We start from the raw sequence: 288,358 nt of genomic DNA, 5'->3' as shown, positions 1-288,358 counted from the left end.
TAATATTATCAACATGAAACAGGAACCATGTTGTCAATAATCATGCCAAGGCTTGTGACTTATCCATATGATGCTACAGAAGAGCCATCCAGAGATACTGCGCAATGAGAAATCTTACTTCTACCTGCCTGTGCTCCTAGTTCTGTCTTGTTGGAGTCAGATAGCAGGACATTACTCAACATCCAATGCCTAAAGTCCTTTAGGTATTCCTCAATGTCAGTAATGGCTCAAAGAACACGAGTTCAGAACAGCCTTCATACATGGCTGCTCGGAACTACAAACCCCAAGAACCACAGTGCCCTCTGTCTCCTGATTATGAATCACATCACCTGCATCTCATTCAGTAATCAGCCCTTCACCTATATAAGCACAGCTCTCACACTTGGATTTTGAGAAGTATCGTTCAGGGTTCTTTCTCTAACGTACCGAGCCATTTGATTACTGCCTGTTTATCAGTGTATGACCAATATTCCTGTTTCGTCTCGACCACATCTTATAGTCTAGTCTACGTTGCTCTGTTTGCTAATTGCTCAACACTTGCTAGCTTCCTGACCTCGCTTCCTGCATGCCAATTTGGATTACATCTGCAGTTTGCTCTGCCCCAGTCTCCCCTGTGCCTGTATCCATAAATACCTGCACTCTGACACTCAGATTTAATAAGCTTGAGTCTGTTAACTGGCTTTGCTGAAACATACTGGTAGAGCTCTGTGTCATAGCAATGGAAGGTAATACCATGTTCATTAATAATTGTATCCAGAGGTTGCATATGTAGAGAGAAGAGCAGTGGGCCCAGAACAGAACCTTGAGCAACACCAACGTTTACTTTTGTATGCAAAGAGAAGTCAGATTTAACACTTACAAACTAATCTTGATTCATCAAATAAAACCTGAGTCATTTTCTTTCACGTGCATGTGATGCCTTATTGTCGTGCTTTAAAGTGAATATATATCATTAGCAATGAGCAAAATTAATTAATAAAGCAGGGGGAAAATAATATTCATTATTTGTTATTTTATTATCAAGCACAAAACTATCGATAAGTTGTGGCGTCCAGATCCTGGAAAAAGGCAGCCTTGCCCCAGGGCTAATCTCGCATAGCATCACACGTGGAACCCTGGTTATCTCGGTCATTTTCATTCATCTGATTCCGTGCTTGTTTACTCGCTGAAATTGGATATTGTTGTTGGAATCTTACAAAAATAATGATCGGAAAGCGCCGCGTTGTGTTTGGATGTTCAGATCCATGTACAACAGGATATTCAGTTCACGAATTTCCGAGAAATGACACTAATCTAAAGCGACAGTGGGTGAGGTTTGTGCAAATGAAGCGGGCAGATTTCGTGTCACTTACTCATAATAAATCTGATTCGTGGAGTGTTCATCACCACCAGAACGACCGCATGGGAATAATTGGAGCAAAAAAGAAACCCATTTATTTAATAAATGACATTTGATCTGACTTTTGGACAGTTTGTCGATTCCCCTATTATCGCCCACTTTATATTTTCTTTCAATAATTACACTGAATAAGTGTATGTTTTAAAGATTATATTTCTGCATTTATTGAGGTACATGTAAATATTTTCCCTATTGGCCAGCTCAAAATAAACATTTGCAAACCAATCTGTATTTCCAATTCTCTCTGGCTGGTGGTGCGCTATCGGCAGTGAGTGGGACTGTTGTGAACTGAGTGAACTGGCAGTTTCTCATCTTCGGGGCTTGAAAAGATAACAATTTACTCAGGAATATCCTTGATAATCATCTGCCCCTTTATCCGACATATAAGAATCCCAATCACTATCAGAATTCTCTCCAAAACGTGATTTCATATTGAGTCTTGTCTAACCACTGCTGCACACATGAAATAAACTGATACCTGAATTGTTACATGTATGATGTCACACACCCCTTCAGGATGTTCCGGTTCAGTTTCGGCAGATTCCATGAAAATCAGCTGATCTGATTGATTTTCCATCAATTTATGGCCTTTTGGATCAGCTATGGTTTGAAAACACATGGTCAATCAACATAATGATTGTTGCTTTGTAGAAGGAAAAAAGTGGGGTTTAAGGACATTAAATTCACTTTAATCCAACACCATTTGTCCATATGCAAGAATATATTGTTCTATGGAATGAAAAGCTGCACTGAGATCAAGAAACATCGGCAAGGGGACAAAACCCTGATTTGAGGCTAGGACTTGGTTATTTACCACTTTAACCAGTACTGTCTCAGTACTATGATGAGACCTAAATCCTGACTGGAAAAAAAAATCTGTTTGAATTCTATGCAAATATAACATTTCCTAGGATGCTGAAGATAAAGTCAAGGAAGCAATTGAGTTCAGTGTTATTTGTATAGCGCTTTTAACAAAAGCCACTGCTCCAAATGGCTTTATAGAAATTTGGATATAAAATGTACATTTATGATAGACAGTATAAATTTGCATTTATAAAATTATCCCTAATGAGCAAACCAGTATACTGTATGTATGTTTGTATGTTTTGTACTAATTGCACCATCTCAGATGACAAGACCCTGCAGCGGATAGCGAGGACAGCTGAGAAGATCATCGGAGTCTTTCTTCCTACCACGGACATTTACACCACACACTGCATCCAGAAAGCCACCAGCATCGTCACCGACCCCAGACACCCCTCACACAATCTCTTCACCCTCCTGCCGTCTGGAAAAAGTACCGAAGCATTCGGGCCTTCACAGCCAGACTCTGTAACAGTTTTTTTTCCACCTGCTATCAGACTTTTCAACTCTGAGGAACTGGACTGATTCTCACAGACTGTTGAACACACCACTCACACTGCAATCCTTGCACAGTGAACAATAATGCACTATTGCCTTACAATGTTTACAATGTCTCTCACACACACACACACACACACACAAGGTTTACATTTATTTATTCCCTGCCATATACTACCTTAATATGCACACTCAACTCTGCACCTTTTATTGCTTGTGTCTGCACTTTATGCTGTTTATTGCCTATTTATTATCTGTCTATTGTGTCATTTTTACTGCAAGTTGGCCTAGTGGTTAGCGTGTCCACCTCTTGATCGGGAGATCGCGAGTTCTACTCACGGTCGGGTCATACCAAAGACCATCATAAAAATGGTACCTACTGCCATCTGGCAAGGCATGCTGCAATACAGATGCGAGTGGGGAGTCAAACTCTTGCGGTTACCAGAGGACTAGCCCCCCACTGTAACCCTAGCTATGTAATAGGCGAGAGGCCGAGGGCTATGGAAACAGAGATCGGCGCTGACCTATGCGCCCGATTTTCACCACTCGATTATAAACTTCACATCTTTGTGCAACCGTGTAATATCATCTCTCTCTCATATATATAAATATATAATAACATAAAATTTGACAAATGAGTACTCTTTAATGTAATTCTAAACTTTCTGTATTGTTTTGCAATTTGCCTGACTTTTTCCTGGAACATTATCAGGAAGCAAGAAATGAAAGAAATGTGTGTCAGTAAAAAACAAAATGATGAAGCAAGTCTCATCTCATCTCATTATCTCTAGCCGCTTTAACACAAAATGAAACTTACGCCTACTCTTCGTCATTAAGCATGGTGCAATAACTTGTGGAAAATAACTGAGCAACAAACGATGTTTACTGTCACTGAGTTCCTAACTTTACCTTGCAAATAATCTGATGAGAGATCCATAAAACCTGCTCGTGGTGTCAAAAAAAAGAGACTAAAACAGATCACTGTAATTTGTGGATCACCTGTTTCTTTTACTCTGAGATACAGGAAGTACATTTTCATTATTTTCTAGTAAAGTGCTTTGTCCTCTCCCCAAAAACATCATGTTAGTACAAATACATCCATCAATTATCCGTAGCCGCTTGTCCTGTCCAGGATCGCTGGAGCCTATCCCAGCTGACTATGGGCAAGAGGCAGGGTATACCTTGGACAAGTCATCGCAGGGCTGATACATAGAGACGCACAACCACTCACACCTACGGTCTAGACCCCGAAGCCGTTTGTTTTCAGGATAATGGCTGGCTGATGAAATTATTGGCTGGCTAGCTGACTCAGCCAAAACCTTAATGGCTGCTGCAGCCACCAAAATGTTTATGGCTACAAATGGCTGATACTGGACGTCACTGTGTGGCATATATCCGGGCGAACGGATCAAACAAATGGGGGGAATAAATAGCAAATTACCACAGGTCCCCTGGTCTCTTACTTCATTGTAAATATAAATCTAGCAAGATTGTAGTTCAATGCTAATAATAAGCTAATCTGGATTGTTCGAGGAAGGCATCTAGCTATCTACTCTCACTAGCAATGACCAGTGAAGGACTGGCAGCTATCTTACTATGATGAAAGTAGAGTGGTGGAGTACTTTTTTTATCAATCTCGAAGTATGTGAAACAAACAAACAAACAAACAAACAAAAAAAAAAACCTTTACACTTTCCCTCAGCAGCGGCAAAGAATGCAGCCATCTCGTCGATATCGGAGTCGATTGATGCTCTGGGTGGGTTCCCGGGTTCCCCAGTGTATCGTGGTAACGGTGTGAGGGGCGGGAAGCCAGACAGGTAGTCACAACGGCAAGCTTGTGGTGGCTCTCTGTGCTGTGATATCAGTTCTAAATCTCTACAGTGTATGCCTATATGTCTCTATTGTGTTACTACTAGTGTGTACAGTTGATCATGTTTGTGTCACTTTTCTAGTAGCTCATGATGTGGATAAACCCATTATTTGATGTACACAATTCTTAGTGGCTCAGCCAAATTTTATTAGATAGCGGCTCAAATTGGCTTACAAAATTATTGGCTGGCGGCGGCTCAAATTCTAAATGGCGGTTTTAGCGTGGCGGCGGCTTCGGGGTCTACTACGGTCAATTTAGAGCCACCAATTATCCTAACCTGCATGTCTTTGGACTGTGGGGGAAATTGGAGCACCTGGAGAAAACCCATACAGACACGGGGAGAACATGCAAACTCCACACAGAGATGCCCCAGTCGGCCGCTGGGCTCGAACCTAAGACCTTCTTGCTGTGAGGTGACAATGCCCACTGCGAATACAAATACATCAAAGAATATTCTAGCCAGAAAACACACAAGTGAAGGTTTTTTTTGGTCAATGCTTAGTGAAAAGGTGTGTCTCTAGTGTTCATTTGAGGACAGTCAGTTTCCTGGCAGTTCTCTGTTTCTTTCCCCCGCATGTGAGCCAGCACAGATTAAAGCTTTGATCCAAGTCTCCCTTGTAAGCTTAGGTGTGTCAAGTCATTCCATGCTTGAGGTTTGAACGGACATGACACCTTGCCTTCAGGTAGGTAGGTGGGGTTTTGCGTATTTTTGGCATTGTACGCGAGTCTCTTGCTTTTAAAAGATGATTGGCTGGCCAACTGATATAAAAGAAATCGAGTTTATTTTCGCCACAGTAGTCATCATTGCAAAATATCAGAGCAAGAAGTGGTGAGTTTCTTCTCAAGTTTTTGCAATTTGAATCAACTATTTTGTAAAGATTGCAATTCTGACTACACTTATCAGCAGCCTTAGCAGTGAGCTTGAATGTATCGACTTAGCAACTGTTTCAAAAACTGCGAATATTGACCTTGCTTTTGTGCATCACGAGAGAAAAAAATTCAATTTGTAGTCAGTCCAATTTAAAAGAATATATTACATCTCGTTGACATGAAAAAATATTCAGATTCTCATCAGAATGTGATTTTGTTGCTTCTACTAAACTTAATTTCAGAAAGTTTATCTTGAATTATGTAATGTGAATGTGATCAGTTCGCATAAGATTAACGTAAAGCGCATGATCGAAGGATCTCAATTCCCAAATTGAGTTATGTCAATTTAAAAAATAAATAAATAAATAAATAAAATCTCCTTCTCACCCCCGGCGGGGGGGGGGGTGGTATCCATGTCATCCTCAAGCTCGGGTCCTCTACCAGAGGCCTGGGAGTTTGAGGGTTCTGCGCAGTATCTTCGATGTTCCTAGGACTGCGCTCTTCTGGACTGAGGCTTCAGATGTTGTTCCTGGGATTTGCTGGAGCCACTGTCCCAGTTTGGGGGTTACTGCCCCAAGTGCCCCCACTACCACGGGGACCACGCAACCCTTGACCTTCCACATCCGTTCCAGCTACTCTTTCAACCCTTGATACTTCTCAAGTTTCTCATGTTCCTTCTTCCTGATGTTGGCATCAGCTGGGATCGCCACATCTATCACCACCACCCTCTTCTGCTCTTTGTCCACCACCACTATGTCCGGTTGGTTAGCCAGGATCTGTTTGTCAGTCTGGAAGCTGAAGTCCCACAGAACCTTGGCCTTGTTGTTCTCAGCCACCTTCTGTGGTATGGCCCATTGGGACTTGGGTACTTCTATTCCATACTGGTTGCAGATGTTCCTGTATACTATCCCAGCCACTTGGTTGTGCCTCTCCATGTACGCTGATCCAGCTAGCATCTTACACCCTGCTACTATGTGCTGGACTGTTTCAGGGGCTTCTTTGCACAGTCTGCATCTTGGGTCTGATCTACTCTGGTAGATCCTGGCCTCTATGGCTCTTGTGCTTATGGCCTGTTCCTGTGCTGCCATGATTAGTGCCTCTGTGCTGTCTGTCAGTCCTGCATTATCCAGCCACTGGTAGGATTTCTTGATATCAGCCACTTCCTCTATCTGACGGTGGTACATGCCATGTAGGGGTTTGTCCCTCCAGGTTGTCTGTTCCTCCTCCTCCTTCTGCACTCTCATCAGGGTTCTGCTGCCTGAGACATTCACTTAGCAGTTCATCCTTTGGGGCCATCTTTCTGATGTATTCTCGGATTTTCGATGTTTCATCCTGGACCGTGGTCTTGACGCTCACTAGCCCTCGGCCTCCCTCTTTCCGCTTAGTGTATAGTCTCTGGGTGCTGGACTTGGGGTGGAACCCTCCATGCATGGTGAGGAGCTTTCTAGTCTTGATATCTGTGGCTTCTATCTCCTCCTTTGGCCAGTTTATGATACCAGTGGGGTATCTGATGACTGGTAGTGCGTACGTGTTGATGGCTCGGACCTTGTTCTTACCATTCAGCTGACTTTTCAGGACCTGCCTTACTCTCTGGAGGTATTTGGCTGTGGTTGACTTCCTTGTGGCCTCTTCATGGTTTCCATTAGCCTGTGGGATGCCAAGGTACTTGTAGCTGTCTTGGATATCACCTATGTTGCCCTCTGGTAGGTCAATCCCCTCAGTCCGGATCATCTTGCCTCTCTTTGAGACCATCCAGCCACACTTGTCCAATCCGAATGACATCCCTATGTCATCGCTGTAGATCTGGGTGGTGTGGATCAGCGAGTCTATTTCTCGCTTGTTCCTGGCATACAGCTTGATGTCATCCATGTAGAGCAGGTGGCTGATTGTTGCCCCACTATGGAATCGGTACCCGTAGCCACTCTTCGTGATGATTCGACTGAGGGGGTTCAGGCCTATGCAGAACAGCAGTGGTGATAGCGCATCTCCTTGGTATATGCCGCACTTGATGTTGACTTGGGCAATGGGTTTTGAGTTGGCCACATTTCCATTGAGTTCTGGATGAAGGTCCTTAGGTTCCTGTTGATCTTATACAGTTCCAGACATTCCAGTATCCATGTGTGTGGCATTGAGTCATAGGCTTTCTTGTAGTCAATCCAGGCAGTGCACAGGTTGGTCTGTCTCTTCTTACAGTCTCGGGTGACTATTCTATCGACCATGTTCTATTGGCTCCTCTGGTGTTACTGCCAATCCCTTTCTGTGCTTCGCTCAGCAGCTGGTTCATCTGTGCTGCTAGGCGTTCATGGAGTGCAGTTAGCTTCTTCAGCCAGTACATATGGATCATATCGGGGCCTGGTGCTGTCCAGCTCTTCATCTTTGACACTCTTTCTTGGATGTCTGCCATTGAGATGGTTACTGGTTCTTGTTCTGGGAGGTTGCTGTGGTCAGCTCTTAGGTCCACTAACCATTGGGCATTGTGTTGTGTGATGCCTTTCTTTCCCATATGTCTTTCCAGTATTTTTCCACCTCAGCTCTTGGTGGGTCTGACCGGTTGTTGTTCCCCTGCCACTGAGAGTACACCTTGGCTGGTTCAGTGGAGAACAGCTTGTTTATTCTCCTGGCCTCTCCCTCCTTGGTGGCCAGAGCTGTTAGTTTGGCAGTTTCGAGTGCCTCTGGTATGGAGAGTGAGTTGTACTTCCTAGGTGCCCCTTTATTCACCATGTTCCCTTTCTGTAGTTCAGCTAGCTGGCTAACTTCTCTCCATGCTGCCTTTATCTTGGCCTCTAATCGTCTCTTCCATGGTGGATACTGTTTGTTGTCCCGAGCCCACCTTGTGTCCAAGCATCTCCATGATTACTGTTGCTGTACTGTGCTTGTTGGTCTCAGTGATGGTTCTTGTGGAGATTGTCTTCAGAGCAGCATTCACATCTACTAGTAGATCTTCTGAAGGTACTTGGCAACTCAGCTTTGGTATTCGTCGGGGGCTCCAGGTTTCCAGTTGGGTCACGATCTTCCTTCTCAGGTCAGCTAATAGCTGCTTCTTTGTTAGCCTTGATTGTGGGTTTCGAAGTATCCAATGGTCCCACATTCGCTGCATGTATCCCCTCTCTCTGGGATTGCTTGTATAGTAGCATTCCAGCAAATCCGTATTTTCTGTCCTCGTCCATCGATGTCTTGTTCCAGTAGCCAATTTCTCATCAGTTTGCCCTGGTTCCCTAGCAACTGATGCAGACCTTGTTGACCCGGGCGACGTCTGAGCCAGTATGACTCTATCAGTTATGTCTTCACTCATTCCTGAGGTAGGCTGATATATCATGAGGGGTCTTGCCTAAGGACCCTTAGTGGATGATGTTTTGCCCCGACCGGGATTCGGACCCCGATCTCCCGCGTCATAGTCAGTGAGCATTACCACTGTACTATCCAGCTGATAGTACAGTGGTAATATATATATATATATATATATATATATATATATATATATATATATATATATATATATATATATATATATATATATATATATATATATATATATATGTATATATATATATATATATTTTTTAGCGCTGTCGCCTCACAGCAAGAAGGTCCTGGGTTCGAGCCCCGGGGCCGGCGAGGGCCTTTCTGTGTGGAGTTTGCATGTTCTCCCCGTGTCCACGTGGGTTTCCTCCGGGTGCTCCGGTTTCCCCCACAGTCCAAAGACATGCAGGTTAGGTTAACTGGTGACTCTAAATTGAGCGTAGGTGTGAATGTGAGTGTGAATGGTTGTCTGTGTCTATGTGTCAGCCCTGTGATGACCTGGCGACTTGTCCAGGGTGTACCCCGCCTTTCGCCCATAGTCAGCTGGGATAGGCTCCAGCTTGCCTGCGACCCTGTAGAAGGATAAAGCGGCGAGAGATAATGAGATGAGATGAGATATATATATATTTTAATTCTGTAAATTGTGCAACTTTATTTTAACTTATAACTACTGTTACTACTGCTCCTTCAATTAATAATAACAATCCTGTTGTGTTTTTGTCGTTATACAGGTTTTCCAGAGTGCAGACATTATGGCAAATCTTCAAAATTTTAAAATTTTATTTTCTAAAAATATTAATTCTGTTAAAAATGATCTAAAGGATAAATTATTCAAAAAGAACGATCTCCAAATATACCCAGAACTTAAGAATTTTTTTTTTTGTCATCAAGAAATATTAAGTTGTTTGGAAATACTCTCAAAGATAAACTCTTCAAGAAAAATTCCCAAAGATCCCCAGATGATTCGTGTAGTCGGAAAATGTTGATCGAATATTGGAATATATTGAATGAAGCCACTGGCCCGCTATTGTACAAAGATGAAAAACTTCAAGAGTATAATTCCGAAATGGGGCTGAAAGTTCAAAATGAATCACCGTGCATTATTAAAGGAGTAACTGAATGTCTCAATATTACAAGTGGACGTGGCTGTTACTATGGTAATGATCATGTCTTGACAGTCTTTCATATTTTTAAAGAGGTTCCAGATAAACCTCTGCTCACCACCCCCATTCTTTTCTCAACTGGAGAAATTCGACTGATCTGTAAAGCAGAGTTTGAATCTTATAACGAAGATGAAGATCTGGATCTAGCTTTCATTAAATTACTGGATGATACTCGCCCACTAGGTCAAGGTCTACAAAATGAGATTGTTCAAACTGAGCAAAATGAAAGCATATGGGACATTCCACTGAATGGGTGCCATTTGCTTGTTGTACCACTCCCAAATTAAACTTAATTTGTTATATCTTTTCAACACTGATTATAATAACACACATATTTAACTATTCAAAATGTTAAAAGGCTACATTATTTATTTTTTTTTACAAGGTTTGGAAGTCAAAGATGGTTACATTTTTTCAGTCCTGTTACCAAAACTCAAAGTAACAGGACTGAGTTTTTAGCCTAGGATTAGCTAATACATGGAATTAAGCCACATGGCGTCATCGCTAATAGCATGACCACAGTTAGCACATTCTAGTGATTTACCAAAAATCTGTATTTTTAAAATAAACAAATATCATCTCAGAAATAATTTAAGTAACAGGACAGTATGTTGACATTGACCTTATCAGTCAAAGTTAAAAAATCATCAGATATACAGAAAAGTAAATGAGAGAACTAACTTTTGGTCTTCCCATGGCCTTCAGAAGACACAACTGATGTAACTTCCTGTTGAGCATGTGATTTATGGAATGTTCCAAATTTGTCAGATGGGGTAATATGTTTGGGTAACAGGACTGAGTGAAAACCCAGGGACACGACTAAAATGTGTATTTTAACTAAGATATTGTGGATTTCTTATGAAAAAAATATATTTAAACCATGGATAGGATATGGAGTCACACAACAGTGCAAAAGAAATACTGTTTCTGAAGGATTTTAATCATAATATTTCATAGTTAAGTATAAAGTTAGAGTGCGGGGACAGGTAACACATGCTATTTTTCAGTGTTTTAGATAGTTTTTATTAATCCTTACAATTATATATCTTAAATTTGAAATCAGATCAATGTGCAGGACATTCTGCATAATAAGAAAATGTATTTTAAAGTACATTTTATGTGCATTTATACATATAATTTTCTAGGGAAGGAAATGGTACCAATTTGGTGGAATGGCTCATATACCTTTCAATCTTAGCCCCTGATGGGAATGTTCAGAAATGGGAGGGTGAAATTCAGAACATATTAAAACAACACAGTGACAGCAATAAGGTTGAAATGTCTATACAATGTAACCCTGGAGAAAGTGGGTCACCTGTATTCAATACCAACAATGAATTGATCGGGCTATATACTGGTATATTCCGCAACAGGAACTGTGGCATCTTTTCTGAAATTCCAATAGAATTTATACCCAAGGTTGATCTTGTTTCTTTTTAAAAAATAATAATAATAATTAAAATAATAATAATGGCGGCACGGTGGTGTCGTGGTTAGCGCTGTCGCCTCACAGCAAGAAGGTCCTGGGTTCGAGCCCCGGGGCCGGCAAGGGCCTTTCTGTGTGGAGTTTGCATGTTCTCCCCGTGTCCGCGTGGGTTTCCTCCGGGTGCTCCGGTTTCCCCCACAGTCCAAAGACATGCAGGTTAGGTTAACTGGTGACTCTAAATTGACCGTAGGTGTGAATGTGAGTGTGAATGGTTGTCTGTGTCTATGTGTCAGCCCTGTGATGACCTGGCGACTTGTCCAGGGTGTACCCCGCCTTTCGCCCGTAGTCAGCTGGGATAGGCTCCAGCTTGCCTGTGACCCTGTAGAAGGATAAAGCGGCTAGAGATAATGAGATGAGATGAATAATAATAATAATAATCAGGTCCTTAGTGGGTGCTGTCTAGTACGAGATTTCTCAGAATGTTTCACCCCTTTTATCATAGTATATTCATTTTTCATGTAATGTAGCTGAAGCTGGAATCCGAAAATGTCCTGAAAGAAAAAAAAAATTACCGTTTTTTGCTCTTACCCTTCACTTACTGATTATTTGTGTGCTGATATTAACAAGCAGTTTGTCTCTCCCTTTCACTCTGAGGTAGCCAGGTGTGTGTGTGTGTGTGTGTGTGTGTGTGTGTGTGTGTGTGTGTGTGTGTGTGTGTGTGTGTGTGTGCCTGTGTGCAACGTGTGAGCCAAAGTTGAGCCATGAGAAAGAAGCCACACATCTGGATTTTCTGTTTCATTTTTGTTTTCTGCCAGACTGAGAAATAAAACCAAACATATACGTACAACCTGAGTCTTCTGAGTTTCACCTGTTGACAGTGAACATTTACCACACTGGTGGCAAAATCAAGGAGATCAGCGCACAATGAAAGCATGGACTCAAATCTGCTGGTGCAGATTGTCCAGCAGCAACATCAAGCTCTCATGGGTCTGCAGTAACAACAGCAGGGAATCCTCGCGAAAAACCATGGAGGAGAACACTGCAGGCCAAACCACCATCCAGAGCCTGCTGGCACGAGCTCCTCCCTAAACTCCTTGCTGGCCAAAGTGACACCCCAGGATGATGTCGAGGTGTACCTGGAGATGTTCCAAAGCAATGCCTCTGTGTGTAGCTGGCCGAGAGTGCAGGCTGCACATTAAAGTCCTCCTGAACAGAGGCCTAGCTCACATAGGCTCACACATCATGGACACACACACACACACACACACACACACACACACACACACACACACACACACACACACACACAAAGGCTTGACTCATTAACAGAGAGAGAGAGGGACAAAACAGCTTGCTCTTATAAACCCACAAATAAGCAACTTGTTATAGAGTAGGCATGTCCATGTAATGTATGATCCTCTGGAAACCACTTCCTCCTCCATTTTACGTGACGGCTGCTCAGGGTGAGGTCCTCAAGAAATTAGGGTAAGTTTAGTTTTAAAATAAACACCTTCTGACAAGCACTGTGGCATAAATGTAATATTTGGTTCTTTCTCTTCCACAGAGAGACTCAAGATTGGCATTTTACAAAAAATTAAACATCCCACCCTTGCTTCACTGGATAGAGGACACCTGGGTGTTGTCGATTTGGATCGACAAAATGCTGCTATCATTGTCATCACTGCAATCATCACTCCAGCACGTTTACTCCTTTCTGTCATTACACTTCTCCATCTGTATACTGTAATGATTTATAATCGCACTAGCCGGTGTCACCCAAATGAGGATGGGTTCCCTTTTGAGTCTGGTTCCTCTCAAAGTTTCTTCCTCATGTCATCTCAGGGAGATTTTCCTTGCCACTGTTGCTCACTGGGGCTCTAAACTTTATTTTAGAATTGAAAAACGTTATTTTTGAATTGAAAGAAAAAATATATTTGTATGAATTCAAAATATTTGATAATTTTAAGACAATTTTCTAAGAACAAGAAAATAAAATCAATTTTGAAAATGAACTGGTGTGATTCTAACATTTGATGGGAGGCCATATGGTATAAAATGACACAATCTCATGACTAAACTCTGGGTCAGAAGGAATCTACAAAGCTAGAATATGCCAGTTTGTCCTAATGCACCCTGCTACCATCATCTCAGATTTGATGTCCTGGAATTAATCACAATATATTTTACTTTGAATATGATTTAAGTACCTAAAGTAAATGTTCTACAGACTGTTTCAGACACAAATTAGGATAATCAACTTTTTTAATCATGAGAAATCTGCATAGTTAAATTCACAACATTTCAGCTGCAAGTAATGTTGTTTTTATTCTTTGTGATTATTTTACAGTTAAAAATAACTCCCACTGGCAGTATTAACAATTTACCACTAGGAGGCAGTGTCTACAGGTAAAAATCCACTGCACTAAATACTGTTCCAGTTTCCACAACATTCAATGCAGCTATAAAGAGATAAAATATTGATCTTTCATTAATAATACAGCATTCGTCTTGGCACATTGCTGTGGTAACAGAAAAATCAACAAATGTAGTTTTAACAATCATTTTAATCATCATTTAATTGCTTATTTTGACAAGGGCGGCATGGTGGTGTAGTGGTTAGCGCTGTTGCCTCACAGCAAGAAGGTTCTGGGTTCGAGCCCCGTGGCCGGCGAGGGCCTTTCCGTGCGGAGTTTGCATGTTCTCCCCGTGTCTGCGTTGATTTCTTCTGGGTGCTCCGGTTTCCCCCACAGTCCAAAGACATGCAGGTTAGGTTAACTGGTGACTCTAAATTGACCGTAGGTGTGAGTGTGAATGGTTGTTTGTTTCTGTGTCAGCTCTGCGATGACCTGGGTCAGATTGTCCAGGGTGTACCCTGCCTCTTGCCCATAGTCAGCTGGGATAGGCTCCAGCTTGCCTGCGACTCTGTAAAAGAGGATAAGCGGCTACAGATAATGGATGGATGGATTTTGTCAAACATCAGTGTCAGTGTTTTAGATGCGGATCAGGATACACTTCATTACTCTTTTATCAGCACCTGCTGTCTCCATTACTAGAGTCTGGAGAGTTCATTCATTTTTTTTTATTCTGATCAAACTCATATAACGGACCACAATGGATCCAGTTCCATCCATGACATCATCTGTTGACTTCTAGTGACATTTTTGAGCATGAATTAAGGGGTATCTACACATAAAGCTCATAGCCCGTCGTTTTGCAGCTAACAGTTGTTCGCTAGTGGACATTCCAGGCTCTGGTTGCAAAGGTATCCCTTTTGTATTTTGATTTATAACTCAATGTTGGCATCATCTGTCAATCAATGGTCTCCTTCGCTCCAACTGGGAGTCACCTCAATCATGTCACCTCACAGTTAAGATTAGTTTAGTTTTGGGAACCTGCCTACTTCACATCACCAACGGTGATTTCACCCATCATCGCTACAAGTCAACAAATTTCATTCATATTTCATGGTGTCTGGTTGCTACATTGTTGCTTCGCTTACTTCTAGACTAGTGACAAAAGCGACAGGTGACCTTTCATTTTCTATGCACTAGGAGCTAGTTGTTGCAGACTGCCTTTGAACCAGGGGGGTGTACTTCGGCTGTAAACAAACCAGGTTGTGGTCAGACTTCCCTAGTGGGGGAGGGGTGTGACTCTGTATGCATCCCTCACATTAGCAGACAGCAAGTCAATTGTCCTGTTGTTCCTTGTTGGACAATCCACAACCTGGTAAAAAGCAGCCAAAGTAGAGTCCAAAGTAGTGTGATTAAAGTCCCCAGAAATGATCATAAATGCCTCAGGGTGCTGTGTCTGCAGCCTTGCTGTGACAGAGTGAATCCTCTCACATGCAGCGGCTGCATCTGCCCTCAGAGGGATATAGACACAGATGGTGATCACATGACTGAACTCCCTCGGCAGATAATATGGCCGCATGCGAACGGCTAGCAGCTCCAAATCCGGACAACATAAAACCGTCTTTACGGAGATATGTCCCGAGTTACACCAGTGGTTGTTCATGTAAATGATGAGTCCCCCACCTTTGCCTTTCCCGCATGCTTTAGTGTCTCTGTCGGCTCTCACAGCAGTGAATCTTCACAGGTCCACGTTAGCATTTGGTACAAGGTGTGTTAGCCATGTCTCCGTAAAGATAAATAAGCTGCTCTCCCGGTAAATCCGCTGGTTGTTCAGTGCGGATAGCTCGTCGACCTTATTTGGCAGCAAATTCACATTCCCCATGATACCGGAGGGAATGAATGGTTTGTAGTGCAGCCGGTTGTCTGCTAGCCTAGCCTTTAGCTCAGCTCCGGCTTTGCAGCCCCTGGGTTTCCTCCTCAGCTCCGTTGGAATGGGGTGTCGTATTCCGGCTTGTCAGATTGTTTTCAGGGCCAGCAGCTCCTCTCTCGAATAAGTGAGAAAACTGGCTCCTGGTTGCATGTTAAAGTTAAAAATATCCATGTTATATAGTAAAACACACTATGTCTTCGTAAGAAGAGCAGAAAAGTAAAAAGGTGGAAAAAAAAGAGGTTTAAAGAGCTAAAAACTACAGAGCTACTGGAGACGCAGCCATCTCACACAGCACCCCACTATTATTATTGTTCTATGGAATGAAAAGCTGCACTGAGATCAAGAAACATCGGCAAGGGGACAAAACCCTGATTTGAGGCTAGGACTTGCTTATTTACCACTTTAACCAGTACTGTCTCAGTACTATGATGAGACCTAAATCCTGACTGGAAAAAAAAATCTGTTTGAATTCTATGCAAATATCACATTTCCTAGGATGTTGAAGATAAAGTCAAGGAAGCAATTCAATTCAATATTATTTGTATAGCACTTTTAGCAAAAGCCACTGCACAAAGTGGCTTTATAGAAATTTGGATCTAAAATGTACATTTATGATAGACAGTATAAATTTGCATTTATAAAATTATCCCTAATGAGCAAACCAGTATACTGTATGTATGTATGTATGTATGTATGTATGTATGTATGTATGTATGTTTTGCACTAATTGCACCAACTCGGATCACAAGACCCTGCAGCGGATAGCGAGGACAGCTGAGAAGATCATCGGAGTCTTTCTTCCCACCACGGACATTTACACCACACGCTGCATCCAGAAAGCCACCAGCATCGTCACCAACCCCAGACACCCCTCACACAATCTCTTCGCCCTCCTGCCGTCTGGAAAAAGATACCGAAGCATTCTGGCCTTCACAGCCAGACTCTGTAACAGTTTTTTCCCACATGCTATCAGACTCTTCAACTCTGAGGAACTGGACTGATTTTCACAGACTGTTGAACACACCACTCACACTGCAATCCTTGCACAGTGGACAATAATGCACAATTGCCTTACAATGTTTACAATGTCTCTCACACACACACAAGGTTTACATTGATCTATTCCCTTTCATATACTACCTTAATATGCACACTCAACTCTGCACCTTATGTTGCTTGTGTCTGCACTTTATGCTGTTTCTGTTGTTTATTGTCTGTTTATTATCTGTCTATTGTGTCATTTCATTTGAGGACATTCAGTTTCCTGGCAGTTCTCTGTGTCTTTCCCCCGCATGTGAGCCAGCACAGATTAAAGCCTTGATCAAAGTCTTCCTTGTAAGCTTAGGCGTGTCAAGTCATTCCATGCTCGAGGTTTGAACGGACATGACCACTTGCCTTCAGGTAAGTAGGTGGGGTTTTGCATATTTTTGGCATTGTAGGCGAGTATCTTGCTGTTAAAAGATGATTGGCTGGCCAACTGATATAAAAGAAATTGATTTTATTTTCTCCACAGCAGTCGTCATTGCAAAATATCCAATGAAGAAGTGGTGAGTTTCTTCTCAAGTTTTTGCAATTTGAATCAACTATTTTGTAAAGATTGCAATTCTGACTACACTTATCAGCAGCTTTAGCAGTGAGCTTGAATGTATTGACTTAGCAACTGTTTAGAAAACTGCGAATATTGACCTTGCTTTTGTGCATCATGAGAGAATTTTTTTTATTTGTAGTCAGTCCTATTTAAAAGGAATATATTACATCTCGTTGACATGAAAAAAATATTCAGATTCTCATCAGAACGTGATTTCATCCCTTACAAAAAAAAGAAGTTTCAAGTGTGCTTCTAGTATACTTCTTTTAAACTAAAAATAAGAGAGTACGCTTTCAGTTGACTATTTATTTACTTATCAGAGATATACTTAATAAAGTTATACATAAGTTTCCTTGGCTTACACTGAAAAGTACATAGAAAAGTCTAAGTATATGAAACTTATACTTAAGCTTTATTTCCAGTATACTATACTTAAACTATATTTCCAGTATACTATGACGTATGCTTTTGTAAATTAAAGAGTGGACTACAAGTATAGAACTAGTAAACTATTAGTATAGAAGTTTACTTATGGTATACTTGCAGTACAAAATAAAAAATACTAGTTGTATACTCAAAGTTTACTTCTCTTAGACTTAAAGTATAGTTTTTATAAACTAAAAGTGGGACAATTTAGTCCCAAGAAGTATTAGATTAGTTCACTTACAAGTATACTGTAAGTACATTGATATCAGTATACTTAGTACACAAAAGTATACTTAAGGAAATATACTTTACTTAAATATACTTAAAAATGAACTTGAAGTATACTCCTTTTTGATAAGGGATTGCTTCTACAAAACTGAATTTAAACAAGTTTATATTGAATTTTGTAGTGCGAATGTGATCAGTTCGCATAAGATGAAAGCACATGCTCAAAGGATTTCAATTCACAAATTGTGTTATATCGATAAAACAAAAAAAACCATCTTTTATTGTGTACATTGTGTAACTTTATTTTAACTTATTACTCCTGTTTCTACTGCTCCTTCTACTACTAATAACAATCCTCCTGTGTTTTTGTCGTTCTACAGGTTTTCCGGAATTCATACATTATGGCAAATCTTCAAAAAACAAAACAAAAAATTTATAGAAATATTACTTCATTTATTAATTTATTCATTCAATTTTTCAAATTGTCTATTATTCAAAAATAACTGTCTCCAAACATCCCCAGAAGTTGAAAATATTGAAGTTGTTTATCTAGAGAACAAATTATTAAAGAACTGTCTCCCAATATCCCCAGATGATCGGCATAGTCAGGACATGTGGGAGAAATTTTGTAATATATTGAATGAAGCCACTGGCCCTCTTTTGTACAAAGATGGACAACTTCAAGAGTATGATCCCAAAATGGGGCTGAAGGTTCCAAAGGATTCGCCATGCATTATCACTATCAGAGCGAATGAAAAGCTCTTCCTTCATAATGGGAGTGGCTGTTACTATGGTAATGGTTATGTCTTGACAGCCTTTCATGTTGTTAAACATATTTTAAATAAGAAACATCAATTTCCTCTCCTCGTTCTTTTCTCAACCGGAGACATTCGTCTGATCTATAAAGCAGAGCTTGAATCTTGTAACAAAGATGAAGCTCTGGATCTAGCTTTCATTAAATTACTTGGTGATATTCGCCCACTAGGTGAAGGTCTACAAAATCAGATTGTTAAAGCCGAGGAAAATGAACGCATATATCTTTCAACCTTAACCCCTGATGGGAATTTTCAGAAATGGGAGGGTGAAACTCTACCACTGAAAATGGGGTTTAATGAGGTTGCAATGTCTGTAGTAGGTAAGCCTGGAGAAAGTGGGTCACCTGTATTCAACACCAACAATAAAATGATCTGCGTATATAAAGGTATATATCCATGCCCCAGCATGGAGCGTGGCTCCTTTTCTGGAATTCCTTCAAAGTTTATACCCAATTCATTCTCCATGTCATTTAGCTGAAGCTGGAATCTGAAAGTGTCCTTATTTAAAAATAAAAAAATAAGCCCCCCCCCAAAAAAAAAATAAATAAAAATAAATAAATAAATAAAAATAAAAATGCACACAATTTTTTTTTTCCTTTTAAAAAACTTGGGGGAAAAAAACTTTGTGGGCTCGTATTAACAAGTAGTTTGTCTCTTCCTTTCTCTCTGAGGTAGCCAGGCCTGAGTATTCTGTGTGTGTGTGTGTGTGTGTGTGTGTGTGTGTGTGTGTGTGTGTGTGTGCGCACGTGCAACGCGTGAGCCAAAGTTGAGCCACGTGAAAGAACCCACACCCCTGGTTTTTCTGTTTCATTTTTGTTTTCTGCTCGACTTCATGGATGAGATGAGAGTGACCATTGGTGGAAGAAAAATTACCAATGGACAGGGCAAGCCCAGAGTATGGGATGACATTAAATCCAAAAAGGACAAAAGCAATGGCAGTTAGTAAGTTGCCTGATGGAAAAAGTGTGTCTTTGATGTTGAATCGAGAACAGATCGAGGAAGTCAAGAAAAAATTTGTGCATCTCGGTTCGACAGTCATACAGGATGTGTGGAAGACATCAAGTGTAGAATAAGGCAGGCCAAGGATCAGTACAACAGACAACAGACATACTTGACCAACTCAAAGATATTGATACAAACAAGAGTGAGGATGATTGAAACCTGTGTATGACCTATTGCCCTGTACACTTTAAACCCGGATAAGTTGATTGCACTTAAACCATTTGTGTCAAGTGATTGCCTCAAATGGTTTAAGGAAATGACAGTAGAGAAAATGAATTTGTTCAAGTATAGTCAACTTAAATGTTCAATTGTTAGAATTTAATTTTTAAGTTATATACAGTACACTTAAATGGTTTAAGTCATCAACAAAAGAAAAAAAATTGTGGAGTCTACTTAAAAGTACAATTGTCAAAACTTAATATTGTAAGTCAAATACACTTAAAATCTTAGTTTTATAAGAAAATTCCATTGAAATTCTTCTTTTCACAGTGACCACACAATGCAGTACATTTTATTTATTTTATTGAAACACACAACAAAGCAACAAATATGTATTAACAGTGATGATGCAGCAAATAGAACATGTGTGTTGAATTATGAAACAATTTCCTTCCAAATACAATCACAGCACAGTTGTTTGCTCTGTGAACAATTTTCAAGTTTGGAAAAAAAAAACACACACACAACACTGACCATGTACTGTAGCAGCATATGCTGCAAGTGCAAAAGGAAAAACTGTATGCTTTGTGTGCCACACAGCAAAGCAGGCATTAAGAACAGCAGCATGAAGAAGAACTATGCAGTGAGGACCAGAGTTGGTGAATAAAAACTGCAACTTTCTAAAATGTGTCTTCTGTCAAATAATTTCAGTAGAACAAACACTACTAGATTCATCTAGTACAAGAACAATCACAGATAGATAGATAGATAGATAGATAGATAGATAGATAGATAGATAGATAGGTGGATACGGTGGATACGGTAGATACGGTAGATACGGTAGATACGGTAGATAGATAATTTATTAATCCCAGAGGGAAATTCGAGGTATCCAGTAACATTTCCGCATTGCACAAGATCAATACAAAAACTAAATAGCATTATACAAGGAGGTCATATAAAAAAAAAACTAAACAACAAAATACCAAAGAAGTAAAACATTACCAATAAGAGCAAGTAATAAAATATACAGCTCTCAGTGTAGGAGGTAGTGAGGTCGTGCAGTTGGCAGTAACCAGTCACAGTGCAAATAAGAGTGTAATGAGCAGTGCAAATACTTTGTGGATGGTTACATACATGTGCATTGTATTGAGTGGTATATGGTAGATAAAAAGCATAGTATATTACATGATAGGCATAGTTGAAATATATATCAGTGCATATAGTATATGTACAGTAATAGTGTGATAGTATACGATATATAATATTAAGTTAGTATAGCAGTACAGGTATGTATAATATATAAGTAAGTAGGTAGATTATAACAATATATAATAATAAAGTACATAATAAAGTAAAGTACAACATACCAGTTTATCTACAATATCTGTATATATCCATCTATGCATATAATGTACATCTATGTAAGCAGCAGAAAAGTGCAATGGACATGAAAAGAGCAGTGTAACTAGTCCTGAGTACAGCAGAGTCACAGAGTCTTATTTTTGCTGAGCCGGGAGGAGTTGAACAGTCTAATGGCCTGAGGGACAAAAGACTTCCTGAATCTGTCCGTGGTGCAGGACAGGGACAACAGTCTGCCACTGAACGAGCTCCTCTGCCTGATGATGGCGCCGTGCAGAGGGTGGTGAACATTGTCCATGATTAAGAGCAGTTTGCTCAGGGCCCTTCGCTCTGCCACTGATGTAAGGGACTCCAGCTCAGTTCCCAGCATAGAGCCAGCTTTCCTCACCAGCCTGTCGAGCCATCCAGCGTCTCTCTTCTTAATACTGCCTCCCCAACACACTACAGCACAGAAGAGGACACTGGCTACCACAGACTGGTAGAACATCAGCAGCAGTTTTCGGCAGATCCTGAAGGACCCGAGCCTCCTCAGGAAGTAGAGTCTGCTCTGACCCTTCCTGTAGAGGGTGTCAGTGTTCACTGTCCAGTCCAGCTTGTCGTCCAGATGTACAACCAGGTATTTGTAGGTCCTGACCATCTCCACATCGACCCCCTCAAAAGAGATCAGCTGCAGAGTTGGCCTGGACCTTCTAAAGTCCACAAGCATTTCTTTTGTTTTGCCAATGTTCAGCTGCAGGTGGTTGGATTTACACCACAACACAAAGTCCTGTATCAGGCTCCTGTACTCCTCCTCCTGTCCATCATGAACACATCCCACAATCACAGTATCATCCAAGAACTTCTGCAAGTGGCAAGACTCCGAGTTTTATTTGAAGTCTGATGTGTAGAGAGTAAACAGAACTGGAGAGAGCACAGTCCCCTGTGGTGCTCCCGTGCTGCTGATCACCATGTCAGAAATGCTGTCCCTGATCCTGACGTGTTGTGGTCTTCTGGTGAGGTAGTCTGTGATCCAGTAGACCAGATGTGTGTCCACCTCCATCTCCTGCAGCTTGTCTCTCAGTAGAAGGGGCTGGATGGTGTTAAAGGCGCTGGAGAAGTCAAAAAAACATGATCCTCACTGCACCGCTCCCCTTGTCCAGATGAGAGTGAGTCCTGTGCAGAAGATAGAGGATGGCGTCACCACTCCCACCCAAAATGAGCAACTGCAAGAATATTTGCTCCAATCAGTGCAAAATAATTGTGCAACAATTAAAAGGTAAAAGTATTTTTCAAGCGCTTCGGGTACTGCAGGTGGAGTGTGTAGGTAAAGCCAAACAAGAGGCACATTGCTTGAGGTAGGTTGGTGAGTGCTTCCATTACAAGGCTGCCCTCTAGGATGATCCCCACGCTTGAGGGGTTTAGTTGTGGCGATGCTGGGCTTGCAGCTCTGTTGTCCTCAAAGCAGAGGATTCCCACTGGAATGTCCACAGAGTCTCCCTCATTGAGATTCTACACAGTGCAAGAAACAAGACAAAAAGAGGATATTCAGGTTAACAGCAAATTGTCTACAATCAGCTGCAAAGCCTTCTTGAATATTATGATTTTTATAATTGACTATGGTTTTATTTTAGGTAATGTTGTGTAAACAAGCTGTGAGAGCCCTTTTTGTGTTTGTTCATGTATAGGTGTCTGTTGTGGTGTAGATCCCATGTTGTGGCAGTCGGTGTATTGGACAATGTGATATGTGAATGGTATAAACCAGAGCTGCCCAATTTGGGGCCCGCGGGCCAAACTTGGCCTGCGAAGCTTTTTTTTTGGCCCGCGCCCTTTATGCCACTGCCACCTTGTATCTCTCGCTCCGTCAATTTGGCCCGCGCCCTTTATGCCTCTGCCACCTTGGAGCATTTCTATCTCTCGCGCCGTCAATTAATTGGCTGCAGTTCACCCTCCGACCAGAGTTATACTGCTCATACCTAATGTAATAGGGGGGCGCTCTTGAGTTTCTGGGGGGAGGGGGTGGGTGGGTTGATGATGAAGAAGATCACTGGCTGGCTGCTAGGAGACCAGATATGGAGCGAGTTGTGAGAGATAGACAGTGGCATACAGACAAGAGAAAATTCAAAAGTTCGTGGGAAAGTGAGTATTTTTTTTTGGAAATTAATTCGGAGGCTGTGTGCCTAATTTGTAAGCAGAAGGTGGCCGTATTGAAAGAATACAACATTCGCCGACATTATGTAACAAAACATCCAGAGTTTCTTAAATTCCAAGGCACTGACAGGACAGCAAAGGCTAACCAGTTGCTAGCACAGCTTAAAACACAGCAACGCACTCTGCTACAGCCGTCAGCCGCTCAGGAAAATGCTACAAGAGCCAGCTACCTCATCACCAAAGAACTAGTGAAAGAGGGAAACCCGTTTTCTTGTGGCGATTTCATGAAAAGATGCCTAAATTTGGCTGCACAGTCTGTTTGTCCCAGCCAGACACGGGCATTCTCACAGATCAGCTTGTCGAGAAACACCGTTACCAGGCGAATGGAGGACATGGCGAATGACATCCGCGAGCAAATCAAGACCAAGACGAGTGGATTCACTGCTTTCTCAATTGCGTGTGATGAGAGTACCGACATATCCGACTCTGCACAGTTGATGGTGTTTTTGCGTGGTGTTACAGACGATTTTGAAGTGACCCAGGAGTTGGCTGGTCTTGAAACACTACCAGGGACAACAAGGGGTGTAGATTTATTTTCTGCTGTGGAACGGGTTGTGGAGAGGAACAACCTGAATTGGGGAAAAATGGCAGGCATTACTACCGATGGTGCTCCGTCAATGGTAGGGCGGATATCAGGCCTCACTAGACTGGTGTCCGATAAAGTCAGCGAGTGTGGAGGGCGGGTTTTGAAGTACCACTGCATCTTACACCAAGAACAGTTATGTGCCAAATCAATCAAACTCCAGGACGTAATGAAAGATGTCGTCGGAATCATCAACAACATACGTTCCAGAGCACTGTCACATCGTCAATTTAAGAACTTGCTTGATGAGTTGGATGCGCAGTACGGCGATGTGCTGTACCATCAGGAGGTACGATGGCTAAGTCGTGGAAGAGTTCTGAGGCGCTTTTTCGACCTGCGTGAGGAGATCAGAGCATTTCAAGCCCAAAAGACGAGCAACATTCAAGTGCCCACGGATAGAAATTGGATTTCTGACTTGGCATTCCTGGTGGACATTACAGAGCTCCTGAATGCTTTAAATCTCCAGCTCCAGGGAAAGGACCAGATAATAACCCAGCTGTACGACCATGTCAGAGCCTTCAAGCAAAAACTCCTGCTGCTCATCAGGCATCTTTCAACAGGTACGCCTATGACTCTTCATAAATTAATAAATATTAATAGATTTTAATAATAACAATAATAGTAATAACAGTAATAATAATAAAAAATAAAGAGAGTAATAATAAATAAAAACGAGTCCATATTTCACCATATCCGTGCTGTCAGAATAACAAAATCATAAATGACCTAGCAAGTTATTTGTATTTATATGCTTCACTCATCTCATGCTGTTCCTCTTTTTTTGTGATTTTGTCCTCATACAGACAATTTGGCACATTTTCCCTGCCTGAAGGAAGTTGGATGGATGGAAGACAGTGCACCCAAGTACATTGACATTCTCAACAACCTTGTCCATGAGTTTGACAGTCGCTTTGAGGATTTCAAAGAAAATTCAACTGCCTTTGAGTTATTTGCTCATCCATTTTCTGTTGATGTTGACACAGTGAGTGAGGAGGTCCAAATGGAATTGCTGGAATTGCAGTGTAACTCACACCTTCACAATCTGTACAAAGAGCTATCTTTGCTTGAGTTTTACAAATCTGTCCCAGCTCAGTATCCAAAGATTCGTAAACATGCTCAGATGATGCTCTCCCTATTTGGAAGCACATATCTTTGTGAGCAGGCCTTCAGCATCATGAATTTGAATAAATCCAAGCACAGAAATACTCTAACAGTCATTTACATGACATCATGTGTCTGTCAGTCAGCCAGCTTCAGCCTAATATTAACAAACTTATAAAAAACAAAGACAGACTTCATGTATCCCACTGAGTAAGCCTTCATTAGTGAAATAAATGTACATTGTTGCTTGACCTGTACATTGACTACTTTTCATTGTGTCAAGGTGGCTTTTGTTTAGTGTTGTTCAATGAAAAGACATAATTGAATGTCTTCAGAAATGAGAAGGTTGTACTCACATCTGTGAGATATTGTATACATACATGACATTTGCTCTTCACATCTTGTTTACAATATGACATTTAGATTAGGTTTAAGGTGGTAGTACATGTTTCACGTATGTTTGGCCCGCGGCCCACCAACAATATTCACTTTTGGCCCACCATGGCGAAGAAATTGGGCACCCCTGGTATAAACAGAGGAAGGGTTAATTACTCTTCAGGTGTGCTGCTGACCAGGGAGAAGCACACTGTTTTTTGACCGGAGTTTTAGTGGCCTAATTTGAGCCTTTTTGTTTATTTTGCATACAAGTTGTTATTGGGATAAGTGCATGTAGATCAATAAGGGCAATATTGGAAATATGTTGGAGATGTTTGGATTCATTCAATGGAACCACCACAAACTAAACGTCAACTGGAAGTTCCGGCAGCAGTCCCTCAGTGGTTTAGTTTTTTTTGTTTTTATAGAAATCAAGTCACTATACAAACCCTGCATTTTTGCATAATTTGCAGTATAAAATTTCCTCTTGCTAACAGGGAAGGCACATTATCAAGTTAAGCTCAACTGAAGTTCAATGAAACATCTTCATAAATGCTAAGTATCATAACCCATCATCCCAAATAAACAAAACCTGACTCAAACATGAATAAAAACAGTTACTCACTGAACTGCTCTTAAAGAACATAGACGCCTCATCCCCAAGAATGACTGGGTCTTCTCAGGATGAGGCATCTAATGGCTGTTGGCTCAGTGCTCTGCAAAGAGGTATAACGCACTTAAATGTAGAACAAATATATATATATATATATATATATATATATATATATATATATATATATATATATATATATATATATATATATATCAGTTTATTTGTCCATATAGAGAAATACCACAAGGGAAGGTGAGAGAATTATTTTTTGTAATATGGATGAACTAACCATCAATATCATTTCAAGAAAAAACAGAAATATCAACCCACCGTTGTCTGTTGTATCAGGTCAGCTAACTGCTTGCCTATCCGACCTGTCTTGCTCTTGAGGACTTCCATCAAGCTTGGACACAAACCATCAGGAACACCAAAGAATTCTTCTTTAAGATTTCTACCAACAACCCTGTTAAACTCCAAGTAAACCTGAAAATATGAAATAAGCTCAATTTTGATATTCAGGCAGAGTTACTTATAACACTAATGAAACTCTCTGAACATGTTGTCCATGATGTCTCTTCTCATCTCATTATCTCTAGCCGCTTTATCCTGTTCTACAGGGTCGCAGGCAAGCTGGAGCCTATCCCAGCTGACTACGGGCGAAAGGCGGGGTACACCCTGGACAAGTCGCCAGGTCATCACAGGGCTGACACATAGACACAGACAACCATTCACACTCACATTCACACCTACGGTCAATTTAGAGTCACCAGTTAACCTAACCTGCATGTCTTTGGACTGTGGGGGAAACCGGAGCACCCGGAGGAAACCCACGCGGACACGAGGAGAACATGCAAACTCTGCACAGAAAGGCCCTCGCCAGCCACGGGGCTCGAACCCGGAGCTTCTTGCTGTGAGGCGACAGCGCTAACCACTACACCACCATGCCGCCCCTGTCCATAATGTATGCAACACAAATAAGAACAGAATAGTCATAGATGGTTGGAATACAATGAGAATTGATGACCACAGTCATGAAAAGGAAAAGCCGGAACTGTGGGCATTGGATCAGGGCTGAAGGCCTACTGGCAGATGTGCTGATGGGGAAAGTGCCAGGAAAGAGAGCGAGAGGTGGACAGAGGAAATTTTGGTTGGATGACATAAAATAATGGGTTGATATCAATATTGAAGGAATTGTGAGAAGAAGGAGAGAGAGAGGGTAAGAGCTGGCAGCAAGCGGTTTCCAACCTGCGAGAAGCAGATGGAACCTGATCTTTCTGCTAGACTGAGAAATAAAAAACATATAAGCACAACCTGAGTCTTTTACGTACAGATCTGCAGTAATTGGCTTTAGCTGTGGCAGTTTCTCTGCCTTAGTTTTATTTTTATTGTAAAATTTTTTAAAATTCGTTTAAGGTAAAGCTAAATAAAAAAAATTAAATAAATAAACACAGAGAGAGCGAGAGAGAGAGAGAGAGAGAGAGAGAGAGAGAGAGAGAGAACATTCAGGCTTAGCTCATGAAGAGAGAGAGAGAGAGAGAGAGAGAGAGAGAGAGAGAGAGAGACAGAACAGCCCACAAATAAGCAACAGTATGATCTGCTAGAAATCACTTCCTCCTCCATTTTACATGACGGCTGCTCAGGTTGAGGTGCTGAATAAAATAGGGTACGTTTCGTTTTAAAATAAACACCTTCTGACAAACACTGTGGCAAAAATGTAATACGCTGTTCTCTTTCTTACACAGAGAGACCAAAGATTGGAATTTTGCACAGGAAAAAAAAAGTCTCACCCTTGATTCACTGGACAGAGGACCCTGGATGCGGTCATTGTCATCACTGCAACCATCACTTCAGCACGTTTACTCCTTTCTGTCATTACACTTCTCCATCTGTATACTGTAGTGATTGATAATCGCACTTGCCGGTGTCACCCAAATGAGGATGGGTTCCCTTTTGACTCTGGTTCCTCTCAAGGTTTCTTCCTCATGTCATCTAAGGGAGTTTTTCCTTGCCACTGTTGCTCACTGGGGATCTAAATTTACATTGAGAATTCTGTAACAACAACAAAAAAAATCTGCTGGGAAAAAAGTGTACGAATAAAGCCAAACTCTGAATTGAATTGAATTGAACTGAACTGGTGTGATTCTAACACTCGATGGGAGGCCATATGGTATGAAATGACACAATCTCATGACTAAACTCTGGGTCAGAAGGAATCTACAAAGCTAGAATATGCCAGTTTGTCCTAATGCACCCTGCTACCATCATCTCAGATTTGATGTCCTGGAATTAATCACAATATATTTTTCTCTGAATATGATTTAAGTACATAAATATAAGTAAATGTTCTACAGACTGTTTCAGACACAAATAAGGAGAATGAACTTTTTTGATCATTCGAAATTATTTTACAGTTAAAAATAGCTCCCACTGGCAGTATTAACAATTTACCACTAGGGGGCAGTGTCTACAGGTAAAAATCCACTGCACTAAATACTGTTCCACTTTCCACAACATTCAATGCAGCTACAAAGAGATAAAATATTGATCGTTCATTAATAATACAGCATTCATCTTGGCACATTATGGAATCAATTTTGTGCCAAAATGTTCATACAATACTTTTGAAATATCAAACAAAAACGACAAATCAAAATACAAAAAAAAAGTCAATTTTTTTTAGACTGGCAAACAAATTATTTGTGTAATTGTGCAAAATATCAGTCTATTACTCTTCAGAAACCTTTTATTTTTGTTCCGCATCTTTCTCAGTTTTGTTTGACGTAATTTATTTTGTTTGCGATTCCAGCTTTCTCGTTTGCACTCCCTGATTTTTTGCTTGCAGTTTTGGCACAAACTTCACGTGTGGGAGGCTTTTGTGGCCATTCCCTACTCGGATTCTGGCGGACTGTTTGACGAGTGACCGATCCATTGACGGTAAACAAGGATCGAGTGGACTTCAGTGGCGACTATGATATTGAATTAATTCAACAAAGTGTAAGTACGGGACAAATGCGTTGTACGTGTTGCAGTAGTGCACATTATGCAGGTGTTTCGTGGCAAGTCAAATGTTAGACTTAGCTCCACTACCCAATATAATAGCTGTCTTGCTCACGTTAAACACGCCTGCATAATGTGCACTACTGCAACACATACAACACATTTGTCCCGTACTTACACTTTGTTGAATTAATTCAATATCATAGTCGCCACTGAAGTCCACTCGATCCTTGTTTACCGTCAATGGATCGGTCATCGTCAAACAGTCCGCCAGAATCCGAGTAGGGAATGGCCACAAAAGCCTCCCACACGTGAAGTTTGTGCCAAAACTGCAAGCAAAAAGTCAGGGAGTGCAAACGAGAAAGCTGGAATCGCAAACAAAATAAATTACGTCAAACAAAACTGAGAAAGACGCGGAACAAAAATAAAAGGTTTCTGAAGAGTAATAGACTGATATTTTGCACAATTACACAAATAATTTGTTTGCCAGTCTAAAAAAATTTGACTTTTTTTGTATTTTGATTTGTCATTTTTGTTTGATATTTCAAAAGTATTGTATGAACATTTTGGCACAAAATTGATTCCATAGCACATTGCTGTGGTAACAGAAAAATCTCATCTCATCATCTCTAGCTGCTTTATCCTGTTCTACAGGGTCGCAGGCAAGCTGGAGCCTATCCCAGCTGACTACGGGCGAAAGGCGGGGTACACCCTGGACAAGTCGCCAGGTCATCACAGGGCTGACACATAGACACAGACAACCATTCACACCTACGGTCAATTTAGAGTCACCAGTTAACCTAACCTGCATGTCTTTGGACTGTGGGGGAAACCGGAGCACCCGGAGGAAACCCACGCGGAAACAGAAAAATCAACAAATGTAATTTTAACAATCATTTTAATCATCATTTAATTGCTTAATTAAAGGAATATAGGATAATTGTCATTTTAGATTTTGTCAAGGGCGGCACAGTGGTGTAGTGGTTAGCACTGTCGCCTCACAGCAAGAAGGTTCTGGGTTTGAGCCCAGTGGCCGATGAAGGCCTTTCTGTGCGGAGTTTACATGTTCTCCCCGTGTCCACGTGGGTTTCCTCTGGGTGTTCCTGTTTCTCCCACAGTCCAAAGACATGCAGGTTAGGCTAACTGGTGGCTCTAAATTGACCGTAGGTGTGAATGTGAGTGTGAATGGCTGTTTGCCTTTGTGTCAGCCCTGCAATGACCTGGGTCAGATTGTCCAGGGTGTACCCCGCCTCTCGCCCATAGTCAGCTGGGATAGACTCCAGCTTGCCTGCGACCCTGTAGAACAGGATAAGCGGCTACAGATAATGGATGGATGGATGGATTTTGTCAAACATCAGTGTCAGTGTTTCAGATGCGGATCAGGATACACTTCATTACTCTTTTATCAGCACCTGCTGTCATCATTACTAGAGTCTGGAGAGTTAATTCATTTTTTTTTATTCTGATCAAACTCATATAATGGACCACAATTGATCCAGTTCCATCCATGACATCATCTGTTGACTTCTAGTGACGTTTTTGAGCATGAGTTAAGAGGTGTCTACACATAAAGCTCATAGCCCGTCGTTTTGCAGCGAACAGTTGTTCGCTAGTGGACATTCCAGGCTCTGGTTGCAAAGGTATCCCTTTTGTATATTGATTTCTAACTCAATGTTGGCATCATCTGTCAATCAATGGTCTCCTTCGCTCCAACTGGGAGTCACCTCAATCATGTCACCTCACAGTTAAGATTAGTTTAGTTTTGGGAACCTGCCTACTTCACATCGCCAACGGTGATTTCACCCGTCATCACTACAAGTCAAGGAATTTCATTCATATTTCATGGTGTCTGGTTGCTACATTGTTGCTTCGCTTACTTCTAGACTAGTGACAAAAGCGACAGGTGACCTTTCATTTTCTATGCACTCAGGCAACATGGAGCTGTTTGGACAATTTGTCAATTTCCCTATTATCGCCCACTTCATATTTTCTTTCAATAATTACACTGAATAATTGTATGTTTTAAAGATTATATTTCTGCATTTATTGACGTACATGTAAGTATTTTCCCTATATTCTGCAGTGGCCAGCTTAAAAAAAAAATCCACAAACCAATCTGCGTTTCCAATTCTCTCTGGCTGGTGGTGCGCTATCGATGGTGAGTGGGATTGTCGTGAACTGAGTGAACTGGCAGTTTCTCATCTTGGGGGCTCGAAAAGATAACCATTTACTCAGGAATATCCTTGATAATCATCTGCCCCTTCATCCGACATATAAGAATCCTAATCACTATCAGAATTCTCTCCAAAATGTGATTTCATATCGAGACTTGTCTAACCACTGCTGCACACATGAAATAAACTGATACCTGAATTGTTACACGTATGATGTCACACACCCCTTCAGGATCTTCCACTTCAGTCTTGGCAGATTCCATGAAAATCGACTGAACTTATTGATTTTCCATCAATTTATGGCCTTTTGGATGGTTCGAAAACACAATTTATGGTTCGAAAACACATGGTCAATCAACATAATGATTGTTGCTTTGTACAAGGAAAAAAGTATGGTTTAAGGACATTAAATTCACTTTAATCCAACACCATTTGTCCATCTGCGAGAATATATAGTTCTATGGAATGAAAAGCTGCACTGAAATTGAGCAACATAGGCGAGGGGACAAAACCCTGATTTGAGGCTAGGAGTTGGTTATTTACCATTTTAACCAGTACTGTCCCCGTAGTCGGCGAGGGCCTTTCTGTGCGGAGTTTGCATGTTCTCCCCGTGTCCGTATGGGTTTCCTCTGGGTGCTCCGGTTTCCCCCACAGTCCAAAGACATGCAGCTTAGGTTAACTGGTGACTCTAAATTGACCGTAGGTGTGAATGTGAGTGTGAATGGTTGTCTGTGTCTATGTGTCAGCCCTGTGATGACCTGGCGACTTGTCCAGGGTGTACCCCGCCTTTCACCCATAGTCAGCTGGGATAGGCTCCAGCTTGCCTGCGACCCTGTAGAACAGGATAAAGCAGATAGAGATAATGAAATAGGATGGGGATATTTTCTTGTGACTGTGACATGTAGCTGCTTTAAGAGAGATGCTGCCAAATGGAATTTCGTTGTATTCTTGTACAATGACAATAAAGCTTCTTCTTCTCTTCTTCTTCACATGGCATAGGAAGGGACTTTGATTGTGTCATTTGCCTGTCTGCAGTATTGCAGTCTTGCACTTTATGTTGTATTGTCGTCCTGCGATGTTTAATGTCACACCTTTAGTGACGGCTTTATGGCCATCCCTGGTTTTAATGAGTATAGAAGAGACAGAAATTGTTTTGGTGGTGGTGTAGCTTTTTATGTTCAAGACCAAATTCCAGTGAAAGTAAGGGAAGACATCATACCTGTAGAGGTTGAGGTATTGTGGTTGCAAGTTCCTTTACCACATCAGAAAGATATGCTAGTAGGCTGCTGTTACAGACCACCAAGTGCACATATCAGCTACATGGATAATATAAGTAACATGCTGGACAAAGTATGTGACTTGAATGTAGAGGTCATCTTAACAGGTGATTTGAATGTAGACTGGTTATCATCTAACTGCTCCTTAAAACTTAGGCTCACTACCATAGCCAATATATGTGGACTGAAACAGGTAGTACATAAGCCTACCAGGATAGGTACTAATAATAAAGGTGTTGAAATTAGATCTTGCATTGATCACATTTATATAAATAGAATGGATATATATTCCAAAGCAATATCAGAACCAATAGGCTGCAGCGATCACAATGTTGTGGTCATCGCAAGGAAAGGATACATACCAAAAGTCATGCCTAAGGTCATTTTGGCAAGATCCTACAAAAGCTTTTCTCAGGAGGCATTTGTGAATGATACTGGTAAGATAGACTGGTCCAATGTTTTTAAAGAAAATGACCCAGATGCAGCACTGCAAGCATTCATGTCCAAGTTTGTTCCAGTGATTAATTATCATGCTCCTGTCAGGAAAATGACAGTGAAGACATTTGGTGCACCTTGGGTTGATGAAGAGTTGAAAAAATATATGTCTCAGAGGAACCTGGCTAAGAAACTATCAGTTAATACAAGAAGTGAATTTGACAGAAGGAATTATTGCAAACTGAGGAATTTTGTCACTAAGCTAAATATGAGGAAAAAGAAGGAATATTTTGCGTCACAGCTAAAGAAATTCAATAATGATGGGAAAAAACTGTGGAGTACATTAAACAGTATATTAGGGAAAAAGGCATCTCCCCAACCTACCTTTATTGAGCATGCGGGGAGCTTTATCACTAGATCAGTAGACATTGCCAATCATCTAAACAACCATTTTATTGATAAAGTGGGTTCAATAAGAAAGAGCCAATTATCGGTGGGTGATGACAGCTCTATTCTGAACATAAGGCATTTCATTAAGGTTAAATCTAGTAGCTTCGAGTTTGGTGAAGTGGAGGAAAACACTGTAAGTAAAATGATTCAATCATGCTGTAAGGATAGACAGGCAGGCAGTGATTTTATAGATGGTAAGCTACTTAGAATGACTGTAAGTTGCATATCTGCTCCCATATGTCACATCTTTAATGCTAGCCTAAAGAAAGGTGTATTTCCACAGGAGTGGAAGGAGGCTAAAATCATTCCACAAACCTAAGGACAAGACAGCAACATTTGCAGCCTCTAACTGTAGACCTATAAGTTTGTTGCCTGCACTTGCCAAAGTTTTTGAAAAGATAGTATTCAATCAAATACAATATTATTTTACAGTAAATAACTTGATAACAGAGTTCCAACATGCTTACAGGAAAGGACACTCTACCTGTACAGCCCTTACTCAAATGACAGACGATTGGTTGCAAGAGATAGATAACAAAAATATATGTGGCGCTGTTTTATTAGATTTCACCGCAGCATTTGACGTAATTGACCATGGATTGCTTATTTCTAAATTACAGTGTTATGGTTTCAAACCATCTGCAATTAATTGGTTAAAAAGCTATCTGACCAAAAGGTCTCAGAGGGTTTACTTTAATGGTTGTTTTTCTGATGGAGTAGAGGTAGAATGCGGGGTACCACAAGGAAGTTGTTTGGGCCCGTTAATGTTTTCCATCTTCACCAATGACCTTCCATTTGCCATAAAAGATGCAAAGGTAGCAATGTATGCAGATGATACAACTGTGTATGCGTCTGCAAAGTCCCCATTAGGTCTCTCAGAAACATTAAATGATGTGTTACAAAAGGTTGAGGGTTGGGTGAAACAGAAGAAACTTGTCCTTAATATATCTAAAACAAAAAGTATTTTATTTGGATCAAATTATTCCTTAAAAGATGACCCTTTGATTCAGCTCTCTATAAACCAAATACCTATTGAACAAGTAAAGGAAACAAAGTTACTGGGTGTAATTTTAGACAGTAGATTGACTTGGTCAAAACAAATAGATAAAATAGTGAATAAAATGAGTTGTGCCCTTGTATTGGTTAGAAGATGTAGGAATTTCATTACGCAAGAATTAATGAAAAAAATGATTAGCGCCTTGGTTCTGAGTCAGATGGAGTATTGTAACATACAGTAGTATGGTCCAATGCATCTAGAACACATCTACCCAAACTTCAGGTAGTACAGAACAAGGCAGCAAGGCTAATTCTCAAATGCCCACAGTACACTAGCATCATGGACATGCACTCTTGTTTACACTGGCTAAAAGTTGAGAATAAACTTAGGGCCTCTTTATTGATCTCAACATGGGCAATTTTAAATAATAAAACCCCACTGAAACAATATAGTATATTCTGTAAAACTTCTAACACCCATATCTATAATACAAGGTCTGCAACGACAGGGACATTTGTAGTACCTCGTGCTAATACTAATGCCCTACAACAGACAGTGGGATACAGAACAATCACTGCATGGAACAGGATGCCAACTTTTATAACTGAAATAAGTTCTAAAGCCATTTTTAAAAAACAAGTTAAGATATTTTTAGGAAAGAATAATGATTAAGATGGTTTACAGTGGTGCTTGAAAGTTTGTGAACCCTTTAGAATTTTCTATATTTCTGCATAAATATGACCTAAAACATCATCAGATTTTCACACAAGTCCTAAAAGTAGATAAACAGAACCCAGTTAAACAAATGAGACAAAAATATTATACTTGGTCATTTATTTATTGAGGAAAATGATCTGATATTTTTGTCTCATTTGTTTAACTGGGTTCTGTTTATCTACTTTTAGGACTTGTGTGAAAATCTGATGATGTTTTAGGTCATATTTATGCAGAAATATAGAAAATTCTAAAGGGTTCACAAACTTTCAAGCACCACTGTATATTTTTTCACACATTAATTGTAAATTGTGTAAGATTAATTGTGTGACTTAATGTCTTTTGTTTCCATATATATATATATATATATATATATATATATATATATATATATATATATATATATATATATATATATATAAATGTGTTTGTTGTTGTCCTGATTGTCTTGTTTAAGCTTCATTTGTAATTTTTAATTATATAATTTTGTGGAGATGATTTTTATTGAATAGTGGACCCCAGGAAGAATAGCTGTGGCATAGCCACAGCTAATGGGGATCCAACAAATAAACAAATAAACACCATGGTCCTGGAGAAACATACCGGTAGTTTCATTTTAACTGTGTATTGTACCAACTATATATGGTTGAAATGACAAATAAAAACTCCTTGCCCTTGTATGTATGTATGTCTGACAAACACGCATTTTGTACATTATCACATTATGAAAAACATTAACAGGAGGTATATGAATACATACGGTACAATGGCGGCACTATTTAGCAATAAATGAAAGAAAGGTGCATGAGTAAAAACTAAATGATAAAACAAGTCCAAACAGGTTATACAACTGACAGCAACTGTTAGTCATTAAAAATGGTTCAACAACCTGTGAAGGAATGCTGAGCAATGAAATATGTTAAATGCCATTAGTTTCCGAACCTTCCTTTGTAAATAATCTGATTAGACATGCATAAAACCTATTAGTATAAAAAAACAAACACAGCAAAATACAAAATTACAAATACAAATACAAAATTAAATAATGTATGAAGAGCAACTGACACAAAATATATAAAAATAAAATTATTCAGAAAGGTGAAAAACAACAAATCACTGTAGTTGCTGTATCTGTTGGTTCATTTCCTCAGAGCTAGAGAAAGTACATCCATTCAGTTTTATTTCTATAGTGCTTTTAACAATGAACATTGTCACAAAGTTACATTTGACTTTATCTCTAAGGAGCATGTCAGAGACAATGGGAACAAGGAAGAACTCCCTGATATGAATTCGATGCAAGTATAACATTTCCTCAGACGTCGAAGATAAAATGGAGGTTTCATATTGACATAATGTTTGACAACTGACACGGCTCAAAGCTCGGTTTTTAATCACTGCTTTGATGCGTGTTAGGTTAAAAAATTCATGCGCAAAGCAAATGCTAAGGTTGGAGTTCATTGTTTTAATGGAACCTTTGTTGCTTCTGGTGGCACGAGTTTGAGAAGCTCATACGTGAGGGGTCTGAAGTAGGAGTCAATGATTTTGAAGAGGAATCAATGCAATGAATTTAGTCTGTTTTAATCGGGATAAAGGATTCCAGTCACACTACTGATGAAGTTATCTTGTCTTCTACCGTACACAGGTACAGCATTGAAATGTCATCTGTAGCCACAAGTCAAACAGCATGCTGAGGCTTATTATTATTATTTACATTTTCAGAGAACAAAGTTGAAATTTTTGTAATACTTCACTTCATGGGAATTTTTTTGAGGAATAGCTTACTCTGTTATGCAGCCTGTTGAATGTATCTCATCTCATTATCTCTAGCCGCTTTATCCTGTTCTACAGGGTCGCAGGCAAGCTGGAGCCTATCCCAGCTGACTACGGGCGAAAGGCGGGGTACACCCTGGACAAGTCGCCAGGTCATCACAGGGCTGACACATAGACACAGACAACCATTCACACTCACATTCACACCTACGGTCAATTTAGAGTCACCAGTTAACCTAACCTGCATGTCTTTGGACTGTGGGGGAAACCGGAGCACCCGGAGGAAACCCACGCGGACACGGGGAGAACATGCAAACTCCGCACAGAAAGGCCCTCATCGGCCACGGGGCTCGAACCCGGACCTTCTTGCTGTGAGGTGACAGTGCTAACCACTACACCACTGTGCCGCCCCTGTTGAATGTATTGATGTATTAAATTGAGAGGCCTGTCTCAAACCATACCATACCGTATGTATATGGACATGGAGAACCAAAACCGAGACATAAATCTCTATATGTGACTCGTGAGGAAATCGATGAATTGTTTCGATCAATTTGGGTATTTGTTTGTTTGTTTTTGAATGTGTCCATCTCATAAAAAGAGCATCACAGGTTGGCTTGAAGATATGAATTTTATCTTCTCATGTTGAAAAACTCACATTTTTCATACGAAATACATCACAGATCTGAGTGACACATTTATCGATATTTCACTCCCATGACGTCACTCCCAGTGTTTTCCCGCTGACTGCATGTGCATTGTCAAAATGGCGAACCGTTTCAAAATGAAAACTCTTTTTATTAACTTGTGTATTTTTTTTGTGGATGTGTCCATATGATATAAAGAACATTACAGGGTGGCGTGAAGGCATGAAGTTTATCTTCTCATGTTGAAAATATTTTCACCACTCGAAGATAAATTTCACATCTTTCTGCAACCATGTAATATTCTCTCTCTCTCTCTCTCTCTCTCTCTCTCTCTCTCTCATATATATATATATATATATATATATATATATATATATATATATATATATATATGAGTGATTCCACGCTTATAGGTACTGAAATGGGGACATGAACTTATTTTTAAAAATTCACCTAAAACCATTTCTTTTTTTACCATCAGGTCACAAAACATGTAATCTTTAATGAATGATATGTTAAAAGATAACTTTAATTTTCTGAGATGTAATAAAACATATTTATATGCCAAAGTCAGAACGTAACAGAAGTGTTGTGGACATATATATTCTCAATTTTAACAATGTAGAATTACTTTTTGAAACATAGGAAGGTGATGTTTTAGCAAATATAATTAATAAACATGTGTAGTAGAATAAACATACACGTTCTTTCAATAAGATTAACATGGTATATAGCTAGATTGTAATTAATTTGTAACAGACGCGAGATGGACAATCGTAACAGAAGTAATGTAACAGACATCATTTTGGAACTCATAGGCTTGACTTTGGCATATAAATATGTTTTTATTACATCTCAGAAAATTAAAGTTATCTTTTAACATATCATTCATTAAAGATTACATGTTTTGTGACCTGATGGTAAAAAAATAAATGGTTTTAGGTGAATTTTTAAAAATAAGTTAATGTCCCCATTTCAGTACCCATAAGCGTGGAATCATTCTAAGCTTGCTGTATTGTTTTGCAAGTTGCCTGACTTTTTCCTGGAACATTATCAGAAAGCAAGAAATGAAAGAAAGGTGCATCAGTAAAAACAAAACTATAAAGCAAGTAAAACACAAAATGAAACTTATGTCTACTCTTCGTCATTAAGGGTCGTGCAATAACTTGTGGAAAATAACTGAGCAACAAAAGATGTTTACTGTCACTAAGTTCTTAACTTTACCTTGCAAATAATCTGATGAGAGATCCATAAAACCTGCTTGTGGTGTCAAAAAAAGACTAAAACAGATCACTGCAATTTTTGGATCACCTGTTTCTTTTACTCAGAGATACAGGAAGTACATTTTCATTATTTTCTAGTCAAGTGTTTTGTCGTCTCCCCAAAAACATCATGTTAGTACAAATCCATCCATCCATTATCCGTAGCCGCTTATCCTGTCCAGGATCACTGGAGCCTATCCCAGCTGACTATGGGCAAGAGGCAGGGTACACCTTGGACAAGTCATCGCAGGGCTGATACATAGAGACGCACAACCACTCACACCTATGGTCGATTTAGAGCCACCAATTAGCCTAACCTGCATGTCTTTGGACTGTGGGGAAAACCGGAGTACCCGGAAGAAACCCACACAGACACAGGGAGAACATGCAAACTCCACACAGAGATGCCCCAGTCAGCCGCTGGGCTCGAACCCAAGACCTTCTTGCTGTGAGGCGACAGTGCTAAATGCTACAACACCATGCCGCCCCTAATACAAATACATCAAAGAATATTCTAGCCAGAAAACACACAAATGAAGGGGTTTTTTTTGGTCAAAGCTTGTTGAAAAGGTGTGTCTCTAGTGTTCATTTGAGGACAGTCAGTTTCCTGGAAGTTCTCTGTTTCTTTCCCACGCATGTGAGCCAGCACAGATTAAAGCCTTGATCCAACTCTTCCTTGTAAGCGTAGGTGTGTCAAGTCATTCCATGCTTGAGGTTTGAACAGACATGGCACCTTGCCTTCAGGTAAGTAGGTGGGGTTTTGCGTATTTTTGGCATTGTAGGCGAGTATCTTGCTTTTAAAAGATGATTGGCTGGCCAACTGATATAAAAGAAATCAATTTTATTTTCTCCATCACTACAAAATATCAGAGCAAGAAGTGGTGAGTTTCTTCTCAAGTTTTTGCAATTTGAATCAACTATTTTGTAAAGATTGCAATTCTGACTACACTTATCAGCAGCCTTAGCAGTGAGCTTGAATGTATCGACTTAGCAACTGTTTAGAAAACTGCGAATATTGACCTTGCTTTTGTGCATCACAAGAGAATTTTTTTTACTTGTAGTCAGTCCTATTTAAAAGGAATATATTACATCTCACTGACATGAAAAAAAATTCAGATTCTCATCAGAACGTGATTTCATCCCTTACAAAAAAGAAGTTTCAAGTGTGCTTCTAGTATACTTCCTTTAAACTAAAAATAAGAGAGTACGCTTTCAGCTGACTATTTATTTACTTATCAGAGATATACTTAATAAAGTTATATCCTTGGTTTATACTGAAAAGTACATAGAAAAATCTAAGTATATGAAGCTTATACTTCAACTTTTGATCAAGGTATACTGAAAAAAAGTGTAAAAAAGTATTAAAATATTTGTGCCTTATGTTTAAGTGTACTTGCCCTGTAGTTGCGTTTCAGCATTGTTGTATGTCTGTGGTTCCATATAAGGTTTTTTTGTTTGTTTGTTTGTTTGTTTTTTTAATTTCTCTTGAGTGGGATCTTTATTTATTTATTTATTTATTTATTTATTTATTTATTTTCTTTGGTGCTTGGAAGTCGATTTCAGTTGTCATTGCCATGTTTTTATACTTTGGAATTTAATACAGTGTTGCTTTAAATTTTGATTTTGAAAGAAAATGAATATGTTATTAATCCTGAGTATCTGTTGTTATTTTGTGAATTCTTACCTTTATAACTTCATTGTACCTTAAAGTACAAAACACTTAAGTTGTCTCCTGGTAGTGTGCATGAGGTAAGGGTTCGGGCTAGAAAACTAATAGTATACCTAGAAGGGTAACTGCAGTAAACATCAAAACTAAAAAGTGGACTAGATGTATATAACCAGTAACTAATAGTATATTTCCAATATGCTATAAAGTATACTTTTATAAACTAAAAAGTGGACTAGAAGTGTGTAACGAGTAAACCAACAGTATATTTCCAGTATACTACAAAGTATACTTTAGTAAACTAAAAAGTGGACTAGAAGTATAAAACAAGTAAACTCATAGTATATTTCCAGTACACTATGACGTATGCTTTTGTAAATTAAAGAGTGGACTACAAGTATAGAACATCTATTAGTATAGAAGTTTACTTGTGGTATACTTACAGTACAAAATAAAAAATACTAGTTGTATACTCAAAGTTTACTTCTCTTAGACTTAAAGTATACTTTTTATAAACTAAAAGTGGGACAATTTATTCCCAAGAAGGATGAGATTAGTTTACTTACAAGTTTCCTGTAAGTACATTGATATCAGTATACTTAGTACACAAAAATATCCTTCAGGAAATATACTTTAACTTTACTTAAATATACTTAAAAATGAACTTGAAGTATACTTCTTTTTGAGAAGGGATTGCTTCTACAAAACTGAATTTAAACAAGTTTATATTGAATTCTGTAGTGTGAACGTGATCAGTTCGCATAAGATCAGGGCTTTGAACCGGTTCAAGGAATGAAAACGAAAACCGGGAACTTTTTCTATTTCACATGGAACAGAAACGAAACCAGAAACTTTATTATTTTTTTATGCTCCGGAACAGAAACGCTTATTAAAAATAATGGTAACCGGTTAATACCGGTTTTTATTTCGTTCCTCAAAGTTTCCGTAGCCTACAAATAAAAAAACTCATTCTTCTCCTGCGCAAGTTTCTATGACCCGCTGGCTTGCGCGATGTTGCACCCGGGTCCAGATTAGGGCAGAACCGGCACTGGCTACATTTCAGGTGTAGTTTGTTTTATGTATGTATGTACTTGCATAGATGTGTACTTGGTCTTCCAATATGGCGCCTAACAAAATCTCGCGGCGCGGTGATGTCATGCGGTAGCCCTCTATAGGGCCTGACTAGCCTTTGGTAACACACTAAACGAATTATCTTTCATTTTTGGCACTTTTTCTGTTTGTGTAGATGGGAAGACATACTGAGAATCCAAATCGCCAACATTTGAAATAATAATTGTTTTGAATTATTTCTTGTCTTATTTAATGAAGGTTGTAATAGAATTAGCCTACATTTGGCTTAAGCTGGATGAGACAGAGACATAATTTTATAGCCATTTGTTAAACAGCTGACAGGGAACGTAATTAACCATTCCGGTAACGAAATTTATTTGTTCTAACCGGTTCGGGAACATCTATTTAATGGTGGAACCCAAAACCGGAAATGTTAAAATTCCGTTTCTGTTCGGAACGAACCAATAGGAAAAAAATTCTGGCTCAAAGCCCTGCATAAGATTAACGTAAAGTACATGATCGAAGGATTTCAATTCACAAATTGGGTTATATCGATAAAATGGAAAAAAATATATTTTATCGTATACATTGTGTAACTTTATTTTAACTTATTACTCCTGTTTCTACTGCTCCTTCTACTACTAATAACAATCCTCCTGTGTTTTTGTCGTTCTACAGGTTTTCCGGAATTCATACATGATGGCAAATCTTCAAAAAACAAAACAAAAAATTTCTAGAAATGTTAATTCATTGATTAATTTATTCATTCATTTTTCAAATTATCTAAAAGATAAATTATTCAAAAATAACTGTCTCCAAACATCCCCAGAAGTTGAAAATATTGAAGTTGTTTATCAAGAGAACAAATTATTAAAGAACTGTCTCCCAATATCCCCAGATGATTGGCATAGTCAGGACATGTGGGAGAAATTTTGTAATATATTGAATGAAGCCACTGGCCCTCTTTTGTACAAAGACGGACAACTTCAAGAGTATGATCCCAAAATGGGGCTGAAGGTTCCAAAGGATTCGCCATGCATTATCACTATCAGAGCGAATGAAAATCTATTCCTTCATAATGGGAGTGGCTGTTACTATGGTAATAGTTATGTCTTGACAGCCTTTCATGTTGTTCAATGTATTTTAAATAATAAACATCAAGTTCCTCTCCTCGTTCTTTTCTCAATCGGAGACATTCGTCTGATCTATAAAGCAGAGCTTGAGTCTTGTAACAAAGATGAAGATCTGGATCTAGCTTTCATTAAATTACTTGGTGATATTCGCCCACTAGGTGAAGGTCTACAAAATCAGATTGGTAAAGCCGAAGAAAATGAACGCATATACCTTTCAACCTTAACCCCTGAGGGGAATTTTCAGAAATGGGAGGGTGAAACCCTACCAGTGAAAATGGGTTTTAATGAGGTTGCAATGTCTGTAGTAGGAAACCCTGGAGAAAGTGGATCACCTGTATTCAACACCAACAATAAATTGATCGGCATATATAAAGGTATATATCCATGCCCCAGCATGGAGTGTGGCTGCTTTTCTGGAATTCCTTCAAAGTTTATACCCAATTCATTCTCCATGTCATTTAGCTGAAGCTGGAATCCTAAAAACCTTTGTGGGCTTGTAATAACAAGTAGCTTGTCTCTTCCTTTCTCTCTGAGGTAGCCAGGCCTCACTTGGGCAATAACAGACAACATGACTATAACCAGACCCTCCAGGATTTCGCGATGTTGCGATTTGCAACTTCAACGGAAATTCAACCAATCCCCGAATTCAGGGCGGTGTTGCAATTATACCCAATCACTGCAACCAATTGTTGGCGTCGTCTTGAGGTGACGTTGACAAACTACCTTCCGCCTTACTTCCAGTGTTGCCAGATTGGGCGGTTTCAAATGCATTTTGGGGGGGGGAGACCCCACAGCGGCCATCCGCCGCCAGACTCATATTGTCAGTAGTGATGGGAATTTCAGCTCTTTTTCGGGAGCCAGCTCTTCTTACTATAAAGAGCCGACTCTTTCAGCTCCCAAGATTTTATTTTTTATTTAATTGCTGCAATTAACTAGTTAATTACATTATTTATATTTTATCAATAGGATGTTTTCCATTTTATTTTTTAGTTTTTGTAGCCATTGTAAAGCTTTGTAAAGTATAGCAGTGTAACAATGTTCTAGCTATAGAAATAAAACTTACTTACCAATTAATAAATTATTTTCTCACAAACAATGCAAAACTGTTATATTACCAATATAAAATACACAGAAGACATCAACTGTTTATCCTTTATGGCTTTATTTCACACTCGACCTTGAACAAAATGCCACAAAATAAATTATGAAGTATAAATCAGGCCTAAGAAACTATGAAGCAAAGTTGGAAATTTTAACAAACACAGAACAATGTGCAACAAAATATTTTATTAAATAAAATTAAATAAGTATATAAAATAAGTATAAAAAGTATAAAGTACAATGAACAAAGAAGTAAAAATTACAAAGAAGTGTCAATAACTATTTACATTAAGGCTGCACAAACTCCCAGAATAAGTCTTTAGTGGAGATTGGCATTGAGGAAAACCAAGTGTCTCAGCTTGGAAGGGCTGATTCTATTTCTCCTCTCAGTTATAATCTGTCCTGCTTTTGAAAAGATCCTCTCTGAGGGGACAGATGTTGCCACTATACACATCCTCCGTGCCATCACGTGTGTAAGCCGTGGATAGAGTGCAGCCTTGGTCTCCCACCAGCTTAGTGGGTCTGCGTTTCGCTGTAACAGGGGCTCCTCAAGATAGGACCGTACTTCCATTATGGAATCTGCCGTGGGATTCCAATTGTATACCGCAGATTAATCTGGCCATGCCAAGGCGGTTGCCGACCGAACCTGTCAATTTATGAGCAACAATTTATATCATGAGCTTTAGGAATTCACGGCAACAAAACAATGATCATGGTTGTCAAATAGACAATCATCCTTCAGCTGAGCTGAACTCTCTCTCTCTCTCTCTCTCTCTGAGGCACCCAAGGACAAAAAACTAATTCGGCTCCCCAACTCGGCTCCCACCGAAGAGCCGGCTCCCGTCGTTCACTTCAAAGAGTGAACCGAACTCTTTGAACCGGATCGTTCGCGACCGACACATCACTAATTGTCAGAGTACAACCGGGCACGCAGTGTTGCCGAAATATCGTCGGACACCGGTCATGACAGACAAAAAAATTCAGTTGTCCTACGTAATTAACATAAACGTCAGTCAACTTGACCGATAATCAGACCCTCCAGGATTTCGCGATGCAAATTCAACCAATCCCCGCGAATTCAGGGCGGTGTTGCACTTATATCCAATCACCAGAAATTTGACCAATCGCACAAAAGTACAGCAGGCTAGAACTGAGTTCCAAAAACTCTTTTTATTTGCACTTTTCAGTCGCAAAAACCACACTCTCCCAGCCACACGCATATATACACGCAAGTCATCTGGTTGGGGAGAAAACTCTCTTCCTCCGCGCTCTCTCCTTTTTTATAGGGCGTGGTCACTGGGGGAGGCACACAAACACAGGTTAACTAACATCAGGTGTAGTGATTCTGCCACTTACCTTCCCTGACTCCACCCTCCTGTCACAGACCGCCGCTTGACCACGCCCCCACTGCCACACAGCACAACCTGTACAGAGAGAGTGAACATTCAGGCTTAGCTCATGAAGAGAGAGAGAGACAGAACAGCCCACAAATAAGCAACAGTATGATCTGCTAGAAATCACTTCCTCCTCCATTTTACATGACGGCTGCTCAGGTTGAGGTGCTGAATAAAATAGGGTAAGTTTCATTTTAAAATAAACACCTTCTGACAAACACTGTGGCAAAAATGTAATACGCTGTTCTCTTTCTTACACAGAGAGACCAAAGATTGGAATTTTGCACGGGAAAAAAAAAAAAAGTCTCACCCTTGATTCATTGGATAGAAGACACCTGGTTGCTGTCATTGTCATCACTGCAATCATCACTTCAGCACGTTTACTCCTTTCTGTCATTACACTTCTCCATCTGTATACTGTAGTGATTGATAATCGCACTAGCCGGTGTCACCCAAATGAGGATGGGTTCCCTTTTGAGTCTGGTTCCTCTCAAGGTTTCTTCCTCATGTCATCTCAGGGAGTTTTTCCTTGCCACTGTTGCTCACTGGGGATCTAAATTTACATTGAGAATTCTGTAACAAAAAAAAAAAATCTGCTGGAAAAAAGTGTACGAATAAAGTCAAACATTTGAATTGAATTGAACTGGTGTGATTCTAATACTTGATGGGAGGCCATATGGTATAAAATGACACAATCTCATGACTAAACTCTGGGTCAGAAGGAATCTACAAAGCTAGAATATGCCAGTTTGTCCTAATGCACCCTGCTACCATCATCTCAGATTTGATGTCCTGGAATTAATCACAATATATTTTACTCTGAATATGATTTAAGTACCTCAATATAAGTAAATGTTCTACAGACTGTTTCAGACACAAATAAGGAGAATGAACTTTTTTAATCATGAGAAATCTGCATAGTTAAATTCACAACATTACAGCTGCAAATAATGTTTTTATTCTTTGTGATTATTTTACAGTTAAAAATAGCTCCCACTGGCAGTATTAACAATTTACCACTAGGGGGCAGTGTCTACAGGTAAAAAGCCACTGCACTCAATACTGTTCCAGTTTCCACAACATTCAATGCAGCTATAAAGAGATAAAATATTGATCTTTCATTAATAATACAGCATTCGTCTTGGCACATTGCTGTGGTAACAGAAAAATCAACAAATGTAGTTTTAACAATCATTTTAATCATCATTTAATTGCTTAATTAAAGGAATATAGGATAATTGTAATTTTAGATTTTGACAAGAAGGTCCGGTTTCGAGCCCAGTGGCCGATGAAGGCCTTTCTGTGCGGAGTTTGCATGTTCTCCCCGTGTCTGCGTGGGTTTCCTCCGGGTGCTCCGGTTTCCCCCACAGTCCAAAGACATGCAGGTTAGGTTAACTGGTGACTCTAAATTGAGCGTAGGTGTGAATGTGAGTGTGAATGGTTGTCTGTGTCTATGTGTCAGCCCTGTGATGACCTGGCGACTTGTCCAGGGTGTACCCCGCCTTTCGCCCGTAGTCAGCTGGGATAGGCTCCAGCTTGCCTGCGACCCTGTAGAACAGGACAAGCGGCTACAGATAATGGATGGATGGATTTTGTCAAACATCAATGTCAGTGTTTCAGATGCGGATCAGGATACACTTCATTACTCTTTAATCAGCACCTGCTGTCTCCATTACTAGAGTCTGGAGAGTTCATTCATTTTTTTCTATTCTGATCAAACTCATATAACGGACCACAATGGATCCAGTTCTGTCCATGACATCATCTGTTGACTTCTAGTGACATTTATGAGCATGAGTTAAGAGGTGTCTACACATAAAGCTCATCGCCCGTCGTTTTGTAGCTAACAGTTGTTCGCTAGTGGACATTCCAGGCTCTGGTTGCAAAGGTATCCCTTTTGTATATTGATTTATAACTCAATGTTGGCATCATCTGTCAATCAATGGTCTCCTTCGCTCCTATTGGGAGTCACCTCAATCATGTCACCTCACAGTTAAGATTAGTTTAGTTTTGGGAACCTGCCTACTTCACGTTGCCAACGGTGATTTCACCCGTCATCGCAACAAGTCAACGAATTTCATTCATATTTCATGGTGTCTGGTTGCTACATTGCTGCTTCGCTGACTTCTAGACTAGCGACAAAAGCGACAGGTGACCTTTCATTTTCTATACACTAGTGCAACATGGAGTTGTGATTTCACTGACCGACCGTGGAAAGTGACAAAGTGAGAACAGAACAACCAGAACAGGACTTGTACGTTGAAGTGTTTTTAAATGCAAATTATGTATAGCGCGGTAAATCCAAACCAAATACTTTTGACTCCTTTAAAGCTAGACGGCCTTTTGATTTCATAAAATGGGTGAAATTTAGTTCCCTCCAAAATTTGGTTCTATGTTTATTTCTGTAATATCTCACAAAACATCAGGCCATTCTGTGGCTGGGAAGTTATTTAATTTGAGGGGATTAAAGCAAATAATGTGTATGAAATCGCTCGCTTTGCGCAGTCAAGCAGACAGAGGAAGTCCGTGTGTGTGTGTGCGCATGCGCAGGTTTACCTTTGATCGTACACTGACCGTTACATCATTCTGTCGCTAAACGAACAGCTGATCACACGAGGTGCTCGCTGACCGCTGATATTTATTGGTTTGGTCCTGTGTTTCCTTTCCTTCATATAGAACATAACATCTTTTCTTCTTGCTTTCCGTTACTGGAGTCCATCTTTCACGTTTCATTCGCACGCTCACAACCTCCATTTTTCTCTCCTGTTTCAAATTTGTATCCCACAATGTCTTGCACAAACAGGGAAAGCCCACCACTTGATACATGACGTTGAATCTTGAATTGGTTCATGGTGAAGCAGGAAAAAATAGCAGAGAATTTTAGGCCATGTGGCCCTAAATTCATTAATTGTTCTATTAGAACAAAAAAACCCTAATAGTATTGGACGTCCATGATTCGAATTCAGTAGCTTTCACTGCACTAAATAAAAATAATTGGGTGTCGGGGAAATCCTTTTTATGACCGACACTTGAAAACTCTAAAAGGCAGTCTAGCTTTAATTCCGAATTACACTTAGTTCCTGTTTACTGTTTAACTCAAAATTAAAATGGAAGAAAATCTTATAACCATGGTTTTGTCTTATCCTGCCAGAAATGACCTCAAATTAAACATCTCATCTAATCTCATCTCATTATCTGTAGCCGCTTTATCCTGTTCTACAGGGTCGCAGGCAAGCTGGAGCCTATCCCAGCTGACTATGGGCGAAAGGCGGGGTACACCCTGGACAAGTCGCCAGGTCATCACAGGGCTGACACATAGACACAGACAACCATTCACACTCACATTCACACCTACGGTCAATTTAGAGTCACCAGTTAACCTAACCTGCATGTCTTTGGACTGTGGGGGAAACCGGAGCACCCGGAGGAAACCCACGCGGACACGGGGAGAACATGCAAACTCCGCACAGAAAGGCCCTCGCCGGCCACGGGGCTCGAACCCGGACCTTCTTGCTGTGAGGCGACAGCGCTAACCACTACACCACCGTGCCGCCTCAAATTAAACATGTAGAGAGACATTATGAAGAAATATTTGGAAAAAGTTTGGACGTAAAAAGCAGCAATCGTTTGCGTCACTTCCGATATCAAGCCTGATGTCACGTTTTAATCAAACTTAAATACATTTTAAATAAATTTGGTGTGTATAAAGTGTATAGTTAGCTGTAGGCTATGTATTTTGACCAGGACCTTTGTCTGATGCCACGCCCGCACACACCTACAAGCAAACATAGTAGTGAAAACAACTTGAAGGCTTTAGGACCCAGAAGTGTCCTTGTGAGCATGCTTCTCTCTCTGGAGAACAGAGTGAGTGTGTTCAGAGTAAGACTGGATCATCTCTCCCTCTCCTGTCATCTCCTGTCCTGGCACTTTTTCTTTTTCAACTGTTTTCCTCTCTCTCGTGGGAGATTAAATACAAAGTCAGGATGCTAGATGAGATTTAGATCCAGTCAGATAGAGCATGTGACTCTTCAGCAGTCTTTATTCCATTATTATTCCAGATGGAGATGTTTTTAGAAGGATGGTGCACTGATACAGTAGTTCATTAATAATCCACCACTTTGTGATCCTCTGTTCATGACTTGTGCTTTATTGGACCTCTGGACTGGACATCATGATGCTCCTATGTGTGTGTGCTTGGTAAGTGAATAAGCCTGCCAGAGACTGTGTCCTCATCTCATGTGCACGAGGGTGCACAACTGATTATTGTGGAACCATGGGGAACGCTTCAGGTGGCATGGAGGTGTCGCCCAGGCGAGAAGTGAAAGGGGCCCTCGGGCACTTGAAACAACCTCCTGGACCAAAACTGCCCCTGCCTTCAGAGGAGGAGCTGGAGGAAAGGTTCACCTCGGTCCTGGTGAGTACCAGACAGCAAGTGTATCCTGCTTTCAATCACCAGAATTACATTTAAGAAAAAAGAATGCCAAACTGAATGCCATACAAGCACCTTAAAGGTGAGATATGTGATTTTTAGGAATTTGTTAGGGTTTATATTTTTGTTTGAAAACTTGCAGCAAATATGACTTGACAGTTCATAAGAGGTATAAGAGCATGAAATGAATAAAAAACTTGAGAATGTTCTTTTATAGGAAAATGATAACGTGTGACATAGCCCGAAGCAAAGCACAGTTTCTCTTTTCCAACCCCAATTTCAAAAAAGTTGGGACACTGCATAAAACATAAATAAAAACAGAATGCGATAATTTGCGAATCATGGAAACCCTGTATTTCACGGAAAGTAGTACAAAGACAGCATATCAAATGTTGAAACTGAGACATTGTATTGGTTTTGAAAAATATATACTCATTTTGAATGTGGTGTCAGCAACACGTTTCAGAAAAGTTGGGACGGGGCAACAAAAGACTGAAAAAGTTGTGTAATGCGAAACAAAACTACAACCCCGATTCCAAAAAAGTTGGGACAAAGTACAAATTGTAAATAAAAACGGAATGCAATAATTTACAAATCTCAAAAACTGATATTGTATTCAGAATAGAACATAGACAACATATCAAATGTCGAAAGTGAGACATTTTGAAATTTCATGCCAAATATTGGCTCATTTGAAATTTCATGACAGCATCACATCTCAAAGTTCGGACGGGGCAATAAGAGGCTGGAAAAGTTAAAGGTACAAAAAAGGAACAGCTGGAGGACCAAATTGCAACTCATTAGGTCAATTGGCAATAGGTCATTAACATGACTGGGTATAAAAAGAGCATCTTGGAGTGGCAGCGGCTCTCAGAAGTAAAGATGGGAAGAGGATCACCAATCCCCCTAATTCTGTGCCGACAAATAGTGGAGCAATATCAGAAAGGAGTTCGACAGTGTAAAATTGCAAAGAGTTTGAACATATCATCATCTACAGTGCATAATATCATCAAAAGATTCAGAGAATCTGGAAGAATCTCTGTGTGTAAGGGTCAAGGCCGGAAAACCATACTGGGTGCCCGTGATCTTCGGGCCCTTAGACGGCACTGCATCACATACAGGCATGCTTCTGTATTGGAAATCACAAAATGGGCTCAGGAATATTTCCAGAGAACATTATCAGTGAACACAACTCACCGTGCCATCTGCCGTTGCCAGCTAAAACTCTATAGTTCAAAGAAGAAGCCGTATCTAAACATGATCCAGAAGCACAGACGTCTTCTCTGGGCCAAGGCTCATTTAAAATGGACTGTGGCAAAGTGGAAAACTGTTCTGTGGTCAGACGAATCAAAATTTGAAGTTCTTTATGGAAATCAGGGACGCCGTGTCATTCGGACTAAAGAGGAGAAGGACGACCCGAGTTGTTATCGGCGCTCAGTTCAGAAGCCTGCATCTCTGATGGTATGGGGTTGCATTAGTGCGTGTGGCATGGGCAGCTTACACATCTGGAAAGACACCATCAATGCTGAAAGGTATATCCAGGTTCTAGAGCAACATATGCTCCCATCCAGACGCCGTCTCTTTCAGGGAAGACCTTGCATTTTCCAACATGACAATGCCAAACCACATAGTGCATCAATTACAGCATCATGGCTGCGTAGAAGAAGGGTCCGGGTACTGAACTGGCCAGCCTGCAGTCCAGATCTTAAACCCATAGAAAACATTTGGCGCATCATAAAATGGAAGATATGACAAAAAAGACCTAAGACAGTTGAGCAACTAGAATCCTACATTAGACAAGAATGGGTTAACATTCCTATCCCTAAACTTGAGCAACTTGTCTCCTCAGTCCCCAGACGTTTACAGACTGTTCTAAAGAGAAAAGGGGATGTCTCACACATGGCCTTGTCCCAATTTTTTTGAGATGTGTTGTAGTGGGGGCATTAGTGCACATGACATGGGTAACTTGTACATCTGGGAAGGCATCATTAATGCTGAAATGATATAAACACGTTTCAGAGCAATAATGCTGCCATCCAGACAAAATCTTTTTCAGGAAAGGCCTCCCTTCTTTCAGCAAGACAACGCCAAACTGCTTTCTACACATATTAAAACTGTATGGCTCTGTCATAAAAGAGCCCAGATGCTAAACTGGCCTGCCTGCGGTCCAGACCTGTCTCCCATTTAAAACATTTGGCGCATTATGAAGTGCAAAATATGACAAAGGAGACCCTGAACTGTTGAGCAACTGAAATTGTATATCAGGCAAGAATGGGACATCATTTCTCTTTCAAAACTACAGCAGTCGGTCTCGTCAGTTCCCAAACATTTACAGAGTGTTGCCAAAAGTAGAGATGATGCAACACAATGGTAAACATGCCCCTGTCCTAACTTTTTTGAAACATGTTACTGACATCAAATTGAAAATGAGCATCTATTTTTCAAAAACAATACAATTTCTCAGTTTCAACATTTGATGTTGTCTCTGTACTATTTTCAATGAAATATAGGGTTTCCATAATTTGCAAATTATCGCATTCTGTTTTTATTTACAGTTTATACAACGTCCCAACATTTTTGGAATTGGGGTTGTACCTCATCAGTTTGTGGAGCATTACAAATTTTTCATTTGTTTTTATCTATTTGTAATTGCATTTAATTGTGCGATGTTAAGGTGCAATGCCAAACAGATATTCTTTTCATTTCTTACTAGTACAACTAACCTGGAAAAATCCGAAGAATGTCATTAAAATTGATGGTGTCAGCGATGACACCAGCACAACTCTTACATGGCCTTGGCTTGGAAAACTGGCTTCTGCTCTGTAGTGTTTGTGTTTGGATGAACCTCCAATGATTTTTTTTTTACAACCCCGATTCCAAAAAAGTTGGGACAAAGTACAAATTGTAAATAAAAACCGAATGCAATGATGTGGAAGTTTCAAAATTCCATATTATTCAGAATAGAACATAGATGACATATCAAATGTTTAAACTGAGAAAATGTATCATTTAAAAAGAAAAATTAGGTGATTTTTAAATTTCATGACAACAACACATCTCAAAGTTGGGACAAGGCCATGTTTACCACTGTGAGACATCCCCTTTTCTCTTTACAACAGTCTGTAAACATCTGGGGACTGAGGAGACAAGTTGCTCAAGTTTAGGGATAGGAATGTTAACCCATTCTTGTCTAATGTAGGATTCTAGTTGCTCAACTGTCTTAGGTCTTTTTTGTCGTATCTTCTGTTTTATGATGCGCCAAATGTTTTCTATGGGTGAAAGATCTGGACTGCAGGCTGGCCAGTTCAGTACCCGGACCCTTCTTCTACGCAGCCATGATGCTGTAATTGATGCAGTATGTGGTTTGGCATTGTCATGTTGGAAAATGCAAGGTCATCCCTGAAAGAGATGTCGTCTGGATGGGAGCATATGTTGCTCTAGAACCTGGATATACCTTTCAGCATTGATGGTGTCTTTCCAGATGTGTAAGCTGCCCATGCCACACGCACTAATGCAACCCCATACCATCAGACATGCAGGCTTCTGAACTGAGCGCTGATAACAACTCGGGTTGTCCTTCTCCTCTTTAGTCCGAATGACACGGCGTCCCTGATTTCCATAAAGAACTTCAGATTTTGATTCGTCTGACCACAGAACAGTTTTCCACTTTGCCACAGTCCATTTTAAATGAGCCTTGGCCCAGAGAAGACGTCTGCGCTTCTGGATCGTGTTTAGATACGGCCTCTTCTTTGAACTATAGAGCTTTAGCTGGCAATGGCGGATGGCACGGTGAATTGTGTTCACAGATAATGTTCTCTGGAAATATTCCTGAGCCCATTTTGTGATTTCCAATACAGAAGCATGCCTGTATGTGATGCAGTGCCTTCTAAGGGCCCGAAGATCACAGGCACCCAGTATGGTTTTCCGGCCTTGACCCTTACGCACAGAGATTCTTCCAGATTCTCTGAATCTTTTGATGATATTATGCACTGTAGATGATGATATGTTCAAACTCTTTGCAATTTTACACTGTCGTACTCCTTTCTGATATTGCTCCACTATTTGTCGGCGCAGAATTAGGGGGATTGGTGATCCTCTTCCCATCTTTACTTCTGAGAGCCGCTGCCACTCCAAGATGCTCTTTTTATACCCAGTCATGTTAATGACCTATTGCCAATTGACCTAATGAGTTGCAATTTGGTCCTCCAGCTGTTCCTTTTTTGTACCTTTAACTTTTCCAGCCTCTTATTGCCCCTGTCCCAACTTTTTTGAGATGTGTTGCTGTCATGAAATTTCAAATGAGCCAATATTTGGCATGAAATTTCAAAATGTCTCACTTTCGACATTTGATATGTTGTCTATGTTCTATTGTGAATACAATATCAGTTTTTGAGATTTGTAAATTATTGCATTCCGTTTTCATTTACAATTTGTTCTTTGTCCCAACTTTTTTGGAATCGGGGTTGTATATAGAGATGCCCCTTCTCAATCTGAATTCGCCAAGAGTCCAGCGCAGCCAGGTCATTCTCCTGTGAGCAAAAAATTAATAAATTAATCTGCACTTTAAAAAAACTTAGCGACAAGAAATGTAGTAGGCTAAATCCAGGATAAATACTTTCCCAAATTTTGCATAATGCACCTTTAATGTTGTGTGACGTCCTTGAAATAAGTTGGTTCTTGTTATCACTTACATGATAGCAGTGTTCCAGTTTCTCTCTTCTTTGTTTTCTCTTTATGTTGGACTAATAAAGAGAGCATGTAAAAAATGCAAACAGGAACTACTAAAAAGGAAATATCTATCTATCTCACTGAAAGTGGTAACTTGATGTAATCACCAGTCAAACACAGCCAGGGAGAAATGGGAGCACACATGATATTTATTCAAATACATTGAATTTTTTTGCTCATATGTCAACCCCAGCAATGATCACATTTTATTTTTCCTGGTACAGTATTTCAGTTCCGGTTTCCGAGGTGCAAATGAATATTTGCATCCAAAAACATTGGCTAGGAACCCAAGCAGCATTACACAAAATGAAAGCATGTATCGCTATGCAAACCAGGCTTCGACAGGACTAACGATTAGATCCACTGAAGGTCATCAGATGATCTCTGTGGAAGTATGTGCAATATGTGTGTCTGTAACGTCAGCATCATAATCTGGATGCGCCATTGATGTGTGCATATCACCTCGCTTGAGTTCTGTATTTTCTAAAGGTCACAAAACAGCTTTTAGTGTTAGTCAATGACGAATGTAAAAATCAGGATATGAAAGAAGAGCAGTACAGTAAAAACTATGTTTACTTGTTATATAGATGACAAATAAAACATCTGAGGGCATGCAGTTGTCTGCAAATTATCAATAACTGGATGGTGTAATGAAGCTACAGCGTTACCCGAGTCTTGGATTACATGCAGGATGTTTTATTAATCCCAGAATATCAACGTAAGCAACTATGTAACCCGACTGAATATGTCCTATTGTGTATAATCAGAAAAGCACTGGACGTATTTTACGTTTCTGCAGATATCTCCCAAAAACTGGAGCGGTCTGAGTACTGAGCCTTAAGGAACACCATATCCAGGCATATGAATGGAGCTATTTGAACTTTCTGAATCAGTTTACATCGAGAATATTATAAAGCAGAGCTGAAAGCTTTAAAAATGATCGAGATAAACATTAGAGCTGCAAAAAAAAAAAAATTTAATCGACTGGTGTTGATTTATTACTGTAATCTCGATACACAATAGTATTGTGTATACCGGATACACTTGGTCAACCGCATGATGTTTGTTTTTATGCTATTGTTTTGTTTCTGTATTGTATCGCTAGAATGCTTAAATAAAAAAAAAAGGTTTTGTCATCAGTTTAGTTAATGATTATGACCTTGACTTTTATGTGCGAAATGTAATTGTGATCTTCCTGTTATCGTATAGCTAGCTTTTGGCAAAACTGTTAGACGTGGAGAGCCTGGGTGGTTGGTCTTTTCATATTCAGCAAGCATGTAGATTTTTTTTTCTCTGTGCTGCTTTCCATATTAATCAAATCATCTCGTCCTGGTGCTTAACCACAACACATGAATCAAACAGTTGTGCCTTGCAGGACTGCTCGTATCCTGCACACAGTCATGTCTTGATCAAGGGAAGTGTAGTGGCTGATGGGAATTGTAGTCCAGCGTAACCATGACAAACTTGTATGTGATACGGTAAGCGTATACAAACATAAGGGACTTAATCAGAAAAAAAAATTGTGTTCGTTCTTTTGCTTGGAAATGCATGTATATGATCATATCCATCATCAATAGACTCTCATTCGAGGGGATTATTTAAGAGCGATGTACACTTAATTATCCAAAGGGTCCAATCAGGTAATGGACTGAAACATGGTCAAGGGTGTTTTATAACCAATGGATTTTCTACCCTTGGTGCTTTGCTTATCCCCCCCAGTGGGTCGTTACATACAAACAAAGAGTACCAGGAAGCAAGAGCCCAAGCAAGTATGAATGAATGAATGAATGAATGAATGAATTAACTAATTACAGTCTATTAATGCGCTCATTTCTATAGTAGGGGCGGCACAGTTGTGTAGTGGTTAGCGCAGTCGCCTCACAGCAAGAAGGTCCTGGGTTCGAGCCCCGTGGCCGGCGAGGGCCTTTCTGTGCGGAGTTTGCATGTTCTCCCCATGTCCGCGTGGGTTTCCTCCGGGTGCTCCGGTTTCCCCCACAGTCCAAAGACATGCAGGTTAGGTTAACTGGTGACTCTAAATTGACCGTAGGTGTGAATGTGAGTGTGAATGGTTGTCTGTGTCTATGTGTCAGCCCTGTGATGACCTGGCGACTTGTCCAGGGTGTACCCCGCCTTTCGCCCGTAGTCAGCTGGGATAGGCTCCAGCTTGCCTGCGACCCTGTAGAACAGGATAAAGCGGCTAGAGATAATGAGATGAGATTTCTATAGTAACAATTAACATGGAGACAGATGATGGACGCCATACATAAATGGATTTTATTTGTATGTAATTGTCAAGACGGTAAAGATTTGTTGGAGAAGACGTTTATAAAGAAGACATTTTGGAGTCTCCAATGGCAGTGGCACTGCCAGCCAGAGGTAAACTGGCACCTTTTCCAGGTTCTCAGTAACATGACAAGCTGCATTTTTTGTTTGTCTCTTGAACAAATGCTGTAATGTAGGTGATGACGGGAAGTAACTCGTGTTCGTTGATGTTCAACAACGTTAAAAGTAACTGCAAATGGATTAAAAAGTATGAAAAGTAGGAGGTGTCAGTGTGGACTGAATAAAAATTCATGACCGTTGGCAAATTGCTGGGTCGTAAGAGGAATAAACACTTCAAGATGTGCTTCACACCACTGCATTGTTGATTTATTTTCCTAGAACTGCATGCCCACAAGTGTTTTATTCCTTGGTTATTCATCAGCCATCATTATGTGTGTGTGTGTGGAATAGTAAAGACCTTGTACCTGCAACTCTGATGTCTGTTTATTGATCTGACATTATTTATCTATCCTTAACCCCAAGCAGAAGAAAGATTAATGTAAGCATGCACAGAGAGAGAGAGAGAGAGAGAGAGTTTTTGTCATCAAGTTTCTGTCTCCTGCTGCCTACCATCATGTCCTATTAAAGAAGAAGAGAACTATTTTGGGGGATGTTTAAAAAAAACAGGTGTATGAGTGTTTGGAGTAAAAAAATCAAGAAAGTGTGCGCTGTCGTTATCCAAAGGGTGTATTACTGCAGATCAGTAAATCTTCTCCCACGGATCTGATATGTAATCCAGGCCATAACGCTATGCTAATGAGATCAAGCTCACAGGAATATATGTGGGTGTGTGCACCAGTGTTGTCGTCGAGTCACTAAATCTCGAGCCAGAGTCCAGTCTCGAGTCCCCAGTGTTCAAGTCCGAGTCATGTCCAAGTCATTAAAGAAAATTTTGAGTTGAGTCTGAGAACAAGACTCCAACCACACCTTTAGACGGTGGCTGTTGCTGCCTTTATGTGAAAGCGTCTCTGCTACTGTGTTGGACTAACGTTACTGCTCAACTGCCCCGTTTTATTTAATAGGCTACAGATAAAAAGCTTGTTCATCACTCAGCAAGCCCCACCCACTATCAACAGGGCAAATAACAGGAGAGAGGGTAGCTAGTTCATCCCTCAGAAAGCAAGCCCCGCTATCAACAGACCAATGAAAATAGCGTGTCACTTCCTTCTCTGGATGGAGTCTTGCCAAATGACGATTGAAGTTTGAAATTGTCCCCGTCGTCTCCTCGATAGTTCTTCTACATATGGAACACACAGCAATGTGTTTTTTCCCCACTGCACAAGAAGTCTGTATAAGTAAAACAGACAATCCTAGGGGCGTTCTCTCCAGGCATTTTAGCGCCATTAACATTAGTTTGTTCCTGAACATGACGTATGAACAGGTCCGTGTGCATTCTCTTGCACAAAATTAGTATAAAATTAATGTAGATATAAATGTTATGCCATATTATTATGGCATGTTCCAAAAAATAAAGAAAAAAATCCAAGTCCTCGTCTCCAATTTACGAGTCCCAATGCAGTTAACGGATGAGCCCGATTCCAAGTCCGAGTCATCAGTGCTCAAGTCGAGTCATGAGTCCTTAATATTAGGGCATGAGTCAGACTTGAGTTTGAGTCCTGGACTTCAGTACTACAAGCCTGGTGTGCACCATTTTTACTTTAAACTACGTTTAAAAGTGGTTCCACAGGAGAAGTGTGGGTTTGGGATCATTTTTAAAAAGCAGTGTAACTTATATAGAATAGATTTTAATCTTTTCCACTCGAATCATGACTATTTATAATTGTTTACAACTGGAAGGTGGGAGGAAACTAGAGAACCTGAAGGAAACTCGCATGGACATGAGGTTACAGCAAGGCAGATTTACCCGAACTCAGGATCAACCTGGGGACTAACTAATACACCACCATTTTACACTGAGTAATCGAAATGATTTGAGAATGATTTTCCATTGTCTGAGCAAGTTTGCATCTGGTTCTCCGGTTTCTTTCTTTTTGATGGACTGAGATGACAGTGTACCGTTTTAGAATGAGAAGCAGTGTATGAAATACTTTACCTTCTCCAACATGTATGGTTTAGCCATACCATTTATGGTATTTGAGTTCTTGCTCGGGCAGCACGGTGGTGTAGTGGTTAGCACTGTCGCCTCATCGGAAGAAGGTTCTGGATTTGAGCCCAGTGACTGACTGGGGCCTCTCTGTGTGGAGATTGCATGTTCTCTCCGTGTCTGCGTGGGTTTCCTCCGGGTGCTCTGGTTTCCCCCACAGTCCAAAGACATGCAGGTTAAGCTATAATTGGTAGCTCTAAGTTGACCTTAGATGTGAATGAGGGTGTGAATGGTTGGTTGTCTCTGTGTCAGCCCTGCGATGACCTGGTGACTTGTCCAGGGTGTACCATAGGGATAGGCTCCAGCTTGTCCGCTACCCTGCACAGGATAAGCAGTTACGGATGATGGATGGATGGATGGATGGATGGATGGATATTTCTTGCAATGGCGAGTGATGAGGCCGAAATTGAACCAACGCTACTTATCGCACTGAGAACACCATCCCCAGAGTGAAGTATGGTGGTCGTAGAATCATTTGTTTCGTCAGCAGGGACTGGGAAAGTAGACGGGGCTGAAGGAAAGAAAGATGGTGCCAAATATTGCGTGACATTCAAAAAAAAAAACAGCCTCAAATACTACAAACAACCCTGATAATAGTGGTGACCTCATCAGCAGATCAGTCCTTTCCATGCAGTGTTTGTGAACAGACATCAAAATAATGTTGAGGGTTCTGAAGAACAATAGTGAGCCAGATTCTTCAGCCTGAACATCTGGTCTGTCAAACACATAAAACTTGTTTTTAGCATCTGCTTGAAGTGGAGTTGTTGAGGAGCAGGGTTGGGGCTGATCATTGGGTCATTTCCATCTCAGTAAATACCTGTGATGAATTTCAGCGACTCTGTGAAGGGAAGTCTGTGTTTCAGCACAAGACAAAGTCAGAACATTAGCAGTAATATAGTAACAAGTAGTATTTGTTAGGGTGCAGGCACTTGGAGATGCAAGCGCAGGGGAGAGCAGGTGTGCCGCAAACTGTCAGCCAAATCCAAATCGTGAAACAAATGACGAAGTCAGAGTCGAGCAAGGGTCGGTCGATATGCAGACAGCATGTCCGAGATCAGGCAAAAGTTCAAAGTCAGAAATAAGCAGAAAACTGGGTCAAAGTCACGGGGATTCAGAAACTAGGAATAGCAGCTTGGTATGATCAGGTGTGGAAACACAGTGATATTTCGCAAAGTGCATGTGGGTTAAATAGCGGGAGCTGATTATTGGGAAATGTGAAACAGGTGTTTCCTCAATATTCGGGAGAGGGAGGGCACTGTAGCGCTTGGGGTTTGCAGTCCATGGTGGCCATGTTTGGAGGCCGCTCCAAACTTGGATTATTGGTGCTATTACTGACAGTATTGTAGTATTCAGGACCGGTTTCAAGACCACTTTTTGAAGGTCTCGGTCTCGTCTCGGAATCGACCGCATTTTTACTTGGTCTTATCTTGGACGTAGAGGACTCGGGATTTTATTTCAAGACCACAACTGTGGGGATTTCACTAAATTGCCTATGCATTGTCTGATTTATGGAGTTTGCATGTTCTCCCTGTGTTTGCGTGGGTTTCCTCCGGGTGCTCCGGTTTCCCCCACAGTCCAAAGACATGCAGGTTAGGATAATTGGTGGCTCTAAATTGACTGTAGGTGTGAATGGTTGTTCGTCTCTGTGTCAGTCCTGCGATGATTTGGCGACTTGTCCAGGGTGTACCCCGCCTATTGCCTGTAGTCAGCTGGGATCGGCTCCAGCTTGCCTGTGACCCTGCACAGGATAAGCGGTTATGGATGGGTGGATTGTCTGATTTATTTGTTAACATCATTTACTGTGATTGGATGTAAAAATTCCTGCTTCAGATGCGACCAATAACATGACGATTTGCTAATTTGAAATTTTTATTACTGGTAACGGCTGTCACCCCCCCCACACATCCCCTTCACTCTAACTGGTCTGGTCCTGGTCTTGACTCAGTCTCGCCCTGCCTTGGTCTTGGTCTTGACTTGGTCTCGGTTTGGATGGTCTTGACGACAACACGGCCCCATGTGGACAGTTGGGGGTTGTGCCTGGAGGACTCTCTGGACTCTTGCAGTGGTGCTTTTGTGGCTGGGGACTGCAGTTGACTTGCTGACTTTAGGACTGCAGTTGACTTGCTGATTTTAGGACTGCAGTCATCGTGAATGGTTTTGCACTCGGGTTTCTGTCGGTGGGGGGTTTATAGCATCAATGAAGCTGACTTTGTTCGGACTGTTAACGTTATAGTCATGTTGTCTGTTGTTGCCCGGATGGGGATGAGTTCCCTTTTGAGTCTGGTTCCTCTCGAGGTTTCTTCCTCATGTCGTCTGAGGGAGTTTTTCCTTGCCACTGTCGCCACAGGCATGCTCACTGGGGATAGATTAGGGATAAAATTAGCTCATATTTTAAGTCGTTCAAATTCTGTCAAGCTGCTTTGCGACAATGTTTATTGTTAAAAGCGCTATACAAATAAACTTGACTTGACAACACTAGTGCAAGAAAAAGCTGTTTGTTTAAAAAAAAACATCAGAATGTCTTCTTTTTGTCTAATATTTGCTGTAAGACACCATATATTTTATTTGAACGGTGACTAGTTTTTGTCGTCTCTTCAAACATTTGTTTAAGTTAGTTTGTATTTGAGTTCTGTCTGTTTCTGTTTTGATTGGTCAAGAATTTGCGGGTGTTTTGCCTCTTTAGGTGACGTAAGAACTTTTTTTCAGGAAAGTTTCCAATAGCTTCCAGTGAAAAAAGATGCTTATGTTACATGTTGCATTCTCTCATGTCGCCACGTTTATGGAAAATAAATAAATAAAGACCTTCCAGTTTAGACCATTCCCACTTGTGTACAGATAAATGTATGAATATTTGCAGCAGTAAACAGAACGATATTGACATGGAGTTGAACTCCGATCTATCTGTCTTGAAGTATACTTGGTAGTATGGACCCTTTTCACGTGACGTCACGACAAACGCGGCCGCCATTTTGGACGTGTACTACCAGTAGTTTACCACAGCCAGCATTGAGGAACGGCAGCAAAGAAAGTGTTTATTTTCAGCAAGACTTCCATCATGCCACTATGTTGTTGTGCACCTGGATGTCGTAACCATCAACAAACAAGGCAAGGGTTATCATTTTATCGGATCCCGGTAGATGCTGACCGACGGAGAAGATGGATAGCGGCATACCAACGCTTGTGTAGTGACCACTTTGTTGGAGGTGAGACGAATAAAATTAGCCAGAAAAGGCATTACATTGCTGTTAACATTCCATTCTAGTTTACTGTAATTATGATCTGGCAGCTATTTAGACCAGATCCAGTGTAAATAGCCGCCGGAGCCAACGTCCGAGGTTCCGGAGCGCGCTCGCTCGCGGCCCGGCCGGCAGCCGCGGAGCCGGCGCGCACTCACTCGCGGCCCGGCCGGACCTTGGCTCCGGCAGCTATTTACACTGGATCCGGTGTAAATAGCTGCCAGATCATAATTACAGTAAACTAGTAAATACAGTTTTCTGCATCTCGCTCCTTTTTCTTTTATGTTTGTCGCCTTCCTCGCATTCAAACCGATTTGAGCCGAAGTCCACTACATGTCCAAAATGGCGGTCGCGTTTACGAAGGTCACGTGACTGAAAAGGGTCCATACCGATGATAGTACGTGATTTGTAGTGTGTATGTTGACTCCACTCATCTCCTTCTAAAGCTGCAGATCATCTCTGGTCACAATCTTACCCACTCTTACGGCAACCCGCTGAATAATGAATGAACAGCATGAGTGTTTTTATGAGAGGAATTACTTCACACGCACGCTTGATCCGTCATGAACACAGGTAACTTGTGGGAAAACTGGGAGCCATAGAAAGTGTACCAAGTAGAATGTCGATGTAGAAATGCTCAAAAAATACAAAATTTCAAAATTTTAAGTACACGACATAAAATATATTCGACTCTAGCTTGCAATTTTACATTTAACCGCGAAGTGACTGACCAGCAGGAGAGTTGTATGATACCCTTGCACTGGAATTTTTTTTTTTTTTTTGTTCCCATATACCTGCAATATTCATGATTCTGGAAAAATAATTTGCCATCTGTGCTGCGAGTACGTATGTTTCTAATTAATCAGCATTGTAAAAATTGTTTTCCTGTTAGCAAGATCATGCCTCAGCCGGTGTGTGTAGTGCCACAGGTAGTCGGATTTAGAATGAGTCGTGCACGCTATAGTGATGTTTGCTTAGCAAACTATGAATAAAAACCAATAGCCCAGACATGACATCTGCTAGTTATCCAGGCCAGTGATTTCTCCTCCTGGGTTGGGAAAAAAAAAAGAACATGGATTTGAATTGCTGAACTATAGAGTATGCACAAGATACTATATGTACAAAGGGTGCAAAATAAGGCTAATAACAATAAAATCATTTCACTGTAAGCTAACCAAGTTCAAAGCATGTAGCTATGAAAACTTGAAGGACCCCAACCCTATTAAATGCCTTAAACTGAGTTCTGTGGAGAAGAATATGATTTCCTCTTTCTCGTTCATTCTTCTTGTGTGTCTAGAACTCCATGAACCTGCCTCCTGATAAAGTGAAACTGCTCCTCCAGTATGACAGCGAGAAGAAGTGGGAGTTAATCTGTGACCAGGTATGCACATATCCGACACATGCATTCTTAATGCTGCTGTTTAGCATTATAGACATGCCCTGGTGAACCCTAAGAGACATAAATTCTGACCCGAACATCTGTCTTGTGGTGGTTGGAGTTGTTATTTGCATAGCAGAGGATGCACACCATGCAGTTTTTGATTCCACCCAGCGAGATACTCGAGGTCTTGTGATTATTTTTTTTTGCAAGCTTTTTATGCAAGCACATTCTGGCCATTACGACTGGTGCTAGATCTTCCAGAGATGTGGTGCAGAAGTCTTCATAATCATCCAGTTTCAGTTCCTTGACGTACTGTCAGGATATGTCGGGTTGTCGGCCGTCCATGGCCAGCGATGATGACTACCTCACCAGGATATGCAGAAATGCAGTTGGGCCGCAAGGCTCGCGACAGAGTCACCCGCAGTGGTGGCACAAATGGCCTGGCCAAGCTGCCATGGAATGGCCAGTCTCGTGAGCTCTCGCATACTATTCTCCTCTCCGAATGAAGAGCCTTGCACGGTAAGGTAAGACAAACGATGTCGTGCCCCCATTGTGTTACCCTGTGGTGCACAAAAGTGCCACAAACCTGACGGGTATGGAAGTTGCCCCGCAGTGACAACTGACTTGCTGAGTGATGCCATCCGTTGACCATTTGAGGGGCTCTTCCGCATGCCATCTGGTGGTATGCCATTAACTCAACTTTACACCGGCGCTGTGTGAGACGGCTGCTTCTCCAGTAGCTCTGTAGTTTTTAGCTCTTTAAACCTCTTTTTTCCACTTTTTTTTAACTTTTTTGCTTTTCTTGCAAAGACATAGTGTGTTTTATTATATAACATGGATATATTTAACTTTAACATGCAACCAGGAGCCAGTTTTCTCACTTATTCGAGAGAGGAGCTGCTGGCCCTGAAAACAATGGGACGAGCCGGGATACGACACCCCATCCCGGCGGAGCTGAGGAGGAAACCCAGGGGCTGCAAAGCTGGAGCTAAGCTAAAGGCTAGGCTAGCAGACAACCGGCGGTGCTACAAACCATCTATTCCCTCCGTTATCATGGGGAATGTGAACTCGCTGCCGAATAAAGTTGACAAGCTTTCCGCTCTGAACAACCAGCGGATTTACCAGGAGAGCAGCTTATTTATCTTTACGGAGACATGGCTAACACACCTTGTACCGGATGCTAACGTGGACCTGCGGGGATTCACTGTTGTGAGAGCCGACAGAGACACTAACGCATGCGGGAAAAGCAAAGGTGGGGGACTCATCATTTATGTTAACAATCGCTGGTGTAACCCGGGACATATCTCCGTAAAGACAGTTTTATGTTGCCCGGACTTGGAGCTGCTAGCCATTAGCCTGTGGCCATATTATCTGCCGAGGGAGTTCAGTCACGTGATCACCATCTGTGTTTACATCCCTCCGAGGGGAGACGCAGCCGCTGCATGTGAGAGGATTTACTCTGTCACAGCAAGGCTGCAGACACAGCACCCTGAGGCATTTATGATCGTTTCTGGGGACTTTAATCACTCTACTTTGGCTGCTTTTTACCAGGCTGTGGATTGTCCAACAAGGAACAACAGGACAATTGACTTGCTGAGGGATGCATACAAAGTCACACCCCTCCCCCCACTAGGGAAGTCTGACCACAACCTGGTTCTTCTACAGCCAAAGTACACCCCCCTGGTTCAAAGGCAGCCTGCAACAACTAGCTCCATCAGGAGGTGGTCCCCTGAAATGGAAGATGCCCTCAGAGACTGCTATGACATCACGGACTGGGATGTGCTGCTTAGCCCACACTGTGAGGACATAGAGGGGCTGACACATTGTCTGACAGATTACCTCAACTTCTGTGCAGATGTGGTCTCCCCCTCTAAGACTGTATGGTGTTACCCTAATAACAAGCCATGGGTAACACAGGAAGTCAAAGCTGTCCTCAACAGGAAGAAGGCCGCCTTCAGGAGCAGGGATAGGGAGGTGATGAAAGCAGCACAGCAGGAGGTGAAACACTGTGTGAGGGAAGCTAAGGACAGCTACAGGAGAAAGGTGGAGCAGAAGCTGAAGGAGAACAGCATGAGGGAGGTCTGGGAAGGTGTGAAAACCATCACAGGCCACAATACAAAGACCAGAGTCGTTGAGGGGATAGTGGAGAGGGTGAACGAGTTGAATGACTTCTTCAATCGGTTCAACCAGCCCACGTCCCCCCCACCCTCTCCCTCACTGCAGCCATCTCTCCTTCTTCCCTCAACACACCTTCCCCCAGTCATCACAGCAGCCCCCTCCTCCCCCACCTCAACACAGACTCCTCTATGCGTTACTGCAGACCAGGTCAGAGGTCAACTGAGGAAGCTTCACCCCAGGAAAGCAGCAGGCCCGGACAAGGTGTGTCCACGACTACTGAAGACCTGCGCTGCTGAACTGGGTGAACCACTCCAACACATCTTCAACCTCAGCCTGCAGCTGGGGAGAGTGCCAACCCTCTGGAAGACATCATGTATCGTTCCAGTTCCCAAAAAGAATCGGCCCAACGAGCTGAACGACTTCCGACAGGTGGCACTCACTTCACATTTGATGAAGATGTTGGAGCGGCTATTCCTCAGCCTCCTCAGACCCCAGGTACAACATGCCCAGGACTGTCTGCAGTTTGCATACCGGGCAGGTGTCAGTGTGGAAGACGCCATTCTCTACCTGCTACACCGAGCCCACTCGCATCTGGATAAGGGAAATGGCACAGTGAGGATCCTCTTCTTGGACTTCTCGAGTGCCTTCAACACCATCCAGCCCCTATTGCTTCAGGACAAACTGAACAGGATGCGAGTGGACCCCAGCCTGGTCACCTGGATCTCCAGCTACCTCTCTTTCCCATATCTTATTATTTTATATTTGTATATGTAAATACTTAATTTAATTTATCTAGAAGTTTTTTCTCTATTTCTTTTCTCTGTTTATCTGTAATGATGCTGCTGGAATCTTAATTTCCCCGAGGGAACCCTCCCAAAGGGATCAATAAAGTTTTATCTAATCTAATCTGTTGGCTCATCTGCCACATTGCACCAAAAAGTGTCCTGCTGCCAGCGCCTTATTGGTGATGTATTATTTAACCCATAGCTGGAACCTAGGTATGTGCTACCACTCCGGGTCAGAGCAGACCTGGGAGCAGTGGTTATTAAGGGGTAACTACACTTTACCCAATAGTTGGAGTGGAGACTAAACACATGTCAACAGCAATTTTGCACCACCTACATTTCTGAAATGGCATGCACGCACCTCTAAACAACTTTAGAGTTTCCACAACATGCTAGCATAAGAGTTCCCTATTACTGTTACGAGCCTATTACAAGCTGTCGTATATTCAAAATTGTGCTGCATTATCAGCATTTACAGTGTCTAGATTGTGTGACCAATCACTTCATCTTTTGCTTGAGGGTACGCACTGATGTCAGTGCACGCAGAAGTCACTGATTGGTGGCATTCACATTCAGCTCAAATGCTACAAGAACCTCAATGAAAAACTTTGCAAGATCTCGCAAAGGATTGGCAGGATCCCGCAAAATATCCCTTCTGGGGTTCTGTAAGTACGAGACAGGTATCGGGTGCTTTACGTGGATAGTGAACTTAGTTGTGTCGTACTTTAAAACTGGCCTCGAGACAACTTTTTGAGGGTCTTGGTCTCATCTTAGAATCTGCTGCATTTTTTTTCCTCGGTCTGTGGTGGCCATGTTTGGAGGCCGCTCCAAACTTGGATTATTGGTGCTATTACTGACAGTATTGTACTGTAGTACTCGGGACTAGTCTCAAGACCACTTTTTAAAGGTCTCGTCTCGGAATCGACCGCATTTTTACTCGGTCTTGTCTCAGACATGGAGGACTCAGGACTTTATTTCAAGACCACAGCTGTGGGGATCTCACAAAATTGTCTGATTGATTTTATTTGTGAACAACGTTACTGTGATTGGATGAAAAATTTCCTGATCCAAATGCAGCCAATAACATGACACTTTGCTATTTCGAAATGTTCTTCCTGTTAACTGCTGTCACCCCTCCCCGCCCCCTTCATATACTGTACACTGGTCTGGTTCTAATCTTGACTTGGTCTCGCCCTGCCTTTTTCTTGGTCTTGACTTGGTCACAACCCCTCAAAGTCTTGGTCTTGTCTCAGTCTTGATGCACTCTTGTCTTGGTCATGACTTGGTCTTGACTACAACAAGAAGAAGAAGGTGAACTTCAGTAATTGATTGCACCTTGTACAGCAGTATGGCTGTGAACTCATGAAGGCCATGGTGTAAGTTGGTGTTGTGGCCCAGGTCCACTGAGCCATGCTGTCCCCAAACGTCTTTCATCGAGGAAGTTCTTTTGCTTTGTGCACCATCAAGGCTTGCTTCATTTTCACCTTTCTTTGCTATTACTACTTTGAGGTTGACTTATAAATTCTAAGTGATAAACCCTAGGTTAGAAATGACTAAAAAAGCAGCAACAATGCTTCTTAATGGAGATGTCTAAGAGAAGCAAGTCCTTCTCAACTATTGGTTTCTGGTACAATGTCCTAATTCATCATGAGTGAGTCCTTTGGGGCATGGACGATTTCAATGTACTACTTACGTGGTCAAGCATTTCCTGCAAACATCTCCAAGGCTTTAACAACCAATCAACACACAAGCTGATATGCCAGCTTTAGCCCTGGCTTTCCATGCAGTCTGACTATGAAATAATGGAGGAGGTTTTTTCCTTGTGCCTTTGTCATACACCTACTGTGCTGGTTTGGGGCACTGAGCTATCTGGGGAAGTGTTCAGGATAGGTGATAGATCACTGGGCTGGAGACCATGAATTGCAGCTTAGGCTTTGGGCAGTATCTTGTACTGTGGTTTAAGGTCCATTTATGTACCTTTTGCAAGTACACTGTCTTAATAGGATCTTTCACCTGGAAATATCAAGAGTGCAACAGATATCTTTCCTGGTGGTACCCTGAAAGAGTATATGACTTTTCTGAAAATGTATCGAAGAGTCAGATTTGTTTCTATAAATTTATTTCACAATAGGATTAAATGATACCATTATCCATCTTTCAGGTTTTTTCCCTTTATGCTCAAATATAGAGCCATGTCCTAGATGAAACAGTGTGTCTGCCTTGTCCTACATATTGGAGTGTGTGTGTGTGTGTGTGCGCATGTGTGCGCATTCTTTGCAATAATTGGAGTGTTTTATACCTCCCACACACTCACGACATTTTGTGCGTGCGTGTGTGTGTGTGTGTGTGTGTGTGTGTGTGTGTGTGTGTGTTCGTTCTGTCCTCAGGAGCGCTTTCAGGTAAAGAATCCACCATCAGCCTACGTACAGAAACTCAAGAGCTTTTTAGAGCAAGGAGGCAGCAGGAAGGTGTGTGTGAAGGGAGATAAAATTTTATTGTTAATTTTTTTTGTGTATGTGTGTTTAGTGTGAATTAAATGGGTGTTTTTATTCATTTCTTCGTCGCAGTGCAGTTGCAGTTCCCTTATGAAGGCTTTATATTTTTGTTTTCTTAAAATATTCTGTCCACATGGAAGGGACAAAAGTTTTGGCCCCCAAATAGGGAAATGCAGTAAAAATGAATGAAAGCTAATTATGTCTTCAGTGTATTCAGAATCATTTAGTGTGTTTTGTGTGCTTGTGTGGAAGAGAATGCAATGAAGAAAAATTTTGAAAGCAGTATTAAGAGTTAAATTCAGTAAAACCTAACTGTGCTTATGAGAGCAAGACATATGAGTGTCATGTATATTAATGGTACTTATTAACTGTGTGCCAGTTTAAGAGGCGTGTACAAGAGGCAACGCAAGTCCTGAGAGAGCTTGAAATATCCTTAAGGACCAATCATATTGGGTAAGAAACACACACAATCGCACAATTTACCACAAACATAAAGAATTAAACTGTGAACCAGGAAAGAAACTTAAAGAGCCAGAAACAGTGCACCTGGAGTGTTTTATTCCTTACATTAAGTTCTGAAAATATGAATTTGGAATTGGTGGTAATTTTGTTGGCGTCATAAAATAAGTGACATTAAACTGATTTGTATTATATATACATGTACGCACGGTGCCCTCCATGATTATCCCCCCCCCATAAAGATTAGTAAAAAGGGTTAGAAAAAAATCCACCTTTGATAAAGTTCATTTCACACTGATGAAATTAGAAAAATCCACTTTTAATTGAAATAAACTTCTTCATTGAAAAACAAATCACTCATCAAGAAAATTTATTTTAAACAAAAACATGTAGGTGCATTTGGGTAATTGAGTGATCAATCTCATTAAATCTGAAGGTTAATAATTAAAATTGAATCAGTCTCATTTGAATCGTTTTCAGTGAATCATTTTCATTGAATCAGTCTCATCTCATCTCATTATCTCTAGCCACTTTATCCTGTTCTACAGGGTCGCAGGCAAGCTGGAGCCTATCCCAGCTGACTACGGGCGAAAGGCGGGGTACACCCTGGACAAGTCACCAGGTCATCACAGGGCTGACACATAGACACAGACAACCATTCACACTCACATTCACACCTACGCTCAATTTAGAGTCACCAGTTAACCTAACCTGCCTGTCTTTGGACTGTGGGGGAAACCGGAGCACCCGGAGGAAACCCATGCGGACACGGGGAGAACATGCAAACTCCGTACAGAAAGGCCCTCACCAGCCACGGGGCTCGAACCCGGACCTTCTTGCTGTGAGACGACAGCGCTAACCACTACACCACCGTGCCGCCCCTCATGGAATCAGTCTCATTAATTAATACCATTAATTTTGGTGGTTAATAATAAATTACCAAACAGCTAAATTATGGTATATTCCAAATTATGATCACTTATCATATTACATAAATTATATGCACCTTTTTGAATTCTTTGGGAGATTGTGTGACTTCATAAACATTGGAACACAAATAAAACACACAGTTTCAATAATAAATGAATTTATTATAACAAAGATAAAAATGGATAATAGCAGATTGAAATATATACAAACAGTGAGGTGTGTGTGTGTGTGTGTGTGTGTGTGTGTGAGTGAGAGGCCTTGTGTGGGTGTGGCCTACACAAAGAATTAGCTTTGGTTGCTAAGACAAAAGAATTAGCTTTGTGTGGCTAGCTAAGGAGGGTGTGTCAGGGGTTTGAGAACAAAGGATTAGCTCTGTTGCTAACTAAGGTGTGCTTGTGTGTGAGGCCTTGTGGCTAGCTAAGGCCCAAGGATCCTACCTCGTGGAGTTAAAACAAAAGAGGTGAGTGTGGGGGAAGGACTGCCACGTGTTCGGGTAGGCCTCGATTAACCTCGTGTGGCTAAGCTAAGACAAAGGGGAGCTAGCAAAAGGTGTGTTTGTGAGTGGCCAGGCCTAACAGTCCTTTGGGGACAATACAGTTATCTCTGGATGCTAATAAGATAGAAGAATTAGCCGTAGCAGCTAACCCACTAGCTTTATAACATTACCAAATTCACTGAAATCTTGATACAATCAAAATGTGTAATAAGGAAATCAAAATGTTAGTAAGGGATAGAGAGAAGCATGCACAGCCTATCTATTAAACAATTGAGAGATTAAAACAAAATAAATCAATTCAACACGCTGCGTGTCTATAGTGTAACAATTGAACGTGAGTTTAAATTCACACTACTTCAATAAAAGCTAATTCCTAAGACTAGGTTTTGCCCAAATGCCAAGTCTTACTCAGTATCTTGCCTCTAGCAAGATTATGAAGAGATGTTCCGAGACTTTGGAGTTTCGCCGTTGTGGAACACGTGAGGCTTCCGTGAGGTGATTCTGTGGAGCAGAGAACTTCTTGATCCGACGACGGTCGCTTGTGATGAAAAGAAAGTCTCTGATTAAATACTGTGCACAGCTTTTGAGTTAAAAAGGATTCAATCGCTTCTTAACTTTAAAATAACTGCCTGGTTGCAGTGTTGTACGTACTTATAAGGAACAAATGAAAAACCGGTTGTAAACTCAAGCTGAGTTTGAAATCGTGCGATCTTAGAGTCTACCATGGCCAAAGGTAAACAAAGAAAAGCGCGAAACTCTGATTCTTGCAAGAAAGAAAAGACGTCTATTTGGGTTCGCTCGCGGAGCGAGCGATTCCTCCTTGTGTCCGTGTTGAATCACGGTGCCAAAAGAGGCGGAGCTAGGAGTTCCCGGGTTTCTTATGCCTTCATGTAGGATGTGACGTTGGTGATCCCGCCCACGCGTGGCGTAGGTTAACGCGGAAGTTGGCTGATGGGAAATGTAGTTTCTAAAAGGGACGGACTGAATGTACCTACAAACACGTGCCACTATTATTGGCCCTCCTGCATTTAATACTTTTTCGACAACCTACCTTTGCCAGTAAAACAGCACAGAGTCTCTCCTTTAACATTTTATAAGGTCGGAGATACAGAGCAGACCATTAAGTAAGTAAGACCATTCCTCTTTACACAATCTCTCCAGATCATCCAGGGTCCTCGGCCCTCTCTTGTGCTCTCTCCTCTTCAGCTCACCCCACAGGTTTTCACTGGGGTTCAGGTTAGGGGACTGAGATGACCATGGCAAAAGCTTGATTCTGTCCTTAATGAACCATTTTTGTGCTGATTTGGACATGTGCTTTGGATCATTGTCCTGCTGGAAGGTCTAGTGACGACTCGGTTTTAGTTTCCTGCCAGAGGAGCCAGATTCTGATTTTAAAATGTCCTGGTATTTCATGGAGTCCATGATGCCATGTACAAGGTTTCCAGGGCCTTTGGAGGAAAAACAGCCTCAAAACACCACAGAACTTTGACCATATTTTACAGTTGGGATTGGGTTCTTTTTATTTTCGCCATCCTTCTTTGTACCCCAAATCCACTTTCAGTGTTTACTGCCAAAAAAAACTCCATTTTTTTGTTCCATCAGACCAGAGAACATGGTTCCAGTCCAAGTTGTTGCAGCATTTTGTAACTTCAGGTGCTTGTTTGTGGTTAACTGACAGAAAAGGCTTTTTTCTGGAACCTTCCAAATAATCTGTTGGCATGGAGGTGGAGTCTGATGGTGGTTTTGGAGACTTGGGAATCCCAGGATTTAACTTTTTCTTGGAATTCACCAACAGTGATCCTTGAGGATTTCTTTTGCCTCTCTTCCCCTCCTCCTCACTGTATGTGGAGCAAAATGAATTGGATCTTCTTCCAGACAAGTTTGTAACAGATCTCGTGGGTGTCCACTTTTTTTTATTATTATTATTATTATTATTATTATTATTATTGCCCTCACAGGAGAAATGGACATTTTCAGGTGAGGAGCTATTTTAATTTTTTTTTTTTTATAACAATTTCCTGACTTACGAAGGTTAACACACTTCTCTGTCATTTGGTTTATGTGTTCTCTTATCTTTCCGATGTTGAGGGAATTTGGCCTTTGTGTCACCTCATATTTGTTCCCCAGTTAATCAGGAAGTCCTGGATTACAGCTTGAAAGTTCCTACACACTCCAATCAACTCAAACATGTACAATTTAAATGGGAAACATGCTTCACTTACATTGTGTTCACTCTCATTTCCAGGGGTGCCAATAATGGTAACACGTGTTTTTGTTGAAAATAATTTTCTTGATGAGGGATTTGTCTTTCACTGAATAAATTTATTTCAATTAAAAGTTGGCTTTTTCTCATTTTTTTTCAGTGTGAGATGAAACGATGTCACCAAAAGGTGGATTTTTTTTCTAACCATTTTTTTTACTAATCTTTACAAGGTGGTGCCAATATTTGTGGAGGGCATGGTGTGTATATTGTGCATTCCACATACTGTAAATTTGAAATCCATTTCAAGATTTCTTGATTTTAATGAACTTTTTTACACAAATCACAGTGGCTTTTAGCTAGTTTAAAAAAAATTGCAATATTCATTGTAAACGTCATATCGGTTTTGTACAATGTGTTTGATATAATGTACAAATGTATAGCTCACATTAAAAAAAAATGCAAGTGTTGATGTGCTGGAATGCGCTTTACTGGCAAAACATCATTCTTCTTGATAAGTGGGGAGAATATTTTTGGAAATATCTGAAATGTCTTCACTTACTTATAATTACAGTGTTGTCAAAATGGTATAATTGTCTAACAGACTCTCTCTCTCGCTCTGTAGCTGGGCTCAGGAATTTCTCAGTGAGGAGAACAAGGGGTTGGATGTTCTAGTCGAGTACCTGTCCTTTGCCCAGCGTGCTGTGCCGTATGTACATTTACATACACAATTGAACATTATTATCCATACAGGCTACTTTTTCCATGGAATAAAAACATGTATTCTGTTCCCTTCTTGTGGGTTTATTGAGAACAATATTGCATGCTATCATATCGCTTATTCTCCATGTATTACGCCACTCTCCCCAATGGAGAATGAGCGTGCAATATTGTTACGATATCGCACGTTGTTAAAACAATATGACGTCACACGTCAGAGCTCATGCGAAGATCCAATGACACAACTTTTCTGCTGCGCGTGCGCACAATCCTTTCTTTGTCAGCTGGGAAAGAGAGAAGATGTGGCTAATCCAGTGTTAGGTTAAAACACTAAATAAATAACCTGAAACTGAAGACACGCTGAACACCCGAAAGGCTACCAAAACTTCATTAGATATTCTTCACGCATGTTTACAAAAGAAAAACATACTAACGGACATCGAAAAACTGGAAAAGAGACACATCGGAGATGTAAAACTAATGCGTTAGCGAGCGACAGTGACAATTTCTAAAGAAACATGGCCACCAGGTTTGCCTTATTAACCTTCATCCTACCAAGTGGGGTCCATCTGGACCCCGCACCTATATGTTTGTTTGCCATTTTAAAAATATGTGACATACTGCCTCACCGTTTTATGAATTTGTCGGAATTTATGTCTTAATTAAAACACTAAAGCACCGGAAGATCAGCTTTTTGCATTGTGAAGGTATAATTAATTTGTTACTGGGGTCCAACCGGACCCCAGAGTAAAGTTTATCTGTCTTTCATTTTATAATTGAATAGCACACTGAAAGTTAACTTCTTTTATTTCTTTTATGTTCCATAATGAAACTACCAAGGCATTCCTTCTTGGGGTCCGTGTGGACCCACTGCTGCAATAAGCACAGGCTGCAAAACAAAAGCCCTACATTATTTTACAATTACTTTTTTGTTTTAAATTCTGTAAGAAAAGACCTAAGTTGTAATCCAGAATGTTTTACAGCTGCATGAGCTGCAAAAATCATGTATATAATGCCAATTTTTTTTGTGGCTCTATAATTTGCTACATGTATGCTAGTTATTGCAATATTATTACAATGTTATTGCATTTATAATACATCACTGATATTCAGCCATAGTGGATTTTGTTCTTCAATAAAGTTATGTCTGTTTGCTGCATTGAATTGGTTCTTACTGCATTGATTTCAAGGTATTCCCTCCTGGGGTCCATACGGACCCCGCCTGGTAGTTTGTGTATGTAAAATTGGCTGGTAGGATGAAGGTTAAGTGTGTTCTTTATGCCTTGGGCCCTTTAGTGTATTGCTGTTATTAATACAAGATTTTCTGAACAAAACTTATCTGGTGATTTTGTCTTTATAAGCTTTAATTTTAAAGAAAAGTATTGGGGTCCAAACGGACCCCACATGGTAAGATTAAGGTGTAAAATAACATGGTAGGATGAGGGTTAAAAGCAGAAGATTTTGAGAGAATTTTGGCTACCAGGTCGCTCCATTGTGTGTAGCTGTCAATGTTGATTTTAAAAGTAACTAAGCAAATTACACAGGGAAAATAATAGTAGTAATATTCAGCTTGATTGCACAAGCACTGGCCTTCGCCAACACTACACTGACTGGAAGGTAACTGGACTGCCGCACTAACAGCACTGAGTTGCGGGTAAGCTAGCATTGGCCTTTGCTAATGCTAATACTACACCAGCTAGAAGGTGACTGCACTGTTGTGCTAACAGCACAGAGTCGCGGGTAAGCTCGCGCTGGCCTTTGTGAATGTTGATATGAAGAGTGTGCATGTATAATAATAATAATAATAATAATAATATTGGCTGGCTTTTTTTTTGTGGTCTATCAGATTCCATTCAGCTACTTGATCAATATTATGCTTGCTGTATGGAATATATCTGATATACCACTCAACACCAGCCAATATTATTTAAATAGTCAATCAGCTAGCTCTTTTCAAATGTATCAGTGTATCAACATTCAGGTTTTTGAGAATCTTTTAGTAGTATTTAAAAAAAAAAAAAGTCATAATCCAAAACTGGGTTTTATTTGAGATATCAGACGTGTTGAAATTTTGAATTCAGTAGGCTCGCGTCTATAAGTCTACTACTAAGAACTGTTATATGGAAACTATATAGATGTTCCTAATACACATCCTTTCAGGATAAATTCAGAGTCGGTTATTTAAGTTTAAAAGTTATGTTAATATTTACGCCGAGAAAGTTGCTGGTGTTCTGAGTTGAGTTCCGCAACTACTCACCATTCAGATTCACATAAAAGCAAGAGACAGTTTCAAAATGAAAATTAAAAAAGACTAAGAAGTTGAAATACAACGTATGATTGAGAAAAGATGGCAAGCGTTGAAACAAACCCCAAAAAGGTAGGTCTTACATTTAACCACTGCACATTTGGTTGAAGGGAACAATATGGCTTCCAGTTTTGTTATTCAGCTGCCTATAAAGTAGCACTTGATCCAGCAGAGTGTTTTATTTTGGATGAAATTGGAAAATCGGTTGAATGAATAAAAATTATTACGCTGCGTTCAAAAACACTTTTATATTTTTTATAAAATGAAAGCAATACTCAGATGTTGACATTTGGACCTGATTTAATGTAAATGTGTTTTGTAGGTATGACTTGGACTGCGTGGATAATGGGAGCTTTGAAGAGAAATCGGCAGAAGACGGGACGTCAAGTGCCACCAACTCCCCTACCCACAATTCCTCACACACCAACCGTTCCTCCACAGCACGGTCAGGCGCTCCGAGCATGTTCTCCTTCACGTACACATGGGGACTTGATTTTCTTGATTTCCATGAAAAGTGTCATAAACTACGACCTCTTGCTTCTATGTGTTGATTAGTATAGTGTTTAAGGGTGGAGAGGAAGAACACACACACACACACACACACACACACGGCACAAACTATGTGCAACAGGATTAGCTGCGTTCCAATGCTAAAAGTGACCATGAGATATGTGTGTAATGTGATTACAGATTTTTTTTTTTTAATGCTACCAATCATGGACCCATCATAAAGTTTTTTTGAACATGCAGGAAATCCCAAAATGTGATGGGGTTTTTTTTGTCCCCCCCCCCCCTTTCTGGCTCTCTAAATGTAAGGAACAGGAAGGAACAGCATATCATTGTCAAACAGTGACACAAAAGTATGAAATGCTAAACATTTGCCAATTTTAGTAAACTTTACACTTAAGGTTTGGCAGTATATCCTGGTGAGGGTATGTACTATGATAAACAATGAAAAAAAAAAATTACATTTGTGTTCAGAAGTTTACATACACGGACATGAGTGTCATGGCCATGTTGGGATTTCAGTGATTTATTTGAATTGCTCTTTTTCTGGAGCAGAATATTTGTACAACATCTATCTTTAATAGGGTGGCACGGTGGTGTAGTGGTTAGCACTGTCACCTCACAGCAAGAAGGCTCTGGGTTCGAGCCCAGTGGCTGACGGGGGCCTTTTTGTATGGAGCTTGCATGTTCTCCCCGTGTCTGCATGGGTTTCCATCGGGTGCTCCGGTTTCCCCCACAGTCCAAAGACATGCGGGTTAAGCTATAATTGGTGGCTCTAAATTGGCCGTAGCTGTGAATGTGAGTGTGAATGGTTGTTTGTCTCTGTGTCAGCCCTGCGGTGATGTGTACCCTGCCTCTCGCCCATAGTCAGCTGGGATGGGCTCCAGCTTGCACACGACCCTGCACAGGATAAGCAGTTACAGATGATGGATGGATATCTTTAATAGGAAAAAAAACAAAGAATTTGGTGTACAAGTTGTAGTTTATTTCAGGTTTTATGAAATCAGCATAGGGTCAAAATTATACATACACCCACTTAGATTTTTAATTCAGTGTTGCTGAAAGTTCTGAAATGTCTTTTGACTTGCCAAGACCAAGGTTAGTGATGATGATTGTCTACAGCTGGTAGCGTCTCTGTACCAACATAAGGGTTTGCTTGACTGCACTCAATGGATTGACCAATACACAATCCAAGGAGCTCAGTGCAGATCTGAGAAAAAGCATAACAGATTTACACACTCAGGAATGTCTCTTGGATTCATTTCTAAACTGCAGATTCCAAGATCATCAGTTCAAACAATTGTACGTAAGCCAAAGTTATCAGGCAGTGTAGCCACTTTGCCAAGCTGCTTTGCTGATCAGAGACTCAAACTGTCACCCTCAGCTGAGAGAAAATTAGTTTGGATGGTCAGGAACAATCACTAATCTGCGCTACTGAGGATCAGCACGCCCAGGCTCCTGCCTTTGCCTACCACCCGACTCACAGTGCATCCAATCCCAGTGCTTGTCCTTGCAAGTGGTGAATCCACATGGTGGTGGCTCCATGTAGTTTCTTTGGGCTGTGCCTGGCCACCAGCCACTTGCCAGTGAGCTCCTCTCCCAGGTCTGGCTCCAGGAGGAGGCCCCATTTTCCTTCTCCTGGGCGAGTTGCTGCAGCTCCCCCCCCCCCATTTCATCAAACCACAGATTCAGGAGGAGCAGTTTGGATTCTGTGTTGGGTGTGGAATGGTGGACCATCTCTTTATCCTGGCAGGGTTGTTGGGGGGGGTCTACATGTGGTTTGGAGATTTGGAAAAGGCTTATGACCATGTCCTGGGGGTTCTTGTGGGGGGCACTGCAGGAGTATGGGGTATCGGGGCCGTTGCTCCAAGCCATCCAGTCCTTGTATAACCAAAGCGTGAGCTGTGTCTGAATTCTCAGCACAAAGGCAAATACATTCCCGGTGGGTGTTGGACTCCGCCAAGGCTGCCCCTTGTCACCAATCCTGTTTGTGATTATTCATGGATGGGATCTCAAGGCACAGCTGAGGTGAGGAGGGTGTCCGGTTTGGGAACCATAGAATTGCGTCTCTGCTCTTTGCAGATGATGTGGTTCTGTTGGCTTCTTCAGTGCATGACTTTCAGCAAGCACTGGGATGATTTGCAGCTGGGATGAGAGTCAGCACCTCCAAGTCTGAGGCCATGGTTCTCTGCCGGAAAACGGTGGAGTGCTCCCTCCGGGTTGGGAACAAGTTGCTGCCCCAAGTGAAGGAGTTCAAGTATCTCGGGGTCTTGTTCACGAGTGATGGTAAAATGGAGCATGAGATGGACAGGCAGATTGGGGCAGCGTCAGCAGTAATGTGGGCATTGCACCGGTCCCTTGTGCTGAAGAGGGAGCTGAGCCGGAAGGCATAGTTTTCGATTTACCAGTCAATCTGCATTCCAACCCTCACCTATGGTCATGAGCTTTGGGTAGTGACCAAAAGGATGAGATCGCAGATACAAGCAGCTGAAATGAGCTTTCTCTGTAGGATGGCTGGGCTCATCCTTAGAGACAGGGTGAGGCACTTACACATCCGGAGGGATCTCTGAGTAGAGCCACTGCTCCTTCATGTTGAAAGGAGTCAGCTGAGGTGGCTCAGGCATCTGATAAGGAAGGCGCCCAGGAGGCATCCTATTGGAGGTTTTCCGGGCATATCCAACTGGGAGGAGACATCTGGGTAGACCCGGAACACGCTGGAGAGATTATATATCTCATCTGGCCTGGGAGCGCCTTGGGATCCCCCAGGAGGAACTAGAAAGCATTGCTGGGGAGAGGGACGCCTGGAATACCCTCTTTGGCTTGCTGCCACCGCGACCCGACTTCAGATAAGCAGAAGAAGATGGATGGATGGATGGTCAGGCACAACCATCAAGTTACAGGTCTGCCATGAACTAGGAGCTGCTGGAACACTAGTGTCACTGTTGACAATCAAGGGAGTTTTATATCACCATGGACTGAGAGGCTGCCATCCAAAAAAGAAGCCCCTGCTCCAATATCAACATCTTCAAGCTTGACTAAAGTTTGCAGCTGGACAAAGCAAAAGCCTTCTGGAGGAAAGTTTTATGGTCAGATCAGACAAAGGTTCAGTTGTTTGTTGATGATGATCAGAGGTACAGAGGAACACTGTACCACCTGTGAAGCAGGATGGTGGTAGCATCATACTCTGGAGTTGTTTTGCTGCCAGTGGATTTGGTGTACTGCACAAAGTTGATGGAAAAATGAAGAACTTTCAGAATTCTTCAGCATAAACTCCAAACCATCAGAAACTTGGACACAATTGTGTGTTCCCGCAGGATAATGATCCGAAACACACATCAGAGCTGGTTGTGGAGGAGAAAGCAGGCTAACATTAAGCTTAAAACGAATCCTGATCTCAACCCTATCAAAAATATGTGGACTATGCTTACAGTACATCTTGGGTCTGTGCCAGGAAACACACAGATTGATTTGAACTCTGACTTTTGACTTCTTGGCAGATAGAGTCCCCCTCATGCTAGAATCTGGTCTTCCCAGGAAGTAGGGGTGGGCAGTATGGCCAAAAATGTATATCACGGTATAATTTGAGCCACTGACGGTATACATCACGGTATTGTAGTTTTGTATATAAATTACAACAGAACAGTTTCTTAGTGGTTACCATAGCAAAAAGTAAAAGCTTTCAATCAGGATGTTTTCAGCAATATTGAAATTTATTGTGCAAAACAGAACGCAGGACATATAAAAAAGAATATTTATATTTTAAAAAACTAAGAATAGGTAAAGTTCCTCAAATAAACTCCTCGAATTCCTCATATAGACACAAAATTGTAAAGTACTTTAAGTGCAAAAATAATCAACTGAGATGTAGAACCAAGCTTTTAAACAGCTTTAGTGCCAATTAGTAGCACACTTCAAGGCAAGTATAAAGTGAACCATAGTGCAAAGGACACTGCTTTCCTCCTCTCTTTTCCTAAATAACAACATAACATGGACATATCCAATGAAACACTTCAAGAAACAAAGCAGGAATCATTTAACCAAACATATAAACACAAAATTGAAAATGACTAAACACTTGAGTGCAAATACACTTTAGAAATGTTAGAGGTAGAATGAACCCAAACCTATAAACAAGATACAGTGCACATTTATGGCAGGTTTTTAGCCAGGAAGACAAGCCTGTCCACATTCTCAGGCTTTAGTACAGCTCTGTGGCATGTAACAATATTGCCACCAGTGCTAAATGCCCTTTCTGATGGCGCACTGGTGGCCGGAATACACAGGTACTTCCGTGCCAGGCTTGCCACTCTTGGAAAATTTGCCTCATGCAGCCTCCGCCAGTCTAACGGGTTGGCCTCTCCATCAACCTCCAGGGCCTGCAGGTAGCTTTGTAGCTCAATGTCAATGGCTTCTCTGTCAGGGAGAGCAGCTGGGCCAGGAATGGATTCCTTTTTGAAAAAGCTGCCCAGGCTGCACTTCATCCACTTGGCCTCCACAACTTCTGCAGCTGCAGGCCCTGTGCTGCTATGTGTTGGTGAATGTGTGGATGATGATGCTTGCGTGGATGATGCTTGCGTGGATGATATTTGTGCTTGTGTCTGTTTCTCCAAAAGGGCCTGCATTTCTGTCATTGCTTTTGTTTTGATATAGTCTTTGCGGTGGTCTGCGATGTATGCCATCTTGAAGCGTGGATCGACCAGGGAGGCCATATCTAGCAGGTCATCAGTGGCAGGATCATCATACTTGTCATTTAAGTATTGCAAAATGCCTCCCTTTATATGCTTTGTTACTTTTGTGTCATCCTCTGCGGCAGCCAGAACCGTGGTATTGAGGACATGAAGCACCGGTTTTAGATATGACACACTGACGTAGTCTTCGCCAGACAGTGCATCAGTAAACTCCACAAGTGGACTCAGGGCCTTGTTCACTGACTCCAAGCCATCAAGGTCCTGCCAAGTTGGAAGCAGGTGCCTGTTTTTTTTTATCCTCTTTGAGGACCTGTGCAATGGCTTTCTCTTGCTCCAGCACTCGTGCGATCATCTGTTGCCATGACCCCCATCTTGTTGGAGTCTCTGTGATGAGGTGATGATGAGGCAGGTGTAGCTCAGCCTGAGCTTTGGCCAATGCCTTCCTCCTCTTGTGTGTGTAAGAAAATGCACTGACAATCTTCTTGCACACCCCAACTGCACGCTCAATCTCAGGTATCTTCACACTCGCCTCTGTTGACAAAATTGAGATATAATTAGTCCAGCTCCAGTAAAAAAAAAAACACACAATAGTACAGTAAATCAAGATATGGGTCTAAGTACACACAGGGTCAGTCCATGTGAAATCAGACAGCTTTTTCTGATATTCAATTTTTAATATTTTAATATTTCATAATTCATATACTGTTGATTGTTGTATTCCATACTGGTTGTGTAAGTTGTAGTCAGAAAAGAGCTTTCAAACAACGTAAAACCATTTCTATGTGACCTAAATTGACTAAATTGACTGCAAGTGCGGGCGGCACGGTGGTGTAGTGGTTAGCGCTGTCGCCTCACAGCAAGAAGGTCCTGGGTTCGAGCCCCGGGGCCGGTGAGGGCCTTTCTGTGTGGAGTTTGCATGTTCTCCCCGTGTCCGCGTGGGTTTCCTCCGGGTGCTCCGGTTTCCCCCACAGTCCAAAGACATGCAGGTTAGGTTAACTGGTGACTCTAAATTGACCGTAGGTGTGAATGTGAGTGTGAATGGTTGTCTGTGTCTATGTGTCAGCCCTGTGATGACCTGGTGACTTGTCCAGGGTGTACCCCGCCTTTCGCCCGTAGTCAGCTGGGATAGGCTCCAGCTTGCCTGCGACCCTGTAGAAGGATAAAGCGGCTAGAGATAATGAGATGAGATGAGACTGCAAGTGCAGTTTTGGTATTCTACCTTGTTACCAAGTTTCATTCAAAATCATTGCCGGTCGGGCCCCAAAGTGTCTGCTTTCACATGGAATGACGCAGCAGTCTAATGCCAGATATTACAATTTGCTCAAATTAAGTTTTTTTTTTTTTCCAAGACCATTACTCTTTGTTCATATTTCAAGCAAAAAATGTCTGTGCTTGCCTTTAACCAACGAAAAACATAGGAACTTACCGATGGCCAGGTGAAGCCTGTGGCCAAAGCACTGGAGGCGTATCCAATCGTTCAACTCGACCGCTTTCACAACATTAGCACCGTTGTCAGTCGTGATGCAAACTTGCAGCTCCTCGTCGAGTCCCCACGACTCCAGAGCTTCCCTGAGTCCCTGGGCAATCAATTCCCCTGTGTGGTCATCAGGGAAATAAGATGTCTGCAGACATTTGCTGCACAACTCCCAGGCGTCATTAATATAGTGTATAGTAAGGCTGATATGGGGTCCATAGTGCGACTCGACCACAAATCCGTGGTGGTTGCGTAATGTTTAATGTGGCGGAGCTCCTGCTCCACTTGACCTCGGATCTCGTCATGCAGTTTAGGCATTTCCACTTCAGCGAAATATTTGCGGCTTGGAACTACGTAGCGTTGATCAAGCGTCTTCTCCATATCTTTAAAGCCTCGTCTTTCCACCTTCTGAAAGGGTACCATATCTCTGCATAAATGTACTGCAATGGACCTGGTTATGTCAATCCACCGCTGGCTCTTTTTCTCATAAGGCGAACCTTTAGTAAATGACTGGGCGATAGACTGTTGTTTGTGGTGTGTAGTTTTTCTCCCGCCCGAGGACTGCCCTTTCTTTTCGGTAACATCACGCTGCAGTCTTTGGCTTTCTTCATATTCGATAGCATGGTTAGTCTTGAGGTGGTTGAACAGATTACTTGTGTTACCGTGTCTTGCAATCACTGTCGCCCGGCATATCTTGCAGATAACATTTTCTTGTTTAATATCCATCACTTTAAATCCAAACCATGTCCAGATTACTGATGTTGCGTCGATTTTTTTTTCACGAGCTCTTCCTCTGCTGCCATCTCTTCACTACTCGCCACCATTGTTGTTGTTCTTCTTCTTCGAAGCAGCCAGGCGGGTGTTCAAACTATGCATTACTGCCAACTAGAGGAGGCAATGAGCTATCGCGGTACATGCTATGACACAAACTCTCTACCATTGGTCAAAAAATACCGCATACGGTATCATACCGTGCAAACCGCCCACCCCTACCAGGAAGTCTCCTGTCTCAGTCCTAACCAACTCCTTTAAGGCATATGGGTGAGGTGCAGATCTCCATTTTGATAGCCATTGGCCTCTCGCCTATTCAGCTAGGTTTACAATGGGGGGGCAAGTCTTCTGGTAACCGTGAGAGTTTGACTCCCCACTTGCATCTGTATTGCAGCGTGCCTTGCCAGACAGTAGTTGGTATATTATTATTATTTTTTTTTAAATGATGGTCTTTGGTATGACCCTAGTATGCAAGTACAACTCTCGATCTCCTGGTCAAGAGGTGGACATGCTAACCACTAGGCTAACTTGTGGTCACCTGCCAAGAAGAGTGGTCAAATATCCAACCAGGATTCTGCCAGAAGCTTGTTGATGGCAACCAAAAGCACCTGGTAAAGGTGAAACATGCTAAGGGACATTTAGAAATATTTGGTGTGTGTGTTTTATTTATATAATTTTTTTTAAACTCGTGTTGAGTTCAGAAAACCCAAAATAAATTAAAACTTGCACCAAATATTTTTCTATCAAAGATGCATGTTAATCGTTCTGCCCCAGAAAAACAAAAGTTCAAAGAAATCACAGAAAGCCCAATACAATCATAACTTTCATGTCCATGATGACGTTCATGTCGATGTATGTAAATTTCTAATTGCACTGTCTTTGCACTTTCAAAGGCTCAAACCAATGCAAGGCTCTTAACAAGTCCATTTCAGAGACTATGAAGATCCAAATTGAAATCAAATGCTTGCTCAGCCATGAAGTTGTTTCCAGATGCATCGTGATGCAAAAAAAGTGACTGTTCATTGTGGAAATGTGCAGTTCACACCATGGACATCAGAACTGTGTTAATTATGCATGTAATGCAGTTTCACTGTTTGAACACCGGAGCTCCCTTGTTCATTGTTCAGAATTTATGATGTAGAGGGTAAATAAAATGGTGTGTGGGAGAGAGAGAGAGAGAGAGAGAGTGCGAGAGCGCACTCCTTTCTGTTTGCCTGTGTAATGTTTGCAGATTGAACTCTTTCCACAACAGGAAGGCTCTGAGGAACTCGCGCCTGCTCAGTCAGAAGGACCATCTGCACCTCTGCATCATGTGCCTCCGGGCCATCATGAACTATCAGGTTCCACCCAACACACACACACACACACACACACACACACACACACGGATGTGCACATGCACACACAGCTTCACTCCTGCTGTGACCTTAAGTAATTGTCTTGTGTCATTTTGTTTCTCAGTCAGGGTTTAATCAGGTCATGAGCCACCCGAACTGTGTCAATGAGATCACACTGAGCCTCAACACCAATAATGCCAGGTAACATGGCATGGGTTGCTATTTTTCAAGGTGTGTGTGTGTGTGAGAACTAGATATGATTTTGGCCTGTATTCAGAGGAAAGAAGGATGGGAAAGGAACAAAGAAATATAGCCAAAGGAAGGAAGAAAATTAGATAAACTGATGGATGGAAGAAAGGAAAGATGGAAGGGAAGAAAACAATGGAAATTGCCAAAGGAATCAAAGAATAATAGCCAAAGGAAAGAAAGATGGATGGGAAGGGAACAATGAAAAAATAGCCAATGCCAAAGCTGGAAGCATGGGAAGGAAACAACAAGGAATAGAGAAAGGAAAGATGGAAGGATGGGAAGGGAATAACCAAAATTGTGGAAGGAAAGTTGGAAGGCTAGGAAGGGGACAATGAGAAATAGAGGAAGGAGAGATGGAAGGATGGGAGGGGAACATTGAGGAAGGAAAGATGGAAGGATGGGAAGGAAAGATACTGTAGAAGGATGGGAAGGGAATATGTCTGTGAAGGTTCCCCATCATCCAGGTCATAGTAAACCGTGGTTGGTAAAGAAGGCAACTGGACTTGCTTGAAATTCTTGAAGATGTTTCACCTCTCATCCAAAAGGCTTCTTCACTTCACTTCTTCAGAACTGAAGAAGTCTTTTGGATGAGAGGTGAAACATCTTCAAGAATTTCAAGCAAGTCCAGTTGCCTTCTTTACCAACCACGATGGGAAGTGAAATGGCAGAAGGAAAGGTTGAACAATGGTAAGGGAACAACAAGGAATAGAGAAAGGAAAGATGGAAGGATCAGAAGTGAAAAATGAAAAACAGCAGAAGGAAGGATGGGAAGGGAATAAAGAGAACTAGTGGAAGGAAGCATGGGAAGAGAACAACAAAGAATAGCGGAAGGAAAGATGGAAGGATGGGAAGGGACCAATGAGAAATGGTGGAAGGAAAGACAGAACAATGGGAAGTGAACAACAAGAAATAGTAGAAGGAAAGATGGAAGGATGGGAAGGGAACAATGAGAAACTGGAAAGAAAGATGAAAGGATAGGAAGGGAACAATGAGAAATAGTCAGGAAGGATGGGAAGGAAACTGAGAAATAGCAGAAGAAAAGAGAAGGATGGGAAGGGACCAACGAGGAATGGTGGAAGGCAGGATGGGAAGGGAACAAAGAGAAAGAGGAAGGAAAGATGGGAAGGGAACAAAGAGAGAGTGGATGGGGATGGAACAATGAGGGGGGAAAAGGAAGGCAAGATAGAAGGATGGGAATGGAATAATGAGAGTCTAAAGGAAGATGGAAGGATGGGAAGGGAGCAACAAAGAACAGAGGAAGGAAAGATGGAAGGATCAGAAAGGAACCACAAGGAATAGAGAAATGGCAGAAGGAAGGATGGGAAGGGAACAATGAGAAAGTGGAAGGATGGGAAGAATTAAAAAAATAAATAAATAAAACAGCCTAGTTCTTGTGCGTGTTTTGTAGAACTAAAGCCTTGGTCCTGGAGCTGTTGGCTGCTGTGTGTTTTGTCCGAGGAGGTCACGACATCATCCTCTCAGCTTTCAACAACTTTAAAGAGGTCAGAAACATCACCTGTGTTCCATCTGAGTTATGGCGTATCACAAATAAACCACTTGGGGGCATGCGGTTACAAATCACTGATCCTAGAGACTCCTTCTAAAAATGCGAAATACGATAAATTATTTATCAAAGCTACAAGAGAGGTATGAGTTCATGACCTCGATTTTAGTATCTTGTGCGCTTGGCTAACGGTCGAAGTATAACGTAAAATCCAGTAAATACAGTCGTAAATGCTGGATCAAGTGCTATTCGAAATGCTAGTCGGAAAAAAACAGTCTCTGGTGCTTCTGCTCAAGAAAAATGTGGTGGTGATGAAAAGCTACATGATGGTTTGAATAATCAGAACTCTAGCCACTTTATCCTGTTCTACAGGGTTGCAGGCAAGCTGGAGCCTATCCCAGCTGACTACGGGCGAAAGGCGGGGTACACCCTGGACAAGTCGCCAGGTCATCACAGGGCTGACACATAGACACAGACAACCATTCACACTCACATTCACACCTACGGTCAATTTAGAGTCACCAGTTAACCTAACCTGAATGTCTTTGGACTGTGGGGGAAACCGGAGCACCCGGAGGAAACCCACGCGGACACGAGGAGAACATGCAAACTCCGCACAGAAAGGCCCTCGCCGGCCACGGGGCTCGAACACGGACCTTCTTGCTGTGAGGTGGCAGCGCTAACCACTACACCACCATGCCGCCTTGGACCAACTCTGATTACGTATTATTGCTTACGATATTTACGTCAGTTCTTGTAAATGGTGAGTATCGTAATACTGTGTGTGTGTGTGTGTGTCATCAAAGCTGGTTTTAAAGGCTTGTAATGTGATCAGGTCAACAATGCATCTAATGAATCAAATATTTAGACACTACGATCTAATTAAGAATGCATAAAGCAGAATGAAAGATCACACAGGCATACATCCTGGCACGGTGTCCTTTACACACACACACACACACACACACACACACACAGTTAATACTAATCAACAGTCAACGTTTTCATTTGATTATGATGCATCGCTGTCCAGCTGTTAAGCAAGGAAGGGATAAAGAATTAGTGCGTGTGTGTGTGTGTGTGTGGGAGGGAGTTCAGGTGTCGTATAGTGATGGTGGTGACAGAATGTAGGTATTGTTTGGATAGAGAGCAGTAGGCCAACTTCTGCATTATTCAGGAGCCTCTCACACACCACAGAAATACACACTACAAGTGGCATAATCCGCCATTTGGGGGGGGGGGGATCACTCGTTTCTATCCTGTGAGCTAAATTTATTGTTATTAAAGGGATCCTCCAGCAGATTTACTCTTAAACTTAGATTAAGTAAAAGTATTTCTAGATTTTAACAGTCAAACCTTCATTCATTCTCAGAGACCAAATAGTGTTCGAGAAAAAATTTTTTTTTTTAAATGCCAGATGGTCCTCCTGCGGAAGTGACGTATGCGATGACGTGGTGTAGTGGAAGCTTGGAGCAACTCGGCTGTTTTATATCCTCTGCTTACATCGTGGTTTTGCTAGTTTTACAAGCATTTTACCAAATTTATAGGTTTTTAAAGAAGTCAATTATGCCTCCTTGTGCAGCATATAAATGGCAAAAATAATGCTAAAAAGAAGGACGATAAAAGAAGATATCTTTTCACCGTTTACCTGGCCAGAATCATCTGACTAGTCACAAGAAATGGATTCATGCCATCGGAAGACCTCAAAACAATCTGCCTGCGGTGCCCAATTTCTGCTCCGAACACTTTGAATCATCCTGTTTTGACAAATCGACGAAATTAAAAGCAAGATTAATGGGGGCTTCCAAAATGAAAAGAAAGACAAGACGATGCCGTGCCAACAATATTTGCCCATCATTCAGCTCCAAAAGTCCGCTGATGCAGTGTTGAGCGGCAACAGAGATGACACCACCACTTGGGAGATTAGTTTGAACTTTGTTCTACCATGGTTCTTTGTACTATACAGGGACGGATCCTGCCCAAGAATCTTACAGATGCAGATTTGCAGAAATATTTTCATTAATTTTACCAGATCGTTATGGATTTTCACAGGGGCGTAGAGCTCTTTCCAAAGAGGGCAGCCACGGCCCGCTACGACCGTGGCTCAGCCCGGTCTGTTGGTCGAGCGTAGCCCGTGTAGCCGGCTAGCGGTAAATTAAACAAATGCCCTATGACCGATGCGCGTATATTTCTGTACACGCATTGGTCTGGATCCATCCCTGGTATATTATCAGTGTCTTACCTGGTGAATTGTAATTGGTATTCCCGATGCATTGAGGCTCTTCAGCGTATACTGGAAGAAAATACAGGTAACAAAGAAAACACCAACGTTAAAGAACAATCGCCGATGGATCATTTGATTGAGCTTTGGTCTACTACACTCCAGATAAGGGAATTACTCAGTGTTTTGCATGAAACTCACTTGTTTGAAATTTCCGAACTTTTATTTCATGGTAGTTTCATTTTCATTTATGTGCGAGGAATGTGAATTGACCTGAAAGAGCAATATTGCTGCTGTGCAAACAGCTGAACCGGTCAGTGTTGAAATCCAGACAGAGACCGTTGTCATCGAAGACAAGATTATCCAGTTTTCTTTGTTGGGAAATGAAAGCGTCTCATTAGATGATTCGTTGGAACTCTACGAGCAAAACCACAATGGAAGTAGAGGATATAAACAGCCGAGTTCCTCTAAGCTTCCACTACGCCACATCATCGCATACGTCACTTCCGCGGGAGGCCCGTCTGGTACTTTTAACAAAAATTACTTTTTCTAGAACACCATTTGGTCTCTGAAAATGAATGTTTGGGTGGTGAAATCTACAAATACTTAATGTAAGTTAAAGAGTAAATCCACTGGAGGATCCCTTTAAAGTTGCATGTGGTAAGTTTTTTTTTTTTTTTTTTTTTTTCTTCTTCTCTCCCCAAGATTAGGTCTCCTCGAACAGCTTAGAATGTGGATTCAATATTTGAATGTTTTTATTTTTACACAACTTCAAGAAGCTCCGCCCCCAGGATCATCTATCAAAACGACTGACAGGAGGTCTACTCAGACACACCCAAGCATCCTGACCTGGAATTCAGCATTCCCGAAGGGTTTCCTCCTGCATTAGTGCTGACACCATGGCTTAAACAATTATTTTTCATCGTGTTTTTGTACAAGTCAGAATTAAATAATAATAATCAACTATTGCACCTTTTAAAAGGGCCCTGGCAAGAATCCAGTGTGGTGTTTGTTTTTGTTTACATATGGGCCATTGTTTTGAAAGCACATGACCGCTAGCTGCTAACTCCTTACTGATCCCTTCAAAACCCATCTCGAACTTTTTCTTCATCTGTGTGTCATACGTGGAAGCCTTGAACAAAATATATCTTTTCTTTCCTTCGCGGACGCCTGAGAGACGGCTGAGGCCGGTTCGTGTCCATTACAACGGAATAACCATACGGAAATGGAACGCGATAATTTAAAAATATGGATGTGAACTTTGAAAAAATATGTCTTCAATTTCACATTACGCTTTAAAATCTCTGGCCGAGGATGTCACCAAATTGTTTGTTGCGGATTGCGTTTGGAACATCGCCAGCATTGAAAATGATGACAAACTGAATCTGCAAAAACACGGACGTCTCTGTGTGTCTCTTTTGTTTGCGCGACAGTGAACTCCAAATATTCAGCACAGTTTTGAGCAACAAGAGCAGACAATAACAACAAGCTAGACAAGGGACAATACCAAGTACTGTTAGCAACAAGCTAGCTGAAGGACAATACCGAGTGCTCTTAGCAACAAGCTAGCTGTAGGACAATACCGAGTGCTCTTAGCAACAAGCTAGTTGAAGGACAATACCGAGTGCTCTTAGCAACAAGCTAGTTGAAGGACAATACCGAGTGCTCTTACCAACAAGCTAGGCGAAGGACAAGACCAAATGCTCTGAGCAGTCAGCGAGCCAAGGGACAATATCGAGTGCTCTTAGCAACAAGCTAGGTGAAGGACAAGACCAAATGCTCTGAGCAGTCAGCGAGCCAAGGGACAATATTGAGTGCTCTTGGTAACAAGCGAGCCAAGGGACAATATTGAGTGCTTTTAGCAACAAGTGAGCCAAGGGACAATACCGAGTGCTCTTAGCAACAAGCGAACCAAGGGACAATACCAAGTGCTCTTAGCAACAAGCGAGCCAAGGGACAATATTGAGTGCTTTTAGCAACAAGCGAGCCAAGGGACAATACCGAGTGCTCTTAGCAACAAGCGAGCCAAGGGACAATACCGAGTGCTCTTAGCAACAAGCGAGCCAAGGGACAATATTGAGTGCTCTTGGCAACAAGCAAGCCAAGGGACAATACCGAGTGCTCTTAGCAACAAGCTAGCCAAGGGACAATATTGAGTGCTTTTAGCAGCAAGTGAGCCAAGGGACAATACCGAGTGCTCTTAGCAACAAGCTAGCCAAGGGACAATATTGAGTGCTTTTAGCAACAAGTGAGCCAAGGGACAATACCGAGTGCTTTTAGCAACAAGTGAGCCAAGGGACAGTACCGAGTGCTCTTAGCAACAAGCGAGCCAAGGGACAATACCGAGTGCTCTTAGCAACAAGCGAGTCAAGGGACAATACAGAGTGCTCTTAGCAACAAGCGAGCCAAGGGACAATACCGAGTGCTCTTAGCAACAAGCGAGCCAAGGGACAATATTGAGTGCTCTTGGCAACAAGCGAGCCAAGGGACAATACCGAGTGCTCTTGGCAACAAGCGAGCCAAGGGACAATACCGAGTGCTCTTAGCAACAAGTGAGCCAAGGGACAATATTGAGTGCTCTTGGCAACAAGCGAGCCAAGGGACAATACCGAGTGCTCTTAGCAACAAGCGAACCAAGGGACAATATTGAGTGCTCTTAGCAACAAGTGAGCCAAGGGACAATACCAAGTGCTCTTAGCAACAAGTTAGCCAAGGGATAATACAGAGTGCTCTTAGCAACAAGCAAGCTAAAGGACCATACCGAGTGTTCTTAGCAACAAGCGAGCCAAGGGACAATACCAAGTGCACTTAGCAACAAGCGAGCCAAGGGATAATACCGAGTGCTCTTAGCAACAAGCGAGCCAAGGGATAATACCGAGTGCTCTTAGCAACAAGCAAGCTAAAGGACAATACCGAGTGCTCTTAGCAACAAGCAAGCTAAAGGACAATACCGAGTGCTCTTAGCAATAAGCTAGCCAAGGGACAATACAGAGTGCTCTTAGGAATAAGCGAGCCAACAGTACTGCTATAAACTCATGTAAAAATACCAAAGAGGAGCTTTAAACTGTTCAGTCTGAGGAACCGTGATTTACACCTTATATTTTTATTTATATTCATACTGGTTCTAAAGACAGACTCTGGGGAACTCCAGGGCTCTGTAAAGCATAGCCAGGGGGTTCATGACTTTTTAAAAAACACTGCTGTAAATCACATTATTGCATTATCAAAGTTATTATATTAGGGATCCAAGCATCAAAGTCATCTCAGACTGAATGTGTTCCATCAGTGGCAATGTCAGTAAAAGAATAGAAAGTTACTGTATATGGCTCAAAAAAAATAATAGTAATAATCATCGAAGAATCTTAATTTTTATGCAATAAATGAAAGGAATTTGTTTCACAGTTTAAGAGGTCCCTGTCAACAAAACATTTGACACCCACTATGTTGCACGATGGAGAAGATATCAAAATAGACACTGCCCTCTTGTGTACATGTGTGGTAGTGCAAAAGAAACACACTTGTAAACATGGAATTGTGAGATTGCAAAAGTTTTATTTGTATCTCGTACTGACGACAGTCAGTAGCCATAATAACTGTGTTAGCTCATCTGTCCATAAGGCCAATGAACTGTTGCCATGGCTTGGCGTCCGTCATCCACAATTCAGTAAAATCGTATCTCCTTCGTCAGTTCTGCACAGATTTCCGTTACGATTGTTTTGTTTGAAAGAACTCATCACTCCGCACAAAACTTTGGCTGTTGTTTTGTCAAATTTTTTGCTAATGAGTGACAAATTAGGCCAAATTAACGAATTTTCCAGGCCTCTCATGAGAATTGTATCTCTTCTTGCAGTTCTTACTCAATTTCAGTTCTGATAGATGTTTTTGGTAGATCTTCCCTCGAGGAACAAAACTTGGTCATTTGTTTGTTGATTTTCCTGTTGCAAACAATTTAGACTGAAGAAGAATGGGTGCAAGGCAGCGATGACTGAAAGTAAATGTGAAGGACAGTGGCAGATTAGTGTGGATCTGGAAAACTTTATGGTGTTTCCTCAAATAAGGACAACGAAAAGACCGAATATTGTTCTCCGGAATGAAGAACAGAAGATTAGGATTGTTAAGGAACTAAGTGAGTTGGGAAGACGACATCAAAGATGCTGAAGACCGGAAGGAAAGAAGATGGAGAGAATTGATTGAGAACCATGAAGGGTGCAGGTTGGAAGGTAGAATACCATCGTATTGCAGTTGATGCAAGGGAAAAAGCTTTAGTTAATCTTTTTATTTTATTTTAGATACCGCTTTTGTTTTAGTCCTACCGAGACCAGAAAGTTGATCACAGATGTGCAAGGTGAAATCGAAAAGACGTCGTTATGGTTGAAAAGATATGACCAAGTATAGTGGGAGAGTTGGGTGAAAGTAGTGAACACCAATGCATGACACCTCCTGATGGAGGGGCCCTGCTGTACCAGTGCTATCATTCAAGGACAAGGGGCCAAAACTGGCTGGTACGGTATCCTCCTGATGTCATCGCTAGTCGGATCCAGGAATGGAGCGGTTAGCTATGAAGCATCTCCTGTAGGTGTTTGTGATCTCCAGTTAAATTGTGTCTCCTCCCTCAGTTCTCAATGGATTTCAGTTTTGATTGTTTTATTTGAAAGAACTCGACCTTCTGCACAACACTTGGTCATTGTATCGTCAATTTTTTTTTTTGCGAACAAATTCATAATTAGGTCAACTTCTGTTCAATTTTCTTCTCACTAGAATTGTATCTCCTCTCATTTATCATGCAAATTCAGTTCTGATCAATGTTTTGGGTCAATCTTCTGTCGGGGAACAAAATTTAGTCCTTTGTTGATTTTCCTGTTGGAAACAATTTGTTGTGGAGGTTGCTCCTCTCTCACATGGTCACCTTTCAGTTCTGTTTGATGGTTTGGTCATCATGGTTGTTTTGATGGCACGCCAGATGAGCGACTACGTCCCTGATGTTCTGGTTGTGTCGTAAAAGTGACATTGTGTCCGGTGTGTATGTTACAATTTAAACATCCTGTGCTTAGTTGTCGTTTTATGAGTGCACACTTGATGACCTGTATCTTATCTCAAGTCAAGTCAAGTTTATTTGTATAACGCTTTTAACAATAAACATTGTCGCAAAGCGGCTTTACAGAATTTTAACGACTTAAAACATGAGCTAAATTTATCCCTAATCTATCCCTAATTTATCTGTTGCTATGCACAACTTAATAAAGTGACCGAAGGTGTTACATCAGAAACAAGTGTTGCCAGGCAAAACAAACCTCGCCCGGGAGCACGAATGATGAATATGAAGGAAGATATCGCAAAAAAATAGGTACGGTACCCTATGGGCATATGTAGCTACTGCTTATAAATAAAACTGTTTTCTGATCCCATGTCCATACAGTAAATATAGCATATATATATTTACTCGATGAGGCAGGAGCCGGCAGCACGGTGGTGTAGTGGTTAGCGCTGTCGCCTCACAGCAAGAAGGTCCTGGGTTCGAGCCCCGGGGCCGGCGAGGGCCTTTCTGTGTGGAGTTTGCATGTTCTCCCCGTGTCCGCGTGGGTTTCCTCCGGGTGCTCCGGTTTCCCCCACAGTCCAAAGACATGCAGGTTAGGTTAACTGGTGACTCTAAATTGACCGTAGGTGTGAATGTGAGTGTGAATGGTTGTCTGTGTCTATGTGTCAGCCCTGTGATGACCTGGCGACTTGTCCAGGGTGTACCCCGCCTTTCGCCCGTAGTCAGCTGGGATAGGCTCCAGCTTGCCTGCGACCCTGTAGAAGGATAAAGCGGCTAGAGATAATGAGATGAGATGAGGCAGGAGCCACAAAAATGAAGTGTAATCCAAAAATGAACAATTTAAAAATCACAGAAGTAAAAGATACCAAGTGTCTGTATTTTTATATTATTCTACTCTTACCTCTTAGTTTTCAAAACTGAAACCTCCGAACTGAGGTTGACGTACACACATTGTCGCCATGACCCAAACTCTTATTTCCGGAAATGGCCCGGCGCTAGAGCTCAGTGGAACGCACTTTCCCTCTGTAATAAGCATAAACATGTCTGAAAGCGATTTCTTTAATCTAGTCCATTTATTTTGAATGGTGAACTGACTTGTATACACTCACTGGCCATTTTAATTGGAACACATGTATGCGCAGTGTGCGACTGTTGCATTCTTACAGCACAATGACATAGTGGCTCGCACCTCTATATGAGGCAGTAGCCGCAACAAAAACAATTTTGACCTTTTTGGTGACCTTGACTGGATGACCCCCAAAATGTTGGAGGTTCTATTTGAGACCAATGCCCATCTATCCTGAAAGTTTCGTGAAGAATGATCCAGCCATTTTCCTGTAATATCATTTAACAAAGAAACCCGACCGAAAACAATACCTCGCCCCCGGTGGACTCGGCCCCAGGCAAGGTAAGAAAGCGCTTTGTTGTAACAGGAAAATAATCACCAACGTGGTGGTGGTGCAGTGCACCCTGTTGTAACATTCCACCATCTTTTCTTCATCTTGTCCAACAATTTTTCAAACAACCCATTGAAGGTTCCATTCGATGTTGTGGAACGTTCATGAAACAAGCTACCTCCAGTTAACATTCATGTTACAGCAGCTATAAACTGGTATTTCCTCTTTCTTTGCTTTCTAAACCAAGGATGTACAATTGTTACGATGGTAACCATCCGTCTTACTCGCACTCTCCGACTTATTGTACTTGTGTACTCTGAAACATACCTCAGTTGTTAATACATGACAAAATCAGTACACTCCTTGCTGGTTTGATACTTTAATTTGCGATAAATATTGTCTTAAGTCAGCTTTGTGTGTGTGTGTGTAGGTGTGCGGGGAGAAGAGTCGCTTTGAAAAGCTGATGGCCTACTTCTGTAACGAGGACAACAACATCGACTTCATGGTGAGATCTAGTTTTAGAACGATCTTTTGCTCCTTGAACCCGCCTCCAATTCCCATGCAAAGCCACGCCCACAGACTCTAAGGTGGTCAGTGGAGTTCTGTTTCATAGGGGATGGTGTTTGCGCATAATATTGAACGGTCAAGAGTGTCTTTGCTGTCCTTATTTTATTTATTTTTCTTTGTAATGAGTTCTCATGAGTTTTTCAGCTGCTCATCAGTGTTTATCTCGACCGATTAGCGAAGGCGGTTCATCTGAATCATTCCATCACCTAGATCTCTAAGTGCTAAAGACATATATTTACTGAGTTCATGTCATGGCAGCCATTCAGACAGTTCAGGAGCAGCGTTGCTAATCTGTCGTCCAACTTCATTTCCTTTGCAAGTAATAAATTTCACCTTCAAGGGAAAGCACGACCAAGGTTTATTCACTGCGAGGAAAGTTATTTATTTATTTATTTATTTATTTTAAAAAAAGCATTCAATATAATTATTCAAATTGAATTAAAAAATGAATTCAGTGAGCCTACTTGTGAACTCACGATTTAATTTCAGTGGAGGACAGAGAAATGTTTTCCATCATCTCTCCACTAGGTGGCGTGCATGCAGTTCATCAATATTGTCGTGCATTCTGTCGAAAACATGAACTTCAGAGTTCACCTACAGTACGAGTTCACACAGCTGGGGCTGGACAATTACCTGGAGGTGAGAAAACACACACACACACAGTATTGTATTTTGTTTGCAGCAATGCTATAAATTACATTTAAAATGTAAAACACAAACATATACAAGACATCTGGGTGGATTTTCAACTTTTTACTTCACACAATGTTGTTATTCCTTTTCTATTCATTATATTTTTGTTGTTTTTATTTTGTTTTGTGGTTTTATATTATTTATTGTTGTTTCTTTGTTGTTAAATATTTTGTAAAGCAACCACGAGTGTTACAAATGTGCCAGACCAAAAAAGCAATCAAACAAATAAATGTTCAGCCATAAATAAACACTAAATATGATGTGAAAAGTTTAAAAACACACGCAAACTAACATATATAAATAGATCTTTTTGTTCTTGCTTGCTTGTTTCTTTGTGGTACATATTTTGCACAGCAACTCTGAGTCAGAGAAATTTGCCAAAACAAACAAATATGAAGTGACGAGATTAAAAATACAAAAGTAAGTAAATAAATAAACATGCAAATGAATAACCTGATAAAGAAATAATTGTTTGTGATGCATATTTTATAAACTAATCTTGGTTGTTAGAAACGTGTCAAACAAATAAAATAAAAATAAAAAAATATTAAGCAACAAATGAAAAAAAATGAATGTGACGTGAAATACAAGAAAAACACACTAACAAATAAATAGTTAAATCAATCAATTAATAAAAATAAGTGAAGAAACTGAAATAAAATTTTCATCTCATCTCATCATCTCTAGCCGCTTTATCCTGTTCTACAGGGTCGCAGGCAAGCTGGAGCCTATCCCAGCTGACTACGGGCGAAAGGCGGGGTACACCCTGGACAAGTCGCCAGGTCATCACAGGGCTGACACATAGACACAGACAACCATTCACACTCACATTCACACCTACGGTCAATTTAGAGTCACCAGTTAACCTAACCTGCATGTCTTTGGACTGTGGGGGAAACCGGAGCACCCAGAGGAAACCCACGCGGACACGGGGAGAACATGCAAACTCCACACAGAAAGGCCCTCGCCGGCCACGGGGCTCGAACCCGGATCTTCTTGCTGTGAGGTGACAGCGCTAACCACCACACCACCGTACCGCCCGAAATAAAATTAATGAAATAAAATTAAATTAATTGAATAAAAATAAATAAACTTAAATTACAAATCGCAATCATATTTTGTTGCAGTACAAGCTGGAATTAAAATGGATTTTTGGAGGGTTAGCACCATTTGATTTACCCAACATGCCGACCACTTTAAAGGTGCAAATTGTTTTATTGTGTGACAAACAACAATTAAGATGAAAAAACAAAAATCTGGAGTGTGCGTAGGTATTCACCCCCCACCCCCCCAATACTTTGTCGAGCCACCTTTTGCTGCAATTCCAGCTGCAAGTCTCTTGGGGTTTGTCTCTATTAGCTTAGCACATCTAGTCACTGGGATTTCTGCCCATTTCTCAACGCAAAACTGCTCCAACTCCTTCAAGTTAGATGGGTTGCATTGGTGTACAGCAATCTTCAAGTTATGCCACAGATTCTCAATTGGATTGAGGTCTGGGCTTTGATTAGGCCGTTCCAGGACATTTAAATGTTCCCTTTTAAACCACTCCAGTGTAGCTTTAGCAGTATGTTTAGGGTCATTGTGCTGCTGGAACGTGAACCTTCGTCACAGTCTCAAACCTCTGGCCGACTCAAACAGGTTTTCCTCCAGAATTGCCCTGTATTTAGTGCCGTCCATCTTTCCTTCAGTCCTGACCAGCTTTCCTGTCCCTGCAGATGAAAAACATCCTCACAGCATGATGCTGCCACCACCATGCTTCATTGTAGGGATGGTGTTCTCAGGGTGTTGGGTTTGCGCCATACATGGCATTTCCCATGATGGCCAAAAAGATCAATTTTAGTCTCATTTGACCAGAAAATCTTCTTTTGTGTGTTTGGGGAGTCTGCCACATGCTGTTGGGCAAACTCCAAATGCATTTTCTTAAGCAATTACTTTTTTCTGGCCACTCTTCCATAAAGCCCCGCTCTGCGGGGTATACAGCTTAAAGTGGTCCTGTGGACAGATACTCCCATCTCTACTGTGGATCTTTGCAGCTCTTTCAGTGTTATCTTTGGTGTCTTTGTTGCATCTCTGATTAATGCCCTCCTTGCCCGGTCTGTGAGTTTTGGTGGGCGGCCTTCTCTTGTCAGGTTTGTAGTGGTGCCATTTTCTTTCCATTTTGCTATAATGGATGTAATGGTGTTCTGTAGGATATTCAAAGTTTGGGATATTTTTGATAACCCAGCCCTGATTTATACTTCTCCACAACTTTGTCTCTGACCTGTTTGTCTGACCTCCTTGGTTTTCATGTTGCTTGCTTAGTAGTGTTGCAGAGTCAGGGTCCTTCCAGAACAGGTTGATTTATACAGACATCATGTGACACTTTGCACACAGGTGGATCTTAATCTACTAATGTGACTTATGAAGTGACTTGGTTGGACCAGCTCTTATTCAGTGGTTTCATCTGAAAGGGGGTGAATACCTGTGCACATTCCAGATTTCTTTTTTTTCATCTTAATTACCTCACCCGGGACGGAGTCCACTAGGAGGCGAGGTATTATTTTCGGTCTTCTTTCATGCTTGCTTGCTTACTTGGAAAACGGCTAGACCAATCTTCATGAAACTTTCAGGAGAGATGGGCATTGGTCTCAAATAGAACCTCCAACATTTTGGAGGTCATCCGGTTCAGGATTTTGTGGCTACTGCTTCATATAGAGGCAGTTGCTACGATGTCATCATGCTGTAATGGTGATGATACACGGGGCAACTTTTTGGGCAATGTTGCTGGCAACGGGCAACTAGGTGAGACACAGGGCAACTTTTCGGGGCAACTAACAATGGGCAACAACAGTTAGCAACGGCAGTTTACAGTTAGCTAAAAAAAAAATCGATGTCTTAATTTTTGCTGTGACCATTTAATCAAGCTGTCTGTTGTTTTTTAGAGCTTTGGTGAGGTAAATTCCTCCATATAGAATATTAAAATAACAACTTACCGGTGTAAAAACAGATGAGGAGTCTCTCCATCTCTTCACTCCACTGACACTGAGCGGCCGCCATATTTGTTTGAAATTTCTGATCCGAACCTCACTGGAGGTCACATGACTCGATACTCGCGTTCTGATTGGCTTATCTCAAAAAGTTGCCAGAGATTATCAAAACCATTCAGAAAGAAACAATGTTGCCCAATCTCAATAGAAAAGAGTCAAAACGCAATTGCCCAGCAACATTGCTCGGCAACATTGCCCAAAAAGTTGCCCCGTGTATCATCACCATAAGAGTGTAACAACTGTGCAGTACGGTGTGTTCTGATTGGCTGAGAGCAGGACAGTGTGTTCTGATGGGCTGAGAGCAGCAGAGAATCAGAACCATGTTTATTAGCCAAGTATGTTCACACACAAGGTCAGAATCATCTTTTCACGATATCTTCCTTCATAGTCATCGTAGGTGCTACCGGGCGAGGTTTGTTTTGCCTGGTAACGCTGGTTATCGTTTGTGTCACAATAAAACAACAATTTGCACCTTTAAAGTTGTAGGCATGTTGTGTAAATCAAATGGTGCTAACCCTCCAAAAATCCATTTTAATTCCAGCTTGCAATGCGACAAAACAGGACAAACACCAAGGGGGATGAATACTTTTGCGAGACACTGCATACTGTGTGTGTGTGTGTGTGTGTGTGTGTGTTAAGACGTTAAAAATGAGTGAGAGTGAGAGATTACAGGTCCAGGTCCATGCGTATCTGGACAACTTGTTTGATGTTGGAGCCCTGCTGGAGGACACAGAGACCAAAAACACCTTACTGGAGCACCTAGAGGAAGTCCAACAGAACAACGCTGAGGTGCGTGTGTATATGTATGTATATATGTGTGTGTATAATATATATATACACACTACGCTTTTCCCTTATTGTTTATTAGGGATCTAAATCCATATCTGGATGTCTGTAGTTCGGCTTTGTGAGGATGTCTGTAGTCAAAAGCACCCTGCTGTGTGTGTGTGTGTGTTGCAGTTGAGCAGCAGGTTGCAGGAGTGTGAGAATGCAGCAATGGAGAAAGTGTCAGACCTGGAGAGACAGCTCATCCATAGCACTAAGGAAGTGGAACTCCTAAAGGTACGAGTGTGTGAGTAAGGTGGGACGATGCTGTTTTGGTATTAAGTGGCCCAGTGTGTGCAGAAAGAAAACATTCCCCACGGCACTACACCGCCACCACCAGCCTGAACCATCACATAGGGCAAATTCAGACCTGCATATCACAGCAGAAATCAAGACTGTGCATGTGTGTGTGTGTGTACAGGAGAGCCTCCGGGAATCATGCACACAGATCTCCACCCTGCAGCAGCGAGAGCAAGAACGAGAGATGGCCAGAGAGCTGGAGAAGGAGAGCGAGAGGGACCGAGAGCGCTTATCAAGAGCACTCGAGCAAAAGGTCCAATCACTGGTGGAGCAGGGACTCATCCGAATGGAGCGCTCAGAGTCTGGATCTGTGGAACTTAACATCATAGACGAGGCAGGAAACGCACCACTACCCAGCACAGGTGAACGTGTGTGTGTGTGTGTGTGTGTGTGTGTGTGTGTGTGTGTGTGTGTGTGTGTACTTTGTCATTTTCTAAATTTCATTTTTAAAAGGTTAATTTTCCTTTCATCATAGATGAGATTACTGAAGCAAACGTTCCTGAAAGTGCATCCTGTGCACAGTCGCAACCTCCAGCTCCGCCCCCATTGCCAGTCTCCGCCCTGCCCCCACCTCCTCCTCTTCCGCCTCCTCCACCTCTGAACACTTTTAGGACGGGTGAGATTTCCTTCCTCACTGGAGACTTCTGACGATCCTGATACACACGTGTGTGTGTGTGTGTGTGTGTGTGTGTGTGTGTGTTTCCATATATATATATATATATATATATATATATATATATATATATATATATATATATAAATAAAATATCTCATCTCATTATCTCTAGCCGCTCTATCCTGTTCTACAGGGTCGCAGGGAAGCTGGAGTCTATCCCAGCTGACTACGGGCGAAAGGCGGGGTACACCCTGGACAAGTCGCCAGGTCATCACAGGGCTGACACATAGACACAGACAACCATTCACACTCACATTCACACCTACGGTCAATTTAGAGTCACCAGTTAACCTAACCTGCATGTCTTTGGACTGTGGGGGAAACCGGAGGAAACCCACGCGGACACGGGAAGAACATGCAAACTCCACACAGAAAGGCCCTCGCCGGCCACAGGGCTCGAACCCGGACCTTCTTGCTGTGAGGCGACAGCGCTAACCACTACACCACCGTGCCGCCCTATATAAAATATTTATTTATTTACTTACTTATTTGTGTGTGTGTGTTTTATATACTACTGAGGACCAAATGTCCTCACAAGGATAGTAAAATCTGATACTTTCGACCTTGCAGGGACATTTGGATGGTCCCTACAAGGAAATAGCTGTTGTGTTCTTTAAACAAAAATAAAAAAAGGTGTGTTTTATATACTACTGAGGACCAAATGTCTCCACAAGGATAGTAAAATCTGAGAATTTTGACCTTGTGGGGACAGTTGGATGGTCCCCACAAGGAAATAGCTGCTGTTGTGTTTTTTAAACAAAAATTAAAAAAAAAAAGTGTGCGCGTGCACATGCATGTTTTTATATACTTCTGAGGACCAGATGTCCCCACAAGGATAGTAAAATCTGACAATTTCGACCTTATGGGGATGTTTGCCACAAGGAAATAGCTGTTGTGTTTTTTGTTTAAATTTTTTTTTTAAGTGGGTGTATTTATTTTCTACTGAGGACCAAATGTCCCCACAAGGATAGTAAAATCTGAGAATTTTGACCTTGTGGGGACAGTTGGATGGTCCCCACAAAGAAATGGCTGCTGTTGTGTTTTAAAAAAAAAAAAGCGTGTGTTTTTTTCAGGTGTGAAGAATAAGAAGCCGATCCAGACGAAGTATCGCATGCCGATTTTTAACTGGCAGACGTTAAAGGACGAGCAGGTCGCTGGAACCGTCTTCACTGAAATGGATGATGAAAATGTTTTAGCAGTAAGTGGGGAAATTGTTTGTTTGTTTGTTTTCTCCGTATCACACCACTCCGTCATTGATTATTTTCCAATAATAGCACTCCCCCAAGTGATATGTTCCTGATCAAATAAATCTGACAAATCATCTGTCTATCTTGCCTTCCTCATGGTGTCTCACACTCCAGGAATTGGACATGAATGCTTTCGAGGAGCTGTTCAAGACAAAAGCTCAGGCTCCTCCCACCAGCGTCAGCACTCTGAAGATGAAAGTGGCGCAGAAGTCTTCCAGTAAAACCTCTCTGCTGGAGCCGAACCGAGCCAAAAACCTGGCAATCACGCTGCGCAAAGGAGGCATGGACACCAACCAGATCTGTACTGCCATTGAGATGTATGTTTCTCTCTCTCTCACACACACACACACACACACATCTAGTTAGCTCATCTGTCCATAAGGCCAATGAGCTGTTGCCATGGAGTGGCGTCTGTCTGTCCGTCGTCCACTATTGAGTCAAATCGTATCTCCTCTGTCAATTCTCCACAGGTTTCCGTTCCGATTGTTTTATTTGAAAGAAGTCATCACGCCGCACAAAACTTGATTTTTGTTTTGTCAAATTTTTTGCTTACGAGTTACTAATTAGGCCAAATTAACGAATTTTCCAGGCCTCTCACGAGAATTGGATCTCCTCTCTGAGTTCTCATCCGATTTCAGTTCTGGTCGATGTTTTGGGTCGATCTTCACTTGAGGAACAAAACTTAGTCGTTTTTTTTTTTTTCCTGTTGTAAACGGTTTTACAACTTTGTTTATTTTCAGTTAAATCATATCTCCTCCCTCAGTTCTCACTGGATTTCAGTTCTGATTTGTTTCATTTGAAAGAACTAGACCTTCTGCACAACTGCCAATTAGGTCACCTTAACGAGTTTTCGGATTTCTCATTAGAATTGTATCTCCTCTCGTCGTTCTCACATGATTTCAGTTCTGACTGATATTTTTGGTTGATCTTCCCTCGAGGAACAAAACTTTTAGCGTTTGTTTATTTTCAGTTAAATCGTATCTCCTCCCTCAGTTCCCAATGGATTTCAGTTCCGTTTGTTTTACTTGAAAGGACTAGACCTTCTGCACAACACTTGGTCATTGTTTTGTCAATTTCTTTGCTAACAAATTCGTCATTCGGTCAACTTCACACATATTCTTCTGACTAGAATTGTATCTCCTCTCTCATTTATCATGCAAATTCATAAAATCGACTCGTTTTGGGTCGATCTTCCCTCGGGGAACAAAATTTAGTCCTTTTGTTGATTTTCCTGTTGTAAACAGTTTGTCATGGAGATTGCTCCTTTCTCACATCGTCACATTTCAGTTCCGTTTGATGTTGTGGTTGTCACAGTTGTTTTGATGGCAGGTTAGATGAGCTACTGCATCCCTGATGTTCTGGTTCGTTTCGCTTTGGAATATAAAAATGGGGTATTTTTCTGTAATTTTAGTGTAATAAGATGTGATCTCAGTGTATCATCATGAGGACTTTTATTCCTGAAGCAGGAGCACACAGTGTTCACACAGTGATTCGAGCAATATGAGTCCATATACACTCCACAGATCAGAAACTGCAAACTGTCCACGACCCAAAACTCCTCAAGAAGAAGAATGAATACGCAAATTCACATAAACTAATAGATATCTGTTGCGGTCATCTGATGTTGATTTCAGAACTGTGATCCACTTCGGTCAGTCGTGCATTAAAGAACATTTTAACATTTGAATAATATCAAAAATTCATTACAAATGTTGAACAAATAAATAAAGAACAGCACAAGGCAAGAGGAAGAAAAGAGAGCAAATAAAAATGGAAAGAAATCCTTAAAATATTAGAATGATCAAGTAATAAAATGTGATTTAAATATAAAAGTATAACTCAATAAATAAGTGTTTCTATAATACCTTTCTTACATGTATCTCAAAGATAAAAAGTGAATATGTAATAGAAATGAACCAAAAAACAAATAATTCTAAAATAAAAACTGTGACATAATAAGAATAATAATTTTTTTATTGATGTAGCAGTTCTCATACTTTCAAAAAAAAGGAAATATAAAGTGAAGCGAAGAGGCAGAAAAATGTAATAGACTTGAAATAAATTAATTATAATTTAAAAATGATAATGGAGTAAAAACAAAATGGATCAGACCCTTTCACTTACTGTAAAACAATCATTATCATCGTTGTCATTATATTGGACATTGTCATCATCATCATTGTCATTGTCATGATTGTCATCATAATTATCATCATTCTCATCATTTTCATCATGGTCATTATCATGAGTGCCGCTGTTATTGTCAACATTGTCATCATTATTGTGATTGTTGTCGTCATCAACATCATCGTTGTGATAGTCATCAAAGGGATTTACAAAGAAAAAACAGCATACAGGAAGAAGCGGAAAATAGACAAGTCAAGAAGAATTGTAGTCGACCTTCTAAAAATAAAAAAGAGAGGATTTTCTAAAAGTGACGATAAATTAACTGTAAAAATAAATCATACCAAAGATAAAATAGTAATAACATGTTGAGTAAAGCAGGGAACAAATTTCAATTAAATACTAAATGCACAAGAAAATGAAAAATAAAAAAATAATAATTGGGTAGAATAGTGAAAGGATTAAAAATATAATGTCATTGAAAAAATAATCAAAATTATGAAAAAGATGTTGCTGTATTTTGCTGTCTATGCACATTCTCTCTCTCTCTCTCCCTCTCTCTCTCTCTCTCTTGCATGCTGGGAGCGTGTGAGTGAGTGCGTGAGGATTCACGGTGAGAGCACGATTGGGGTTTATCCCTTTCTTTTTTCATACTTTTATTTCTTGCTTTAAGCATGAAAATAACTTTCAGTTTAGCATTAAGAATTTGTGTTAACTGTTTGATTTAATTTTGTTAGTGTAGGAATGGTGTCTCACCCAGTTGGGTGTGGGCCTTCCCTTTCGCTCCGCCACGGAATCAGGTGTGTCCCTGAAGCGGGATTGATTGAGTGTGGAAGATGTGCTGCTCGGGTTTGAAAATATCATTTTGGCGTTTAAGATGAATACGGCAGTAGTGATATTTTTTAAGGAGGAATGTCTGGTGAATCTTCTTGTTGAGACCAAGGTGTGCCTATTACGCCATTAGTTTCACGAACAATTAAAGTCACCATCTCCCTTTTATTCCAAACAGTGACATTGAGCACGAGCTCTCAAGGTTTGGGAAATTCACTAGTGCAATAAAAATGATTCCACTGGGTTGTAAAGGCCAATTTATGCTGACAACCCAGTCCTCGCAGATGGCGTCGCGGATGGCGTCTGCGAAGCCCCCCCCCTTCGCAGACGCTCTGCGCGCACCTCCCAAAAATTGTGACCACCGCAGACAGCGTCACAGACAAGAGGGCTCTGATTGGTCCACTCTACATCCGCTGTACACGCACTTCCGCTTCCCTACTTTCCCGGTTTGGTTTGTTTTCACGACCGGCATTTTTAAAAACACGAGCGAAGATGGAGCAGCACGAAGAGCGGTTGATCGAGGAAGTGAGGAAGTACGTACATCTATACGACTCCAGTTCTGGTCATTATAAGGACAGCGAGGATAAACACTCCACTAACCACACCCACCAACTACTCCTAGCGATTTCGCGACTTCGCGTCCCCTTGCGTTGTGGCAGTGAATAACATCGCGCACACCTATTACTCCCCGCTCAACGATAAATTACAACTGTCTGCCAAAAGCTATCTGCGAAAGCCTTGTCGCAAGAGCATGCAGAGGCCCTTAAGAACGAGGCACTGAAACATGTGCTGTCTTTTCGGCAGCAGGTGTTCATGTTCCTCGAGTCTCCGACATTCGATGTTTCCTTTCGTGTTTTGCACGGAAACAAATCTTACATGCTGTATGCGACTACGGGGAGCATGCGGTGTTTTGAATGTGGCAAAATCTGCCATAAAAAGTTTGCATACCCTCATAAAGCTCAGGCCAAAGAGGGCGATGGGACCAGCGATGGTTTGGTTGTGGTCCAAAATGGAGAAACAAATGGAGATTTCTGACTCGAGCGTCTCGACTGCAGAAGGACCAGCAGGACAAAAAAAAAACAGTGACCGTCACGTTCCAGTGGGAAACAGAGCAGATAAAAACGAAACAGAAACTGTACACACTAACTGAGGCACAGTTAGTGGAGCAGAACCCTGCGGTGGTGAATGATGGGGAAGGCGCTGATCTGAGGGCAGATAGCAGGTCAGAGAGCCTGTTACTGACCTACCCATTACAGACATCACTTTACTGAACACCAGAGAGCTACTGGCAGAAGAAGGGGGTGATGAGGTAACGGGGATGATCTGTCTGGTATCTCCAGCCTGTCTGATCTGGGCTTGCAACCAATGGACGAACTAGTCTTTAGATGATCATTTAGGATCTCTAAATATTAATGGGGCTAGAGATAACAATAAAAGAGCTGTATGAGCTGAATACTTACAAATTAAAAAAGTTGAGGTTATATTCGTGCAAGAGACACATTCTGACAGCACTAATGAGGTGGAGTGGGGTGTTTGGTGGGAAGGGAACCGTTTTTTAGGTCATGGATTGAACACTCGTGCAGGAGTCAAGTCAAGTTTATTTGTATAGCGCTTTTAACAATAGACATTGTCCCAAAGCAGCTTTACAGAATCTGAATGACCCAAGACGAGCCAATTTTATCCCTAATCTATCCCCAATGAGCAAGCCCGTGGCAACGGTGGCAAGGAAAAACTCCCCCAGACAACACGAGGAAGAAACCTCGAGAGGAACCAGACTCAAAAGGGAACCCATCCTCACCTGGACAACAACAGACAACATGACTATAACATTAACAATTTTAGCATGAAGTCAGTTTCGTTGATGTTATAAACTCTTCATTAATGGAAACTTGAGTGCAAAACTGTTCATGACAACTGCAGTCCCGAAGTTACCGTAGCAAGCCAACTGTAGTTCTCAGACATTCGCAAAAAAATATTAATGTCACAGTGATTTCAGTAACTGAGCTTGTAAAGGGGAGGGTTTTAGTTGTTGAAGCCGAAATTCAGAGCACCTTGTTTCTTTTTATAAATGTTTATTGACCTAATAGTGGCCCAGAGCGCTTAAGTGTTTTACAAAAGATAGACAACACCCTGTAACAGTGCAGCAAAGATTGTTTTATGGTAATAGGTGGGGACTGGAACTGCACTGCTGATTTTATTTTAGACAGAAATGGGGAGGAGCCACATCCCCAGTCTAGTCAGCTAGCCTGGGCCCGCCCATCCTAAGTGTGACGCAACACGAGGGCCTGTTGCGAGCTTAGTCTGGCAAGGCAAGCTATCTACAGCTCTTCCAAGCTCCCGAAAAATCAGGAGCCAATCAACTTTGAGCATCTCCAACGGCCCTGGGTAGAGGCGTGTTCAGGGCACTGACGTAGTAGAACTGCGACCGGAAGCCATAGATTGTTTACAGAATCTATGCCGGAAGCGCTTCATTCACTAGAAACATTACGAACATGGAGCAAGTTCTCATTGAAAACGGAGCAAAGAGCAGCCCTGGAGGCATTTATTGAAAGGAAGGACGTTTTCGCCTTGCTCCCGACCGGCTTCGGTAAGAGTTTAATCTACCAGTTAGCCCCGTCGCGTCACATACGTCAGAGGAAAGAGTGATGTGATTGGTTTAAGCTTCGTCACAGCCTTTTCTGGCTTCAACCAGTAGCAAACTGAGGCATTTCAGGGAGGCGGGTCAACCACGGGCTCTGGGAAACGGTTGGGCTTAATATCTTTGCCAGACCAAATGCTCGCAGAGCTTTGAAGTCGCGTTAGCCAGACTACTAGTCAGCTGCTTCACAGCCTCATAAAAAAGGCCAATTTAGGAGATATATGGAGAAGTAGAAATGTAAAATCAAGACAGTATACATGGGTGAAGGTGTCTGCTGCTGTTTTTTTCTGGTGCTAGACTAGACAGGTTATATGTGAGCGGTTCATATAATAATAGAATAACCAATGCTTTTGTATTCCCCAATGGTTTTACTGATCATCACATGATGACTGTTGACATAAGCACGATTAAACTACCACGCCCACAATATTATTGGCATTTTAATGTAAAACTGTTACTCGATACAGTGTTTTGTGAAAAATTTATTTTGGAACCACTGGAAACGGAATAAAAATGAAACTGAGAATCTGAATCAATGGTGGGAGGTGGGGAAAACTCAAACAAGATTTTTTTTTTTTTTTTTTTTTTGCCAGAACTGTACTGCATGTGCGACTGCGAACATAAAAGCAACTGTTCAGAGGTTGGAGAAGGAAATTTTGTACTTTGAAAGCAACTTAGAAAACCAAAATCCTCCAGAGGTGAGCAGGGCACTGCAGGAGAAGAAGCAAGACTTGAGTGTCTTTTTTCGGGAACGGGTGAAGGGGGCTCTGGTTAGAGCCAGAATGATTGCAGTGACAGACATGGACACCCCCAGTGCTTTTTTCAAACTTGAGCAGAAGGTGGCACAACAGAGGCAAATGCTGCATCTTCGTTGACCTGATGCATCCCTGACAATGGACCCAGCTGAAATGAGGAAGCTGGCAGTGGCCTTCTACTCTGAGCTCTACGCAGCTGATAACCATGATGAAGAGAGTACAGCCTAGCTTCTTCAGGGACTACCAGGACTCAGCCCAAGGCAGAGAGAGACCCTGGACACCAACATCACGTTCAGAGAACTTACACAAGCTGTTCAGCAGCGATCAGCAGGACGTGCACCTGGAATAGATGGACTGCCAGCTGAATTCTACCAGCACTTCTGGGGAGTGCTGGGGGAGGAATATCACAATGTGATGAAGGACTGTGTGATGAGGAGGCTACAACCTAGTAGCAGTGCTGTTCTGTCACTGCTCCTGAAGAAAGGAGAACTGGGCTTACTCAAGAACTGGTGGCCTGTTTCCCTTCTCTGCCTGGACTATAAGATTTTAGCAAAGTATCTGGCAAATAGACTGAATAATGGATTTTTTTGGTGTTTGTTTGTTTGTTTGTTTGTTTGTTTGTTTGTTTGTTTGAAGCACTCTGGTTTATAAGGATCAGTCATACTGTGTGCCTGACAGATCTATCATGGACAATTTGTTTTTAATCAGAGACATTATAGACATTGGGATCACAAGAAAATATAATGTGGGTCTTCTGTCACTAGATCAAGAAAAAGCTTTTGATCGGGTAGGACATGACTACTTTTTTAATGTTCTTAAAAGATTTGGGTTTGGGGAAACTTTTATTTCTTGGATCAAGCTCCTGTATGCTGATGCGTCAGTCATGGTTAGACCCCGAAGCCGTTTGTTTTCAGGATAATGGCTGGCTGATGAAATTATTGGCTGGCTAGCTGACTCAGCCAAAACCTTAATGGCTGCTGCAGCCACCAAAATGTTTATGGCTACAAATGGCTGATACTGGACGTCACTGTGTGGCATATATCCGGGCGAACGGATCAAACAAATGGGGGGAATAAATAGCAAATTACCACAGGTCCCCTGGTCTCTTACTTCATTGTAAATATAAATCTAGCAAGATTGTAGTTCAATGCTAATAATAAGCTAATCTGGATTGTTCGAGGAAGGCATCTAGCTATCTACTCTCACTAGCAATGACCAGTGAAGGACTGGCAGCTATCTTACTATGATGAAAGTAGAGTGGTGGAGTACTTTTTTTTTATCAATCTCGAAGTATGTGAAACAAACAAACAAACAAAAAATCCCTTTACACTTTCCCTCAGCAGCGGCAAAGAATGCAGCCATCTCATCGATATCGGAGTCGATTGATGCTCTGGGTGGGTTCCCGGGTTCCCCAGTGTATCGTGGTAACGGTGTGAGGGGCGGGAAGCCAGACAGGTAGTCACAACGGCAAGCTTGTGGTGGCTCTCTGTGCTGTGATATCAGTTCTAAATCTCTACAGTGTATGCCTATACGTCTCTATTGTGTTACTACTAGTGTGTACAGTTGATCATGTTTGTGTCACTTTTCTTGTAGCTCATGATGTGGATAAACCCATTATTTGATGCACACAATTCTTAGTGGCTCAGCCAAATTTTATTAGATAGCGGCTCAAATTGGCTTACAAAATTATTGGCTGGCGGCGGCTCAAATTCTAAATGGCGGTTTTAGCGGCGCCTGGCGGCGGCTTCAGGGTCTAGTCATGGTGACGGTGGGAGGTGGACTAAGCTGTCTGGTTCCAGTACAGAGGGGTATCAGACAGGGCTGTTAGCTCTCTGGACAGCTATTTGGTCTCACTATTGAAACTCTCCTCAGCAGACTGAGAAGAGAACTCAGTGGTTTTGGCATTCCTGGTGACCCCACAGGAGAAAAATGTATATTGTCTGCATATGCAGATGATGTTACAGTTTTTATTGCAAAGCAGGAAGATGTAGCAGGACTTCATGCCAGTCTGGCAGTATATGAGAGTGCGTCCTCAGCCAAAGTCAACTGGGGAAAGAGTGAGGGACTTCTCATAGGTAGGTGGAAGAACACTGGACCACCATGAATACCAGGAGGCTTACCATGGGGAAAGGATGGGATGAAGTTCCTGGGCATGTTTTTAGGGACAGAAGATTTTAAGAAAAGGAATTGGGAGGGCATGCTGGAGAGGGTGGTTGCCAAGCTGTTGAAATGGAATTGGTTATCATCTCAGTTGTCCTACAGGGGGAAGGTCTTGGTGACAAACAACCTGGCTGCCTCCACCTTATGGCACAGACTTGGCGTCCTGGAACCACCTGTAGATCTCATATGCGAAATGCAGAGGAGACTGGTGAACTTTTTCTGGTTGGGCCAACACTGGATTAGGGCACCAGTGCTCTATTTACCGGTACAAGAAGGGGGACAGGGCCTGATCGACATACACAGCTGGATCCCCATTTTCCGGCTGCAGGCAGCGCAGAAGCTGCTATACAACGAAGATGCAGTCTGGAAAAAAAACAGCAAGCACATTCCTGAGGAAAGTGGAGGGCCTTGGCAACACCCAGCAGCTGCTCCTGTTGAACACAAAGCAGATGGACTTGGGGAGCCTTCCCAACTTCTACCAGTCAATGCTGCGAACATGGCAGCGGGTGTTTGTTGTTCACAGGAGCCCCTCTCAGCCAGAGAAGTGGATTTTCAGAGAGGCTCTGTTATATAATCCATGGATTTCATCAAGACTGCTGAACTCCACAAGCATACAGGCATCTCTGTGGAGGAGCAGGTGCACAACACTGGCTCAGCTGAGAGAAGGCGATGGGTGGAAATTGGTGGACTTCATAAAAAATGTTACTGGCTTACGGTCCCCTCACCTCGAAGAAAAATTCATCAGTGAGCTCCAAGAGGTGCTGCCTGAGGGTTGCAGAGGAGCCTTAAGGAGGCTTGACACAGAGATGAGTGAGCACAGCAATGATTGCCCACCCTTCACTGTTTCAGCAGCTGTAGAACAACCACAAGAAGAGGATGGGGACATGCTCCTCTCCTTTCGAACACCGGTGCTGGGGAGCTTCGAGACTGAAGATCTCAGGGTGGTCAGGTTTGTTTGGCCCAGGTTTCTCCATGAACATAGTGGCGAGTGAGCCACAGAGCCATAGCTACAAACCGACACATGGCACACCTGAATCCAGCAGTAGCGAGGGAGTGTTCCTTCTGTGGTCAGGATGAAGATGGAGAGCACCTGTTCCTGAACTGCAGTCAGGTAGGAAACTTGTTTAGACTGTTGAAGGTATGGTTTAGGGACCTAGGGGAGTTGTTCTCACCTGAAATGTTTTGAGGAGGGCCTAAATATAGTGTTGCCAAGAAGGGAAAAGTTTGTTTATTGAATTTATCAGGCTTAGCAAAAATGGCAATCTGGAAAACTAGAAAAAATAATAACCTTGTGGCTGGTACAACACATGTGGTGGGCATGGTGAGGGGGATGTTGGGAGCACAGCTGAAGCTGGAATATTCTTATTACGGTTTGATTAAAGTTCAAAAGTTTTGTGCAATCTGGGGAATATCGGATGTCCTTTGTTGGATAAATGAGGATGGTCAGCCGATTTAAAATTTTTAATGGTTGGTAATGATTCTAATTCTTATGACTTACTGTTCTTATAGTTTTTAGGGTTTTTTTTATTTTGTCTTACTATTTATGGAAAATGTACAAATTTGTTTGTTTTTACCTTGGTTTTATTGTTTTATCTTTAGTTGTCTTTGATATTTGGGTGCCTGTCCCTTTTCAGGATCTTTTAGAAACAGTATATATTTATTAACTTGTGAAATTATTTGCACATTGTATTAGTGATGTATTGTTTCTGAAGTAGAGCTGTCTTCAATGACTGAATAAAGGGGGCATAAATCTCATCTCTCTCTCTCTGTTGCATGCTGGGTGTGTGTGAGGCGTGTCACAGGTGAAGGTGCTTGCAGGAGTTTGGTGGAGAACGTGAATTGTTTTTTGATTTTTGGAAAAAAAAAAACATTTTAATGCCCTGGCGTTCAATACAGCATGATTCTTATTTATTTATCTGTATGTATGTGTATATTGTTATACCCACTTTTTGTTGTCTTTTCTGTTGTCCAAGTCCTACTACCTTGCCTGTCCAGCACTTTGATCAGCTGTTGTTGGTGTTGTTGTTGTTGTTATTGTTGTTTTTAAAGTGCTTTATAAATAACCGTGACTTGACTTGTTTTCATTTCTTCCTTTTTGGCAGGCGTGACCAGGTGAGTCTTTTTTTTTTTTTCCTTGTTTATTGCTGTTTGTTGAGTACTAAGTAGGGAAAAGTTTGTGGCTTATTTCGGGAGGAATGGCATCTCTCGAGACGCCTCCTCCGTCCATCCGTCACAGTGTGCGGATAGCACCACTGGATCCCGGTGTGACGGTGGAGGAGGTTTTGCTGGCTGTCGGCGAGAAAATAGGACATGAGAATGTACTCTATGCTTCTCGAACAAACAGGGTGGTGGTGGTGTTTCTCAAGGAGGAGAAACATGTTAGTGACTTAATAGCGAGAGGTGTAATTATCACTGATTTATTTACCCAAGTCTCCTCATTAGCAGTTCCCGCTACCCATGTAACCGCATCAGGTGTTCCTCCATTTATTCCCAATGCACTGTTGGCAAACGAGCTAAAAATATTTGGGAAATTTACTAGCGGGTTTCGTATGGTCAGTCTGGGCTGTAAAGACCCAAAGTTGAGACACGTTTAGTCTCTGAGGAGACAGGTGTTCATGTTTCTCGACTCTTCCACTCAGACACTGGAGGTATCTTTCCGAGTGAAATTTGGTGATTGTTATAAAATGGCGTATGTGAGCGCTGGACAGATGAAGTGTTTTGAGTGTGGAGACATCGGCCATAAACGATACACGTGCCCTCACAAACAACGGGAGACTATCGCTGTTGATGGCGTGGTGGGCCGCAATGAGGATGTTGGAGGGGAGCGGACGGTGGAGCCGCTGCTGCCGCCGGGGAGGTGGAGGCCTCTGTGGGTACAAGTGTGCGCACCGCTGCCGCTGAGGAGGCGAATACCTCCATGAGCACCGGTGAGTCTGCTGCTCTCACCAGGGAGGCAAATACCTCCACGGGTGCCGGTGGGCCTGTTACTGCCATCGAGGAGGCGAATACCTCTGTGAATCCCGGCAAACCTGCTGAACTTGGGCAAGTGGCTGCGTCTACGGGTGTACCGGCGAGTGTGTCTGACACAGAGGAGGATGGTTTAAACAGCCAGTGTGGAGGACATGGACTATGAAACGGAGTCAGAGTGTGGGTCTGTTGGTGAAAGCTCACAGCAGGATGATGTCATGATCTGCCCCGGACTTCCACTCGGGAGATTTACGATCTCCCAGTTCAGCGCAATCCGGATCTGGGACGGGACTTCCATCTTGCCGGCATTCACTTTCTGGTCTGCTCTGCTGTGTATAAATAGGCCGTTCTCAGGAGGGGACTTTGCCAGAATGTCTTGTCTGTTTCTCACGTCGTCTCTGTGCCATTTTTTGCTTCCTGGATTTTTGCTCTCTGTTTTGCCTAGTCTTAGCCACAGTTTTTTGCAATCATGTTTTGTCAGTTTTTCATGTTTTTTGCACTACGTTTTTTGTCTCCAGTTTTTGTCAGAACTATTTTTCATGTTTTTTCATATTAGCACTTTGTCTACCTCGTTGTTTTCTGGATTACTTTTGCTATTTTTGTTCGTTGACTCTTTTTGGACTTTAATTAAATCATTTTTTATTCATTGGATTTTCTGGTTTGTGTTCTGCTATTGGATCCTAACTCACCACATCTCGCCACCCTTAACAGACGATTTATACTCGTTAGAAGAAATTGATGACTTTTTAAATTATTCTTTTGGAAAAACTGTGAAAATTAAGGACTACTTCAGTGATGCAGACAAATTTGTTAGATCTGTTATGACATGGTGAAAACGTTGGGGTTGATGTGCTGGACGCGAAGAAACGTTACCGTCTCAACAAACATATCACAGCTTTAAGGAAGATGGCAAAGGAAAGGACGAGTAAAAGGATGAAACTATCTAAATGATTTAATGATCGGCATCACCAGGTGTGTTTCCTCTCCCTACTGTCTCCTCCTGTTTCTATCTCTCTCTTCTTTTCTGCAACCATACATACATACACTCAGGGTAGCTTCCTTAAATATAAATGGTGGCAGAGATAAACAGAAGAGAGCTCTAGTTGCTGAAGTAATCCAACAAAAACAAATAGACTTTTTTTTTTTTAAGGAAACCCACAGCGACAGGGAAAATGAGATGGACTGGGGCCTGTGGTGGGAGGGTTTATACACACTCAGCCATGGTACTAACTGCTGTGGAGGGGTGGCTGTTTTATTCAGAAAAAGCAGCAACACTAAAATTTTGTCAACTTTAGAAATTGTTAAAGGAAGGTTGCTGATTGTTAGGGCAGAAGTAGAGGGAATTAATTTTTGTCTAGTTAACATACGGTATATGCCCCTAATGAGGGACAAGAAAGAATTGCTTGTTTTAGCCGACTGAAAGGTGAATTGGGCAAGTTCACTGACCATTACCTCATCTTAGGTGGGGACTGGAACTGCACCAGAACTAATGAGGAGCCAAATTTTCATTCATCTACTGTTCTACTGTTGTCGCAGTTACCAGAGGACAAGCCCCCCACTGTGACCCTTGCTATGTAATAGGCGAGAGGCCGAGGGCTACAGAAATGGAGATCGGTGCTGCCCTATGTGCCATATGGCGCAGGAAGGACTTTAGCCTTGGACTGTTCTAGGCAGGATAATTTCACATTTATGCTGCTTTTCCACTACAAATGCGGCTGAGTTGGGCTGAGCTGAGTCGAGCTGAGCGGGGCTGTTGGAGTTGCATTTCGACTACAACCGCGCTGAACCGTGCTGGCTGGAAGTGGGTGGACTCATTGGGTGGAGTTAGCAAAAGTGGGTGGACGTCACGTGATGTCGTTAGGCGGCGCAAACAGTGACATCAGTGAGCTTTTAAGCGGTAGTCTCACGACCCGGATAGTAAACAATAAACATGGAGGACATGGAGTTGTTAGTGTTGCTGGTCTTGGTGCTGTGGCTTGTTGTCACCGACAACGCCAACAGATACTGGCAAGAGCGTATAGATGAGGCGAGGCGCATAAGGCTTCAGAAATTCTCGTAATTCGTAATTCTTCTTCTTCCGGGTTTACGGTGTTTACAGATCCCAGCGTGCTCGCGGGGCATGTGTGGGCGTGTGAGGACACTCCTCCTCACCAATCAGTGCACAGGGGAGTGTCTCCTCACGCCCCTAGCCCCACTCGACTCGGTTTGGCTCGCTTCAGCCCTACTCCAAAACCGTGGGAGTTTTGGGTGCTAAGCAGGGCTGAAGCGAGCTGAGTCATGCTGCTCTGAGGTAGTCGAAACGCGAGCCGTGTCGGGCTGAAGCGAGCTGAAAAAGGGTAGTGGAAAAAGGCCATTAGACTTGGTGGATTCTTGGAGCCTCAAACACTCAACACTTAGTACACATGGGTTAAAGTTAACGACAACAGGGTAAGTGCAGCCAGGTTAGATCACTTTTACATCTCACAGTCACTCAGGTCCAGGCTAGTTAACGGTTCCATCATTCCGGTTGGTTTCACAGATCATCACCTAATCAGCTTAGAGTTAATTACTTCCTCTGGACAAAAAAACCCAAATCCTATTGGCACTTTAAAACAGGCTGCTGAAAGACAACATCTTCTGCAGCAATTTTGAGCAGTTCTGGTTAAGGTGGAGAGCTGAGAAAGCCAACTTTGCATCTCTGAAGCGGTGGTGGGAGGTTGGAAAGTCTCAAAGACAATTTTTTTTTTTTGTCAACAATATACATCCTTTTCTACAACACAGCTCAAAATGTCCATTCAGCACTTAGAGAACACCATCCATGACATTTGATAGTGGCGTCCATCTGAAACTAGCTTCTGCTACCAAAAATTCATTGAATGATAAAAAGATGGCACTTTAGAACTCTTTTAGAGGAGAGGGTGAAGGGAGCTCTGGTTAGATCGCGTTTCCAGAACATCGAGTACGTGGATGCCTCAAGCTCCTTCTTGTTCAACCTGGAGAGGAATACTGGGAGGAGGAAAATGATGACATGTCTGAAGCTCCCGAATGAGACAGTGACAACAGACCCTAAAGAAATGAGGAACTGTGCTGCGGATTTTTACACCAACTTGTTCTCAGCAGACTGCTGCAGTCCAGAGTGCGGTGCCGAGCTGCTTGAGGGGCTTCCACAACTGAACCCACAGGAGAAAGCTGATCTGGATCAGGAGCTCAGTCTGGAGAAACTCACTACAGCGGTTGATCAGATGGCTTCAGGACGAGCACCAGGATTGGACTGGCTTACTGCCGATTTCTTGAAGCAGTTCTGGGGAATCGTCGGTGTGGATCTACATGAGGAGCTACTAGAATATTTTAATGGAGGATCGCTGCCTTCATCCTTTCAGAGGGCAGTTCTCTCCCTTTCACTGAAAAAAGGGGATTTGGCACTCTTAAAGAACTGGAGACCAGTGGCTCTTTTATGTACTGACTATAAAGTACTCTCTAGAGCACTGGCTAACAGACTGAGAGAAGACTTGGATATAATTATACATATGGACCAGACATATTGCATTCCAGGGAGAACTATATTGGACAATCCGTTTCTGATTCGGGATTTAATTGATGTTTGCAAGGTTTATGATTTAAAACTTGATATAATTTCTTTGATCCAGGAAAAAGCTTTTGATGGGGTAGATCACAATCAATTATTTTCAACAGGGCATGCATTTGGGTTTGGTGATTCTTTTGTGTCATGGGTGGGTGTGGCAGTGGGGGCGTGGCCAAGCATCAGTTTGTGAATGCAGGGTGGGGTTAGAGAAGGTGAGTGGCCAAGTCATTACACCTGTTATCAATTTTATTTATATATATATATATATATATATATATATATATATATATATCACAGGTGGCTTCTCCAGTGAGGAGAGGGAGGAAAATCCTCCTTAAAAATTCTAAGAATAAAAAGTTGAAATTGTCTTGACCAATTTAATGAATTGCTGTCCTTGAATATTACTATTTTACTGCCAAATACGACATGTACATTATATTCGTTTCTCTGGGTGAAATTACATTAGCACCCCCTATCGCTCGCTATTAGAAATTACTGCACGGAGGATCTTCCTCCCTTTGGCTCCCATTCACTCCGATTCAAACAGTCTCCAGCACTGGCGGCTCGTGGTTAACATAGACTTCAATGAGAGAGAGGAGGAAAATCCTCCTCTAAGAGGGTGGGACTAGCTAAGAGATCTGACAAGTGCTACAAAATATCAACCAATAGGCTGCAGCCCTAGTTGCGCAATGAACCAATAAGTAGAGGCCTTAGCTGCCTGGGGGGAGGGGTTATCTTATCAAACTTAACTTCTAGATCCGGTGACTTGGGCACTTCGGCAGTCAGAGTGAGAACAGCGAGGTGGAAGTGGATTGACTATGTTATAGATATTCTACGAATAAAGTAATGGAAACAGAGGACGTGGTGAATGTTTTGCTTGCAAAACCCTTCCATGGGCTGAGCTACAGTGAAAAATTAGCCATCAAAGCAGCAGGTAGACCAACCCCTAAAATCGAAATCACAAAACCCAATGGCAAATGCAGTACAGTGAATGCTACATGGTTTGCTAGGTACACATGGCTCACTGGTAGCGTTACCACCCATCGATTATATTGCTGGCCCTGTTTGCTAATGAACAATGCCAAATCACAAGCGTGGAGTGTTCATGGTTTCAATGATTTAAAAAATCTAGATAGGGCAACCAAACGCCATGAGAAGTGTCAAGACCACGTTGGTGCTGCTATCCGACTGTCCTTACTAGGCACCATGCCAATAGATAGGGTGGTAGACGAGGGTGTGCGGCTGCAAATCCAGCAGCACAATGCTAAAGTGAGTCGCAATAGAGAGGTATTAAAACGTCTGATAGATGCAACAGCCTACCTAGGCATGCAAGAGTTGTCACTGAGGGGACATGAAGAAGGGGGGAATTCGGACAATAAGGGCAATTACAGGGAGCTAGCGGAGGTTATTGCTCGCCATGATCGTGTTCTGGCAGAGCATCTGGAAAGTTCGACTGTCTTCACAGGCATGTCAAAAACAATCCAGAATGATCTAATATCCGCTATAGCTGGTTCAATTAATTCAGAAATCCAAAAGCAACTTAACACGGCACCCTTCTTCTCGTGGCAAATCGACGAGACCACAGACATAAGCTGTCATTCACAGCTGTCTGTCATCTTGCGCTATGTCGATAATCAAGGTACAATTCAGGAACGCTTTCTAGGATTTTTTGATGTGTCCAATGGTCGCAGTGCACAATCCTTGTTCGATTTCGTGCAGACTGAGTTGTCAGGTTTCAATTTCAAGGATAAACTTGTCGCTCAGACTTACGATGGTGCCGCGGTCATGGCCTCGGACTTGAATGGCCTTCAGGCTAAAGTGAGAGAATTGGCTCCCTGTGCAACATTTGTCCACTGCTATGCACATCGCTTAAACCTAGTTTTAAGTCAGGGTGTTAAGACCATTCCCCAAGCAAAATACTTCTTTGCTCACTTGGGTGGCTTCACGTCTTTTTTCTCCAAGTCCAGCAAGAGGGTTTCTTTACTCGAGGAGTTCAGTTGTGCCCGCATTCCCCGGAGCGCTCCCACTCACTGGAACTTTTCCTCTAGGGTCGTGAACACGGTTGCTTCAAATTATGACGAACTACTTCAGATTTTCGAGAACATTACTGAGCGCCCAATGATGGATGATGAGACAATACGTTTAGCTGATGGTTTGAGGTCGAAAATGCAAGAGTTTGAATTTGCGTTTTTACTCTTCACTTTTGAGCAGTTGTTTTCGCACACTGATGTGGTGTTTGTCATCTTGCAGCACAAATCCATGGATGTCGCCTTTTGCAAACGGCGAATAGAGAATCTCCTGCAAATATTGGATGAGCTAAAAGTACAGAGCGCCTTTGACAAAATCTACGCCAGGGCTGCCTCTCTAACAGAAGACCCTGACTTGTCTCACAGGGTCAAAAGAAGGCTGCTTAATCCCCGTCAGTCCTACAGAGCACTTTATGATTCCATCCACGACAACTTGCGCACTCAAATAACTCAGCGCTTTCAACACCTCGACCGCTTGCGCTTCATGGAGCTTTTGGATGCGGCGAAATTCGACTCGTTCAAAATATCATTTCCTACGCAGCTACTGTCAAATTTGATGGAGACATATGGCCACCTTTTTGATCAAGAAAAGCTGAGAATCGAACTGCAGCATTTTTATCACAATGCAGAAATAAATTCATCAAGAAAACTTTGCGATGCCCTTGGCTTCATGAAGTCCAGCGGTCTTGATGGGGCGATGCCACAGTTGTACAGGCTCATGTCCCTGATTGGAACAATTGGCGCAACCTCTGCAGGGGTTGAAAGGAGTTTTTCGTGCCTCAAGAGAATTAAAACGTACACACGCAACGCAATGGGGCAGGAGAGATTAAAACATCTGGCCATTATTTCAATTGAAAAAAAGATTCTCAAGACACTCCAAAAAGATCCAGCGTGGTACGATCAGGTCACAGATAGATTTGCAAATCAGACAGCACGGAGAATTGACTTGATATATAAATAGGGAGCCTCAATCAGTTGGCCTGAATCATTCCTTAACATCAATGTTTGTCTTAAACACGGCTATATCCCATGTAAATAGTTGTGAAATAATGTTATTGTTGTTCTTTTACTTGTTGACTGTTGCCAGTTGTTTGACACCATGGAAAGGATGTTAATGAATTATTCAGGAAAAACTATTATCAACTCAACCCGTGCGTGTAACTATAGCCGGTCCAGCAGGTGCGGTCGCATTGGGGCCCGTGACCTTCAACCAAGCATTCCTTCCTCCCTCACTTTTACAAAAGCCAGCCGCCACTGATATATATATATATATATATATATATATATATATATATATATATATATATATATACACACACACTGAGTGCAGAATTATTAGGCAAGTGAGTATTTTGACCACAACATCCTTTTAATGCATGTTGTCCCACTCCAAGCTGTTTAGGCTTGAAAGCCTACTACCAATTAAGTATATCAGGTGCTGTGCATCTGTGTAATGAGAGGGGGTGTGGTCTAATGACATCAACACCGTATATCAGGTGTGCATAATTATTAGGCAACCTCTTTTCCTCTGGCAAAATGGGTCAGAAGAGAGATCTGACAGACTTTGAAAAGTCTAAAATTGTGAGATGTCTTGCAGACGGATGCAGCACTCTTGAAATTGCGAAGATGTTGAAACGTGATCACCGAACAATCAAGCGTTTCATTGCAAATAGTCAACAGGGTCGAAAGAAGCGTGTGGAAAAAAAAAAGGCGCAAAATAACTGCACATGATCTGCGGAAAATCAAGCGTGAAGCTAACAAGCAGCCATTAGCATCCAGTTCTGCCATATTCCAGAGTTGCAACATTCCTGGAGTGTCAAAGAGTACAAGGTGTGCAATACTGAGGGACATGGCCAAGGTAAGGAAGGCTGAAAAACAACCACCACTGAGTAAGGCACACAAGATAAAACGTCAAGACTGGGCCAAGAAATATCTTAAGACTGATTTTTCTAAGGTGCTGTGGTCTGATGAGATGAGAGTGACTCTTGATGGGCCAGATGGATGGGCCTGTGGCTGGATCAGTAATGGGCACAGAGCTCCACTCTGACTCAGACGCCAGCAAGGTGGAGGTGGAGTACTGCTATGGGCTGGTATCATCAAAGATGAGCTTGTTGGACCTTTTCGAGTTGAGGATGGACTCAAACTCAACTCCCAGACCTACTGCCAGTTCCTGGAAGAAACCTTCTTCAAGCAGTGGTATAGGAAAAAGTCAGCATCTTTCAAGAAGAACATGATTTTCATGCAGGATAATGCTCCATCTCATGCGTCCAAATACTCCACTGCGTGGCTAGCCAGTAAAGGCCTGAAAGGTGAAAAAATAATGACATGGCCCCCTTGTTCACCTGACCTAAACCCCATAGAGAACCTGTGGTCCATTATAAAACGTGAGGTCTACAAAGAGGGAAAACAGTACACCTCTCTGAACAGCGTCTGGGAGGCCGTGGTTGCTGCTGCACACAATGTTGGTCGTGAACAGATAAAGAAATTGACTGAATCTATGGATGGAAGGCTTTTGAGTGTCCTCATGAAGAAGGGCGGCTATATTGGTCACTGATTTGTTTTTGTTTTGTGTTTGAATGTCAGATATGTTTATTTGCAAATCTGGAGTTGTCATATCAGTGTACCTGGTGAAAATAAATAAGTGAAATGGCTACATATTTGGTTTTTATTAAGTTGCCTAATAATTCTGCACAGTGAAAGTTACCTGAACACATACAAATTCTCCTAAAATGGCCAAAACTAAAAACGCCCCACTCTAACTTCCATACATATTCAGCTTTGATATTTATGAGACTTTTTGGTTGATTGAGAACATAGTTGTTGTTCAATAATAAAACTAATCCTCAAAAATACAACTTGCCTAATAATTCTGCACTCAGTGTATATATATATATATATATATATATATATATATATATATATAAAATACACTAGATTGCCAAAAGTATTTGCTCACCCATCCAAATTATTGGAATCAGGTGTTCCAATCACTTCCATGGCCACAGGTGTATAAAATCAAGCACCTAGGCATGCAGACTGTTTTTACAGTTTGGAGCTGGCCCCTTCCTCTTCCAACATGACTGTGCACCAGTGCACAAAGCAAGGTCCATAAAGACATGGATGACAGAGTCTGGTGTGGATGAACTTGACTGCACAGAGTCCTGACCTCAACCCGATAGAACACCTTTGGGATGAATTAGAGTGGAGACTGAGAGCCAGGCCTTCTCGTCCAACATCAGTGTGTGACCTCACAAATGCGCTTCTGGAAGAATGGTCAAAAATTCCCATAAACACACTCCTAAACCTTGTGGACAGCCTTCCCAGAAGAGTTGAAGCTGTTCTAGCTGCAAAGGGTGGACCGACGTCATATTGAACCCTATGGATTAGGAATGGGATGTCACTTAAGTTCATATGTGAGTCAAGGCAGGTGAGCAAATACTTTTGGCAATATAGTGTATGTATATATGTATTTGTGTGTGTGTTTTTTATATATATAATATAATGTGTGTATATATATATGTGTGTGTATATGTATATATATATATATATATATATATATATATATATATATATATATTGTGTGTGTGTGTGTGTGTGTGTGTGTGTGTGTGTTTTAACACACATACATTATATACATTATATTCTATAATATATATTAGGATGCATCAGTTGCCCCCTAAAAATGAAAAGTTCCTCCGATCATAATGCATTTTTGTTTTTATGTTCCTTTTGGTAAGAAAACACACTGGGTGAAATATTTTGACAAAATTCAAAAGTTTAATGGTGGCACCAGGAGCTCAAAGTTATGGAAAAAGCTGCTATTTTATGACTTTTATGACAAAATTTCGATCACTTTTCATGAAACATTATGGCACCTTATAGAGTATACCAAATATCTTAGATACACATTTTTAGTACATATTCTAAATATATTATCAAGCACAGTTTGAGTTTTAGCTGTTCATTGAATCGTTGTTCAACTACTTTTAAACAATACAAATGTATTATGAATCACATTAATGCTTCTCAATCCCTTGCAAAGGTTCTTAACATGATCTCTGGTTCACAAGAAATCAATAAATGGAGTCCAGCATTGTGATTCAAACCTTACGCGAAAACATAAAATAAGCGTTTTTTTGGCAAAAAATTAAACCTCATGGTGCCACCATTAGACTTTTGAATATGGTCAAAAAATTTTACAGGATGTCTTTATTGGTGAAAAGGGAAAAGGAACACCCAAACAAAAATGCATCAGATTTTATGAAAGTGATGGCAACTGATGCACCCTAAAATATATATATATATATATATATATATATATATATATATATATGTGTGTGTGTGTGTGTGAGAGCAGTGAGGTGAGTGAAACCGAAAAGCAGCAAAATCACTGAAAATAAACTGTGAGAGAACTTCAATTCCCGCCTGCCAATGCTTCTGTACTTCACCCCCATCAGGGACTTATTACAGTGGTGCCGAAGCCCGAGACGTACAGAAGGCAACCACCACATGGATTCCTCCCCATTGAAGGAGCTCATCCATGCCTTCGCTACTGCACAGCAAAACCAGCATCAGGCGCTGACCGCCCTCCGGAAGGAGCAAGAGCAACACTGTGAAGCCTTGATGCTGGCCCAGCAGGAAGATTGCCAGGTGTTCTGGCATTTGCTCGCGTCAGCAGAGGCTTCAACCGCCACCACAGCGGACCCTCCTCATGCCACCCTTGCAAAGATGGGCCTGCATGACAATCCAGAAGCCTTCATCGCTGTCTTCGAGCAAGCTGCAGAAACGTGGGGGTGGCCACTTGAGCAGCATGTGGCGCGTCTCCTCCCACTCCTGACTGGTGAGACGCAGCTCCTGGCTGACAGCTGACCCATGTATGCTGACCATCCTGAGCCATCCTGCAGTGCATTGTCCACTCCCCGGAACGACATGGTCAGCACTTCTGGATGCTGACATTTGGAGGAGACTGGCCAGCTATTCACATTTGGGCAATGACTCTGGGATGCCTGCCAGTGGTGACTGAGGGCAGAAGACCGCGACGCCAACGGGATCATCGATCTGGTGGCACTTGAACAGTTCATCTCTCGGCTTCTGGAAGGAATGGCTGAATGGGTCGAGTGTCCTCACCTGCCATTGCTAGAACAAGCCATCAACTTGACGGAGGACCATCTGGCGGCGGTTCCAATGGCAGGTGGACAAGGCACCTCTCCTCTTTTCTTTCTCTTTTTCTCCCTCGCCCTCCCTTCCTCACCTCGTTCACCCCCCCAGCAGAGGAGTGGGGGGGCCGGCTCCCCCCCGCCGCCGGCCCATCTCACTCATGGTGTCCTCCCATCTCCCTCTTCCATATCTGTGTCTTCTCCCTCTCAAGTGAGTGATGCCCATAATGGCGGTGCAGAGAGAAAGCCTGGGCCGGTGTGCTGGCACGGCAGGGAGCCAGAGCATCTCCAGAGTCAGGGCTCCATGATGGAGGTGGGAGCTGTGATCCAGATCTCTGACATTCCAGGGACCACCCCTGATCGGGCCGGAACGTATCGCATACCAGTAAGTGTTCAAGGGGATGCATATCATGCGTTGGTGGATTCCGGTTGTAATCAGACCTCAACTCATCAAAGCCTTGGTGCAAGGTGAGGCATTGGGGAAAGCACAAGCAGTGAAAGTGTTGTGTGTGTGCACAGGGATGTTCACAATTTTTCTCTAGTGTCCATATTCTCTTCTGGGGCCAAAAGGCAGTGGTTAATCCTCGTCTCACCCACTCGCTGATTTTGGGGACTGATTGGCCAGGGTTTAAAGAACTGATGGAACACACAGTAAGAGGTGGGTCCTGCATTAATACATCACGGGAAGATCCTGGTATGGCATTGATTGGGGAAGCTGTCACAGAGCCATCTATGTTAGCACCATGTCAGGGCGATACAAGGAGTGAGGAACAGCTCGCCCCTCCTCCCTCTCTCGGGGATCCCCTTGAGGATTTCCCGTTAGAGCAGTCGCGAGACGAGACTCTGCTTCATGCGTTTGACCAAGGGAGAGTAATCGATGGTCAAACTCTCCAGCCAAGTGCGACACCGGCCTTCCCATATTTCGTTATTATTAAGGATAGGTTGTACCGAGTGACGCAGGACACTCAAACCGGTGAACAAATAACCCAGTTGTTGATCCTAAAGAGCCGTAAGGAACTCGTATTCCATGCGGCTTGCTTTAAATCCCATGGCCGGACACTTGGGGCAGGATAAAACACTAGCCCAAATAATGCCCCGGTTCTATTGGCCAGGGATTCGCGGGAATGTCCGTCAGTGGTGTGCAGCGTGCTGCAAATGCCAATTAGCAAATTCCACAGCCACTCCAAAAGCGCCTTTGTCCCCTCTCCCTCTAATTGAGACCCCTTTTGAGACAGTTGGTATGGATCTCGTCGGGCCATTAGATTGGTCAGCATGGGGATATTGCTTTATTTTAGTTCTGGTAGACTACACAAAGCGATATCTGGAAGTGGTGCCTCTCCGCAGCATCTCAGCACGCAGTATTGTGGAAGCACTCTTCTGTATTATCTCCCAGGTCGGGATTCCGAAAGAAATCCTGACAGACCAAGGCACTACATTTATGTCATGCACACTGCAAACTGTATGGGTTATTGGGAATTAAGTCTATCCACACCAGTGTCGATGACCCACAAACAGATGGCTTAGTGGAACTGTTTAATCAAACATTCAAATTTAATTCTGAAATTTGTAACTGAGATTGCACGTAATTAGGATAAATGGCTTAAGCCCCTGTTATTTGTAGCATGAGAGGTCTTGCAAGCCTCCACAGGTTTTTCACCGTTTGAGTTATTATATGGGCGTAAGCCGTGTGGCAGTTTGGACATGCTATGAGAAAATTGGGAGGAGGGACCTTTGCTGAACAAGAACGAAATTGAATACGTTCTCAACCTGCGTGCAAAACTCCACACCCTCATGCACTTAACCCAGGAGAATTTATGGCAGGCACAAGAATGTCAAATCTGGCTGTCTGACAGTGGCACGCACCTTAGAGAGTTCACAGTGGGAGACAAAGTGCTCATATTATTGCCCACATCAAGCTCCAAATTAATCGTCAAGTGGCAAGGGCCCTTTGAGGTCAATCAGCAAGTTGGGGATGTCGACTATGAGGTGAAGCGAACGGATAGGGGTGGGGCATTGCAAATTTACTATCTCAACCTGTTAAAACATTGGAACAAGGGGGTCCCCATGGTATTGCCATTGGTAGTCCCAGAGAAGGTGGAGCTGGGGCCAGAGGTTTAAAAAAAAAAAAAAACACTTCTCAGGCCACTCTGGTCCTTTGTGGAGACCACCTCTCGCCGGCCCAAATCACGGAGGTGGCCAAGTTGCAGAAGGAATTTTCTGACGTGTTCTCACCCCTGCCCGGCCACACCCACCTCATAGAACACCACATTGAGACGCTCCCGAGGTGGTGGTGCATAGCCACCCTTACCGCTTGCCCGAACACAAAAAAAGGTGGTTCGGGATGAACTCGAAGCCATGCTTAAAATGGGCATAATTGAGGAGTCCCACAGTGACTGGAGCAGCCCGGTGGTCCTGGTTCGCAAGACCGACAGGTCGGTCTGATTCTGTGCGGACTATAGAAAGGTCAACGCAGTGTCTAAATCTGAAGCATATCCAATGCCTCGCATTGATGAGTTGCTTGATCGGTTAGGCACTGCTCACTTTTATTTGACACTGGATCTAATGAAGGGATAGTTGCAGATCCCCTTGACTCCTCTATCCCAAGAGAAAACAGCCTTTTCCACACTGTTTGGGTTACACCAATTTGTCACGCTTCCTTTTGGGTTATTTGGGGCTCCCGCTACATTCCAGCGGCTCAGGGACAAGATGCTCCGCCCTCACGCCACCTACACGGCGGCATAACTTGATGATATCATTATTTATAGCAGTGATTGGCCGCGGCACCTGGAACACCTTAAGGTCATCCTAAAGTCACTGAGGTGTGTGGGTCTCACAGCTAACCCAAAAAAGTGTGCAATTGGGCTGGTGGAAGTACGGTACCTGGGTTTCCACTTGAGTCATGGGCAGGTGCATCCCCAAATTAACAAGACTGCAGCGATTGCGGCCTGCCCGATGTCCAAGACCAAAAAGGGGATGAGACAGTTCCTGGGGTTGGCTGGCTACTATCATAGGTTCATACCTAATTATTCAGACGTCACCAGCCTGCTGAATGATCTCACTAAAAAGGGAGCACCGGATCTGGTCCAGTGGACAGAGCAGTGCCAACAGGCTTTCTCTAAGGTAAAAGCTGCACTGTGTGGGGGTCACTTTTACACTCCCCTGACTTCTCTCTCCCCTTTGTTTTACAGAGGAACGCATTGGAAAGGGGGCTGGGGGGGGTTCTGTCCCTGAAGGTGGAGGGTGAGGAACGTCCCATGCTGTACATCAGCCGCAAGTTCTCGATGCATGAAAGCAAGTACAGCACCATCAAAAAGGAATGCCTGGCCATCAAGTGGGCAGTCCTCACCCTCTGATACTACTTGCTGGGGCACCTTTTCACTCTCTGTTCAGACCACACGCCCCTCCAGTGGCTCCACCACATGAAGGATGCCAATGTGGGGCTCACCTGTTGGTATAGCACTCTCCAGCCATTTAGGTTCGAGGTGGTCCACAGGCCACGGGCGCAGGTGGTGTGGTGGTGGTGGACTTCCTGTCCTGTCGGGGGGTGGGGGAGTCTGCTGCAGGCCAGATGGCTCCCCAGCCTGAGTCTGGTGGTGGGGGTATGTGGCAGCGGGGTCGTGGCCAAGCATCAGTTTGTGAATGGAGGGTGAGGTCAGGGAAGGTGAGTGGCCAAGTCATTACACCTGTTGTCAATTAATATATATGTGTGTGTGTGTGTGTGTGTGTGTGTGTGTGTGTGTGTGTGTTGCAGTGATGGTGGAGCATAAAAAGAGGAGGAGAGCAGAGAAGAGGTCTCCCAACCAGAACACGTGTGTGCGTGCACGCGACTGACTGTGTGTGAGCAGTGAGTGAGTGAAGCTGAAAAGCAGCAAAATAACTGAAAATAAAGTGCATGAGAACTTCAACTCCCGCCTGCCGTACTTTTGTATTCCACCCACATCAGGGACTTATTTCAGTGAGTTTATTGTATGGTGGGGCAGAGTGCTTAGTTAAAGTGGGGGGTGGGTTGAGTTGGCCTTTTCCAGTTAAAAGGGGGATAAGACAGGGCTGTCCCATCTCAGGGCCACTATATAGTCTAACTATTAAGCCCTTACGATGCTGGCTGAGGAATCACCTTCATGGCTTCCTCCTGCCAGGGTCAGGTCATGCTTCTGCTTTTAGAGTCTCTGCGTATGCCAATGATGTAAATGTTTTTGGAAGAGACCAGAGAGACATGGAAGCCTTGAGAGATAGTTTTAAGGCTATATGCGAGAGCATCCTCAGCCAAAGTGAACTGGAGTAAGAGTGAGGCTTTTCAGATGGGCCAGTGGGAAGCGGGAACATTGCCGGCTCTGCCTCGAGGCCTACAGCGGGGAAGTAGGGGGTTAAAAGTCTTGGGGGTGTACTTGGGCACAGATTATCAACAGCAGAACTGGGATGGTGTGAGGGAGAAGGTGTGTACAAGGTTCTCAATGGAAATGGTTGCTTCCCCAGCTGTTGTATAGGAGTGGAGTTCTGGTTGTCAACAACTTGGTCGCCTTGATGCTGTGGCACAGACTGATTGTTCTCTCCCTGCCTAGAGGTCTGATTGAGGACATCCAGCGAACTATTGTGGACTACTTCTGGACAGAACAACAGGAATATGGGCTTTAGCTTTGTACCTGCCAGTGGAGGAGGGAGGACAAGGCCTCATAGAAATCTCTGCCCAGGTGATGGCTTTCAGGCTGTAGCCTGCCCAGAGACTGTTGTACGAGGTTGGTGTGAGGTGGATGGAAATGGCCAGGGCTCTGCTGCAGAAAGCTGGGCATCTGGGCTACACTAAGTAGCTGTTCTTGCTGAGGCAGGAGGAAGCTGACCTGACTGGACTTGCCCCTTTCTACTCTTCGGTTTTAGTGTTAGAGAGTACTGAAGGTAACCAGGGACCCTGCTCCTGCAGCGGGACTGTGGCTGTTAGAGGAGCCTTTGTTCTTCAACAGTCTCATTAGAGCAGAGGTTCTGACATCAGCCAGTCTGAGATCTTCTCTCAGAGAGGCTGGATGTGTAAAGCTCAGCCACCTGCTGATGCCCGTTGAGGTCCTGGAACAGACCATAAACCGAGGCTGCTGTCCAGAGTGGTGGAGGAGGTGCTAAGATTGTTACCAGAAGGTCTGAAGGCCTTCATCACGGAGGATGCTTCCCTTCCTGATCACTGGGATGAAGCTGCTGAGTACGCCTTTCGTCTCTTGGATGTTAGTGCCAATGTCCCTGAACGGCAAGAGGGAGAAGATTGTCTCCTTTCCTTCCAAACACCACAGCTGGGAAAGTCCGAAGGCTTGGGGAAGAAACCATACTATTTCATGTGTGAAAGTACAGAGCTTTCAGTCACTTCAGGACATAAAAGCATCGAGGTGGGCTGAGGTTTTTTTGTTTTATTTTTTTTGTGGCCCAGACTCGTCCCCGAAAGGCTGCTGGTGGTCCCTGTATAAACGGCCCATTGAGAAATGGGCAGCTGACCTCCAATGGAGGGTCGTGCATGGGGCTATAGCCACAAACAAACACACAGCACACCTGGATCCTGATCACGGGGAGGGGTTGTTTTTTCTGTTCACAGTCAGAGACTTCAGCACATTTATTTGTTCAGTGTTCATGTTTGGTGGCACTTTTTGATCTGTTGAGGGTACTAGTTCAGGGTTTGGGGAAGCACTTTTTTTTTTCTTTTCAGTTGTTTGTTTATGGTCCAAAGTATTCAGCAAAGAAAGGGAAGATCCACTCACTGATTAGTTTTTTGCTAGCCACTGCAATGCTGTCTATTTAGCTGAGCTATAAGAATGGGCGTCAGGGTGTGGGCTCTGTGGACGCTGAGCAGATCTTCAGAGGACTTCTTAAACCATGCATCAGAGTAGAACACGCTTTTTATACTTTGGATGATCTGATGACTTTCAGTGATCTGTGGGCTGTGGGAGGTCTACTGTGTAATCTTGGAATTGAGGGAGAGTTGTTGCTCTCATTTTGATTTTTTTCTTTTTTATGTGTGTTTCTCAACTTGAGCAATAACAAAAGTTAATTGATGCCTTTTTGTTTTTACTTTTTGTTGAAAAGGGTTTCTCAAGTCAAGTCTCTCTCTCTTAGGTATAATCTGAAGGCACTGACTTTGGATTTTCTGGAGCAGTTGGAGCGTTTCATCCCATCAGACTATGAGCTGAAGTTGATTGAGAATTACGAGCGTGATGGCTGCTCTGTGCTGGATCTCTCTGAGGAAGACCGCTTCATGGCCCAGTTTGGGAAAATCCCGCGGCTCAGTCAGCGTATCAGCACGCTCACGTTCATGGGGAACTTCAGTGAGAGCATCCAGCTCCTGCAGCCAGTTAGTACGACCTCCGAGGAAACCTATGCTGTACTCAATGTCTGTCTGCATTTACACACTGTTTTAACGCACACTTTAGCCAAGGCCCAGCGAGTCCGAGATGAACTGAACTTCTTCAGGATAAGTTGATGCTTCACTTTAAAGAATCCAACAAATCGATCTCTCTCTCGCTTTGAGTTTGAAATTAAAGTCCATCCACTTATTTACGACAGAGAATAACGTAAAATACCTGATTTCAAAAATAGTTATACCATTTCGAGCAGAACAAATATTTTGTATTAATATTTGAGAATCCATGATTGTAGTTGTAATGAAACAGTGGTAATGTCTCATCTCGTCTTGTCTCATTATCTCTAGCCGCTTTATCCTTCTACAGGGTCGCAGGCAAGCTGGAGCCTATCCCAGCTGACTACGGACTCCCGTAGTCAGCTGGGATAGCCTCCAGCTTGCCTGCGACCCTGTAGAAGGATCAAGCGGCTAGAGATAATGAGATGAGATATTACCACTGTTTCATTACAACTACAATCATGGATTCTCAAATATTTATACAAAATACACCCTGGACAAGTCGCCAGGTCATCACAGGGCTGACACATAGACAACCATTCACACTCACACCTACGGTCAATTTAGAGTCACCAGTTAATCTAACCTGCATGTCTTTGGACTGTGGGGGAAACCAGAGCACCCGGAGGAAACCCACGGGGAGAACATGCAAACTCCGCACAGAAAGGACCTCATCGGCCACGGGGCTCAAACCCGGACCTTCTTGCTGTGAGGCAACAGCGCTAACCACTACACCACCGTGCCGCCTATTTTAAAGATAATTCAAACAAATCTCAATGTTAAAATTATAATATTTTTAAAATAATGTCTGTGTTACCAGGAAAAAAATTTTAATATTTCGAGAATAAAGCAATATTTCAGGATGAAATTCTTAAAATTACAAGAAAAAATGTGGCAAGAATAAAATCATAAAATTTTAATAAGAAATGTTCTTCAATCATTTTTTGGGAATAAAAATATGTTCACAGTTAAAGTCCGGAAATTTTCAAGAAAGCCCAGAAAAAATGTAAAATTTAAGAGTTATGAAATACACAAGAAAGAAGGGTTTTTTTTGTTGGGGGGGGGGTTTGAGAATATTCCCATATTTCAAAAATAAATTTTCAGAGTTGTTTGAAATTGTAATTTTTAAAAAAAAAATTCTGGAAGCTACATGAAAATATGCTTATTTTAATCAAATCATAATGTCTTGAAGTACAAGGAAAAGTCATAATTCAAGAATAAAATTGTAATATTGTGAGAATACATTCTCAAAGTTATCAGGATTTTTTTTTTTAAATAGACAGAATGAGATGAGATTTTTATTCACCTTCACCTATCCTCCGAGTGCCTCGTGGCACATAGGGCCTCCACAGAACTTCTCCACCTCTTTCTGTCAGCTGCTTCTACTCATACCTCTCTCCATGAGCACCAGCCACCATCTCCCCTCTCCTTTTCCACAGTTCTCCTCCACATTGTCTTTGGTCTCTCCCTCTTTCTTTTTCCTTCCGGTGCCCATGTCAATGCCACATTAGTCTAGCCTGGGCCCGCCCATCCTAAGTGTGACGCAACACGAGGGCCTGTTGCGAGCTTAGTCTGGTAAGGCAAGCTATCTACAGCTCTTCCAAGCTCCCGAAAAATCGGGAGCCAATCAACTTTGAGCATCTCCAACGGCCCTGGGTAGAGGCGTGTTCAGGGCACTGACGTAGTAGAACTGCGACCGGAAGCCATAGATTGTTTATAGAATCTATGCTGGAAGCGCTTCATTCACTAGAAACATTACGAACATGGAGCAAGTTCTCATTGAAAACGGAGCAAAGAGCAGCCCTGGAGGTATTTATTGAAAGGAAGGACGTTTTCTCCTTGCTCCCGACCGGCTTCGGTAAGAGTTTAATCTACCAGTTAGCCCCGTCGCGTCACATACGTCAGAGGAAAGAGTGATGTGATTGGTTTAAGCTTCATCACAGCCTTTTCTGGCTTCGACCAGTAGCAAACTGAGGCATTTCAGGGAGGCGGGTCAACCACGCGCTTTGGGAAACGGTTGGGCTTAATATCTTTGCCAGACCAAATGCTCGCAGAGCTTTGAAGTTGCGTTAGCCAGACTAACATTAGTCACTGTCTTGATCCTGTATTAAGATATGGCCAATCATCTTCCATCTCCTGATCTTTACTTCCGTACTCAGAGGTTTCATTTAAGCTCTTTCAAGCAGGTCCTCAGTCCTAACATGATTGTTCCATTGGACACGGAGGATTTTGCGAAGACACTTGTTGTGAAAAACATCTACTAATTTGTCATCACCTTTGTTCATTTTCCAGGTCTCGCATCCATAGAGCAGGACGGGTAACACCGGGGTCTTGTACAGTCTCAGCTTGGTTTTCCTTGAAATGCTATTTGTGTTCCAAATTCTCTTAAGCCTGACAAACATACCCCTTGCTTTTGACAGTCTGTTCTGTAAATCTTCCATTCTGCCTCCCTCTTTGCAAACTTTTGCTCCAAGATACGTGAATTCTTCGACCTCTTCGATGTCCTGTCCATCAACTGTAATTCTTGTCTGGTTTTTCGCGTTAATTTTTAGAACTTTTGTCTTTCCCAGGTTGATTCTAAGCCCGACCTGTTTGGCTGCCTCTTTCATTCTGGTGGTTTTGTTTTGAATATGTTGTCTTGTAGATGATAGTTCTCATTATGGACTTTCTCATGATCCAGTCCATAATGATCAAGAATAGGAATCCCGACATATTACAGCCCTGCTTAACCCCTGTCTTGATATCAAACCACTCGCCTCTTTCTCCTTGATCTTCTACGGCACACTGAAAATCTTCATAAAACAATTTCACAATCCTCACTATCTTCTCAGGAATTCCGTATTTCTGTATTATGATCCATAAACTCTCGCGGTGAACAGAATCGAAAGCTTTCTCGAAGTCTATAAAGTTCACATATAGGGTCGCCTGCCACTCGTTCACCTGTTCGATGATGTTCCTTAGAATGAAGACTTGGTCTGTAGTTCTTCTTCCTCACCTATAGCCCGCCTAGGGTGACCACCTGCTCATAAGCCCAAGGGGGGACAAGGGGTATGTTTTTGAGGGACAATGTGGGACGCCGCCCCCACTGCGCCGCGCCAGCCGCTGGAAGACTCACAGATAGTGGTTTACCCATTTCTAGCACATACTACCTTACATGGTATATCAATAATACCCTAATCTGCTGTTATTGGTGATGTATGGTCATGAACAGGCCACCAAATGTGTTTTTTTTTTAAATAAACATTCATAATATTTTGACCATTCAATGACTTGACAGACACACTTCCACTTATGATTTACTGAAGCTACTCAATTTTATTTATTTTCCATTACAATTTATTCACTTTAAATCAATCATAATATAATATTGAGTCTGAGGCTTTGCAGTGCATCAGTACAGCAGGAATAGTGACAAGTCTCCATTTAGTTTTCAGTGGATTAACAGGAATTGTAGTGGCTCAGCACCACAGAAACAGTAGAAAAAAAGTCTCTTAACTCACAACCACAGCTTTGTGCCACAATCTCCTGCCCGATATGATATTGCGTGTTGGACACTGTGATACACACTCGTCACCTCTGCCGCAGTCACTTTGTCAGCTAGAGAGTCGTTTTTAGGTCGGAGGAAAGCATCCATAGATTTAGACGTTTCTTTCTGTTGCACGAGAAAGAAGATGTTTTGCAAAGGTCACAAAAAGCCCTCTCGGTATCCCCCTCAACCCCTTTCAGCCACAAATATTAATTTTCCCACTCTTTCCTGTACATACACCTTCTCTTTTTAACTGGAGGTGGCGGTGCCTCACCTGCCATCTCCCCGGTACCTTTCTCCACTTTTTAATATGAAAGCAATGCATGCGCTGCACCTGCGTCCCTCGTCACTGTCTGTGCACGTGAGTGCGGTGTCATGGCAACAACAAAAAGTTGACAACAACCAGTCAGTTGTGAGGGGTGTGTGTGTGTGGTTTTGTTCTACAGTCTATAGTGGCGACGGTGGTGTGCTGAAATGTCAAGTACTCGTAATATTCGTTTGGCTGCCTGGGTGGCCCGGGGAGAGTGACAGCCCCCTCAGCAAGCATCGATTATGCGGGACACGTTCTGAATTTGCGGGACGCATAAATTCGGCTTCAAATGCTGTACGCGCACGCGCTATGCGGGACAGGTGGTCACCCTAAGCCCGCCTGTTCCTTCCCAAGTCTTTCATCAACTCCATTCCTCACTCTGTCGATGACAATTCTCCCCAGTATCTTCCCAATGACAGACAACAGAGTTATGCCTCTTCAGTTCTTACAATCTTTCAGGTTACCCTTTTTCGGCAGCTTTATGATCAATCCTTTTTTCCAAGCCTCTGGGATAACCTCAAACTTCCACACCTTCGACAGTAGCTCTTGTATTTTTCCTGCTGAAAACTCCACATTTGTCTTCAGTAATTCCGCTGTTATATCATCAATACCTGGTGCTTTCCCATTCTTCAGCTTTTTAACTGCTTCTTCCATCTCGCCTAAAGTTGGTTCGTTGACTGCTATGTCCTGAATTACGTCCTCTAAATCAAAACTTTCATCATCATTGATGGTTATCGGATTCTCTGGTGTTTCTCTGTTCAGTACTTCTTTAAAGTGTTCTGTCCATCTTTCTTGTATGTCCTTTCTCTTGCTGAGAAGGTTTCTATTTTTATCCATTACTGTTGCACTTTGCTTATGTCTTCCATTGCACAAGGACTTTGTGAGTCCATACAGTGTCTTCATGTGTTGACTTCGCGCAGCCTCTTCAGCTTGGCTTGCAATTTTGTCCAACCATCTCCTCTTATCCAATGCTCCTTTTCACCTCTCTGTTCTCTTCTACATATTTTGCCCTTAGCTGCTTCTTCACGCTTTCTGAATGAGTCCTTAAGATCTTATTCGTAGCTTCCCGTTGGTCAACTAGCCGCCATGATGACTCGCTGATCCACGGTTTCTTCTTTCTTCGGGGCCTGCCTAGTACAGCATCTGCGACTTCTGTGTATGCTTTTCTCAAAACTTCAAAATCCCTTTCTACTTCGCATTGGTCTTCTCGCTCCTCCTCTTCTTGTTGTAAGGCTTGGTACCTGTTCTTCAAGGTAATGTTAAATTCCTTAAGTACGTCTTTATTGCTCAGTTTGGATGTATCATACTTTACTCTGCTGATGGTCTTTTGCCTCGGAGGTCTTCTTAACCTAAGCTTGACTGTTGTACATACAAGATAGTGATCACTTCCCAAGTCTGCAGACCTGTAAACCCTTGTATCTTTTACTGAGTTCCTAAATCGCTTACTAATTAGAACATGGTCAATTTGTTTTTTGGTCATTCTATCTGGCGAAATCCATGTCGCTTTGTGGATGGATTGATGTGGGAATAATGTTCCAGTAATAACTAGCTCGTTCATGTCGCACATATCACAAAGTCTTGTTCCGTTTCCGTTCCGCACTCCGAGTCCGTGATTACCCATGACTCTTTCATAATTCACATTTTGTTCTCCAACTTTGGCATTCATGTCCCCTGTGACAATCAACATATCATGGGCGTTCCTCTTATTCAGCACATCTTGTAATCTTGAGTAGAACTTGTCTTTGATTTCTTCCTCTGCGTCTTCAGTTGGTGCGTAAACATGTATGATCATCAGTTTGATGTGCCTTGATAGGAATCTGGCTTGGATGATCCTCTCGCAAACTAGAGTCCATTCCATAAGGGCTCCTGTTGCCTCTTTGGACATCAGCATACCTACCCCAGTTCTGTGGACATCGTCATCTCTTCCGGAGTAGATAATTGTCTCTCCATCTACTAGCTGTACTTTCCCTTGTCCAGTCCAATGTGTTTCGCTAATTCCCATGATAGCTATTCCTCTCACTCATTTCCCTTGCCACTTGGGCAAGATTTCCAGCTCTATACAATGTGCGCACATTCCAGTTTCCTATCTTTATGGTGTGTTTCGGGTGCACCAGTGACCCTATCAGCCCGGGTGCATCCTTTCGGCTTTGGCTCCCATGCATCATCGTGCATCTACTATGAGGTACAGTCATGGTGGTGTTCCCTTCCAGTGAATCAGTTTTGCTTCTGGTTTCTGTATTTTACGGGAGTGGGTTATCAGCCCACAGCCCAACCCCCAACCTGGAGGACCAGGGGATCATTCTTTGTCTGGCCCCCACCCTTCGACCTTTCCGACATGGGTGACCCTGTCAGGAGTCTAGGACTCCAGTCGGCATAGCTCTAGGGGTCATTGGGACACGCAAACCGCCTCACCATGAATAAGGTGATGATCCCAATCGAGATGGAAGATTTTTATAATAAATATAAAATCGCATATGTTTACAAATTTTTTTTGAAACAATTTCTTTTTAAATAAAATGAAGAAATAAAGAATAAAATCATGATTTTATTTAATTTTGTCAAGAATTTATTTGAAAAAAATCGTAATCATTTGAGAATAATTTGACAGTTTGATAAGAAAATATTTTAAGATTCCAAAAATGTAATTTAAATATTTTGAGAGGAAATTCTCAGATTTGGAAGAAAAGGTTATTTATATTGATAGAAAAACACAATAGGTTTGTTTTACAAGAAAGTTACAAAAATGTCATCTTTAGTATGAAATTGATTGTGTGAAGTCTCAAATTTACAAGAAGAAAAATATTTTAGAATAAAATATAAATTGTTTTTTCAAAAGTAAATTCTGAAAGTTGCAAAAAAAGGTCATATTTTGAGAAAATAATATTTCAAGAATAAAGTATGAGAGATAAAAGTAAAAAAAAAGTCATATTTTTAGAATAAAATCCTGAATAAAGTTACCAGAAAAAAATGGTAATATTTGTAAGAACGCGAGAAAAAAAAATCATAGGCACGAAAAAGAGAATCTAGTAGTGTGTGTGAGAGACGTAAAGTTGAACTCCTGGTGTAAAATCCCTTGAATATGAAAGCAGTGTGGCGTTCATGGGATTAATGTAAACACAGTGCAGTGACAGGGATGTGATCATTTCAGTGGAACACTCAAAGATGTGATACTTTTGTATTAAAACTAGTCCATCTAGGAGTAAGATGTACTTAACACCCAAAAAAACTCAGTGTGGGGAAATAAGGCCAGACTGGCAGACACTGACCGGTAATTTTTGCATTTGTCTGTCTGTATTTCAAAAGCATCAAACTGGATGGTCCATGAAAAAAATTGTAAAGATATGGGTCTAATCTGCTTATAATTTTCTTCCAAATATTACGCTGAGCAAATGCATTATGTTGGAAAATGGCCTGCGAAACGGGGGCCCCCGCAGGCCCGAATTTAAAAATTCATAACTCGGTCACCAACGGTCCTAGCCTTGCCAAAATTTACAGGCACCTCCTTCTCCCCGAGACCTTTCGAACCAGCCCAGACACGGCCCACTATGACCCTGCCTCGGCCCATTATTCACCCCTGAATCGCTCACATGAGTGCTGCTCGCTGAAAACTTTAATATGAGCCCTGGCTCAAGCCAGCGTTTAAAAATTCATAACTCTGCCACCGATAGTCCTAGCCCTGCCAAAATTTACAGACATGTCCCTCTTCTTGAGCTCTTTTGAACCAGCCCAGGCACAGCCCACTATAACCATAGCTCGGCCCGCTATTCACCCCAGAGCCCCGAAAAAACTTGAACACGAGCCACGGTTTGAGCCAGCATTTAAAAATTCTTAACTCGGCCACCGATGTCTCTAGCCCCGCCAAACTTTACAGGCGCATCCTTTTCCCCGAGACCTTTCAAATGAGCCCAGGCTCAATCTGATCCAATGTCAGGAGTGAGCGCAGATCACGGAAAGCTTTAGCACGACCCCTTGCTCCAGCCACTTGCATGCATAGGGATTTAAAAATTCATAACCCGGTCACCGAAGGTCCTAGCTCCGTCAAAATTTACATGCACCTCCCTCTCCTCGAGTGGTACACTTAAATAAGACAAAAATAATACAGCATTCGCTGTTTTTATTGCACAATGCAGTTGAACTCGTGTTTTATGGTTGACAGTATCTGATTGATCCAGTCAGTTGATTGAGTTCAGGTTACATGAAACTTTACAGTACAGTAATATGTTAAGTGCCAAGCTGCCAATCAATAGTTATCATGTGCGGTTTTTTTTCCCACTCGTAATAAGAATGAGAGTCAGTCATATGCTTTGGAGGATGTCGATTTCTATTTTCATAGAATTTTCTTTATTTTCTAAATTGTAGTCCAGCAGATTTGTGTCTGAATGCCAAATGATGTGACCACGTCTAGTTTTGAGTCATTTTCAAAGTAATTTTGTTCCAAAGTAACTTGGAATCTCGGACTCAAAATTTTAACTCGATGATGAAAGAACAGTTGTATTGTTAAGGACTAAATTTCTTATAGACTTATTATAAACATAGTATAAAAATAGTCATTGTTGACCTAATGTTTCACAAGTATTGTTATCGTACATGTACTGTACATGAATACCAGTAAGTTGTAACCAACTGGACCGTCTTTGCCCCCTCCATACTTTTTTCTAGACATGGAACTGATCTGTGTGTGCTACTTTTTTCTTGGGTAGAACTTTAAGCATGTTTTTCTTGAATCTTCAAACATTTTCTTGTAAATTCTATTCGGTTTGTAGTGTAATTAGCAACTAATGTCTTGGGTAATTTGGCCTTTGAAGATCATAAAAATGTGTCTGGAAATAGCCGAGAAGCCATCTCCAGGCATCGAAAGCCCTTCGGCTTCCGGATTGTTCGGACAGGCTGAAATTTAGACGGACAGACAACGTCTTAGACTTGTCTATCCTGTGACAGTCTGCTTAAAATTCCTTATTTCCTACACTGAAAACTCATCATCCTTTCACAGGGAGTGAGAACGAAGCAAGACGTTCATCAAAAAGCATGAAATTATTCCAATAATCACATAATTACAGCACTTATCTCGGCATTATTACAGAGATGTAAATGCAGATTATTCAGCTCAACAGCAGCTCAGCATCTATTTGCTTTGAACCCATAAAGTAATAATTAATCTGCTTTTCCTTTTTCCTTCTTTCCTTTTTTAATCTTGCAGCAACTCAATGCCATCATCGCTGCATCCATGTCCATTAAATCCTCCAGTAAACTGAAGAAGATTCTGGAAGTACGGGGATTGGGTTTGCATCTTCCAAATGTTTTTTTTTTTAAGCATAGCTTTGTTTATTTGTACAATATTCAGTTTTATTCTCGTTCTTTCAGATCATTCTTGCCTTTGGGAACTACATGAACAGCGGGAAGAGGGGTACCGTGTACGGCTTTCACCTCCAGAGTCTTGATCAGGTGAGATGAAACATGTAAAGTACAGCAAAATTATAAAATGCTTTATAGCACAGGTTTCCAAATGATTTTTTTTTGGACATTATTTTTATGCATGACCATGTTAAACATGCTGATGAGGATCAAAAGGATTTATTCATTTAGAGATGGTGATAATGAGCTGTAACTTAATTAAACCTTCCAAGGTGTTATACGAGGTATGTCAGACACTCGCTGGCCTTGCTGTGAAAATTGTCCATGCAGACGCTCATCTAAGTTTCCAAACCTGTCATTGCTTAACTCTTGAATATTTTCTAAAGTGAATATGTTCGTTAAAAAGCTTATCTTTGCTTTCCAAAGAAATTTCTCTCATTAAGATCTGTTCAGTACTTTGGGAGTAACGGCACGTTGAAGTCGGTACAACAGAGTAAAAACTCTGCTCGCGGGATGACGGGAAACTGCCGGTACTTTTCTTTTTGAGTCACGGGAAAGCGGTCAGGCTCTCTCTCTTCTCTGATCGGTTTCTGACTGGATTACTCGTGAATATCAATCAGATAACTTTTATAGGGATGTTCTCTCGCTCTCACTGTTTCTGATGAAGGATTCAGGAAAATTTTCCGTCTGCTAGTTTTGATGTTATGATTCACGGGAGATTTGAAGTGAGTTTTTTCAAATCAAACCGATTCATGTAAATAAATAACTATTTTAGAATATAACTGGAGTTGTTTTGATGAAAATATTGCGAACTTAGTGGTCAGAATGAGATTTTTAAAAACTGCAAGTCAGAAACGTGAGTGTCAGTTTCAGTTCGGTTAATGTGAATTGTTTATTAGGTGTGGCTCACACAGTTTTTTTTGAGGTTCGCCTTGAAAGCCGTGAATATTAATCGAAATAATCATTTATAATCTTTCATATAAATACGAGTAGGCTTGACTTTTGAGAAATGTAAAGCCCTACAGAGCACAAAGAGGATTTGAGAAATCTTTTATTACTTTTTTTATTTTGATAGAGAATTGTAGATGTGAATGACCTTCAATCTGATTTATGAATATTTTATAATTAACACTGATTTCTCCTTCTTTGTGATATATAAATGAGAGTTAAGATCAGCTTTATATTGCACAAATAAAGCCAACTGGTGAAACTTTGAAGAAGAGCGTGTACTGAGTTAACATTGTACCTAATTAGCATAATTAATACAAATTAAGTGCTAATTTGCGTAATTTGTTTTTACTAATTTTTCAAATTAGTTTTTACAAATTAATAGATACATTTAGACAAGTCTTGTTCTCTCTTCTGCAGCTATAAACAATTTTTCCCTGATGCTGTCTAATAACGCACACCGGAAATCTCATTAAAGGGAACCATAAATGGATAAAAAGCAAATGTCATTTTTTAAAAATAAATAAACGGTAATTGTTCACAAATTACTGTGTTTTATAAGAGGAATAAACAAATTTGTGGCATGCTATTACAGTGTTTTACAAAAGTATTCATCCCCCTTGGTGTTTGTCCTGTTTTGTTGCATTACAAGCTGGAATTAAAATGGATTTTTGGGGGATTAGCACCATTTGATTTACACAACATGCCTACCACTTTAAAGGTGAAAATTGTTGCTTTATTGTGACACAAACAATAATTAAGATTTAAAAAAAAAAAAACAGATATGGAGTGCGCATAGGTATTCACCCCCCCCAAGTCAATACTTTGTAGAGCCGCAATTACAGCTGCAAGTCTCTTGAGGTATGTCTCTATTAGCTTAGCACATCTAGCCACTGGGATTTTTGCCCATTCCTCAAGGCTAAACTGCTCCAACTCCTTCAAGTTAGATGGGTTGTGTTGGTGGACAGCAATTTTCAAGTTATGCCACAGATTCTCAATTGGATTGAGGTCTGGGCTTTGATTAGGCCATTCCAAGACATTTAAATGTTTCCCTTTAAACTGCTCCAGTGTAGCTTTAGCAGTATGTTTAGGGTCATTGTCCTGCTGGAACGTGAACCTTCGTCCCAGTCTCAAACCTCTGGCCGACTCAAACAGGTTTTCCTCTAGAATTGCCCTGTATTTCATGCCATCCATCTTTCTTTCAGTCCTGATCAGCTTTCCTGTCCTTGCAGACGAAAAACATCCCCACAGCATGATGCTGCCACCACCATGCTTCACTGTAGGAATGGTGTTCTCAGGGTGTTGGGTTTGCACCACATGTGGCATTTCCCATGATGGCCAAAAAGATCCATTTTAGACTCATTTGACCAGAGAATCTTCTTCCATGTATTTGGGGAGTCTGCCACATGCTGTTGGGCAAACTCCAAACGTGTTTTCTTCAGCAATTACTTTTTTTTCTGGCCACTCTTCCATAAAGCCCCGCTCTGTGGAGTATATGGCTTAAAGTGGTCCTATGGACAGATACTCCCATCTCCGCTGTGGAGCTTCACAGCTCCTTCAGTGTTATCTTTGGTGTCCTTGTTACATCTCTGATTAATGCCCTCCTTGCCCGGTCTGTGAGTTTTGGTGGGCAGCCTTCTCTTGTCAGGTTTGTAGTGGTGCCGTTTTCTTTTCATTTTGCGATAATGGATTTAATGGTGCACTGTGGGATATTCAAAGTTTGGGATATTTTTTTTATAACCCAGCCCTGATCCATACTACTTCACAACTTTGTCTCTTCACAAGTTTGACATAAAGTGAATTGGTTGGACCAGCTCTTATTGAGGGGTTTCATACAAAAGGGGTTGAATACTTATGCACACTCCAGATTTCTGTTTTTTCATCTTAATTATTGTTTGTTTCACAATAAAACAACAATTTCCACCTTTAAATTGGTAGGCATGTTGTGTAAATAAAATTGTGCTAACCCATCAAAAATCCATTTTAATTCCAGCTTGTAATGCAGCAAAACAGGGCAAACACCAAGGGGGATGAATACTTTTGCAAGACACTGTAGTGCGTGTTAATGTGTGATTAATTTTTTGATCTTTTCTACACTTACACTGTCATTTTTGCTCAGCTGCTAGACACAAAGTCAACAGATCGCAGACAGACGCTGCTCCACTTCCTCGTCAGCATCATCCAAGAGAAATTTCCACATCTACATACCTTTCATACTGAGCTGCACTTTATGGACAAAGCAGTAATGGGTGAGCTCACACACACACGTGCAGTGTCTACCGATGATATCACATTATCATTTATTATAATATTCCAGTGTCCTACAGTCTGACTGATGTTTTTTCCCCTCTCAGTGTCTCTAGACAGCATTTTATTAGATGTGCTTGCACTGGAGAGAGGATTCGAAGCAACCCAGAAGGAATTTGAGGAACAGAAAGACAACTCAATCTTGAATGACTTCCTGTCCAACAATAGCACTCTGATGGACGCTGTGGTTAAAGACGCCAAAACCGCCCAGGTGTGACTATCTGTTATGATTTCAAAAACATATCAAGATTGAATCTAATACTTATGATCTAAAAGAACACCTCTGTCTCTTTAGGAGGTGTATGAATCAGTCGTGGAGTACTTTGGAGAGAATCCCAAAACCACTCCACCGTCGATGTTCTTCCTGATCTTCATTCGGTTCATTAAAGCTTATAAGGTAAATTAGGAACTTTTTCTGGCCCAAGTTTACCCAAACACATGATTTAAAATGTTGAACTGTCTTTAACTGTTTTACTGTCTCAGTACATGTATTAACCCTTTGGGGTCGAGAGCTTCTCCGGCGAACCTCGGCAGATTTAGAATGAGTAGATCAGGTATTTAGATAAATATCTTAGTTTTTACCATACAAGCATGATGAACATTAACAGAAACTGTATACTTTGTGCCCACTGCCAAATAATATTATATTCTTTTAAATTACTGAGATTAGATGAAACAAAACTTGTCACCTTACTCAGTCACACCAGAGTCGGAGTGCTGAGCTCCCACTTACACATTCAGACAAGACTATTCACATGGTAATGGCATGATAATCACTTTCACTCTTTTGGTTTCGGTTGGTTTCTCTTTCGCAGTGGGAACGGCCACCGTAAACAGGATAAAATCTGTCAGCCACAGTTTAGGCTGTCTGTTTGGAGGTAAAACTTGTTGTGAGATGGCATGTGAATTTGATGCGCTTCAGATGATTCAGAACAGCGATTCAATTCAATCTTGAGAACTGCAACACTGATGATGAGCGGTGCCTTTTTTTTTTTTTTAAATCTCGACTCGATCCAGCTGAAGATCAGCTCGAGTAAATATAAATATTTGTGCGCCGTGTGAATGGCAGCAAGTCTAGGTAGCTCTGTGTCTGGTGCGTCTTCTTCGTCTTTTGTTTTACTTTTTCTATTGTGTTGCTCTTTGGATTATACACTTTTTGGAGTGTTTTTATATTTTATCCTATGGATATGGAGGCATCGCATCGCTCCGGTGCTAAACTTGGATATACAAGGAGTAAGCTACTGGCGCTTCGCAAAGCTGGCGGCGGGGAGGTCTATGCTGATGTCCCTGAGGAATTGTGGTGTTTTCGTGGATGTAGAGCTGGAGTTAAAATTAGGGCGAGGCGACGTGAGAAGAAGTGGAGATACAAGCCCGCAATCCCTTCTATAGTTATGGGGAATGTTAACTCACTCGCTAATAAGACAGACGAACTGGCTGCCCTGGTAAGGAATCATAAACTTTATAGAGAGTGTAGCCTGATTTGCCTTACTGAGACGTGGCTCACAAGCTGTAATCCCACTGCTAATGTTGAGCTACCGGGGTTCAGTGTTGTCCGGTTGGACAGAGATAACAAACTTTCTGGCAAGAAGACGGGTGAGGGACTGGTGGTGTATGTTAACAATAGATGGTGCAATCCCTGTCATGTTACAGTGAAAGAGACTGTATGTAGTAAGGATGTGGAAATACTGGCGGTTAGTCTCTGTCCTTATTATTTACCTAGAGAACTGTCCCACATTATTGTCGTCTGCGTGTATGTACCACCACGAGCCCTTCCTGATTCAGCGTGTGACGCTATTCACTCTACGATAGCTGGGCTTCAAACTCAATATGCAGATGCTTTTTTTGTGATCTCTGGCGATTTCAATCATGTCACCTTAGACTCCACCCTCACTAATTTTTACCAGTTTGTTGACTGCCCTACTAGAAAAAATAGAACAATTGATCTCTTGTATTCAAACGTGAGGGATGCATACAGTGCTACCTCCCTTCCCCCGTTGGGTAGGTCAGACCACAACCTCATTTATCTTCAGCCACTGTATAAGCCTCTAGTTCAGAGGCTTCCCGTTGCCACACACGCCTTCAGGAAGTGGACACCAGAGGCAGAAGAGGCCTTGAGGGACTGCTTTGAGTCCACAGACTGGAGTGTGCTATTGGATGCTGTGGATATAGAAGAAGCCTCACATTGTATAACGGGCTACCTGAACTTCTGCATGGACATAGTTGTTCCCATTAAATCTGTGCGCCGTTTTCCTAATAACAAGCCCTGGGTGACCAGCGACGTCAAAAACCTCCTCAATAATAAGAAGAAAGCGTTTAAGAACAGTGATGTGACAGAACTGAAGGGGGTGCAGTAGGAGCTGAAAGAATATCTGAAAGCAGCTAAGGAGTCCTATAAGAATAAGGTTGAGAGCAAACTACAGGAGAACAACTTGAAAGAGGTTTGGTGGGGAGTGCGCAACATTACGGGCTGTGGGGGTAAGAGCAGTAAGGCTGAAGGTGATATGGTATCGGCGTCTGCTCTAGACTGCTCAGAAGCTGTGCGGTCGAATTGGGGGAACCACTTCAGTACCTCTTCAATTTTAGCCTGCAACAGGGTAAGGTACTCTTACTATGGAAAACGTCATGCCTGGTTCCAGTTCCCAAAAAGGCTCACCCTAAAGAACTTAATGATTACAGGCCTGTTGCCCTTGCATCACACTTGAAGACATTTGAATGGCTGCTGCTCCACCTCTTAAGACACCAGGTTCGCCATGCGCTGGACTCGCTACAGTTCGCTTACCAGGTGAATGTTGGAGTGGAGGATGCTGTTTTGTATCTGATACATAGAGTCTACTCTCACTTGGACAAAGGAGGCTGTGCTGTGAGAATCATGTTTTTTTATTTCTCCAGCGCCTTCAATACCATCCAGCCCCTCTTGTTGAGGGATAAATTGCTGCAGATGGGAGTGGACACTTGCCTGGTGTCTTGGATCACAGATTACCTCACCGAATGTCCCCAGTTTGTTAGGCTGGGGGACCTTACATCTGAGACTGTGGTCAGTAGCACAGGGGTGCCACAGGGAACTGTTCTTTCTCCTGTACTGTTCACCCTATACACCACTGAGTCATGCCACTTGCAGAAATTCTCTGACGACACTGCTATTGTGGGGTGTATTAAGGATGGTCAGGAAGGTGAGTACAGGAGCCTTGTGGATGACTTTGTGGGATGGTGTAGGACCAACCAGCTGCAGCTGAACACCACCAAAACCAAGGAAATGGTGATGGACTTCAGGAGGCCTGTTTCTTCTCTGTTGCCTGTCACTATTGATGGGGTGACTGTGGAGATTGTTAGTACTTACAAGTACCTGGGGGTACACCTTGACAATAAACTGGACTGGTCTGCCAACACTGATGCACTTTATAAGAAAGGGCAGAGTAGGCTTTTTTTCCTTAGGAAGCTGGGGTCTTTTAATGTCTGCAGCAAACTCCTGCTTATGTTCGACCAGTCTGTCATGGCCAGTGTCCTTTTCTATGCTGTGGTATGTTGGGGAGGTAGTATTAGGAGAAGGGATGCTGGACGACTGGACAGGCTGGTGAGAAAAGCTGGCTCTGTGGTGGGTATGGAGCTAGAGACTCTGTCAGCAGTTGCTGACAAAAGGATGCTGAGTAGACTGCTCGCTATTATGGACAATGAAAGCCACCCCCTGCACACCATCTTCTCCAAACAGAGGAGTATGGTGAGCAGCAGGCTCCTTTCCCTATCTTACAAAACAGACAGGTTGCTGAGATCTTTTGTACCTAGGGCCATTCAGCTTTTTAACAATGCATTGAGAGGAAGGACTGTTTTTGATTTTAGCGCTTAAATTTGTTTTGCTGCTATACTGTATCTCTACAATGGTTGAGTACCGTATGTTGCACAATTTTATTTTTAAATTGTGGCTTTTAAACATGCTTTTTTTACATGCATAATTTAATTTATTTTTAAACATTTTTTTTGTTTTCTTTTTATATTCTGTGGTGCAGGAATTGTTTGCTTGTTTTTATATCCTTGAGATATGGATGTGTGTATTAATTTTATTTTTGTTTGTATGCCTTTGTGTGTGTTGTTATGTGTATATGCTACTTGGACACCCCAATTTCCCTTGGGATTATTAAAGTATCTATCTATCTATCTATCTATCTATCTATCTATCTATCTATCTATCTATCTATCTATCTCTTCTGTTTCTTATGAGCATATCAGTTGATATGCATGCAGTGTAGTGCATAATCTTGGCGTGCTTCTTGAGTAAACAAAATGTGCACCAGTGCTTGTTCGCTCCCTTTTCTTCTTCGTATTTTTCTGGCACGCTAATGATTTTGGCATGTTCGAATGTTGTCAATTTCAACAAATCTAAGCAGTGTTTTCAAAGTCATATGACTTTTATTTTGTGTTCAGCTACAATAATCACATAGTATGTATGTCATGATTGTATTTTTAAAAATAAGCAATAAATTAAGATGTAAAAAGCAGTTTTAGAATGGTGTTGGAATGTGTGAGGGGACAAAAAACAAAAAAAACATTACCTTACCCATTCTATGGAACCGTTTTGGTCACTTGAGGCATACATGTCAACCTATACGGAATGTCTGTATTTTATACGGATTTGATTCAATAAACGTTGTATACAGGCGTATAAATAAAGTTATACGGATTCTTTAAAAAAACTTCAATATTTATTTAGAGCTATAATCAATTCCCACGATGATAAAAGAGCGCATAACATTTACAAATGTACTGTACACCACAGATAGCCAGTAAAGAGTCTTATGAAATCGCGCGTTATCTTGTGGTAGCGAGACTTCGTTCCACTTTTGATCATGCACACACCACATTGCAAGAATCCTGCCAACCATGAAGTCATAGACATAAACATAGACGCCGCCTTCTGCGTAGAATCATACGTCATCCTCGCCGCCATATTGGATGTGGCAAAGTGGAGATTCTTCAACCGCCTCTGGTATAGCATCTAGACAGTAGCCAAGAATAAAGATGCCTCATTCATGTGCTGCGTTTAACTGTACCAACAGGTTTACCGTCCAAACGAGATCACATGGGATTACCTTTCATAGGTGAGACTGGAAAAATACTTTTCATTGTATTTGGTCATTATAACGTAATTTTACGAACAGATTTTCCTGACTTTGTGGCTAATATGAAGTCTTGTGCATAATAGCCGCTCGGTGAAACCTGTTTCCAAACAACGAAGTATTTCCTTCGTAACTACGCTGATAACACTTTGTGGTTTTGTCAAACATTGGAGCTTTGTATTCATTCTGAAGGTTTATTGTTATTAATATTGAATAAAAAGTAACTGGGATATATCATTGTTAATTATCATTCAAATTTTAGGTAAATTATTTTAATTTGCATCTTATACAGATTTTATAAGGGAAATACGGATTTTGGAGGTTGGTTATACAGGTTTGATTGACCAAAGGTTGACATGTATGTTGAGGTGATTCTGTTCAGTCTTAGGAATGGATCAAGCACAAAAACTTAAATCTGCTCCATTGATTTGGACAATTAACTGGCCATCAAAAAAAATGTATGTCTTGTTGTTTTGGGATAAAGGGTTGGCAGTGGGAGGGGTATTCAATGAGAAAGGTAAAAAAAAAAAATCCATTTCATGAGAAGAGAAAACTCCTCTCACTGCCAACTCTTAATCCCATCAGGTCAAGTCACAATGGGAAAGGTAATTTTTTTTTTGCGTTTATATATAAATACATTCCAACAGTTGTAAAACTGCTTTTGACAACAGCTTCATTTGTTCTTGTTTTGTTTTTAAAAGTACAATCATAACATACATATGACAAAGATATTATTGTAGCTGAACTTGTGCTGAATACAAAAAAGTCATATAACTGAAAATACTGCTTAGATTTGTTGAAATTGACATCAGAGCATGCCAAAATCATTACAGTGCCAGAAAATGACAAAGAACAAAAGAGAGCAAACAAGCAGCAGTGCACATTTTGTTTACTCAAGAAGCACGCCAAGATTATGCACTATATCACACGCATATCAACCAATATGCTCATAATAAATAGAAGAAATATTTACACTTAGTCGAGCTGATCTTTGGCTGGATGGACAGGCAGGGGTCGATCGATCAGCAGACAGAGTAATAAGGGCGAGACTAGAGAGCAACGAGAATGAGACAATAATGAGGGTCGAGAACACAATAAGTCAGGCAGAATAACAAGGCTTGGTATGACCTGTAAGACACTAAATGATGCTTTGAATCGAGTGAGTGTGGGAGAGGTGTTTATATAGCGTGGGCTGATTAACCAGGAAATGAGTGACCTGTAATTAATAGACAGACGATAGAGGGTGCTGTGGTTCTTGGGTGTTGTAGTTCAGATCGGCCATGTTTGTCATCTGACTGGAAGTGGCACTCTGTATCGCGTTACTGACAGACCCCTCCCCCCCAAGGAGTTCCCTCCAGGAGCTACGTTCTTCCTAGGATGCCCCCTTTTTCTGGGTGCGGGCTCGGTGGGGGTGTTGCAGTGAAATTCTTGAGTAAGGAGAGGGTCTAGGATGTCCTTAGCTCCCACCTATGGTAGCTTCATTCCTCTAGTCCATAGCCCTCCCAATCTACCAGGTACTCTAGCTGACCTCTTCTATGTCTAGAGTCTAGGATCTGATTTACCTGGCACATAGGTTCTCCTTCTGGGCCAGGAGATGGGTGGTCGGGGGTGGGCATGTTCTTAGACGGGATTCTGGATGGAAGGTTTGAGGCAGGAGACGTGGAAGGTGGGTGACAGACGACTATGAGGTGGGAGCTCAAGTCTATAGGAAACCTTGGTGTTGCACTGGAGCACCTTGTAGGGTCCAATGTAGTGTGCCTGTAATTTTCGGCATGTGTTGGGTTCCCTAAGGTCCCTGGTGGACACCCATACCCGATCACCAGGAGAGTACTCGGGGTTGTTGCTCCAGTGCTTATTGGTGTATTTCTTGTACTTGGCATTAACTGACTCGACGTGTTGGTGAACTTCCTCCCAAATCGACTGGCTATGGGTGAGCCACTCTTCCACGGCCTGCACCCGTGCTGGAGAGTTGTACCAAGGAAGCAGGGGAGGTTGGTAGCTAAGCATGCAGTAGAAGGGTGTAAGTTATATGGCTGAGTGCTTGAGAGTTTTGTGCGTATTCGGCCCATGGGATGAATCTGGCCCAGTCCCCTTGGTTTTGCGTGCAGAAGATTTTGAGGAAACATCCTATTTCTCGGTTGGCTCTCTCTATCTGGCCATTTGACTGGGGATGATATCCCGAAGTGAGGCTCACCAAGACCCCTAGCCATTCCATGAAGTTGGCCCACAGACGAGAGATGAATCGAGGGCCACGGTCACCGACTATGTCTTCTGGGATGCCGAAGTATTGGAACACGTGCTGGAACAATAATTCAGCGGTCTGAAATGCTGTGGGTAGGCTGGACAAGGCCTACCCACAGTGCCTTCTCAGTGCCTTGGAGAAGCAGTCAATGATGACCAAAACTGTGGGGTTGCCTTGGGATGGCGGCAGGTTGGTGATTTAATTTGATTGCCTAGTGGGGCCTTGGTCTCTGAAGCACAGGAAGAGGGCATAGTTTACCAGCCGGAGGAGTTCGAGGGACCTTGGCTTGAGCACACTCCGTGCATGAAGAGATGAAATGAATGATCTCAGTCAGCATGTTCTCCCACTAGTACTTGTTTCACAGCAGTTGGTGGGTGCGATGGCTGCTGGGATGACCAGTGGCAGGAGAATTGTGTGCCCATGTAATGAGTCTGCTCCTGAGATGATTAAGGATGTACAGGCAGCCCGGTGGGCAGTTGACTGGAGGATTCTGTGGTTGCAAGTTCCTTATCTCCTTGTTGAGGTCCCAAGTGATCGCTTGGATGAAGCATTCAGGTGTCAGGATGGGATGAGGTTCCTGGTCATGAAGAGATGGGCTGATGATGTGTGGCAGGGCATCAGCCTTGGTGTTCTTGGTGCCAGGACGATAGGATATTGTGAAGGTGAAACAGATGAAGAACAGTGCCCATCGGGCTTGGTGTGGGTTCAGTCTCTTCACCTTCTTGAGATGCTTGAGGTTTTTATGATCAGTAAAAATGACAAAGGGGTGTGTGGCCCCCTCCAACCAGTGCCTCCATTCCTCTAAGGCAAGCTTGATGGCCAGTAGCTCTCGGTTCCCGATGTCATAGTTTATCTCTACTGAAGTGAGGTTTTTTGGAGAAGAATGCCGCCAGGTGGAGCTTGGGCCTTTCGCCAAAGCACTGGGAGAGAGCCCCTCCGACACCAATCTCGGAGGCATCCGCTTCGACCATGAAAGTTCGGGTCTGGATGCTGAAGGATAGGGGTTGTGGTGAAAACTGTCTTGAGCTTCTCGAAGGCCTCTTCAGCTGTGGGGTTCCAGTGGAGGCGTTTGGGTCCCTTCTTCAGCAGGGAGGTCAGGGGCACCGTGAGGGTGCTGAACCCTCTAATGAAATGACGATAAAAGTTTGCGAAGCCTAGGAAATGTTAAAGCTCCTTCATCAAGGTGGGTACAGGCCAGGATATGACTGCAGTTACCTTGGAGGGGTCCATGCTGATCCCCTCAGCACTGACAATGTACCCCAGGAAGGAGATCTGAAGCATGTGAAATTCACAGTTCTCAGCCTTGACATAGAGATGGTTCTTATACAGGTGCTTCAGTACTGATCGAACATGGTTAAGATGACTCTCTTCATCAGGGAAATTGATCAAGATGTCTTCGATGTAAGCTATGACATACCTCCCCAACATCTCTCAGCACGTTGTTAATGAGGCACTGGAACACATTTGGTGTCGAAGAGAGGCCATAAGGCATGACCTGGTACTCAAAATGGCCAGTGCTGGTACTGAAGGCAGTCTTCCGCTCATCGCCCTCGCGGATGCAGACCAGGTTGTAGGCACTACGTAGGTCAAGCTTGGAGAAGATCGTGGTGATACAGAGCTGTTCCAATGTGGAGGGCACAAGTGGAAGTGAATACAGGTATTTCACTGATATCTGATTGAGTCCTCAAAAGTCTATACATGGACGAAGTCCGCCCCCTCTCTTCTCCATGAAAAAGAATCCCGCTGATGAAGTGGACCGGCGTATGTACCCCTGCTTGAGGGCCTCCTGTATGTACTCTTGGGGCTACATGGGTGAGAAGTACCAGAGAGGAGGTCAATGGCACAATCGTATGGACGATGTGGGGGTAGGCTGCATGCTTTGCCCTTGCTGAAGACCTCCGCTAGATCCAGGTAGCACATGGGGATCCATTCCAGGGAGTCAGGGTGGGGACTCTCTATGGAGGTGGAGGAAAGATTTAACTGATGACATCAGAAGCAGTTCTGGAAAAAATGTCAGGGACCACTGGAGAATCTCCTTGTTCTGCCAGGAGATGAGTGGGTCATGAAGCTGGAGCCATGGATAGCCAAGGATGATGTTGTGATGCTTGGTAGCTGTGATGAGGAGTGAGATTTGTTCAGAGTGAAGCGCTCCCACCTGAATAAGCACAGGAGCGGTCCGGGAGGTGACGAGGCCCTCCCCTATGGCGCCTCCATCGATGGACCGGGTGATGAGTGGGTTCTGCAACAATTTGTGGGCAGATTGAACCTCTGGACAACAGAGCTGGTGATGAAGTTTCCGTCTGCCCCCGAGTCAATAAACACAGACAGCACATGGGCGGAGGAAGGCAGTTTCAATAATACTGGAAGCTTGAAAGATCGAGCTCTTACTCATGGGACTCACCGAATCAGCCTTGGTCTCCTCGGAGCTGGTGCTTGGCGGGTGGACTGGACACTGGATGATAGGGTGACTGGAGCTCCTGCAATAGAAGCACAAGCCCCCCTCCTTTCTCCAATCTCATTTGGAGTGTTTCAGGTGAGCATGAGAAACTTCCATGGGAGAGGGAGAATCAGAGGTCATGGCAGGCTTGGCTTCCTCCCGGAGGGATGGGCAGCTAAAAAGCAGATGGTCTAGCCGAATGGCAAGATCAATGAGAGCGTCCAGAGTGACATGTTCATCGTGGAATGCTAGTTCACTCAATACTGAGGGGTGAAGTCCTTGGAGAAACCCCACCTTTAATGCTGGCTCATTCCATCTGCTGGTGGCTGCAAGAGTCCGGAAATCTAGGGCATAATCGTCGACTCTCCTTGAACCTTGGGTGATGGTGAGTAGGCTTTCACCGACTTCAATTCCCTCCGGTTCGTTATCAAACATAGGCTTGAATAACTCCAGAAAGCTGTCATAGGAGGTGGTGTGTTCACCTCCGCTCCTATACGCTGCGCTGGCCCATTGTAGCACTTTGCAGGTTAAAAGCGAAAGAAATCTGGTGATCTTGTGTTCATCTGAGATGTGTGGGAGCGAGGAGAAGTACATGGAGCACTGAAGCAGAAACCCCTTACAGCTGAGCGCATCCCTGGTGTACTTCTCGGGGAGTGGAAGTGGGAGCATGGGACTCGGAGGAGCTTCGGGGTGCGTTCGGAGGGCCTGCAGCACCATAGCAGGGAGCTGAGCCATCTTGGTGTTGAAATCAGCGAGCATCTGCTGATGTTCTCCGAAGAGGTGCCCTTGAGTGATCAAAGCAGTCAGCCGCACCTCCTCTGCTGCATCCATATGCGGCAAAGTATCCTGTCAGGATGTAGGCACTTAAAGATGTATGTGCAGGCAAGAGCGGGGAACGCAGACTGGCATACAAATCCAAAATGCTAGACGAACTCAAAGTCGAGGGACAGGCAGGGATTGATCAATCGGCATGCAAAGTAATAAGGGCTAGACTAGAGAGTAATGAAAATAAGACAATAACGAGGGTCGAGAACATAAGTCAGGCAGAATAACGAGGCTTGGTATGACAGGTAAGATACTGAACGATAATTCGCATTGAGTGAGTGTGGGAGAGGTGTTTATATAGCGTGGGCTGATTAACCAGAAAATGAGTGACGGGTGTATTGAATAGACAGGCGATAGATGGTGCTGTGGTTCTTGGGTGTTGTGTTGTAGTTCAGATCGGCCATGTTTATAGCCTGACTGGAAGTGGTGCTCTCTCTCGCATTACTGACAATGAAGATATTTCTCAAAATACTGACCTACTTGACCGACTCATTCTCAACCTGCCGAGCTTCTCCGGAGAAGCTCTCGACCCCAGAGGGTTTAAAAAAAAAAAACTGATAGAGGAAGCAATGTTGATTTTGTTTTCAGATTAAATGACATTCTAATTTGCACATTCATGCATCTTCATCATATGTAAATATGTGTTTCATACATCTTGTCCTTTTCATGTTCAATTATTTGTAAGGGTTTAAATTGAATGACACATTTGTTTTCATTTCGTGGCCTCTTTTCTAGATTTATATGTACATTCAATGAAATGTCCTTCATTGAATAATGTTGTAGTATGAGTTTGTATGGTTGTAAATGCAAACTATGACTGCTCTGTCTAGATGGCTGAACAGGAGAACGAGCAAAGGAAGAGAGAGAGTTTTGTCGGAGCTGATGAGAGCAGAGAGACAGCTACATTGGACGAAGGCAAAATAGGAAGCAAGGTACTGATAAGAGAGCAGGATGAAGAGACTTAAAAAGGAAGGAATGAAAAAGAGTGGGGGGAAAAAACTGTCGAGAGAGAAAGAGGGGCCAGAGGTTAAAATGGTCAGTTGATTGGAACGCACCTATATTTTGAGCTTAAGAAACTTCAGAAAGGAAGCCACAGCATAGAAGAGATGCTTAAAAATATTTTTGACAGAGAAATCAATAAAACTCTGCTGTTATATTCAAAAGTATTTACTTGAAACCATCACCATAAGAATCTGCTATGATTGACAGTTACTGAACTTTCCAAAATGACCTGACACTGCTATAAGCCCCACCCCCTTTCCTCATCTCACATTAGCGATCTCTCGTCTCTCCAACGAATTTTCTTCCATTAACCATGTTTATTATGGATGCCACTTTTGTTTTAAAAAAAACAACTTTTTTTTTGCTTGATTGACAGAACTGAAGAATTTATTTGTAACTTCATTATTTGTACAATGTGGGATTTGACATTCTCTTTTAGTTAATAATCTTCACTAAAATAAGGAACATATGAGGTTACCATAAAACCCTGAACTATATCAAATTATGCTTTCCTTGGATTTCTGTTAAAAACCCGATACAAATAACCTTTAATTAAATAGAGGAGAGGTTTAAAAAAATGAACACAAATAAGAGAGAAGGCCTAAAGCGAGTTAGGATCCAGGAAAGGCCATCTTAGGGTGTTTTCACACCTGGTCCCCTTTAAAGGAACCAGACTCAGTCCTCTTTAAGTGGACCAAAAAGTGGACCAACAGAAAAAGAACTCAGTTCTTTTTGTGTTCACACTGTGAATTTATTACAAAGAGGACTGGGTTCTCTTTCTGGTCCAGTTAAGCTTTGATGGGGCCTCAGTCCTCTTTCTGTTCACACCAGGTCCTCTAGAGCCCTCAGACCCCCAGTGCACAGAATTCTGGGTAATTTTCTCTTGAATCAAAATGTCTGCTGCCATGCTTGCCCTGCTGTATTCTTTGATCAAAATAGTGCGGATTAAGGAAAATAATTTATTCCAGCGGCTGTGGTAAGTTCCAAAAGGAAGTTGAGTTTCCCTGCTACAATCACGTGACCAACTACGGCAAACAAAGAAGGTTAAACTACAGTGAAAAAGGCGAAGTGAACCCGGTGCGCTTTTTGTTCATAATGCGCAGATTAGGCGAACCGTACCGTTGATTTTTAGCGAACCGTACTGAGACCACCTCCAGAGGTGGTCTCAGTTCGGTTTGCTTTAAAGGGGTCTGGGTACGGTTGGAGTGTTCACATATGCGCAAAAAATGCTGAGTCATCGATCTGAGTTCGGTTAGATGGCTGAAAGGGACCAAGTGTGAAAACATCCTATAGTGAAGAAAGTAAGAATAAAAAAAAATTATATCTCACTTAAATGTGATCTTCGATACATGAAATTAAGACTTTCAAATACAGAAAGAGGGAGGGGCAAACAGAAAATTGCATGTCCTCAGACTCTACTGGTTTACCGCCGTACTCCAAAAGCATGATCCAAAGCCCCTTTTTGGAAGGCTGATGTTGGGAGTGTTTTGAGAAAAAACTAAATTCATATTTTTGCATTAGAACAGAGAAACATCCAGAAAGCAGAGCAAACCTGTTCACAACCATTTGTTTCTCGCTGTTGAGCAGAGGCCCATGACGCCACGCTTGGCACAGGTGGACCTGATAGCGGAGCTGAAGCGAAGACAGGTGTCTCCTCTGATGCGTGAAGGCAAGGATGGTACAATTGAGGACATCATTACAGGTCAGCGGTCACGAGTCACCAGAGCTTGTGTGTGTGATTTAGTGAAAAATGAGCAACTCTACAAATCCCTGACTGTACCTTTTTTTTGGTCTGTCTTTGAGCTTTTCTGTTTCCTGTTCGATCCTCTTAAGACACAATTCCTGTATATTCTGAATTTTTCTGCTTCACTGTCTTGTCTTTCTACCTCTTAGCATTGAAAGCTGTTCCTTTCACTGCTCGTTCCGGAAAGCGCTCATCCCAGCTGCTCTCTGATTCCACCTTCAATGATTTGAGCCCTTTGTAGACTTTATCTCTGTTTCTCCTTTTCTCTGGTATTGACTCAGCCTTTTTATGACATTCGACGAGGCACTGTTTGAATCTTGTAGTGATTGTGTGTGTATGTGCACTTGAACAGGTCTGAGGAATCAGCCCTACGTAAGAGCAGACAGCGGGAGACGTAGCTACAAATGGAAACCGGCACAAAAGCTACAAGTGTCTTCAGATATCTCTCTCTAACATGCATAGGCCGTGTATTCTACTTGTTTCCATGATGTGAATAATAACAGTTTAGTCATACGAGCAAGATGTGTCAAATTCCTTGTAAGAGACCCACTGATCATTTTTACTCTTGCATGACTTGGACTTTAACTTGCTGTATTTAAAACTACTTCTGATGTACATTAGTGCCTGAATATATTGTTAACAAATCATGTTAGCTTATGAGCTGGATGGCATGAATAAGTTTTATATTGGGTAATGTTAATTTATGTACCCTGAATAAAAAGATCAATACCCATTGTCCAGTTATATTCAGGTGGACTTCAATGATGAGTAACACAAAAACATGGTAAAATGTTTGTATTAATTGTAACAGTAATTACATAGTAATAGTGTGTTGGGTTAACATTGTAATTACATGGTTTTGGGAAACAGCCTCAGCAAGTCGTTATAACTTAGTAATGACAATGTCCATGTAATATGGTTATGATATTGTAATTACATGGTTATTACAATGTAATTAGTGTAATAACCATGGAAATGACATTGTAATTGCATGATTATTACAATGTCGTAACCATGTTATTACAATGTAATAACATGGTTTTTACATGGTACACAATGTTAGTACCGAGTAATAACCATGTTATTACATTGCAATAACCATGTTAGTACATTGCAATAACCTACATTGCAATAACCTACATTGTAATAACATGGTTATTACAATGTAATAACATGGTTATTACATTGCAATAACCATGTTATTGTAATGTAATAACAGTCGTGACATTAATTACATGGTTATGACATTTCAAGCAGACCTTGCTAAGTGTAGGGACATGTAATTACATGTTTACAGCACATTGTTAATGGGACTCTTGTAGCATTGTAGTAACAGTTGTAACACCGTTATAACAGGGTAACACTTGTTTGAGGTTAACACACAATGGTCAGACTGAAAATCAGAAGTACTTTATTGTCCGAGTTGCGCACACACAGGAATCTTGTTGTTAGGTGCCTTTATGCAATATTAAACTGTAAAATACAACCCAACCCTAACCACAGGAAACACCACCCTATACCTTCAGAAAAAACAACAGCCAGCAACAAAGCCAGGGCTGTCAGAACAGACTGTGCAAGAGCCACAAGTTATACACTGACCAAACAACAAAAAGGGAAGTTTTAGTTTGCCCAGAAACTCCACACAGGAGTGAACCCAGGAGGCTGAAGGAAAGCATAGTGCCTGTTGTCTCACTGTTATTCTGCTGCAATAATATTTATGGACTGAAATGCTCCAAATAATATTTTTTATGAATATATTTGAAAAGCAATTTGATGAATCAATTGCAGTATTAGCCACTATAGCACTGATAGTGTCCATGTAAATGTTTCACATAACTGCAAAAAAAAGTGCAAAACAAGCATTTCCAAACAAATTGTCCCATCATGGGGATGGGGATATTGAAGGCAACTGAACTGAGATTTCCAGACAAACCAACTAATATGAAACAGACCAAGTCAGTACAAGTCCTCACTCAACAATACACCAAGATAGAACTCTCACATGAGATGTCCCGCCCCGAATAAAACTGATCGCCAGTTGTCATCTGACTCTGGAACAATTGACAGCAGCATAGGTGTTTTAAGTCCAGTGATATTAGCTGAAAGCCCCGCCTCCTCACATCAGTAATCTTTTGGCCTGTGCGCTCATCTCAGCGCCAATGTCCAGCTTCAAAGATGCAGGAAGATCTGCCAAGGCCAATAGAGAACGTTTTCATTTCATATACACTCTCAGAAAATAAAGTACATTACTGTACCTTTAGGGGTACAATGGCTTGTCACTAGGGCAGTACCCTATAAGGTACTTATTTGTAGCCTTTATATACTAATTGGGACCATATATGTACCTTTTTGGCCCTAAAAAGGTACACATAGTTACCTTGAGGTCCAATAATGAGCCCTAGGGGGTACATTAGTGTAGATTGTACCTTAGGGGACAGAAATGGACTCCTACTGTACCCCTGTTTCTGACAGTGTACCATCACGATGATATTTTTTTTTAATTATTATATTTTAGTGACAGTGTGTCTAAAAATTGAAAGTTTACAGTAAAATGATTTATACGATATATTATTAATTATATACACACAGTGACCAATTTATTCATTTTTCCAGTCTTCAACTATCCAGATTGGGTGATCCTGTGGTCACTTGAGCTTCAGAGTCCTGTTCTTGGCTGGCAGGAGCATGATGTGATATGGCATTCTGCTGGTGCAGCCCATGTGCCTCAAGATTCGCTGTGTTGAGATGCTTTTCTGCTCACCACATTTGTAAAAAGAGTGCTTATTTGAGTTGCTGTTGCTCAAACCAGCCACATGATTGAGCAGAACAGGTGTTCCCTCCATTCAGGACATTGCACCAAGGTGTTGCATGTCTCGAGCCAGAAACATCATCAGTGACCCCTCACACCCTCACCATGGACCGTTCTCCCCTCTGGCCTCTCACCAGACTGCTGAACTCCAAACCCAAACTCTAAACTTCTATTTATAACTTGAACATTCCTAATTCCACAGGTCACTTTACACTATTGCACTTTATAAACATTTTTGTTGCTGCATAATTTAATACACTTATTTCTTTGCTAAGCCAATTGCAACGAAATTTCGTTCGGTGTACACTTGGTGTATACTGAATGACAATAAAGGTTGTCCAAGTCTAAAGGGATATATATGTGTGTGTGTGTGTGTGTGTGTGTGTGTGTGTTACACAATCTGTCAAGTGAAAATCCCCAATCGTGACCCAAAATTTGTGTAATAATAAAAGATAAAGAGAGCAGGATGATAAAGAACAGGATTCAGTCATCAATTGAGACCGTAGTACAAGATTGAACACTTTAATACTCACAAAAACACAACATTAATATACAAAACCAACAGTCTCTGGTACATAATTTTCATATTTTTTTCCCCCACAAGAGCAGCATTATAATTTCTCCATACAGCTGTATTCATATTGGTCAAAATGTGCATTCAGTCATTATCGTTATAATCACATGGTTATTTTGTAAACACTCGACACGTTCTTTAACATGGATGAGCTACTGGGTATCTCCTAGCTAGTGAAATACATCGCTCGTGGTTTGTCAGTTTTGAACAATTGTTTTTGTTACAGGGTTACAGACGACAGTAAAGCGAGTGAGATCGGCCCACCAACACAAAGTATGATACTATCTTTAACAAAAAATATCTTTTTTTATACAGAATTCATTTCTATTTTACACTCAAAAACAGCTTACAGAGTTGCTTCTGCATGCAGACTTCAGATATACTGTACATGCAGTTTCGCCAACGTGGTCTCACAACGCCAAAATTCGTAAGGATTCACTTGAGCCGCATTGTGTGAAAAGTGACTAATGGATAAGGTAAGGCTCAGAGAGAGAGAGAGAGAGAGAGAGAGAGAGAGCACGAGTGGGTGGGTGTAACACTTCATCCAAATGAAATGTGCTTTTGCTCATTAGGAAGCTTACGAATTTTGCGTGAGCTCCGATTGTTTTCTCACTAACATCTTGTTATTAACATTTATTTCTTAAAAAAATCTTACATACAAAGTCACTAAATTAGTACACTAGAATAGCACAGTTTATATACAGGTCGTGTTTTTCTACACTTTTCATTTCACACTTTCATTCTGAGACCCCTACAGCATGTGCTTTATTAGCAACAAGAGTTTATTTTGCAGACAAGCAGATTGAAGCGTCAAGAGAACTGTGCTTGTGTTGACCGTTGGTGATTTTTGTTGGCTAGTAACCAAGAATTTAAACCTTTTTTTTTTTTAAAGTGCAACACACAAACTTTTCTTTTTTATGCCAGTGGCCACCTTTTCAGGGGTGTATCAAACTGGCTGAGTGTCCGAGTCGATCCACTTTAACAGGACTAGCAGCAATGATTACAAGTCCACTGCAACTATACATTATTTAGTAAGTCTCATTCATGGTATTTTCCATACTCTAAGATGCAGAACAATGCTTATTTTTCTTTATTCGAAGCATTAATGGGTTTATGGTCGCTCCGCTAATCCACGAGTTATGGTACAGCTACTGGAAGGTAATGAAATTAAAAAGATACACAACTGTTTGCAAAGACATTTCTTGTAGATATTTGCAAGGCCTGAAAATTTATTTCAGATAAAAACTAACGGGACAAACACTAACAAGAGCAAAAGTAACAGAACAGTAATACTAATGGAACAAAAACAATACAGCATTCAGCTGTGGTAACACGAACAAGACAAAAAGTAACAAGGAGGCAAACCTAATGAGAGTAAAATAATACAGACCTTAACTACAGCAATACTACTGTAAATGGACAAAAAGTAACAGGGCAGCGACACTAACAGGACAAAAAGTAAATGTTGCAGCAAAAGTAATGGGACAAAAACAAGACAGACCTGAACTACAGCAACACTAACAGGACGAAAACAAAACAGAAAGTCAAAACTACTGGAACAAAATACTGCTCCTTTGGTGAAAATAATTACAGGGGAAGGAAAAAAAAAACTTTTGTGGCAAGAAAAAGTAACAGGGCTGCAAAACGAATAGGAAAAAGCAAGAGAGCCATTAACAATGGCAACACGAATGGGATAAAAATAAAGAATGAAAACAAAACATGGCAACTAAATGGGACAGCGATACTAATGGAACACAAACTACCCAGCCGAGAAGTACGGCAACAATAACGGGACAAAAACTTAACTCGACGACAGTAGTATAGGAATGTAAAATAAAACTAACTTGTACATTACATGTCATTTCTACAACTATACCACAAACGCAGAGACAAAAAGGGGGCGGAGCTTTCTGTCTGCATCCTAGAGTGCGTAAAATGCAAGTACAACCACGTCTCAAAGAACTCTGATTGTCTGGACAGATAAAAACGCCTCTATCTTGTGTTTTTGTTCCAAGCATGAATAAAATCTGAATTAAAAAGAGAAGCGAAATGACCGGTGTTGGTGAAAATAGGGTTTGAATCACTTCATCCTTTAGTTTCTTGTGCAATCGGTCATTATTCTTCATTACAATTACTGCATTAGAATAGAATCTAATTGAATAGAGCATGCTAGCTTTCTGTAAAATAAGCGCATCTCGGTCGATACGTTACCTTTTTGCCTTTCAGATTTCAATGCACTCTCATTCTAAGATACAAAAATACAAAAAGATTCTAATTATACAAACACTATATCGGCATATTTCAACAACACAATTTTGGTAAGAAATGCATGGAAATTAATCACAGTTACCACAGGTTCGAATTTGTATATGATCTGCGTTTTAGTGAGGTCTCGTCTTAAGTTACGTCATACACACACATACTCTAATTGTTACTTTTCTGTTCATTTCGAGGTATCGTGTGGCAGAAAAGCGAATTTAAAAGTTAATTTTCCCTTTTACCCTCCAAAAATAGTTGATTAGCCAAGATAAGTTTGCTTTCTTTTGTTTTAGTCACGCCCTGAAGCTACACAAGAATTAACGGAAGTCCGTCTAATAAATATTCATAAATTAGCTACCTGGTGGTCGAGTATACATTAACGACGTTTTACAACACAACGCAACACGACAACAGCTGGGCCCTGCCTTCAATTCTGGATTGTGATTGGTTGGAAGTTGTTGATTCATTTTCTATTGTAGCAGTTGCAAGTCAAATTACAGGTCTAGATCAATACGTTAGTTCTAATTCTATCGTAACAACTTGCGTCAAGACTTGTATCGCAGACAAGTCTATTATCTAACAAAGAAAAACATTAATTCGTTGTAACATGACGAGCTCCATTTTTTTGTTGTTGTTAACTTCAAGACAGAAAATAAAAGGTTCTAGAGGGAATGACTGTTTATAGCTACTATAACAACCGATAACCGGAACTGACTTGTTTCATTCCTATAAACGTAACTATACAGTCAAGCCGGAAAGTCTGCACACCCCTTTCACCTTCTCCACGTTTTATTACGTTACAGACAACTTCTACAATAGATTGAATTCATTTTTTGTCACAAAATTCTACACAAAATAGCCCATCATGACAAGGTGAAAGCAGATTTTTAGATATTTGTGCTAATTTATTAAATCTCAAAACGTAAAATATCACATGTACACAAGCGTGCACACCCTTTGATATGACGCCCAAAAGTGAGCTGAGGTGCATTTTGTTTCCACTGATATTGCTTGAGATGTTTCTACAACTTAATTATCTGTAGAACTCAGAAACAGGATTGTGTCCAGGCATAGATCTGGAGAAGGGGACAGAAAAATTGCTGCAGCTTTCCAGGTCCCAAAGAGCACAGTAGCCACCATCATTTGTAAATGGAAGAAGTTTGGAACCACCAAGAATCTTTCTAGACCTGGCCGCCAGGCCAAACTGAGCGATCGGGGAACACGGGCCTTGGGAGGTGAGCAGGAACCTGAGGGTCACTCTGACAGAGCTCCAGCGTATCTTTGTGGAGATGGGAGAACCTTTCAGAAGACCAACCATCCAGGCAGCACTCCACAAATTAGGCCTTTATGGTAGAATGGTCAGATGGAAGCCACTCCTTAGTAAAAGGCATGCGACAGCCCTCTTGGAGTTTGCCAAAAGGCACCTAGAGGACTCTCAAACCATGAGAAACAAGACACTCTGGTCTGATGAAACTAAAATTGAACTTTTTGGCCTGAATACCAAGCATCACGTCTGGAGGAAAACAGGCACCGCTCATCACCTGGCTAATGCCATCCCTACAGTGAAGCATGGTGGTGGCAGTATCATGATGTGGGGATGTTTTTTAGCAGTGGGAACGGGGCAACTAGTCCTGATAGAGGGAAAGAAGAATGCAGCTGAATACACTGAGATCCTTGAAGAAAACCTGCTCCAGAGTGCTCTGGACCTCAGACTGGGTGAAGAATGACCCGAAGCACACAGCCAAGAGAACAAAGGAGTGGCTTCGGAGAAAGTCTGTCAATGTCCTTGAGTGGCCCAGCCAGAGCCCAGACCTGAATCCAATTGAACATCTGTGGAAGGAGGCCAAAAACAGCTGGTGTACCGATGCTCCCCATCCAACCTGACGGAGCTTGCAAGGATATGCCAAGAGGAACAGGCAAAAATGTCCAGAAACAAGCGTGCCGAGCTCATAGTTTCTTTCCCAAGATGTCTTGAAGCTGTAATTGCTGCCAAAGGTGCATCAACCAAGTATTAGGCTAAGGGTGTGGACAGATATGTAACCCCTAAATAACCTCATCTCATCTCATTATCTCTAGCCGCTTTATCCTGTTCTACAGGGTCGCAGGCAAGCTGGAGCCTATCCCAGCTGACTACGGGCGAAAGGCGGGGTACACCCTGGACAAGTTGCCAGGTCATCACAGGGCTGACACACAGACAACCACTCAATTCACACCTACGGTCAATTTAGAGTCACCAGTTAACCTAACCTGCATGTCTTTGGACTGTGGGGAAACCGGAGCACCCAGAGGAAACCCACGCGGACACAGGGAGAACATGCAAACTCCGCACAGAAAGGCCTTTGCCGGCCACGGGGCTTGAACCCAGACCTTCTTGCTGTGAGGCGACAGCGCTAACCACTACACCACCGTGCCGCCCCCCCCCCAAATAACCTATTTTTGTCAATAAAATAAAATTGCATATTTTCTAAAAACCTGCTTTTACTTTGTCATTATGGGCTATTTTGTGTCGAATTTTCTGACAAAAAATGAACTCAATCTATTATAGAATAAGTCTGTAACGTAATAAAACATGGACAAGGTGAAAGGGGTGTGCAGACTTTCCGGCTTGACCGTAAATGGATAAAACAGTGTTAAGATGTTTAATCATTTCAGAACTGTAATTATTGATAAACTGCTGTGGCGTAACAGGAACAAAACACTAACGGAAAACAATCACCGTCTAGGCGGAGATTATCGTTTCTATGACAGCATGCTCGCTGTGTTTTATTCCGACGTAAACGTAGTAGCTCAGTGATGTCATTACGTAGCTTAAGAAGAGGGAATTAAGTGTAAGAAGAGTCTGATAGTTAATTCCAAAAAAGATTTTGGGTTCAGATAGAATTCTAGTAATGGTTCGCATTATTATATTAGTATATTATGCTTGCTATTTATAGATATATAGATATATATAGACTTATCTCCAGTGCAAAAGTAAAGAAGCAAAATTTTCTTCAAAAATACATTTTTGTTGCTAAACTTTTTCCCCACTCGTGAGGTGCCAGTTTTCCCAGGAACTGATCTCAATACATTAAATACATTTGCTCACATCACACTTGTATATGGGCTCCAGGTTAAATACCCCATGGTGCTGATGTTGGTTGATGTTATTTTACTGTACACAGTGAAACATTATTACATTATTTACTCTAACTTACCCTAATGTATTAGATATAACGTGCAAGTCTGCCGTTCAGTATCCTACTCGGGGTCCGGTGCATGCGACGTCCTCACGGTTCACCTTCATGGTCTAATCACCTTGGATAGGATCAGATCTCAGGGGAGGACAGAGCGAAGGACAGTGATTGGCTGAAATTAATGGCAACATGCCAGTAAGGAGAGAAAGAGGCTGTGATTGGCTAGAAAGGGACATGGGAATTGGTTTGCAAAAAGGGTTATGCCTCAGAAAAAAAAGAGCAATTGTATATAATTAGACCTATGAGTTGGATAGATTTAAAAAACAAAAACAACAACAAAAAAACCCCAAACTACTTTATGTTTAAGGTCCGAAACTCTATTTGAAGAAGAGCAGGCCTTAATCTGTATCTTTTTCCTTTCTTTAAGGCATGAAGCGCAGCATTTGATTATGCCTGCCAAAGATGCATGCCAAAAAGGTGCATATCATTTAAGCAATGAGAGAATGTGGATTAGCCAGAGGAGAGATGTGCAAGCATGAAGCAAGCAAGTAAGGAAAGGTGAGCAAGGGTAGAAAGAAGAGAAGAGACAAAAATGTTAATTCACCAAAATTGTTAGAAAAAAAAAAAAACAGTCACATAAAAAGTGATCGAGGACTCCCTGCTATACATAACTGCTCAAAAGTTTGGGTACACCTTTCAGTTTCAGTACTTCCACCAAATATAGTTCATCAAAAGTATAACATTGTGGAATTATACCGTGACTTTTTTTTTTTCCGGGGGTGGGGGTGGGGGGGGGGGGGGTTGTTTTTGACTAAAATATTTTGGGACACTTTGGTAAGAAATCAATGAGAAAATTTTCCCCTTACCTCAAATCTATTGGATCAGCCGAGGTGTGTTTGGATTTGGCACTGCTTCTTAAAGGTTGGCTGCCTTTCAGATTTTTCAACAGACTTCCAATTTTATTCTGGCTTTTTTTTTTTTTTAAATAGAACAATTCATGAATTTATCACCACGTGGCCCGAAATTCTCTGCTATTTTTTTTTCCTGCTTCACCATGAGCCAGTTCAAGATACTACGTCAGGCATCACGTGGTGGGCTTTCACCATTCATGCAAGGCATTGTGGGATACAAATTTGAAACAGGAGAGAAAAATGGAGGGTGCGAGTGTGCGAATGAAACGTGAAAGACCGACTACAGATCACTTCCATGTTGACGTTGTTTTTCAGTTTCTGATTAGAAAGCATGTTATTCAGTGACCGCTACAAATTATTTGGTAATTATGCTGAAATTTATCAGGAATATACCAAGTTACACGAGTATGGAAGGCAAAATTGGCCCCGCCCACTTGTCCTTTCATAGGGGCATCATGGCTGACCATTTCTGCTAGTTTACAAAATCATTTATTACAAATCATGGGTGCTCCAGATCCATCGCAACAATATCACTGCTGCCATCAGCAGGTAATTCATACAGTTACCACTGAACCGTGATGAAGCATAAAACAGGATGTTCATCGACGGGGTCTTTATTGCTCTACATACTGTACATTGGCAGGAAGTTGCAAAAAGTGCTCAGCTTCCATCAGTGCAGCTCAGCTATGGAAATGATTTCATTTTAGACAGACTTCTAATACTAGCCTAGTAAACTAGACCCACCCGCCTAGCGGCCAAAAATATTTTTGCCTAGCGAGTGGGTCTAGCCTCGCACCATATAAACAAAAACACCCCGGGCATCAAATCGTGCCCGCCAATCACAACGCAAGGTTTTTGTTTGGATTCTTTGGGCGGGCTTTTGCAGGAGTGATGACAAAGCTGCGCGACGCTGGAGAAAGCACAACAGGAAAGATGGCTACAGCTAGTGAACAGCGCGCGTTTGACTCCGCTTTGGAATCAGTTTTAGAAGAATTAGACTTGGAGTTTTCGTTGAAACATGAGCAGGAAGAGGCTCTCCGCTCATTCCTTTTCAAGAAGGACGTTTTCGCTGTTTTGCCGACCGGCTATGGCAAAAGTCTGATCTACCAGCTGGCTCCGCTCGTAGCCAAAAGGATGGGGCTAGTTTGTGCAGGACGAAGAATTAATAAACAGCTTTGAAACATTACTTTTCGATTGTTTCTTATTTTCCCGTTATTTTAAATTTAAGGGAAATTATTTCACCAAACGCCACTAAATAAAAACTCTCAAAAACAGTTTAAGCAAACCCTTGAAAAACACTTGAAAAAAATAAGTGTATGTTAAGTATGTGGTACAAACTCCAAACTTGTGGTCATTATCTCCAAACTTCTTAATATCTAGAACCTGTTTATTAATTAATACGCATTTTGAAAAATTATTTATTTCAAGGCCTCCCCCACTGCTTTCTGTCGCTCTGACTACGTCACAGTTACTGTTGCGCTGATTGGTCAGAGCGTTGGCCTATACGCACAGAGACAGTTTGAAAGACAGCGGGTTGTTCCTACCCACACCCGTCGGAAATGTCTACGGATCGAGGCCAGACTAAATATTCACATTTAGTCTGGCTTGCCAGGCTATTCTAATACAGTACATGTTAGCTACATTAGCCTGCATTTGTAGCAACCGTACTTTCTTGCAAGTTTGATTTACATGTTACGTGCTTGACTTCGCACTAGCTTTGTGACCTTACCCTCCGAGACCATGCAGAGAGTGAGCAATTTCTCCCACAGCACCAAAACAAACAAGGTTGTCTTGAAGCGGATGTTGTGAAAAACATTCTCCAGACGACTTGAGTGTCTGCTTTGAGGTGGACTGCATGTCTGAGACTAAAGCTACTCCCTTCCAAATCATTTCAACATAGGACAATTTATACTTTCCTTTTTATTATTTCGATCAATATTTAAAGAAGTAACTTTGTTAAGTGATTAATCAAAGGAGCAGAGTTCTGCTGAGGAAAACAACGTAATCACACAAGGACACAGGCTGGATAAATTGCTCCGAAAAGCTACAGCTAGCAGTACCAAATATTAGCTGACGCTAATATTTAAAATTAGACGGCCTTTCGATTTCATCAAAATCAGTTAAATTTAGTTCCCGCTGAAATTCGGTCACTCTGAGGCATGTTTATTTCTGTAATAACTCAAAAAAACCCCACCCCAGGCCATTCTGTGGCTGGGAAGTTGTTTCATTTGAGTCGATTCCCTCGTAAATAATGCGCATGAAATCGCCCGCTTCACGCAGTCAAGCAGACAGAGGAAGTCCATGTGCAGGTTTACCTTTGATCGTTCTGTCGCTAAACGAACAGATGATCACACCGAGGTGCTCGCTGACCGCCGATATTTATTAGTTTGGTCCTGCGTTTCCTTTCCTTCATATGTAACAAAGTCTTTTCTTCTCACTTTCCGTTACTGTAGTCGGTCTTTCACATTTCATTTGAGTCCTCCATTTTCCTCTCCTGTTTCAAATTTGTATCCCACGATGCCTTGAGCGAACGGGGAAAGCCCACCATGTGATGCATGACGTAGTATCTTGTATTGTGTCATGGTGAAGCAGGAAAAAACAGCGGAGAATTTCGGGCCACGTTGTTCTAAATTTGTTAATTGCTCCGTTTTTAAAAAAACTAATAAAATTGGAAGTCTGTGATTCGAATTCAGTAGCTTTCAGTCCACTAAGCAAAAATAATTAGGTGTCAGGGAAAATTCTTTTTATGATCTAAGCTTTAAAAATCTGAAAAGCGGTACAGCTTTAAGAGCAATCCGTTTGATTTTTCAGAAATAAAACATCCCTTCGTCTAATTTCCACAGCCATGGTGCCTTATACATCATGCTGCTGCTTTCTTTAGCAAAATGGCCGACAGACAGAGGACTAATTAGATTTATTACCAGCATTGCTACTAAACTACAGATCCATAGAAAGGCTGTTTTCTGTGAAGAAGCAGCACACAGGGTCTGCTCACATGCCAAATTAGCCTGACCTCTGGCTGGGTACGAGGCAGAAGTTGCCTCGTCTCTGACAGATGGTTGGCATCCGTGTGACGCTGCAGCTTCGTCCATGGTTCTCACATCACACAATGTGCGGTGACCAGACCGAACTGTTAGCTAGGGTTCAGTGAGCTTTTGCCATTCTTCAAACAGGCTGAATGAAACTGTCTGAATCCAAACATACCGTCCAATACGGATTTTAACACGGTCCTAGCGTGTGAGGTCCTCTCAGTAAATCTCCTAAGACATCCAGTGTCTTGCAAAAGTATTCATCACCCTTGGTGTTTGTCCCATTTTGTTGCATTACAATCTGGAATTAAAATGGATGTTTGGGAGTTAGCACCATTTGATTTACATAACATGCCTACCACTTTAAAGGTGAAAATTGTTTGATTGTGACACAAACAATAAGGTGAAAAAACAGAAATCTGGAGTGTGCATAGGTATTCACCCCTCCAAAGTCAATAGTTTGTAGAGCCACCTTTTATTACAATTCCAGCTCCAAGTCTCTTGGGGTATGTTTCTATTAGCTTAGCACACCTAGCCACTGGGATTTTTGCCTGTTCCTCAAGGCAAAACTGCTCCAACTCTTTCAAGTTAGATGGGTTGCGTTGGTGGACAGCAATTTTCAAGTTATGCCACAGATTCTCAATTGGATTGAGGTCTGGGCTTTGATTAGGCCATTCCAAGACATTTAAATGTTTCCCTTTAAACCGCTCCAGTGTAGCTTTAGCATGTCTGTGAAGATTCTCAATCATCCAGGTCATAGTAAACTGTGGGTGGTAGAAATGGGCAACTGGACTTGCTTGAAGATTCTTGAAAACGTTTCACCTCTCGTCCAAAACCATCTACAAGGCGGTATTGGACACTCTTCCCAGACGGCTGGGTGTACGCCAGGACCCAGCTGTTTTCAGTGACTCACAGGAGGACAGAGAGAGTCAGATTGCCATTGATCACCCTAACGGACAATCCTTTGATCACCCTAATGACTCGCCGTTCACACCCAGCCCCCAGTGACCCACACCAACATGATGCCTCAATGACACCTTAGATGAGCTGGCCATCAGAATTCTGATTCTGATCCAGGAGAGGATAAATATCTGATACTCCCCATTAGTCAGACAGAACTGAGGAAGCCTTTTGGACGAGAGGTGAAATGTTTTCAAGAATCTTCAAGCAAGTCCAGTTGCCCATTTCTACCACCCACAGTGTAGCTTTAGCAGTATGTTTAGGGTCATTGTCCCGCTGGAACGTGAACCTTCGTCCCAGTCTCAAACCTCTGGCCGACTCAAACAGGTTTTCCTCCGGAATTGCCCTGTATTTAGTGCCATCCATCTTTCCTTCAGTTCTGACCAGCTTTCCTGTCCCTGCAGATGAAAATTATCCCCACAGCATGCTGCTGCCGCCACCATGTTTCACTGTAGGAATGGTGTTCTCAGGGTGTTGGGTTTGCGCCACTCATGGCATTTCCCATGATGGCCAAAAAGATCAATTTTAGCCTCATTTGACCAGAGAATCTTCTTCCATGTGTTTGGATAGTCTGCCACATGCTGTTGGGTAAACTCCAAACGTATTTTCTTTAAGCAATAGCTTTTTTCTGGCCACTCTTCCATAAAGCCCCACTCTGTGGAGTGTACGGATTAAAGTGGTCCTATGGACAGATACTCCCATCTCCACAGCTCCTTCAGTGTTATCTATGGTGCTTTTGTTGCATCTCTGATTAATGCCCTCCTTGCCTGGACTGTGAGTTTTGGTGGGCGGCCTTCTCTTGTCAGGTTTGTAGTGGTGCCATATTTTTTCCATTTTGCAAAATGGATTTAATGGTGCTCCGTGGGATATTCAAAGTTTGGGATATTTTTATAACCCAACCCTGATCTATACTTCTCCACAACTTTGTCTCTGACCTGTTTGGAGTGCTCCTTGGTTTTCATGTTGTTTGCTTTGTAGTGTTGCAGAGTCAGGGTCCTTCCAGAACAAGGTGATTTATACAGACATCATGTGACAGATCATGTGACACTTTGATTGCACACAGGTGGATCTTAATCAACCAATTATGTGACTTATGAAGTGAATCGGTTGGACCAGCTCTTATTTAGGGGTTTCGTACGAAAGGGGGTGAATACCTATGCACACTCCAGATTTCTGTTTTTTTCATCTTAATTATTGTTTGTGTCACAATCAAACAACAATTTTCACCTTTAAAGTGGTCAGCATGTTGCGTAAATCAAATGGTGCTAACCATCCCCAGAAATCCATTTTAATTCCAGCTTGTCATGCGAAAAAACAGGACAAAACACCAAGCGGGATGAATAGTTTTCCAAGATACTGTATCCCTGGCTCAAATGCCGCTTTTCCACGACAAACGCGGCTGAGCCGTGCCGTGCTGAGTTGGGCTGAGTCGAGCTGAGCGGGGCTATTGAAGTTGCATTTCGACTACAACCGCGCTGGACCGTGCTGGCTGGAAGTGGGTGGACACATTGGGTGGAGTTAGCGAAAGTGGGTGGACGTCAGGTGATGTCGTTAAGCAGCGCAAACAGTGACATCAGTGAGCTTTTAAGCGGTAGTCTCACGACCCGAATAGTAAACAATAAACATGGAGGACATGGAGTCGTTAGTGTTGCTGGTCTTGGTTCTGTGGCTTGTTGTCACCGACAACGCGAACAGATACTGGCAAGAGCGTATAGATGAGGCGAGGCGCATAAGGCTTCAGAAATTCTCGTAATTCGTAATTATTCTTCTTCTGGGTTTGCGGTGTTTACAGATCCCAGCGTGCTCGCGGGGCGTGTGTGGGCATGTGAGGACACTCCTCCTCACCAATCAGTGCACAGGGAAGTGTCTGCTCACGCCTCCAGCCTCACTTGGCTCGGTTGGGCTCGCTTCAGCCCCACTCCAAAACCGTGCGAGTTTTGGGTGCTAAGCAGGGCTGAAGCAAGCTGAGTCATGCTGTTTTTTGGTAGTCGAAACGCGAGCCGTGTCAGGCTGAAGTGAGCTGAAGCGAGCTGAAAAAGGGTAGTGGAAAAGGGCCAAAAGAGACCACAACCCCACCTACTGCTTTGTAAAGACCAAGGTTTATAAATTCACATTCTCCTTAAACCAGTCTCAGCAGACTGTCGTCACTCAGCAATCTAGCTAATGTTTTCAGAGATGGCTAATATCCTTACCCTTCTCGCTCATGCTCTTTGTTTCCCTCAGTGCTTGCTTACATGTCCTCTCTCACCTCCTCCTCTCTCTCTCTCTCTCTCTCTCTCTCGCTCTCCTTTTCAATGATTTGCTTTCATTGGCAGTCACTAGTATGAATTCTTTGCTAAGCTGCCCTCAGCGATAACAGTCACTCAAGAGTCTTTGGAGTGCTTCCTTTTTCTCTGCTTCATCTCTCGACTGCTTTTTCTTTTTCCTCTCCACCTTCTGTCTTCATTTTGTAACCAAACAGGTTTTTGTTTTTATATTCAGTGTTACTGTTATTTACACCATGTAAAATAATCCCTATAGTGCATTTTCAAATGGAGGGGAGCGTTTTGTATCTTACAAGCTTACAAGTGGATTTGAGGATATTATTAGTCGAAATGGATGATGTAAACTTGCTGCAAAATTTTGGTTTGGTTTTTTTCTCAAAAACCATCTGTATGCGAAGACTTGTGTGAATTTATATAAAAATACGATTCCGACAACATCGGCTGATGAGGGCATGGTGGATGAAGCCATGGCCGGAAGGTTCGAGAAGCAGCTTTGGGACCAAAAGGTCGCTGGTTTGATTCCTTGGACAAGCAGGAATGTCTGAAGTGCCCTTGAGCAAGACACTGAACCCCCAACTGCTCCCCAGGCTGCTCTGGATAAGAGCATCTGCTAAATGCCATTAATGTAATGTAACGATGAACGAGGCTTATGAAAAGCAGGTACATCTTGACACATTTTTGCTGATTAGCCTTGATTTTTTTTCCATTGCTACCTCAACGATCACGACTAGTAACGTAGCCAAACCATTGGAAACGTTCGAGTCGGAAAATTTTAAAGGGTCAGGTTTGAGTTTGGGTTGAATTTGCGAGTTGCTCTAGATTGCAATACGTCATGTCTGGAATTTCTCCCCCCCCCCAGATAGTTTGAAGAATGCCAAGTTGCTAAATGAGAGCATCTTTTTTACTTATGCTATTTTAGCAGCCAGCAAGAAAACGTTGCTCGTACGCATTTTAGAAGTGTCCCACAAATACACGAGTACATGTTGGTGGATGAGACAGCTATTGGTTTTTTTTTTTTTTTTGCAGATTTTGATCCAAGAGTAAGAAAATAGCATTTCAACTGTGAGCACTATGTAATAATAAGCACCACCTCCATTTTATTTACCAACCCAACAGCCGACAGTCCTACTCACTTGTTTACGATTGGTTCACAAGATGGATGCTTGTGAATTGACAGGAAACGTTTCCCAAAATTTTGTGCCCTTTCCCCTTCAGCAAATTACTTTTCGGGAAATTATATCCAAGTTTGCTACGTTTGCTGATTTAGTTAAAATGCTAACACTATCGTAAAAACTTTCAAAGTTTGGATAGATTGTCGGATCAAACGCCAAACGTGTCTTGAGGTAAGGGAAAAGTTATAAAGGTCTAGTATTAATTTGATTTTGATAAGACGGCTGTGTATGCTACACCACCTCACCAATGCTAATGTTGGAGTTATTAATGGTTTGTTGTTGCTTTTTCGAGATCACAGCATACTAGAAGGAGCTGCATGTTGGCTAAAATCTGTGGGGGGGATGACACAAGGGCAAAAACCCTTTAGACTAAGAAAGCAGGAAGCCCTGGGGTGCGGTGTGTAATGACGGAAAAGATTAATAACCCTTTTTAACAAAAGATAAACGTCGACACAGTGTAATGGAATCAGTCTCGGTGGACTGCAGCCATACACAAGAGTGAGAAAGAAGGATAGAAGGAAAATAAAAGTGAGTGTGAGCAATGTGACCTGATGGTCATTATACTTTATCTTGTAACACATTAAGCACACAACAGGAAGTTTGTATGATCTTGCGGCATGACGACATGATGGAGCCGTTTAGGAAGAAAATGGAGGAAGCCAAAAAAAAAAAAACCTGACAGCGATATATTGTAATAAGATGCTTAAATGAAAAGACAAATGGGGTCTGCTGAACGGTTGAACCCCCTGCAGAGAGGTAGACGTCATGCCCATGGTCAACAATGTTTCGCTTCAGACGTCACAGGTGATCCTAATTGTGCTTAGCTGTCGACTTCGAATGTCCTTAAGTGCTAGCAAAAACAGACTAGCGCTCAGCTAGCAAGCGTCATCGGGTACACTGCTAGCGTAGCAGGTAGCGCTCAGTCCTAGCTCGGGCATCGGGTTCGGTCGGAAGCATTAGCTCCAGTAGCTGTTAGAAGTGAAATACCTGCTGCTGGCCCTGCTGCTCGCGCTGCTTCCTGTTTTTCCGTTCCAAACTGCTCTGCTGCAGCTGCTTGACGCGAGAAGACGAAGACGACGATGACGAAGATGACGAAGACGCCGTCTTAGCCAAACCTGGAGGAGTGTCTGCGTTCTGGGCGGGAAGAAAAAAAAATGGTTTCACACCATTAAAGGTGCTGGAAGACTAGAAGAAAAACAAAAGTTCTTCTGTTATGACAGTTCCACAAGAGGAGTTCACTAACATATTATCCCATGCCATGAACAATAGAAATCACACACTGTGTCGCTCGCCCACACACGAAATGTCTAAACAGCAAAGCTGACACTGTTGTAAATTACACCAGCCAACAAGAAAGCAACCAAAACATTCCGCTAAAACAAACCGCCCAGGCTGAAGTGGTCCAACACAGCAATTAAGCGAAGCAGCGTGAGATCTAGAAGTTGTTTAGCAGAGTTTAATTCTGTCGAGGTTGTTGCTTTTTTCTTCAACTTCCATGCAGCATAAAATATGCTATATGAAAATATGAACAATATATATGACACTATATTGGACAATTATTTTCTAGAACGTGTTCATTCAATTTTGTCATACTAGTTGAATCACCATATACACACACGCACACTGATCAGCCATACGGTAACATTAAAACTACTGAGAGGTGATGTGAATAACATTGATTATCTCAATCCAATGGCACCTGTCAAGGGGTGGGGTGGGATATATTAGGCAGCAAGAGAACAGTCAGTTCTTGAAGTTGATGCGTTGGAAGCAGGAAAAATGGGCGAGTGTAAGAATCTGAGCGACTCTGAAAAGGGCCCAATTGTGATGGTTAGACGACTGGGTCTGAGCATGTCCAAAATGGCACCTCTGGTGGGGTGTTCATGGGATGCAGTGGAGATTACCTACCAAAAGTGGTCCAAGGATCCAAAGGACAACCGGTGAACCGGCGACAAGGTCATGGGTGTCGAAGGCTCATTGATTTGCATGGGGCACGAAGGCTAGCCCATATGGTCCAATCCCACACAAGCGCTACCTACTGTAGCACAAACTGCTGAAAAAAGTTGATGCTGACACCTCTCTGTTTTAGCCAGCATTAACTTTTTCAGCAGTTTGTGCTGCAGCAGCTCTTCTGTTCTTCTGGACTGGACCATATGGGCTACCCTTCGTGCCCCATGAGAATCAGCAAGCCTTCGACACCCGTGACCCTGTCACCGGTTCACCGGCTGTCCTTTGGATCCTTGGAGCACTTTTGGTACAGTAGGTACTAACCACTGCATATCGGGAACACCCCACAAGATGTGCCATTTTGTTGATGCTCAGACCCAGTCATCTAACCATCACAATTCAACCCTTGTCAAAGTCATTCAGATCCTTACGCTTGCCCATTTTTCCTGCTTCCAACACATCAACTTCAAGAACTGACTGTTCTCTTGCTGCCTAAAATATCCCACCCTTTGACAGGTGCCATTGTAAAAAGATAATCAATGTTATTCTCGTCGTAATATTATGGCTGATCCGTGTATACCGGTACTCTGCTGTTATCGGAAAATTATCAACAGAGTCCATACCTCTGACTCTACAGTGTAGATTCTTTCTTGTGACCACAGAAACGATAACATATTAGAACGAGCGCTTTAATACGTAGCTGTGATTTGAACTATGGCTGGAGATACTGTCCGAGAGATCAACATTTTCGAGACGAACTCGAGTTCTGGTATAACAACATAAAAGATGTGCGGAGTACAGCAGCACTGTGTTATACATACTGTATTTAACACGTAATGAATGGCAATAACAAAAAGAGGGACTCTTGTTGTTGGATTGTATGATGCAATTTCCTGCTGGAGCTCATCAATTTTCCAGAAAGGTGGAGAAAGAAAAGGAGAAACGGAAGAGATTAAGACTAGAGTTTGAGCTATGAAAATAGGGGACAGGTTCTTTTATGCCCACCATATACAGGCAACCTTTTGAGGCTCGTTAGTGCCTAGTCTTCAATCTGGAATGAAAATACTGACAAGCAAGAAAGGTTCTAGAAGTTCCAAATAGTTACCTATAGAACCAGCTCCTTCCGACCAATCATATTTAAGAATTCAACAGCACTGCAGTATAAAAGTCTGGAGAAATTGTCTCAAAAAGTTGCCAGTGTATGTATCCAGTATGTCATAAGCACTAGGATCTAAGCAGAAGGAAAACCTGGAGGGTGAATTAACCGGTTACCTCTAACCACAAACTGCTGCATGTCCACTGACCCAAACTGGGAGCGCTGCTCTCGGGACTGGTGGACTGTGGGAGGTTGATGGACTTGGGGGTGACGGGCCTTACCAGTGCTGGCTGGAAGATCTGCCATGAGTGTGTGTGTGTGTGTGTGTGTGTGTGTGTGTGTGTGAGGAGAAATTGAAATATGACCAATGTTAAGCTTTTAATTGGTTGCTTCATTTACATTTTTTTGTGTAATTACATTTCTCCACTTATTATTCTTCACTAATTTAAGTCCAAAAAACAATGAGATGATAATTATATTATAATGCTTAGTGGACCAAGATAAACAAATAACCATGTGCTTCGAGCAGTAACACATGACTAATGCATTTGACTGGAATGTACATAACAATGATAATTAATTTTTTTTAAATAGTAACTCTTATGAAAAAAAGGATATGTTTACTTGTTCACAGCACAAATTCGTCATCCATATTTTACCTCCAGCTCTGCCATGATCTTCTCCTCCTCATCCTCATCCTCCTTCATCCCAGAAGCAGCAATAACCGGCGGTGTGGAGGAGGGCCGGGGCCCGTCAGAGGTTGAAGGTCGTCTGAGTTTAACAGGTGGAGTCTGAGACTGGACTTGTGAATCTGACTCATCACAGTTTTCTTTTTTTTCAGGTTTCTGTACAGAGCAGACAGTAAAGGAGGATTTCTATACAGCTCTCACGATATCATTATGGAGTTGAAATAAACATAATAAAGTATTCCTTACGTTAGCGCTCTTGTTAACGATGACTACCTCGCCACTGCTGTTGGTCGTGAGCCTGTGCCCTGATGGGAAACTTCGGCGTGGTGGTGGAGGTGGTGGAGACTTGGACGGCTTCTCTGTTCGGTACCGTGGAACAGTCAGCTCCCCTTTAGTCATTCAGTCCAAACAGGACACAAAGACAGAATGATCAAATGGGCTCACTGGTATGATGTAACCCTGAGATATTGGTTCTGCAAATATTATAACAAATGATACAGAGCCCTCCATGATTATTGGCACCTCTTGTAAAGATGAGTAAAAAGGGTTTGAAAAGATCCACCTTTTGGTGAAGTCGCTTCGTCCCACACTGAAAAAATGAGAAAAATCTAACCTTTAATTGAAATAATCTTATTCAGAGAAAAACAAATACCTCATCAGGAAATAATGCTTTTCAACAAAGACGCATGTGCCACTATTATTGACACCCCTGGAAAGGATAGTGAAAACAATGTAACTGAAACATGTTTACCATTTACATTGGACACTGTTGAGTTGATTGGCGTGTGTAGGAACATTCAAGCTGTACTTCATGACTTCCTGATTAACTGGGGAACAAATATGAGGTGAGACAGAGGCTAAATTCCCTCAACATCAACATGGGAAAGATAAAGGAACATGCAAAACAAATGAGGGAGAAGTGTGTTTACCTTCATAAGTCAGGGAATGGTTATAAGAATAAAGTTACTCACCTGAAAATTTCCATTTCTACTGTTAGGGCAATAATAAAAAAGTGGACACCAATTGGAACTGTTACAAACTCACCTGGAAGAGGAGCCAAGTTTATTTTGCCCCCATGCACAGTGAGGAGGAAGCAAGAGAGGCAACCCCTCCCCCCCCAAAAAAAAAACAAGGATCACTTGTTGGTGAATTACAAGAAAACGTAAAATCTTGGAGTTTCCAAGGCTCCAAAACCACCATCAGACTCCACGTCCATGCCAACAGATTATTTGGAAGGTTCCAGTAAAAAAAAAAAAAAAACTTTGTCAGTTAACTACAAACATAAGCACCTGAAGTTTGCGAAACTACTATAATTTTGACTGGAACCGTGTTCTCTGGTCTGATGTAACAAAAATGGAGCTTCTTGGCAACAAACACTGAAAATGGGTTTGGCGTAAAAAGAAGGAGGCTATAATGAAAAGAACCCGATTCCAACTGTAAAATATGGTGGAGGTTCTGTGACGTTTTGGGGCCGTTTTTCCTCCAAAGGCCCTGGAAACCTTGTTAGGGTCCATGGCATCATGGACTCCATGAAATACCAGGACATTTTAAATCACAATCTGGCTGCCTCTGTCAGGAAACTAAAACTGGGTCATCATTGGATTTTCCAGCAGGACAATGATCTGACGCACATGTCCAAATCAACACAAAAATGGTTCACTGAGCACAGAATCAAACTTCTGCCCTGGCCATCTCAGTCCCCTGACCTGAACCCCAGTGAAAACCTGTAGGATGAGCTGAAGAGGAGTGAGCGCAAGAGAGGGCCGAGGACCCTGGATGATCTGGAGAGATTGTGTAAAGAGGAACGAGCTCAGATGCCCTGCTCTGGATCACTGACCTTATAAAATGTTACAGGAGAGACTCGGTGCTGTTTTAGTAGCAAAGGAAAGGAGTACAAAGTATTAAATGCAGGGGTGCCAATAATCGTGACGTGTTTTTGTTGAAAATATTTTCTCTTTAGGAGGCATTTGCTTTTCTTTGGATAAATTTATTTCAAATTAAGGTCAGATTTTTCTCAGTGTTTCAGTGTGAGATGAAGTGACTTCACCAAAAGGTGGATTGTTTTTAACTAACCTTTATGGGGGAGGGGGGCAAAAATCGTGGCGGGCACTGTAGATTGTTCTGTCTGAGCAACTAGAGCCACAAAATTCTGACACGCCGATTATAGTAACAAGCCATATTACACAAATCTCAAACCTGTCAGCATACAGTGTTTCGCGAAATCCTTTTTTCCAACACTTTTCGTGATCCAAACATACTGCTGAGAATGGGTTCTGAAAGCTTTACATGTAAATATAAAAGTATTGATCGCACCCCAATGGTCCAAACCACTCTGGAATTTCATCTATATCATGATTATTGGAATATGTTATACGTTCTAGCATCCAGTTTACCAAATTAAGTCACATTATAGGATCCATACTTGGAAAAGGAATTTACAAACCACATTTGTCATTACATGACTCAAAGGATTATGGGATCTTTGCCAGGAATGCAAAGATCAGAGTCTCTAGCTTGATGACTGTAACAAATCTTGAGGCATATCCATTTTACTTTTGCATGTCAAACCTTAAAATGTCTAATTTTAATGGATTTGTCCAAGCTTGGGTTAATTAGTATCACTAGGGAAATAATCTTACCCGATTCTCTTCGTTGAATGCCATCCTTGCCAGCTGGTTTAGGTGGCGGCTTTCCCGGTTGGTGTTCAGGTGTACAGCTTGGTGTGGAGGATGGCGAAGCAGGTTTGGGTCGAGAGGAGAGCTGTGGTTTTGGGGGCACAGCAGGTTTGGAGATTTGCTTGGCAGCAAAATCCAGATCAGGGATGGCCTTCATCAGTTCTGCTTGCGTCTCCTCTAAGAGACGATTTATGTCCTGGGCACTAAACTGGGTTAAACTTGCCCGCTTTTCTTCCCAATCACGCTCTGCTGCCTAGACACACATGCACATAAATGTTGTCAGTATATATATAGATTTAATGTCGTTTTTGTGGCTTGAGACCAACTGTGATATATAATCCCCAGTAGCAAGTTCTGGTGCTACTATTCCAACTGGCTCCTCAATTTGTTTGAAGCCTTACCTTATCAACAAGTTTAAACCTATCTACCCTGTTGCTTGTACCCATGACAGTGTTCTATTTGTCATTACCCACAACATGTGACCATTGGTGAGGAATATGGACATGAAACAACCAGTAAATAGTGAGATTCATTGACTGCTATACCACTACAGACCAGTACAATGACACCGACCTCAATACCGTATGTCCGTCAGCCTCTCAGGTGGAGTCTTTTAGCCTCATGTGGGAATAAGATCCTGAGGTATTTTCAAATCCTCCACCAGGGTTAAGAAATTTAACTTGCTCATTCTCATCTTCTCAGCAAAACATTAGTATGTGTCCGAGGTCCACTTCTCTTAGTGCCAAGAGGACAAAATAAATTATGATGTTACCTCCGACCCAGTACTGGACACCTCTGCTTCTCACCTGTACCTTGATATTCTGGCCATGAAAACCACAAATCGGGATGGCAGGATGGCACATTCTAGAAATAGTCTGACATCTGATTCAGCTTCGACCTTCCTACAACAAAATCTGGAAGCCTGTGCCTCCAAATCACACACCCCTGGTACAACCCCGATTCCCAAAAAAGTTGGGACAAAGTACAAATTGTAAATAAAAACGGAATGCAATGATGTGGAAGTTTCAAAATTCCATATTTTATTCAGAATAGAACATAGATGACATATCAAATGTTTAAACTGAGAAAATGTATCATTTAAAGAGAAAAATTAGGTGATTTTAAATTTCATGACAACAACACATCTCAAAAAAGTTGGGACAAGGCCATGTTTACCACTGTGAGACATCCCCTTTTCTCTTTACAACAGTCTGTAAACGTCTGGGGACTGAGGAGACAAGTTGCTCAAGTTTAGGGATAGGAATGTTAACCCATTCTTGTCTAATGTAGGATTCTAGTTGCTCAACTGTCTTAGGTCTTTTTTGTCGTATCTTCCATTTTATGATGCGCCAAATGTTTTCTATGGGTGAAAGATCTGGACTGCAGGCTGGCCAGTTCAGTACCCGGACCCTTCTTCTACGCAGCCATGATGCTGTAATTGATGCAGTATGTGGTTTGGCATTGTCATGTTGGAAAATGCAAGGTCTTCCCTGAAAGAGACGTCGTCTGGATGGGAGCATATGTTGCTCTAGAACCTAGATATACCTTTCAGCATTGATGGTGTCTTTCCAGATGTGTAAGCTGCCCATGCCACACGCACTAATGCAACCCCATACCATCAGAGATGCAGGCTTCTGAACTGAGCGCTGATAACAACTTGGGTCGTCCTTCTCCTCTTTAGTTCGAATGACACGGCGTCCCTGATTTCCATAAAGAACTTAAAATTTTGATTCGTCTGACCACAGAACAGTTTTCCACTTTGCCACAGTCCATTTTAAATGAGCCTTGGTCCAGAGAAGACGTCTGCGCTTCTGGATCATGTTTAGATACGGCTGCTTCTTTGAACTATAGAGTTTTAGCTGGCAACGGCGGATGGCACGGTGAATTGTGTTCACAGATAATGTTCTCTGGAAATATTCCTGAGCCCATTTTGTGATTTCCAATACAGAAGCATGCCTGTATGTGATGCAGTGCCGTCTAAGGGCCCGAAGATCACGGGCACCCAGTATGGTTTTCCGGCCTTGACCCTTACGCACAGAGATTCTTCCAGATTCTCTGAATCTTTTGATGATATTATGCACTGTAGATGATGATATGTTCAAACTCTTTGCAATTTTACACTGTCGAACTCCTTTCTGATATTGCTCCACTATTTGTCGGTGCAGAATTAGGGGGATTGGTGATCCTCTTCCCATCTTTACTTCTGAGAGCCGCTGCCACTCCAAGATGCTCTTTTTATACCCAGTCATGTTAATGACCTATTGCCAATTGACCTAATGAGTTGCAATTTGGTCCTCCAGCTGTTCCTTTTTTGTACCTTTAACTTTTCCAGCCTCTTATTGCCTCGTCCCAACTTTTTTGAGATGTGTTGCTGTCATGAAATTTCAAATGAGCTAATATTTGGCATGGAATTTCAAAATGTCCTTTCGACATTTGATATGTTGTCTATGTTCTATTGTGAATACAATATCAGTTTTTGAGATTTGTAAATTATTGCATTCCGTTTTTATTTACAATTTGTACTTTGTCCCAACTTTTTTGGAATCGGGGTTGTATCTTCTTCATTCACAACATGGGAAATGAAGTCCCTCAGTAACACTTTGGAGTCACTCTCAAGCACCTGTACTACTTTCCCCAAGAAAACCGATTACTCTGAACTGCACAAACACTCTACCAAGATAAAACCTTACCCTGGGACCTATCTGGGTCCTATTACATGAGAGCTGTAGAGTTGAAGAGATACCACCCCAGTTAAGAAATTTAGTACCATTGCTTGCACTGTGGACACCACACCCAGGCTTGGATCAACTGGTCAGTCTCTGTAACCTCAATCCAGGCAGGATGCAATTTCAGTTTCATACCTTTTGTGGGGCTTTGGAATCGATCTTTGTCTGACATTTTCCCTTCGATTCACCACAGGTAGCCCTACTGGGAGCACTAAACTCCAGGTAACTTTGCCTTGAAGTTCAATATACAAACCTCTGACTCTGCAAGATCTTTTTCAGGGGGATTTATTTGATAGCACAGGCTGGATAAAGTTCTAAAACTGTCAGTGGAGAGGTTTTGCTTTTTGTCTTCCCACTGGAAAATCTAAGGTAGTGTGTTCCTGCGTCAAAAAATACAAGCTCATCCTAAATAGTGAGGATGCATCAAAATGATGTAATCAAAAGAGAACCAGAACAACGCAGTTACCAAGAGGCTACGATGCATAATTTTTCCGTTATCAACTTGTCATCTGTTGAATGCATCTTTTCTACTATCTTCACCTGGCATATACCTGGTTCTCTTAATTCTAATCTCATGTGTGAGCCCAGCAATGAAAGTGAACAATTGCACAGTAAGCACACACACACACACACACACACACACACACACACACACACTAATAAAGCAATACTGGAAATTTGTGTTACCAGACGGACTTCCACAGACACGCCTTTGTCTGTTTCTCTCCATGTTGGCAGATCCTCGATGCCACGGCTCTTTGGTGTGCCTGCCGAGGTCCCATCCTGCTCAGGCATGCTGCTGTCCATAACTCCCGTGCTTGCCAGCCAGTTCCCAAGAGCAGTAGTGCCTGCTAAACCAGCAGCACCACTCAAACTCGAGCCCAGACTGGTGCCAAGAGCACAAGACAGACTGGCACCAGAGCCTGGAAAGAAAACAGAGTCAATTTTCAGGGTTGCATAAAGAGTTTACGTTGATGGACTTCTTTAGAAGGACGTCCATGTAGTAATTACAGTAACTCAACATCTAATTCCACAGGTTCTTAACCCTGATCCTGTAGCACCCCAAGTTCTTCACATTTTGGGTTGGGAACCGGTGACTTAAATCAATTATACATTACAAGTGGAATATAGTACCTATGCTGGCAGAGTTGGTCATCAAGGAGCCTGACAGAGCAGTAGTGCCTGTTAAAGTGCCTGTCAAGTCAGGCAGACTGGTCAGGGAAGGGCTGGTTAGGATGTCCAGATCACAGCTCTTTGTAAAGTCAACATCGCTGGAGCTGCTGAAGTCTTCCGGAGTCTTCCATAGGCCTTCCGATACCTGCCTGTAAGCAGCAGCAGCAGCAGACATAGACGTTTAGTTGTTTTTCAACTCTGCAGTGGATTTGTTGTATATATTTATATGGGTCCATCTATGAATTTTTTTTGTTTGCATGTACGTGAGCGTTACCTCCTCAGCAGCGCGAGTGTATCCGTGATGTTTCTGCAGCGTTTCAGTAAAGCATCAAGCCTCAGCGGTTCCTCCTTCAAAAACTTCACTGCCTCAACCTCCACTCGCAGCACCACGCGCATTTTACTTTGCAGCATCGGGAATTGATCTAGACAGACATACACCCCCACATGAATAAATGTGAACAGAACTGCAGAATTTTGTGTCCTTATTGTTTTTATTAGTCATCTTGGATTCTGGCTGTGAGCTTCATCCTGGTTTCCGATTGACCAATTTTTAGGCACTTTCTGTTCCTGCACTCACTCTTAAGTTTGGTGAGCGTCTCTCCAAGCCTCCGGAGCTCCTGGCTTTTCTGTTCCACTTCTTGTTCCGTCACCAAGCGATGGTTTAGCCCTGCCCCTGTCTTCATTTCCTCCACGGAACATTCCAGATCACTGGAACCACAAAACACACATGCAAGCCTCGACCTCTTGTGATTTGTATAAATGTTATCTCTCGTCCACGAGAACTAGATACATTGTTAAAAAACTGAACGAGCTAATCTTCAAGAGTACCAAATAATCACAGAGTAATCAAGTTATTTAAACCATCACTGAGCCTATAAATGGAGAAAATGGTACACAAAAATTATCTAGCATTTTAATATAGAACACTTTCTTAGACTTCTGTGAACAATTTACCAATTTTTTTTTCATGCTGTACCAATTTTTTTTATTGTTGTATTGCATCAAAAAAGCATTGTCAGTGGGCATCCCTGGCTCATAAAGTCAGTTAGATTTGCTCATAACAAATGAACAAATTTTCAAATGTGTTTAAATGACTATAGCTGCTCATAGAAAACTTAACATCTACCATCCTTTAAACTTTTCACATCTGTGGCTTCAATACTACTTCTAGCAGAATTAAATAGTTTAACAACTGCATCGTATAACCAAAACCACAAATTCATTAACAAGTTAGATAACATTTGGTTAGCGATTTTAACCACTCGCCATTTTTGCTGTAACGCCGATTCCAAAAAAGTTGGGACACTGTGTAAAACATAAATAAAAGCAGAATGCAGTGATTTGCAAATCGTTTTCAACCTATACTCAATGGAATACAGCACACAGACAAGATATTTAATGTTCAACCTGATAAATTTTTATTGTTTTTTGTAAAGATACACTCATTCTGAATTTCATGCCCGCAACACTTTCCAAAAAAAAGTTGGCACAGAGGCATGTTTACCACTGTGTTACATCACCTTTTCTTTTAACGACACTCAGTAAGCGTTTGGGAACTGAGGACAATATTTGCTGAAGTTTTGAACGCAAAATTCTTTCCCCATTCTTGCCTGATATACTGTAACACTTCAGTTCTAGGGTCCCTGTAGACATATTTTGTGCTTTATCATGCACCACACATTTTAATGGGAGGCAACAGACCAGTTTAACACAAGCACTCTCTTACTATGAAGCCACGCTGTTGTAACACATACAGAATGCGACTTGGCATTGTCTTGCTGGAATAAGCAGGGACGTCCCTGAAAAGAAAAAAAAAAATCATTGTCTGCACGGAAGCATATGTTGCTACAAAACCTGTATGCAACTTTCAGCATTAACGGTGCCTTCACATATGTGCAAGTTACCCATGCCATGAGCATTAACATGCCTCCATACCATCACAGATGCTAGCTTTTGAACTTTGTACTGGTAATGATCTGGATGGTCCTTTCCCTGTTTAGCCTGGAGGACTATGATTTCCAAAAACAATTTGAAACGTGGACTCGTCAGACCAGAGCACAGTTCTCTACTTTGTGTCAGTCCATCTCAGATTAGCTCACACCCAGAGAATTCAGTGGCATTTCTGGATGTTGCTGATATTTGGCTTTCGCTTTGCATTTGTCGATGCAGCAATTAACTGTGTTTCTCAACAATAGTTTTCCAAATTATTCTCAGGCCCACGTAGCAATATCTTTATACAACCACGTTGATTTTTAATGCAGCGCTGACTAAGGGATTGAAGGTCACAAGCATTCGATGTTGGTTTTCGGCCATGACCCTTACACGCAGAGGTTTCTCTGGATTCTCTGAATCTTTTGATGATATGATGGATTGTTGATGGTGAAATCCCTAAATTATTTGCAACTGTACATTGAGATACATTGTTCTTAAAGTGGTGAACCTCACCTCATCCTCGCTTGTGCACGACTGAGCCTTTCCAATGACCATTTAGCCTGCTTACCTGAAGAATATCCAAACAGGAGGTTTTTTTTTTTTTTTGAGCATTCATCAACTTTCCCAGTTTTTTTGTTGTCCCGGTTCCAACTTTTTTGGAATGCGTTGCAGCATCAAATTCAGAATGAGTGTATATTTACAAAAAACAATCAAGTATATCAGTTTGAACTTTAAATATCTTATCTTTGTATTGTATTCAACTGAATATTAGTTGAAAAGAACTTGCAAATTTTTGCATTCTGTTTTATTTGTGTTTTACACAGCATCCCAACTTTGCTGGAAATGGGGTTGTAGTTACAGAAGAACAGACAACTACAGTTGTAGAGGGAATGTTAAGATTGGGTAAGCTAGCTTGTACTGTTCAACTGAAAAGTACAAATTCACTAGCAAGCTAGCAAAGTTTTGGTTAGGTATGTTAACCACAAGACAATTTTTCTAGCAGGCTTGTGTTATCAATGTGTTTCTGAAAACAAGTAGCCAAGCTTGCTATTAAGTTCACTTGTCAAAAGTCAAAGTCCCTCCCATGCCAGGACCCGATCTTCTCAGGCAGGTTCCTGTCCCCGTACTAACCAGCGCATTGGGCGGCACCGATCTCAGTTTCCATAGCCCTCAGTCTCTCACCTATTACATAGTTAGGAGTACAGTAGGGGCGCCAGTCCTCTGGTAACTGCAAAAGTTTGACTCCCTACTCGTGTTTGTATTGCAGAGTGCTTGCCAGACGTCAGTAGGTACCATTTTGATAATGGTCTTTGGGATGACCCGACCATGAGTAAAACTCACAATCTCCCATTTGAGAAGCAGACACGCTAACCACTAGGCCAACTCATGGGAAGCTAGCTAGTATTAGGCTGTTATACTGTATTGTATTATTACAGTAAGGAGAAAGGTGAATGGTATCATGTGATGAAGTTTGCAACTCACTCATGACACTTTTGGAATTTTCTTGGGTGATGCGGATTTGATTTCATGCGACTCCAAGGACTCATTCCCAAGACTTAACTTTAGCAATAGGTTATGTTCAGTCATGTGACTTTTGCTTGCAAGTTTACTTCCGGTGAATGAAGTGGTGGTCAGGCAAACCAATTTGGCCACTGTTATGCAAACCGCTCGTGAAACCTTCTCCGACTGTTTTTGCAGTTTAGAGGCCAATGCACGGTCAAGGTACCTTCAGAAAGTCGCTCTTTGCAATGGGATAGATCCTTAAGCATGAACAAAGAAGGATTTTTCCTACAAGTTGGAAAATCATCCATCCATTGAGTTCCATGACATCTCAATCTACCTGGTGCTGCAGACATTGTTCTTCACGGATGAACAGATGAAAACCTGGAAGAGCAGGGAGGCAAACAACTTTTTATTTGTGGCTGGGTTAAAGATCTGGGGATCAGCACACTACAAGATAAATCCTGCATCGTTTTTGCCCGGCTAAGTCGGAATTTTTGGGCTTTTTGTACGCGTCTTTGAGATGATTACTCGGACACTAACAAGTTTTAGTATCAGGTGTAAACAAACCAGAGCCACTCAATTCCCAATCCTCCCTGCTCGTCTCTTCTGGGTAAATCGCTCAGAAAGATCCACAGAAACCCCGTTAAAGACCTGGGGATTGATGAAACAGGACAGAGAAGCTATCACAGCTCACTGTAACTGCGTGGCCAGGTAAGCAGTTTCATGCTGTTCACTCGTGAGCTGCTTTTGTGTTTACGTGAATCATCTCGATTATCTTATCTCTCTAGTTCAGTGTAGGAGCCTAATCTACATACATCATCATCCTTGTAAAAATTGCTTGGACATCCTGATAAAGTGAAAACATATGCACTAGTTTACAATATGGCAACCATGATCAAACAGTAAACAAAAACACATGTGAAGACTTAAGTGTCTCATGAACTTCAAAACATTACAAAATAAAGGAAAATGGTGACAAAAGTGATGTGTATCCAAACTAAATCAATTGACGGAATTTACAAACCTTTCACGAAGTGATCACGGCAAACTCAAGCGTTCTTCGACTCAGCTCCCTTCCATCGCAGCAAAAGATTCAAGAGCCTCCTTTCTCATTGTCTTTTGGTAAAATCCTTTGTTCTTTCACCCTTTATCACTTCGCAGGGAACCCAGAAGAAACTTATCAATTTCACGGTTTGGTTGATTCGAGCAGCGCAAAACAATGCAAGCGCAGGGCATTTTAACGACTAGCAAAGCGCCCCAGTGATAGTAATGCTTTGTGAACAGCAAGCTTAGCTGACCACCACTTCACGTCTTGCATATCTAATGAGGTGGATGCGATGTCGGATGCAACCCACCTATTCAAGCATCGAACTGTCTGTAAGATAGGATTGGAGATTCAGCTAATAATGAAATGGTGATGGGTAATATTAAATCAGAACATGCTAGTTTGTTTGCGTTAGCTCACTGTAGCTGCTGTATAATCAGTTCCTCTTCGTTGAGATAGCGCAGTCTCTCTTCTTCCACGAGGAGGCGCTGGCGTTGCAGAGGATCTTCCTGCGTCCGAGATGCTTCAATCAGGCAAAGACCCAAATCGGCCTCCGCTTGTCTCAGCAAAGTGTGCACCGAGTCCTGATTCTGCATCTGAAAACATGTCAACAATATCAAAATCACTCACTAAAGGTCTGATTAGTAAAGGACAGTATCTTTTGCAGGAATTCTCCATCATACCTGTATTTTGCGTAATTGTGACAGCTGCTTGCGTAGCTCCATCGTACTCCGTTGCAAGTCACTGAGATGCAAATGCATTTGGGAGCGAGACATTGTAATCGGCTGAGATGTTCCAGCGGGCGGTGGTGGCATCAGGGCCAGAGGAGCCAAAGGAGTCGTGGCTGCCAGAAAGGAGAATCGAGGTCAGGAAACAGCAAGGATGGAGTTAAGCCACTCCAGTCTGGGTTTTTGTTTTGAAATGAAATTTGGTTGCCTGGAAACCGAGTTGATGAAGATTTAAAAATGGTACCTGACATAAAATCATGAATGGCTCACTAGTTAATGCAACACAGTGTTATTTCCCCTTCATTGAACTGGCTCTTCCGCCAGCTGAAATTTATCCACGCTTGATCTTACCACTGGTTTAAGTGAAAAAGCAGAAATGCATCTCCTGTATCGCCTTAACAAGGGGTCAAAAAAAGAAAAAAATGCTTTGGCTTAACTGTAGGCACGTTTGCTAATTTGAGACTCTTTATCAGCGTACTTTATGCATACAACTGTAAATACGTAGTAATATTTTTAAAGAAAAGTAAGGCAAGTATAATTTAAAAAAAAACAAAACAGACTAATAGTTAACCTCAGTGATACAGATATACTGTATCTCAGGTTTGCTTCATCACAACACCTCTATGGGTTCTGAACATGCAACACACATCTACTTTGTACATTTCCCTCAAGTAATGTAAAACACACACAGGTTGCATCCAAGCAACGTCACGGTCATCAGCACTATTGCTCTCTTTGGAAAAAGGGAACAGAACATGCCGCTGATGAAACCGTTTACGAGGATTCATTCCATTGGTCAGGGGTTGCACTACAAACATTCCAGGATTGTCTGGGTTAAATACACACACACACACTGTAACAGGGTCTTCAATGTCAGGGATCTAATTTTCCCTGGCTCCATTCCGTATAATCTCCAGCAGGTACCAAATATCTCAGTCCACTGTTTTTCATTTGATCAGTTATGCAAAACTATAACAAAATGTACTGTATTACGCTTATATTTCTCATATTAAATTAAAATATATCTTGAACATCCTATAACAGTAACTCTGACTGCAGGGCGAATCGCAGTTTTGTGTTAATGCACTCGTTCTAACACACACTCTTAATTAGTCTCTAGACATTGCCTCAGTTACTACGTTCATCATATTTTCTCCACAAAGGTGTTTGCCCTTCAGTGAAAGAAGCACATGCTAAATGTTTGAATTATCCTAACTTGTATAATGCTACTACAGCAGTTTCAGTAATTAGTTGTTCTTTGTGGTAAAAACAGTAGCTAACTTTTTCCTCCTAAGTAGACAGCAGGTGTGTCGAATATTCAGAGCCATTTATCTGTAAAATACCTTCTATTACCCAAGAATAAAAACTATCGTTTTGTCATAACTGATGAAATAAAAACAGTTCTTAGTGGTGGGTTCAACAGACTATGGACAGACAGTCGACAACACCTTCAGTGAAGTGTAGTAAAAGAAAAAAACGAGTGACAGACACACAGAGAAATACCTTTTCCTTTTCTAGACCTGCCAGCTGAAACACAAAACAGGTCAAGGGTTAACCTGTGTCTTTAATCCTAATGAATGTAGGTGATGTTCGTGCCATGTTTTGAACAGGATTACAGGCCTTTCGATGAAAGAAAGGCAGAAAAGCACCTCAGAAGCAAGGTGGGCAAAATCGTCAGGAAAAGTGATGGTATCACGTGATTCTGCAGCAATGACTTAAACTGGAACAGCAATTTGCCTGGTCTCGCAAGACTGAAGAGTTGAAAAACTCTGACGTGAAAGTGACCCATCTTATTGGGTCAGTAAGGAATAACAAGCATCAAGGAATTCATACAATGTGAAGCTTATTCACTCCATTCCATATGATTATAGCCCTAATGTATTTGTTAATTAGTTCTCGATTCTGATTGGTTCAATTACAAAGACTTCTCGTGCAGACTGCTGATACAGACTTCTTGTGCAGTGGGAAAAAAAATGCACTGCTATGTGATCCATATGTAGAACCATCAAGGAGATAACGGGGACAACCTCGAACTTGATTAGTTTTCTGTATCGGGAGCTCAGACAGAAGTTTGTAGTTCGTTATCAGTTCTGTACTGGTTTCGCTTCATGTTGAGTCACATTTACCCAGGCTTGTAGTACTAGAGTCCAGGATTTGGACTTGAGTCTGACTCGTGTCCTAATTTTAAAGACTCGAGACTTGACTTGGACTTGAGCGCTGGTGCATTTGGACTCGTGGACTCTGATTTTTTTTTTCTTTATTTTTTTTGTAACATGCCATAATAACTTGGCACAAGATATTTATTCGCTACATTAATTTTATACTAATTTCATGCAAGAGAATGCACAGTTGCCTGTTCATACATCATGTTCAGGAACAAACTAACATTAATGGCACTAAAACGCCTGGAGAGAATGCCCCAAGGATTGTCCGCTTTGCTTCTACAGACTTCTTGTGCAGTGGGAGAAAATGCACTGCTGTGTGTTCCATATGTCGAAGAACTATCGAGGGAATGACAGGGACAACCTCGAACTTCAATCGTCATTTAGCAAGACTCCACCCAGAGAAGGAAGTGACACGCTATGTTCATTGCTCTGCTGATAGCGAGGCTTGCTTGCTGAGCGATGAACTAGCTAGTGTGAACCCTCTCTCCTGTTATTTGCCTTGTTGATAGTGGGCGGGGCTTGCTGAGCGATGAACAAGCTTTTTATCTGTAGCCTTTTAACTAAAATGGGGCAGTCGAGCAGTAACATTAGTCCGACACAGTAGCAGAGACGGTTTCGTATAAAGGCAGCAACAGCCACCATCAAATGGTGCAGTTGGAGTCTTGTCCTCAGACTCGACTCGAAATTTTCTTGAACAACTTGGACTTGAACACTCTGGACTCGAGACTGGACTCGGACTTGAGGTTTAGCGACTCAACTACAACACTGCTTCAACCCATCGTTCATTATTTTCCAACAGTCATATCCGATTTCTGATGCATCATACATTCACACACATGCAGTACTTACTCTCGGGTGCTGAGCAGTCACTTGCTGTTTCTGCCTTGTCACTGTTGAAGAAAATATCCGTCACACATTTTCTGCTATGAACATCCAGTCTCTACTGCAAGCTCCAGAAGTCCAATATTGATCTGTTTTTATCTCAGTGTTTTTATTTTAAGAAGTACATCTAAATGCATTTGTCCACTACAATTTATGAAAAACTAATGCACGCTTTGTCAGATAGGGTAATTACGACAGGTCTATGCCTTTGGTTTCGCAATGCACGAGTTATATTTTATGATTTAAAAAAAAAAAAACTTGGAAAATATCTTACGGACTGTCCGGGGCTCGGGTAAGAACACTCTGGACCAGACCGGTCAAACTGGCTATCTGCTTTTCCATGGCCTCCATTCGCTCCCTAAAACACGCAAATACTTTACGCAACACATTATATTTATATTAGAATAATTAGCCCTTACTGTCCACTAAGCAATGTAAATCCCAGTTATTCATTTTGTGTCTTTCGACTGTGGAGTAGTTCCTTAGTCAAACATTATCCTGACATACCCAAAAAAGTAATGATGATAAGTAAAATTAGCAACAATTATTGCTAAAAGCAAGCTCATAAAATCAGCAATGATCTTTAACATCATTCCACATCATTTCTATCCCAGATTGGCCATTTTAACAAAATGATTAAACTTTACCTTGTCTCGGTTTCGTATCCTGCCAGTGCCACTCCCTCACCTCCTGCTCCACCTATTACACACATTTGGTCCAGCAAAGGGCCCCCAACCCGTGATTTATGACCCTCTATGTACACCGTCGCGTCTTTTCGGAAGCCCTGCCTTCCTGGTGATCCCCGACCTGGGTGACCCCTGTAAGACTCCAGCTTCTGTGGTGATGCAGGTTGCAAAGTTCGGAAGCCCATCGGCCCATAAGGCTCGGCATAGAGCGGACCTCCAGGCCTGTAGAGGGCAGCATCAAGCTCGCACTGCAGAGCAGCAGCTGAATACGGGCTCAGGGACCGCAGCGAGCCACGTCGGAAAGCAAGCGATTGGGGTGAAGCCACACCATGGACGAGTGCGTACGGATCAGCATACGCCACCTCGTTCTTCAGGAGCACCACACTCTTTGATGGTGATGCTGGCGCCTCCTCATCCGGTCTGACATCACGTCGCTCCAGGATGGCACTGGGGGAAGGGCAGAAGGCAGGGTGGTTGGGGTTCTGGTGCTGGTAAGGGTGGGGCTGCGGGGACGGGGGTGGACCAGCATACGAGGAAGGCCGAACAGACCCATAAGAAAGGCGGGAGTGTGGGCGTGACGGGGAGGCCGACGGAGAGGAGGACGAAGGGTGGGTGTTCAAGCGGCGAGTAGGAGAAGATTCACGTGAGGTGTACGCTAGCTCCCTCTGGTGGATGTTGGCAGAAGCAAGAAAAGAACTTCATTTTAATATGTACAGTACACTAGTGGAATTTAATATGGTTACAGAAATGCCAAAAAGTATTGACCCCTTGCAACCCTTCACGAGCCTCTGTCTTGTGAACCAATTGAAAATAAGTGGCCAGGGCTGTAATGTCACATATATTGGGTGCTTATCATTAAATATCGGTTATACTGGAGTTTTGTCTCATATTTTTATCCTGTTGCTTGGAGAAAAAAAAAAGAACTAATTAGCTGTCTCATCCACCAACAATTTTGGAATAAAAATTCTTTTTCCCTCTTTTCCTGCGACAGATTTCTTGTTAGCAATGGTGGTAGCAGCATCGGTTTATGGTAACATGCACCTACGTAGATTCATACATTAGAGAACAGTGTCAGTCTATAGTTATTATTCCCAAACTGTCGTCCTCTGTTTTTGTGTCTTTATTGCCATTATCAGTCAGAGAGTGTGTGTGTGTGTGTGTGTGTGTGTGTGTGTGTGTGTGTGTGTGTGTGAGAGAGAGACAGAGAGAGAATGTGTGCGTGTGAGAGAGACTCTTTGGCAGATGGCTGCTTCCACACGAACTCAGGTAATGAATACCTACATTAGCATATCCTCATTTTTCAACAGCTTACTGTATGGTCCAACAATCCAAGTATTGCCATTATTAGTCATTTCTGTCTTGAGAATTAATACAATTTTGTCAAATTAATTTTCTGAAATAACTTTTTTCAATAAATGGAAAAAGGTTGTTTTAACTGATCGAAGGCGGAACACATACAGAAGCATCCTCACCGAGTCAGCATCAGGGTTTAGTCTTTAAACAAAAGTGTTTTAATTAAATTTAATTCAACTTGTGTCTGTTTTTATACTGCTTTTCGTTCATTTTATTTCATGAGTTTGTTGGCTTTTATAGTTTGTTTGTCCCCCCATTAGGGTTCAGCTTTAGTTTTACAAAATTTAGTTCGACGGACAGATCAAAAGTTTCTGTAACATTCCTTTGAATGTGCTAAACTAGTATAAAAATATATATACTAGTTAAAAATGTTAATTAATTCTTTTTTTAACTCAAATATGTTTCTACAGAAATGTATCAATTTGGTTATAAAAACAAATATAATGTTGAAGTAAAATAATATTTCTTTTTCATAAGACTTTGATATAACAAAGGAAATTGTTCTTAGAATAGAATTTGGCTTTTTATATGAGCAAATTAAATATTTCCCACAATTAAAAATAACTAAATTCGAACTTGCATGAACAGTAGTTAATTGTTTTTCTTTGCTTTTTTTCACTGCATGTTTTTTTTTAATTGCTCAAGGTTTAATTTTCAATTGGCCTCAGAGCAGAACTGAATTTTGTGTGAACAATATATTCAGATACTTTTCTATTTTATCTGGGATTTAGTAGAGAATGTGTTCTTGACTAGTATAAGGGAGGATCAGAGTTTTGGATGCTCACCCGTAGGTCTCCATTGGTGACGTGGCCGTGGTGCGCGTGGTGGTGAGTGCTGTACGCGGTGTCTCGGCAGTAGATCTTGAGGACACAGCGGTCGTGGATCCGGCGAGGGTCATCCAGCTCGTAGAAGACGTTACGCGCCTCGTCTTTGATGAGGATGGCGGTGGCGGGCGAACGGAGCGCACTCATGTTCAGCTGCTGAGGGAACACATGCACAATCAGCGCGTGCAGTGTCTCCATGCTGCTCAGCTCGTGGCTGAGGTGAACACGCCGTGTCTCGTCACCAAACTGCAGGAACAAAACACCTAAGGAAGGAGAGAGAGTAATGGGTAAAGAGTAAGATTTAGATCAGAGAAGTAAGAGAAAAGTCAGCCAGTAAATTAACGCCATTTTGTGAGTATTTGTGCAATCTATCAGATTCAACATTTGGACAAATCTCCTGGAAGGGGTTCAGGCTTTCTATACAGGGGACAAAGATTGCAGTTTAACAAAAATCCCAACAGTCTCGAGGTGTAAATCTCACTTCTCAGCACACCTCCACTCTGAGACCAACTGTTATGTTGAAATGGGCTCCTGTGCCGACCGTGTTTACGAGAATACTTCAGCTTACAGCTCTGGAGGTCAAAATCATTTTCTGGTACCTTGGAATGCAAGAAATGTGATGCAGTAAAAAGAGTCACCAGGACATGTTTGAATTCTCAATTCTGATTGGTTAGAAGGTGTTCTAATACAGGATGTTATTATTATATGTTACAATAACAATGGACTTGGGGAACCCTGAGGTCTTTTGGGCCAATTTACATTCAGCAAAGCGCCCACCGTTTTGAAGGGCCTTTATCAATTCCCCATAAATGGCTTTCATCTGTCGTCCCCCTGAGTAGGTCGCATCACCTCAGAAAGAACTCCAGTTGACATGTATATGTTGCGAGTGTATATAAGATGAGGTAGGCGGGAGCAGTACCTGGCGGACGGAGCTTGTTCTGGCTGGGAGAGCGGGCAAGCGGCAGGCTCTGTCTGAGGCGGTTGGAGCGACTGAAGCCAAGAGCAAGATCAGCGTCACCCATGGTCTCTAGATTCTCTGCTGAGGCGTAGAACGACCGTCCTCCACCCTGATCAGCAAGAGAGTGATGACCTCCACCGCTGGCACGAGGAGTCCTCGCCTACAGAGGGAGAGCATGAACATGATGAAATGCCTGTTTTACTAGTCATCATAGACCATAGACCATACTCTCTTGATAGAAGACAAATCTAGCATCCTTAAGGATTCGCTGTGTAATACCTTACAAGAGAATATTTTATTAATAGGAAGTGTCTCAAGGAGAACCTTTTTTTTTTTTTAGGAGACCAAGAACAAAAGATGGGGCTCAACTTAGGGATCCAGATTTCATTCCCACAAGTGTAACATTTTGAATGGCCCGCATCTCAACTCTAAACTAAAGACGCATTCCGTCAAGTCAATTTCCACCATGGGAAAGTCTTCAGGACAGAGAACTCCTTGTTTATCTGTAACATGGCAAGCTGTGTTTTTTATGCTTCCTCCACTAAGTAGTGGAAGCATTCATTTTTAGCTCATTCGGCCAACAGGCGATGAGCTTATACCATCATCTGTTGACTGTCGCCCGTCTGGCATTGTCCACATTTCACGAAAATCGCTTCTTCTCTCTCAATTCTTCACCGATTTTTATTCTTTTTGGCAGGAAGGTAGGGCTGCCTGGGGTGCATATAGCTTCTACCCAAATTTGCCTAATTGTAATTAATCATGAAGATATGGAGTAATTAATCCCGAATGAGCAGTTTCCACACAAAATTGCTTCTTCGCGCTCAATTCTTCACCGATTTTGATTCTTTCTGGCATGAAGGTAGGAGTATCTAGGGTGCATATAACCTCTACCCAGATTTGCTTAATTACAATTAGTAATGAAGTTATGGACTAATTAAGCCTTAATGAGCAGTTCAACAAAAATTGCTTCTTCTCGGTCAATTCCTCGCTGTTTTGGATTCTTTCTAGCAAATAGGTTGGTATTCCTAGGGTGGATATAGCTTCTATATATAGCTTGCATATAACTTGCAACATTTATTGCGCAAGGTGGCCCACTTAAGATCATTCCTTCTGGACTAGACGAGGCTGGAGTGAGCTGCGTCATCACTGACAGTCTTGTTCATACATACTTTCATTTTTCTTCTGTCCAGGATACTTGTGAGCACAATATCTCAAGAAAGAGATGTTGAATGGTTGTGGGACTGATGTGGAATTATAATTGTAACTAACAGAGGAACTGAGCATTTTGAAATTGATCCAAAGGTCAAATTCGCATCAACTCAACTCAATGTGATTCAATTCAAAATCATATTTTTCTCTATTTAGTTATGGTTAATATGATGGAACACCTGCAAATACTTGACTCAGTTTGGTTTAAATAGCTCACTTATAATTCTATTACTGAACAGGAAGCATGAACAAAGTGAAGTTGTGCACTAGCTTTTACAAACTGGTGAAGGAAAATGACTTCTCGGTAGTGCACTCAGACTTTAATTAGCTGCACTATAGTAACAGATGTGCAGAACTCAACAATGATGCCTTATGGGAGGGTGGAGGACCATCAAGAAATGTGTGTGTATACACGTACTTGCTACATACTGAGGACTGAAATATGGGTTGTTTTTTTTACCAACAGAGTGAGGACGTTTTTGGAAACTAAGGACATTTTGGCTGGTCCTCACTTCTTCCAAGTGCTGTTTGAGGATTAAGAGTTGGTTTTAGGGTTCAGGTTAGAATTAGGTTTAGGTTAGGGTTAGGCATTTGGTTGTGATGGTTAAAGTTAGGGGAAGAGGGTAGGGAATGTATGATGCCAGCGAGTCCCCACAAAAATAAAAGTACAAGAATAATGTGTGTGTGTGTGTGTGTGTGTGTGGTGTGTGTGTGTGTGCGCACACGCTTTGTCACTGTTGGCTAGTGAAGCAGAACTAATGAGGCTAAAGCATACAAAGGCTCTTTCTCACACTCTCAGTCTCTCACACACACACAGTATAACCATCTTTTAAGTCTGATGTGTGGGATTTTTTTTCATGCACAGGAAATGACTAAAATGGCCTGGAAACATCTCCCTCTTGTAAGCAGAAAGAATGCAGAAAATATGAATATGTATGATTATGCAAGTTAGGAACTGCCTCCTGCCATCCTGACTCCATCCCTTCCCCAACTACAGTGATTCCTGTGTGTCGGGGTTATCCATTGGAGATATACATGTGTGTGTTTCTTTCCTTCTGACCAATCAGCAACAAGGCAGATGTTTGCACATCATGGACATTATTGGGGGGGGGGGACCCTCCACCCCACCACAAAAAGATAATATGGATCCATACTTCTGAAAGCCCCCAAATGGTGTTGTGACCTCCAACTCAAGCTCATTCATGTACAGTATTTGCATGTGATGATGTGCTGCGAGGACAGCTCGATGTGTCTGAAGTAGCGGAAAGCAGAGGTAGCAACATCACATTAAAAGATTGCCAGCTTGTTAAGTGTTGAACATGTTCAAAACAGTCTCTGCTGCAACTCGTGTTCAGAGACTGAGCTCGTTGAGGTGTCCGCGAGTTCTAGATCGTCTTGGCATTTTTCATCCAGGGAGGCCTTGATGGCAACAAAGCAGCCGATAAAGCGCTCCAAAATTTGACAGCTTAACCACCTACCCGCCGAGTGGAGAGGGATATCTTTGTACGTGCAGTCCATTTCTTCAAGCAAGGACTGGAACCGTCAGTGTGTCAGAGCAGATCTTTTAACTATCAAGTTAATAACCTTTACCACCACAACCATAACCTCATTAAGATCTGAATTTGACACAGAGGTGTTCTTGGTGGATTCTGCAGTGGAGTTTCATAACGGGGTGGATGGCTTTTTCCTCAGTTAATATGACAGCTCCCTTCTGTTTCACGACCATGCCAGGAGCACCAACTATCATCACTGCAAAACTCTTCCTGATGTCAAACCCTCGGTCGTCAAAATGTTCCACCATTCCACAACATCCACATCTTTTGTTGTGTCAGACAGCAACAGAGCTCCTCTCTTACAGTCCAATCACAGTATCTTGCCATGACTGCCAAACGTACTGTCATTCATGTCCACTACGATTCCTGTGGTACAGGCCTTACAACAGCCAGTGGCTGTTCAAGAGGTGATTTGGCATGCAGCTGAGAGGGCATTTGAACATTTCTTCAATGGCTCATCATCACCAGTGTGCCCAAGGTTGCAGACCCTTGGACTAAAGCGATGCGGCATCACTCTCTTTAGGTAGAAATGAAGCAATGGCTAAATCTCACTTGCAGCACTATCAGCAGGTAGCTCAATAGCATATGACCACGTCACCCCTATCTTATCTACATTGCATTGGCTCACGATCAAATTTCGTATTGATTATAAAATACTACTGTCGACCTTTAAAGCACTGAATGGTCTTGGAATGACTCACTATGCCTACTTGGATCAAAAGGTGCAGGCTATCTGTTGGTACCTCATATAGTGAAGGCTACATTCATCAGGTGGCAGAGCCTTTTCTTACAAAGCTCCACAGTTCTGGAACAGCTTTCTAAGGAGTGTTCAGGACTCAGACACAGTCTCAGTGTTTAATGTCGAGGCTGAAAACACATTTAGTCAAGCTTTTTGTTAATATCTTATTAGGTAAAGGAGTAGATCTGGAGCGTCCTCGGGCACAGAGCGTTTTGGTAAACCTGGATGTATGGATGCTGTCCCCCCCCCCATCTCACTCGTTCACTCGGGTTTGTTGACGGTGTAACGGATGGCTGCTTTTTGTCCCAGGGCTCCCTCATGTCTGTGTTACCTTCTGGCTCTCCCTTTAAGTCATGCTGTCAGTTAGTCTTGCCAGAGTCCCTGCCTGCACTCAGCGCAAAATGTATCCTGTTCTTACTCATTAGGTGACATTGGGCATACCAAACAACAACCTGCGTCTCCCCGTCTCTTCCCTCCGTCTGTCCCTCTCTGAGTTCCATGTCGATCCTGAGACACCAGTAAGATGCTGACCTCTTCTGCTCCTCGGACTTGCCTGATCCATCCTGATGGCCTACGTCTGGCTGGAGTCTCATCTCATCGCTCCTGTGGAGGATGGCCTTATACGGACAGCTGAAAATCGCATTTGGAAGATGGCTCTGGACACTTACAGTAATGCATCTATGGCTGAAGACTACAGTCGACTTGCTAACTTTAGGACTGCAGTTGTCATGAACAGTTTTGCACTCAAGTTTACATCAATGAACAGTTTATAACTTCAACAAAATAGACTTGATGCTAAAACTGTCATGAATTTCCTGATTACACAGTTGTACTTTATGACTATATAGGGCACAGTTATAGAAGCAAATTATTTATAAAATCACTCTATCATCACCCAGACGAGGATGGGTTCCCTTTTGAGTCTGGTGCCTCTCGAGGTTTCATCCTCGTGTCATCTGAGGGAGTTTTTACTTGCCACCATCACCACATGCTTGCTCATTGGGGATAAATTAGGGATAAAATTAGCTCATGTTTAAAGTCTTTAACGTTCTGTAAAGCTGCTTTGCCACAGCGTCTATTGTTAAAAGCATAATACAAATAAACTTGGACTTGACATTGTAGGTAAACTGTTCAGCAAAGTGAAAATAGAGCATTATGTCAACAGAAAAAAAAAGGTTAAAAATCACTAGTCAGGATTTCATTTCAAAATAAATCTTACACGCCCTTGAAGATCTCATACTGATTATAAATTTTGATGTGCAAGTCGGTTCAGGATGCATTTTCCGAACAAAAGTAGACAAATCAATAGAATTGACCCTACACACACCCACACACAGATTAGAGCAGGACAATAGAGGCAAAGTGGCAGTGTAAGCAGCTAATTAACCTCATGTTCGAACGATTAACACACTAATTATGATGACAGTGTCAGAGCAACAAAGTCCACTGATACGGACGCAGTGTGTTTGTAGGTCAGATGCATTGCCAGAATGTCAGGTTTTTTGGGGGGGGGGGATCTGGTTATGAAGCAACAGACAACTGGCAAGCATCTCTCAAAAGACATATTTCTACAACTGCAGGTGATCAAAGTGTGAAATATTTGCCTTTTTTTTTTTTAACCATCATTGCCCTTTAAAGCCCCCCGCCAAAAAAAAAAAAAAACAGCACAAATTAGTGAAACAAACAGAAAGGAGATTACTAGAATGTGGAATGCAAGTCTGGAATCCAGACAGCTTTACAAAATATCTTGGCATAGCACCAATTTGGGATTCACCTCCTGCTCTCTGGATGCAATCTATCCATTTGGCTGTGCATAATAAATTAATACACTGAGTTATTACAGTTAAACAGTATTAAATGAATAGATGACAAACGTCTTCCAAATGCATAATCCAATACATTTTTAGTGTGTTTTAATGAACCAGTGAAAACAGGAAAGCACATGGACTCACACAGGAAGTGCAACTTATGGACCAAAAACCGCAGCTAACAAGCTTATCATGTTTGAGCTTAAGGAATTACCAAACACCAAATGATAATTCATCCATAAGGGCAGGAGAGGAAGAGACACACTCTTTCCAGTGTATCATCTGTTCAAAAATGTTAATCTTCACTCACAATTCAGTGAAGAATTGGGATGTGCTGGGATGTACTGCTTAGCCCACACTGTGAGGACATAGAGGGGCTGACACACTGACGGATTGCCTTAACTTCTGTGCAGACATGGTCTCCCCCGCTAAGACTGTACGGTGTTACCCTAATAATAAGCCATGGGTAACACAGGAAGTCAAAGCTGTCCTTAACAGGAAGAAGGCCGCCTTCAGGAGCAGGGATAGGGAGGCGATGAAAGCAGCACAGCAGGAGGCGAAACACTGCATGAGGGAAGCTAAGGACAGCTACAGGAGGAAGGTGGAGCAGAAGCTGAAGGAGAACAGCATGAGGGAGGTCTGGGAAGGTGTGAAAACCATCACAGGCCACAATACAAAGACCAGAGTCATTGAGGGGACAGTGGAGAGGGGGAACGAGTTGAATGACTTCTTCAAATCCGTTCAACCAGCCCACGTCCCCCCCACCCTCTCCCTCACTGCAGCCATCTCTCCTTCTTCCCTCAACACACCTCCCCCCAGTCATCACAGCAGCCCCCTCCTCCCCCACCTCAACACAGACTCCTCTATGCATTACTGCAGACCAGGTCAGAGGTCAACTGAGGAAGCTTCACCCCAGGAAAGCAGCAGGCCCATACAAGGTGTGTCCACGACTACTGAAGACTTGCGCTGCTGAACTGGGTGAACCACTCCAATGCATCTTCAACCTCAGCCTGCAGCTGGGGAGAGTGCCAACCCTCTGGAAGACATCAAGTATCGTTCCAGTTCCCAAAAGGAATTGGCCCAGTGAGCTGAACGACTTCCGACCGGTGGCACTCACTTCACATCTGATGAAGATGTTGGAGCGGCTCTTCCTCAGCCTCCTCAGACCCCAGGTACAACATGCCCAGGACTGTCTGCAGTTTGCGTACCGGGCAGGTGTCGGTGTGGAAGATGCCATCCTCTATCTGCTACACCGAGCCCACTCGCATCTGGATAAGGGAAATGGCACAGTGAGGATCCTCTTCTTGGACTTCGAGTGCCTTCAACACCATCCAGCCCCTACTGCTTCAGGACAAACTGAACAGGATGCGAGTGGACCCCTGCCTGGTCACCTGGATCTCCAGCTACCTCACCAACAGGCCACAGTATGTCAGACTTAAGGACATCACGTCTGACACTAATTATCAGCACCGGAGCACCCCAGGGCATGGTGCTGGCCCCTCTTCTCTTCACCCTGTACACCGCGGACTTCTGTTACAACTCGGAGTTGTGTCACATTCAGAAGTTTGCCAATGACACAGCCATCATTGGGTGCATCAGTGATGACAGAGAGGAGGAGTATAGGAGCCTGGTGAGGGACTTTGCTGTATGGTGCAACAGGAACCATCTGCAGCTCAACACCTCAAAAGGAGCTGGTCATTGACTTTGGGAGGTCCAGACCAAGGTCACAGCCAGTTCTGATCGAGGGAGTCGAGGTGGAAGCTGTGGATTCATAGGTACCTCGGGCTGTGGCTGGACAGCAAGCTGGACTGGACTTGCAACACCAATCACTTATACAGGAAGGGACAGAGCAGGCTATACTTCCTTAGGAGGCTGCAGTCTTTTAACATCTGCAGGAAACTCCTGTGGATGTTCTATCATTCTGTGGTCGCCAGTGTCCTGTTTTACACCATGGTGTGCTGGGGGGGCAGCACATCCAAGGAGGACACATCCAGGTTGGACAAACTGATCAGGTGGGCCAGCTCTGTGGTCGGCGTGAAGCTGGACTCTCTGGTGACAGTGGCAGAGAAGAGGACTATGGACAAACTATTGAACATCATGGATGATGCCAGTCACCCTCTGCACACTGTCATCAGCAACCAGAGGAGCCTGTTCAGTGACAGAATGTTCCTTCCCAAGTGCAGGACGAACAGACTCAAAAACTCCTTTCAGACTCCATCAGACTGTACAACTCCTCTCTGGGGGGGGAGGGGTAACAGGAGGACAGAGGACGGGAAGGAGCAGTAGCCTAGCCTGACAATAAGCAATACCGGACAATGTGCAATATAATATGCAATATAAAGTGGAATATCTTTCCTGCTCCCCCCCCACACACATACTTACCCTAACCCCACTTCTTCCCCCCTTCCCCATATCTTATTCTTTTATATTTGTATATGTAAATATTTAATTTATTTTAATTTATCTAGAAGTTTTCTCTATTTCTTTTCTCTGTTTATCTGTAATGATGCTGCTGGAATCTTAATTTCCCTGAGGGAACCCTCTGAAAGGGATCAATAAAGTTTTATCTAATCAATTCCTCAGGACATGGTATACTCTGTTGAGAAGGAACGGTCTACCGGTATTGAAACCTCGTTGTCATCACCACTCATCATTCATGGTGTGCTGCAAGGATCCATTTTGGGGCCTTTACTCTTCAATTTATCTATGAATGACCGACCAAGATCCACTGGAAATTGTCAAGTGGAGTCATATGTGGATGACACAAAGATCTAGCTTTCCTTCATATCCCTGTGGATATTAAAGAAAGCATACATCAAATCTCTCAAGACCTTTGCAAAGTTGGCGAGTGGTGTTGCTCCAATAAATTACTTATCAACCCAGACAAGACAAAACTCAGGTTCTTTGGAGTTACAGTAAACAGATATTAAATACTGTTTCTAATGTTACTGACCCAGGAAGGGGACAAGACCTGGTTCATGTCACGTCATGCAAGGACTTGGGCGTCACCTTGGACCCTAGCCTGTCATTCAACGATCACACTGACTCTTTGACATCATTGCTACTGGCTATATTACGCCAAATTAACAGAAATCAGGCACTTATTCTCAAGGGATGTTGTCAAACTCATTGTAAACGCCCTGATTTTCACCAAGTTATTTTATTGTTCCACTGTATGGTCTGTTACTACTAAAGGAAACATCCAAAAGCTACAACTTGTACGAAACTCTGCTGCACGAAAGTTTCATCACATTTCACCCACATTAAAGGAACTAAAGTGGTTATCAGTTGAGCAACTTCTACGATTTTGTGATGCTACCATGATGTACAAATGCTTAAATCAAATGGCGACTGATTACCTCTGCCAGAAATTAGCCAAGAGATCTGATGCACACATTTACAACACAAGAGGAAAGGACAACATCAAGACACCATGGTGTCACACAAAGACAGCCCAATGCTCCTTCTTCTTCCATGGACCCAAACCATGGAACTCTTTACCTAACACAGTTAGAGACTCCAATACCATCTGTGCTTTCAAGAGGAGTGTTAAAGAATTTTTAAGGAACAATGACATTTAATACTTATGTTTAATATTCAAATATTTATATTCATATGCTTTTACAACGATATGTTGTTTAACTTATTATTACCTTTCTCGATGTTGTGCAATTGTAAAGCAGTGTGTTCACTTCCCCATTTAGCTCCATAGAGTTATTATTGCACCTAGTGGGCAAAAATGGGAACTGCAACAAGTGCTAACGGACACCCATTGGGCCAGGAATCACGCTGCCCTATGCTCAGTCTATGAACATTTTTTCAGTGGAGAAGTAATTAATGGCAGGGTTGGCAGGGTTTTTTTTGAGGGTTTTTTTTTTGTTTTGTTTTTTTACACCAAATTAGACTTGTTTGAAAATAAAAATACTCCCAAATCTAAATTAAATACAGTATAATGCATTACCGGAGACAAGGGCAACGTGCAAGTGCAGATAATGTGTTTAGAACCATTCCTATTGTAAGATATACTGCAAAGATTGAGAAAGAGAAATAAGGATTGAGCAGATAATGTCCATATATCAGAAATGCATGTGCAGCACAGTGATCATGATTTCTATGCAAATCCTGAGGGAAAACTGTCCAAATTTCTCGGGCTTGTTTCAGGGGGTTAGTCTCATTTTGGGATGCAAGTCTTGGTTCAGAAATTTTGCTGAAACCTGGTAAACACATACAGTATGCTGTATTGAACCCACTGACACTCAAGTGTCTACTAAAATTCACTAGATACGTAGTAGCCTATAGCATAAATCAAGTGTTACAGCCTTTCCACTTCATTTTGTTGGAGATGTTGTTGTTAATGTCTTCCTGTACCACCAAAGTCTGGTCATGAGCTGTTGCTGCCAAACTCTACAAATATTGTGATAAGGAAGGAAGAAAGTTTGTCAGGGAATTACATAACTTCGTAATCCAAGTGGTAGGTCTTTTATTTATCCGTGTTATTATCTAGGATAGCCCCAGTGCCCACGTTCTTGCTAAAAGGCTCCAGCTTATGCAGATGGCTATTTGCCAGAGGAAGGTTTGGAAAGTCTGGAAATGCCCAAGGTCTTAAAGTGGATTATTTTGGACTTTTGTGGAACCAAGTGTGGCGGCACAGCGGTGTAGTGGGTAGCACCGTCACCTCACAGCAAGAAGGTTCTAGGTTTGATCCCAGTGGCCGACAGGGGCCTTGCATGCTCTCCCCGTATCTGTGTGGGTTTCCTCTGGGTGCTCCGGTTTCCCCCACAGTCCAAAGACATGCAGGTTAGGCTAATCGGTGGCTCTAAATTGACCGTAGGTGTGAATGTGAATTGCTGTTTGTCTATGTGTCAGCCCTGTGATGATTTGGTGACTTGTCCAGGGTGGACCCCGCCTCTCGCCCGTCGTCACCTGGATAGGTTCCAGCTTGCCCGTGACCCTGTACAGGATAAGCGGTTACAGATAACGGATGGATGGAACCAAGTGCAACAGCACCAGTACAAGCCATACAAAAATACACGTAATGATATGAAGAAGCAAGGCTGGGGCTGCTTTCTTTCTAGACCAGACTGCAATCGATGAATCTACAGTCATGTCAAGTGATTACACACAATGTGAAATGATGTCTGGTGAGAATTATTCTTACTTTTCTACTGAAAAAAACTACTTCAACAAGCCTTATATTAGTTGCCCATCAGAAACTGAGACAGACCCAGACCCAGATTAAATCACTGCTGGACATTGCAGAGAGAAATTACAGCAGGGTGAACTGCCTTTGGCCTGACAATCAGTCCAATAGCGTCTGCCTGCAACTTAGAAGGCATGTGACTTTTTGAAGTTAAACTACTTTTGAAGGCCAGGAAAGAAAATAGCCTTTTGTTATTCTTAAACTTCATAATGAACAGCTATTTTTGGGCCATTTTTCCTTCCCCCTCCGAAGGGAACATATCCCCAGCTGCCCTAATAAAGACCCCCTATCCGTAAACCTCTAATGACACCACTGCTAGCAGGCAAAACATAAATATGCTTATGTAGTGAACCTGACAAGTGAATGCAAGTTGTGACAGTGTCTGAAGTGTGCATAACAAATACAACAGTGGCAGAATCTCAGCAAACAGAAGAGACTCAGGAGAATTTACTGTTCATTACTGGTCTAGACTGCTCACTCATTAACTGCTCTGATGTTACCTTAGCAACAGTCCTCTCAGCGCAAGCCATCAAAGTATAATTGACAGCACATAGCTGGTGGAAACCACTGGAGAACATGGAGAGAAAAAAAAACCATGAACACTCATCTTAAGTTTGTGGAAACTTCAATGGGCAGATGAATCATCAAAGTAAAACTTTGAAACAAACAATGTGCCCTATTAAAAAGACCAAAAACACGTACATTTTGTGAGAATGTCATGCCCATAGCAATGGGTAGCTGCATCAATTTCACAGTCCCCGGACCCACCGCAACCTTGAGCAGTTTAAACCGCTCAAGGTGAATGAATCAATGATTTGTCTCATGTCCATGGTCATGAACAGTGATGCTAATAATCCAGGCCCATCCCAAATAAGAACCTTTTAGGGTTTCAGTCTCTAACCATTGTTCCATCAGCTGAAGTTCATTGCTAAATGCAGCTTAACTGTGCAGTAATACAATAATCCATAAAATGGCATATTTAGTTCCACTATTCTGGTCTTCAAGTTTGCAGCAACCTAGCAACTCTTCCTGCTTATGAAAGTAGGTTTTCCTTTGTCCAAGAGTAAGGCTCAAACTTTATTTAAATAAAAACAACTATCCATTTCAAGTGGTCAGATAGTATAGTATCTTCATGAGGTGTCATATCTTGGAGGCAAAGAATTAAAAATCCCTGTGGGCACTTTGCCCTTCAGATCGTCACTATCCTTCCAAACTTTAGTGCCAAAAAAGTTTGAATCCCATTTCTCAGCATGTAGATTTCACAACCAACTACTCTGTCCCTGCTGAATGAAGTGGTTTGGGAAAGAGAAGACAAGAAATGTAATGAAGGATCGATCTTAAAAGAGAGGTTTGTCAGATAGTCATTACCAGTCCAAATGCAAGATTTTTTTCTTCTAGCCTCTTCAGAAAGCCACAGCAAGAGAAACTGAACCCTTCTACAGCAGATGGGAAGGCCAATGGTCAGAAAACAAAAGTTCCATGACTGTTGTTCTACTTTTCCTGGAACAAAGGCACTTCCTCCCACCAGACGTTGGACCATATTTGGGGCACTAACACGGATGGAGTAGGTCAAGACTCTGAATGGCCATCTGCTTCCTTCTTCACTTCCAGAATGGTTGCATAAAAAAAAGAGCGCTCATCTGATTCCCCGCCTTTCCTTGAGGAACCCCTCATGATTTCACTGATTAGTGAGAAATTTCTAGTACTGGGCCAGCTGACTGAACTGAGTCACCATCAGTTGAGCAAATACTGTAGGACTGACGGGATCAACAAACCTATGGTAAAATTAGTCGAGAAAATTTTGCCAGTCTGGATTTTACCAGGTTAAAAATATCAACCAATCAAACAAACAAACAAACAAACAAACAAACAAACAAACAAACAAACAAACAAACAAACAAAAACAAACAAACAAACAAAGCAGGCGCCTGCTTCATGAACAATATTTAAAGCTAACTTCCTTAAAGGACAGAAAAGATCAAATCTTATTAAATTCAAGTCAGCTACCAAAGTACTTGCTCTGTCACGGAGTTGAAATTTTCAAGAAATGGTTTTCAAGGCTGGTTGCAGCCAAGAACCTATTTTTTACAAAAAAAAAAATTTAAATCAATAAATAAAAGTGTCTGATGGCACACAGAAGATATTTCGGTATGTTCTGGACCATAAAGCTAGATGGGATAGAAAGTCCAATTTTTAGATTTTTTTCCACAAAAGCAGCAGTATGTCAGAAGAAGAACCAAAAAGATACAAGTCTGCAGGTTTCTGTGATGGCTGTCATAGTCTGGTGTGCATTTCAGACAGTGATGGAGGAAATGTGGTGCAAAGCAATCGGATGATGAATGCTGAGGAAATAAAAACAGATTTTGATTCATCATGGAGTACCGTTGGGAAAATAACTGAGTGGTAAAAATGTTCTTCCAGCATGATAATGACTCCCTAAACACATCGCTAGCACAATTAAAACCTGCTTGAAGCAGAAGACAGATGGGCAAAACAGGACTAAATCGTACACCTCAGACCAGAAACAAACATCACTGAAGCTGTGGGAGTTCACTTGGACAGCTTAAATCAAAGTTGTTCATGAAAGATTTCACCAAGCAAATGCACGATATGGCCAAATGTTTGTGGACACCTGACCATCACACCCATATATGGTTCTTCCCTAAACTGTTACCACAAACTAGGAAGAACACAATCATACAGAACCTCTTTGTATGTCGTCGCATCAAAATTTCCATTCACTGGAATTAAGGGAAACACCTGTTGCAACATGACAATGCCCCTGTGCACCAAGCTCAGTCCATGAAGACATGGTTTGCCAAGGTTGGAGTGGAAGAACTCAAGTAACCAGAGCTTTGACCTCAATCCCACTGAACACCTTTGGAATGAATTGGAACGCTGACTGTACCCCAGTTCTCTTCACCCAACATCAGCGTCTGATCTCATGAAAGGGGAAGCCATGGCCTAAGGGTTAGACAAATAGCTTTGGGACCAAAAGGTCACCTGTTCAATTACCTGGACCAGCAGTAATGGCCGGAGTGCCCTTGAGCAAGGCACCTAATCCACAACTGCTCTCTGGGCTGCTCACTGCTGTGGGTACGTCAGGGTCCTGTTGTATGTCGGTCTGGACAAGAGCGTCTGGTAACGTAATGTAATGCTCTTGTGGCTGAACAAACACAAATCCCCAAAGCAACACCCCAAAATCTAGTGGAAAACCTTCTCAGAAGAGTGGAGGTTACTAGAACGGTAAAAGGGGACTAAATCTGGAATGGGATGTTCAAAAAGAACATCTAGTTATGATGGTCAGGTGACAAACCTTTAGCCTTAGCTATACAGCACAAACAGGTCCCAACTCTGCCTAAACACATGTAAACCTGAAGCACAATTCCCAACCAGAATACTTCATAAACTAAGAATATCTATAGCCATGCTACATTAGCCAGTGTTACCCAGTGTTTAATGTCATTATGACTTCCAGACATATGCAAGGATAGTAGTTTGCAAAATACATGAGACATTATTTAACTCTGTAATGGGAATTACCTAATGGTTTCCATTAATCATTGCCCCATTAGGATATGTACGGAATAAGCCTTTACAGCAGGAATAAGATTTTATATTCGTGTTATATAACATCTGCAAATCAAGTTAGTTACTGTTATCAGTTTTTTCCTGTTCTCAGCTCTTCCACTGGAAATATGGATTCTCAATCTATTCCGTGTAGAATGAGCCGAACTGTGGCATCTTCTCGGATGTAACGAGATGGTTGAAAATTCTGGATATCGGCGCTTCCTTGTTTTCTTGCAGGCAGCAGGATACAGAATCAAGAATTATAAAGTGCATGAAGCCACAGCTTGTTACCACAAGGTCTTCATGAAAGATCACCAGGATCCTCTGGGGGAAGTTTAAATCCCATTAGAAAACCATCAAGTTCATACAGAATCAGTCACAGCTCAGCAGTTAAACCATTATGGAGGGGTAATGGTTTTTCACAGGTCCTTTGAAACTCACCGTTATCTGGAAGGTTGTGAAATAGTTGCATAATTGTACTTTGTTGCTGCACTTAAGTACTATTTTGGAAGCTCTGTACTCAAACATTATTGAAATTGAATACTTCTGGTCTTATTTAATTAAACTTACAAAAAGATAACACTTTTTGCTCCTTACATTTTCATTTTGACCTTAAAAGTTCTTGTTATTCACCTCGAATTCCATGAGGTTTTTCTTTTCTGAGGAAGATTTTGTCTTTTGCTGGATTCGATCATAAATATTGAGAATTTGCTATGAAATCTAAAGTCGTTGAGTTAAGCTAACTTTAAGTTTGGTAAATTATCTTGTTGGGTTTTGTTAATTAGCAAGCTAGATAAATTTTATAAATTAGCCAGTTACTGTATTTTGTTGCTGCACTTAAGTACTATTTTGGAAGATTTGTACTGAACTATTATTGAAATCGAATACTTAGTCTTACTAAATTAAATCATAAATTAGCTCGCTAGTTAGGTTTTGTAAATCAGCTAGTTATTGTACTTTGCTGTTGCACAGTATGTTGTTGAGTTAAGCCAACTAAGTTTCGTAAATTACCTAGTTCAATTAGCTCGCTAGTTAGGTTTTGTAAATCAGCCAACTAGATACGTTTTATCAAATATTTAGGTAAGTTCGTTCTGTAACTCAATGAATTTTGCAAAATATTTTGCTAGTTCACTTTCGTTTATGGTAATAATATCCATTCACATTCAATTCAACAGGGCAATTAAACTTTAGACTTATTACTTCAGGAACTACAGGGCATGCTGAACGTTAGCCCTTTTTGTCAGTCAAAAGTATTGAACTGGATATTTGAATATTCTTGAATACTTGTGTATCTTTAAAATGTAGATACTTTTTGACTTTCAAGTAAGTTTTTGCCACCATACTTGTACTTTTGTACTACTTCAGTACTATTTCTGGACTTTACTTATTACAAATCTCAAAGCCATGATTATTTCTAGAAATGAAATAGTGGCTTTTAAAAAAATTCACCATAAAATCGAAAGACACCTGTTTGCTTAAGTTAACTTTAGGTTTGGTGAATTAGCTACTGAAGTTAGACAATTCAGCTAGCTAAAGTAGCTGTAGCTAGCTATTTCATTTTTGGCAGATTAGCGAATTAAATTAGTCAGCTGGTTGAGTTTCATCAATGATAAATAATCCTTTTCACCTTTGAATAATTAAGTACGTCTAAATGTAGATGCTTTTTTAAAAACTTTCACTCAAGTAGTTTTTTCCTACTTACTATTATATTTAATTGAGTAAGAATTTAACAAAATACAGATAGTTTTATCGAAGTACAGTTTCTCTGTATTTTTGCCAACTCTGATTACATGACATGCACATGGGGGGGGGGGAATTAAAACACACCAAAGGCACAAATTAATTGAAAAAGCTGACTTTCGTGTTCATGCGTAATATAACAAAAGTTGCATCACACTGACACACTGCTGTTCGTAATACTGAATCCTTCTTATTCAGAGTAGCCTTTGCATTTCGAACACTGACGCAAGACTACTCACTCACTCACTCACTATCCATTTTACGTCACTGGACCACTGAACTGAGGGTATGACGTTGCATGGTTTTGCTCCTCCACAACCCTCTATCATATGCATCGCCCGGGGTCAGTCCCAACGCCTTCAGGTCTCCCTTCAGCACCTCACTCCAGCTCTTTCTAGGTCGCCCAGGTGGCCTACATCCATCGACTTCCAGGGTGTATATACGACTCAACCAGGTGTTGTTCCTCTGGACGTGGCCAAACCATCTGAGGCATTTCCATCGAATGGTATCAGCAAGATCTTCTAAGTACAACCACTGGCGGAGGTCCTGGGTTCGGATGTCGTCCTTTCATTCCTCTGGAGCCTGGCCAAGTCTGCCTGTTTCAGGGGCCAGCATTCGCATGCATAAAGCAATGCCCCCCTAACACAGCTGTTGTAGATTTTGCCACGTGTATTGAGAGACAGACTCCTGGAACAGAGGAGTGGTAGAAGCTCTCTAAATTTACCCCATGCAGCCCTGACCCTAGTTACAGTGGCAGCCTCACAGCCACCTTCTGCAGATATGCTGTCCCCCAGATAACAAAAGGAATCCACGACAGCAAGATCTTGGTCATCGACTCTTACTGAAGTGCATGGTCTACCATCAATGGGACGAGCTGTTCCTAGGCACCGGCTACATCTAAAGGATGGATCAGGGTTCAGTCTACCACGGATACCACTACATTTCTTGTGAATCCAGTGGGAGCAACCGGTGCAGAGGATAGAGTTCACCCCAACTCCCTTCCTACATACTCCACAAGGGTATCCACCAGAATCTTTAAGTGTACCCAGGTTTATGCCTGAGATCATGACTTTGGTTTTCTTCATATTAACACGGAGGCCTTTCGACTCCATGCCTGCCTTCCAGGAGCTCACTTTCTGTTGCAAGAGCCTTATAAAATTATTTTATTCCTTGAGAACATACTGTATTTGAAGAAAACGCACACGCTTCAAATGACAGACTTTTCTAATATTCTAATAAAAGTTGCCTAGCAACTATTTCTAAGGGCAATTAAACTTTCTCCGGGGTGCTAAATGAGTGTTGTACCATGCGTATGAGGCTGATTTTGTGTTCAACGGCCTATCGTTAGACCTTTCCTGCATATTCAGCAACTCTATTTCTCCTCTTCGCTTGAACTGTGGAATAATTCATCGAGTAAATGAATTGTCCTGTTGCTTACATCCCATAATGTGATAAACACAGGAGTGTTTACTGAATATATTACAGAGTGAATAATTCAGGCTGTGTGTGTGAGAGAGAGAGATATGTTGCTTGGCCGACATGTAGTGATTGGTCTGTTTCTCTCTTATCGATTTACTTCTGCTAGATGCTGTTGTAAAGACGACAAGACGCTGGTGAATTCTTGATTCTGACCAAAAAGCGTTGAATTTTCTATAACAATAGGTCCAGCAACAACGTGAATAATGTGTGTGTACACACACACACAGGGATGTGTATGGTGGACGCTTCACATGAAATAATATCTTTGAGATGTGCAGTTATTGAGGGCGGCACGGTAGTGTAGTGGTTAGCACTGTCGCCTCACAGCAAGAAGGTCCTGGGTTCGAGCCCCGGGGCCGGCGAGGGCCTTTCTGTGCGGAGTTTGCATGTTCTCCCCGTGTCCGCGTGGGTTTCCTCCGGGTGCTCCAGTTTCCCCCACAGTCCAAAGACATGCAGGTTAGGTTAACTGGTGACTCTAAATTGAGCGTAGGTGTGAATGAGAGTGTGAATGGTTGTCTGTGTCTATGGGTCTGCCCTGTGATGACCTGGCGACTTGTCCAGGGTGTACCCCGCCTTTCGCCCGTAGTCAGCTGGGATAGGCTCCAGCTTGCCTGCGACCCTGTAGAAGGTTAAAGCGGCTACAGATAATGAGATGAGATGAGATGTGCAGTTATTGGAAAATAATCAACTTTGGGAAGCATGTCGGAGGGAAAAAGATATGAATTGTGTAAAAATAAAAAGAACGAATAAAATAAATACTGACCTTAAAGCTCCAGTAATGTGGTTGCTGAGAGAGAGAGAGAGAGAGAGAGAGAGAGATTGTTAAACCTTTCACATTCCTTGAAACAAAAATCTTGTCTTATCCTAGACAACTGAGTCAGTAATGAAGAGGAAGAATGAGTCAAGACACAATAGAGAGACACAGAAAGAGAGGGGGATGGATGTGACATGAGCTTTCGCAAATTAAATCGACCAGTTCTCACCCAGTCTTTATTATGATTCTCACGATTACAATTCATACAGGTGAAACACACACACACACACACACACACACACACACACACACAATAATAAAAGCTGAACACACACTCTGTTGAATCTTAGTCACATACACATCCAGACAGATGGTAGAAAATTGCAGTGCACCTGGACAGCCTTGTGGCTCTACACCTACACAGTAGGAACGTTAGCATGCACAAACACATGCACGCAGAGATACTCATTTTAATGCATTTAAGCATATTCACCTCAGGCCAATGCACCTTTCGGTGAATGAGACATAAATCCATAAACAAAAGCACACGTGTGTGTAAAACAAAACCTACCAACACACACACACGCTGCTAGTTACAAATCAGTAGCTCAGACACCTTGGACAAGCAGATTTTGTATGCGTGTTTAAATTTTTATTCACTCATAGTAGATTCATCAAGAAGCAATGACAAGCTCTTGATTTTAGCATGGAGCTTCACGGGTGCGTGTCACTTCCGCAATGCTCGAGCAACACATCATCCGACGTGTCATCTAGCCAACAGTAACATCCAGGTACAGGATGTGTAAGCAAAAAAACCTGCACTACACAGCTCATACCCAAAGACTTTCTGGCTTTCTGTCGAATATATTTGCTTAGCGAAGATATACTTAAGGCTAATTCACACCAGATGTTGCAGATTTTTTTTTTTTTTTTGTCCAACATGGACAAACATGAAAAAAGAAATATACTGGTAGGCTATTACTTGTTTAAAATCACATCACACTCTCTCATGTCACGTTTGTACCGGTAAGTGAACGGATTTGTTATAGGTAGAGTATTAAAGCTAGACTGCCTTTCAGATTTTTCAAGCGTCGGTCATGAAAAGAATTTTCCCTGACACTCAATTATTTTTGTTCAGTGGACCGAAAGCTACTGAATTCAAATCGCAGACTTCCAATTTTATTAGGTTTTTTTTTTTTTTTTAAACAGAACAATTAATGAATTTCAAGGCCACTTGGCCTTAAATTCTCTGCTGTTTTTTCCTGCTTCACCATGACCCAATTCAAGATACTACATCATGCATCACGTGGTGGGCTTTCCCCGTTTGCACAAGGCCTTCTGGGATACAAATTTGAAACAAGAGAGAAAAATGGAGGATGTGACTGTGTGAATGAAACGTGAAAGACCGACTACAGTAACGGAAAGAAAGCAAGAAGAAAAGACGTTATGTTCTATACGAAGGAAAGGAAACGCAGGAATAAATATCGGCGGTCAGCGAGCACCTCGGTGTGATCGGCTGTTCGTTTAGCGACAGAATGATGGAACAGTCAGTGCACGGTCAAAGGTCAACCTGCGCATGAGCACACACATGAACTTCCTCAATCTGCTTGACTGTGCGACGCGAGCGATTTCATGCACATTATTTGCTAGGAAATCCTCTTAAATGAAATAACATCCCAGCCACAGAATGGCCCGTTTGTTTGGGGGGGGGTTGGTTTTTGTTTTGTTTTTTTTTTTAGATATTGTGATACACATTTATTTCTGCAATGACCAAATTTCAGAAGGAACTACTGTAAATTTCACCGATTTTATAAAATCGAAAGGCCATCTAGCTTTAACATTGTATAAAAGGATTCTCAGTCTACCGTGTGCTAAAATGTTAATGATTAGCTAGCTCTTGATCTGTGTTAACTCATTATGAACCAATAATCATTTTAGGCAAGATGGACAGAAACGTAAATTCACCTGCTTATAAACGATCATCGAATTGCTAATCGACGGGTTGGCAAAATAGATCGAAAATATGGTTTGTTTGGGGTTTTTTTCAGCCAGATGAAAAAAAGATGAATCGGAAACATAGCTGAGAGCAACCTATGTGGATTGACCAAGGTCTTGATGTCATGCTTACGTGACATATCCGGTTTGACTATGGGGTTTGTCTGAAATCAGTGCACTTTACAAGCACTTAACTACCTCGACATGTCTTATGATACGAGTATATATGTATATTCGCTCCTGTTTTTCCGGGTCAGTTAGGTTTCCAAGCAAACAAAACCTTGCTTTGCAGCTTTTACGTGCTTGAGGAAATTAGCGAATGAGTTCACGATTCATCTAGCCCTGCAAGCTCATCAAGAACCGCTGTTGAAAGCTTGAAACATCCAGGTTGTTATTCAGTGATTCGTCGTAAAGTTGTTAAAATGATTCCGTAACTACGATGAATTATTTAGTAGCTAGAGTAGCGATATTAATAGGAAAGAATAATGGTTGTGAGGGGCAGAATGCCCCTTGTACACTTGATCAGACAAAACAAACACTTTTTAATCCTTAGTTCAAAGCATGATCTAGATGCTGGATCAGGAAAACAATCAATCAATCAATCTTTTTTTTGTATTCTGTCTTGAATAGCCAGTGTGGGAAATAAGGCCGGACCGGTGGACATTGACCAGCAATTTTCGCATTTGTTTTGAAATACAGACGGACAATCAAACCAGATGGCCCATGAAAAATTATAAAGAGATATACGAGTCTAATCTACTTCTAATTTTCTTCCAAATGTCATAACATGGCCTGTGAAACGGGGACCCTGCAGGCCCGACTTTAAAAATTCATAACTCAGCCACCGATGGTCCTCGCCAAGCCAAAATTTACAGGCACCTCCCTCTCCCCGAGCCCTTTCAAACCAGTTAATACACAACCCACTACAATCACAACTTGGCCTGCTATTTGCCCCAGAGGCCCTAAAAACTTTAGCATGAGCCCTGGCTTGACCCAGCCTTTAAAAATTCATAACTGCCACCAAAGGTCCTAACCCCACCAAACTTGATAGGTCCATCCCACTCCCCAAGACCTTTCGAACAAGCCCAGGCTCAGCCCGATTCGACATCGGGAGCAAGTGCGGATCGCCGAAAGCTTTAACACGAGCCCTTGTTCCAGCCACTCGCGCGCACGGAGATTTAAAAATTCATAACTCTGCCACCGAAGGTTCTAGCCCCGCCAAAATTTACAGAAACCTCTGTCTCCCTGAGTGGCATACTAAATAAGACAGACAATAAGTATTCACTGTTTTTATTGCATGATGCAGTCGAGTTCGTGTTTTCGGGTTGACAGTATCCGATTGATCCAGTCAGTTGTTTAAGAGTTCAGTTTACATGAAACTTTGCAGTACAGTATTATGTCAAATGCCAAACTACTAATCATTGGTTATTTTATTATTATGTGCATTTTTTTCTATTCATACTAAGAATGACAGTCAGTCATATGATTTGTAGGATGTAGATTTATACAACCCCGATTCCAAAAAAGTTGGGATAAAGTACAAATTGTAAATAAAAACGGAATGCAATAATTTACAAATCTCAAAACCTGATATTGTATTCACAATAGAACATAGACAACATATCAAATGTCGAAAGTGAGACATTTTGAAATTTCATGCCAAATATTGGCTCGTTTGAAATTTCATGACAGCAACACATCTCAAAAAAGTTGGGACAGGGGCAATAAGAGGCTGCAAAAGTTAAAGGTACAAAAAAGGAACAGCTGGAGGACCAAATTGCAACTCATTAGGTTAATTGGCAATAGGTCATTAACATGACTGGGTATAAAAAGAGCATCTTGGAGTGGCAGTGGCTCTCAAAAGTAAAGATGGGAAGAGGATCACCAATCCCCCTAATTCTGCGCCGACAAATAGTGGAACAATATCAGAAAGGAGTTCGACAATGTAAAATTGCAAAGAGTTTGAACATATCATCATCTACAGTGCATAATATCATCAAAAGATTCAGAGAATCTGGAAGAATCTCTGTGCGTAAGGGTCAAGGCCGGAAAACCATACTGAGTGCCCGTGATCTTCGGGCCCTTAGACGGCACTGCATCACATACAGGCATGCTTCTGTATTGGAAATCACAAAATGGGCTCAGGAATATTTCCAGAGAACATTATCTGTGAACACAATTCACCGTGCCATCCGCCGTTGCCAGCTAAAACTCTATAGTTCAAAGAAGAAGCCGTATCTAAACATGATCCAGAAGCGCAGACGTCTTCTCTGGGCCAAGGCTCATTTAAAATGGACTGTGGCAAAGTGGAAATTCTGTGGTCAGACAAATCAAAATTTGAAGTTCTTTATGGAAATCAGGGACGCCGTGTCATTCGCACTAAACAAGAGAAGGACGACCCAAGTTGTTATCAGCGCTCAGTTCAGAAGCCTGCATCTCTGATGGAATGGGGTTGCATTAGTGCGTGTGGCATGGGCAGCTTACACATCTGGAAAGACGCCATCAATGCTGAAAGGTATATCCAGGTTCTAGAGCAACATATGCTCCCATCCAGACGACGTCTCTTTCAGGGAAGACCTTGCATTTTCCAATATGACAATGCCAAACCACATACTGCATCAATTACAGCATCACGGCTGCGTAGAAGAAGGGTCCGGGTACTGAACTGGCCAGCCTGCAGTCCAGATCTTTCACCCATAGAAAACATTTGGCGCATCATAAAATGGAAGATACGACAAAAAAGACCTAAGACAGTTGAGCAACTAGAATCCTACATTAGACAAGAATGGGTTAACATTCCTATCCCTAAACTTGAGCAACTTGTCTCCTCAGTCCCCAGACGTTTACAGACTGTTGTAAAGAGAAAAGGGGATGTCTCACAGTGGTAAACATGGCCTTGTCCCAACTTTTTTGAGATGTGTTGTCATGAAATTTAAAAATCACCTAATTTTTCTCTTTAAATGATACATTTTCTCAGTTTAAACATTTGATATGTCATCTATGTTCTATTCTGAATAAAATATGGAATTTTGAAACTTACATCATTGCATTCTGTTTTTATTTACAATTTGTACTTTGTCCCAACTTTTTTGGAATCGGGATTGTATTTTAATCGAGTTTAATAGAATTTTCTTCCATTTTCTAAGTTCTAGTCCAGCAGATTTGAATCTGAATGCCAAATGATATTCCCATGTCTAGTTCTGAGTCATTTTAAAAGTCATTTTGTTACAGTTACTTGGAAGCTCGTTCTCAAAATTTTAACTCTATGATGCAAGAATAGTTGCATTGTTAATGAGTAAATTTCTGATAGACTTTTTATAAACATAGTATAAAAAATAGTCATTGTTGACAATGTTTCATGAGTGTTATTATAGTATCTCTATACTGTAAGAGTACCAGTAAGTTGTAACCAACTGGAACATCCTTGGCCCTCCATACTTTTTTCTCGACATGGAACTGACCTGCGCGCACGACTGTTTTCTTGGGTAGAACTTTCAGCATGTTTTTCTTGAACCATCTGACATTTTCTTGTAAATTAGATTCAATTTTGTAGTGTAATTAGCAACCAACATCTTTGGTAATTTGGCCTTTGAAGATCACAAAAATGTGCCTGGTAATAGCTGAGAAGCAATTACAGGCATCTAAAGCCCTTCAGCTTCTGGAACCCAAAAGCAGGCCCCAGACCCCCAGCCACAATGTTCCTCCATTCGGACAGGCTGAAATTTGGACGGACAGACAACCTTTCAGACTTGTCTGTCCTGTGACAGTCTGCTTAAAATTCCTTATTTCCCACACTGATTGCTATAAATGAGTTTTATATAAGCATGACAGTTGTTGAGAAAGTCTGAGGCTGACTGTTTGCCGCAATGTCAGCCAAAAATGACCTCTTCCTGTGAAAGTAGGCGTTTCTTGGCCACATTTAGTGAAGAAGAATATCACATTCTTTCGTCAAAGCTGGACGTCTGACTTGCAGGACTAGTGTTGGTTTATAATAAGAACCTATTTCTGAGCTGAGATTATACAGTATGATTTTTTTTTTAAATCATACAAAAAAAAATGCATGTTTTAAGGGATTTGTCTTTGGTCAAAACTAAAGCCAACCTTCCCTTTCGCTATTGCAAACAGTTTGCGTTTTTACAACATCTCAACTTAAGCACGTAAAAAGACTTGAGATTTCTCTCATAAGAGTAGTCAATCAATCGTGATTGGGATCGTATCGTGGATATTTTGAACAATTCAGCACTGCACAAAGGGCCATGGAGCTACAAGACTAATGTCGCTCACAAGTAACGCAAGTCTGCATCCCTCAATTTTTTTTTTTCCTAACTCTCAGCCTCAAATAATGTCCAGTTCTTCAGGTCCGTGGTCTCGGACACAATGTGACTTACTATGTCAATAATCATAAACAAAACTTCACCACGTAGCAAGCTTGACACTGGAACGAGATGGGCGGCCATCTTGAACAACCAGAACGGCTTTTTTTTTAGCCCCACCTCCACCGAATAAACATCGAAGAAAGAATTGTTCCTGCTATTTTCCAGAAATCTATGATGTTTAAAAAAAAAAAAACACACACATTACGGCACTTAAAGTGCTGCTTAAAGTAAACCCAAGGTTTGGGAAGATGACGACGTGAGATATTTTGAGACTGGTTTGTTATATTGGATAGAAAGAGATGCATTGTGAGAAATTTGTCAAAGTATTCCCTGAAGGGAAGAAATTCAGGAAAATCTCCATTTTGGAGGGATAGGGTCATCTCACCTAAATGCACACAAGATCCATCTGTGTGCGCACACACATCAGGAAGCAGAGTTGAAGGATGAAATTGCGGCACGGTCTGCATGCCAAGCAGGCTCATGTGCCCACCAATTCTGCCCTCTCTTCCTCTGGCATTCCCACACACACTTTTCATCTCTTGACGTCTCTGTCCAGCATGCAGGTCAAAGTCGTACCAGTTCCCTCTATATATCCCCCTTATATATACACACACACACTCACACACATTGCGGCAGGCTTTCCAGCCACACCTGCTGCCCACCTCATGCCCCACACTAGTACGACGACAACACTCTAGCCACTAGCCTACAACCGATCCAATAAACAAAACACCACAACACACACACACACCCCTTTCCTTCTCACAGTCCTCCTTCTCACCTAGTTAGATGATCATTATCCTCCACCTTATCCAAAGCACAAACCATTTAGGTAGACGTTCTCATTCTCTCTCTCTCCCCCTCTGTGTGTGTGTTTGTTCAGTGTAAATTGTTCATGTCTTCATCGAGTAATGAATGTAACATACCATTGCTAATTAATCCTCCTCCCTTGTGTGCCTCCTTCCACCCCTCCTCTCCTCCTTCTCCCTCTGTCTCTCCATCCGTCTCTCCATTTCCAGGCTGCAGATCACAGAAAATCCCCTGCCTCTGGAGCTTTCTGTTTCTCTCCCCTTGTTCCCTCACTTGCCCCTTCTCTCTCTCTCTCGCTCTCTCTCTCTCACACACACACACTCGCTCACTCACTCTTTCGCTCACTCATTCACTTTCTCTCTGCCTTCTCGACCACTATGGACGTTCGTCGTTCCTTTCCTCATCTTTCTCTGAGTATTACCTCTTCCCTCTGTCTCCGTGTCTCTGTCGTTCTCCACCTTGCCGGTTCTTGCCATGTGATCTCTTCGATCGCCTAATATGGGTGCCAGGTTGCTGTGGAAACGTCCGACTCCACCTGCCTCCAACCCCCCCCATCCCTTCCCATTTCTGTTGCTAACCGCGGAGTACAAACAGATAGAGCAAACATAAAAGAAGGGAAGTCAAGAGCATAGGGAATTTTTAAAAAAAGGAAAGTTTGGGATAGAGGGAAAAAAAGGGAGTGAATGTGCTGAGAGAAAGTGGTATGGGCAAGAAAGATACATGCAGAAAAAACCCCAGGGAGAAAAGATCCTCTTGAAAAATAGGGCTAGTTTGCAAAAGTAGAGGTTTTGCATTTCATACAAATTAGCTCAAAATCTTAGTGGGCGGAGTTAAACGGAGCAAATTTGTTCACACTTATCCGGGGGGGGGGGGGGGGGGGGAGTCTCAAGGACTCTCAGTTCTGGAGACAGGAGCCAAAAAGTAAAACACTGCGCTAGAGTGTCACCTTCAAGTCGATCAACCTCATCTCTCTTTCCTGAGGAGCAGGAGGGAGTACCATCTATTGACCAAGCTTCATGTCTGAACAAGCTGCAGTTTGGTGCAGGTCTGCATCACTTGTTTGAGAGCAGAAGAATTCTTACGAAAACAAGATGATTCCAGTCACTAAAAAGTCTCAAGTCCTTCCCGCACCATACAATCAGGCGGCGCTGATCTACGTTTCCGTAGCCCTCGGCCTCTCGCCTATACAGCCAGGGTTACAACGGAGGGCTCTGGTAACCAAGAGAGTTTGACTCCCCACTCACATCTGTATTGCAGCGTGCCTTGCCAGACGTCAGTAGGTACCATTTTTGTGATGGTCTTTGGGATGACCTGACAGCAAGTAGAACTCGCGATCTCTCACTAGGCCAACTCTCAGGTTATTCCAGGTCACATCTACCTCTTTTCCACCAAGAGGGAACAGGTTCTGTTCTGGCTCGCACAGAAATTTTGAACCGTTGAGGCTTGAGTTTCCCAAAAGCATCGTAGCACAAAGATCATCGTTAAAGCAAGCAGCACAATGAACACACTCTCTCCTAGTTAAGATGCTCTTAACCTTAAGAGGCTTTTGGGAAACCCAGCCCCAGAGCATTCTGACCAAAAATAAACTTGTTCCGAACCTGAAAAGTTGGTTCCCAGCTGGAACCAAAACATAGCTGGTTTTTCCAGTGCGAACCTCGACGCCATCAGTGAGCATGTCATTAGTTTGGAGAGAAAGCAGAATGCAGCAATTGAAGAGAATACATCTTCAGGAAAAAACGGAATCAAAATAAATATCTGCAATAACAGAACAAACTCTCGGAGGGAATCAATGTGCACCGCCATCTTGCTATTACGGTTTACTTCCGTCGTGAATTGTGCAACACCCTATATTCCTGATGCATCCTTGATTGCAATGGTGCTGCTCAAAGCTGGTGAAAACCTGGGCTGGTTCGCTATCTAGCACCAAGGGTCAAAGAATCCTGAACGGAACTGGTTGGCTGAAAAGGGGTATTAGTGTTTGGCCCCCTATTTACTTTGGGTAGATCACAGTCACTGGATTAAAGCCACGAGCTCAACATACTTATCTTTGGTCTTGTAATTTTTTAATCATTTTGAGAGCTAATATTAGCGAAGGTCAAGGAACACTCTGGTGTTTTCCAACCTAATGTCTATAGCACACATGTCAAAACCAGAGAAAAAAAATGTCAAAATGTTTCCTGGACTGAGAAAATCTCTGTGTAATGTAAACGTCTGTATAATGTAAGCGAAGGCCAGAAATCCTTCAATAAAAGTCTGTGACTAAACACAAATTCAAAACTACCAGCATTACCCCCAAACAACAGTTTTAAGTTGAGATAGATATGAGGGTCTTTCCAGCGCTGGCCTTTTGGGGTATTAACATGGGGCAATATGGCAAAAAGTGATTCAGATATGTGGTATCCATGCAAAGTCAGCCTGACAGAGATACCCGTGACTGGAATGTTCATCAACTGCCATGCGACTTTCAGGTATCCATGTTATCTGTGCCCTTGGAGCTGACAGGTTAATAGCCTTGCTCAAGGGGCCAGCAGTGGGAGCTTGGTGGTGCTGGGGCTTGAATCCCCAAACTTCTGAGCCATGACTGGCTTCAATTCCTTTTGGGGGGATCCATGGTTGGTATCCAGAAAGAATGAATGGAAAGACCAGGGCAAGATGAAGAAGGGATGTGAAAGAGATGGAAGGGAAAGACAGAATGGGAACAGAAGGAGAGATGGGAAACATGAAGGAAAGGTCAAGGAAGGACAGTGAACGAATGAAGTGAATGAAACTGTCAGGAAATTATAGAGAAGGAAAGGACAGGGAACAGACAAAGAAGGGATATCAAGAGAACAGAATGCAAGGATAGATGAAAAATGTGATAGGAAGGGAGGGAAGGGGGAAAAGAAGGATATGGAAGGAATATCAAAAGTAGTACAGGATATGGGTATGCTAGAAATGTGAAAGGAGGGAAGAGAAGGGAAATGTAGGGATAAGAAAGCTAGAGAAGGCACAAAGAAAAGCAAAAAGAAGGATAGATGAGAAATGTGATGGAAGGAAGAGGAAAGAATGAGAGTGAAGAAAATGTCAAAGGAGAAGGGAATGAATGATTGGTAAGGGCTGGAAATAGAAGGGAAGGGAAGAAAAGTATAGGGAATGGAAGGATAGTGATGGGATGTGAAAAAAAGCGAAAGGAAAAGGACAGAGGGGAAATGAGAAGGGAGTAGGATAGGGAAGGAACTTGCACAGAAGGATAGGGAAAGAGTGCAAAGAAGGAAAACATTAAAGAAATAGGGAAAGAAAAGTATTGGGAATGGAAGAAAAGGGATGGGATGTGAAAGAGAGAAAGGAAAGGATGATCGTGAAGGGATCTGAGAATGGAATGGACAGATAGATGGGAAGGATGGGGAAAGGAAGGATGAGGGAAGGGATGCAAAGGGAAGGCAAAGCATGGAAAGTATAGAGAAGGGAAGCCATGTGAAAGAGGCAGAAGGAAGTATGAAAAGGGATGCCAATAGGAATAGGAAGGAAAGGGAAAAGCAAATCTTCACGCCCACTTATAATTTTTTTTTTTATCGTTCTATATCACAACATGACAAACGTACACCGAAATACACAGATCTACTGTATATCACCCCCCAACACACACACACGCCTCATATGGTCCTTCTTATAGCTATTCAAGACAGCATTCCCTTTTCTGGAACAGCATGCCAAGTCATGTTTAGCATGTTTTCACAGCAACTAAAACGTGCACACACGCACAGATGCATACCTGCTGACGTGAACAGTTGGCACTGACGAGTGTAGCAGCATGCTGAGGTGGTAATTTGCCCCGCTGTCTCTCAGCATCCCCTGCATGCAACTTGGCCATTGCCTCAACATCTGGGTTGGAGAAGCGGCGGGCGGCGTTGCCCAGCGTATGGTACTGACGTTGGTATTCACCATGCTCCCCTCGTATCATCCTTCTTCTGTCCTGCCTTTCACCTGGCCAGATCTGTATGGATAAAGGTCAACAGGTCAAAGGTCATACATGTAGTCAGACAGATCAGAGTTCTGCTGTTATAGCGCAGCGCTGTCGAATTCTCAATTCAGTGCCATAGATAGTTTTCACTGACGTCATGGTATTCCGGGGAATGCCCTCCAGCCACCATTTTGTGGGGCAAACAAAACGGACCATTGCCATTACCGACTACGTTATCTCGGACGAATTTATGAAGTTATATAGTCAGTTTTCTAAAATAAAGATCAACGTCGGCAAAATCAAGCAAACGGAAGTATATAGATACATTGGACGACATCTCACGACAACGGTATGCAGCCAAACTGGCCTTGATTGGGGGAATTGACCCCTACGAAGTGGACAAAGATGCATTTTCAAGTGACTATGCAGGGCTGCCATCCATATCGTACCCTGATATTGTGAACTATTTCGTGAATAGTAAAAGTGCCTACAACACTTGACGACCTCAAAGCATACAAGTCGCTGGAGTCATACAATTATTTTGTCTGTGGCTGGGTCCGTGAAGTCCACCATATAAAACCAAGTGACAGTCGTGTCCTAATTACAGCCAAGGTATGTAAACATTGGAATTTTAGCGCTCTCAACACTGCATATAAATATATATGTGTGTGTGTATAATATCGAGTTGATTTAAGACAAATTTTACATTCATGAGTGGTATTACAGTACCATGTCAGTATAAACTTTGTAATATAATTAACTGGTATGTAGGCTTGTTACATTTTGTGTTTGTTATGATAAATATGACAATTTATAGGCCAGTAATAATCATATGTTTGCAGCCTTGTACCGAGCGATATTAAGTGTACATTACAATGTAAACGTACACTCAGCGGTTCCAGTTAGGCATTCTCTAGAGATTGTTTACACGATGTTTTGGTTTCCAAAAACAAACTTAAACACAATTGATTGCTTATTTAAACAACTTACCACTTATAAAATGATCGGAGCAGACTTTGCTGTGTTTGGAAGGCTGATAATCCTTGCGGTTGATTCTCGCAAGCCATAGATTTCTCCTTTGTATGCTGAGTTTCTTTGTTTGCTCACCTTCGTGCTCCCATACAGTGGGAATTCCATAAAAGCTCCCCGCTTGACGTCGTCATCATCTGACCTATTACGACAGCCGTGAATACAACAGGTGTGCACCATTGCTAGCTTTAAATAGCCTGCTTGGGTTCTTTTGAAGACTTTGTACTCGTGCGTTACAATGTGTGCTCAGTGACCCGTACGGTAAGCTTGACCCACAAGATGGCCGCCACTAGGGAATCCCCGACTCTGTGATGTCATGTGAAAACTATATATTAGAGGAATAAAACACTCTGGGATGAGCTATTAATGGAGAATGAACTTCAGCATATTAACAGCAAGTCAGCTTCGCACCAGACTACATCACAGCACCCCATCATGTTTTATTCCTTTACTTGTTGCAGATATCTTTCTGCTCTGGGGGTTTGGTCTTGAAGATGCTTCTAGTATTGCATGCGCGTACACACGCACGCACGCACACACACAAGCTGATACAGCTTTAGGCAGCTGAGCAGTTAAGATTTAGAGATTTATATAGAAAATGGCAGCAGGAGTGGAAGAGCGAGGGGGGGGAAGAGGCAATGTAAAATAAGAACAAGATACGGGGCAGGAAATTGGCTGATGAGATTAAATCAGAATGCAGCTAGAGTTGGCCTGATGACAGCTAGCCAAGATTGAATAATGCAAATCAATAAATAAAAGGGCTCACTCGATGCAACAGATATGTCGGATTTGCTATTCACACTTTTTTTCCATTGCATTCCAGTTACTTTTATTCATTTATTTCAAATTACAAACTAACGATGCGTGCCAGATACGATTTCAAAGTGCAATTCAAAATCAATACACAAATGCTAATCCAGAGCAGACGGTGACTGAGGGGTTAGTCAAGAAATACTCAGAGGTTAAAAATATCATTGAGGGAAAACAGAGCTCAAAGTAAACGCAAAGAATGGCAAGACTTCACTCCAAGGATGTCGATATGTATTGTTTCTATTTTCAGTGGATGTTTCTCATTTTTTGAAATTGTGATGAACAATTTAATAAACAATTGTCCAAATCAGAGTTTTTGCACCACCATTGTTTTATCCTGATCAAGATCACAGTGTGTTCAGAGCCTGTCCTGGTCGAACGTAGCGCAGACTCACCTCCTCCAGACCACCAGAGGGCACCCTCCTGTGAATTTTAACCCACTTCCTCTTTCCTCTTGAATCACTATTTGAAGGACATGAACTTGAAGTGAAAAGGCTTTGGGGGTTTTTTTGTGCACCGACCTTACTTTGCCTTCTCTGAAATTCTGGATTCTGCCTTGAATGTGTCCTTTGTTGGTGGTGATTTTTTTTTCCTGGTAAAGATGCTGCCTGCTTTGAGTTTTTTCTCCAATAAATCTTCTGCATGTCGATCCTTATTCTATGTCTCTGAGCCAGCCGTTACACCTTGGAATACTAGATCTTTCCCAGATTCCAAAGATTTTTGTTCCAGAACTTGTTTTTGAAACCCATTACCTGACGCATGTGAATATTTATTTTCTTGGATTTTTATTCCTTCTTCGGTAATTTGGGTCTGGAGACCATCCCAGAGGCACTGAGTGAGAGGCGGGAATACACCCTTGATGAAGAATCCATCTACTGGGAAGAAACCAGAGAACCTGGACGGAATCCCATGGGGGGGGGAGCATGCGTAACTCTGCACAGACAGCAACCTGAGTGGCTTTCATTTCATTTCATTTGTATTTTATTTGTACGTTTGTGTACAGTGCCTTACAAAAGTATTCACCCCCAGCTGTGTTTCTGATTTTGCTGCATTACAAGCTGGAATAAAAATTTATTTATGTAATGGACTGAACAAAATAGTCCAAATTGTGGATGTTGAATGAAAAAAATTCCTTTGTTTTAAAAAAATTAAAACGAAAAAGCTGCGAGTGCATATGTATTCACCCCCTTTGTTATGAAACCCCTAAATAAGATCTGGTCCCATGAATTCACTTCAGAATTCACATAATTAATTGATTAAGGTCCACATGATCCATCACATGATGTCAGTATAAGTACACCTGCTCTGAAAGGCCCCTGAATCTGCAACACCATTTAGCAAGCAACATGAAGACCAAGGAGCTCTCCAAACAGGTCAGAGACAAAAGTTGTGGAGGAGTATGGATCAGGGCTGGGTTCTCAAAAAGATCCCAAACTTTGAATAGCCCATGGAGCACCATTAAATCCATTCAAGCAAAACGGAAAGAACATGGCACCACTACACACCTGAAAAGAGAAGGCCACCAACCAAAATTCACAGACCAGGCAAGGAGGGCATTAATCAGAGATTCAACAAAGACGTCAAAGATCCAAAAAGGGAGATGGGAGCATCTGTCCATCGGACCATTTTAAGCCATACACTCCACGGGGGGGGGAACCCCAACAACCCACATGTGGAATTCACCAAACACATGGAAGAAGATTCTCTGGTTTGATAAGACTAAAATTGAACTTTTTGTCCATCATGGGAAATGCCATGTGTGGCACATACCCAACACTTCCCATCACCGTGAGAATGCCATTCCTACAGTGAAGCATGGTGGTGGCAGCATCATGCCATGGACATGTTTTTCATCTGCAGGGACAGGAAAGCTGGTCAAGATGGATGGCACTAAATGCAGGGCAATTCTAGAGGAAAACCTGTTTGAGTCAGCCAGAGGTTTCAGACTGGGACGAAGGTTCACAGTCCAGCAGGACAATGACCCTAAACATACTGGTAAAGTGACACTGGAACGGTTTAAAGGGAAACATTTAAATGTCATGGAATGGCCTAATCAAAGCCCAGACCTCAATCCAATTGAGAATCTGTGGCATCACTTGAAGATTGCAGTACACCAAACACAATCCATCTCACTTGAAGGAGCTGCAGCAGTTTTGCTTTGAAGAATGGGCAAAATTCCCAGTGGTTAGATGTGTTAAGCTAGTAGAGATTTCTTCTGGTTTTTTTCTCTCATTATTGTTTACATTACAATAAAATATATTTTGTACCTTCAAAGTGGTAAGCATGTTGTGTAAATCAAATGGTACAAACCATGAAAAAAAATCCATTTTAATTCCAGGTTGGAATGCAACAAAAGAAGGAAAACACCAAGGAGTGAATGTTTTCACAAGGCACCGTACACATTCTGAATGTGCATGCACCATTGCTTTTTCTTTCTCTCCTTCTTTGTAAAATTCTCTGAGCTTCTCCAAGAAACATTGCTCTCAGCACGATGGCACCGTTCGACATCACAATACACCGTGCATCATTTATGAACTGTGTTTTTCTCATAGTTGACTCTACCGTGATAAGTCGTACTGTTTAAACTGTTTTACACAAGCTAATAACAGTGAAAATGGGTGTTAAGGAAGGATATAAACAGCAGACTTTGGCCGTGTACCAAACCCATAAAATATCAAACCCACACACTTGCTGTGCTATATCTCTGGGGTTGTAGATAAGAAATAAAAGGAGGAATCGGCATCAAGTAACACGTCTCCCTTCAAATCTTCGACACGTTTAGAAGTCAAATCAATCACACAAGCTCAAGCAAACTCATCACTATGCCAGCATTAAGCTTTATTCAGTACGGATTACCACTTTGGGGAGGGAGAGAAGACGACAGCCTCCATGCGGCCTCCCCTGCGAGTAGCGAAAAATGGTGCAAGACCAACTCATGAAACTAATGTCGCCAAAGAATCATTGAGCTGGCAGACCAAGGTACAAGCCAAGGTCACGACAGAACGTCCTCCTTAGGACGGGCGGATACCCCCACCGTCGAAAACCAATGCCTGTCAGTGCTCCAACTCAACGTCGAGGGCCTTACCATCGCCAAACTCGAAGTCATCAGATATCTCGCCGATTCCAATAAAGTGGCAGTTGATCTCCTGCAAGACACACACTGGGTTTCTGATGACAACCTCAAGCTGCCTGGGTTCTTCCTCGCTGGGTCCATCCACAGCAAGATGCATGGAATGGCAACCTTTGTCTGGGAAGGATTAAGTTGGTCAGCCACCAGCCACTCTCCACCTGGCTGCAACATTGAGTGGCTGGTCACCAAAATCCAAGAAACATCTGTTGTGAATGCATACAAGCCCCCACCAGCAGCGCTGACTATCATCACTTCCACCTGTGCCTGCTCCCGCCATCTATGCAGGTGACTTCAACTGCCAACATACAGATCGGGGTTACAACCACACATCACATGATGGTGAAGCGCTGAGTGAGTGGGCTTCTAGTATTGAAGCACTGCTGCTCTTCAACCCAAAAGAGCCCCCAAGCTTCTTTTCTGCACACTGGAACTCTTACACCAACCCAGACCTGGCCTTCGCCGTATGCCGCAGTAACGACCCGAAACCAGAAAGATGCATCTCTGACAGGTTCCCTCGTTCACACCACCGGCCATCCGTCAAAGTACCATCGCTGGTACAGCCAGTAGCTGGCAAACCGGTTAGGAAATGGAATTTCAGGAAGGCAAACTGGCAGTTATGGCAGAAACAGAAAGAAGAACCGCTGGTCTGCTGGACCCAGAAGAAGCTCATGTGGACGCTGCATACGCCGCTTACTGTAAAGTCCTCCTGAGGGCAGCAAAGCACAACATCCCACGTGGCTACAACAAGAACTACATCCCAGGCTGGGATGAGGAGTGCAGCTGCCTGCTGCGCCAACACCAGCAGGCGAGCTCCAGGGAAGAAATGGACGCAACAGCAATGACTTTATTGCAGAAGCTGGATGACACCCGAAGGACTAGGTGGACCAAAGTAGTGGAATCTAATCGACTTCACCCCCTCTAGCCAGAAGGCATGGCAGATCATAGACCTGCTCTCAGGGAGAAAAACAAACACCCCGCAGGTGTCAAGTGACAGCAGATGCCATTGCTTCCCAGCTCCTGAAAAACGGCCACTTCCCAGACGCAGACAAAAACTTCACACAGCTGATCTCGTGTGAGGTATCGTCTCTCTCCAGGGCAGCCAGCGTCGATACCAACCTCTCAGGAGACTTCACAGCAGCCAAACTAAGTGCAGCAATTAACAAACTGAAGCCGGACAAGTCACCAGGTCGAGACAATATCCACCCAGAGTTTGTCATACCCCACAGTGAAAGAACATCTTGCTGGCCATGCTCGTTCTTCTCAGCATGCTTCCGGAGATCCAAGCTTCCAAATACCTGGCGCCATGCTTCCGTCATAGCCTTGCCAAAGCCGAACAAACCCACTGAAGATCCGAAGTCCAACAGGCCCATCTCTCTGCTTTGTGTCCCATACAAGATCCTAGAGAGGCTGATTCACAGCCACATTGAGCCAGTGGTGGACCCACAACTCCCACCGGAATAAGCCGGCTTCCACCGAGGCAGGTCAACAGTGGATCGGGTAACCCTACTCGCTCAGGACATCGAAGACATCTTTTAGGATAATGAGAAAGCTGGAGTAGTATTCCTGGATCTGACAGCTGCCTATGACACAGTGTGGCACTGTGGACTACATTTGAAACTGTTGGACAATCCCGGACCGGCACATGGCGAGGTTCATCATGGAGATGCTATCGAACTGTAGCTTTATCCTACAAACCAGCAATGGCCAGACCAGCAGGCTCCGAAGGCTGAAGAACTGTGTCCTGTAAGGCTCTGTCCTCTCACCAATGTTGTTCAACATCTACATTCACGACCTGCCGGATATAATATCTACCAAGTATGGCTACGCGGACGATTTGGCCATCATCCTTCGATGCCCAACATGGAAGGCGATGGAAGATGGTCTCAACCGAGACATGGGCATCCTGGTAGACTACCTCCAGAAGTGGCACCTTCAGCTCAGCGTGGGCAAGACAATGTCTGCAGCATATCATCTCAACAATCGGGAAGCAAGAAGGGAACTAGACATACATGTTGGCAACAACCACCTGGAGTTCCAGCAAGCCCCTTGGGTGTATGCTTAGATCGGACGCTGTCCTATAAGAAACACCTGGATGAGGTGAAGGCCAAGGTAACAGCAAGGGTCTCGCTCATCCGCCGTATGGCGGGTTCGACTTGGGGAGCTTCCCCCCCCAGACCCTTTGCATATCCACGCAAGCCCTTGTCCTACCCGTAGCCGAATACCATGCCCCTGCCTGGAGCAGAAGTCCACACGTGAACAAGGTAGATACTGCCATCAACAGCGCCCTCCGGATAGTAACTGGTCGTCTGAAACCCACCCGTGTCCCACCTGCCAGTCCTTGCTGGAATCGCCGCGGCCAGTATCCAACAAGACGCAGCTACCCTCACCCTGGCAAGAAAAGCCCGGAAGTATGATTGCCACATCCTGCACAAATCCACAACAACACCGGCTCCACCAGGCAGGCTCAAGTCTCGCCATCCCTACAACAAGGCAGCACAAGAGATGCTACAGTCTATCCCTGAGGACTTGTCCAGCCAAAGACGCCTGGCTGGCAGCATCCTGGAAACAAACGTGGGAGACGGCTGGGCCCTCCCGCATCCAACAATACATCAGGGACCCAGGAGGCGGTGTAAAAGGAGAAGACCTGCCATGCCACCTGTGGACCTCGCTGAACCGTCCACGCACTGGGGTCGGCCGCTTCAAGGTCATCTCTGAAGAAGTGGGGCCTATCGGACAGTGCGGCATGCGAGCGTGGCGAACCTGAACAGACTGCCGAGCACATAATCACTGGCTGCCCCCTATACAGCCTACCCTCAGAAGCTAGCCTCTTCGACTTGGGACCAGAGACGAAGGCGTGGCTGTACGACACAGAGTTGGCCATCTGATGATATACGAAAGAAAAACCACTTTGGGGACAGTTCTGTAATTTCATTTTTCAACAGAGTTGGCTGCTTGATTTGGACCCGATACAAAATTTACGGTAGAAAATTTCACAGATCTCTTCATCCAGAAATACAATTTGCTTCCTCAAGGTAGAAGTGAATGAGAAACGATCGGCCTGGCTTTCATTATGACTCATCATATTTCTCAAAAGGTAGCAAGCTAATATGTTTTTAAGTCTCCTTTGCTTTAAGTCAGTGTATTTCGAGGTAAATCTGAAGTATTAGTTCTATAGTTCTGCCTGTTAAAATGTAGCTTGTAGCAAAACACTTTTTTCAAAGTGCAACACTATGGATGTATTTAGCATGCAATTAAAAATTGCACTTCCGATGTACAGTTAGGAAATACTCGCAAAAATACACCGTTTGCCGTGTTACCGAGAAAACGTAATGTTTACAGCGGCACACTGTAACTGACACTGGAGACTCCTTCCAAAAATATCTTAGTCCAGAAAACTTCAACAATTAAACACGTACTTTGAATCTGTTTATGTGGCGCAGCCATCAAAGTTGTATTATAGAAACAAGAACGTATTACAATGAGTGGAATGACTGTCAGACGTGCTGTTACAAAAAAAAAAAATTTTTAAATAACGCAACCCCTTCTGACCAATCAGAACTGAGAATGCAAGCATGCTGTCAGATAATGAAAACTACTTTTGGCTGCTCCTCTTCGTTCGGGGTCGCCATAGTGGATCTGTTCCATATATTTGATCTGGCATAGGTTTTACACTGGATGCCCTTCCTGACCCGCATTTCCCATGCCATACCCTGGTCTTCCCAGGCAGTCTCCCATCCCAGGACTAACCAGGCCATGAAGGTGCATTGGACAGCACCGATCTCTGTTTCCGTAGCCCTCTCGCCTATACAGCTAGGGTTACAGTGGGGGGCCGGTCCTCTGGCAACCGCAAAAGTTTGGCTCCCCCCACTTGCATCTGTATCGCAGTGTGCCTTGCCACACAGCAGTAGGTACCATTTTAATGATGGTCTTTGGTATGACCCGACCATGAGTCGAACTCGCGATCTCCCGATGGAGAGGCGGACACGCAAAGCACTAGGCCAACTCGCAGCCCCTTCCCAATCTATCTGAGCTTGGGACCGGCGCAAAGTATGCACTGTCTTGTCTCATGCAACCCCAGTGGCTGGGTATTTTACCCAACCTGCACATCTTTGGACTGTGAAAGGAAACCGGAGCACCCGGTGGAAACCCACACAGACACAGGGAGAACATGTAAACTCCACACAGAAAGCCCCCCCCCCCCATCAGCCACGAGGTTCGAACCCAGAACCTTCTTGCTGTGAGGTGATAGTGCTAACCACTACACCACCGTCCAATAACGAAAATGAAATCCTTGAAACATGAAGTGCCATTATCGTAAATGAGCAAAATACAATTGTTGTCAGTGTTGCGGGGGTTTTTTAAGCGTAACATTCAGACATGTTGTTGAGCTGTAATCTGTAATCTGTAGTCCATATGGCATGGACTACTTAAGCATAAGCAAGTCACAGTATAGGGTCAATCTCTATTGCTCAGTCTGGTATTACTTGCTGCATCCTGTGTGTGTGTGTGTGTGTGTGTGTGTGTGTGTGTGTGTGTGTGTGTGTGTGTGTGTGTGTGTAAAAAACACATTTTTCCTGCTGTGTCAGACATCCTCACAGCAGAAGGGCAGACAAGAGAGCAGCTTTCATGCTTCAGCCCTTACATACAAATTAGAAACGGATGGCTGCATCATTAAAAAAAAAAAACAGGGACTTCTTTAATCAATGTATTTCAACATCCACTCACCGGCCACTTAAATAGGAACTTCTTGATTCTCAGATTCCTGTTCTTGGCTGCAGGAGTGGAACCCAATGTGGTCTTCTGCTGTTGCATGCGGAGATGCTTTTCTGCTCACCATGGTTGTAAAGAGTGATTTTATGAGTTACGATATCCTTCCCTGCAGCTCAAACCATCCATCCATCATCGTTTATCTTGTGCAGGATCACGGGCAAGCTGGAGCCTATCCCAGCTGACTATGGGCAAGAGGCGGGGTACACCCTGGACAAGTCGCCAGGTCATCACAGGGCTGACACGTGGCGACAACCATTCACACCTATGGTCAATTTAGAGCCACGAATTAGCCTAACCTGCATGTCTTTGGACTGTGGGGGAAACTGGAGCACCCAGAAGAAACCCACACAGACACGAGGAGAACATGCAAACTCCACACAGAAAGGCCCCTGTCGGCCACTGGGCTCGGACCCAGAACCTTCTTGCTGTGAGGTGACAGTGCTGATCACTACACCACCGTGCCACCCAGCTCGAACCAATCTGGCCATTTTCTTCGGACCGCTCTCATCAACAAGGTACAGGTAGTCGTCGACTTACGACCTATGCAACTTACGACCGATCGACTTTATGACCATCTGGTTATGACTGGCAAGTGTTTCCCAGCTGAGCTAGCTGAGCATACAACAGTTTCCGCCCCAGCTCCTGGCCCCACCCAGCATCCAGCCTCTTGCCACGTACAACAGTTTCCGCCCCAGCTCCTGGTTTATGAAATGAGCAAATGCTCCCGCCAGCCCGAGCGCTGAAACAGCTGATGACGTAGACGACCCACAGCCAAGCACCAGTGATGCCAGCGGTCACTAAGTTTTGTATTTTGCTGTTTTACATTTGTATTTTGGTATGTTTCAAACTAAAATGTTTTCTATTTTTCACACCTGTATTTCATATTTTTTGTTTTGCACATAAACGAATTGTACTGTACGCAGCGTAGTACGCAGTGTTTGACTTGAACCAAATAATGAGCCAAGGTAGTGAAATAAGAAAATGTTGATAAAATAAGACTTTAAGATGATTACAATATCGTGACACATCACAATATACTTACGTTCATTTAACATAGGCCGACTTACGACCAGATTGGTTTACGACCGGTCAGTCGTAACCAAACGCAGTCGTAAGTCGACAACTACCTGTATTCGTTTCCACCCATAGAACTGTTCCTCCCTTGCTTGATGTTTTTTGTTTTCTGTACCATTCTGTGTAAACCCCAGGAGATCAGCAGGTTCTGAAATACTTAAACCAACACCCATGGCACAGTGAAAGTCACACTTTGAGATCACAGTTTTTCCCCATTCGGACGTTTGAATGTTAGTGAACACTAACTGAAGCTCTTGATTTGTATCTGCATGATTTTATGCAATGTGCTGGTTAGATAACGGCATAAAACAGCAGGTGGATGGATGGGCATTCCTAATAAAGAGGTTGGTGAGCGTATGAATACTTGACAACCCATGCTGAACAGAACCTGGCTTTAAAATTTGACTTGCGGAAGCACAATCCAAACACAATGACAAACCGCTCCCGTGGACTACAAGTAATTCACGCTCCTAATCCTTATTCATTAATCACAGGATCTTTTTTTTTTTGGCCTTCACTTATGGGTGGGTCCATGATTGTGGTGCAGTTCATAGGAATTCTTTCATTCATCTGAAATACCGTAGATGCTTTATCCTGTACAGAGTGGTGTTGTGTTTTACAGCAAGCACATCTTCTGAGAAAATTATGTTCTAATATTCAATACAGTACATTATATTTTTCGTGAAGGATTTCGTGGTCATAAATTTTCCATAACTGTAAACCGGGCTTGTAGTACTCGAGTCCGACTCGTGCCCTAATTTTAAGAACACGGGCATTAAAACTGCATTCGGACTCAAATTGGAGATGAGGGCTTGGAATTATTCTTTGGAGCATGCCATAATAATTTGGCACAAGATATTTAGATCTACATTAATTTTTATACTAATTTCGTGCAAAAGAAGAGAACGCACATTCACCTTTTCAACAAATGGTGCTAAAATGCCTGGAGAGAATGCCCCTAGGATTGCCCACTTTGCTTATCCAGACTTCTCATGCAGTGGGAAAAAAAATGCACTGCTATGTGTTCCATCTGTCAAAGAACTATCGAGGCGACGACGGGGACAACCTCGAACTTCAATGATCATTTGGCAAGACTCCACCCAGAGAAGGAAGTGACACGCTATGTTCATTGCTCTGTTGATAGCGGGGCTTGCTGACCGATGAACTAGCTAGTGTTAACCCTCTCTCATGCTATTTGCCCTTTTGATAGTGGGCGGGGCTTGTGTCGAACTCGACTCGAAATTTTCTTGAATGACTTGGACTTGACTCGGACTCGAGGTTTAGTGACTAGACTAAAACACTGATGTAAACAGCTACTGTGCTTTCTGAATACAGTATTCACCAATCACACAATGCGTTTCTGCAACAAATCCTCTCCATTTCATGATGAACGTTGATGTTTGTCGGAAACACGACAATGAAAGGCTGGATTAATCAACCAGACAACCTGTCGGGTGACTCATACCTCCAGAAGCTCCTGCTATTCAAACCCTATAGTAAACACCTTCTCACTGTTAGACTTGGCGTAATTTATAAGATGATAACAGGATGCCTGATTTATTAAACGTGGTTAAATCCCTTGTGGCAAATTAAAATTCGAGCAGTGGCTGATATCATCTCTTTCTGTCTGGCCCTACGTCCACCCCCACCCCACTTTCTCCCTCTCTCATGCCCACAATTTATTTGAAATATTCCACAAGGCACATGTTCAGATCACATCATCGGATTTTCCTGAGGATCACAGGAAGAAGAGAAGTTCTCTAATTCTTTTTGGATCATCAAGAACGTTTTGGTTAATGTTTCGGGGTTTTTTTTTTTTTAGATTGGTGTACGTATCTAATGTCCATGAAAACAATTGACTGACCTTCTTGGCTGCGATTGACACAGTGAGCTGTGATCAGAACCAATCAAGAGGCGTTCCAGTAAGATAAAGAAACAGCTGGAGTAATGGAAAAGTGGATGGATGGATTTTTGTTATGAGCCGGTTCGGGTCGGACGTAAACGTAATGAGAAATGCCACGGCGGCCTTCAGAGTCTGCTAAGGACACTGAAATATGACTTAATCCCACACAAGGTCGTTACTTAGCCTGAGAGCGGTGACAGCTAACGTCTTTGCAATCATAAATCCGCATCGCTGCTGTGTACACAGCCTTGGCGCCTTAAATGACTAGAAAAAAAATGGAGAGCGAGAGAGAGAAAGTTGCTTGGCAGGGATAAAGGATTACAAATGCTGGTTTAATTAATAGGTGAATTTAAAACAAATTTATCATCAGTTGAAGGTTTAATTGTGGACGTCTGGTGACTCATTCACTTGTAACACTTCAGAGCCTACATCTACGCTTATGATGATTGGGTTATGAATAAAATTCTCCTGATGGAAGATGGAAAAGGATTGACGGAAAGCGAAAGGCATCGAGGGGAAAAGTGGACACTGCAGGATTTAAAAATGGGAACAAATTTGCACTGACAATGACATACAGTACAAGAAGCCGCTAGAAGAAAGTTTACAGCTGATTGGGTTTTAATTGGCATCATTGGTGAAACAGCATGACACAGGGACACAGCGCTGGCTGCTCCCGATTCTGCTCCAATCTTGTGTGTTCACACCTCCCAGCAGCTCTTTTCTGATCCATTTCTGACTGGCTGCAGCGCTGGGAATGAAGTCTTTCCAAAGTCTCATAGCATTACACTGATCAGTAAAAGCAGATTGAAAACATGGAAATGGTGAATTCCTAATTTTTCAATCCTTTTGTTTTTAATCGATCATAAATGATGAAGCATGTTTTAAAAATAGACATTCATATAAGCTACGTTTTCCAAAAACACGTGGTCCGATTATGGTCAGTATGCTAGTTAATACATGAACTAGCATGCCTTCGCTTTAGCTTAAACCGAGTCAAAATGTTGTGCAGGATGTTGAAGATGCACTCATGTCCCTGAGCACTTTCTTGCACTTTGCACTGACTTTATCTTGGTGAACTTTGACCTCTGGGTTGACAAGCCTTGGTCCTGCGAACCAACAACAACAACAAAAAAAAGGTGGGATCATCATATCCATCTCTTTGGTCAGTAAAACAAATAGAGGTGCGGCTCATCATTAAAATCAAGAGATGACACTACAGGTTCTGTTTGTTTGCTTTTCCCGGAATTTCTTCTTAGCTATGTTGGTGCTTCCATGCTTGTCTGTCAGGGTGCCAATATTTTTCCAAGACCAGTGTTTTGTCAGAAAAAAATAAACTACTAAAGAAAACTTTCAATTAAAAAAAAAACATGCTAAATTCTATTTATAACCACATCTCCTTATGCTTAAGGAGAAATTTATATAAGTATTTTAGTTTCAGTTGATGAAGGGTGCCAGTAATTCTGAACTAACAGTCGATGAATCACGAACAACTACTTTTCTTCCTACTTTCAAGATCCGTATTTCAGCATAACATCAGCGTCGGGTTTAAAGACGATTCCCTCATTTAATCCTTGAATCACTGGCCTGGGGGGCATGGCAAGATGACCGCCAAGTGGAAAAATCTTTGTCAGGACTTGAACAAAGCAAGAACTTTTTTTTTTTAAATCACCAACACAAAATGAGTTTGGAGCTTCCATGAGATACCATTTTAATCAATAATTCTTCTACAGTCTTCTTAATATAATATCAAGTGTTGCAATGCTTTTAATTAGTGTTTGATAATTGAAGGAATTAAAAACAGCCCTCGATAGGACGCTGAGACGACTTAATGCGCACACAACCCCAGGCTACAAACCACTTATTTCCCTCTCTCTCTCTCTCTCTCTCTCTCACATATGGAACACTCTCAGAGGAGGAAAACGTCTCTTTAACCTTTGACCTTGATGATAGGCTGCCTGCTGAGGGCCTGACTGGAGGGAAAGAACTGCTAATGTTAAAAAGGACACACACTTATAAGTACCAGGCGTTTAATTACATTTTATAGATGTTCCTACAGCCACACTACCACAGATACTGATATTCTCTAATGTTAAAACTAGCAACTTGAATGCAATACAAAAATAAATAAATTAATTCAAACAAATAAATCGAAATAATAATTGCTACATCCCAAGGTGGGACATGAAAAGCATACATTTATTTCGGGCAGTGCTCACTTTTATTCACACCTCGGCCTTGTAAGCCGATAGAAAACAAGTGGACGAGGGGGACTGTGCCATCTCAGTCAACATCATACACTCCTTGGGGGGAGGCAATATTTTTGTGAAACCCAGTGATTTGCAGAGAAAATAATGTAGTCATTCAGAAAACTCTTTCTGGTGTGAAAATTAAACTTCATATGTATAAGATAAATATTTAAGATATTAAATTTTGCTTCCGTTTTAAGAAGGGTGCCAATAATTGTGGAGTTATAGTACATGTATGATTAATAACTTCCTTTTTTTCCATATATGGGCATCAAAAGCCTAGAATTTTCCTGTTAGCAGATTTAGGGGTTGTGGTGTGTCTTGCAAAATGTCTCCACGTATATTTTATATATATATATATATATATATATATATATATATATATATATATATATACACACACACACACATACACACACTCCGTGTGCCAACCAATTTCAGGTGCACAATTATTACACTAGCTGCTACAGATTCCTGAAATACAAAAGGAGTGCAAAATGAGACAGGATGTGAAAAAAAGTGTGACTTCCTGCACCTGTCAATCAACCATTCACAGCCAATCAGCTGCCTCCGGAAATAAAACTGAAAAGGCATATGGAGGAGTGTACAAATGGGATCTCTCTCTCGATTTCGGTCCCTACATCTGGCTGACATCAAAAGTGTGTGTGTGTGTGTGTGTGTGTGTGTGTGTGTGTGTGTGTGTGTGTGTGTGTGTGTGCGTGCGCGTGCAAGTCAAGAAAAAGCCAGAGCATCCACAAAAGAAGAATGAAAGATGGAGAGAGAGCGTCTGAAACTCAAAAGAAAAGCAAGTGGGCGATTATTTGTCATTTTGACAGCAGGATGTTTAGAATTGAAATCAGAGAGAGAGAACAGTTCTCCAGAAAGCAGCCAAAAAAAAAACCCAAAATGAGAAAACAGTGATAGAGATGAAGAAAGAACAATGGAGGGAAAAGTGATGCAGAGACAGAAAAGCAGAAAGATAGATGAAGGCTGAAGCACTAATAAGGTTTGTGAGAGAAGCGATGAGAAAGTGGCAGAGAGGAAAAGCAATGGAGAGATGAGGAGATGGAAAAAAAATAGACAGAGAGAAGTGATGATAGAGGGCGAGGTGACATGAGAGATGGAGACAGAGTGGTGGAGGGAATGAGAAGACAAACAGAAAGAGAGAGGGGGTATGGAGAGGTAAAGGAGTTTAGAAAGGTATGGAATGATGGACAGAAATGAATGGAGAAAAAAGTTATGGAGAAGACAGATGGAGAGAATAAGTGACAGATGGATAGACACAGGCACAAGGTTTTTGTTGGACTTGGTCCTTTTTGACCTTGAAACTGACACACACACACACACACAGAGAGAGAGAGAGAGACAGACAGACAGACAGACAGACTGTCTTTACTGATCCATCAATCCTGCAGCCACTTGTCCATTTTTTTTGTCCTCAGTTTCAGGTGTCAAACTGTCTGTATGACTGAACATAAATAAATAAATAAATAAAGAGAGAGAGAGAGAGAGAGAGAGAGAGAGAGAGAGAGAGAGAGAGAAAATATTCCCCTTTCTTGAGGTTATTATCCAACACTGCTTGTTCCGATGAGCCTGCAGTTTACAGGATGAAGACAGCCGAGAGAACACTCACTCACTCTCTCTCTCTCTCTCTCTCTCTCTCTTACTATGGCTGGAGAGGCAGCTCTCCATTTTCACCATCTCCCTTTCTCTCCATCTGTCCATCAAATTTCTCTCAGTCACTTTCTCGCTCCGTGTGTGTTTTTTTCCTTAGGGTATCTGAAGCTTCGAATCTCATTTTCTTTCGGAAATTTCTGAGGCAGGAAGACAGCATGACAGATGTCCAGCACTAGCAGGGTCCCCAAGTGCATGTTCACGACAACACACACACACACTTCTCAGAGATATTTTTAACCTTAATAGCACTACAGATGGACTGGCGTCGTGTCCGGGGTGTATTCCCGCCTCGCTCCCAGGATCCAGCCAAACCCTGACGGACCAAACAAAATGGGCCAAGCAAAGTCGCCTTTTTCATTTTGCATTGAATATAAAAAGTTATGAAACTACAATAGTGAAGACTGAACCGATGACCTCGGACAGACGATCTCCAGGCTGTCAAGAAGCTGTGTTTGGTGCATGAACATGAAGCGGGTCCTGAATTTGAATGAACAGCGATACAGTAAAGCTCTTTAATATGGCTGAAGGGTAAGTATAAAGCGACAGAATTCAGCAAAGTGTCCACAATTTGTCGGAAACAAAACATTTCAAAAGCATTTCATTTTCAAAAACGAGACTCTGAGCGATGTTTGTGCTTCCATTCAGAAGGAAGCAGGATGACAGCTGTCGGTCAGTGGTCCCTTATCTTGGATATATTTATATGGGGCATCCTTCTCCATATCTCATGTGCATTTCTGTCTCTTTTCCTCTTCCTGCTAGCATCAAAGAGGTCATGGTGGATGTGTGTATCATTTTTGACGTGATTATTCCAGTTCTGTTCTTATCAAGGTCCTCGTTCTTCTCCTCCCTGCTGTGTGTCCAATCTGCTACGTCTTTATCGTCAGGCTTTCTATTTCTTATCGAGGCTCTACTCGGTTATCTTCAAGCCTTGTCTTGCTCTTTAATTCCATTTGGCAGCCATACTGTTCCATCTTGTTCCTCTGCTAACCCATCACCTGACCTATCTTCCCTGCCCTTTATCCCTCCTCCATATTTGTTTCCTTCACCATTTCACTCCCAGTAGAGAGGTAGGAATGGTGTTAAAATGGACCAAATCTGACAATGTCTGCCTTTGCAATCTGTCTCTCTGTGTTTGTAGTGTCTTAAGTTTTCTGTAAGGAGTCTCCAGTGTCAGTGTGTTGAAACACTTAGTAAGTTTTCCATACATTGGAAAGAACAGAGGTGGTTACGCTTTGTAGTGCTGTCGTCAAGACCACCTAAACCGAAACCAAATCATGACCAAGACCAGAGTGTATAGAGACCGCGATGAGACCAAGATTTTGAGGGATTGAGATTACGTCAAGACCAAGACCAGAGTGTGTCAGTACTGAAACAAGACCAAGACTTTGAGGGGTTGAGGCCAAGGCAAGACCAAGGCAGGGCAAGACAGAGTCAAGACCAGGATCACACCTATTGCCGTGAAGGGGGTGGGGGGGGTGAAAACTGTCAACAGTAACAGTCACGTTATTAGTTGCATTTGAAGCAGGAAATTTTACATCCAATCACAGTAACAATGTTAACAAACCAGACAAGTTTGTGAAATCTGCAAAGTTGTGGTCTTGAAATAAAATCCAAAGTCCTTCACGTCCGAGACAGAGACAAGACTGAGTAAAATGCGGTCGATTCCAAGACAAGACTTTCAAAAAGCGATCTTGAGATCAACACCGGTCTCAAGTACTCCAACACTGTCATCAGCACAAGGTTTAAACAAAGATTATTTTTGTCGAACCAAGCGAAATACACCAAATACAGCCGATATTAAGAAGTCACAAGCAACACTGGGGCTGATTTCTTTCTAGTCCAGACTGTAGATTCATCCATCTTCCCTTGACAATCTCAAAATGACACCCCCTAGATTTGATCTTCATTTCAACTCATATTTTTCATCCTGCTTGAACTGATATTTGATCTTTTACAAAATGCAAAAAAAGAAGGGCTAAATGACAGCCATCGATATGTTATTTAAGTTCTTTACCACGAGCTGGCCTAGCGGTTCGCGTGTCCGCCTCTCGAACGGGAGCTCGCGAGTTATACTCGCAGTCAGGCCATACCAAAAGCACACCATAGCAAGTGTTGCCAAACAAAACAAACCTCGCCCGACCTTTCCAGTGACCTTGACCCAATTACCCCTAAAATTTAAATCGGGTAATCTACGGACCATTGCTCACCTACTCTGAAAATTTGAAGTCAATCGGTCCAACCGTCTAGACGCTAGATTGTTAACAGACAGACACGAACAAACCACAACACCTCGCCCCGCTTACTCCATCACGGGCAAGGTAAAAATGGTACCTACTGCCATCTGGCAAAGCACATTTCAATACAGATGCGAGTTGGGAAGTCAAACTCTCGTGGTTACCAGAGGACGAACCCCCCACTGTAACCCTAGCTGCATAGACGAGAGGCTAAGGGCTACGGAAACGGAATCGGCGTCGCACCTGCTCGCCTGAAAGATCTGGCTAGTACTGGGACAGGAGACTGCCTGGGAAGACCAGATCCTGGCGTGGAAGGGACTTTGACTTGATCAAGAGGGAGTAGAAAGAAAGTAGTTTCTGCACCCGAAGAATAATCTGAGTAACCTTGTAATGGTAACAGTCTTGTGGTTTTCGACATACCTTTGTTGACCTGGGTCCGATACAGCAGGTGCTTTGCCACATACGAGAAGAATACAGATCAGCTAATACTATTAACCAAAGCTGCTCGGTTTTTCGCAAAATTTCCAGCTCAACTAGATCTCAAAAACCACACACTCGCACCAAAACTATAACAGCAATGGAAAGCAGAGACGCATTTTTGTTTGCATAGGAAACGGTCACTGGTGTGCACACGCATTTCTGATAGTAATATTATCCCTTAAGCAACAACAGAAATGGTTATGTACATCGGACGCACTGTCTGCGCTGACAATTTGCCTTCGTTTGAGGTAATTTAGAAAATTTAATTCTGATTGTTTGCTATAGGACAAGATTTGTGCCTGCAGGGTAACACAATTAGGCAACATTGTTGTTAACAGTCCTGACTTCTACTCCTCCTCCGTGCATGGGGCAGCATAATTCCTGCCCCAGTGTTTGTTGCACTTCCCATTTTTGACCACTAGGTGCAATAATAACTCTCTGAACCTGGAGCAGCGAACTAGCTGCCGGAAATTTGCACAACATCTTTGCTCGTTAGTCAGAATTTGAAATGTTGTGGATAAGAAGGACTTTATGAAGATCGATATTTGTTGAAGAAATACAAAATGAGGATGTGCTCCACCGCCTGCCTCTCTGGACAAGCTGCCATTGCTTTGAGTTCAGGTGATGAGACCGAGACTGATGCTCACTTCACTCTAAGATCTAATGTAAGGTCATTAGAACCTGCAGCCTTCTGGTTCCACACATTGTCTTTGAATACGCTGTCAATGAGACACAATGTCTTTTCTTATTCTCTTTTCTGCACTCTTGCTCTCTTTTCCTCTGCCAGTATCTCTCCATCACCACTTTGATGTTTGCCCGCAAAGCAATTTCTGCCAGTTTGCTTGCGCTCACATGCTCCCTCTCTCTCTCTCCCCCCTTACACACATCTATTGGTGACATTCAGATTGTATTCAGGATGCATTAGAGTGCATTAAAACCCGTAGTAGCCATATATCACCATGATAATGTGGCAAAGCTGAAGTGAAGTGCATCTCTCTCTCTCTCTCTCTCTCCCTCATATATATAATTGGGTATCCATTTCTCCAAGAGAAAGCAAGTGTAAAAACCCAGAGCTATGCATTTTCACGCCTGATCACACTGCTCTGAGACCAGTTTGGCACTTTTCCACGTCCCAGTTTGGTACATTGTGAACCTGATCCCACATCACCATGAAATTACACTCCGGTAGTCCTGCACCACTACATACCTGCTCGAGCTGCAGTTTCCTCTCCTCCCTTTGATCCCTCTGCTCTCACACAGGCTTCTCTCCTTTCATCCTTCCCTTCTTAGTACCCATCCTCATGTCCTGTTCCTCGCTTGTGTTCCATCTGTCTCTCAGATTGGTCTGTTCTTGGAAACCAGGGAACACCGGGTGTCTGCTGGTCAACGTGGTGCCCGTGTGTGTGTGTGTGTGTGTGTGTGTGTGTGTGTGTGTGTGTGTCAGAGCGTCAAACCCATTCTACTGCAGGAGGGGCTTCAAGTCCGCATGGCACAGCCAAACCTCATCTGATATTCCTGCAGAAGACATGTCCCCCCCCCATCCTCCTCGAGTGTTGATAGTGGAAAATCCCATTTCAGTACACACACAGCCTGAGGAAGATGGAGCGAGGAATGTACCATTCATGGGGTACAAAGAAAGAGGGTGGGTGGGTGGGGGGGGAAACGATGGTAAAATTGCAGCAGATGAACAGGACATGCAGGAGACGTTTGCTCTGAGAGGCTTGCATGGCACAGAAAGAGCAACTGCATCCTGATTGAAATGGAACTCAAATTTTTCATCATCAAGGACGTTGGAATGGACTTTGAAAGTGTGCATTGAATAAATTGCATATTTTATGATTCATATTAAAAAAACATTACACAGAACACTGTATAGAGCAATGAGATGAGTGCTTTTTTTCCCCATTTTGGACCAAATATGTTTATTTCCATGTATAGTACCAAGTGCCTGGAACACAAACCAAATGACGCAATTAAAAAGTGATTAAAAAGCAATTAGCTCGTACGCGCAGGCTATAAATCGGATAGGATCCCTAATATGTTTTTTTTGTTACGTTCTATTTTCAAAATTGAGGTAGAATCAGTGTTTGTGTGTTTTATACTTTCATACTGACTCATCACACAGAGCAATACTGACAATGCAACGTCCCAACACGAATGAAACAGGATTGTCGTGGAGCTAGTTAGTCGTGGGGGAGAGAGAGAGAGAGAATCAGAATAGACTCACCACCCGGGCCGTAACTCAATCTAACCCGAGGTCAGGTGCTAGCCATGTCATAGTCGCAGGCAGGTAACGTTTCACCTGGAAAGCGGAGAAGGGTATCAGGTTAAATATGACCTCAGAGAGGTTAAGTAATTCATATATAGTACATCATCTTTGGATGAAATATGTGCAAGTGTCACAAATATGTGGTGGGTGTGACTCCTGACAAGAAGAAAGAGAAATTGAGTTCGATACAGAAACTCTTCTCCACCGAACAGAATTTACAACATATTTTCAATCATGATATTATGGAAAGAAATACAGCACTGAAGTTAAAAAGGTAGACCGACTCAAAGTGCGGACAAAATAAACTACGATGTTACATGGACACGAGTGTTTTTCATACGAGGTCCACCCGGGACATGGAGAACCAAAACCATGACAAATCTCTATGCGTCACTCGTGAGGAAATCAATTAATTCTTTTGATAAATTTGGGGACTGAATGATTAGATTAGATAGAACTTTATTGATCCCTTTGGGATGGTTCCCTCAGGGAAATTAAAAATGTGTGTCGATATAATAAAAATAAAATGGCACGTTGGCTTGAAGATATGAAGTTTGTTGAAAATCTCACATTTTTTATACGAAGTATCTCACGGATCCGAGTGACAAAATAATATTGGCTGGCTTTTTTTCGTGGTTTGTCAGATGTATTCCGTTCAGCTAGCATGATAGCTACTCGTCTTTGACTTGTTCAGTATCATGCTAGCTGAACGGAATATATCTGATAGACCACGAAAAAAGCCATCATCATCATTATTCATACACACTCTTCATATCGGCATTCTCGAAAGCCAACATTAGCTTACCTGCGAGTTGGCGCTGTTAGCGCGGCAGTGCAGTCACCTTCCAGCCAGTGTAGCGTTCATCAGTAGTGTTAGCAAATGCTAATAAAGCGGTCAAGCCAGTGCTATCGAGAGTAAGTAGCACAGGCTAACAACCGAGAAACTAAGATTTCTGTCTCCAGACTCTTCTTCCACTCACGCTCGCAACAGTATTTTTCACTCAGACTTAAGTATTCATTTCCCTCTGTAATTACAGTGTCACTTTTAAAATCAACACTGATAGCTATACAGAATGACACGACCTGGCAGCCAAAATTCTCTCAAAATCTTCCGTATTTAACAAAGTAAACCTGGCAGCCATGTTTCTTTACAAACCGTCACAGTTGCTCGCTAGCATGGAAGTTTTACATCTCCAACGTGTCTCTCTTCCAGTTTTTCGATGTCCATTGGTATGTTTTTCTCTTGTAAATATGTGAAGATCTAATTAAGTTTTGGTAGCCTTTCAGGTGTTTAGCACGTCTTTCTTTTTCCCAGCAAACAAAGAAATGGTTCTGCACAGTAATATACTGTGTGTGTGTGTTTCATTCACATCAGCACCGACATGTGACATGTCTTGACAACCATGCAATATAGTAGACCATAATCAACGCTTATGCTAATAGCGATATGCTAAGAATATTGCATGATATCAAACCAAATGAACGAAACTGCTAGAAGGGAATAGAACACACATTTTTAGTCCATTGAAAAAGTGCCCTGTATGGATAATAATTCTTGATATTTCACTCAGACGACATCATTCCCAGGGTTTTCCCGCTGACTGAACGTGTGTAGTCAAAATAGCAAACCAGTTCAAAATTAAAATTCTTTTGATTAACTTGCTTTGTGTGTGTGTGTGTGTGTGTGTGTGTGTGTGTGTGTGTGTGTGTGTGTGTGTTCATATAATAAGAACATTACATGGTGGCACGATGATATGAAGTTTATCTTCTCCTATGGAAAATATTTTCACCATCAAGTGTTCCTGTTACCATGCCGAATTTCCCATCAACAGCAACAAGCAAAAGTGTTTTATTCCGTTTACATCATAGCAAATTGCCAATGCTAATTTTAAATCTAATAAAGAACACACTGCACATATTATCCATTTATGGCTATGTTTAACATCCACGAAACAAGTTTGTTCATGTTATCAAAAGCTGTTCTGTCACCAGCCTCTCGTTTTATTCTTCCTCGAAGTTAAGACAAAAAAAAATCCTGAGGACATGCCAGTGTCGGAAAAATTACTGGTACTGGAGACTCCTTCCATAAAACATTAAATAAGCATCTTATAATGTATTCACATATAGTATCTTTAAATTTACCCATCATTTTGTTTTTGCAATTTATAAAACACATAATATAGCACATTTTGCAGATTACAGATCCAGGTTTTTACATCATTCGCATTTTTAGGTCACGTTAAACCATGTGACACCTGTACGATTGGGGTCATCACCTTGTCGAGGTGGTACGACTTGCGTGTTCCAGCAACCCCTCGAGCCATGTCAGCCAGAGTCTAGGGCTCCTGGCAGAGCCACCCATGCCAAACAGGTCGAAGGATCGGGACCAAGGATCGATCCCCTGGTCCTCCAGGTTGGAGGTTGGGCTGAGAGAAGAAAAGAAATCTCAAGGAATGCAAGAACTTTAGAGGAATAACTCTCCTCTCTGTTGTAGGTAAAATACTTGGCAGGATAATCATTGACCAAGTGGACAAGAGGTTGAGAAAGGAACAAGCAGGTTATAGAAGAGGAAAAGGAACAACAGATCAAGTTTTTGTATGACGAAACATTATTGAGCAAGTAAACGAGTGGCAAGCAACGCTACATCTCGTCTTCATCGATTCTGAGAAAGCATTTGATTTGATCCGTCGTGACAGTCCGTGGGTGATCATGAGGAAATATGGCATACCAGAGAAAATCATGACGGTCAAATTATTCTACGATGGCTTCCAATGTGCAGTTGAAAATCAAGGAGAAACATGTGAATGGCTCGACATTCAAGACTGGAGTTAAGCAAGGGTGCAACATGTCGGGATTACTGTTTTTGACTGCGTTGGACTGGGTGATGAGAAGAATAGTTGGGAATGGCGAAAATGGTATCAGATGGAAAATTACATCTAAACTTGACAGAGTTTGCAGATGATATCACGTTGCTGTCTTCCACCAAACAACAGATACAGGACAAGACAAGCAAGCTGAATGTAGAAGCCAGACGAATAGGGCTTTAGATCAATAGAGATAAGACAAGACAATGAGAATTAACTCCAGAAATCACGACAGAGTAACCATTGATGGACAAGACGTCGAGGAACTTACTTACCGAGGAGGTGGCATGAAAGACTTGAAAAGTTTGTCAAAAAAGCAGGGGTGCTTTTGTGAGACTGAAGATCTGGAGATCCAACAACATATCAAGAAGAATGAAACTAAAAGTTGTTCAAGACACTAGTGGTGCCAGTACTTTGACACGGTTGCGAAACATGGAAAAATCAAATCAAGGAGACAGAGTAGTAAACATCTTTGAGAATAAAAGTGCCTCAGACAAATCCAGTGGGAACATGTGACCACCAAAAAACTACTTGAGAATGCAGATACGAAACCATTTAGCGTGGAAGTGAGATGGCGACAACAGAAGATGATCGGCCACATTCTAAGACGAGATTGAAACGATCACAGCAACACAGCGATGACTTGGGCGCCAGAGGGGAAAAGGAAAAAGCAAAAAAAAAAAAAATACAAATAGGGGTGGGGGGGAACCAAAAACAACCTGAGGCGTACAGTGGAGAAAAAGAGAGAAAAGCCCTGATGCCACTCATGGGACAAAGCGCGAGTGACTGCTGCAGACAGGAAGAAGTGGAAGAACTCCGTGGAGGCCTTCTGTGCCACTCGGTGCTCAGACGATAGAGTGCCTTGCAAAAGTATTCATCCCCCTTGGTGTTTGTCCTGTTTCATCGCACGACAAGCTGGAATTAAAAAGGGATTTTGGGGGGTTTGTGCCATTTGATTTGCACAACATGCCAACCACTTTAAAAGGTGCACATTATTTTATTGTAACACAAACAATAAGATGAAAAGACAGAAATCGGTATTCACCCCTTTTCATATGAAACCCCTAAATAAGAGCTGGTCCAACCAATTCACTTCATAAAAGTCACATCTGTGTGCAATCAAAAGTGTCACATGATGTCTGTATAAAGCCACCCATTCTGGAAGGACCCTGACTCTGCAACACCACTAAGCAAGCAACATGAAAACCAAGGAGCCTCCAAACAGGTCAGAGACAAAGTTGTGGAGAATCTGTGGTTGGTAGAAGAGAGCAACTGGACTTGCTTGAAGATTCTTGAAAACGTTTCGCCCCTCATCCTAAAGGCTTCCTCAGTTCTGTCTGACTAATAGGGAGTATCCAGTATTTATCCTCTCATGGATCATCATAGAATCCAAATCAGAATGCTGATGGCTGCATTGTAGGTGGCTGATAAAAGATGTCATAGACACCCACCTCTGTTCAATGATGGTAGTTCCAGGTTGACAAAAATGAACTATCCTCTCTGGCTAAGATGTCTGCCAGTTTTCTGGAAGTCCTCTCATGATCCATGAGAGAATAAATACCTGATACTCCCTATTAGTCAGACAGAACTGAGGAAGCCTTTAGGATGAGAGGCGAAACGTTTTCAAGAATCTTCAAGCAAGTCCAGCTGCTCTCTTCAACCAACCACAGATTACTATGTACCTGGATGACTGAGATTCTTCACAGATATGTTTCTACGCACTTTGGGATGAGATCCCTTCGACTGGTGCGGGAGTATGAAAGGACTTCCAGAAAACTGGCAGACATCTTAGCCAGAGAGGATCGTTCATTTTTGTCAACCTGGAGCGACCATCATTGAACAGAGGTGGGTGTCTATGACATCTTTTATCAGCCACCTACAATACAGCCATCAGCATTCTGATTCTATGATGATCCATGAGAGGATAAATACTGGATACTCCCTATTAGTCAGACAGAACTGAGGAAGCCTTTCAGATGAGAGGCGAAACATTTTCAAGAATCTTCAAGCAAGTCCAGTTGCTCTCTTCAACCAACCACAGATTACTATGTACCTGGATGACAGATTCTTCACAGATAAGTTGTGGAGAAGTATAGATCAGGGTCGGGTTATAAAACGCATCCCAAACTTTGAATATCCCACAGAGCACCATTAAATCCATTATAACAAAATGGAAAGAACATGGCACCACTACAAACCTGACAAGAGAAGGCCACTCACCAAAACTCACAGACCGGGCATGGAGGACATTAATCAGAGATGCAACAAAGACAGCACTGAAGGAGCTGTAAAGATCCGTCCATAGGACCACTTTAAGCCATACACTCCACAGAGCGGGGTTTTATGGAAGAGCGGCCAGAAAAAAGCCATTGCTTAAAGGGATAGTTCGGGATTTTTGACATGAATCTGTATGACATCCCCATCAATGGTGTCGTGCAAACACACTGACTTACCCCTGACAGCATCCTGTGAGTCCAGTTCTTGTCCAGTTTTGGTCCAGACGAAAGTAGTCCGGCAAGTTTGTTGGGGTCACGAAAGTAAAACGTTTTTCGTCTCAAAACAGTATGTGTTCAAAAGAGTGATATATTTGCATCACAAAACCGTTGCCAAATAAAAAGTCAGACATCGAAATCACTTGGCACTATTTTCTCTCCCTTCTTATCACTGCGCGCTGCCTGCTTCATCCAGCTGTGGCTCCAGCTTCAAGGATAAGCTGGAGCCGCATAAGTAGGAGTCCCGGCGGGTGGTTTGTATTCGATTCGTTTATATCCCAACCTTGTCAGCTGTCAGATTTATGTTCATGGACCCGGTAAGCTGGTAAATAATATTTTTTTTTCTTTACTAAATTCTAACAGAAAACGAGAGCGCCCGAAAGGGAAAACCGAGCCGAGCCGCCTCATGGCTGTAATGCAAATTGCTTTCCTCCTCAGTATACAAGTGCGCTTCCATGGCAGGGAAAAAGAAACTACCACTGCTGCCTATGTAGTGCCCTATTTATACAAATAGGAGTCATTCAGGATTCAGCCATGACACGGAGCAAAAACATGGCTGAATCCTGAATGACTCCTATTTGTATAAAGAGGGCACTACATAGGCAGCAGTGGTAGTTTCTTTTTCCCCTGCCATGGAAGCGCACTTGTATACTGAGGAGGAAAGCAATTTGCATTACAGCCGTGAGGCGGCTCGGCTCGGTTTTCCCTTTCGGGCGCTCTCGTTTTCTGTTAGAATTTGGTAAAGAAAAAAATAAATAAATATTATTTACCAGCTTACCGGGTCCATGAACATAAATCTGACAGCTGACAAGGTCGGGATATAAACGAATCGAATACAAACCACCCGCCGAGACTCCTACTTATGCGGCTCCAGCTTATCCTTGAAGCTGGAGCCACAGCTGGATGAAGCAGGCCGCGCGCAGTGATAAGAAGGGAGAGAAAATAGTGCCAAGCGATTTCGAGGTCTGACTTTTTATTTGGCAACGGTTTTGTGATGCAAATATATCACTCTTTTGAACACATACTGTTTTGAGACGAAAAACGTTTTACTTTCGTGACCCCAACAAACTTGCCGGACTACTTTCGTCTGGACCAAAAGTGGACAAGAACTGGACTCACAGGATGCTGTCAGGGGTAAGTCAGTGTGTTTGCACGACACTATTGATGGGGATGCCATACAGATTCATGTCAAAAATCCCGAACTATCCCTTTAAGAGAACACATTTGGAGTTTGCCCAACAGCATGTGGCAGACTCCCCAAACACATGGAAGATTCTCTGGTCAAATGAGACTAAAATTGAACTTTTTGGCCATCATGGGATAAGCCATGTGTGGCGCAAACCCAACACCCTGAGACCACCATTCCTGCAGTGAAGCATGGTGGTGGCAGCATCATGCTGTGGACATGTTTTTTATCTGCAGGGACAGGAAAGCTGGTCAGCACTGAAGGAAAGATGGATAGCGCTAAATGCAGGGCAATTCTAGAGGAAAACCTATTTGAGTCAGCCAGAGGTTTCAGACTGGGATGAAGGTTCACAGTCCAGCAGGACAAATGATCCTAAACATACTGGTAAAGTGACACTGGAACGGTTTAAAAGGAAAACATTTAAATGTCTTGGAATGGCCTAATCAAAGCCCAGACCTCAATCCAATTGAGAATCTGTGGCAAAACTTGAAAATTGCTGTCTACCAATGCAACCCATATAACTTGGAGTTGGAGCAGTCTTGCATTGAGGAATGGGCAAAAATCCCAGTGGCTAGATGTGCTAAGCTAATAGAGACATACCCCAAGAGACTTGCAGATGGAATTGCAGCAAAAGGTGGCTCTACAAAGTATTGACTTTGAAGGGGGTGAATACCTGTGCACACTCTAGATTTTTTTTTTTATCATCTTGTGTCACAGTACAAAAACAATTTGCACCTTTAACGTGATTGGCATGTTATACAAATCAAATGGTGCTAACCCCCCCAACAATCATTTTAATACCAGCTCATAATGTGACAAAACAGGACAAACACTAAAGGAGAATGAATATTTTTGCAAGGCACTGTAGGTAACAGGTAAGTCACGCGACACAGAACAACCACCACCACCAAAACCAAGGGGGGGGGGACCCACAGGAGAATCTCATCTCATCTCATTATCTCTAGCCGCTTTATCCTGTTCTACAGGGTCGCAGGCAAGCTGGAGCCTATCCCAGCTGACTACGGGCGAAAGGCGGGGTACACCCTAGACAAGTCGCCAGGTCATCACAGGGCTGACACATAGACACAGACAACCATTCACACTCACACCTACGGTCAATTTAGAGTCACCAGTTAACCTAACCTGCATGTCTTTGGACTGTGGGGGAAACCGGAGCACCCGGAGGAAACCCACGCGGACACGGGGAGAACATGCAAACTCCACACAGAAAGGCCCTCGCCGGCCACGGGGCTCGAACCCGGACCTTCTTGCTGTGAGGCGACAGCACTAACCACTACACCACCGTGCCGCCCCCACAGGAGAATATGCTGGAAAATTATCAATAAATGTACCGTCCCACTGTGGGGATCTGGATATGAAATACAAACAAACAATTGTTTCATCATGGTTATCCGCTCATAACTGCTTGACATTTTTTCCCCTGAATTCACTGCATCAGTATAAAATGTTATCCCTAACAACCCATTTCCATCACTCAACATGTTTATTATAATGCATCGTACAAAAGATTACATTCGAATACATGTCCATCCTGGACTTTTCAAAGAGATATCTATGCAAATTAGTTTGTGAGATTCCTCTACTAGTACCAGTCCACTTAACCTGTCTCCATGGCAACATCGCTATTGACCTCTCAGGGAAATAAGTAGAATTAATGAAGCCAAAAAGGTCAGAGCACTTTTGTTTCCAGCATACCAGAGCTGCATGGATTAGAGATGAAGACAAATGCGAACGTGTGGCAGCCTGGGAAAACCCATCACACAGCCGACCTTACATTAATACACCGTCTTCTTTATATTCACGACTTTGAGTGGAAATAAAACACAGACCAGGGTCGAACTTTGTAGGGACAATTCCTAAGTACCCTTTCCTTTTTAAACAAATTGACTTAGACCTTCGTGGCACGGTGGTGTAGTGGTTAGCGCTGTCGCCTCACAGCAAGAAGGTCCTGGGTTCGAGCCCCGGGGCCGGCGAGGGCCTTTCTGTGTGGAGTTTGCATGTTCTCCCCGTGTCCGCGTGGGTTTCCTCCGGGTGCTCCGGTTTCCCCCACAGTCCAAAGACATGCAGGTTAGGTTAACTGGTGACTCTAAATTGACCGTAGGTGTGAATGTGAGTGTGAATGGTTGTCTGTGTCTATGTGTCAGCCCTGTGATGACCTGGCGACTTGTCCAGGGTGTACCCCGCCTTTCGCCCGTAGTCAGCTGGGATAGGCTCCAGCTTGCCTGCGACCCTGTAGAAGGATAAAGCGGCTAGAGATAATGAGATGAGATTTAGACCTTTATTTTATGAAAGCCAAAAAGTCAAAAATTGTTCAAGATGCTCAGTTTAAAAAAAAAAAAAAACTTCCCAGCAGATTTCCTTTTAAATTGCCCAAAGTGTACCTTGTCACACCAGACGCTGACTTTTATTACTTACCTCTTTTTTTTTTAGGGAAAAAAATAGAAATTTTATTTATTTATCTTGGCAGGTGTCTAAGCACTTTGCACAAGACCATACTCTATGCTTGGAGCAAAAACATGCCCACTTAAATCCACCCCCCCCCCCCAAAAAAAAAAAAAAAAAAACACCACACAACACCATACTTGTGGTGAAGCATGGTGGTGGCAGCATCATATGATGAAGCTGCTTCTCGACAGCTGGGACAAGGGCTGAAGAAAAATAAATAAATTAGTTACATAATCCAAACTTTTTTTTTTTTTAAACGGGCAGCAATGCAACAATGAAAAGTTACAGTTGTTGAGGTTTATGTAAAAGTTATGGAAAGAGTCTACAGTGTCCACACGTTATAAAAAAAAAAAAGTCGATACATTTTTCCACCATGGGAAAGTCTTCAAGACTGATTTTCGGTAGCATGACTAACTTTTTACCCCACCTTATTAACTTCCAGACAGCAGGGGGTTTAAAAAAAAAAAATTCTAAAGGAAACCTCTGTTTACATTCACTATACTACAAGTAATACATTTTACAGAAGTTCATCAATAGGAAATATAAATGCATAAAAAGAAGAAAACACCATGACAGGACACGCTCGAGAACAATGAACTTCATTGTGGCAACTTGAGGTACTTTCCAATCATAGCCTACCTCGAAGCTCGACTGCCTTTTGATTTCCTAAAATCTGCGAAATTTAGTCATGTGTGGTCTACGTTTATTTCTGTAATATCTCACAAAATATCAGGTCATTCTGTGGCTGGGAAGTTATTTAATTTGAGGGGATTAAAGCAAATCATGTGCATCAAATCCCTCACTTTGCACAGTCAAAAGATGTACACGCATGCACAGGTTTACCTGCTGCTTCTTCTTCTTTTGGGTTTTATGGCAGCTGGCATCCACAGTGTTGCATTACTGCCATCTACATGTTTACCTTTGATTGTGCACTGACCATGACATTCTGTCGCTAAACGAACAGCTGATCACACTGGAGGTGCTCGCTGACCACCGATATTTATTAGTTTTATCTGCGTTTCCTTTCCTTCATATATAACACAACATCTCGCTTTCCATTAAATGTATTTGGTCTTCCAGGTTTCATTCGCACGCTCACATCCTCCCTTTTTCTCTTCGGTTTCAAATTTGCATCCCACAATGCCTTGTGCGAATGGGGAAAGCCTACCAAGTGATGCAGTATCTCGAATTGGGTCATGGAGAGAGTTAGGGTTATGGCAAGGAGGGAAGGAGAAAAAATAAATAAAATTAATTTAAAAAAAAAAAAAAAAACCCACACACCTCATTTCTTACTTAGTGAAATCTAAAATGTCAGCTGTCCCAACCAAACAGCTTTAAAACCATGACACACTTGCTCAATTATTTCAGCAGGACGAGTTCAATAAAAACACACACTATGGTAAAGTATACAGAAGAATTTATTCAACAAATAATAAAAAGCTGATTTAAATACCTGGCTGCGGTTTACAGCCGTAAAACAAGGAGGTATACAAAATGAATGCAAAAGGTCATACAAACCTGCAATCGTAAAACAATTTCATAAATATTCACCTGAAAGGAAAAAAAAAAAAAAAATTTAAAAAACAGCTTCTCTGCCAAAAGCATTGTGCAAAATTCTTCATCTATCAGATGTAATCCCCCAAAGCGGTGAACTCCAGCATCACCAAGTGACTGAAAGGGCGGAAACAACGTGCACAAATAACGTGCACTCGCGTCGACTCCTCGGATTTAAACGTTATTTGAGTTGTAATGGCTTAGACACAGTGGTTTTGATGTATATTGGTTGTGTGTAGAGTGAGTACGCAGTGGGAATTCAGGGTCAGAGAGCGATGCGGATGCACGGGTGTTTGAGGCACACGGGGAGGATGCCCCGATTAATCTGATGAAACTCCACCAGCTGCAGCAGGTCAATGAACAGAGTGACACCGTCATCCATCGTGTAGTACTGCCTGCCGCCCTCCTCACACTGGACACACAAACACACGGAGTCAAATCACGGAAAACTGAATGCCAGAAGTATCCATAGCTGAGACCAAAAGAATAAACAAAACAACCCCACCCACCCCTGGTCATGCTCTCTGGGGGAAAACAGATGAGAGGACTTCATTAAGCACTTTTGAATCTCTTCCACCCCCCCACCACTTTTCTGGCCACAAGCTTCAGGATCATAAAAGTTGTACTTCCATGTTTCACCAATTTCAGATGGGAAAACTAAATTTTCAGCAAAGATAATCACAGGACTGATATTTTTAAAAGCCATTTAAAAAAAAAAAAAATTATATATATTTTAGGGGTGGGACTAGATTATTTAATCTAATTATAGGCTTTGTAATTAATTCATCTTAATCTCAATACCATATTTGCCCAAAAGCAACATTTATTTTATGTAACTAAATATGTGAAGAGTTCAAATACACAGACATGATTTTTCGATTCAAGCTCATTTAATGGCTGTAAACAAATTGCATTTCATTTTGCAATAGTAAACAAAGGTAAGGTCCCTGTCCAAAATTGAAGAGACTAAGGTTTAAGTGGCTTTAAAAAGTGTCTTGGAAAAAACAAAATTGCATCTTTATCTCTAGCCGCTTTATCCTTCTACAGGGTCGCAGGCAAGCTGGAGCCTATCCCAGCTGACTACTGGCGAAAGGCGGGGTACACCCTGGACAAGTCGCCAGGTCATCACAGGGCTGACACAGACACAGACAACCATTCACACTCACATTCACACCTACGGTCAATTTAGAGTCACCAGTTAACCTAACCTGCATGTCTTTGGACTGTGGGGGAAACCGGAGCACCCGGAGGAAACCCATGCGGACACAGGGAGAACATGCAAACTCCGCACAGAAAGGCCCTCGCCGGCCACGGGGCTCGAACCCAGGACCTTCTTGCTGTGAGGCGACAGCGCTAACCACTACACCACCGTGCCGCCCACAAAATTGCATTTCATTTCAAAATAGTAAACAAAGGTATGGTCCCTGTCCAAAATTGAAGAGACTAAAAAGTTTCAGTGCCATTTTACTAACCATTTTTAGTTGTTACCTTCTGGAGCACACACCGCAATACAGTACATCTCGTAGACCCTTGTCTTCTACCACTGATAGCGGTCTGCAGTCCAGAGCAATCCACTTGGCCAGCGTGTTTGTTAAATTTTCCGACGTTGCCCTGCTCATTTTCTTCTGGAATCCAGCCATTTCTTCGAGTTTGCACTGCTGACCAGAACTGCTACCTCGAGCTGCAGCTGTTTCAGTAATCGCGGTGACATGCTTGGCATTTAAATTGTACCGTAAAGTTGACGAGCTTCTGTGATAAGCAAACTCCTTTCTGCACAGTTTGCAATAAACTAGTTTTATCAACAGTTCCATCGGGTCGTTTTTTGAATATAAATTTACCGTCCAGCAGACCCGGCATGCTTTCAAGCTCCAGTGGTGTAACTGGAACTGTGCGCGTCAGTATATTTGTCGCACCATAACACTGTGCACTAACAATGGTTCCGGATTGTTTGGCATGCAAACTGCAATAAAATGCATTACTATTTTTAACGAATTAATTTGTTTGAAATTCATTAATCTTAATTAACGCGTTAACGGCCCACCCCTAATATTTTATACATTTTATTTTCGCCAATAATAGCTAGTTTGGTATCATTCAATATGAGGCTACTGGAAGAGAAGTCAAGCTCGTTTCCTTGTGCATGCCGTTACGCCCATTTGTTTGCGTGAATTCATTTTGGTCGAGATCCAAGCTTCAGTGGATAGAATTTCCATTTCCAGAGTCAAGGGTCTTGTACACTTGTCTGGCCCGGGCTTCAAGGGTTTTTCAAGTTTAATGCAATCTGGTCTTTAAAAGCGCATTAAATGGGTTCTTGAGTGATGTGGAAAAAATGTTTGGATGCCACGAAATCCAAGAGAGCAAAAACGACCGTGCATTATGCTCCATCGGCGGTACACGAGCCAATCGCAAGCAGGCAGATCACGCTTTGTTCTCAGTGTTTAGCTGCCCTGTGAGCCCTGTTCTGTCGCATGAGCAGCACCTTAAAATGCCGCATCGCCGTCAGGTGATAAAGGAGAGCAAGCTGGTGGGTGGGAACTGGCAAACGACTACATTGGGAGAAAAATACAAAAAACACGCAGAGAGGACTCACGGGAATGAGCAGGTAGTGTTTGATCTTCCGCTGATGACACAGTGACAAGACTAAACACTGGGTGTGCAGCTGACTGTCCCGGATCAAAAACAGCCTACACAGAGAACCAGACCTTTAGATTCCAGATGAATTAATTCCACTCGTATTATAATCCAGTGAACTGCAGTACTGTTGTGTGTATTACTGCATTAAAACCTAAAACACTTGTGCACTGAAGGGGTCAAAAGCCTCACCCATCCGCCTGACCCTGCTCCTCCAGCAGCTGCTGGGCTTCAGACCGGGAAACACCGCCATGGAACCAGGGCTGAGTCTGGTGCACAGCTACAGTGGTGGACAAAAATCATAATTCACTTGAGCCACTACATAAGTAAACATTCCAGCGTGCTGCCCCGTCTCATGATTCGGTCCTCTGGAAACCCAGATGACTACTCTGCGAGGAATGTTTTCCTGCAATGCATTAAAGCTACACAGTGTTCTGAACTTGACTGCTCACTGGATTGATCCCTCCTAGCAAATTTCGAGCAACGAGTTAACAAACTGAGCTCCAAGCCCGTAAACTGCACTCACCTGGAGGTCGTGACCCATGGCTGCTGTTCGGTAAGCTGTAGCGCAGTGCCTCTCTCTTCTGAAACACACACACGTTTACATACATTATGCTTGGAGTGTGACGGTCGAGGACAGTATCAGATAATACAGAGCTGTCCAGAGTTGCACTAAACGTTAGGCTGTACAGGACATCACAAGGTCTCGATGTGTGGCACGCTGCTCAAACACACCAAGATTTTAAAAAAAAAAAAAAAAAAAAGGGGGTGATGCAAATCAAACTCTGGCTGCCTTTTTTTTTTTTTTTTAAACAGAATATTCTAGCACTTTTCTTAACCAAACAGTGAACAGCATTGACCGGATTTCCAAAACATAAAAACCATTAACATATTGTACTCTTCTCCAAAACCTGAAAACGTACCAATGTAAGCAGAACTACAACGAGGAGCGATTTTCAGTCCTCTCACAATATTTAAGAAACATATGATCAGTTGTGTAACTATCATACACAAAACGTAGGTTTTTACATTGGGTCAAGATCAGTCATAGTCCTATTGAGCTAAACTGTATCTCACACACACCCTCCAGTTATATGCCTCCTCTTGCTCGGCGCTCTCAGCCTCTCGTGGGTTGAGGATCACTCGCCCGCCGCTCTTCCCTGAGAAATCCATGGCTACCATCGACTCCTCTCCGTCTGATCGCTGAGAACGACGGAAACAGGAGCAATTACAATCAGATTAATGGAAGAAGGTGGAAGCGCATAATTGGAGCCTAGAGAACATGGAAATAGTGGACGTGTGGGTGGATGCGTACCTTGGTGTTATTTCGTGAGGGGATCTGTAGGTTCGGATTCGCCTGTGCCAGCAGGTAATTACACTGAAGCTGCTTCCCATACTGTAACACACACAAACATAATGCACTTCTTCCCTTCTAGAAAGTTCTAGAAGCTATCACTTGCGCTTTATTAGCCCAACTACACCAGTTTGTTTGTTTTAAGTTAAAAATCACACTCCTCCTGTATAGGAAATTAGCATTGTTGTGAGAAAAGCAACACTAACAGGACCCCAAAAAAAAAAAAAAAACCACCCACACTACACATTTAAACCAGACGTCACCAGCAGGGGATGCTGAAATGCAGTTTTATTCACTTCTTCCTTTACCAATTTTGGATACATTCATTTTAAGGGGAACTGAAGGCAAATTTGTTTTTAAATCAAAATTCTATTCATCTCATTTTATTAAATATAAGAATGCATGTTTGATAGCTATTCTGTCACTGTTATAGCAAGTTATGAGTGTTTGAAACATGCTACGTAACATCAGTCCAGATGTCAAAGCAATAGCCGTAAACGAGATTTGTTGAGACCTGTGCGAGACATCGGAGGACGGAAGTCAAACAGACAGCGGAAATCAAAGTGACTGACATCTGCCAACATTTCCTGGGTCCAAAAATCACTCACTCACTCGTTCACTACTCCCTATATCAGGAATTACTACACAGAAGGAAGTCTCATCTCATCTCATTATCTCTAGCCGCTTTATCCTTCTACAGGGTCGCAGGCAAGCTGGAGCCTATCCCAGCTGACTACGGGTGAAAGGCGGGGTACACCCTGGACAAGTCACCAGGTCATCACAGGGCTGACACAGACACAGACAACCATTCACACTCACATTCACACCTACGGTCAATTTAGAGTCACCAGTTAACCTAACCTGCATGTCTTTGGACTGTGGGGGAAACCGGAGCACCCGGAGGAAACCCACGCGGACACGGGGAGAACATGCAAACTCCGCACAGAAAGGCCCTCGCCGGCCCCGGGGCTCGAACCCAGGACCTTCTTGCTGTGAGGCGACAGCGCTAACCACTACACCACCGTGCCGCCCACAGAAGGAAGTTTTAAAAAAAAAAAAAACCCCGCTTTCAGACGCTAGTCCGTCGCGCTGGTATTTAGGTCATTACTGTCACACAATTAAAATGTGCCAGATCAGTCGGCTGGTAGGTTTTCAAAATACATACATGCATTTGTGATAGAGCGTATTTCACACATTAATTTAAAAAAAAAAAAAAAAAAAAAAAAAAAGGCTATGGGGGCCTTAAGCAGCTCTTTTAGTAGTAGACGGCTACATCCACTGTGTAAAGCCTCGGTCACAACTGGCCGTTCGTGCTCCTACGGCCAGTCTATGTGCAAAAAACGGAAGAAACGCATAGAGGGCACGCATGAAACGTGCTGATTTTCGAGCCGTAGAGGTTCTTTGTCATGTCAAACAAACTATGGGCGCTTACTTTTTTTCAGGTTGCAAGACAAACTTACGGCCAACGTGCGTCTTTCTCCATGAACAAAAAAAAAAAAAAAAAAGGCAGCGATTTGGGAAATGCCAAAAATCACACGGACAAAAAAATAAATAAATAAAAAAATCGTACGTCCGGTTGTGACCTAGGCTTAAGAAGGAGAGATACTGCAGGTCATTCATACCTGCTGCTGTCAGACTGTATAACACCCACAACTTGTAATGTAGCAACAATAACCTGTTTGTCGTTATATTTGCACTACCTGTAATGTGCAATTTTTTCTGAGCCTCTCAATAAGGCAATATTTCTATACTTTTTCACGGTAGATAATGCAAATAGCCCTCTGTATTTAATCTTTCGTTTGTCTAATTTTTATTTCAGTTTCATTTTGTTATCTGTATGACATTTTCTTGCTACTGTAACATGAATTTCCCCGATGTGGGATCAATAAAGTGAATCTAATCTTAAAAAAAAAAAAAAAAAATCTGCATCTTTCAGGGTTTTTGCTAGCCTGGGCCCGCCCATCCTAAGCGTGACGCAACACGAGGGCCTGTTGCGAGCTTAGTCTGGCCAGGCAGGCTATCTAAAGCATTTCCAAGCTCCCGAAAAATCGGGAACCAATCAACTTTGAGCATCTCCAACGGCCCTGGGTAGAGGCGTGTTCAAGGCAGTGACATAGTAGAACTGTGACCGGAAACCATAGATTGTTTACAGAATCTATGCCGGAAGCGCTTCATTCACATCACGAACATGGAGCAGCGGCAAGCCTTTAACACCGCGGTAGATGCTGTATTGAAAGCATTCAACAGGAAGTTCTCATTGAAAATGGAGCAAAGAGCAGCCCTGGAGGTATTTATTGAAAGGAAGGATGTTTTCGCCTTGCTCCCGACCGGCTTCGGTAACAGTTTAATCTACCAGTTAGCCCCGTCGCGTCGCATACGTCAGAGGAAAGAGTGATGTGATTGGTTTAAGCTTCGTCACAGCCTTTTCTGGCTTCGACCAGTAGCAAACTGAGGCATTTCAGGGAGGCGGGTCAACCACGGGCTCTGGGAAACGGTTTGGCTTAATAGCTTGGCCAGACCAAATGCTCGGAGAGCTTTGAAGTCGCGTTAGCCAGGCTAGTTTTTTGCTTTGTTTTTTTTTTAAATCAAGGCTGAATACTTTCTTCTTTGCCACTGCCTTTTATTAAATCAAATTTGAGACTTAATTTGATATCTTTCAGCATGGACAGCACTACAAGATGGTGTCCCCACCATATAGTGAGAAGGGAGCGATTTCGGACACAGGGGTTGTCAAAAGACGCGCACGCCCTCTTTCAAATGCTGATGTAATCAAGCCGGAAGTTGTGTTTGTTTTGATAGCAATCAGGAAAGTTTGAAAAAATTAGGCAGTAATCGTCATTTAAACTTGTTTTTATGCAATATTTCGTTTGGAAAACAAAGTTTTCAAAATGGTGGCACCGACACTTTACGTTTTGAAGTCTTGCGACGATCAGGCAGATAAGCGACGCCTGCTGTGGACCAAACGAACTACATTAGGCTGATAAGTCTAATATTTATTTGCAGTTAGTTAGTTGCCGATACGAGTCACGATATAAGATTACTAAAACCGAAAATGTAATTGAATAACGTTAATTTGGAAATAAAGCAAGTTTAAAAACGACTTGGGTTCTCCTTTAAGTCTAAGGAGAGGAGAAATATTTAACGCATTATATTTATTCTCCTTAGTGTCAGGTAACGTATGGGGTGTGTGGGCGCGCACATACCTTAAACAACCTGAAGGCCGTAACCCAGCAGGTTTTACTCTGTTCACTGTCCGCACACAAAAGTTTCAGCTCCTGAGAGTGAAATCTGCCTCTGCTAGTCTGAAACATACAATACAAAAAACACCACACGTACAGAAAGTATGAGAACGAGCGTATTTAAAAGTCCCGGTAACTTAGTCAGAACAAGCGTCAGAGCTGCTGTTTGAGGAAATTTAACTCGACAGCTTCTGACCAATCAGAACTGAGAATTTGACCATGTGAAAGTGGTCAGTGTTGTTACCTTCATGCAGAAAGTGTCCCCTTTGGGCGAGTTGTAGAGTTTCCGACTGTTGCTGACTGTATACACGCTGACGTCTTCGAGATCAGCTACACACTGAAGGTGTCGAGGTTCCTACACACAATCAACACACCATTTATCTTTATGCAATAGACTACCTATTTTATTAGATTTAAAAGAAAAAAAAATAATAATTCCCTTCACCACATTATGCATGGTGGTGGTAGCATTATGCTCCGAGGCCATTTCACTGCCTGTGGATAGAATAATGAAAATTGGACACAACTGGGTGTTCCAACAGGGCAATGACTCAAACACACCTCAAAGCTGGTTGTGGAACAGATATCTACACACCATTATATGAACACTCGTGTTTTACTGGGAAAACGCGCCACTTGTTTTTCATACAAACTGTGTGAGGAAATTGAATCATTTTATAAATTCAGGTACTTCATTTGTAAATGTGTCCATATAATAACCACATGCTGGCTTGAACATCTCATATCATCTCTAGCTGCTTTATCCTGTTCTACAGGGTCGCAGGCAAGCTGGAGCCTATCCCAGCTGACTACGGGCGAAAGGCAGGGTACACCCTGGACAAGTAGCCAGGTCATCACAGGGCTGACAGACACAGACAACCATTCACACTCACATTCGCACCTACGGTCAATTTAGAGTCACCAGTTAACCTAACCTGCATGTCTTTGGACTGTGGGGGAAACTGGAGCACCCAGAGGAAACCCACAAGGACACGGGAAGAACATGCAAACTCCGCACAGAAAGGCCCTCACCGGCCACAGGGCTCGAACCCGGACCTTTTTGCTGTGAGGCAACAGCGCTAACCACTACACCACCGTGCTGCCCTTGGCTTGAACATATTAAGTTGATGCTGACAAACTCGTTTTCCATAAGAAGTACAGCATGGATCTGAGGAACATATTTAACAATTATTCCATGAAATCAAGTCGTACTTGAGCTGATCGCCAATGAGGCGCATAGCACAGAGTCGGCAAAAAGCTACGTACAACGAGATTGAGTGGAATAACTTTTATTCCATCCACATACAACCCCGATTCCTAAAACGTCGGGACAAAAGTACAAATTGTAAGTAAAAACGGAACGCAATAATTTACAAATCTCAAAAACTGATATTGTATTCACAATAGAACATAGACAACATATCAAATGTCGAAAATGAGACATTTTGAAATTTCATGCCAAATATTGGCTCATTTGAAATTTCATGACAGCAACACATCTCAAAAAAGTTGGGACAGGGGCAATAAGAGGCTGGAAAAGTTAAAAGGTACAAAAAAGGAACAGCTGGAGGACCAAATTGCAACTCATTAGGTCAATTGGCAATAGGTCATTAACATGACTGGGTATAAAAAGAGCATCTTGGAGTGGCAGCGGCTCTCAGAAGTAAAGATGGGAAGAGGATCACCAATCCCCCTAATTCTGCGCCGACAAATAGTGGAGCAATATCAGAAAGGAGTTCGACAGTGTAAAATTGCAAAGAGTTTGAACATATCTACAGTGCATAATATCAAAAGATTCAGAGAATCTGGAAGAATCCCTGCGCGTAAGGGTCAAGGCCGGAAAACCATACTGGGTGCCCGTGATCTTCAGGCCCTTAGACGGCACTGCATCACATACAGGCATGCTTCTGTATTGGAAATCACAAAATGGGCTCAGGAATATTTCCATGTCAATGCCGTGTCATTCGGACTAAAGAGGAGAAGGACGACCCGAGTTGTTATCAGCGCTCAGTTCAGAAGCCTGCATCTCTGATGGTATGGGGTTGCATTAGTGCGTGTGGCATGGGCAGCTTACACATCTGGAAAGACACCATCAATGCTGAAAGGTATATCCAGGTTCTAGAGCAACATATGCTCCCGTCCAGACGCCGTCTCTTTCAGGGAAGACCTTGCATTTTCCAACATGACCATGCCAAACCACATACTGCATCAATTACAGCATCATGGCTGCATAGAAGAAGGGTCCGGGTACTGAACTGGCCAGCCTGCAGTCCAGATCTTTCACCCATAGAAAACATTTGGCGCATCGTAAAACGGAAGATACGACAAAAAAAGACCTAAGACAGTTGAGCAACTAGAATCCTACATTAGACAAGAATGGGTTAACATTCCTATCCCTAAACTTGAGCAACGCGTCTCCTCAGTCCCCAGAAAAGGGGATGTCTCACAGTGGTAAACATGGCCTTGTCCCAACTTTGAGTTGGGTTGTCTCATCTCATCTCATTATCTCTAGCCGCTTTATCCTTCTACAGGGTCGCAGGCAAGCTGGAGCCTATCCCAGCTGACTACGGGCGAAAGGCGGGGTACACCCTGGACAAGTCGCCAGGTCATCACAGGGCTGACACATAGACACAGACAACCATTCACACTCACATTCACACCTACGGTCAATTTAGAGTCACCAGTTAACCTAACCTGCATGTCTTTGGACTGTGGGGGAAACCGGAGCACCCGGAGGAAACCCACGCGGACACGGGGAGAACATGCAAACTCCACACAGAAAGGCCCTCGCCGGCCCTGGGGCTCGAACCCAGGACCTTCTTGCTGTGAGGCGACAGCGCTAACCACTACACCACCGTGCCGCCTGAGTTGGGTTGTCATGAAATTTAAAAAAAAAACAAAAAAACTAATTTTTCTCTTTAAAATGATACATTTTCTCAGTTTAAACATTTGATATGTCATCTATGTTCTATTCTGAATAAAATATGGAATTTTGAAACTTCCACATCATTGCATTCCGTTTTTATTTACAATTTGTACTTGTCCCAACTTTTGGAATCGGGGTTGTCCACTGGATTGAGAGAGCTTTTTTTTGCAAATAAAAACTACAAAACATTCGACAAAATCATTTCCGCTTAGAATGTAACCAAACCGGCAAAATGACAGGAGCAATGTGAAAAATGCGGCAGTTCTTGAAAAGTTAAACTATACGGGTGTTCTTACCAGCAAATGCTTGTCCATATTTTGTTGCTTTTTTTGTATTTTTAGGGTTTTGTTTTCGAGTAGAGTTTTCTTCATTTCATCCTCGGTTGACTCAGCAACACGCACCGCTATTTTGTTCTCTACTCACAGAGTGAGCCAATATCCTAGTAGTAGAGTAGCCAATCAGAGCATGCACAATTGCTCATATCCAGTGAAGGTGGACAGGTTAATTAAATAATATTGCCTGGTGTTGAGTGGTATATCAGATATATTCCATTCAGCTAGCATGATATCGAATGAGTCGAAAACAAGTAGCTGAATGGAACATCTGATATACAATGAAAAAAAGCCAGCCAATAATATTATACATACACACTTCATATCAGCAAAGGCCAACGCTAGGTTACCCGTGATTTGGTGCTGTTAGCGTGGCAGTCCAGTTACCTTCTAGCCGGTGTAGTGTTAGCACAGGCCAGCGCTTAGTGCAGTCAAGCCGAATATTTTCCCGTGTAGTTTACCTAATTACTCTTAAACTCAACATCGACAACTACACACAATGGAACAACTTGGCAGCCAAAATTCTCTCAAAATCTTCTGCTTTTAACCAAGCAAACCTCGCAGCCATGTTTCTTTACAAATTGTCACAGTCGCTCGCGAGCCTGAAAAGTTTTACATCTCCAATGTGTCTCTTCCAGTTTTTCCGATGTCCGTTGATACGTTTTTCTCTTGTGAGCGTGTGTGAAGAATATCTAAATCAAGTTTTGGTCGCCTTTCAGGTGTTCGGCGCATCTTCAGTTTATTTATAGCATAGTTAATCCTTGCAGTGGTGCTAGATTAGCCTTGTCTTCACTCTTTCCTGGCCAACAAAGAAATGATTGTGTGCATGCGCAGCAGAAAAGTTGACATTGGATCTTCGCACGAGCTCTGACATGTGACGCCGTGTTGACTCAACAACGTGCAATATTATAACAATATTGCATGCTCATTCTCCATTGGGGAGCGTGGCGTAATACACAGAGGATAAGCGATATGATGATAAATGTTGCATGCTGTCAATAAACCCACTAGAAGGGAATAGAATACACGTTATTTATCAGCTGGGAGGTCTGTATCATGAAATACCATGACCGAGGTCATGGTATTTCACGATACGACTGAGCGAGGCCCTCTGGGCCGAGGTCAGTATTCAAGGCAGGTCATGGTATTTCACCATACAGACCGACCTTCAGCTGGTAAATATATTTATTTTTTTCTTGACCAAATTCTGACAGAAAACGAGAGCGCCCGAAAGGGAAAACAGAGGCAAGCCACGCCGCCATTTTGAATCCTCATTCACGGCTGTAATGCAAATTGCTTCCTCCTCGGTATACAAGTGCACTTCCATGGCAGGAAAAAAAAAAAAAAAAACTACATTTTGCCACCTATGTAGTCCCCTATTTATACAAATAGGAGTCATTCAGGATTCAGCCATGTTTTTGGTCAGCATTAGCAAATTACAGTTTTTAGCTTTCTCCTGAAATGTTTTCTTTTATTTCTTCTTCCTCAGGGTAGTAAAACTCGCTTTCGCTGTGAACACTGGCGTTATCGCTATCCATGATGTAAAATTAATGCTATTCTCCTGAGAAATGCTGGCAAAAATTTATAATATTTTTGATACTTATAAATCTTATTTTAAAAAAAATAAAAAAAATTAAAATGTTGACAAAAAAAAAAAAATCTACCATGTTTGTTGTTGTGAACGAGTGAGTCGGCAGAGGTCCATAACCAGGGTCCATACTGTAGGATACGGACCCGCTCGCCAGCCAATCAGAGCACAGGATTTGGACAACGAAAAAAATAAAGTTTTTATTCCATGGAAAAAGTGACCCATACGTCTAATTCCTGATATTTCACTCTGATGACCTCACTCCCTGCATTTTCCCGCTGACGAGACACACGTTATCAAAATTCTTTTGATGAACTTGTGTTTTTTTTTTGTGGAAGTGTCCATATAATATCAAGAACATTACACGGTGGCATGAAGATATGAAGTTTATCTTCTGGTGTTGAAAATATTTTGACTTGACTCACTCGTGAATATTTTCACCACATGAAGATAAACTTCACACAACTGTCCAACAGTGTTCAGACCTTCGATGAGCCCTTGGTGGAGCAGTAAAGTCCAGATCTCCGCAAAACGAAGTACAGTTTCTTCCACGACTTCTTCCCTGCCTCACGTACATGCAGGTAGCCTTGAATCTCTGGACATGAGCCACACTTCAGCATGCTCTACAAAAACAAGGAGGAGGGGAGGAGATCACAAACAGAGCACTTTTTAGAAACGGAACAGGGCTTCAGCGGGAGATTTAAGACACTTGCAGTTCGTGCGCGTTTCCAGATACCTGGACAAGCTGTGAGGGCGTCATTCCCGTTTTGACGTCGGTGCAGTCAGAAATCATGTTCTCTGGGAAATATTGCTAAAATAAAGTCAAATAAAATAATTAGCATTCGTTGAAACTTGACTGACAGAGTTGCCTGCATGATGTGCCTTTAAGAAACATGCAAAGTTAATAAGATTATAAGAACGATGTAAAATAAGCGCTGGTTCGTACCGCTGGCTTTTTGAAGAACTCGTACTTGGCGTAGTTTTTACGGAACAGCAGCTTTGTGTCTCCATCTTGTGGCCAGGAGGATTGCACCCGAGACACCACTTCATGGTCCTCGAGGCAGCGCTCTTTAAAATGACAAACGTCACCATTTAGGATCGCCTCCCTTCAGATCACGCTGTACCTATAAATGTTCATCACTTGTACACGTGGAGGAACAGGAGGGCATCTGTTCCAGTGCCTTACACAATCATTTCTTACCAAGCCCTAGTGAAGGGTGCTGCTCGAGGAGAGCCCAGTTCTCTTCATCCAGACAGTGAGTCGACTCGACTAAAATGTGACACACCTCTCGCGCTGTTGCGGCTGACGACACTGCTACGGAGCGACTGTGCGTGCCCTCTCCGAACACCCTTACCACCTACACACAAATCAATAAACACATTCTTTAACAACACTTGACATGGCTCATGAGTCATAAAAATGACACACAAAAAAAACAAACACCTTACTTCCTTGTAAGATGGACGAGTGACAAAGGCACAAAAGGAAGGAAGGAATTAGGGAGAGACTTGTCTCGTCAGTCTTTCAGTGCAGGGATTATTTCAATACCAGCAAGAAAAGAAACTTAAGTTGTTTGTGTGTTCAGTGAACTAGTCGCAGAGCCTAGAGTTTGGTGTCGCAATTACTCAATGCATAGTGGCTTCAAAATCCATTTTATAGGTTCTACAGTCGGATAGTAACAACACCGTTGCAGTCTAAAGTCTGAATTGGTTCGTTTTCCATTACATCCGCTCCGAGGATAATAAAAATACACTACTGTTCAAAAGTTTGGGGTCACTTTGAAATGTCCTTATTTTTGAAAGAAAAGCACTGTTCTTTTCAATGAAGATCACTTTAAACTAATCAGAAATCCACTCTATACATTGCTAATGTGGTAAATGACTATTCTAGCTGCAAATGTCTGGTTTTTGGTGCAATATCTCCATAGGTGTATAGAGGCCCATTTCCAGCAACTATCACTCCAGTGTTCTAATGGTACAATGTGTTTGCTCATTGCCTCAGAAGGCTAATGGATGATTAGAAAACCCTTGTACAATCATGTTAGCACAGCTGAAAACAGTTGAGCTCTTTAGAGAAGCTATAAAACTGACCTACCTTTGAGCAGATTGAGTTTCTGGAGCATCACATTTGTGGGGTCGATTAAATGCTCAAAATGGCCAGAAAAATGTCTTGACTATATTTTCTATTCATTTTACAACTTATGGTGGTCAATAAAGGTGTGACTTTTCATGGAAAACACAAAATTGTCTGGGTGACCCCAAACTTTTGAACGGTAGTGTACTTCGGGGTGTGCTGTTCTCGGAAAATAATCAGCTTTGGGGCGTGCAAACAGGTACAGCATCTGTGAAGGGAAAAGTCTGCACTTTCAAAACATTCAGACGCATTAATGGTGAACAAAGTACAGGATAGTTTAAGAAAAAAAAAAAAAAAAAGTCTTGCACAACATTATATACACACACACACACACACGATATAAAGGGGGAGGAGAGCAAGAGAAACAGAAAGCCTGAACTCCTCAACCACAAACCTGATGAACCAGTACCACTGAAAAGTCAAACACACCGCCAACAGGTTCATCAGGGACCCAACCCCCCCCCCCCATGTCTCGACTCCAGCTCACCGTCTGTGCCATCATTTCCTCTAAAGGGTTTGTAACGCATCAGCACGTCGATATTTAATCCCCAACCGCAACAAATCAAAACACTGATTAGCTGCCAAAATGACTTCATTTATCATCCGGGGGGAGCCGGTTCACGACAAAACAAGTACTCCTCCTTTCAAACTGGTCTTGACTTCTAACAAGAGATGTATGACTCTTAAGCATCGACATCACTTACATCAAACTAAAAAAAAAAAAAGCTTGTTTCCACTCAAAACAAAATGTTAGCGAGCCTACATTACTAGTAGCATCCAGCTACAGGTCATGTCTGGGTTTACCATATCGACACTACAGATTTTTATTACTACGTTAACTGGCTCTCAAGCTATTAGTTTTACTCATCACACTACATCTTATTTTATGACCTGGAATCGATAGAAATGACAAAAAAAAAAAAAAAAGTTACTGAGAATCGAGACACGGTTCGTCCTGACAGTTACTCATCTCGGACACAAGACTCCTTCTTGAAGTGTGCTATGGAAAACTGAAGCACATCACTGGCTAGTTTTTTGTTTTTATTCTTACATGAAATGGTCAACTACACAAGTCCCTGTGATCTTTACAGTTAAGAGACACTATAAGCGAGCGTAGGCAAAACGCAAACAAACAGAACATTGCCTTGTCCAACCCCACCACCTCTTTCTGGGAGTACTGCCAAGAAACACCAACCGGTGATTAACTTTCGTGCAGGAACAATTGATTTAAGGATTGTTTATTCTTCCGAGCACAAGCTCAACAGTAAAGGGTCAAGGACTGAGACGCTTTCATCCACTATGAACTGTCAACACCCGTTGGCCAAACCTACCACTTTAGATATACCCTTCCCACTAATGCAAGAATATTCAATTATTAACTCCAAATGGAATCCAAAGTCAACTCTAATTTATTAAAATCATCTTAATGGCTCGCAAGTCCAGGTTCACACCTTCTGATTCTTTTTAAAATCAGTCCAAACAAACATGGTAATAGCATTACAGAGCTAGGAGAATTAACCCAACACTTACGTGCGTGTCTTCGTCAGTGGACGTGGCACTTCCCACCAGCGAGCCGACCCGTACAGGAGAATGGGAGGGACTACACAGTTCAGGGAAGGGATTGGGTATGGACGGCATCGATGAAGGTCTGAACGCTCCTTTCGAGCTGTAAAACAAAAACAGCACGTTTACTGTTAACTGTATTTGTAACATAGCTGCTGAATGATTGCTTCTGATTGGGTGGGAAGGTGCTTATGATGATCCCTACTGGGAAACGTATTAGGAAAGAATGAAATAAGTTGTACTTTCAGTCAGTAATAACCTGGAGCTGTTCTGGATGGCCAGCGGTTGTGATTGTGGTGCGGGTGGACCTTCGGAGAGGCACGCACTCTTCATTGGATTCGACGACTCCTCTTTGCACAGCGTCAGTAAACACCTCCGTCCAAGAAGGATCCACCTGCATCACACTAGAAAACACAGACCCGATTGAGAAGAAAAAAAAAAAAGGGTTGCTTGCCCTCCAAAAACGCACCCACCCACACACTTCATGAAACTTTGTGCTGTAACATTTCATCTTTGCTGTAAAGTTCAGCGAAAGTTCCAAATATAGCCCTGATACCTGGGGGGGGGGGGAAACGACGACACCTCACAGCCAGACCAGACTTCCTGGCACGCTGACAGATTTAAAAAGACAAATCTCAAAGTTAATGAGTTCACGTCACAGATAATGGAGTCAGCCCCAGGGTTTGTGCGTGACACAGCGGAGCTGGGTTTTTTGGGGCCGCGTGTGAAGGTTGTTTGCTGTACACGCGTTGGAGACGAAGGTTTGTGAAGAAGCAAAAACAGGATGATGTAATACTCTCAGTCCGGTAATGATACTGACACGCCTGCAAAGACAATAGAAAGAGAGAGAGGTGGAACTGGTGATGCCACTTGTGTGTTCAGTAATAGCTGTATTTACTCCTCAATTCGACAGTCTGATTGGTCAGGTGTTGATTCATTCTCGAGAAGAATTTTCCCCTCTTCATTTCAAGGTGGTGCTGTGGAGACAGCTGCAATTATGGAAACGAAAACAGGAAGTAGCTTGTTTCCCCAAGGCATTCCACAACATCAACTATAAATGGGTACATATCTTTATTTTAAAAAATTTTTAATTATTTAAAATATGTAACTACTGGGAGGGCGGCATAGTGGTGTAGTGGTTCGCACTGTCACCTCACAGCAAGAAGGTCCTGGGTTCGAGCCCAGCAAGGGCCTTTCTGTGTGGAGTTTGCACATTCTCCCCGTGGGTTTCCTCCGGGTGCTCCGGTCCCCCCCCCCCCCGTCATGCAGGTTAGGCAAACTGGTGACTCTAAATTGACCGTAGGTGTGAATGCGAATGGTTGTCTCTGTGTCGGCCCTGCGACGACTTGTCCAGGGTGTATCCCGCCTCTCACCCATAGTCAGCTGGGATAGGCTCCAGCTTGCCTGTGACCCTGTAGAACAGGATAAAGCGGCTAGAGATGATGGATGGAACTATTGGCAGCTTGTCAAAGGGATTTGGAGGTACTTGTACATACTACTGCCCTAGTAATAATTTAAGTAGTCTTTAAAAGGTAGACTGCCTTTCAGATTTTTCAAGTGGAAGCCACCCCCCGAAATCCACTTATTTTTGTTTAGTGAACCGAAAGCTACTTAATTTGAATCACAGACTTCCAAATTTTATTAGTTTTCTTTAAAAAACAATTAATCAATTTATCTCCACGTGGCCCTAAATTCGCCGCCATTTTTTCCTGCTTCACCATGACCCGATACAAGATACTCCATCATGCATCACATGGTGGGCTTTCCCCGTTTGCACAGGATGTTGTGGGATACAAATTTAAATCAGGAGAGAAATATGGAGGACGCGAGCGTGCGAACGAAACACGAAAGACCGACTACAGTAACGGAAAGCGACAAGAGACATTACGTTGCGAAGGAAAGGAAACAAGACCAAACTAATAAATATCGGCGGTCAGCGAGCACCTCGGTGCAATCAGCAACAGAATTATGTAACCGTCAGTGCACGGTCAAAGGTAAGCCTGCACATGCGCCCATGGACTTCTTGAGTCTGCTTGACTGCGCGAAGCAAGCGATTTCAGGCACATTGTTTTAATCCCCTCAAATTAAATAACTCCCCAGCCACAGAATGGCTGGATATTTTGTGAGATATTACAGAAATAAAAACATACGTCACAATGACCACATTCCAGAGGGAACTAAATTTCACCGATTTTATAAAATCAAAAGGCTGTCTCACTTTTAATAAATAAAATACTGTTGCCATAATAAAGACACTTTAAAACCTTATGGAAATGCATTTTAATTCGGAGGTTTACATACACCTTGGTTGAAGACTTTGTGCATGACAAGTCCCCCCTGAACAATTAATTACAGACAAATTATTTCACTTAAATTTGTATTGCAATTCCAGTTGGTCAAACACTTCATACACACTCCGTTAACTGGGCCTTTAAACCCATCCAAATGCCTGGAGGTACCACACACACACAGCACACAAATATGAACACGGGACCAACCAGCCATCATTCCACTCAGGAAGGAGACACGTGGACATACTTTGGTGTGAAAAGTGCAACTCGATCCCAAAATAACAGCAGCAAAAGGACCTTGTGATCAAGATGATCAAGGAAACAAGTATGTACATCCACTGCAAGACAAGTCCTCAATCAAAATAACCTGAAAGGCTGCTCAAGAAGGAAGAACCCGCTGCTCCAAAAACACCACAAAAAACAAGTGCCAACAAGGACAGTCCCCCCCCAAAAAAAAAGGCTCATTTAGTCTATGAAACGAAACTGGAATGGTTTAGCTTTCATGACAATCATTACTTTTGGACGGAAAAGGGTGAGACTTGCAATCTGCACAACAACATCCCAACTGTGAAGCATGGGGGTAGCAGCATCATGCTGTGAGAGTGCTGCAGGAGGCACTGCTGCACTCCACAAAGTAGATGGCATCATCAGGAAGGAAAATTACATCAATATATTGAAGCAACATGTCAAAACACCAACCAAGAAACTAACACTTGGTTGCAAACGGGTCTTCCAACTAGACAGACAATGGCCCGAAGCATACTTCCAAAGTTGTGGCAAAGTCAAAACTCAGCCCGACAAACTTTTTGGGCGCGTGTGAGCAAGGAGGCCTCCAAACCGGACTCAGTTCTGTCTGGAAGAAGGCACCAAAATGATGAGCTGTCTCAGAGCATTCTATAAAGTGTAATGTGCATTACATATCCCCTGCAGAGCCACTACGTTTCCATGTCGTGATTCAGAAGCCATCTGGGACAGGGGTGATGAAAGCTTCAATACAAACCGCACGAGTCAAGATGCTCAGTGTTCACAGGTCATATACGAATGTACGTGTAGCTGAGAGATTTATTTTGATTTTTTTTCTTCAAGTTAGCTTTCAGCACAAGGTGCCATTTTATTCCAAACTCACTGACTTAAAAAAAAAAAAAAATTAATAATAAAAAAATCTGGGAAGAAAAAAAAAAAATTGCATTATAGATTAATTTTAGGGTTTTAAAAATCATTTTGGAATCATGTCTATACACAAATGACTCCATTTAAAATCACTTTACATGTGTGAATATATTTAACGAAAAATTCTCAAGTACAGTTAAGGCTTGACTCTCACAAGGCTTTTCCTGGATTTGTGCAACCTTGAACATCTCAGCTCAAGCCTTGAGTTGCTTTGCATGGCAAACAAATAAATGGAAAATGTCACTCACATTTGAGGGAACCTGAATGGACTTGGAGCAGAGTCTGTTTTTATTCGACGCCATGTTAACATCCACAAAAAAGTTTATTTTGTAAGTAATAATTAAAAAAAAAAAAAAACCCTTTACTGTGTGCTGTTTCATAAAAAAAAAATTATAATAATAATAAAAATCAACAATGGGGTGCTGAGGTGTGGCTCAAAGACAAAACAGCATTATTTGACTCCCATGAAGTGGATTAGTTTCCTAAAACTGACTCTCTTGATGCCAAAAAATGATCAATCAATACATAGATGCTTTTTCCTTTTCTGCAACAAACTACTGTACCAACATTAAAAAGAAAATAACTACATATGAAAATCCTGGTGTCCTGAACACTAACAGGCCCAAAAACCTCTAAATTTCAGAGGGGGGAAAAAAAAAACAAATAACCTCCTGAAAGAACCGACTCACTTAAACGAATCGGAAAGCCGATTATCAATTGGAGTCATTTAGGTGAATCGATTCGTTGACAGGAGCCGTTTAAATGAATCAAATGCTGCAAGTTGTGAGTTGCTTGAGGAGGACAAACACTCTGACTCACAGAAAGTCACCTGAAGGTCTATTATTGTCATAGTTCACCTATATATATATATATATATATATATATATATATATATATATATCTCGCATTGTCTGTGTGTTCACGACATGGCTTTTGAGTTTGACTCGTCTTCATTCAGACATTTTAAAAAGACAAAAAAGTTTTGGATAAATAGCGACAGACTACTACAACTCGCTTGCACGAATTGGAATCCTGATTAATGAAGTAAAAGAGACACTAGTTTTATAGTTCAGGTTTCTATCAGTCACCTGTTGAGTATCAAAAAGTGTAGCCAATTAACTCAGCTATTAAAGGCAACAAAACAAACATTTATTTAATAACAATAAGTTTATTCGCCTCGGTCAAACTCAGGACAATAAATAGTTCCCAGAAGGAACAAAAAGACTTACCTTTACCACTAAAACTCAGCGAACCCGTCTAACACACCAACTCGTTGCTGCCGTGAGTAATATATCCTGCTCGGTTGTACCGTTCAAGCCCCGCCGGTCTGACTTGGGTCGCGTCCAAAACCGCATACGTCCGCTCTAAAGTAAATAAGGTGCTAAAATAGAACGCCACCTGATCGTCTTGAGTGGCTCGAGTTTCCGGTTGGAGACGTAGCCATGGCAGCGCACGCGCTGGAGGACAAAGGGGCGGGGCTGGAGCAAAAAAAAAAAAAAAAAGGAGGGGGGCGGGGTTGTGTTAAATGAAGGATTTAAATCTATTAAAATTGTGTAGAAAGAGAAAGCATTCAAATTCACTTCAATATCTATGTCGTTGTCAGGGTTCCTGCTGTCGCTCATGTTTACCATAAGTTGTTTTTGTTTAGAAATCCCTCTGTTTACTGAAACCCAAATCCAGCGAAGAGACTTCGGGAAGTCAGAGTTGTCAACAACGCGCACGTGCTTCTGACCAATAAAAATCGACTACGCGGATTGACCGCACGAGCGCCAAACTTTTGACCAATCACAGGGCGTCTTAGTCGGCTTGGTGTGATGGGGCGTGAACGAAACAATGTCGCAGTCTGAGCTGATGGATTTTTTTTTCTTTTATTGAGATTCTTCAAGCACTGATGCCGGGAGGAGGCATGCTCAGATCCCCGCCCGTCCCTGAGCACACTGAACAGTGTCAGTAATCCAGGAGTCGGTGTCATTATTTAAAAATAAATAAATAAGTGAAAGTGCTGTCAGATGGCAAGTGACAGAAGGGTTGTCTGTTTCAGGCTGCATGGCGCGTCGAATCCCCTGCGGCGAACGGATGATGTAAAACACCGTGTCGTTCTGTGTTCGGTTCGTCAATCAACATGAAACTCGGATTCCTTCACTGTTGTTTGTTCCAAGACTCTTCTCGACTCTGTTCAATTGTAAATCAAGTTTTGTGTAAGGTTTTTGTTTGTTTGTTTGTTTGTTTGTTTGATTTATTAGGTTAAAATGCAGTACATACAAATACAGAATGAAAAAAAAAAAACTGTACACAAAAAAGTGTGAACACCTGGTTCCATTGGGTGGTGTAGTGGTTAGCACGGTCGCCTCACAGCAAGAAGATTCTGGGTTCGAACCCAGTGGCCGGCAAGGGCCTTTCTGTGTGGAGTTTGCATGTTCTCCCCATGTCTGCGTGCGGGTGCTCTGGTTTCCCCCACAGTTTAAAGACATGCGGTTAGGTTAATACGGGACGGCCTTGGGCTGAGGTGCCCTTGAGCGAGGCACCTAACTCCCAACTGCTCCCCGGGTGCTGTTACGGGGTGGCACAGTGGTGTAGTGGTTAGCACTGTCGCCTCACAGCAAGAAGGTCCTTGGTTCGCTGCCAGCGAGGACCTTTCTGTGTGGAGTTTGCGTGTTCTCCCCATGTCTGTGTAGGTTTCCTCCGGGTGCTCCGGTTTCCCTTAAAGACATGCAGGTTAGGATCATTTCAGGATTGCAACATACGTGTTTTAGCCAGAGAGGATCGTTGGTATGAGCGAGGAGTTAAAGAAGCCATTTTTGTCAACCTGGAACGGCCATCGCTGAACAGAGGTGGTGGTCTAAGACCCCGTCCACACGTAGCCGGGTATCTGCTAAATTGAAGATATTTTTCTACGTTTTGGCCTGTCATCCACATGAAAACACATCAAAAACGAATATTTAAAAAAGCTCCTGGCAAAGTGAAGATTTTTGAAAACTCCGTGTATGCCTTTTCGTGTAGACAGAGATGTCTACATGGGTTTCCTCCGGATGTGCCGATTTCCCCCAAAGTCATGCAGGTTAGGCTAATTGGTAGCTCTAAATTGACCCTGAATGGTTGTCTGTGTCTATGTGTCAGCCCTGCGATAACCTGGCGACTTGTCCAGGGTGTACCCCGCCTCTCGACCATAGTCAGCTGGGAGAGGCTCCATTTTGCCTGCGACCCTGTAGAACAGGATAAGCGGCTACAGACAAGGTATGGATGGAGAGGCCGAATACAAATATTTGAATTGTGGCAGTTTGGTTGGTATAAACCTCTATGTGCCATCTGGAAGAGCCAAGCAATCAGTCACAACTTAAAGCTCAAAATTATTAGAGCAACCGCATTTGCTATTGCCACCTATGGATGCAAATCATGGGCAATGACCAAGCAAATTGAGAAGGTAGATGCATTTGAGATGTGGCGCTTGCTTAGAAGCTCACAGAGAGAGCATCTAACCAGTGTTTGGGTTCTAGAAACATTGAACACCAAGATGATGCTCCGAAAACAAATTGCGAAAAGAAAGATGGGGGTTTTCGGCCATGCCATCCGACACGAAGGACAAGAGAAAGTCATCATTCAAGGAAAAGCACCTGGAAGAGGCAGACCCCCACAAACATGGCAACAAGACATCACTTGGTGGACACCAAAAAGCCTGGCGGAAGCGTCAAGGATGGCAGAAGATCGCAGAGAGTGGTGTGCTTTCAAAAGCAGCTCGTTTACAAGCCATCTGATACATACAGTGGGGCAAAAAAGTATTTAGTCAGTCACCAATTGTGTAAGTTCTCCCACTTAAAAAGATGAGAGAGACCTGTAATTTTCATCATTTTTCATCAAATTTCACCTCAACTATGAGAGACAAAATGAGAAAAAAAAATCCAGAAAATCATATTGTCTGATTTTTAAAGAATTTATTTGCAAATTATGGTGGAAAATAAGTATTTGGTCAATAACAAAAGTTCATCTCAATACTTTGTTATATACCCTTTGTTGGCAGTGACAGTGGTCAAACATTTTCTGTAAGTCTTCACAAGGTTTTCACACACTGTTGCTGGTATTTTGGCCCATTCCTCCATGCAGATCTCCTCTAGAGCAGTGATGTTTTGGGGCTGTCGCTGGGCAACACAGACTTTCAACTCCCTCCAAAGATTTTCTATGGGGTTGAGATCTGGAGACTGGCTAGGCCACTCCAGGACCTTGAAATGCTTCTTACGAAGCCACTCCTTCGTTGCCCGGGCGGTGTGTTTGGGATCATTGTCATGCTGAAAGACCCAGCCACGTTTCATCTTCAATGCCCTTGCTGATGGAAGGAGGTTTTCACTCAAAATCTCATGACACATGGCCCCATTCATTCTTTCCTTTACACGGATCAGTCGTCCTGGTCCCTTTGCAGAAAAACAGCCCCAAAGCATGATGTTTCCACCCCCATGCTTCACAGTAGGTATGGTGTTCTTTGGATGCAACTCAGCATTCTTTCTCCTCCAAACACGACAAGTTAAGTTTTTACCAAAAAGTTCTATTTTGGTTTCATCTGACCATATGACATTCTCCCAATCCTCTTCTGGATCATCCAAATACTCTCTAGCAAACTTCAGATGGGCCTGGACATGTACTGGCTTAAGCAGGGGGACACGTCTGACACTGCAGGATTTGAGTCCCTAGTGACGTAGTGTGTTACTGATGGTAGCCTTTGTTACTTTGGTCCCAGCTCTCTGCAGGTCATTCACTAGGTCCCTGTGGCAGTGGGGGCGTGGTCAAGCATCGGCCTGTGACCGGAGGGCGGAGTCAGGGAAGGTAAGTGGCAGAAGCACTGCACCTGAGGTTAATTAATGTGTTTGTGTGTCTTCCCCAGTGACTGCGCCCTATTTAAGGAGAGAGAGTGAGAGCAGAGGGAGCTCTCTCCCCAACCAGACGACTGATGTGTGTGCGTGTGGCTGAGTGTCTGGGAGAGTGGTGTAACGCTGAAAAGTGTAACAATAAAAAGAGTTTTGTGAACTCAGTGCTGGCCTGCCGTCCTTCTGTGCTCCACCCACCCATACAAACTGTCACAGTGGTGCTGAAACCTGGGAGTGAGCACAGGAGAGAACAGCCCCATGGAGTCCTCCCCCTTCGCAGACCTGATCCACGCCCTCACCACGGCCCAACAGAGCCAGCACCAGGCGCTGCTCACCCTCCGAAAGGAGCAAGAACAACGGTTCGAGGCCCTGGTGCTGGCGCAACAGGAAGATCGTCGGGCGTTCCGGCACCTCCTCGCGTCAGTGGGGTCCACCAACTCCACCGCCGCGGGCCCTTCCCCCCTCACCCTAATGAAGATGGGCCCACAAGACGACCCCGAGGCCTTCCTCACGCTCTTTGAGCAGGTAGCCGAGACCTCGGGGTGGCCGGTGGAACAGCGCGCGGCGTGCCTCCTCCCCCTACTAATGGGAGAGGCGCAGCTGGCCGCGCTACAGCTCCCCGCCGACCGCCGGCTGGCCTACATGGACCTTCACCGGGCCGTCCTCCAGCGTGTGGGGCACACCCCCAAGCAACAACATCAGCGCTTCCACGCTTTGCGCTTGGAGGAAGTCGGCCGACCGTTCACGTTTGGTCAGCAACTCCGGGACGCCTGCCGGCAGTGGTTGAGGGCCGACAACCGCGACGCCGAGGGACTCATTGACCAGGTGGTACTGGAGCAGTTCATCGCGCGTTTACCAGCAGGAACCGCAGAGTGGGTCCAGTGCCAGCGCCCGGCGTCGCTGGATCAGGCAATCGAGCTAACGGAGGACCATTTGGCGGCTGTCCAGACGGCAGGACAGCAGACAACCTCATCTCTCCTCTCTCTCTCCCCCTCCTCCTGTGTCTCCTCTTCACCCCATTTCCCCACCACAGAAGTGGGGGCCGGCGCCACCTCAGCCAGCCCGCCGCACCCACGGTGCCCTCCCGTTTCTCCCTTCTGTGTCTGTCTCTCCCCCCCCTCAGGTGAGTGAGCCCCAGAGCACTAGTGCAGAGAGGAAGCCTGGGCCGGTTTGCTGGCGCTGCGGGGAGCCGGGCCACCTCCAACAGCAGTGCTCGGTGATGGAGGTGGGCGTGGTGGTTCGGATCCCCGACAAGCCAGGAGCCGCCTTCGATCGGGCCGGAGCATATTGCATACCGGTGAGTGTCCAAGGGGATACATATCAGGCGTTGGTGGATTCTGGTTGTAATCAGACCTCAATCCACCAAAGCCTGGTGCAAGACGAGGCATTGGGGGGAGCACAATTGGTGAAGGTGTTGTGTGTGCATGGGGATGTTCACAACTACCCTCTAGTGTCGGTCCACATTCTTTTTCGAGGGGAAAAATTTATAGTGAAGGCGTCGGTTAATCCTCACCTTACCCACTCGATAATTTTGTGGACTGATTAGCCGGGATTTGGGGAGTTAATGAGTCATCTAGTGAAGAGTGGGTCCTGCCATAGTTTAACAGGGGGAGGTCCCGGTGTCGCTTTGGCGGGAGCAGCTGTCACAGAGCCGTCTACGTCATCTCCGCGTCAGAGTGAGGAGCCACCGGCTCCTCCTCTCTATTGGGGAATCCCTCGTGGATTTTCCATTAGAGCAGTCACGAGATGAGACTCTGCGGCATGCGTTTGACCAAGTGAGAGTAATTGATGGTCAAATGCTCCAGCCAAACGCCACCCCGTCCTTCCCCTACTTCGCGATTATGAAGGATAGATTATACCGAGTGACGCAGGACACTCAGACTAAAGAGCAAGTCCGCTTTTGATTCTGAAGAGCCGCCGGGAATTGGTGTTCCAGGTGGCTCACTTTAATCCCATGGCTGGACACTTAGGGCAGGATAAAACACTAGCCCGAATAATGGCCCGGTTCTATTGGCCAGGGGTTCGCGGCGATGTCCGTAGGTGGTGTACGGCATGCCGCGAATGCCAGTTAGTAAATCCAGCGGCCATTCCAAAAGCACCTTTGCGCCCTCTGCCATTAATCGAGACCCCGTTCGAAAGAATTGGGATGGATCTCGTCGGGCCATTAGATCGGTCAGCACGAGGGTACCGCTTTACATTAGTTCTGGTGGACTATGCAACGCAATACCCGGAAGCAGTGCCTCTTCGCAATATCTCAGCATGCAGTATTGCGGAAGCACTCTTCTGCGTTATCTCCCGAGTTGAAATCCCGAAAGAGATTCTGACTGACCAAGGCACCTCGTTTATGTCACGTACACTGAACGAACTGTATGGGTTGTTGGGTATTAAGCCGATCCGCACCAGCATGTATCACCCACAAACGGACGGTTTAGTTGAACGGTTCAATCGCACCCTCAAAAATATAATTAAAAAATTCATAAGTGAGGACGCACGTAATTGGGATAAATGGCTCGAACCCTTGCTATTTGCAGTGCGAGAGGTCCCCCAAGCCTCCACGGGGTTCTCCCCGTTTGAATTGTTATATGGGCGTAAGCCGCGCAGCATTCTAGATGTGCTGCAGGAAAATTGGGAGGAGGGACCTTCACCAAGTAAAAATGAAATCCAATACGTTATTGACCTGCGCGCAAAACTCCACACACTCACGCACCTAATTCAGGAGAATTTGCGGCAGGCCCAAGAATGACAAACCCACCTGTATGACAAGGGTACGCACCTTAGGGAGTTCGCACCGGGAGATAAAGTACTCGTACTGTTGCCCACATCGAGCTCCAAATTGGTCGCCAAGTGGCAAGGACCCTTTGAGGTCACACGGCGAGTTGGGGACATTGACTATGAGGTGAGGCAAACAGATGGGGTGGGGCGCTACAGATTTACCACCTCAATCTGCTCAAACTCTGGAACGAGGAGGTCCCCATGGCGTTGGTGTTGGTGGTTCCGGAGAAGGCGGAGCTGGGGCCGGAGGTTCAAAAGGGAACATTGGCATCACGTACCTCTCCGGTCCCCTGTGGAGACCACCTCTCCCCGACCCAACTCGCGGAGGTTGCCCAGTTGCAGACCGAGTTTTCGGACGTGTTCTTGCCCCTGCCCGGCCGCACCAACCTCATAGAGCACCACATTGAGACGCCCCCGGGGGTGGTAGTGCATAGCCACCCTTACAGGTTACCCGAGCACAAGAAAAAAGTGGTTCGGGAAGAACTCGAGGCCATGCTCGAAATGGGCATCGTCGAGGAGTCCCACAGTGACTGGAGCAGCCCAGTGGTCTTAGTACCCAAGGCCGACGGGTCGGTCCGGTTCTGTGTAGACTATAGAAAAGTCAATGCGGTGTCTAAATTCGACGCGTACCCAATGCCTCGTATTGATGAGTTGCTCAATCGGCTAGGCACGGCTCATTTTTACTCAACAATGGATTTAACAAAGGGTTATTGGCAGATCCCCTTGACTCTATTATCCCGAGGAAAAACGGCCTTTTCCACACCGTTCGGCTTACACCAATTTGTCACACTTCCTTTTGGGCTGTTTGGGACGCCTGCTACGTTTCAGCGGCTGATGGATAGGGTCCTCCGCCCCCACGCCACCTATGCGGCTGCCTACCTCGATGACATTATTATCTATAGTAATGACTGGCCGAGGCACCTCCAACATCTGAGGGCCGTCCTTAGGTCGCTGAGGTGAGTGGGTCTCACAGCCAACCCGAAGAAGTGTGCGATTGGGCGGGTGGAAGTACGGTATCTGGGCTTCCACTTGGGCAACGGGCAGGTGCGTCCCCAAATTAACAAGACAGCAGCAATTGCAGCCTGCCCGAGGCCTAAGACCAAAAAGGGGGTGAGACAGTTCCTGGAGCTGGCTGGCTATTATCGTAGGTTTATACCTAATTATTCAGACGTCACCAGCCCACTGACTGATCTGACTAAAAAGGGGGCACCAGATCCGGTCCAGTGGACGGAGCAATGCCAGCGGGCTTTTTCTGAGGTAAAGGCTGCACTGTGTGGGGGGCCACTTTTACACACCCCTGACTTTTCTCTCCCCTTTTTGTTACAGACAGATGCGTCGGACAGAGGGCTGGGGGCTGTTTTGTCCCAGGAGGTGGAGGGGGAGGATCGCCCAGTACTGTATATCAGTAGGAAGCTGTCGGTGCCTGAGGGGTGCTACAGCACCATTGAGAAAGAGTGCCTGGCAATCAAGTGGGCGGTCCTCGCCCTCTGTTACTACCTGCTGAGATGCCCTTTCACCCTCTGTTCGGACCACACGCCCCTCCAGTGGCTCCACCGCATAAAGGATGCCAACGCGCGGATCACCCATTGGTATCTGGCACTCCAACCCTTTAACTTCAAGGTGATCCACAGGCTGGGGTGCAGATGGTCGTGGCGGACTTCCTCTCCCGTCAAGGGGGGGGGGAGTTGGCTGCAGGCCGGACGGCCGCCCGGCCTGAGTCGGGCGGTGGGGGTATGTGGCAGTGGGGGCGTGGTCAAGCATCGGCCTGTGACCGGAGGGCGGAGTCAGGGAAGGTAAGTGGCAGAAGCACTGCACCTGAGGTTAATTAATGTGTTTGTGTGTCTTCCCCAGTGACCGCGCCCAATTTAAGGAGAAAGAGCGAGAGCAGAGGGAGTTCTCTCCCCAACCAGACGTCTGATGTGTGTGCGTGTGGCTGAGTGTCTGGGAGAGTGGTGTAACGCTGAAAAGTGTAACAATAAAAAGAGTTTTGTGAACTCAGTGCTGGCCTGCCGTCCTTCTGTGCTCCACCCACCCATACAAACTGTCACAGTCCCCCCGTGTGGTTCTGGGATTTTTGCTCACCGTTCTTGTGATCATTTTCACCCCATGGGGTGAGATTTTGCGTGGAGCCCCAGATCAAGGGAGATTATCAGTGGTCTTGTATGTCTTCCATTTTCTAATAATTGCTCCCACAGTTGATTTCTTCACACCAAGCTGCTTACCTATTGCAGATTCAGTCTTCCCAGCCTGGTGCAGGTCTACAATTTTGTTTCTGGTGTCCTTTGACAGCTCTTTGGTCTTGGCCATAGTGGAGTTTGGAGTGTGACTGTTTGAGGTTGTGGACAGGTGTCTTTTATACTGATAACGAGTTCAAACAGGTGCCATTAATACAGGTAACGAGTGGAGGACAGATGAGCCTCTTAAAGAAGAAGTTACAGGTCTGTGAGCGCCAGAAATCTTGCTTGTTTGTAGGTGACCAAACACTTATTTTACCGAGGAATTTACCAATTAATTCATTAAAAATCCTACAATGTGATTTCCTGGATTCTTTCCCCCTTTTCTGTCTCTCATAGTTGAAGTTTATGGAATCAATTTTGTGCCAAAATGTTCATACAATACTTTTTTGATTCCATAGTGTACCTATGATGAAAATTACAGGCCTCTCTCATCTTTTTAAGTGGGAGAACTTGCACAATTGGTGGCTGACTAAATACTTTTTTGCCCCACTGTATATATATATATAGAGAGAGAGAAACCTGTCTTAAGTCCACTTTGATAAGTCAGTAACTCAGAAAAAATGCAGACTAAATGAAGAAAAAGTGAAGAATAGTTCTTTGACTTGATTTTTCAAGAAAAAAAAGTGGAGAATATTTTTTAGAGCCCAGGGGGAACCCTGCATTGTTGAAGGTCAGGTAGTTGGTAGGTAGGTACAATCAAATAACACATATGGGAGCTTCTTTACGTTTAATATATTATTTATGCATATAATATAAACAAACAAAATGTCCCAATTTAATTAAAAAATTTAACTTAACACATAAGAGCTTCTTTAAGTTTAAATTATTATTTTTAAATCTGGCAACAAGGAGATGAGGAGAGTGCAGAGGGAGCTGAAGAGGGGGATAAGGAGAGGCAAGGACAGCTACAGGAGGAAGCTGGAGGAGTGCCTCAAGGGGAGCAACACTGGAGAGGTATGGAGAGGCCTGAAAACCATCTCTGGCCACACAAAGGACAGTGGGAGGGGCCCTATATCTGGAGGCCAAGACTGGGCAAACGAGTTGAATCTCTTTTTCAACAGATTTGACTGTGCCACCCCCACTCACCATAGTCCTGACCGGTCTGTGATATCACTCCACCCCCCCCCCCATAATACCTCTGACACCAACAGCTCCCTCCTCACACCACATCACCCCCTCCGCTCCCTGCCAGACCAATCCACACACTCCACCCCCGACCTCACTCTACAGGACTCACACCTCGGCTACACCCCTTGCCTCTCCATAACAGCTCATCAGGTGTTGAAGGAGCTAAGGAGGATCAAGACAAGAAAAGCTGCTGGCCCTGATGGTATCAACTCCAGACTGCTTAAAAACTGTGCAGATCAGCTCTGTGGGATTCTTCTGTACATTTTCAACCTGAGCCTCAGTCTGGAGAAAGTTCCACTTCTGTGGAAAACATCATGTGTGGTTCCAGTTCCCAAGACTGCGCACCCCAGGGAGCTCAACCACTTTTGGCCAGTAGCTTTAACGTCTCACCTAATGAAGGTCATGGAGAGGATTGTTC

The 288,358-nt window shown here is 42.6% G+C and overlaps 3 protein-coding genes across 7 annotated transcripts; 1 reads left to right on the top strand and 2 right to left on the bottom strand.

Moving 5' to 3' along the window:
* The first annotated feature begins 49,137 nt into the window (after positions 1-49,137).
* Positions 49,138-157,452, top strand: fmnl1b (formin-like 1b). 3 transcript variants are annotated; one of them, XM_060920380.1, is made up of 26 exons: positions 49,138-49,612; positions 63,315-63,398; positions 68,689-68,769; positions 69,176-69,249; positions 73,507-73,590; positions 76,229-76,351; positions 84,599-84,686; positions 84,808-84,884; positions 86,341-86,434; positions 95,520-95,594; positions 96,185-96,295; positions 100,015-100,164; positions 100,336-100,437; positions 100,622-100,862; positions 100,976-101,116; positions 102,250-102,374; positions 102,538-102,740; positions 130,731-130,965; positions 140,065-140,133; positions 140,229-140,309; positions 143,287-143,416; positions 143,522-143,685; positions 143,770-143,871; positions 154,917-155,018; positions 156,676-156,790; positions 157,185-157,452. In XM_060920380.1, exons 1-26 carry the CDS (start codon positions 49,472-49,474, stop codon positions 157,283-157,285), a joined length of 3,093 nt encoding a protein of 1,030 aa, XP_060776363.1. In that variant the 5' UTR covers positions 49,138-49,471; the 3' UTR covers positions 157,286-157,452. The 3 variants fall into 3 exon arrangements, with proteins under 3 accessions (XP_060776363.1, XP_060776362.1, XP_060776364.1); XM_060920379.1 differs by having other exon boundaries at positions 84,578-84,686; XM_060920381.1 differs by lacking the exon at positions 68,689-68,769 and having other exon boundaries at positions 84,578-84,686.
* Positions 157,453-174,827: 17,375 nt separating this feature from the next.
* On the bottom strand, positions 174,828-225,538 carry srcin1b (SRC kinase signaling inhibitor 1b). Of its 3 annotated transcripts, none has more exons than XM_060921104.1 (18): positions 221,715-222,050; positions 214,427-214,450; positions 196,327-196,525; positions 195,369-195,670; positions 193,192-193,895; positions 192,819-192,902; positions 192,512-192,552; positions 189,453-189,613; positions 189,190-189,365; positions 184,867-184,997; positions 184,564-184,711; positions 184,251-184,438; positions 183,804-184,039; positions 180,355-180,643; positions 177,962-178,104; positions 177,686-177,871; positions 177,203-177,325; positions 174,828-175,117 (listed from the first exon to the last, which is right to left on the bottom strand). In XM_060921104.1, exons 1-18 carry the CDS (start codon positions 221,715-221,717, stop codon positions 174,956-174,958), a joined length of 3,300 nt encoding a protein of 1,099 aa, XP_060777087.1. In that variant the 5' UTR covers positions 221,718-222,050; the 3' UTR covers positions 174,828-174,955. The 3 variants fall into 3 exon arrangements, with proteins under 3 accessions (XP_060777087.1, XP_060777088.1, XP_060777086.1); XM_060921105.1 differs by lacking the exon at positions 221,715-222,050 and adding an exon at positions 221,174-221,257; XM_060921103.1 differs by lacking the exons at positions 177,203-177,325; positions 214,427-214,450; positions 221,715-222,050 and adding an exon at positions 225,350-225,538.
* A 32,073-nt stretch (positions 225,539-257,611) lies between these two features.
* On the bottom strand, positions 257,612-273,889 carry grb7 (growth factor receptor bound protein 7). The gene is given in 15 exon segments (XM_060921102.1): positions 257,612-258,134; positions 260,313-260,406; positions 260,546-260,633; positions 260,880-260,937; positions 261,437-261,556; positions 261,669-261,749; positions 264,911-265,009; positions 265,191-265,301; positions 270,278-270,415; positions 270,529-270,603; positions 270,739-270,860; positions 270,994-271,150; positions 273,457-273,592; positions 273,749-273,841; positions 273,843-273,889. Coding segments are annotated over 15 exon segments (1,566 nt in total). The 3' UTR covers positions 257,612-257,987.
* Between the last annotated feature and the right edge of the window lie 14,469 nt (positions 273,890-288,358).

The sequence above is a fragment of the Neoarius graeffei genome, chromosome 5, assembly GCF_027579695.1.
Source record: "Neoarius graeffei isolate fNeoGra1 chromosome 5, fNeoGra1.pri, whole genome shotgun sequence".
Classification (NCBI taxonomy): Eukaryota; Metazoa; Chordata; class Actinopteri; order Siluriformes; family Ariidae; genus Neoarius; species Neoarius graeffei.
Note: the sequence above shows the minus strand (reverse complement) of the source record. Positions and strands in the feature narration are given on the sequence as shown.

Coding starts and splice junctions, on each gene's coding strand:
- fmnl1b (XM_060920379.1), top strand. CDS start 49,472: ATGGGGAACGCTTCAGGTGGCATGGAGGTGTCGCCCAGGCGAGAAGTG. Junction 96,296..100,014: donor GGCTGGACAATTACCTGGAG/GTGAGAAAACAC, acceptor GTGTGTGTTAAG/ACGTTAAAAATGAGTGAGAG. Junction 155,019..156,675: donor AAGGCAAAATAGGAAGCAAG/GTACTGATAAGA, acceptor GCTGTTGAGCAG/AGGCCCATGACGCCACGCTT.
- srcin1b (XM_060921103.1), bottom strand. CDS start 225,538: ATGATACGAGGGGAGCATGGTGAATACCAACGTCAGTACCATACGCTG. Junction 184,712..184,866: donor GACGCTCACCAAACTTAAGA/GTGAGTGCAGGA, acceptor ATGTCTGTCTAG/ATCAATTCCCGATGCTGCAA. Junction 178,105..180,354: donor CATTCAACGAAGAGAATCGG/GTAAGATTATTT, acceptor GAATGACTAAAG/GGGAGCTGACTGTTCCACGG.